Source organism: Sylvia atricapilla, chromosome 7 (genome assembly GCF_009819655.1).
Source record: "Sylvia atricapilla isolate bSylAtr1 chromosome 7, bSylAtr1.pri, whole genome shotgun sequence".
Lineage (NCBI taxonomy): Eukaryota > Metazoa > Chordata > Aves > Passeriformes > Sylviidae > Sylvia > Sylvia atricapilla.
The window spans coordinates 36,267,580-36,555,937 of record NC_089146.1 but is presented as its reverse complement, the minus strand read 5'-3'; the positions used below and the strand labels follow the sequence as shown (position 1 = coordinate 36,555,937).

The 288,358-nt window shown below is 44.3% G+C and overlaps 4 protein-coding genes across 9 annotated transcripts; 1 reads left to right on the top strand and 3 right to left on the bottom strand.

The window, feature by feature from the left end:
• Positions 1-1,519: 1,519 nt before the first annotated feature.
• Positions 1,520-38,101, bottom strand: EPC2 (enhancer of polycomb homolog 2). Its single transcript, XM_066323190.1, has 14 exons — positions 37,684-38,101; positions 23,286-23,445; positions 17,323-17,468; positions 14,870-15,076; positions 14,118-14,266; positions 13,774-13,906; positions 12,575-12,763; positions 12,262-12,351; positions 11,648-11,793; positions 11,216-11,559; positions 7,225-7,361; positions 5,495-5,654; positions 3,647-3,980; positions 1,520-2,342 (listed from the first exon to the last, which is right to left on the bottom strand). The coding sequence occupies exons 1-14, from the start codon at positions 37,834-37,836 to the stop codon at positions 2,270-2,272; spliced, it is 2,421 nt and encodes an 806-aa protein (XP_066179287.1). The 5' UTR covers positions 37,837-38,101; the 3' UTR covers positions 1,520-2,269.
• Positions 38,102-58,606: 20,505 nt separating this feature from the next.
• Positions 58,607-169,581, bottom strand: MBD5 (methyl-CpG binding domain protein 5). 3 transcript variants are annotated; one of them, XM_066323187.1, is made up of 16 exons: positions 169,128-169,581; positions 124,706-124,807; positions 104,981-105,123; positions 101,703-101,894; positions 98,122-98,179; positions 89,498-89,771; positions 89,068-89,202; positions 85,337-85,439; positions 84,717-84,897; positions 80,440-82,548; positions 73,034-74,035; positions 71,650-71,876; positions 68,567-69,733; positions 63,854-63,927; positions 61,349-61,424; positions 58,607-59,265 (listed from the first exon to the last, which is right to left on the bottom strand). In XM_066323187.1, exons 7-16 carry the CDS (start codon positions 89,178-89,180, stop codon positions 59,194-59,196), a joined length of 5,124 nt encoding a protein of 1,707 aa, XP_066179284.1. In that variant the 5' UTR covers positions 89,181-89,202; positions 89,498-89,771; positions 98,122-98,179; positions 101,703-101,894; positions 104,981-105,123; positions 124,706-124,807; positions 169,128-169,581; the 3' UTR covers positions 58,607-59,193. The 3 variants fall into 3 exon arrangements, with proteins under 3 accessions (XP_066179284.1, XP_066179285.1, XP_066179286.1); XM_066323188.1 differs by having other exon boundaries at positions 89,068-89,771; positions 101,703-101,897; XM_066323189.1 differs by lacking the exon at positions 101,703-101,894 and having other exon boundaries at positions 89,068-89,771.
• A 210-nt stretch (positions 169,582-169,791) lies between these two features.
• ORC4 (origin recognition complex subunit 4) lies at positions 169,792-183,679 on the top strand. The gene is made up of 14 exons (XM_066323186.1): positions 169,792-169,987; positions 171,095-171,163; positions 171,890-171,966; positions 174,245-174,335; positions 175,941-176,016; positions 176,349-176,434; positions 177,539-177,587; positions 178,087-178,238; positions 179,550-179,723; positions 180,070-180,156; positions 182,106-182,214; positions 182,579-182,674; positions 182,759-182,826; positions 182,990-183,679. The coding sequence occupies exons 1-14, from the start codon at positions 169,919-169,921 to the stop codon at positions 183,176-183,178; spliced, it is 1,392 nt and encodes a 463-aa protein (XP_066179283.1). The 5' UTR covers positions 169,792-169,918; the 3' UTR covers positions 183,179-183,679.
• Position 183,680: 1 nt separating this feature from the next.
• Positions 183,681-239,394, bottom strand: ACVR2A (activin A receptor type 2A). Of its 4 annotated transcripts, none has more exons than XM_066323181.1 (12): positions 237,551-239,394; positions 208,339-208,546; positions 206,454-206,563; positions 205,050-205,204; positions 199,458-199,481; positions 195,833-195,976; positions 194,997-195,140; positions 194,172-194,317; positions 193,404-193,518; positions 192,954-193,092; positions 192,133-192,263; positions 183,681-186,884 (listed from the first exon to the last, which is right to left on the bottom strand). In XM_066323181.1, exons 1-12 carry the CDS (start codon positions 237,603-237,605, stop codon positions 186,690-186,692), a joined length of 1,566 nt encoding a protein of 521 aa, XP_066179278.1. In that variant the 5' UTR covers positions 237,606-239,394; the 3' UTR covers positions 183,681-186,689. The 4 variants fall into 4 exon arrangements, with proteins under 4 accessions (XP_066179278.1, XP_066179281.1, XP_066179279.1 ...); XM_066323184.1 differs by lacking the exon at positions 237,551-239,394 and adding an exon at positions 220,723-221,933; XM_066323182.1 differs by lacking the exon at positions 237,551-239,394 and adding an exon at positions 211,942-212,175.
• Positions 239,395-288,358: the final 48,964 nt, after the last annotated feature.

Genomic DNA, 288,358 nt, shown 5'->3' with positions numbered 1-288,358 from the left:
CAATCTCAGAGACATCTTCTGGCCAATTTTCCCTGAAAATGATCCACTGAAAACGATCTTTGTAGTGAGAAGAGTCCATGCTAAATGTACAGCTTTCAATCTGCAGAGAAAATGACTTCCCATTTTCATTAAGCCTCCAAAGGGTTTTGGGGGATGGCAGGGAAGCAAGGTTATTCCTAGATATCAAGGAGAATATTTTTTTTTTCTTTTACAGACTTAGATTTTCAACAATTCTTAAAAAAAAAAAAAAAAATCATTTATACTTCAGACTATCAGCCACTCCCTGAAACGAGCCCAGCTCTACAGAGAGGCTGGAAAGATTGGATAAAAAGGAATTTTCAGGGAGCAGAAGCTCCAGTGAAGCCACAGGTGCCCCCCAAAGCTGCCACCACCACCCCTCACCTGACCAAGGCGGCACAGTGGGTTCCTCTATTCCCAACAGGAATAATCTATCCTCACTTCTTCCTGCAGACATCACATGGAATAAAAATAGAGCATCAGTGAAGCAAAAAAAACCAGGTAATTTTAGACACCCGAGTTTGTGATGAGCTCCCAGGATTTAAAGCTCTGCAAGTGTTTTTAGCTGCCAGGACTTTCAACTCACATCTAAAACAAAACAGGTTTAAAGACAGCATGGATTAAAAATAGTTCTTTATAGGGAAAGCTAAAATGGAAAATACACATAGGCAAGGTTTTCCTGGGCGAGCCTGGACTAAACAACATCACCAGGTTCTTTCCAACCTCAGCAATCCTGGGATTTTGTAAGACAGAAACATCCAAACGTGGAGAACAGAAGAGCAGAAATTCACCCCATTCCTTTGGCAGGGCAAGAAACTCCTTATTCCCCATTTCCCCAAGCGCCAGCCCAGCGCTCCCTGAGCACAGAACTCTCACACCACGCGGAACCTCCTGGGAATCAGTGCATACGCTGGGAATCCAAGGCTCAGAGTCCCCTGCTGCTTGCACACTCTGAAATAACCACATATGCACCATGGCCAGGTTTTGATATGTATTTTTATTTCCCTGCAGTTTTCACTTATCAAGAACAAGTAACAGGGAAAGTTGTCTGAACTAGTGCATAAACAAACATTCGGAAACACCACTACACGTATCTAATGTACAAGAACCGTATAAAAAAAGTCACTAAAACACTACACTACGAAGGTGTCCAACGCTTACAGTCAGACTTTTTCCAACCCGTTACTTGCCTTGGAGCCACAGGAAAACTCGCCAAAATTGAAAAGACAATCTTGCCACAACCCTCCCCCCTCCCTGACCCCACCCTCTCCACCCCCCACCACCCTGGGATGGCTCGATAGCTTTAGACAACCAATAATGAAATTATTGCAATGATATAGAATGCAATACATACCTGGTCAAAGGTCCTTTAATGTGGTGTGGTACAGCTTGAAAGCCGGTTAAAATACGCAGTTCTTCGGATAAAATGGCATCGAGGTGAAAATTTTTCTCAGATCTGCACATTTGGAGATGTGGCAGATGCATAATTTTCCTAGTCAGGTTTTATTTTTTTTTTTTTGGTTTTTTTTTTTTTTTTTTTCCTCTCCTGTGTAATTATTTTTTATAAACTGGTATTATAAATAGAAATATACATTCAAAATATATGGAAAAGTGAGTTACTACATTAAATTTGCATGTATCGATCCATCCCTTTCCCCTGCACAGTAATAGAAAATACTATTTTGCCTTGAACTTCATATTTGACAGTGAAATGCCACTAAAGTATTTACCAAAAAGTCCATCTAGTCAAATTGTGAAACAAAATGAACCAAGTGAAAACTTTACATTTCCTTTAGAAAAAAATTACAAGAATTTTGTTTCCTAGCTATGAATCTTTAACTTTTTTTTTTTTAGACACAAAGTTGCATTTATTTGTACAAGATACAAAATGTAAACATGGCAAAATAAATAGTTTAAACAAGTGATGCAGGATCCCATGTCATGCTCATGATCCCATTAAAGAATTATTTTTTAATCCATTCAGTTGCAAATTCAAGTGCAAAAGCATGATGATGAATATCTACTATTCAAGTAACAGAAATAATATTGATGATACAAATAAACTATTTTACAAGGTAGTGATTCTCCCAACTTTACAAAATTTACATTATATATCGACTTAATACACGATATAATCCCAGTCCATTTCAGGTCTGTGTGAGCTCTCTGTGAGGCACAGAGAGCTGTTGGTTGCATTCAGCTGGGACAGGAAGGAGCACACCAGGACACAGCTGGGGACACAGCTTGGAGGTTATGTCACTTCCATGGCCACTGTGGTCTCGGCGATGCCGTTCAAGCCCAGGCGCTCGGGTTCATGGTTCTCTCTGCAAGGGCAGGAAGAGCTCACAGTCACAACTCATTTCCTCACACAGCTTCACTCAAACTCATTTCCTCACACAGCTTCAGTCAGAACTGATGTCCCCACACAGCTTTAGTCATTTCTTTTGTATTTTCACATAGCTGTTACCTGGACCTTAACACACACACACACTCGGTACCTGGACCTTAACACACACGCTGCTTTATCTGGATGGAAATACTGGCATTCAACAACTGCTTTATTATTGTAGTTATTATTATATTGTTATTCAACAGTGCAGTCCCTTCTGCGAGATTATTGCATTTAACTGTCCTTTTCCAGTCTAAATTATGGATTAAATTCCAAAGTTCTTCTGAAGTTACCTTCATGATAACTCAGCATTGGTCATCCTGTTAATGCACCAAGTGCTGCTGTAATTCCTCACCCATTCTGCTTTAGCACCAGGTTTTTTCTCCTTTGCCAATACCCATTTTTCACTTTCCCAATTCAAAAACATGAACTTTGTTGTTTGAAACACCATATAACCCAGGAGACACTTCAAACAAAGCCCAAATATTGCCATTTTCAGACCAATTTGCCAACTGCAAAGCTCCTGCCACTCCAATGAAACATCATCTAAAAATCTGAAATTACAGTGCTGCTGTTCAATGAGAATAAATAATTTAATGGTTGGACTTGATCATCTTAAAGGTCTTTTCCAACCTAAACAATTATGAATTATGATTTTGTATGGAAGATAGGGCTTGTCACTTTTTGAGTTTGTTTTACATAAATATGTAGCACATAGATTCATATATAAATATAAAATATATCTACCAGCCTGTACCTGACAATATTGGTACACAACGATTTAAAGGGAGCATGAGGAGTGTTTGACAGAATCTATCTGAAAATGCTGCATGGGAAGGGACAAATGTAATGGTTAAAATTCAAACACAGTAGAAGCTGACCAAAATTATTGGTGCCTAAAGGCATGGCAAGTTATTTGAGGGGTTGATTTGCAAAATCAGCTCTTGTGGTGTGCCATGGCCACGCTGAAGGTGGAACAGACTCCCCCTAGTGTGGGCACATCCATGGAGGGGACACAGCCTGAAGCTGCACCAGGGGAGGGTCAGGTGGGACTTGAGGAAGGATTTCTCCATGGAAAGGGCTGGCAACACTGAACTGCCCAGTGAGGGGTGGGAGGCCCTGCTGAGGCGGCTCTCAGTGCTCTGCCCTGACAAGGACTCTGATTTTGGCGATTCCAACCCAAACAACTCCACGATTCCAAACGCAAGCGGGAGCTGCTGCAGCCCTGCCCTCACTCACCTTGCTATACTGCTGATGGCACTGCTGGGAGTTACCTTTGGCACTCTGTCCATGCTGGCAGCAACTGTGGCAAGTTTTAAGGCTGTTGGCGAGGGCGCTGAAGTCCGTGTATTGATATGAACATTGACTGGAGACACAACACTGACGTTGTTGAGGTGCACAGCGCTGGGCAGGCAGGAATTGTTCATGGGGAGAGGCTGAGGGCTGCTCGTGCACAAGGCTGGGATTAAGTGGTTTGTGGTGCTGTGGCCAACTGTCCTTACGAGCTGTACAGTTGAGATCCCTGGGCTGGATGATAAAGCCATGTTGGTGGAGTACAAAGTTCTGGAGGTTCCTGAGATGTAGAATAAAGGGCGCGTGTTAAAAACGTGACGTTTCTTAGATGGAATGACAAAGATTAACCTCGAGGGCAATGCTTTTGAGTGTTTAAGTTATTCATGGTGATGGAAAAAGTCAGAAGTGGCAGCATGGCACGCTCCCATGGATGCCTTAGGGATTTAGCTTTTCTGTTTTTCAGATCCTGTACTGCTTTAGGGTGTAACTCTAAAACTCCAGAACCTGTCATCTCCTGCTCGTTTTATTCAGACAAAACAATCCCTCAAGGACACCTGACTGTCTCAGGCCCCAAGAAGTATAACCAAAAGTGAGTTGGAGGGGAGCAAACTGGGGGTAAATGATTTCATTACCTGAAGCTGTAATTGGAGGATATGTAAACAGACCAAACTTATCTGAAAAACCTGTGACCATGATCCATCTTTGGTGCAGCCTCTGGGAGGCTCTGACTGCCCAAAGTGTACCAATTGAAGGCCTTTAATAAATACCCACTTTTATTCTCTTCATGTTGTCTGGCTCTGTTCCAGCTATCACCATGTGCCTGATCTTCCCCCCTCAAAGCACTGCCCTCCTGGATATGAACTCAGAGAATTACACACAGATCTCTCTCTCTAGCCTGGAATTGCTCCAGTTTATTGATTCTATTCAGTCGTGTTTTTTCTCCCTCTATTCATTTCATATTATCATTAACCCAGCCTGGCAGAAGGCCTATAAAACTAATCACATCATTAGCTGCTAAAACAACAAATTACTTTAAAAGCCTCTTCTTTGTCTTGGCAGCCCAAATCCCATTTGCCTCTTGGCACTGTGGAGACAGCAGCAGCACAAGCAACGCCACAGGAGGAGGGCTAGGAGGGGACACTGAGGGCCCATGGCTGCACTTTTTGGGACAAATCCTAACTGCAGGGAAAGCTGAGGCTAACAATGATGTCAGAAGAATTGCCAGTAAAAGGCTGGTTAGTGCATTTTTGGTTGAATACAAAAATGAGCTAACAAGCAAATAATGAATCCACTTTTCCATTTCCTTCTCAAATTACTTAAATGTGCTAAGCAGTTGATTTTTCTTTCATTACACACTTGCACTGGTTTTAAAATGCTGTCATTTAGACTTTTGATCAGAACAGATTCTTAGAAGATTAAGACTACCAAAGGAAAAGCAAATAATGCTTCTCCAAGGTGAAGAGCACTTGGTGGTTTTATAGTCATTTAAAGATCTATTGGACAAGGGTCTCAGGCACAGGGTGGGACTCTTGGGGCTGTCCTGTACAGGGCCAGGAGTTGGACTTGGATCATCCCTGTGGGCCCTTTCCAACTCAGGATATTCCATCATTCAAACTGCTCCAAAATCCTTTCGAGAAGAATACTTAAAACGATCACAACTAAGAGATTCAATTTTTTTGTTGTTGTTGTGGTCGTTTATTAATATTTTAGAACTCAGCAAGAAGATCAGTTGGTAATCCAGAGCAGCTGATGCTCCCAGCTCATCCCAGAGCAGGATTTCCAAGGGCTGCTCACCTGAAGGCTGGACAACCCCGTTGATATTGTTGTGGCTGGTGTTTTGCTCCTTGGTCCCCTCGCTGCGCCCAGGGGCCGGGGCACTGACCACTGCAGAGGCAGCAAAGTGGGCACTGGCTGAATCCAGGGTCTTGGACATACAGTCAGAGGTGCTGGAGCCCTGCAGGAAGAGGAAAAAGTGGTTTTCAATCACCCAATACAAAATGAAACATGCCTTAGGATCACTTCAGTGCACAAGTAAAGGAAGTAAGTAAATACAGCTGCTACGTGTGACATAAACATTGAGTATTTCTGTGTCACTGGAGTGAGGAAAAGTCAGAAATTGGTGTCTAAATGAGGGTTAAACAAGTGTTGTCCAATGCAGCCAGGCCACTTCTCAGCACAACAAATCACTTTTGCTGTGTGTTGTTCAGCCTGGAGAAGGGAAGGCTCCAGGCAGAGCTCAGAGCCCCTGGCAGGGCCTGAAGGGGCTCCAGGAGAGCTGCAGAGGGACTGGGGACAAGGGCTGGAGGGACAGGACACAGGGAATGGATCCCACTGCCAGAGGGCAGGGCTGCCTGGGGGGTTGAGAAGGAATTCCTGGCTGGGAGGGTGGGGAAGGGATGGCACAGGGTGCCCAGAGAAGCTGTGGCTGTCCCTGGATCCCTGGCAGTGCCCAAGGCCAGGCTGGATGGGGCTTGGAGCAGCCTGGGATGGTGGAAGGGCTTTAAGGTCCCTTCCAACCCAAACCACAGAGGATTCCCTGTGTTTGGAGATGGTTCCTCTAAGAAAACCACCACACCCTAAACCTCCTCTGTTCTGTCTCCAGGCAGGAGATGCTCTGCAGCTGCAAATCTCAGGGATGTTCAGTCTTTGTGGTGCCTCCACTGTGTGACTTGTGCCACAGAACAACTGCCCAGGACATTCTGGAATCCCACTGTTACTCCAGTTTCTACTGGAATGACTCACCACTCTTATTGGAACTTTATTGGAACCAACATCAATTCTACAATTTCAATTTATATTAGCTAAGAAAATGACTTTGCACAGAAGCTTGAAGTGTTTTAAAGATCCAAAATTCATTTGTTTTGTTTAAATATTCTGGCATCGTGTCTTTACACTTATAAAAAATGTCACCAGTATCTGCCAACACAGGATCCCTGATTAATTGAAGTAGAAAACACTGAGGGGAAGGGACAACCAGCACAAGCAATTAGATATAAAATGCTCAAAGTAATATACATTTTCCTAGTAACAGACAACAGCAACAGTTTTTATATTTTATTGGGAAGAAGCTAACAGAAAACTAAGTGCAAAGGAGAAACATTTTTCCCTTGCAAGGGATTCCAGAGGAAAAACGGGATTCTTTTAGAAACCAGAATATATAAATATGCAAAGCTCTCTTTTTCCTTTCAGAAAGGAGAAAGAATTTCCTTTCAGGCAATTTTTAGTGCTCACTGAACATCTGTTCATAACAGCACACGTTACCTCAGAAGGTAATTTTAATGAAATCTCTTCAGAGCACTTACAGACAGGAGGAAGAGCTGAGAGCACACAGGGATATTTTTACACTGCAAACTCAAGTAACACATCCAGCTACAAAGTCTCTTATTCAACTTGTAAAATGCAGGCAACTTATTGAAGTGTTAGAAACTCCCTCTCAGGTGTCCCACATTGGCTGGGGTGCCCTTTGGTGGACAGAGATGAGCAGAGCAGGGTGAGGACATGCAGGGTCAGGGCAGGAGCAGTACCTGTGCTTTCGGATGTGTCTGTTGGGAGGAATGCTGAGATTGCTGCTTCTGCTGCAGCTGGGCCAGCTGCTGCCTCTGCATCTGCACTAACTGCTGTTGGTGTGTCTGGAACTGCTCCTCTGTGATCCCCCCGGTGACTATGGGAAAGAAAGGAGCCACAGTTACACAAAACACCCGAGTGGAGAAGGCAAGAGCGCAGCTAAGGTGAGTGACAGGTGGCTGAAGATGGCAGAAATCGTGTCAGATACACCCAAAACCTTCACAGATTATGTAAAGGAGAAGTCAAGCTGTGTTTTGTTTGTTGTGTTCTTTCATGGAATCAATTTGTAACAAAAGATTTCGGAGCTTTCCTTGCTTTTAAGCAGTTTCTATCTTTGGTGGTTTTATCTCCAGCAGTAGCTTTAGGCAAAAGCTTAAGAGAAATGATTTTCCTGGCTTTGAAGGAAGAAGCACAACCTAAAAATCAGAGCTGAGGACAAAGAGCCCTGGGCTGAGCTGGGTGCCTTCTCTCCCAGTGAACAGGAGTGGAGGATTCCTGGACAATTTCCTGGGATAGGAGATTTTCCCAGCCAATTACTGTTTTAAATGCAGTAAGAGCGTAGGGGTGACACAAAAAGTTTATTTTTGAGAATCAGGTTAATGCCACCCCAGTGATTTTACAGGCCCAACACATGAAGGGAATGAAGTTAGAAAAGCTGGTTTGAATATTCTCTCCCTGAAGAATCTGCACATTTGGTAAAGTGAAAATACTGACGGGGGTTTCATGCTAAAACCTGAGCTGGGTGCAGTTAACCCAAGGACTGAGTTCTGAGCAAGTAAAGAAAGAATTCATTTTTCAAAGCTTCCCATGAATACATTTCAACACTTTATCCCCAACTCTGTTTTTCCAGGACTGAAGCTGTGCTGCACCTCCAACACCTGGATTCTCAGGAATATCCTCCTATCAAGGGACACTGAGCTAACATTAAACCAGAGTTATCCACCTTGCAGGGTTTGGATCTTCCATTTACCACTTTTAGTACTCAAGGTTTATCCTGAAATTCCACTGGGAAAAAAATACCTGAATTAGGAGTGTTTAGAAATTAGAACTGAAACAATTCTTTATTGCTATTATTAAAGCAGGTTTCAACTATATTAGGAAAGCACTTAGAAGTCCAACTACTTAAAAATTACTCCTCTTAAACTCTAGCAATATTATAATTTCCAACCTAAGTTTATTTTGCATTTAGCTTGACTTTGTCCCTCTTGCAGACTCTTACCTAGAATTTAATTCCAAGTTAAATCAGCTCAACATCCCCTCACAAAACACAGGACATTGCTGAAGGCAAGCAGGGCCAAGAACAGCATTATGGAATATTCCATATATTTCTATTTTTAAGTTCTGAGGTAACAAATCCCAGAAAATGTGTTTTGTTCCATAGAAAGCTGTTGAAGAACAAGGTGACATTTCATGTTTTTATTCTCCTTTCCTTCCCAGTTTGTCACAGACCACATAGTCATGGAATACTCTGTCAGAGGATACAGGGAAGGTAATCCAGAATTCACTATTCCCTTACTCTGCCTGTCTGTGCCTGAATTTCAGGTATTTATCCAGTGGCCAGGCTGAGCTCAGCTGTTCACCTTGTTATAAACCTGCAGATGTTCATTAGCACTTTAATTATCATTTGCTTCTGCCAAATCAAACACCTGGAGGGTCCTGGAGGAAAAAAAAGAGCAAATTTTGACCACGTCCCAAGGCAGCCTCTGAGGTCAGGGTTAAGAGCTCTGCAGCTTCAGGAGGATTTTATTTTATCAGAGCCTGACTGGGCTGAAAAACTGCACCACAACAGGGGAAAAAAAGTCACTTCAGCCTTCCCTTCCAGGGAAAATAATCCAAATTTCTCCTTGGAAGGTTTGGATTATGTCACTTCTCTCAGGATTTGAAGGCTTTAACCAAAGATCAGTTTGCAGGCTGCCTCAAAAGTGGCATTGCTTTAATTACTCCTATGTGGTATTGAAGGCTGGGGTAAAAAAAAAAAAACAACTCTAAAAACTCAAAGTTTGTTCCAAAAACAAAACCCTTCAGCTGGGAATAGCATCATGTGCAGTTGTCCCCTCTCCAGGGACAGGCTTTTCCCATTTGCAGTGCTTACAACATGAGCAAGAGAATAATTTAGCCCCAGAAACTGGTTCTTGATTCATGCACTCATTAAGTATTCTGAAGAAAAGTCTACTCACAGACTTTTAAAATAAAAAACCAATTCTGTCTGTACAATGCATTTGAGGAAATACCAGAGTTGTTTTACTAGTTCAGGGAAAAATAGAACAGAGGCAATTTTAAATATTCTTGTGCCTTAAAAACCAAAGCAGCTCAAAGAACCCAGTTCTCTCTAAAACAAAACAGTAATAAAAATAAAAATAATCAGTTGAAGTACTGCCACCATTTCCTCTGGAGGGAGTATCAAATCAGTTGTAAAATTAACAGATTTCAACAATTACTTCCCAAAGAGAATGACTTCAGCAAATGCAATGACAGTGCCCGTGCTCATTTAGTGCCCAACCAGACTCTGACCAGCCCTTTTAAAATTTATTCCCAATTTACTGGTGAGAAAACCCAAAGCAGTGTCTCTTGCTGGTTCAGTTACTGGGGGAAGAATTCTGGAATTCTGCTGTCTTATTGTGTCTGATCCTGCTCCAGAACTGCAGGATTTGGGCTGTCATTTAAATCTGTGACAAAAAAGGTCCTCCCCAGCCATAAATTCCATGCATAATGTACTTCAACTACTGAGGGATTTCCATTTAATTTAAATGTATTCCTCAGATGGTTTCTAAAATTATACCACGAGTTTATTACTATTCCTCTAAAAAGTGGCTTGGATCCATCAGATTTGCTTTCATTCATTTTTCAGCTATTTCTTTACCAGCTCTTGGTGTTTAGCAATCATCCCATCACACTGAACTGCCCCAGCTGGGATTCCTCAAGGTCTTTCAAAAAATAATTACATAAAATACGGAATATATTATATCTGGTTCTTTCATGCAGCAGGAAAATGTTCCTGTGCCAATCTGGTCATGGCAGAGAACAATCTAAAAGTGACACTGACCCTACTGAGAAGCTGGGGAAGTGTTGGGCTGGAATAAATATCCTGTGCCTCTGTCAGAGCAATTGAACAGCACCCAGGAATTCCAGAGATAGATTAATTGGAGAATAAATACCAAATCCTGCAGCTTTGAGAGAGATGGAACATTCCACAAGCAGAGAAATGACAGAATTCAGGGTCAGTCTATTCTATTGTTTCATTATCTTGGTTTTCAATACAGGATGGAGCAGGGATATGCTCAGGTGCTTCCTCCTGTAGGAGATCTCCTTTGCTGTACCTCAAATTTTTTCACATTTTTGGAGAATTGTATCATTATCACTCCTTCATGATTATAAAGAAGTGAAAGTTGTAAAACTTGAGCCATTACAACTCCAGCTCATGAAGCAAGGGATGCAAACACTGCTCAATTTAAGCTTAAAGCCATTTTTTCACCACTGTCAACATTTTTACCATTTTCAGACCTTTCCACATCTGCTCAGGGCACTTGGGAACTTCCCACATTTGTCTGAGTCAAAAATGAAAACTGACAACAACAAAAATGAGCCACACCCCACTCTCCCCAAGGAACCACCAGATTTGTTTTGCATTCATCAAGAGCATTCTTCCACCCTTAAACAAGGTTAGACCAATTAGTGCCATTAAGACTCAATTAGACCTAAACAACTCTTCATATGAGCAGAAACCCTGCTTTGAATGATGTTTGAATCCAGCACTTCAAACCCTAATGGAAGCAAAGCAGGAGGAAGAAGTGTTTGTGGGAAGTTTCTGTATGTTTTAAGAAATTTAAAATAGTCAGGTTGTAGCTGTGGTTAGCTCCACTCTTGGTGCCGGAGATCTCATCAGTACAGCTACTAAGAAACCCCCCAAAATTCAGTATGTTAAATCCCAGGAGAAGGCAAATCCTTGCCTACCTGATATGCCATTCTTGCTGGTGTTCAATAAAGCTACAGATGCTGCAGAGACTCTTTTATTATTCACAGTCTGCCCTGCTTTCCTTGAGGTACATTCTTCACTATCACTGTCCTGGAGATTGAGTAGCCTGGGCTGGAAACACTGCAGTCGACATGATCTGATATTGCTTAGGATTTCAGGAAGGGACAGTCTGTTTTCACAATGTTTATTGGAAGCATTGGTCCGTGAAAAATTAGAAGAAAAGTCTAAAGTCTGGGAAGAGCTTGAAAAACTGTTCAGCATTTCAGGGTCGATCTGCCTCAAGACAGGATCGTGTTCTGTGGATATTCGGTCCATGATAACCCTGATGGAAGAGGAGGAGGGACATCATTAGGTTTTGAATATTTTATCCTTTGAAGGCGGATGAAGAATTAAAAACAACCCAACTGTACCTTCCACCCCTGCCAATCCTCCTCCTTGCAAATCCTATACATCTCCTTGGGATTGTAAGGGTTGTAAGGCAATGCCTGAACCTCAGTTTGTCCAATTCTGCCAACTCAGGGCTGTCGTATGAAGGATTCGTTTGGTCCAAACGAGGCTGTGGAGAAAGAAAAGATAATTTTACATTCCAAAGGTGCTTTGAAAAGGGCACTGCTGGTTCTCCTGCACAGGACAGAACGTGTGGTTTATGTTGAGTTAACCAGTAAGAGCTTCAGCAGTTAAAAAATAAACTCTAACGTTTAGGCTGTTAAATACTCTGCTTCTAACAGCAATGGAAAAGTTGGGAGAAAATGAAAATAAAAGTTTTTGGTCATCTCAACATCTTCTGGTAAAGGAATTAACTCACAGGCTAAGGGAAAAAAGACAGGAGGATGAATTCTAAGCAAGTGGGAAGTTCAGAGCCAAGCAGAAAAGGGGATGTTCCTGCAGCTGTCTTTGGACTCATCAAAGCCCCAAAGCTCTGGTGGTGAGAATGGGAACAGAACACCAACATCACTGTGCCAACCCAAGTTTAAAGAAACCACCACTAAATCCAACAGCACAGCAGAATACTGCATCCACTTACAGCATAATACTGGCATCCTGCTCTTCTCCTGAAAGCACAAGGCCCATCAGGATCATTTTCTTCTTCTGCTTCTGAAACTGGTGAGGGTACCTAGACCAGAAAACAACATCATTCAACAACTGCCCCGTTTGTGTAACTGTATTGACGACAAAAGTTTGTGTTTATATAAAGTGAACTGCCATGTTTACACAGCAAAGCACAGCTTGGAAGGAAAACCTCCATTTATACAAGGAGCTTTTAAATATATTCAGAGTTGGGACAAGCCAAGTGCCAGCTAAGTGGAATTTGTGCACGCTGATATTTTGGGGGTTACCTGTGGGAACTCATCCTCATCAGAGCTGTGGAAGTCGTACTGTTTGATGTCACTCTTGCTGAGCACAGGCAAAGGCTCAGCCAGGGGCTGAGGGGTCACCACACACTCCAGCTTGGGCTTCTTCAGGTACTTCTTCTTCTGACGGACAACATCGGACACCTCCTCCTTCAGAGAGGAGTGGTGAGGATGCTGCTCGGGGAAAAACAAACAGAAAACAAGAAAAATTAACATTTTTAAACATTCTGAAAGCATGAGAAAACTTCATGACTTCCAAGACAGGGCTGCTTGTCTTGCAAAGGCTCTGCAGATGTTTCAGACATGTCATGTGACATTTCCTGGACATATTAAACCCCAGCAATTTTTCTGATTGCTTTTGCAGGTATTTATTTAAAATTATTTATTTAATTAATTAATAATTATTCTTTTATTTATTAAAAAAAATCAGAGAGCTCTGGAGCCATGTGACTGCCTGAGAAGCTCCTCACTCTGCACTACACACTCAGTACATTGTCATTGAAATTCCTCTTGCAATTATTTTCTGAGATCTCATTTTTCCCTGGCACTTTCAATTTTCTGAACTGCTTGGACATGTTCAAAAGAAACAATTTAATTTGTTTCCTGTTTCTCACGGAGCTGACACTTTTGAACAGATGTGATGGTATTGGGGTTGGCTATTTAAGATTTTTCTCACATAAACCCTCTGCAGTGAGCAATTCCATCGATATTGAACTGTCCACTTGAGCACAAATGTTATTAAACTTCAAAGCCCCCACTTGAAAAGATTATTTCACTTGCAAAATTCTCCATTTGAAGGAGAAGCACCAGTGCAGTTTTTAAAAGTGTTTAAATTTACCCTGAATTAACACTCATCAATAAGAGCCTGACTGAAACTAACTCCAGTGATGGAGCTCGGCTTGGGATCCAGAGGAGAAACATGAGGAATGCCAAAATTCCCGGAGAAGCAGCATTATTCCAGGCTCTGTATGGAATTCTGGGACCACTAGGTGTCGCAGGTGCTAAATACAAATTTCCAGAGGTCTTCAACTCTCAGCCTCACCCCCAAGCATTTTAACTCCTGATAGCTCAAGGTTATTTCTTCAGAGACAGGTCTGAATTTAAAGTATATCCAAAGGAATCATGATCCAAAGGAATGATGGTCCCAAGAACAAGTGACTCATGGCAGGGGAAAAAAAACTCACCTTAACTTTACATTCTTGAACTTTGTGGTGGTTCCCATTGTGGAGAGATGATGGAGTTGTGCCCATCTCTTTTTCAGGTCTGTTCAGCTTCACTTCATTGAGGATTTCACCTCCAAAATCACCCAAATGGTACCTGAAAAAAAACAGGATTAAAACTACAGGGCTGCATTTCCACTGGGAAATGTCTGAAAGACACAAACCAGTGTCTTCAAATTGTCTACACAAACCCCTTCTCTTTTAGCTCCTGAAGTTTATGGTTCTATAATAAATAAACTACGAGAGATGATTTCAAAGCCATTTAATGCGAATTTTAAACCTTGCTTTTTATAATCTGGAATTTTTACCTTTTCTCCACAACTTCCAACGTTAAATGCAACAGCTCCCGTTTTGTTTTCTCTCTCCTCTTAATCATCTCCAAAATGGTTATGGCTCTGCTAAACTCCCTCCTTAATTTCAACATCTTCTCATAAGATGCTTCATCGTTCTTTCGGTTCTGTTGAGAGATGAAACCAATTTTTAGTCAAAAGCAAAAGCCATGAGGCACAAACTGCAAAAATAAAGTTATATAATGCTGCTGCAAACGAGGCTCATGAGGACACTCCAAAGCAGCTTTTCCTAAAGCAGATTCTGCTTGGCAAACAAAGCCACAAAAAGCAAACAAACCCTGTTTTAAGTGTAAACTGAGAAGAACTTTTCAGCCATTTCCCCCCCTGTTTTGCTCAAGATTCCAGATCAACCCAGTGGAAGTTTGCCAGAACAAGAAACCCAAGCCTTGGTTCCTACAAAACCTTCCCCACGCAGTAAGGCTGTGCACGTGTACAAAGCAAAATGCTCATTACAGATTTCCTGGTTCGAATCTTCCCAGGCTCCAAATAACCAAAACTGGGAAATTGTTTCTCCTTTTCCCACAGAGAGGAAAGCTCCCAACCCAACAGGCTGTCTGTGTGCCAGGCACTGATCTGAGTTATGGAATGGAAGGACGGTAAATTGTCCCCTGTAAGAGGGACGACACGGCTCCAAACTATCCCAACCAAGGGAGAAAAGTGAAAACTATCCCAAAATGTCCAACAGGAAGCAGCATTTGCTGCCAGGTCACCTTTCTGGTCTGCATCTTCTCCGTCCTCCTGCGGAAGGCCACGTAGGGGTCGTTGTTGGTGGAGCCATCCCTCTTCTCCTGCTTGATCTGCGGGATGAGCGAGGGCCCCCGGCAGTTCTTGCGCTTCCTCACCCAGTAGTCGTACACAGCCTTGATCAGGTAATCGTCCTCGTTGAGCAGCAGCTTGGCCTCCTGCAGGGTCACCAGCTGCAGGGGGACAGGGAAAAGCTCCAGGTGGGATAGGGGTGCAGGGAAGGTCACCCACACACTCATTGTGAAGTTTATTTTCCAGCACCGAGAGTAAAAGGGATGATCAAACATTCGGGGAAATTGAAGCCACCGGTTTGTTCTTCTCGATTTTTCTGAACTAGCAACAGCTCTTTCATCCAGAGGTCTAGAACTCCACCAATCCTTCGTGAAATCTGAAAACACTTTGAAACAACTACAAGCATAGGATAGAAAGAACTTACTAATCTGCAGGTCATGATTTGGGAATCATTTTAATCTGGCTAATTTTTCCTAAAAAAGAAAAAGTTTCCTATTGGTTAACCCTTATTAACGTGTAATTCTTTGCAGTTGAATGTTGATTCCCCTAGAAGTGAATTTACTTTTAATTACTCCCCACCAAATGTTTTCTTTGTGTTAGAAGAGGATCCCTGTTTACTCCCATCCCTGTTTATTCCAGCCTGGAGACACAAAGCTGTTCACTTGTGTGCTAAGTTATTTCAGTAGTGGCAGTTCTACACAGGTCATTTAAAGATAAAAATTAAATCCACCTTCAGCTTTTTATATGGAAATCAGACTCTAAATAAATGCTAAAGTATCTCTAAATAGTGCATTAGTTTAACAGGCTCCTATAATCTTCAACCCATCCATTAAAGAAAAAGAAAATAGTACCTCTAGTACTACTTAAAAAGAAGTCAGATAGCACTTCATCTGCCCCATAATTTGAAAAGTATCAACTGAACCACTTAATTTACACTTCTGCAATGTGTCAAAACTCAAATCTTGTCCCTACGTTAGGAGAAGCAAAAAAAGGAAACACCACATTTTGGGAAGTTAAGGAAATCCTGAGTGTAACCATGGCTACTCTGCAAGTGTTAATTCCAGCCAGAGCAGAATAAAACCTTTGCAATCTATGGTAGAATTAGAAAAGCACTGAACTGGTTTTTAAAAACAGGCAAAAGTATTGCTTAGAAATCATTTCAGCTTTGTTTGTCTTTTGCTCCTTTTTCTCCATTAATATATTTCTTATCAAAAATACATCAACTCTGCCTGGAGTGCACAGCTGGGAAAGTGGAGCTGAGCAGATGCAGAGTCCTTGTATTCCCTGCAGAATGCCCAGGAGGAAAGCCTGGAACCTCTCCTGGGCAGGGAAAGGCATTCCCAGCAATACCCTTTAACATTCCAGGGGTAAGGAATGCAAACTGGGAATTGGGAGGCAACACTCAAACCTCACCAGCCACTTCCCTTCCAGGCTCCAATAATCTGCCAGAGCTGCTCGTATCTACAGAGAAAAACCTGTGTTCTTGTAACACTTGATTTTTGCACAGCACCTTCAAATCTTCCATTTAACTTCTTCACTCCAGCAAAGAAAGGTGAAAGCAGCATCAGAAGGATGAATATTGATCATGAGAAGTGATCACCAGAACGGCCTGAACTGAAAGCCTAAACAGGAGCTTTATCACAGCTCCAACAAAGCCAAGTACATGTTGAACAAGTATCACCCAATATATTCCCTGTTTTTCCCTTCATTCCCGTTTTCTTAGCATAGTAAGAAATCTCTGCCTTTCTAAAGTTGCTCTAAGATGGAGAAAAATAGAATAGTTTGGCTTTTTCTCAGCACTGAACTACATCAGGTTAAGGAACTGAGGTAGAGCTGTGGATCCCACAAGGGATTTTTCACTCCCACAGAGCCCCATCTCACAGGAAATAACTCCACTTGTTTCAAAGCTGACCTGCACAAACTGATCCCTCAGGTGGAGTTCTGCAGTAAATATTCTGGGCTGTAAGCCCCTTCTCCAGACACTGCTCTCCTGGAACAGCTCAGGATCTGAATTAACCCTGGAACAAGGTGAATTCACTGTCTGTGCTTCCAACCCTCAAAAACCAACCAAAGTCAACGTCCAGCAGGAACAAGTGTAACAGAATTTGGATTCTCATCTGTTTAGAGCCATTTCTACACCTACTGATCATCACAAGCCAACAGTGCTAAAACAAGCTGTGTGCCTCTAACACACTGTGGTCAGGAATTAAAATTTCCAATCAATCCCTGCAACCCCAAAGGCTCCTTCCCCACCTGTTTTATCTGAAGTTACCAATACTGACACAGGATACAGCAATGTGATTTCTGTGCAACTGCAGACACCCAAACACACTTCTCCTGCTAGCAGGAAACAAACCCAAGCACCCACTTAAAACCAAAACCTCTCAGTGATTTCTTCACACCTTACCTGACTAGAACTGGCTTTTTCGAGTCTGTCAACCATTATTTCAAACTGCAGTGGCTTGATTTCCATCTTCCTGTTCAGTCTGTTCAGTAGGGTCTCATCCTCAGAGTCCATATCATAATCTGGCTGTTCATTGTCCAGATTAAAGGCTGCAACAGAAGAAATTGAAATGCTGGGTAAGTTACACACTCTGGACACACATCAGAAATCAAAAATGACTGAGAAGATTCCAGACCAGCACTTCTCTGTCAGAACAACTATTTTAATTCTAAGAAGTTTCCCCTACAACACAGGTAGAAGTTGCTTGTCTCCAACTTCCAATATGAAAGGAATCCAAGAAGTTTCATTTTGAGTGACTTGAAGAAATGAAAGGCACAGAAACTTGAAGGGGTCTTTGCAAAACAAGAGCAAAGATGTTTGATAGTACTGACAGAATACAGCTCTTCCAGAATATCATGGGAAGATAATTAAGAACTAAACCATTTTCAGTCAAATTCCAGACTTGGAGGAAAAGCATTTACACTGAAGTTCCAATATAATTTCTGTTGCCCATTATTTAGACAGTACACCAAACCTAAAGTGTTGAAATATTTAATAGAGTAAATTTTTCTTGCTTTATGTAACTGTAGAAATGCTAAACCAGTCCTATGGGAATTATTACTTCTCCAAAACCACCTCAGCTGTGGATGCAGGACCTGACAATTCCTTATTCTCCAAATAATCAGTTCTCAACCTCTCAGCAAAGCTCATGTCTTTATTACTAATTGTGCTAATTAGTTTCCATACCTGACAAAGTTCCTGGTCCTATAAAAGCAGAAAGAGGTTCTCATTCAGGTAACAAAGCAGAAGTAAAATTTTACAACAAATATGAGTAAATTGCATATGACAGTAAGAACTGTTAATAGAAACATTCACTGCACACCTAATAGAACCCTGAAGGGGTGACACACCAGGTACAACACTCCCAGTAATTCAATCAGCACTGGAATAACAGCACTTAATTGGCCTGATGAAATATATTCTATTCTTAACAGACAAACAACACTATCTTATCTCCATGCTCTTAACTTGTGGCTGAACCAAGTGCTAATTTAAAAACCTCTGCTACTGAGCTGCCCTGTGTGCTCTGAGAGCACCTTCAAACAAAAACTTAGAAAAGCAGGAGCAAAAAAAAAAACCCCACAAGAAAAGTCTTTAAAACAAATCCCAGTTATTTTCCCTCCCACAGGCAGGTGGTCAGCAGTGTCCTTCCACATCTCTCTGTGATTCAGTGCAATAAATCAGCTAAACCATTACCAGTATTTCTTTATTCAGGCACAGAAACCCAGCCAGATGCAGCTGGGAAGGGCTAAAAAGCAGCTCCTCAGCATCCTCAGCTCAAGCTGGTCCCTCTCAGAGGAGACACTGCCAACTGTACCAACAGCACTTGGCCAGAAGAGCTCTCTGACCTGCCACACACTGTAACAACCTACTGGAGGAGAAATTAATAACAGGCTGTAACCATGTGTCAAGAACTGCTGGCAATATTAATTCAGTAGTACAAGTTGCATGGTGAGTTTATTTAAGACACTGTCACTGGGCATGTGACCAAGAGCTCTCCAACAATTAACTGTGTATGAGATTTAAACTGCAGCTTTCAACATCAGATCTGCCTCTCCAGCAGATCACTGCTCGTATCTGGACTGAAAACCATTCAAGTCCACAAAAAGCTTGTTTGCCCTCAGGCAGATGTTGGTTTCACATCAGAAAGGATGTCAACCTATTGCCTGTCAGTAGATAATTCAATAATCCCCTGTGGACAAAGTGTTTCCAGACAGTTTTTCCAAGCCAGAATATCAGTGAGCAGGAGGATCTGTGACAGAGAAGATGTGACGCTGTTGTAAATTGTGAGCAGTGTCAGTAAACTTCACTTCCACAATGGGAAAAGGAGAGTCACTAAAAGGTCTTGAACCATCCACCTTCCAGAATTAAATCAGGATCAAGTGAGAGGTGACCAGGAGACACAGAGACTAGCAAAAAGCAAAGAGAAAGCCCAACCATTCTACCAAAAAGTATTTTAAAGCACCACCACCCTCAGGAACACAGAGGATGTGAGTGATGGGAAGGGAGGGTACTGCCAGCACCTGGAGTGACCCCAGGGCACACCTCAGCTGAGAGCAGAGGGTCCCCCCCCTCTCCCTGCTCACTGTTTTGATAAATATTCAAGATGAAAAGATAAAAGGCATCCCACAGGTACTTGCCAGGATCACCACACATCAAACAAATCCAGCCTCATTTTCTTGAACAAACCCCCAGGATTTCTGTGAGAGCAGCAGTGGCCCTTGTCACACATCCCACTTTTCATGCCCTTCTGTCCCCAGCAATGTTCTGTTTGTTGTGACCTGGGGTGCAGGTTAATGACACTCAGGGATGGAAGCAGCCCCTGTTTCAGAGCAGCCAGGATGGCCACAAACTCTCAGCAGCCTGGGAGCTGTGAGGGCCTCAGAAGTGCCAGGCTACCATTCTCCTTTGGAGTTCATCCACCCAAAGCTGGTTGGGCCCAGCACCCACGGAAGTGTCCTCCCCACAATGCCTCAAACACACTTTCAGCAACATCCTCAATGACCAGTTTTCTCCCTTCCCCAAGCACTGAGTGAACTGAAATTGTGCCAGAAAAAGCCATTTTTCACCCTGGAGCTGCCCTGCAGTGTGGCATCCTCCCACAGGCATCACGAGGCCCAGGTGTTGATGTGCCATGGATGGAACCATCCATCACTCCCTGCAGGAGCTGCTGGAGAACCAGCCCCGTGTTCCAGCCCACATGGACACCTCCTGCCAAACCCTGGGACATTCTCCTGGCTCAGGATGAACCCAGCCTTTCTCCTCCAGAACATCTGCATTTCTACAGGGCACTGCCAGACAGGGCCCAGTGATCCCACCTGGAAACTTCTCCAGGAGTGCTCAGGACTTGCTGCTCTGCTGCTGCAAACACAACACCCCAGTGATCCCACCTGGGAAGTTCCTCCAGGAACACCCCAGTGATCCCACCTGGGAAGTTCCTCCAGGAACACCCCAGTGATCCCACCTGGGAAGTTCCTCCAGGAACACCCCAGTGATCCCACCTGGGAAGTTCCTCCAGGAACACCCCAGTGATCCCACCTGGGAAGTTTCCCCAGGAACACCCCAGTGATCCCACCTGGGAAGTTCCTCCAGGAACACCCCAGTGATCCCACCTGGGAAGTTTCCCCAGGAACACCCCAGGGATCCCACCTGGGAAGTTTCCCCAGGAACACCCCAGGGATCCCACCTGGGAAACTTCCCCAGGAACACCCCAGTGATCCCACCTGGGAAGTTCCTCCAGGAACACCCCAGTGATCCCACCTGGGAAGTTCCTCCAGGAACACCCCAGTGATCTCACCTGGGAAACCTCCCCAGGAACACCCCAGTGATCCCACCTGGGAAGTTCCTCCAAGGAACACCCCAGTGATCCCACCTGGAAAGTTCCTCCAGGAACACCCCAGTGATCCCACCTGGGAAGTTCCTCCAGGAACACCCCAGTGATCCCACCTGGGAAGTTCCTCCAGGAACACCCCAGTGATCCCACCTGGGAAACCTCCCCAGGAACACCCCAGTGATCCCACCTGGGAAACTTCCCCAGGAATGCTCAGGACTTGCTGCTTTGCTCTCTGCTGTTGCAAACACAACACCCAATTCCCACCCTCTGCCACTCCACCCACTCCCAGCAGTACCTGCCAGAGGGATTTGCTTTTTTGTTTACTTGAGCTCCCCTAGGAGCTGACTTTACACCAACTCACACAAATTGCAATTTGTTTCTCAGTGAGGTTACACGGAACTGGCTTTAACTTGACTAAATTACCTCATTTCATTTAGCTAACTAAATTAAGGCTGTGGTTCCACACTCACTGCAGCTGCCACAGGCAGGAGCTCCCAGTGAACCCAGTGCTCCCAGTGCCTTCCCTCCCCAAACCACAGCCCTGCCAGCCCCTGTGCCCACAGCAGCCACCAGGCCTGAGCCAACTGAGAGATACAGAGGGTCACCCAACCAAAAAATGAAACTTTCCACCAAAAAGCTCCTTTTAAGGGTGACTGGAGCTCATTCCCCAGTTTATGAACGTTGTTTCATTGTTTCTGGGAGGGGACACTCGTCTTCCATCCCCTCAGCTCTAATTTAGGTCCAAATTTACCAACTTCATTTCTTTACTAACTATCAACAACTTGAAATGCATCTCCATGGCCTTGATGATACAAATGTTCTTGGAAAATTATGCAGCACCCTGGAACAATTAGAATAGTTCAAGGTTTTTTCTTTACATTCAGCTCAGTGTCAGCTGTGTTGGTTATACACAAATTCCAGGCTTTACAAAGAAATTAACTTAGTCACAAATTCCAGGCTTTACAAAGAAATTAACTCTTCTCTGCTTGGAACCATTGATCTAAAGAAACAAATGTAAAAAATGTTAAAATCTTAGGCTACCAGAATCCCAGCAAAACCTCATTTGCCAGAAATACTCACCAGTAAGTATGGATTATGGTATGTGTCCTCCTGGCATTTTCCATCAGTTTATATAACTTCCCTGGCCAAAGTGGGGATTGCTGCTATTTGTGCTTTAAGCATTAAAAGAGAATTTCTATGCAGTTTCTGTAGCATAAAGCTGCCTTGTATCACACCTACTGCATCCAGAATATGTGGGAAAAATCATCTTGGAGCAGTAGCTGACATTTATCTTCAGCTCAAATACCTTCTGAAATTCTGTCCAGAAAGACTGTGAGTCTCAACAAGACAAAGAGAATTTTGGCATAATATATTTAACATTTTCAGACATGTTTATTAACAATATTCACAGTGTTTCTGGCAGTGTCCAACAAAGACCAGAACAAAACACATTCCTCCATCAGCAGCTTGGTCTCAATTCATTCAGCCTGCCTTGCTTCCAAGTTTGTTTCTTTTATTAAGGAGAGGAACAATTCCTTTTAATTGATTTTCCCCCATCATCTCTATGGTCTGTGCTGCATCCCAGAGGAGCCTGAGCACATTATTTCCCAAACCCCCTACTTTGTAAATAAATGGAAAAAAATTGGACACTTCACCAAGCTGCTGAGAAATGATACAATAATTGAACCAAAGGTTTTGCTACAAAGGTAGCAAATTCCTGGGAGGAATCCAAGTGACCAAATAACCCCCTGAGCCACATCCTGCGAAGGACAAACACGAACTGTGTGCCAAGGAACCACTGGACTGTGACAGTGCCACTTGTCAACACAACATCAACCAAAAGAAGTGGGAAAATTAATCCACAAACCCACAAGTTTAGATGAATGAGATCTTGTAAGACGTAAGCTAAGCTCATGCAGAATTTTTTGGTTTATCTCTAAAATAAGAGTTCCCTGCTGGAATGGAATTCTCCAGTTTTAGCCAAACTCAGAGAGGAGTGACTGTTACCCAGCACAACTGCCCTGCCAGAACTCTACTATGAGCAGCAGGACAAAGGCTGATTTTATCCCCAAAAAACTTTTCTGCTTTATGGATCTGCGTTTATGGAGAACTTTGGAGTTACCAGGTGAGCAAGACAACCTCCCTCCTGCTCCCTACACCAGTCTAAACAGCCAGGAGGCAGCTGGGCAGCCTCAGTTGTCCCTTCTAAGGACTAGCAAGGAAAAAACCACGAGAAGTGAGGCTGGATGAGGAATACTGGAAGCCCAAGGGCCAGGATGAGGCTCAGCAGGTGCTGCACATGGACAGAGCAGCAACACAGAGCCAGAGAAACAAACCCAGCAGCAAAACTCCCAAAACCTCCACCAGCAACCGCCACTTCTCCCAGAACTAGAGAAAATACTGGGATTTCCATCTCTAAATGGATTTCTGATCCTCCCACTGCAGCAACTCTGAGCTCAAGACAAAAGCCCCTCAGGTGAAATAAGGAGGGGCTGAAGAGACACCACAAACAATCCCCACGTCTGTAACTCACGTTGGATGTGAATGAACTGCTTTGGTTGCTTGAACTCTCCTTTGTACAAACGATTGTAGTAGTTGACATTGCTCTCTGCTTCAGGGACTGGGATAACCATGCTCTCCTTCTTCTCTCTGAAAACCTGCTGTGCTGAGATTGCCCGTTGCAAATGATGTTCCTGCAAGGGGAAAATGGGAGAGGTCATTCAGGTGTTAGTGTAAAAAGTGCACAGAAAGTCAGTCAAAACTTTTCTCCTCCTGTTTTCCTACAGGATAACAGAGTGGAGGCTTTTAGAGGCCAGCAGGATGTTTGTTTCCAGTATGTGTTCTCCAGCCTTTAGGGCTCCTAACTGATGGAATCTTCACCTTAAAATTGCAATGAATGAACTACAAACAGATGAAGAGAACCCTTTGTTCAGACACCTTCCACCAGGCTGGGAAAAAGACGAATATTCAAACTTCACAAAATAACCTCAGCAGAAAATGAGGGCTGGGGAAAGCCAAACCCACCCAAACCTGTCAGGAAGAAAATGTATGCAAGATCAGGCCTTTAAAGTCAAAAGAAGAGCAGATTTCATCATTCCTGTCTACCCAGCAATCCCTACTGGCCTGCTTTTAGAAGTTTAGCAAGTTAAGAGCAACAGGAAGAAGAGTTCTCACAGAGGAATACCTGAAAAGCAAGGACTCCCCAAACAGGTCTCCCTTCATTTTATTCTTATGGCACAAAAGTCACAAATTCCACAGAATCACTTCAGGTGAAACAGAGATCACAATAAATGCAGCAGTTCACAAAGATTTTTTTTTCCCCCCCACATAATTTTATTCGTTATTTTATCAGTTAACTCACTGACAACCATCTAGCTGTTGCAAGTCAGAGCTAAGCTGTAACTTCCCCTCTTAAAAGGCTTTTCATGTTAAAATTTCAACCACTAAAAAATGTCTAAGACACCAAGGCTGTGCAGCTTTCTCCGTGATTTTCCTCACCAGGACAGGAGCTCAGACCCACACAGCCCTTGGGAAAAAGGAACTACCAAGTTCTCCAAATCCAGTATAAAGCAGGCAAAGTGCAATCTCCCAGCAGTGAAGGTTTCATTCTGCTTTTAGTGTTCTCCCCAGAGTTCCCCAGATTTCAGGGAAAGGAGGGTGAGCAGATCAGCTGGAAACCCAAGCTCAGCTCTGTCACAGATCCATCACAAATCCTCACTCTGCCTGTTTGCAGGTTGTTCCCAGCCGTTCCCACCCAGCCAACAGCTGGGAAAAGCACTTGTTTGAGCAGGAAAACACAGACACACAGCGAGGGTTCGCTGCTCTGTGCTCCTCCCTTTGGCTCCCCTGGCTGACACTCCCAGGAGGGCAGGATCAACCCCAGGAATGGGCAGGTGCCAACATTCCAGCGCCTGCCTGGCACCCTCAGCACTCTGGCACTCACACTCTTTGCTTCCCACTTGGAAATTCTCTCAAGCACAAGAGTCTTCCCTCTTTAATTCTACAGAATGGTGGTTTTAAAAAAGGGGGAGTGGAAAAAAAAAAACCCAAAACAAACCAACAACCTTTTAAAATATGTAAATGATACTTAATAAATGATCTCCTTTTAAATGTTAAGATCTCCAGAAAGGCAAATAATGCAATTCCTGCAGAACCAGAGCAGCTTTGGGAACCTCCTGCAGCAGATGAAGCAACATTAAATCAATCAGGCTCCCAAGTGAGTGCTATTAGAATTAAGACAAGCATGCAATCCAATAGCTGCTGTGATCTGCCTGAGTTACTCCACACTGAGTAAATCTGTCACTCCACCATTAAAACGTGTCTTGGAGAGCTTGGCAGTGCTGAGTAATTCAGCTGTACAAAAAAAAAAAAAACGGGTTCATTACTGGGCTGCTTTCAACTGCTGTCCCTGGAGCTGGGGAGCAACAGCTCACAGCTCTAAGGAAAGGCTGGATCTGGCCAAAATCCACAGCACCTTTTGGTTCTGCAGCCCGTGAGAGGGAAATTCAGCTGAGTAATTCGGGTTCTGAGCGCTGTAGGGTTGTAGTAAGGACACACGGAGTTCCCAAGGCAGGCTGACAATAGGTGTTAGTGCTCCTTTCACCACAAAAAGCCTCGGAGCAGAGCACAGCTTTCAAACAGGGATTTCAGCTTTCAGCACTGCTGCTGTCACTCCTCAAACAGCACGGCTCCAAAATACACAGATAAGCCATGTAAAATTTCAGATTAGGGGGAAAAACCCCAAATCTTTCTGCTGAGCATCAACTACAGGAGAATTGAAACTTCAGCTCCTGAAACAATTCTGTTTAAACAAACCCTGAAGATTTTTTATATGAAAGCTGGGCTAATTAAATAGATTCATTAAACCGGATCAAGTGTTTTTACAGATAGATTTATTACCAATACGACTTTTGGTCTAGTTTTCACCTTTTTTCTTATGGTTTTCAAACGCACACAGTATTTTCAGCCCACACTTTGTTCTGCAGCAGGGCAGATCCAAAGGTCTTACACAAATTAAAGGAGCATTAGAGAACCAGTGATGACAGCAAACAGAACGTGCTGCCATGGGAATAAAAAGGAGCCCCTGACAAGGAGTGATCACCCATTAATCCCTTAAAAAGCACATGCAGACCTTTCCCTCCAGCGTGCAGACAAAATTTCAAACAAACACAGCTTCGACTGGGCTATTTCTTCAACCAACAGCATTAGGGAGATGTAAATGTTTAGTGTGTGTAACACTCTGCCTGAGCACATTTACACCTTAAACCACAACTGAACCCCTGCAATCCTTCCTTCCATTTTTCCTCTGGAGGGAAAAAAATCCTAAAATTCCTACCATCTGGGACATTATCATATTAAACCAGAACTGCTCCTGAACTCTTTTTGAGACACTGCAATCCTTCCTTCTGTTTTTCCTCAGGAGGGAAAATTCCTACAATCCTGGGACATTTACACCTTAAACCAGAACCCTTCCTGAACCCCTGCAATCCTTCCTTCCATTTTTCCTCTGGAGGGAAAAAAATCCTAAAAATCCTACAATCTGGGATATTATCATATTAAACCAGAACTTCTCCTGAACTCTGAGACTCTGCAATCCTTCCTTCCATTTGTCCTCAGGAGAGAAAAAAACCCCCTGAAATTCCTACAATCCTGGGACATTTACACCTTAAACCAGAACCCTTCCTGAACCCCTGCAATCCTTCCTTACATTTTAGCTCAGGAGGGAAAAAACTAAAAATTCCTACAGCCCTGAGACATTTATACATTAAACCAGAACTGCTCCTGAATCCTTGCAATCCTTCCTTCCCTTTTTCCTCAAGAGGGAAAAACTCTAAAATTCCTACAGTCCTGGTATCTGAACTGTTCAGATGTTTTCAGAGGCAGGCTCTAATTCCAGCAGAGAGCACGGCACCCTCACTGCCATCCCTTCATCCCTGAAACCCCACACATTTCATGGTCTCAACTTTCTGTCTGGGAGTTTTCTCACTACAAAACACAGTTCAACAATAGGAATAAATCAACAGGTATTGATCCTGTTATCCTGAGGTTATTTCTATAAAGCTTTAAGAGATACAGTGATCAATACTGAATGGGACTTTTTCCATCTTTTTCACCAATATTATGAATTCACAGAATGGTTTGGGTTGAAATCATCTCATTCCAGCCCCATGCCATGAGCAGAGGGATGTCCCTCCACTGCTTTTTTCCTTTCATCCCACAAATCAGAGCACTTGGACTATACAGCCCAGGTTGGGTTTGCTTTAACCTTTAAAAATCCTCTTTTTTTGTCAGCACCAAAAAAAAAATGTTGTCAGCACCAAAATAACCTCTGAGAAACAGAGTTTATCAAACTTTAAATAACTGTAAGATCTTTGGGTGAGCATAGCTGGAGGTGCCCATGGCTGAACACAAATTCTTCACACTGCAAAGTTCATCTTAAATATCAAACTCCAGTGAGCAGTTCCAGACTGGATACAAACCCCCAGACAACAAAGCTTTGGGATTAAGTTTACCTGCTCCCTTCCTCATTTCTTTAAACTCCACCACACAAGCAAAGCTGCTTAGGTTGTTTCACTGCTTTAACCCCACAGCTCTCTGTGCAAGCACGATGGAACAAAAAGTGAATTTATCCATTTTCCTACTCAAAATAAGCTATTGCCAGGCCAACCACGAGTCAGCTTTCCAACCCACCTGCACCAAGAACAGAATTAAAACAAGGAAAACAATTAAAACATACTAAAGCCTAAATATTTCACTTGTTTAACATTCGAAACAAGAAATAAATAAAAAAAGACATTTTTATCTTTAATACTGAGATTCAGCAGCAAAAAAGTACAGAATTGTAGTTGGAAATGTGCAGACTCATCCTGCAAAGGCTCGAGCACAGTGAGTAACACCTCCTGACAGCACTCCCAGAGGAAAGTGTCAGCAAGCTCCTGAGCTAATTTGGGCCGAAGCCTCAGCCCCATCTCCTCCCCCTGTGCACAGACACTTTTTATAGAGGAGATTTCCAAGAGCACAAGTGTCAACTCCAGCACCAGGTTTTGTTTTCTGGTGCAGTTAACGCTTTCAACCCCACACAATCCTCTCTGCTCCCCCTCCCTCTGCTCTGGGATGGATGAGGACAAGTGAAATGAGGAGTCACACACAGAGCAGGAAATCACCGTAAGAATTCCCACCCCTGAGAGCCCAAACTCACTGCTTCATTCCCAATTTATACTGAAAAGTCAGCGTTTCAGGGATTAGCAAAGTTGGTAATACACATTTTTCTATTGATTTGATCAAGATTCTGTCTAGTCAGGAATCAGAGCTGTTTCCTCTTGCACAGGGTGTCCCCTTAAAACACTGGATTTATTATCAAGTAATGCAGGACACCGGGAAAACCATAAAAATCCAAATATTGAGTGGAAACCAACACACCCAAACCAAGGCTTTCGAGGACAACTCCACACAGTTTCCCCAAGGAGTTTCCAACACTCAGTGGAAGGAAGCTCAGAAAACCCACAAGAGACAGAAAATCCACAAGTGGAACCACTTCTTAGTTTCACTTTTGGCCCTATCAAGTTTTTCCAACATGATATCCTCCACCCTTTCTTAAAAAAAACCCCATAATCACCAGAGCCAGCTGCCCCACAGCCTGCTGAGCTGGGACTCCAGGGCAAACAGATGTACCCAGGGTTGGCTGCTCTTACTGCGAGAGGAGGCAGAGGGAAGGGAATCTGATGGAGCTGCTCCATCCTAAAAATCCACACAGGTCCCTGCAATGGGGAAATCCTTCCCTGGCAGGGTGGGCAGGCACAGGGTGTCCAGAGAAGCTGGGGCTGCCCTGGAGCCCTGGCAGTGCCCAAGGCCAGGCTGGACAGGGCTGGGAGCAGCCTGGGATGGTGGCAGGTGTCCCTGCCCATGGGACTTAAAGTGAGTCCCTTCTAACCCAAACCAGTCTGGGATTCTCTCACTTTTCCATCATTTCTTCCCTTTTCCCCTTGTTAAACAACTTCCCCAAGCAGCACCAAAGCCAAGCCAACCTGGGACCACTTCCCATCCAAATCTGGGATTCCAGCCCGTCCCCTGGAGGCACCTCTGGAATGCTGATGTTGGATCAACACAAGGAAAAGCCCCCAACACTTTGGGCACCTCAGCAGCCCGGGGTGACAGCTCCTGTCCTGGTGAAGATGTCTCCAGAGGAGAGGAGATGTGAATCTAAATGAGGATAAATCCACTCTGTACCCAAACAGTGCCAGGAATACCTTTCCTCCCCCTCTGGGGCGGCTAAAGCCAAGAGAAGCACTTTAGGAAACCAGATTTTGGTCTGTGGCAATCAGCCCACAGATAAAGGGACGGGGACAGTGAGATCAGCACAGATCACAAACATTTGGATGTTTCTGCAGCACCCAACACAAAAGCAGGAGAAAACATTTCTCTAAATGACTTTAATTCCGAAACTTCAACCATTCCGTGTCAAATTGGACACGAAACAACTGTGAGAAATCCCAAATATCACCCCAAATGCAACAGCAGTAATGTCTGAGAACATGAGCAATCTCTCCCCCCTATAAATAATGATCACTCACTATTTATGAACATATGGACACACAACTGTCACTGTCTATGAAATGTCAAAAAGCCCACAGCAACTAAAACTCTGGATTTTAAAGCTACAATTATTTACACGAGTTCCCAGCCTACCAGAACATGACCAGAAACTAATTATTAAAAATCAAATTATAACAATAAATTCAATGATTAAAAAATCTCTTGGAAAAGCTGTTTGTGGTACTAGAGGAGACATTTCTGTCTACTGAAGAGTGGGAGCCTTTTCCCAAAAGAGCTGTAGGTGAATATTGTTATAAATAATGTAACTGCGAGTCCAAAGAGCTCCTTGGGATACACTGGTATCACTCACAAGGTAACAAATGATTATCCCAGCCAAAGCAGGATGACCTACAGAAATATCCTCTCATTTTTTCACCTCACCAACCCCAGGATGGATTTTTAAAGGCTGGGACTCCCCAACAATGAGCTTTGCTCTCTATTAAACCCGATTTTTTCACTTTACCTCAGCCTCTGGGGAGCATTTTCATCCCAGGATTAACACCAGAGGTTTTATTTAACTGAGGGGCACACACACCTACAGCAGGGAATTTGTATTTTACAAGGATTTTTTAAAACAAATGGTGTTTTCATCAACAAAGTGAAGCTACCTGGAGTGCTGATGAACCACAAAGAAACCTCTCATTTTCTAATTAAAAACAGTGTCAGAGATTGGTTTTGCAGTTTGGACAATTTAGAAAAAAAGGCTTCAGAAATCAAAACAGTAATTGACAGAAATCAAAATCATTAAAAATTAACTACCAGATTCCATTTTAAACCAAATACCTTGAAATCAAGAAACATAAATTATTATTTTAGAATAGAATCAGTGTCTCCCTAAATTCTCCAGTCCCTGCTACCGGTGCAGACAGAGTGCTTTATTTACATCCAAGTCTGGCACAGGGAATCCCTCATCACCGGGATGCTCCAAAGTAGAAACAGTTTGTTGTATAAAACACAGACTGGTCCAAGATCCACCCAGAGGAAAGGCACAAAGCTGAGAAAAACAAATCATAAATTCCGACATAAACAAGAGAAAACAACCTCAGCCAAGGGGGGGAATGTTTCTGCTGCCTGAGAAGCAGGAGTGGATGAGCACGGAGTTTAGTGACAGGGAAAACTGATGGGAAATTGGCATTTCAGGGATGGGGAGAGTCTCCCGAGTGACGCTGAGCAAATCTTCAACTGAAGTGGACACAAAGACCTCGGAGAGAGAACAATCCTGCCAACGGGGAGGCGCTGAGCACCCACATTTGAGAGACCGGAGGTGTAAATGGATTCATCACCATGAGAACTGCACAAAGGAAATCAGGGAAATTAAGAATTCAGATTTTTTTTTTTTTGTCTGCAAATTTCTGTTCCCTTACATTTGCAGCATTTCACCCGCCATGGATAGGGAGAGGATTTTTATCCAACACCTTCAGCCCCACTACACTGTGATCATTACACATTAACAAGTAGGAATCTGCAAAACTGATCAAAGATCAAAGCTTTTAATCAGTTTATAGCCAAATACTAAATTTCTTTGACTCAGAACTAGCCAACATTGCTTTCAAAATGATGACAGTCTATACTGATAATAGTTTTAGCCTCAAAAAATTATTTTTCCTACTTCTTACATCCTTTTATACAAGGCACTCAGTTCTAGTTCCATTCTTCTCTACTTGTTATAGAAACTTCAGTTTTACAATTGATCTTCACCACCACTGGCCTTTAGGACACGCAAAGTTTATATAAATATTAAATGAGCTATTTACCTTTCCAAAAGTTGAAGAATTAGAATGATAAATATGTTATGGCATAAACGAGGCATTGTTTATTAGCCTTGACGGCAAAAGAAATTAAAAATAACCTTTTGAACGTCTAGCATCAGTCAAAACGATCCTTCTTAGGAAAAACAGTTAAGGATAGAGGTTACTACGAGCAGATTTAATGTCTGTTGATCCAAATTGTTCGAGCAGGACATTTCAACTGGTCTCAGTCAAAACAGAAATTGTACCAAGCTGCTTCCTGCTCAGTTGTGCCAAGCAGGAGTGCTGTGAAATCTGGCACTCAGTGAATCCAAGGAAGGCCGAGCTACTGCTTTCCAAGGTTTCCTCAAATCCAAGGAAAAGGCAAGACTGCTTCCCGCATTTGAGACGTCCCAGAGCTGAGCCACGGAGCTCTCCTCAGCTTTTGTCCTGGAATTCCACCTCCCTCCGAGGAAGCCTTTCGCAGCAGGGAAAGTTGGCGCATAATGACCCGAGGTGTGAGTTAATTAAGAGGCCGGCAGCTCGTTGTCATTGTGCCGCAGGCAGCCGAACCGGCCCGAGCAGCTCACCCCGGCCCCGAGCGGCTCACCCCGGCCCCGGGCGGCTCACCCCGGCCCCGGCAGGCTCACCCCGGCCCCGAGAGGCTCACCCCGGCCCCGGCAGGCTCACCCCGGCCCCGGCAGGCTCACCCCGGCCCCGAGAGGCTCAGCCCGGCCCCGGCAGGCTCACCCCGGCCCCGAGAGGCTCAGCCCGGCCCCGGCAGGCTCACCCCGGCCCCGAGAGGCTCACCCCGGCCCCGAGAGGCTCAGCCCGGCCCCGGCAGGCTCACCCCGGCCCCGAGAGGCTCACCCCGGCCCCGAGAGGCTCAGCCCGGCCCCGGCAGGCTCACCCCGGCCCCGAGAGGCTCACCCCGGCCCCGGCAGGCTCACCCCGGCCCCGAGAGGCTCAGCCCGGCCCCGGCAGGCTCAGCCCGGCCCCGGCAGGCTCAGCCCGGCCCCGGCAGGCTCAGCCCGGCCCCGGCAGGCTCAGCCCGGCCCCGAGAGGCTCAGCCCGGCCCCGGCAGGCTCAGCCCGGCCCCGGCAGGCTCAGCCCGGCCCCGGCAGGCTCACCCCGGCCCCGAGAGGCTCACCCCGGCCCCGGCAGGCTCACCCCGGCCCCGGCAGGCTCACCCCGGCCCCGAGAGGCTCACCCCGGCCCCGGCAGGCTCACCCCGGCCCCGGCAGGCTCACCCCGGCCCCGAGAGGCTCACCCCGGCCCCGAGAGGCTCAGCCCGGCCCCGGCAGGCTCAGCCCGGCCCCGGCAGGCTCAGCCCGGCCCCGGCAGGCTCAGCCCGGCCCGCTGACCTGCAGCAAAAACGCCGCTTTATCGGAATCCCCCGCGCCGTGTAAAGATAGGGCTGAAGCCATCTAACCCCGGGATGACACCGCGCCTCCAGCCCTATCCCCACGGGCTCCCGGAGAAAGGAGGGATGATCCTTTATCACCACCCCAAAATGCAGAATGTCCCCTCGACCCGCAGGTCGGTCACTCTGGCTCGGCTCTATCTTCAAAGCACACTCGGAGATCAGTGACTTTTGTCCCAAGCACTTGTGACAGGTTTGCTGCGAGGTGTTAATGTGATAAGCCCCAATAAACTGCTCGTGAGGTGGAGATTGAAGAGCAAATCTCGGTCGTGTTTAACTTCGGCCACAACAAATTAAAGGTGAAGCTGCTCAGCTGAAGAGCAGCCCGGGGTTAATTTGGATTTCCAGTTATCAAAAGGGATATTCAACAAGGAGCAGAGATTCTGCAGGGGACGGCACAGCAGGGACAAAGGATCAGAGCTGAAAACTGAAATAATGCCCAGGAAATGGAATTCAAATGGGCACTTGGGAAGAGCATCACTGCAAAAGGTGACGGGACACCGAGGGAGGGAGAAAAGTACCGGAGGATCGAGGCAGGGAAAAGATCTCCGACAAACCTAAAGTTTAAAATTCTGTGAATAAAAATCCCAACCCGGCATTTCGCTGCCTAATGCCAAACATTTCAGTGAGCTCAGCAGCCTCCAAACACTTCCCAAGTGAGTAAATAAATACAGGTGCTTAACTGTAACTGAGGAAGAACTTACACGGGGAATTTCATTTCCCCAGCAGATAACCCAGTTATTTTCACTCAAACAAACCCAATTCTTTCCCTAAGCAAAGTGTTCTGCCTTGATTTCACCTGCTTTTGCATGGAGATACAATCCTTGGAGCTCCTCACACAGACTCCCATGCAGTCTTTCCGAGGGATTTCTGGTTTACAGGATATTTGCATGGTTGGAGCTGAAGTTATCCTCTGTTGACCCGCTGTTTTACTCTCTGCTGTCCGGGCTTCTTTGTTCTACAAAGCATCTCGTTTGTAAGGAACTTTGAGGGTTCAACCACAGGTTATGAATGCACAGCCCACACACAAACATCCAGCTGAGAGCAGGTTCTGCCCATGTGGGGAGTGATTTATGTGCATTTGTGTTTTTAAACCCAGGCCCGGGTGCATCTGAGAGCAGCAGGCAGGTACTTCTGATCAGCAGCTCAAGGAAAATCTCACATATTTGATACTCCCCCAGTTCCCTGTATCAGAGGGAAAGAATCATTATGGATATTTTCGCTGATACAGTTAACAGGAAAACCAGGACCTGTGCAAAGCCAAACGCTTCCTGCTTTGAAAAGAGAATGAAAAAGCTGTTCCAGGAGCGTCACCAGCTCCAGGACACCTCAAAGCCCGATGCTGAGCACTTCCACTTCCAGCCTTACAAAAGAAACTCAACGAACTAAAACCAAACCAAACCAACAACAACAAAAAAAAAATCAAGTTAACTACTTCCAGTGGAAATAATCAGAACTGGACGTTGGATTTAATGCTCGGAGAAGGCTCATCCCGAGGTGATCCCCGAAGGGCTGGGAAGGAAAGTCCCTTCCCACGGGGACGGTGTCAGCGTTTGTGCAGCGCCAAACCACGTCCTTAAGTTGCCATTCCTGCACTTTTCCTCTCTGCCCTCAGGCCTGGGATGCCGTGCCAAGCTCGAGTGCAAACGAAGGGATGTTCAAACAAGGACCGAGATGAAGGCTCAGATAACTGTGACCAGGTAATCCCGGGATCACCCATTACCACCACCACTTCTGCTTCCTCACACCTCACCTAATTCCGTGTGAATGTGCCTCATTACCAGGAATTCACCTCAGCAGTCTCCAGGTATTCAAATAAAAACACAGTTATGTGATAAGAAACAAAACCAAGGCTTATCTGTTCTGCAACTTTCTCCCTTCCAGTCAAAACAATTCATTAGCATTAGGAAGTACAAGTCTTACTCATCAGAAAGGAAAAAAAAAAAAAAAAACAAAACAAAACCCAAGTGTCCCTGCTCAGTTTCTGAACTCCCCAAAAGGACTTTCCTGCTTCTATTTAATATTCTCACGTGAGTTTAAAAACAAACCCACACGCTTTTCCTCCTCAGGTTTAATTTAGAGTAAATGATAAACATTTGTAACATAAACGCGCTACAGAAGCGAAACCTAATTCTTTCCCAGCTGGAATCTCCAAGCGAGAGAAATGAGCCGCTGATTTGTGAAACGCTGCGAGTGGAGATAAATCTCGGAGATACTCAGACAGAAACAGTTCCAGAATATTCATCAAGAAGAAACGGACCAAAAATCTGCACTTTTGTACCTACAAAAGATCAACCACCAACTAATTCAATCGCGTGCCTGCACCAAGGAGGCTGGGCTGTAAAAAACAGGGCAGATGTGTTACTCCAGCCTTTGAAATCCTACAAATCTGTAACTTCGAATCTGTAATGTTGATTTCCAATGAAATATATCCCGGAAGGTGCCGTCTGTCCCCAGGACACACCGTGCTGCGACAAGACCTTTCTGGTGTCCCCAAGGCTCCCCAGAGGTGGCTCCGGGAGGAGAGCGGCGTCCTGGGGCCGCAGAACACGAGGGTTGTGACTCTGAACAGCGAACGGGACACTGCAGCCGCCCCGAGGCTCCAAACGACTTTAACTCGGGGAAAAAGGCCTCGAGACACCTTAGAAATCGAGGTGGTAGAAGTGAGGGTGCAGAGATTTCTCTCTCCCTTCAAAAAGTCCCTTTCAAAAGACATCAAATCCATCACAGCAGCATTTGTTATGAATTAAAGCCGTTCAGGTATTTCTCAAATATTTAACTACTGTCATCCACAACAGCCATTCCCAGATGGGCTTTGATATCACTTACAAAAAAGAAGTACAATTAAGAATTATCTGTGCTACACTGGGAGAAGGACAAGCCATGAATGAAACCATCACCACATGGCAACGATCTGAATAATCTAAGAATAGCACTTTATAATCTTGCCTGGCTGATGCATCTCACACTATGTTTATCTATTGCTTCAGTCGTTTCATTTTGAGACTATTACATAATATATCAAACAGAGCCACATGTCAGGGCAGAGAAAACAAACCTCACTCTCACAGAAAAAACAACTTTTTAGGACAACACTAACGTAGTTTTATTGGAGTATAAATCTAATCTTCTCAATCATTTAAGAAGCCCATAAGCGGCTTGTTTGCTTGAACTCTCACAGCAGTTTTCCATTAACAACTTTATTTTAGACACGATTTATCAAAATAACAGCAACTTTTAGGAATTAATTTAAATATTAAATGCAAACACAGCACTGCAAGATAGACTTCCGAGGCTGAGAAAACCAAATTAAGTCTCCAATATTGCTTCATTAGTATCCCAATGTTTTTCCTTTTAACTACAATCCCAGCTTCTAGCAGAGTTACTCTTGGGGAATTCCTGAAGTTTTGCTCACAGTGTTTCATATACAGTGAATTAAAAAAATAAACCCCCACCACGATAAGACAGAGGATTCTTTTTAATCCCAACAGTCAGGTGAGAAAAGCAAGGAGGAAAGCACGGAGGCTCCTCTGACAGCTGTAACCTCGGAAAAGCCAATCCACAGGCACAGAGGTTCGGCTGAGGCGGAGACACGGATTCATTGAGGAAATTCTGGAGGGTGCATTTACTATCGGCTCTGCAAGTACAGACACATCAGGCGACAGCCTCGATCTGAGCTTACACAACTCCCAGGAGCACAAAATAAACCTTACTCTTACAGAAAAGCGTTTGAAGATCAGCGAGACAAAGCAGTACGTTCGGAAGACACCGGAACTGCGGGCAAGCGTTTTCAAAGCCGTCCTACCGCTCACCAAAACCCCCCGAAACTTATCTTAACCTCAGCGCACAAAAGCTTTTCCACCCTTTAACACCACGAGCGGAACACACAGCACACGTCCACGCCGAACACCGGCGGGTCCATTCGGAAAGAACATTAAAGCTCCGACGCTTCACGCAACGCGTCCGGCTGACGCCTCTGCCACGAGATGCACACCGAGAAACAGCACAAACCATCGGTGTTAAATAACTCCGAGCAGCGCCGGGGGTGGCTGAGGAACACAGACACCGTCCCACACGGGGGCTGCAGCCCCACATGTGTACAATGTGTGTGCCGGGCTGTGCCCTCAGCCCCACACGGGCACAGTGTCCCTACCAAGCGCACGGGGTGACAGCGCCCAAACCGCGGCCCGGAGCCGCCGCCGGGCTCGGGGACCCCCGGCCGGAGCACAGGGAGAAGGGAGAAGCCGGCCCGGAGCCGCTCGTTCCCTGCGGAGCGGCACCGCACAGCACGCTGTACCCAGCACTGTCACGCCGCCGCCACCTCCCCTGCTCCAGCCCGAGCGACTTGACAGCCACTCACAACAGCCTTGGCAGGAGTAGTATCAGCTTTAGTCCGCACCGCGCCGAGCGCCCCGAGCCGCTCCGGCATGCCGAGCCTGCTGCAGGACCCCGGCATCGCCAGCAGCTCCGGCACCCCGAGCAGCCCGCTCCGGCACCCCGAGCAGCCCGCTCCGGCACCCCGAGCAGCCCGCTCCGGCACCCCGAGCCGCCCCGCTCCGGCACCCCGAGCCGCCCCGCTCCGGCACCCCGAGCCGCCCCGCTCCGGCACCCCGAGCCGCCCGCTCCGGCACCCCGAGCCGCCCGCTCCGGCACCCCGAGCCGCCCGCTCCGGCACCCCGAGCCCGCTCCGGCATCCCGGCTCCGACACCGCGCTCCGCTGCGCCGCCCCGACATCCCGAGTGGGCTCCGGCACCCCGAAGTGACAACCCGAACTGACACCCCGAGCCGCTCCGGCAGCCCGCGCCCGCTCCACCGCTCTGACATCCCGAGCCGCTCCGGCAGCCGGAGCCCCGCTCCGCCGGGCCAGCGCCGCGCTCCGCCGCTCTGACACCGCGCTCCGCCGCTCCCGCTCCGCTCGGCGCTGCCGCCGGCCCGGCCCGTCCCGTCCCGCCGCCCTCACGCCGGGCCCCCCCCGCTCACCCGCGCCCGGGACGCGCAGCAGAAGATGGCGGACGGCGGCAGGCCCCGCTCGCGGCGCCGGACCGCGGCTTACGCTGCGCCGTTTGCGCAGCGCCCCGCGCGCCGCGCGGCGGAGCGAGCGTAGCGCGCTTGGTGAATACCGGCGGCCGGTTCCCCGTGCGGGGGGTGCCTGTAAACAATGGTGCCCCCCCTGCGCCGCGCTCCCTTACCGATTCTTCCTCCTTCTCCATCCCCGTGGGCATCTGCGGCACGGCCCGGTTGATAGAGACGCAGTCGTTGAGGTCGGGCATGTCCTTGCCGCGGTAGATGGGCAGCGGTTTGGCGGCGTCTAGCGCCCGGGCGCGGAAGGAGAGTTTGCTCATTGTCTCCCCCTCACAATAACACCCCGGGGCCGGGCGGGCGGGGGGGGGGGGGGGCCTTCAGTGCGGCCTCGCCGCCGCCTCCCAGCCGCTCCCGCGCCGCGCCCGCGCCACCATGGAGGGTCCCGCCGCCCCGGCGCAGCTCCCGGCGGGGCCGCCCGTAGCCCGCAGCGCACGCCCCGCAGCCCTAGATCCGCGCCGGGCTCGCTCGGTCCGCTCCCTGCGCCATGGCAAACATGGCGGACATTAACCACAGCCGCTCGGCCCTCCCGGCAGCCCGCGCGGCGGGAGCGGCGCTGCGCGCGCAGCCGAGGGCGGGAGGCTGAGGGAGCCTCAGGGAGCCTGAGGGGGGCGGCGGCGGCGGGCGGGAGCCGAGCGGGGCGAGCGGCCGGGGTGAGCGCCCGGTGTCCCCACAGTGTGCCTACAGTGTGCCTGCAGTGTGCCCACAGTGTGCCCACAGTGTCCCTACAGTGTGCCTACAGTGTGCCTACAGTGTCCCTACAGTGTCCCTGCAGTGTCCCCACAGTGTGCCTGCACTGTACCCGCCGCGTCCCCACAGTGTGCCTACAGTGTCCCCACAGTGTGCCTACAGTGTGCCCACAGTGTGCCCACAGTGTCCCCACAGTGTCCCTGCAGTGTCCCCGCCGCGTCCCCACAGTGTCCCCACAGTGTCCTTACAGTGTGCCTGCAGTGTCCCCACAGTGTCCCCACAGTGTGCCCGCAGTGTCCCTACAGTGTGCCTGCAGTGTCCCCACAGTGTCCCTGCCGGGTACCCGCCGCGTCCCCACAGTGTGCCTGCAGTGTGCCTACAGTGTCCCCACAGTGTCCCCACAGTGTGCCTGAAGTGTCCCCACAGTGTCCTTGCAGTGTCCCCACAGTGTGCCTACAGTGTCCCCACAGTGTCCCTGCCCGGTACCCGCAGTGTCCCCGCTGTGTCCCCACAGTGTCCCCACAGTGTGCCCACAGTGTCCCTACAGTGTCCCCACAGTGTCCCCACAGTGTCCCTACAGTGTCCCTGCCGGGTACCCGCAGTGTCCCCGCTGTGTCCCCTCCGGGGACACACAGTGTCCCCACAGTGTCCCTACAATGCCCCAACGGTGTGCCTACAGTGCCTCCGCTGTGTCCCCACAGTGTCCCCCTGCCGTGCCCTCACGGTGTCCCCACAGTGTCCCCACAGTGTCCCCACAGTGTCCCCCCGCCGTGCCCTCACGATGTCCCCATAATGTCCCAACAGTGTCCCCACAGTGTCCCCCCGCCGTGCCCTCACGGTGTCCCCACAGTGTCCGCACTGTCTCTCCACACTTTCCCTGTATTGTCCCCAGTGTCTCCTCGCTATGATCCGCGCAGTGTCCCGGCTGGGTCGCCACTGTCTCCTCACAGTGTCCCCACAAAGTCCCCACAGTGTCCCCACATTGCCCCTGCCGTGTCCCCGTCACTGTCCTCCCCGTGTCCTCCACAGTGCCCTCGCCGTTTCCTCTGCAGCATCCATACCGTGTCTACACAATGTTCCCGTTTTGTCCCCACGGTATCCTCGCAGTGTCCCCACAGTGTCCCCACAATGTCTCTACTGTGTCCCTGCCATGTCCCCACAGTGTCCCCACCATGTCCCCACCGTGTCCCTGCAATGTCCCCGCAGTGTCCCCACCGTGTCCCCACTCCCTGGACCAAGCAGCAGGTTTGTCTCCTCAGCGTGTTGGTCAGTGTGGGCTTTAAGTGTCCCAGCCATGGAAACATCAGGAGGGTTGGCACAAACCAACACTTTAGACACAAATTGCTCCTGCACAAGTATTTTAACCTTTTTTCCCAGAGAATCACAGAATATTTAGGGTTGGAAGGGACGTGTGGAGACCCTGCAGTGTAACCAGGGTGACCTGAGGCAGGTGGGTTTGGAATGACTCTGGAGACACCACACTCTCCTTGGGAACCTGCTCCCATCCTCTGCCACCCTCATGGAAAATCCCTCCTCATGCTGAGGTGGAACTCCTCGTGTTTTAGTTTACCAAACTCCTTCATCACTCTTTCCATCAAGAGCAATGTCCTGCACTTGGAACTTAGTAATCCCAAATTGTCACCTGGACAAAGCCTCGGTCCTCTGCCCATCCAGAGTTTCCTGCATGAGTTGACGTTTGTCTGCAAAATCCTTCATCAGTGACCCTTAGTACCACAAACATCTCCACACTTCCGTTTTATTTTGACACCCTGAGGCCAAGGAGCTGCTTCTCTCACCTCCACTTTAGAGCTCTCACAGGAGTTATCAGTGTTACAAACAGAAATTTACTCAAAACTTCACTGTTTGGATCGCTGTGCCAACTCTTTTAAATTAGAAAAAAAATAAGTTCAGTCTCTGAATTGCCTTTTATTTTTAGTTACCTGTTGTGGTTTTTGTTTATGTGGTTTTGTATAGCAGATACAACTGCTGTTCTGACAAACACACGATTTACAAAATGAAGAATAAAGAATTGTGTCAGCTAGAGAGAGAGGAAAGATGAAACAAGCACAGGAATACACAGGAGGGAAAAAGAAGCAGCAAGAACATTGTGCTCATCAGCCACAGACCCAAATTAGCTCGGGAAAGAGATCTGGAAATTATATTACCTACTGCTAGGAAAGCATCAGGTAAGTGTTCAGTCATGTGAGCAAATGAAGCTTTGAAAACATGAGAAAAGGAACAGAGAACAAAACTGTGATAGACTGCTCTAATTTATAATTCCCTTAGAATATTTTCCATTGCATGAGACAAACAATTCTTGCCGTGGATTAGAATCAACAGGTGAATATTTAAAACCTGTACGGTTTGGCTTAGAATTTATAATCCAGCCGAAGCTCCCAGAGCCCAGGCGGGTTTGGTGGCCCTGAGGGAGTGCAGGAAGTGGCAGCAGAGGAGGGGGTGGCATTTCACGGGGTGACAGTGACACCGTCGTGCCCGAGCTGTGTTTTCCACCGAGGTGCCATCACCTGGGGAGCGCTGAGGCCGTGTCACCATCCCTGGCAGAGGTACAGGCTGTTCCTCCTCAGGGACTTCCTCCAGCACTTAAAAGACACCACGACTTTCCTCTTTCTGCTTTTACACACTGCTGGAAGACTTTTTTTTTTTTTTCCCTCCCCTTTCAGTCAGCACAGCTGAACAATAGATAATAACAACCTTTTCCCTTTTCTGTGCATGTTCTGCTCTTTTGCACTGCTTAAATTAAAAAAAAAAAAAAAAAAGTATAAAAATGAAACATATTTACCCTCCAGGTAGCTCTTAGTCCTAAACTCATCCCATTATTTTATTTCTACAAGCAATGCAATTTTTTTAAAATGATGCCCTGTAGGATACAGAAGGGGTTTTTTACGTAGTCAAAAAAGCCATTGCACAAGCTGAACATGGGCAGAACTAAAGTTTCAGCTTGCATTAGTTTAGCTTTAAGCCAGAACCATCCATCTTTCAAGAACATAATCTGATCTCTTCCTCTTGTCAAATATTATAGGTTTGTTGAAGAGTTGTAGTTGTAAAAAATTATGAGCTGTAACTCACCTGTAGATAAAATAATTTACTTTTCATGCACATATCAAGAAAACAATATCTCAAATGAAATTATTTGTTCAATAGTTGTATTCTGACCCATCTTCAGAGAGGTAATGGAATAGGATATGCATGTTTGAGCACTAGACAGATCAAAAATCCTCAAATTTTATTTAAACATATGTATCAGTGGAAATGTCAAAGCTGTATAGGCTTGGGGGCTTTGTCACATCCTTGCTTTTGGTTCTGCTTCTCCATAGTGACATTTAACAAGGAATCCTTGTTCTCACCATAGCTGCCTAAAGCCTGGGATATTTCTGGAGCTCTTTTTTTGCAGATTTATCCTGTTTACTTGTTGGTTTGGTTGGGTTGTTGGTTTTTTTTTTCCCTAATACTTCCTATCTCACTGCATTAATCTTCTCCAAGCAGAAACATCACTTATGGATGATTATCTCAGTCTACAGTGTTGCAACATGATCCAGCAGGAGCATGTAGTACTCCTCTACTCTGTGTGTAAGTACAAAAAGTAGTAAAAAACAACCCCTCAAGAGTACAGAAGCAGAGATTCCAGAAGTGATAATGGCCCCTGCCTGGGCACGGTGCTGGGTGTCCAAAACCTTCATTCAAGAAGAGAATTTTTAGGGTGCTGATGAGTTGCCTGTAAATACACACAAATAATCAAGTGTACAAAGAAACATATTCTGCAGGATTCCAGGTACAGGCTCAGGAGGTGCAAGCAGGAAAGCGATGCTCACAATCCACATCACCAAATATTCCCGGTGTCACTGCTCCTGCTGCTGTAAATCCCAGATTCCAGCTCTTTGCAGAGGGGTTTGATCTCATGTTTAAGCAAATCCTCACTAGAAGGAAGCCTGGAAGTATCCAGGAGCTGGCTTAGTAACTCCAGCACAAGGGAAAGTGCTGAGCTTTCCAGGAGATCCATGAATGGACGAGGGGAGTCTTTTTAAAGGTTATGAAGTCCTCCTTTCTCCCTGTGTCTGAGAACTCTGATTGAAGTGAAAGGAACCTCTGTCCTATTCATTTCAAAGGGGGTTTTGTCAGGAAAAAAGAGCTTGATCAAAGTAGCCAGCGAGCATGCTTAGTGCCTAATGCTCGGAGTTAATGTATCATTCCCAACCATTTCTATTTCCAATTATTCCAAGGGTTTAGGGAACTGGCAGCCTGTGCATTTTCCCCCTCGAAGGTCACCAAAACCTATCAGCCAAACCCCGAAATCGAGTATGGAACGGCTTCCTGAGAGATTTAAAGCTCTAAATGAAAATTATCAAAGTTGAAAATGGAGTTAAAATCTCAAGCCCAACGCCAAATCAAACGAAATAAAAGGGCAGCCATGAAAATAGCAGATTCCCCAAATTACAGCAGGAAGGGACAATGATGAAAAGCAGCAGGAAGCTCCTGATTTGAGAGTTTTATATCAAAACTATTTGTGTCAAGAAATAGGTTTAAAATGAAAGGCAATTGTGCTTTGTGTGTGGAGGTTACTACAGGCACCGGGAGCTTTTTAAAGGAACCTGCTGCAGCTGTTTCCTGTGGTATAAAATCTTGGATTCTGACTCAAAAGATAAATCTACTCTTGACTGGGCTCTTTTACAACCCAATTCAACACGTGAGTTAACAGTAATGCAGATATGAAACCAAAGGGATTTGCTTTGGAATAATCAAGTAAAACCATTGGGCACCTGCAGGAATGCAGCTGAAACCCACAGAAATCTGGGGGGTTACCACCAGGAAAAAGGAAAATTTAAAATGCAGTGACCAGTGAAGAAAATTATTATTATAATGATTGGAACTAGGAAAGTATTGTTAAAATCAGTACGTAACAAGGATGGTATTTATGCCCTTTAACTTTGGAAAATAAGAGTAGAGAGATTTAATCACCTGTTACTTAGAAAAACATAGCAGAGAGAAATCTTGAAAACCAAGTTTGCAAATGGATGCAAATTTATCCCCAAATCTCACAGCTCAGAAGGAAAGCACAAGGTAATTCTAAATTATTTTTTTTTTTAATCAGTGTGTTTTGAGGAGCTGGGAACTCCCCAGCTTGTGTCAAAAAAATTAAAGCAACTCCATCCTGCAAGTTAAATTATCAAAAAAGTAAGACTCACAGAGCATTGGAAACTTTTTATTTTTATTCAGACTTCAGAGGCCAGAGTGAAGGACTTGCCATAAAGGAGACTCTGGAAAACTCTGTCCCACGAGTGAGAGATGTTCCTTTTCCTCCCCAGAGCTCTGTAGTTCTGCTGGATTTCAGCACAAGGGGAGATGTGGGGCTGCTTTCTAAAAATAAATTTTCAGGCACATGTAAAATCATAAAATCACAGCATCCCCAATGGTTTGGGTTGGAAGGGACCTTAAAGGTCATCTAATTCCAACCTCATTCCATGGGCTGGAACACCTTGCACTAGATAAAAGCAAGAAATTAGGAAATAAAAATAAAACCCGCCTAAAAGATCACCTACAAAACCCCCACAAACCCTCTTGGACAATTGCTGTCTTCTGCATTAATAGCCCGGGTAGAACAATTTTACTTTCTGATTCATAACGACGACATTTTCCCTGCCCACCTTGCTCTGGGGTTGAGGTCATTGCTTTGTGCTGATCTGGAGTGGGAATGTTTAATGTTCCATGAGGAGAAAACCCTGCAAACCCTCAAAATATCCCCAGCTGGGGCAGAACCATGGTGAGAACCATTTCCTGCCGTGCAGAAATCACCCAGGTCTCGCTCCCGGGAGCAATTCCCGTGTCCCAAACTGCTGGTGCCGGTTGGAGTCAGGGGATGTTTCCCTAGAAAGGAAGATTTAACTTTTATCTGTGATGCAAATCAGAGTCGTATCGGACCAGGGTCCCTGTGCTCTCCACTTCCCCCATTTCCCTGCAAAATGGGGCTGAAAGCCTCCACAGCAAACCCAGAATCTCTCGGCAACGCTGCCGTGCATCAGGAAACACAAACATTTGCTGGGCTGCAAGAAGAGTCAAAAGGAAAATGAAAGTGTTCCGTTGGCAGCGAGGAGTGGGGACAATGTTTGCTCTGTGCACACATTTGTAATAACAAAAGGAAGTTTGGAGCCGTCGTGGGGAGTTATGCAATCAACATGCAGATTTAAAGATGTATTCAAGCTTCGCTTTTGCTGTGCTTCCTTGTCAAAGGGATTTTTTTTAAAAGAAAATAGTATAAAAAAAGACACTTCCACTGTGCAGACATCAGTCACAGCAAAGCTGATGCAGTATTCCCACTTCCAAATTGCCATTCACCCCCGTTCATTGAGATCTGCTGCTCCAGGCACTACCAGATCTTCCGAAACACGCAAATGAGAGTCACACCTTTACAGCAGCTCCTGCTTTCCTCAGGAACACCGGGAGCCGTGCTCAGCTCAGGAATTTCTTCTCTAACAAAGACTAAAGGCTCCACAACGCTCCCTGAAAAGACGGGGCAGCTTTGCCCCTTGGCACACCCAGCTACTTCACTCTTGTGCCTTTGAGTAAAAATCTCAGTGAGTTTATTTTTATTTACAGATAAGGACTTTAGGCACAGGAAAGTGTGACAGGAGAGTGACAGGACACAGGAAATGGCTTCCCACTTCCAGAGACAGGGATGGGGGGATACTGGGAAGGAATTGTTCCCTGTGTGGGTGGAGAGGCCCTTCACATTGCCCAGAGAAGCTGTTGGCTGCCCTTGGATCCCCGGAATTGTGTGTTCCTTCTGTCCCAGCCCAGGGCAGGAGCTGCTCATAAAATTCCTCTGAGCTTCATTAAGAAAAAAAATGAAGAAAAGAGGGAAAAGTGGGAACTGAGTTGTGGCCTCGGAGTAGAGCAGACAGGGCAAGAGGGCACTGGTGAAAGTGAGGGAATGCTGATTCCTTTAAATCAGTTTTCACACGTGAGCCTTGGCAGCCTGAAAATGAAAATCATGGATTACTCAAGGTACGGACAGGATGAGAGGACAAAATTTTAAGCTGTGCCAGGGGAGGTTTAGCTGCACATGAGGAGGAATTTCTTCAGAGAAAAGGTGATTGGACATTGGAAGGAGCTGCCCAGGGAGGTCTGGAGTCCCTATCCCTGGAGGCATTAAGGAAAGACTGGATGTGACTGTTGACAAGATGGTGATCAGTCACAGGCTGGACTCAGTGATCTCCAATCAAACTGATCATGTGATTCTGGGATATTTGTGGAATATTTGTGGTTCTCAGGGCACTGCAAACACCCAGCCTTCAGAGGGCCAGATCCTTGGGAAGAGAGACAGGATTTATGGGTAAGCCAGAGCAGAGAGGAGCAGCTGAAACCTCCCAAGAGAACTGAAGAGGTGCCCAAACCACGTGGGACCATTTCTGTGGAACCTGCACAGACATCCCATAGGAAAATCGGGGAATGTCACAGGCCTGATGGGAATCTCTAACCCTGAAATCCTAAATAATCCTATGGGATTATAAAAAGGACATTGGTGCTTCTTGCTACTCCAGATACACGAAAAAAAAATCCTCCAAGACAAAAGAGTGGCTGGGTTTGGTAATGTTTCTGCAGGTACCCAAGTTGTGTCACTAATTAATCATTCTTGGAAACAAAGGAGAAATAAAGGAGTGGAAAATATTGCCATTATAAAAGAGGAAAATTCCATCAGAGTTTCATTCTTCAATTGAAAAAAAAATCCCAGTGCAATAGGCAGGTTTTCAAGGAGCCCAAATGAATCTGTTCCCATTTTCCCCCAAGTATTCGGTCTTGGTTGTTAATTAATTTCTTTGCACAATTCTCTCCATTTTCATCAAGCAGATATTTGGTGAGCTTTTCCTGAAGTCCCAGGTCAATCCTTTGGAGGAAAATCATCCATAAAACTGCAAGGAGCTGTAATCTCAACTTGGCTGGATTATCCAAACTCCACCTGTCAGGTACCAAACTTAAGCAAACAGTGACCTCATGTCACCTGGGACACATTAAAATATCCCAGCTTGGGAAGCTGTGGTTCCATGCCCAGCTTTCTTTCCCTGCTGCCACCTCTTCAATGACAGGTTTTGTTCAGCTGGAAAAGGAGCAGGTTCTGCCTGTGACAGAACAACCACAACAAGGAGCTGCGGGTCCTGGCACACCACGGAGTTGTGGATTTCCTGAGGAGCAGCTCTCAGCTCGCCATTCTTGTGGGAGACACTTGGTGGTGTTTAAGCAGCACCTCCAAAGCTTTTCCTTCTCCCCAGCTCGGGATGGGAGTGGAGCCTTTGGCTGCTGCAGCATCAGGAATTGGATGGTCACAGTTCAGTGGATCTTGCTGTGGTTTGGCTGCAATTTGCCAAATTGCAATTTGCCAATCTCGTTTCCACACGTGGCTTATTCCCATGGACACATCATCATTCACTGGAATATATTAATTTCCTTTTTTCCCCCTCTTTTAGCCATACCTGTAACGTGTCAGTTCTTCCAGGGTTCATTTCACTGGGATGTTCCTGCACGAGGCAGGGAGGAGCTGGAGCTATGGATGCATCCACCCAAACCCTGTTTCCATCTGTCATGAGATTGATAATCTATAATTTATTATAACCATCCCCACCTCGGTTCCTGCTCTTCCTTTCAATATCATTTCACACTGTTTTGTTCTAACTCTTTTCCGAAACGGTTTTATTTACATTGCCTATTTCGTCTTTAGCTTTTTAATGACAATTTCGGTAAATTCCTGTTATCCTCATTCAGACAAAAACGGCCCTGTTAATGTAAAGAGCCGTGTGGCATCAGTTTAAAACATTCAGTGCAAATTTGATGTTGGCAGAGGAACCAAGCCATGTAAAAAAAATCTTTGGGAAAGGTCAAGTTGGTGTCAGCAGTGGCAGAGCAGAGGCTGTGCTGACACTGAGCCGTGTGGGTGGTGGTGGCATCGCTACACCCAGGGGGAGTTGTTACTCCAAAGCCTCCCAAAAGCCAGTATTTAAAAATTACTTTATGAATAGACTTTAGAAAACAAGTTTCATTTCATGTATGTCCAGCAATCCCTTCAGGTCTGTTGCTGACAACATAAATTAGTCTTTGAACTCAGAATTAACGGAATTTTTCGTTCTCTAGTTTTGCTTTGACAAGTTTGCAATAGAAATCTTATCTATAGAAATCTTACGTGCAAACTTTCCTGAATGTATTTTAAAAGCATCTTATTTAAGCAAGTGCTTAATTCGAGCATGACATGTGATTTGCCAAACAAACTTATGACTAAGGCAACACAGAGTGAGTTCAGTAGGACCAAAATTTGCTCCAGTGTGATTCATCAATGAGTAAGAGTGATGCTATCTGGAGTTTTAATCTAAGCACAGATTTGAATAATGACCTGAATTTTTTGGAAGAGCAGCTAACTAAGCAAGAAAAGGGGGGGAAAAATCTGTATAGAATTCTGGGCTTGATATCACCACCTATTTTCAGCTGTATGAGTCAGTGAGCCATCACATGGATTTGCACAGAAATATCAAAGCAAATCCCACTTCAAGCCCACACCACTTCCCAATATATCCCCTCACTCATCGATCCCAGCAAAGCAGGGAACGTCTGTTTGTCTGAAATAAAAGCCAGCAGGGCTACAGGAACAATGAACTTTCTCCAAACAAAGCCCCCAATTTTCTGTGAAACTCCAGCCCAGGCTGATTTTCTGAGGAGAAACAGGCACTCCAAAAGTGCCACTCGCTGAGCTCAATCAGCAGAACCTTCCCGACGTGTGCAGAGACCCAGGGAGGGAAATTGTTTTGCAAAACTGCAAAAAAAAAAAAAAATTGCCTAAACTGACAGAGATGGCAACTTGTGCAAATATTCCCTAATAACAATGATGGAGAGAGCTGCAGCTGCCAGGCAAGACGTGAAACCTGACAGGTTTCTTCAATATTAGGAGCTTATTGGGATATAAATGTGAGCTGCCTGTGGATCCAGGGGAGGAACATCATGTGCAGGGGTTCATGTTATGAGACACGAAGGCAATTACTTGCTCGAAGAAAACAGAACTCAGTCTGTTACAGAAGAGGTCTGCTAAGTCCCAGCCCAGCAGAAGATGAAGCTTTGATAGACCATTTTTTTTTTTTGCCCCAGAACATTCTGCAATGTTTTGCAAGTTGCTGCCAGATGTGAGGTCCTCTGGAAATTAAAAGAGGGATTTAGGCAATATTTTAATGTGATATTCAGAACTGAAACACTTGAAAGCCAGAAGATTAAAAGAAACAGATAGTTCTGTACTTTTATTTCTTTTGTTGACCAGAAAATCTTCTGTGGATTTGTAAATCCTACCACCTTAGGACATCCTACTCTTCTCCAATAGTTTATAAACCCATGTAAGTGAGGATTGTTAGGATTCCCACTGTAAAGAGGATTTAGCTGTGAATTAACAAGCAAACAAAGAGGAGAAATGGAAAATGACACTGGGTCATCTCATCAGTTGGCAAGATGGGGATCAGTCGCAGATTGGACTTGGAGATCTTCTCCAGCCTCAGTGATCCTGGAATTCTGTGGCTCCTCCTTGCACAAGTTGAGTGTAATCCTTTGCTGGGAGTTCTTCAGTGCCAGATGGAGCAGAACGGGGGTTATGAAATGTTCAAACACAATGAGAAATTCCTCCTTCAGGGGAAACAACACAGGAAAGCTCCTGTTGGGAAAGTTCTGGATGGAGAGTGAGACCTTAAATCCCATCCCACTCCCACCCCTGCCTTGGGGACACCTTCTACTGTCCCAGGTGGCTCCAAGCCCTGTCCAACCTGGCCTGGAACACTTCCAGGGATCCAGAGCAGCCACAGCTTCTCTAAGGGCTCTGTGGTGTGGAAAAGATGCTTTCAGAACAAAAAGAGACTCAAAGCCCTCAAAAGCTGGGAAATGTGAGGAAATAGATGTGCCATGTTATATTCCAGGACAGAAGGGACCGTCCCACATGGGTTGTTTAGGAAGCAGCTGGAGCTGCTGTTTGGAGTTCTGCAGATCCATTTCCCTGCCTTCCATGGCCAAGTCCCACCCTCAGTGAGGGGCACATCCCTGCAGGAGCTCCAGGGTTCTGACCTGAAATACAGATGGCACAGGGAGGTCAGTCCCCATCCAGCCATTCCTCCATCAGGGCACAAACCGTGGGGCAAACACCTTATGTGTCTTCTTTAATTAATGCATTAATGTACAGCAACATTAATTTTATCTTCCTTCCTTTCACATCAATATCTTTTTATTTTGAAACCCATTGCCACATACGAACTCTAGTTCTTAGCATAAACGTTGTGAAAATAAAACCAAATCTGATTGACTGGAAACAACCAACAAACATCTTCAGTGGATTACAAGAGGAGCACAAGCTCCAAGTGTGACTCAGATGATCACCTAAATACCCTTTTTAGGAGAGAAACAACCACATCCTGCTCAGACTACTGAGAATGCAACTCCTCAAACACCGGGGGTAACAAATCCCCAGCCAGCAGCTGCCCAAATGATTGCAGGAACAATCACAGGGAGCGAGAGGAGAGCTGTGTGCCTGGCCTGCCCCGATGGAGTGAAGGCTGCAGAGGGATGTGATCACTGGCTGGAGAGGGAGCAGTGATCACACATCCAGAGGGAGAGGCTGAACAGCCCTCAGAGGAGATGAAAACCAACGCTGAGCTGGGAAATCAGGAGACAATTGCTGCTGTGGGGTGATATCCCAATCAGAACAACAGGAGGAAAAAGTTAAATACGCTCTGATGGAGCTTAAAAACTTCCAAGGATTATTCAATGCTCTGCTTGGTGACACTGGCTGCCCCTTGTGCTTTTGGGGCAGGAATTTTTGGGTTTAAGCAAAACATCTTAGCTTCAGTGACACAGAAAACAAGCAAGATCTCCTCCTGGCACCGGGAAGCCAGAGCTGTGGCGCAACCGGGAAAAGCTGAGATCGAAGGGAGAAATAAATTCCCCAAGTCTCTGGAAGGCTTTGTGGGGTGGCAATCCCATTCCCATGGAGCGTTTGAGCCCTGACCCAGACGTGTGAGCGGGGAACTGTGGCAGGAGCCCTCGGCAGGGTGGGTGGGAGCAGGGTAAATTTAGCTGCGTTTGTTTGGAGATCAGACTGTGCTCCTCACACTCCGCTGAGGAGATGCTCTAGAAAAGCTTCCAAACGCCCCCGTGTTCCTGAACTCTCCCAGGAGCTGAATAGGTGCAATTGTCTGCAGGGCTGAGGGAAGAGTTCTCGCAGATCTCAAACAAAGAAGGGATCGTGCGACTGCAGTTAAAAGCAGCGATTTCGGAGAGCAGAAAACTTTCAATTCAGGGTTGTTTACCTGATGTGATGGGTCGTGATGCCCTCCTTCAGCTGATTGCAAACAACCTTTTCACTTTCAAAACCTTCACTTTTTCACTCGCCTTTTTCTGAGAAGCAGAAACTTTGAGCCATTTCACTCTTTCTTTAGTTCCAGAAACAAGCAGAAGAGAACATAAACTTCTGAGCAGCTCTGCCTTTACCAGGGCTTGGTTTTATTGAAGAAAGAAGTAGAAATAAACTTCTTTTGAGGATTAAGAGTTAGAAAGTAGGAGGTCTCTAACTGAGAGAAGTTTTTGAGAAGTTTCATTCCATCTTTTAAGGATCATTAAAAAATATATATCTATATGACTATGGACCTGATAATTAAAGGCTATCTAATTAGTTGTTAATCACATTTGGGAAGACACTGAATGTTGTTCATTCAGATCAGCTGAATGGTGCCCCAAAAGCTGCACTCAGGGCACCTCCCCTGGTGTCTGGGATGAAGGGATAACTCTGCTCTCCCAGTCAGTGGGAACAGCCGGGGCTGAAGGAAGGGAGCACAAATCCAGCTTTTCCTTCCTCCTTTCCCAGGTCCCTCCTTGGCCTGGCCCAGCTCACACTGAGGAGTCTCCTGGCTCTGACCAGCTCATGGAACATTTACTCTTGTGAAAACACCTGACATCTGTGAGATGTTCATCTCCTAAAAGTTTTAGGATCCAAATCAATAACCTGTTCCACTTTCCTTTCATTCAGTAAATAATTTTTGCTCATTTTGCTGCAGGTGCAACGATCCTTGGGATACACTTCACTCACTCTTGCTGTTTAATCCATGATTTTATGAGATATTTAAATCATCCTTATCAATAGCTAATGGCAACATCTTCCTCTGGAAACCAATTAATGGAAGTGTAGCACTCCCATCCTTTGGGATGTGGCTCAGTTCAAAGCTCTGGCTAACAAATAATGAGAAATCATTACAAAATATGCAGAGATGCTTTGGGGTTTGTTAGGAAATGTCCTCTGTCCTTTGGATATTTAAGAATTGCTTAATATTAAATTATCTTTTAACAAATGAAACTCACTCAGCCTCAGGTCTGGAAGGTGTTTTTAGTCTCCAACAGAGCTTGACCTTAAATGCACAGAGAGGTTTTCCCGAGGCTGAGACTCTGGGCAGGTGATGGCAATGTTCCTGCAGGGACAGGGACACTTCCCACCATCCCAGGCTGCTCCAAGCCCCATCCAGCCTGGCCTTGGACACTTCCAGGGATCCAGGGGCAGCCACAGCTTCTCTGGGCACCCTGTGCCAGGCCCCATCACCCTGCCAGGCAGGAATTCCTTCCCCAAATCCATGTGATGCTGCCATCCCTCAGTCTGAAGCCGCCCGTGTCCCCTCCACTCCCCGTTCCTGTGACAGGCAGGAAGCAGAGCAGGCACAGCACAGAGAGCTCAGTTCAGGGCACAGCCGTGATAACATCTTGTTGCACACATTCCGTAATTAATTTTAATTTACTTAATTAAGAATTGAGTCTTTGGGGAAGGAAGATGAAAAAGTTCCTTCATAAACTGACAATGGGCAATTGTTCCCAGCTTCTTATCCTGGAGGCACGGGGGATAATGGGAGCTATAGAAATCCTTGGACAGATTGATTATCTGGATGTGATAGGAATCCCCCAGCACTTGCAGAGTAATGGGCACGTCCTCACTCTTCCCTCCCCATTCCTCATCTTCCCAAGGAACTCAACTCGGGTTCAAACCACGGAAAAATTAAAATTTCTCCGCAAAAGCCGATTTTCATTTGAAGACTCAAGGCTTGGGATGTCACTGAAGCGGGCATGGATTTAACCCTTGCCAGAAAAATCCACCCACCATTACATGACAGAAGTTGGGGAAATGATGTTAATGAGATCTGAACGTGGAAATTCCCAATACTTTTCCCCGGCATCCATAAAAACAAAATGATATAAAAGAAATCTGACAGATGTAGCGTCATATGGAGTTCCTTAATGGCAATGCTCAGCCTTGCAAAAAAAAAGATTTACAGCCACAGTCACTACTAAAAGTTGACATTTGCATTGAATAATTCATCATTTGCTGCTTGCTGGGCTTTGTTGCCTTTCTTTTATCCCTCGGTGCTATCAGCTCTGCCCTCAGCGAGGCCAATCAGTTCCAGCAGATGCAGATATTTTGTTGTTACTCCCAAAGCCTGACTCTGTTTTCAGCTAAACCCGCCTTAAACCAGCCCTGGTGAGGATCCTTGCCTGTCACAGATTTGATTTGCACCGTTACCAGCCCTCAGCCTAATTCCCCCCCAAAGCATTCCAAGTATTTTAACAAGGATCACATGTGCCTTGGACATGGTTTCCACGCCTCCCACCAGGAGAAAGTTCTCTCACCTCACTCTCTGTGTGGAGGCAGCTGAGGATTCCTGATGTGAGGATAAAACACGTTGGGAGCCACACCTGGACAGAAAATTGTACCAAATGGCTGCTGAAACAGGACTTTATGGGCAATTCCATAAAAGTCACTGTCCCCTTGATGGTTTTAGGATGGCAAATCCCACGCTTTTACTTCCATTCATCTCCTAAAGTTTGTCCAAATTTTAAAAAATTATATTGTATTTTTTATTTATTGTCTAACACTTTGCTGTCTATTTTTTATCACTGTAACAAAGTTACAAATGACAAAGATTTATTCCTTCCCAATACCCCATTTGTTATTTCCTGTTTGTTATTTTGGTTCATGAAAGTCCCAAAGCCAAGTCTGGGAACTACAGAACTACAGATTCTCCTTTTGGTCCCAATTCAACAAATGAGGGGAAGGGAAAGGGAAAGGGAAAGGGAAAGGGAAAGGGAAAGGGAAAGGGAAAATGAAAGGGAAAGGGAAAGGAAAGGAAAGTAAAGTTATTTTTTATATGTAAATCTTCCCTTTTTCCTTGGAAGCAGAGAGCTCAATCCCATGACTGACAACACATACTGACGACCCCCAAAACTTTGTTATTTTTATGACTTTTTCTCTCTGTAGAGAAAAACCACTGAGAGAAACAAGAACTTATTTTCCTGGAAGTGGAAACGAGCTGTATTTCTGCTGGCAGCTCAGAATTGCTTCTCCTTCAAAAGGGCCTCAGATGATTGTGGTTTGAGGAGACAGAAACTTCTCAAGTGGGATGAAGAAAATGTCTGTTCTAGAATCCTGTTTGGTGCCTGGGAAATTGGTTCCTCCCGGCACAGACCTGCTGTGGGTCCAGGTGAAGCAGGACCCAGCTGGGTAGAAATTCTGCGGGTTTGTGACCCAAAGTATGGATTCCTCAGGCATTTAGGGAATTATCAGTGAAGGACTTTCCACTTACCTGCACCATGGATGTGGATGTGGCTGGAAAAGCCTTGGCTCACCACCCCACAGCTCAGCCCAGCATCAATTCCTGCCTGGAATTTTGGAATTCTTCAACCTGTGCCAACCTGTGCCAGTGCCTCCCTGGGATTTCACACGGGAATTCGTCAGGATGCTCCTGCTCTTCCTTCCCTGCTTCATCCAGTGGAAGTCAAAAAACCCTTCCCACATCCCAGATCTTTCCCAAAGCAGGAATTTCCAGACAGTATTGTTCTAAATATAATTTCCCCCCACCAGTTCTAAATCCTACCCCTCATCTCCCTTTGGGCTGACACTCAATTACAGCCAAATCCTTATCTCGCAGCAGGTAAAAACGTGGGAGATGGAATCTCTCCAGGATCTTCTTTCACTGGGGGATTCCAAATCAAATCTTGGATTTTTTAATTTTTTTTTTTTTTTTTTTTGAACAGAACAACAAAAATTGCTTTGAAGTGTTCAGAGCCAAGACCTGGCAGAGGGAAGAGCTCCCAGTGCTGAGCTTTCAGATGCAAAGCCAATACCAAGTGTCTCCATTCCAGGCTAAAGAGAGGTGGTAATGCAGGATCACACCAGGCTGGTGGGAGTTTTTGGGAATTGTCCACTCAGGCAGCATTTCTGGCATCACCACCAACCCAGCCTGAGGCTGCCTGCGAGTCGGGGCAATATTTAAGGACACACAAGAGCATGGAATTGCTCTTGATCCTTGGGAACACGAGGATATCCAGACAGCAGGAGCAGGGCAGGAATGTTCGGTGGGGTGTCTGTGGGTTTGGCAGTCCCTGCAGCACCCAGGTTTGTCACCTGGGCATAGAGAAACTGATTTTTTTGTAGGATTTTTTTAAGCCTCCAAGTGTTTTTCCATCACTGACTGAACCCCGGGGTGAACAGTGAGTACGGAACTGAAGGATCTGTCTGGAGTTTGGGATTCCTGGAAACCTCACGCCTGGAGCACTGAGTGTTTTGGGGGGAGCTGCAGGGTCAGAGGGCTGGGCTGGCTGTGAACCCCTGGGATGAGATCCTGCCTGGTTTGAGCAGGAGCCCCCAAAGCTCCCTGAACTCACCCGTGGGGTGCTGCCGACACCGTGCCCTTCCCGGAGAGCACAGACCCTGGCCAGGCTGAGGGATCCTGAACTGGGAATTCTCTTGGCTCTCCTGGATTTAACTCCACCTCACAGCTGGGAGCTGCTATTTGAATTTGACAGAGGTGCCCGTGGGCATCCCACGGTGGCATCGAATAATCCGTCGGAAGACAAAGTCCCTGCCCCGAAGAGAACAGCACAGGAACTGTTTTTTCTGGTGATTTAATCATAATATTGACAACTTTATCAAAAAATTACAAAACTGATATTAAAAAAATTCTCTAATTCTTAGTAAGACTAGAATGGGTTTTTTTTTTGTTTTTTAAAAAATAGAAAAGCACTTTTATGCTACGGCTCTTCTGGAATTCTCACATTACAACCCTACATAGCAAAATACAAACTGTAGCTAAGAAAGGTAATTCAGTCCTAAGGTAATTCAGTCCACCACGAGCCCTCTAATATCTCTAGACCATCAAACTCAGGGACTCCAAAAGGATTTCACATGACTCATAAACCTTCTGCAAAGATGATTTCGGAAAGACCTTGGAATTCTGAAGTTCCTCTTAACCCCTAAAACCTTAGACTGTGAGGATAACAGACCTGGGACATCAGAGGTGGGGTGGGTTGGGTTTTTTTTTTTTTTTGCCTTTTCCTTTGTTTTTTAAATTATTTTTAACCTATGTGGATATTAGTTTCTTTTTTTTTTTCTTTTTTTTCTTTTTTTTTTTTTTTTTTGCAGCTGATACCAGCCAGAACGTTGAAAATACGAAGAAAATCCATCTCAAGAAACGAAAATATTTTCGTTCCGTTTCTGGCGTTTCCACACAACGCACCATGAAGAGAAAAAAAAAAACAGGAATTATTTCCTTTCATTTGAACGTCACCTGAATGACTCAACCACGTGTTCAAAAAAAAAAAAAGAAAAAAAAAAGAAAAAAAAAGAAAAAGCCAAGCATAATAAATAAATAAATAAATAGACAAGAATATGCAACACTTTTACATCCTCAAGGAAATCACGGCGTTTTTCCCTAAATCTACCGAGGTCCTGGTCGGCGTCGTGGGCTCGCTGTACTCAACTCAGCCACTCTCAGGTGATTGTGCCATGGTAATGACAAATCCAGTGGTGTTCCACTTTCCACAATGGAGGAATTGCTCTTTTTTTTTGTTTGTTTGTTTGTTTGTTTAGCTTTTTTTTTCATTTTTGTCTTTTTTTTTTTGGTTTTGTTTTTTTTTTTTTTTTTACTCCACCTTTTAAATATAGGAATTCTCTCTTAAATTAGAAAGTAGGCAAAAAGTATTTTTTTTTTAAATTTTCATTTTTAAGTCTTCTATTAGAAAAAATAGAGATTTTATTAAACAAAAAAATAATAAGGTAGAAAGAAGGGTTGGGCCTCCATCAAAAAAGTAGATTATGCTTTAATGCAAAGAGAAAGAAATGGCTCTATGGGCAAAATTCAAGTATGAGTGACCAGTTTTTTAATTGTAAAGTCGGTGCAACATTTCTTAAAATGTTACAACACTGCATGACCTGTAATGCTCACAATATTTACATGAACTGCTTACATGAAACCATAAAAACTCTAAAAGAGAGAGAGAGAGAGAGAGGAAAAAAAAAAATCGGTATGGACTGAAACAAACTACTCCTAGCACCCACATCAATGCCATTATTAACCGAGGAAATCAAGTGCACGAGAATACTTTACATAATCTTAGGGATGTAAAGTAAACCAGCGGGGAGGGAGCACAAACCTAAAGGGCCAAAGGAGACACCAACTCAGCTCTGGGACACGAAGCGGAGGGAGGAGGCAAAGGGAATCCCGAGGGATGAGGGATCCAGCGCACGGATCGGGACGGGGAAGAGCCCAGGGGCCACCGGGACACGGCCACGAGAAAAACGGGAGCGGGGCGACCCCCGGGAAAGGCTCCGGGGGCAGCGGGGACACAAACGGAGCTGCCCGCGGAGGGGACTCCGTGCCGGGGACAGCGACAGCAGCGAGCCCGACAGCCCCGAGCGGAGCCACAGCGCCCGGGCAGGAGAGGGAACCGCGAGCCCCGGGATGCCGGAGATCCCCGGGATGCCGGAGATCCCCGGGATGCCGGAGATCCCCGGGATGCCGAGATCCCCGGGATGCTGGAGATCCTCGGGATGCTGGAGATCCCTGGGATGCCGGAGATCCTCGGGATGCCGAGATCCCCGGGATGCTGGAGATCCCCGGGATGCCGGAGATCCCCGGGATGCCGGAGATCCTCAGGATGCTGGAGATCCTCGGGACCCCCGGGATGCCGGAGATCCCCGGGATGCTGGAGATCCCCGGGATGCTGGAGATCCCCGGGATGCCGAGATCCCCGGGATGCCAGAGATCCCCGGGATGCTGGAGATCCCCGGGACCCCCAGGACGCTCGGGATGCTCGGCTGCCCGGGATGCCGGAGATCCCTGGGATGCTGGGGATGCTCAGGATCTCCGGGATGCCCAGGATCCTCGGGATCCCCGGGACCCTCCGCTGCCCGGGCTGCTGATCCCTGCCAGTGCTGAGGCACAGCAGAGCCCCAGGCGGGACTCGGGGAAAAGGAAATCTGAGGTATCGGTGCTCCCGGAGGCAGAGGTGGGAGGTAAAGCTCCACCCCGGCCCGGGAATGGTGAGCTGGAATTATCTGGGGAAGCCTCACCACGGCTTCTCTCACCATCGCCACCGGCCGTGTGAAAAAAGAAAAATGAAATCAAATGGAAAGAATGTTGTGCTACACTTCCGTTCGTTAATTTTATAATGGCTCATAGCTTTAGACTTTTAAATCTGTAGTGTATTAATTTTTCTTTCTTTTTTTTTTCTACATATGTTTCACATTTCTCACTTAATATAACATAAATAATTTGGTTAATAGATTTAACCTGCGCATTTCAGCCACATTAATATATATAAGAATCTGTTAATGGTATAAATAATTCTTCTTAAATAAAATAAATCTGATATGTTACATAATACTGATAAAAATTACTGTTGCTAATAGTTTTGTAAGCCACCCTTAACTTATTTTTTTCTTTTTTTTTTTTTCCTGTTCTCAATACTGCGAGACGGATCCCGGGATTGCTTTTCCCGGGGGCTGTGGAGTGTTGCCCTTTTCTCCTACTGCCAAACCCAAGGTAACCAACAGCAATCAACGCTGGTCACTGCTGCAGGCAGGGCCTCTGCTCATTCCATAATGAAACACCGTGTTCATTAACGACGTTAGCTAATTGACGCTAATTAATCTAAGGGGTGGTTGGAGGGGCTCGACGTTACGGGGGGGGTATCGACTCTTTAGTTCCTCAGGTGGCTCTGAAACTTCTACAGAAACAGGTTGACTCAAATAGTCCCTCTACTCTTCTTATTTTTTTTTTTTTCTTTTTGTCCTTTTTAATCAAACCTACAGCGCTCTACAGTTCAAAGCTAAGTAACTAAAAAACGCAACCGAGGGGGTTGCAGCCTTTGAATTGTTAATTGGAGCTGTTGATCCCACACCCCAGTCGGGAATCTGCCAGGCTGAGCTCTCCTAAAGGCCTGAACTGGAGTACAGCACTTCTCCAGGCAAGGTTCATTCCACACAGACAGAGCAATGAACACACTCAGTGGCGTGAAGTGGATGTCATAATTAAGGTATTACATAATCATGCCTTCTCTCTGCTGTTAAATACAAAAACAGCATCTTTTACATTATCATATAAAAGCATTTAGGCTGTATTTTTATTTATCACTTTACACTGGTAGTCTCTTGTATGTGTACTCAATAGAAACCAAAGAATTTTGTACACTATTTTTTGTACAATAAAAGATAAAGTGTGCATTAGGTACGCTTGTACATGACAATATTGTACAATATTTACAGTTCAGATATCACCATGAAATTCTGTATTATCTATATACACAATGAAAATTTCTCAGAAACATTTGGACTATTTCTTATAATCACAATTTTTAGTATTATAGAAAAAAAAAAAAACCTCAGTAATCATCTGACATTGTTACTGCAACCTTTCAAGATTTCTGATTGGCTTCTCCAGCAACCTCTATCCCTCCTAAATCATCCCAAATGTGGCAGCAGTGCTCCTGGTGGGGCCCTGCCATGGACAGACCCACGTCTGCAGCAATACCTACAGATAGACTCATGTGCACGTTCACTGTGATAAGGACTGGACCAGTAACAAAGACATTCAATGTTATCTAGAGATCTTCCTCCTCTTGAGTTTTGGAGGCTTCACTTGTCTGTCTCCCTGCGGGATTTGGTGGACCTAAAAATAAGTATATTCACAGGTTAGCACAGGACAGTGGTCAGAGCTGGCAGGAACCAGCTCTCAGCATTTCTCAGCTCCACTCAATAAAGGGGCTTCAAACAGCTCGGAGAAACTGGCAGGAAAAGGTTGATTCCATAAGCTGTGCACCCTGAACCTTGGAGAGAGGCAGCAGCTCCAACCTCACTTTGTAAAATTCAGTTTCAATAAAAGATTTGGCTGGGAAACAACCACATCATCGGGGACTGAAACCCCCCGAACTGCAGCAATGGCAAATTCAGTGACAAACTTTCACCCCCTGTAGTGACCAGAGCGATAAAAGGTGGGAAGGAGATGGTGAGAAAACGCTGGTCACAGGGAAAACTGGAGAAATCCAGCTCAGGGCTGTGAGTGAGGAACGAGAGATGGTCAGGAAACTCTTGGTGCTGAAAAGGAAACGTTCAGTTCCCAGCTACTGCTGGATGGATTTGGGAGCCAAGGTTTGGCATTGCTGGGAGAGAACCAGCAGGAGAGAGAGGAGGAGGAGGAGGAGGAGGAGGAGGAGGAGGAGGAGGAGGAGGAGGAAGGCTGAGCTGCTGTGGAATGCCACCACCATCTGGCAGCAGCAGCTGCAGCTGCAGCAGAGGAACCAAGCCCTCAGCAGCTCCCTGGGCTCCTTCCCAGCACTGCCATTCCCTCCTCCCCTGCCTCTGCTCCCTCCTGGAGCTGCTGATCCCATTCCCCATCTCACACAAGCTGCGAGTCACCCCGAGGAGCTGCTGAGTCCCTGGGAGTGTTCCCAGGAATGATGATCCTTGTGGGAATCAGCCCTGATCCCAAATTCTGTGCCCACATAAACAAAGGGCACTGCAGGTCCATGGGTTTGGGTGACAGGAGAAGCAGAGCAGCAAATCCAAACCCCTGAGCCACTTCCTGCTGCTCCCCATGCCCAGAGCAGGCAGATTTTGATAATTCCTGGGTTTATGGGTGGGAAAAGGTGGCAGCAAGATGGGCCAGCCCAAACACCCATCCCACATTTATTTGTTCCACACCAACAATCAGCTCCTGCTTTCCTTGTCCTTCCAAAGGAGGGAAACACAAAAACCTTATTTGGAATCAAGGCTCCAATCTCACTTTGTGAAATTCGGTTTCCACGAAAGATTTGGTTGGGTTGTTACTTAAAAGGTACTGAAGAACTTTTTAAAATATTTCTTGCTGGGTCTGAAATCAGCTCTAAGCCTCCTGTTCTTCAAATATATAAGTAATTATAAATATATTTCATTTTTATACTCCAGAAGCTCTCCAAAGCATTGCTTCCAAACCTGCACATCCTCAGTCCTGAGCACTGAATATCAGCAAAAAACCATTTTTTCCCCTGTGTTCAAACACTTTATAATTAATAATTTGAATAATTAATGGCCAAATAGAAGATGTGGGAGGTTACATGATCTGTGATAGATTTGGTTTTTATTTTCAGGTGGGCTGCAGTAAAATTACAGCCACGTTTTAGAAATCAAAATGAGGATATTTTATAAACAAAACTTGTGATTGGAAAGATGCTGGAGTTCCACAACAACACTGTAATTAGTGTGGAAAAACAACTCTTGGGTGTGATATTAAAAATATTCTTTGTTGGTTTTTTTTCTTTTTAACTTACCTTTCATGACAGCATCTGTCATTTCTCATGGGGAAAAACTGAACTCCAAGAGCTTTGCACTCAAAAGAAAGATGCTTTCAAATGTGGTTTCAACACTTTGCTACCCCAGCTGAGAAACAAATGAACCTGATTTTGTGTCATTGGCCAGAGGAACCCATGGAACACGGGCAGGACTGGAACCCATCCAGGTATTATCAGGCTGGATGAGTTCTAAAGTAATAAAATTTGCAGTGCACTTAAAATCCTCCAGCTTTTCCCATTTTTCAGAACCATCAGACTTTTTTTTGGTTTTTTTTTTTTAAACAGGGGAAATATTGAAAATTCCTCATTATTTCAGAAAACAACCCCAGAGTTTGTTAAAAAACCACCCAAGCCAAGCCTCCCTCCAATGGACACATGCAGAAAAAACATGGAAAAGGAGAATATTCCCAAGGAAAAGGAACTTACATTCCCAGACATTTTGTCTAGTTCACTCATGGCCTCGTGTATAGCAGCTTCTAAATGGTTATTTAGCTTTCCACTTCTAGGGAGAAAAGAGGAAAGGCATCAGTAATTCTCAAGGACAAGAAAATGAAGTAAATTCTGAAGAAAACTCAAAACCAACCAAACAACAAACACAGGAATTCACTGGGACTGTTCTGACCCAGGCTGGGAGCACGAGGAGGAAGATCAGCCCTGTAACAATATTCTGGAAAGTAAAGGTTTGTGTTGGGATTACAGAAGGAAAGTTAAAATATCCTTCAAACTTTGAATTGACTGGATGAATTATCTCAGATAATTCAGCTTTACCCTGGAATGGCAGCACCCCACAGGCTGAGGGAGAGCTGGGGTGGAGGTTTCCTTCTCCCAGCCCACAGTGACCCCAGGCCGTGGGGCACCTTTCACTTCACAGTGACAATTCCATGGCTCTGTTCGTTCCTCAAGGACTTTCCCCACCTGGACAAGGTGACAGGTCCTGCTTTGGGGATGAGAACCATGTCTGTCCTGAGGGAAGGTGATGGCACAGACAGGAAAGGGGGCACCTTGTCCCCTGCTGGGACACCAGGCCTGTCCCTTACAGAGACACCTCCCATAAAAACCCCTTTCCCCATAAAAACCCCTTTCCCCATAAAAACCCTTTCTTTCAAATCCCAGAATCCTGCAATGGGTTGGAAGGGGCTCAAAGCCCATCCAGTGTCACCCCTGCCACTGCAGGGACACCTCCCACTGTCCCAGGCTGCTCCAGCCTGGCCTGGGACACTGCCAGGGACAGCCACAGCAAATCTGGGAATGCCAGCCCAGGTCCTGGGAAGGGGAAGCTGCAGGAGAGCACAGCTGGATCAGGGAGGGGCTGGGAAGGCTCCAGGAGAGCACAGCTGGATCAGGAGAGCACAGCTGGATCAGGGAGGGGCTGGGAAGGCTCCAGGAGAGCACAGCTGGATCAGCTGAGGGGGCTGTGCCATGGCCTGGGGAGCAGGGCAGGGATGTGGCTCCAGGAGGAACAGGATGGTTGAGTTGGAACTGAGACATAAAGAATCTGTGGAGTTCTGGAATGTGACCATCACTTGGACACCAATCCTGCTCTGCTGAACCAACTCTGAGCCTGTTGATGGGGACTCTGAGTGCAGCAATTACATTTAACACTGAATGTTTAAAAAAATTGGATAAAAATCCAACAGCACATCACAGACCAGAAAGAAACCCAGGAACTTTGCCACAAAAATCTACAGCAGGACATGGGGAAACCAGGAAAGTCCACTAAAGGATCTGAACTAGGAAATAAACTGAAGCATGGAGAAAAACCTCAGCAAGGGCTGTAAAGCAGTGGCTTATGGCAGCTTTAACCACCTTCAATCTGCTCCTGCTGTCCCTGAGTCACTGATTTCACCTCAGGGACATGAATAAATAACTGGGAAGTCACCAAAAGCCCTTCTGCGTTCCCTTAAAATCCTGGCAGGTATTTTGAGGATGATGTTGGAGAAAGCAGCCACCAGCACTGTCTCACTGGTATAAAAATTCCTTCTCTTTGGCCCCGTGGGACACAGAAATAAAAGGGAAGCTCACCCCTTAAAAGGAGGGGAAGAGAGGGAATTATTTAATCCCTTTCAGCCTGTGGTAGTCCAGAGCTGAGTTTAAATTCTCCCAGATTTAAGAATACATTTTCGCTGTGACAGCAAAGAAGCACAATCACAGACCAAACCCAATCCCAGCTCAATTCCCACTCTGTCATCCTTTTAAAGATGTCCAGAGGGTTTTTTTTTTTAACCTCAAAATTCAGTAATTTTCCTTTTTTTGCCCATCTTGATGTTTCACATCCCAATATTTGCTGTTCCACAGTTCTTCTACGCTGGAATTTGTCACCAAAGGTGAACTTGGATAAAGCCAGCAGCTGACACAGGAGTGACCCAGAGCTCAGCCAGCCCAACCCCACAAATCCTGCAGCACCTCTCAGCAGTGGGAATAAAGGGAATTTCTCAGAATAAACCTGTGCTGAGAGGCCAGGAGGTCAGGTCTGGTTAAAAAGTGTGCTTTGGTCAGGAGACATTTGGATGGATGGATGAATTTGGGTGGAATGATGTTTTTGCTGGAGTTTGGGAATCCCTCCAGAAGTGGGATATTTTAGAGGAGGAGATGCACTCGAAACACATGAGATCCCAGAACCAACGGCAGGAATTCCAAGGGATGAACCCCTCAGCTTGGCTGAGCTGCCCCAGAAGGGCAACAGAGCAGGGAAATGGCTGGAATTGGGTGGGGAAGCACCCCAAAAGGGCAGCTGAGCAGGAGAATGGCAGGAATTTGGTGAGGAAGGACCCCAAAGGGGCAACAGAGCAGGAAAATGGCTGGAATCTGGTGGGAAAGCACCCCAGAAGGGCAGCAGAGCAGGAGAATGGCAGGAATTTGTTGAGGAAGCACCCCAGAAGGGCAGCAGAGCAGGGGACTGGCAGGAATTCGGTGGGAATTGGATGGACTCACTTCCTGTTCCTTTTCCTGGCGCGGCTGAACGCCTCCAGCCCCTCCGTTAGTGTCTTCAGCTTCTCCGGCTCCACCTGGGGAAGGGACGGACACCAAACCTCGTTACCCACAGCACCAAATCCCAACTTCTCCTGCACTGGGATGCCTCTCCAGCAGGGCAGGAAGAACACCTGGAGCTCCCCAGCCCTCCCTCATTTAGCCATTCCTGGAATTTCCTCACCGGCAGCAACAGAAAACCAAATCCGAGACGTTTGTGACAATAAAATTGAGAAAAAAAATCTTTTAAAGCCCTTTCTGGGCAGTGCTGGTGAAGTTTCCAGGGATTTTACACTTTGCACTCACAGGGATTTTACATCTGGAATGAACACCTGGAATTCTCCATTTTTACACCAGTGTTTCCATCACCTCCAGTTCCTGGAATTCCAAGTCTCTTTTCAACTCATGGCACGGCCAAATTCATTCCCATTCCAGCAGGAAATCCTTATTTGCTTTCTCAGTCCAGGAGTCTTCATTTTATTTGTATTAAAATCAGTTCTTTTAATGATATTTTAGATTTTTTCTTTAGTGATCAGGGCTGAATTTGGGCACGTGCTCAAGAGAATTAAAAATCTTGAATTTAAATCTTGAATATTTTAAATTTAAACCATTTCAACCACTGTGTGGGCACCAGTGAGTCCCAGTGTTATCAACAAGAGCAGAAAATTAATGATAACATAATCTCCATAATTTCATCATTTGCATCTCAAAACACGAAGCCACTTCACTCTTATTATTTTGATCTGGCTCAGTCATTCCAGCTGGTAGAAACAACAAAATCAGATTTTTAGAACACATAAACCTGAAGAAAAGAAATGGTTCCATTCCTGTTTCTTTGCTACATCTGACTTGACATTTTACAGAAACACAAATTAATTGAGAGTGTGCCTATGCCCAACCTGGAAATGAAGTGGGAACGCAAATTCCCTCCAAATTCAGCCTTCCAAATATTAAATAATTTATATTCACCACAGATCTGATGTGTGGACATGGCAAGGCAGAGGTAATGAGTGAGCAGTTGCCAAAATCTCTCAAAATAAAGCCCAAAATTACACATTTAGAGCAAATTTCAGAGCCTTGAAGTCACACCTGTGCTAAGGAAATTTGGAATGTGCTCCTCCAGGCACTTCCAGGAGTCACTAATGGAGAAATCTGCACTTGGGGAGCTGAGATTTCAGTTTTCATGAAATAAATTCAATTATGCCACAAATTGTAGCGTTTTTCCCTTAAAAGCTGCCCACTTTTGATGGAAATACTTCCAATAACCCCTCCCTTCACGGGGTTTTGGAAGAATACAAATTCAGAAGAAACTGAGAAGCTGGGGAACTTTTCTAAGGACAAACATGAGAAAAAAGGAATTATCCCTATCCACGATGGAAATGTGTATCTAAGGAACAAACTGCCAAGAGAGAAATTGCAAAGTTCAGTGGAAATAAAGTTCTGAAGGACTATTATCATGTTTGGGAAACAAAGGACCTCTTAAAGTAACAAAAAAATCTTCATTATTGGCATTTCGTGATGGTTAAACAAAAAAAACCATTTGGGTTTTTTTGGGGAGAAGCATCAAATTGCTACAAAACAGGGTATGGAAAGCAACTCCAACAGAAATAACAATTAATAATTAATAGTAATTAACAATCAGTATCAACACCAGGCCAGGGAACACCAAATCACACACACAGATGAGAGGAATCCTCCCTGATTTACCTGCAGAACCAGAAAAGCCCAGTTCAATCAGCTCAGTTTAACCAGCCCAGTTTAACCAGCTCAGTTTAACCAGCCCAGTTCAATCAGCCCAGTTTAACCAGCCCAGTTTAACCAGCCCAGTTTAACCAGCCCAGTTTAACCAGCAGTTTATCTAGCCCAGTTTAACCAGCTCAGTTTAACCAGCCCAGTTTAACCAGCCCAGTTTAACCAGCCCAGTGTAATCAGCTCAGTTTAACCAGCTCAGTTCAATCAGCCCAGTTTATCCAGCCCAGTTTAACCAGCAGTTTAACCAGCAGTTTATCCAGCTCAGTTTAACCAGCCCAGTTTAACCAGCCCAGTTTATCCAGCCCAGTTTAATCCCAGGAAATTCACACTGGGAGCAGGATTTGCCCTGTTAAAATTCACCATGAAAAGCTCCCACAAAACCTTTGATTGCTCTGGTCCTGTTTAGGTGATGAATAATAACCAAGGTGGGTAATAATTAAATTAATTGCTTAATGAGCTACAACTCCTCTGGTTTGGGATTAGACTCAGGCTTGTTCCTTTTCTCCCCAAAAATTCCTACTGCACTTCCTTGGGCTCCTCTCATTTGCAGCAGACACCAACCAAGGAAAGGAAGTGCAATATTCCTCCTTCTCCTGTCTGCATCCTCCACACAGATCCATTATTCCATTCCACACCTGAATGCCCAAACTCTTTTAAATGGAAACAAAAATCAAATATCAAACAATCAAAAGAACCAGAGAAGGTACAAAGCCCAACAGCAAATTCATACACCTCAGGAGGGTCACATTTGGTCACACAGAGATTTAAAAGATGTTTTTGGGAAGCTCCAGAGAAAAAGGAATTTTCCCAAGTGCTGCAGGTGGTCACTCCCACCACGGTGCAGGATTCCTGAAGAACATCTGGTTTTCAAGGTTATTTCTTTGTGGTTTTCACGGGTGTTTCTTTGTGGATTTCCAGGTGATTTCTTCTGGTTTGGGGTGGGTTTTTCCCCTGTGTATCCCACCTTCCACCCTCAACTCCTGCCCTTTGGAATGGCCAAAGTTCACTCTGCACTTCTTGATGAAGGAATTAAAAACCATCTCTTTCATTTTTAAATTAAAAAAGATGAATTGAAGGTGATCTGATGCCAGAGGTGATCCATGATGTGGGAATTCCTCATGGAGAACTTGGGCTGGTCTCCACTTTGCTGTGAGCATTCCAAGGATCTGCTTCCCCAGATTTTGTGCTTCAGTATCCAGGAAAATGGGTTTAACACCCCACAATTCCCATACAAGGCACAGAAACCCCAGCACAAACCCAAATCACATTCTGCTAGCCACAGATCAGGGAGGAAACATGGAACTGCTCAGGAATGCAGGTAAGGAAATCCCCCTCTTGACAGAAGTAAAAGTAAATAAACCTAAATAAATCTAAAAAGAAAATAAATCTAAAAAAGAAACCCTTCAATTCTATTACACATTCACAGAGATTCAGACACACAGTTAATCCATACAAGCACCCTGGGAATGGGAATGCTGTTCCTGACTCACACAAGGATATTGAACAGGGAATTCTTCCACTTTTGTTTCATCCCTAAAAGTTTCTGATCTTCTCCTGTGCCTCCACTTCCTCACCTGACTTGTAACTCAGGGATCTGAGCTTCCTGAGGGATGAGCTCTGAAACACTGGCCTGCTTTGGGATCTGGGCTGGATTAAACCATGGAAAGCTCTGGGATATTCAGCACTCCCACCTGCCAAGGGAGATTAACTTCTCCTGCTCTAGGGGTGAAACCACCGTGACTAAACAGCCTCCAGGACTCTCAGCTCCACTGGGGAGGGACTGGCAGGTTCCCAGAGGAGCTGTGGCTGTCCCTGGATCCCTGGAAGTGTCCCAGGCCAGGCTGGACAGGGTTTGGAGCAGCCTGGGACAGTAGAAGGTCACCCTGCCCATGGCAGGGCTGGGATGGGATGAGCTTCTTGTCCCTTCTCTCCTCTGCTCTTGGCAGAATTTTGGGGAAAGGAACCCTTTGGTCCAACTCACTCTCCTCAGTTTTAAGTGATTTGATTTCTTTGTGTCGCTGACAAACCCCAATTTACTTAAATCTCCCCTCTCTGCTCGTGCATTTTTTAAATTAGCATTTTGTAAAATGGCACTCGAAAATATTTATAGGTGGAAGATGTGAAGCCTTTTCTAAGAACTACAAAGATAAAATGTTATACAAGCAGTGGAGACCAGATTTGTGAATATTTTCCATAATAAAATAACCATTAACTCCTTGCTAACTGCATTTCCTGTATATTCCCCAACAAGCACAGGATTTGTTGACACACACACAAAAAAAAAGAATTTTAGCATGAAAGAGCAAACTGAAACACTTTCCTTATTACTAAATGATGATCCAAACCTCTTTTAGAGCTGGAAATGTGTGTGCATTTCCTGGGAGAAGTGTGTGTCAATCAGCAAGATTTCACTCATTAAACATTCCTCCATCTGATTAGGCCACTTCTCCTTTTTTTGCAGTTTCAAAACTTCCAGGTATTTCTGTATCAGACGCTTTGGACACAGCCAGGGATTTGTCTGAACACACCTCGTAAGTGAGAACCACTTTGTTAACACCAAAAGAGCATTTAGCAAAGCCCAAATCTAAACTGTCTGATGGCCCTGGCAGGGAATTCACGGGAAATTCATGGGAAATTCACGGGAAATTAATGGAAATTCATGGGAAATTCACAGGAAATTCAGGAGAAATTCATGGGAAATTCACAGGAAATTCAGGAGAAATTCATGGGATATTCATGGGAAATTCATCGGAAATTCATGGGAAATTCAGGGGAAATTCAGCTCTACAAGCTACAGCTATGAAAAAAAAAAGCCACTTGTGCTGTGAAAACAAGAGACAAAATAAAGAATTTTGATTTGCGTGCCAGTGAGGGGAGAGAGAGAGAGAGAGAAAGAGAGAGATGTGCACAGAGATATAAATATACCTTCCCCTCCTCAGCGTTCTGTTGGCATGAATTGTGAACCTCTTCCTCTCTGCCCAGTTTGCCAGGCCAGGAAGTGAGTCCTTTGATCTGGCCCCAGACCAAGTCGCCCACGTTAAACGTCCTGGGCCTGTAGTGGATGAGCTCGTGGGACGAGGGCGACTCGGGGTTCCGCAGCTCCTCCTCGCTGCTGATGCTCTTAGCATCCGAGGGGCTGGGCACGCACCCGTTAATGCTTTTGGCATTAAAATCTCCATTGTAATGGATGTAGTCTTTCACTAAGGAGCTCTCCAAGCTATTGGAGGAGCTGGGGGATTGCTCTTCCAGGATCAGGTCTTGTTTGGAAGCGTTGAGCAACTCCCCGAAGGCCCTGTTGGGCTGCGGGCGGTTCCCGTTGATGTGTGCACATCGTTCCACAGTGTTCTCCAGCCTTTCCTTGAAACTCATCATAGTTCTTTTGTAATTGTTATACCTGAAATTCTCCTCCAGCGCCTTCTCGCTCTGACAGTTCCGCTGGGCCAGCAGGGCCTGGTGCTGCTCCCCCGGCAGCAGCGGCAGCGCCGACACGTTGTTGGGCCTCTCGTGGCACGGGCTGCCGCGGGCGTGGGCGGGGTGCTCCAGGAACTCCTCGCATTTCCACCTGTTGACGTCCCCCACGGGGCTCTGCTCCCCTTCCCACTGCTTTTTGGGCGTGCTGCAGGCCTTGTAATAGTCGTAGGCGTCGCCCTCGGCGGGGCCCTTGCCGTGCTCCGGGCCCTTGGGGCCCCGCGCGCCGCGGGCGGAGCGGCCCCGGCCCTCGTGGAGGACGGCGCCGGACAGGTTCAGGGGGTCCCCGATGGAGGCTGTGAAGGCACTCATGGCACTCAGGGCGGGGATGGGGCTCGGCTGCGCCGAGCTGGAGCCGGCCGTGGTGATCACCACCGGCACGCCCTTGCTGGCGGCGTCCACCACCGCCTTGTAGATGGCGTCCACCGAGGCGTCGCCCGCGCCGGCGGCCGCGGCGTTGTCCTTGGCCTGCGGGCCCAGCGCTGCGTCAGGTCTCTGCTGCAGCTCACACGGGGGCTCCTGGAAGGGAGGGAGGAGAGGGTTGGAGCTCTCGGGAAGCGGCGCCATTCCCATCTGGGTGATCATCCTTTTGTTGAGGACGGCGGCGTCTTCCTGCATCCTCACCTGGGGAAAGGAGAGGAGAGGGTGGGAGTTGCTGTTCTAACTCAAGGTGGATTTCAGCAGATAAACTCTGGGGTTATTCATCACAGCACATTTCTGTTTTGGTACACACCGGGTACGAATTTTCAGGCTGAACAAGGTAGAGAGGGAATTAAAAGCCTGATTTAGAGGAAGACAGAACGACTGTCTCAGACTTTTCATCAGCAGGCTCCTGTTTCCTCTCAAGTCCTAAACAACTTCTCCGAGGTCAGTATTCCTGATACAGAGACACAGGATGGTTTGGGTGGGAAGGGACCTCAAAGCTCACCCCTGCCATGGGCAGGGACACCTTTCATTGTCCCATTGTCCAAGCCCAATCCAGCCTGGCCTTGGACACTCCCAGGGATCCAGGGACAGCCACAGCTTCTCTGGGAAATCCATTGCAGGGCCTCCCCACCCTCTCAGCCAGGAATTCCTTCCCAATATCCCACCTAAATGTCCTCTCTTTCAGTTTGAGCCCATCCTTCACCCAATCCCTCCTTGTCCTGTCCCTCCAGTCCCTCTGCAGCCTCCCTGCACCCTCCAGACACTGGAAGTGGCCACGAGGGAGCCCTGTCTTCTCCAGCTGAGCTGAGCTAATCCAGCCTCCTGCTGGAGCACAGGATCACATCCAGGTGGGGTCTCTACATCTCCAGAGGAGGAGAGACCTCAACTCCACAATCTCTGAGTTCTGCTCTTGACTGTTCCCTTTCTTTCCTTCCCAGACCCCAACATTGCCTCTGTCCTTATGTGCCCCTCCACGAATTCCTGAATGCCATCTCTGTGCTTTTGGAATTGCTCCACTTTGCTATTTTCCCCTTTGCTGTGTGCCTTTCCCATGGATTCCAATCCTCAATATCCCAATATCCCACATCCCTGTGCTCCAAGCCAGGCCCTGCCACGGCAAACTGGCACCTCCAGATTCAACCACCTGAGCTGCTCCTGCTCCTTGTCACCTCCATACAACGTCAACGAGAGCACTCCAACAAAAACCATAAAAACCACAGGGAAAATATTCCAAAAAGCCTTTTAACTCCTTACTGCGACTATTTATAAAACTGGGAATGTGGCACAAAAAAACATACAGGGAGAGACCAAAATTCTACAAGGGAGGGAACAGGCAGAGAACTGAGATTTTCCAGGGAAACTTCTCCACAGCTCCTTTTCCCTCCTGGAAGGGTGAGAGCACTGCCTGTCCCCTCTGCATTCCCCTCCTCAGCTCTGCACTTCTGCAGCAGTACTGAGGAACAACAAATCCCTGTCTGCACCCTGGGTTTGTCACCTGGTTTTGCTCCGTTGGCACCTAAACTGCATCAGGAATAATTGTGTTATGTGGAGAGCAGGGAAGTCTCATTTGTGCTCAGTTTGTCAGTGTTTATTCACTCCAATCCCTGTTTTTCCAGGCTGCACAATCCCCATCACAGCTCCTCCATCCCATTTCAGTGGGAATACAAGAGGACTGCTGCACACAGTCACTTATAACAACCTAATCAAGTTTCTAATTACTGCAAAGTGCTATCAGCATTTATTTCTCACTGCTGAATTATCAGAACGGGCTAAATAAAAATTCAGGATCATTTTTGTGTGATGGAAAAGAGTTTTGTTAAAATTCTGCAGTGATTGTCAGCACACAGAGGAACTTTTTTCCAATACATGCAGCATAACTCTTTCCAAAGCAACTAAACCCAATTCTAAAGGAGAAAGGGATAAAATTTCAGTAACAAATGTTCCTGATTTGCAAAATCCATCAGCTACTGAAAGAATATATTGTATACAGTATACACAGAATTATATAAATCGTATAGTTTTAATCAGCAGAGAAACCCAAACTCTGGAGGATGGAATTTTACCTCCTGAGAGCTGCACGCTCACTTGAACATTGATTTAATTCTGTTTTCTACCTGGAAATTCTGGAACAGACACGCCATGGGGTTTGGGTTGGTGGCTGGGCCAGGGATTTGGGGCTGGCCTTGAAAGCCCTGCACGTTCTGGTAGCCCTGGAGAAGGTGCTGCTGCTGCTGCTGCTGCTGCTGTTGATTTGCAGGAAACATCTGATTGTTGTTGAGGAGCGACTGGAGATGGCTGAGCTGATGGTTGTTCAGAGTAGTGTTCAGAGATGACATTTCCCCTGCAAGGCAAGGCACAGGCAAACCCCACTCAATCAGCAATTCCCCGAGCTCCAATTTCACTGACTGCCACGAAAACCTCTGGAAAACAACCCTGCTCCCCTCCACCCTCCAGGGATGGGGCTCTCCTGCTCTTTGTTTCTCCACTGGTGGGACTTTGGTGTCACCTCTCCTGACAGCCAGGGATGGCAGGAGGAGCTGCTGTGGAATTCCAGGCTTTGGAATCTCACTGAAACAGTGCTGGGGTGGTGAGGGGGATGAGGATGGGAGAGAGAGAGAGAGAGAACCATTTAAACCCCAAACAAAGTGAGTTTTTCAGGGGCTGTGAAGGAGAAAAAGCTTTTTGGCTCAGCCACGTCACACAAGTCATTTTTTTTACATTCTAGAGTGAAAGTTGAATTCATGTTTTCTATTACATGAAAATTTCACTTTGAATTAATGTTTTATCTCTAAAAAAAACCAAATGCACTGTCATACATGAATTTATGAAATAATAAAGCTTAAAATACATCCATTTTCTAGCTTTGTTTCTTTTTAAAAATTAAAATATTGTGTTTTCCTCAAAATTTCCATTTGAGAAGTCACTGTTTTAGATGTGTTTTGTATGGAAAATGCCAAGTGGGTTGAGTTCACTGTAGCCATTTAGGTCGAGGTGAAGCAGTATTTAATTATTATTTAATTCCCACCAGGAGTAGATTCCAAACAGAGAAGCACCTACTCTATTACATGTTTTTGGTAAAAATAACCACAAAATCATCACCCAGGAGGGAAAAACTCTGTATTTAAGGGGTTTTTCATCACTTGTTTCGGGATGTTGGCTTTAACATCTCCCGCACAGCTACTCCCACTAACTCTGTGCTGCCACAGGCACTCCCAGCTGACCCAGGGATGCTCCTGAGCAACGAAATAAACCCAACTCCTCACACACCGTTCTCAGGTGGATTTAGTAAGCCTAGCTGGCAGAATTAATAACTCCCAAGACCAATATTAAAACATTAAGGAACGAAAGCAGAGCGCCATTCAGGCCTCTTACAAGAACGATTAACGTTTCCTCGATGAACGCAAGAGGACCAAAACGAGGCGAAGGAAAAAAAAAGCGAGATAAACCCGGAACCTGCAATTCTCCCCAACAACACCAACCCCGGGGATCTGCCCTTACCAAGCAGGCCTGTGCCCAGGAGCGGGTTGAGCAGCTGCGGCACCACGGAGCTGTTGCTGACCTTGGGCGGCCCCGCGGCGCCGCCGGAGATGTTGAGCAGCGTCTCGGCCATGGACACCACGGCCGTGGCCCCGGGGCCCAGCGCCGACACCGACAGCGCGGCCACGGCCGACGACGTGGTGGTGGTGGTGGTGGTGGTGGCCTGCGAGGACGTGGTGGCGATGGCCGCCTCGGGGTGTCCCGCAGAGCTCAGCACTCCCCCCACCAGCTGCGGGTTGAGCGCCATCAGCGCCGAGGCTCCGGAGGCGGCGGGGAGCAGCAGAGGGTTGGCAGCGGGGTCAGTGAAGCCGGGAATGGGGTTGGACAGGAGGGTCTCCACCCTGCTGCTGTCGGGCAGGGGCTCGGGGGGCGGCGGCAGCTGCGTGACCGAGGGAGCGGGAGCGTTGTGCTGCTGCTGCTGCTGCTGCTGCAGCAGGTCGGAGATGGTGACGTTGAAGGATGGCACGGGGAGCATGGCAGCGGCCTGAGCCTGGTTCTGGAGCAGCGCTGCCAGCAGCTGGAAGTGCACGGGCTGCAGAACCTGCCCGTCCACGTCGCCCGAGAGGAACGCTAAAGCAGCATTGACGTTGGGGTTCAGGAAACCCAAAGGGTTGAGGTTCACCTCAGACTTGCCTTCTCCTGCTGAAGGCTGGAGGATGTTCAAGAGGTTCTGGTTGAGGAGATGTTGCTGATTCACCGGCAGAGAGAGAGGCAGGGAGTTGAGGAGGTTTTGATTCAGGGCATGTGGCAGATTGTTGTTGGAGGAGCTGTTCTGCGGGAAGTGGAGCGAGTGTTCGTGGCCAGAGAAGGGGAACTCACTGCCCATGGGCAGCTGGCCCTGCTGCAGAGGGGTCCCCGCTGCTGTGGTGACAATGACACCGTCCTGGAGCACTGACGTGGTCTTGGTGATGGCGGCTTGGCCGGTGCCGGCGATGGCTATCGATGACGACGGGCCCAATCCCCCTGCAATGGGAAAAGCAGGACTATTAACAGGAATATTAATCATATCATCAAGGCTGCTGATGCCTTGAGTTTTATTTTCCATGCATTTCAGGTTCTGTGCTGCCCAGGGGCGCAGTTCTGAGCTCACAGTCAGTGTCACTCAGCTCTGCACAGAACAGGGACACAAAACAAATCCAGGGAACCCAGGCATGTGTGAGCTCAGTAAACAACAGTCCTTAATGATCAGAATGAAAAAAAGATGAAGGAATCAGACTAAAAGCCATAAAAACCCAGGGCAAACCCAGCTCCTGCAGCCACAGACTCTGCCAAAGGCTCTTTGGCCACCTGTTGAGAGAAGTGAACTCTTTGCCATGCAGTCAAAAGAAGAAACATCCAGAATGCAGAAAAAGCAGATTAGTTCTCTTAGAGGGTCAAAGAAATGTTTTGGCAGCGAACAGAATAGACATTTTAAAAATTATTACTGATGTTATTTATGAGCATTTTTAATTCTACTTTCTTTTCAGAGCAGGTTCATTTTCTTGTGGATTTTAGCTGTGTTCCTTTCTTTAAAGCATTGCTTGATGGGTGTTCTTAAGCAAAGACAATAAAATAAATAGGTATTATGGAATCAGTTTGTGTTCGAGAAGGTTCACTTCAAAGAAAGAAATCAGAGTGGAAGATATTCATCATTAATAGATCAGAATAGTTCTTTCTAACCATAGATGCATTTTCCAAAAGGATTGCACTTAGCATGTGTTAATTAGAGAAGAATATTTCAAGTGCTATTTTACAACTCTTTTCCCTGTGAGAAACTCTCCATTACCCATCCCAGTATTTAAATAATCTCAAAAACACAAGGCTGGATTTTGTGGGGAAAAAATAGTCCCTAAAACAGGTGTATGAAGCACTGAGAAAAGTGAAAATGCAGAACTTGCTCATTGTCCATTAACACCTGAAACATTTTTAGAACTGAGCACAAATAAATGGTGTAAATTCTATGGTATAAATTCCACATTCTCAGTTTTTGCTTTTTAGAGAATCCCACCATGGTTTGGGTGGGAAGGGACCTTAAAGCACTTCCAGTGCCACCCCCTGCCACAGGCAGGGACACCTTCCACTGTCCCAGGGTGCTCCATCCTGGCCTTGGAGACTGCCAGGGATCCAGGGGCAGCCCCAGCAAATCTGGGAATTCCAGCCCAGGCAGGAATTCCCAATTCCCAATCTCCCATCCATTCCAGCCCTCTGGCAGTGGGATCCATTCCCTGTGTCCTGTCCCTCCAGCCCTTGTAAATAATCTCTCCCTGCATATCCCTTCAAACCACAGCCAGCTTTGCTCTCGACTGGATATTTTCTTGGCTTCTTTTCTAATTCTGAACCTTTCAAGTTTTGGAAACCCTTGTTGGAATGTCCTTGTTTTCTCCTTGGTCATTCAAGGGACTCCTCACTCAACTCTCACCTCTCCACCCTCTCCTGCTGCAGCTCAGGCAGAAGGAATCTGCAGGATCCTCTCCAAGAGCCCCGTGTGAGTGCAGAGAGCTGACCCCGAGATCAGGAGGGTGTGAAAGCTCCCAAGATCACTCAGATATTTTAATTACTACGACAGCTCAAAGGGGTTGTGACACCTCAGCCACGGCGGGGTCACCCAGCCACGCCCGAGGTCCTGCAGAGCTGCTGCCACACCCGGGGGAAATTGGAGTTAATCACAAATTAGAGATAAAACCTCCGAGTTTGCATCAGTGGGGAGATAGTCCAATTAGTGATTTCCAGAGCTTTCACTTCCCAGTGAAATTGCTGATGGAAAACACAACCTCAGAGGCCTTAAAGATCCCAGACAATGAGTTCTTGCTGTAAATCCCTAATCCATCCCTTACCTGCACACCTGGAACCAGGAGTTAGACATTTTGGCAATTATATTCTCCCCTTTTCTTTCTGGATGAGAAAACATTTATCTTTATCTGATATCTCCTTTCTTACACTGCTTCCAATTCCAAAGAAACCATAATTCAGCAGCTCAGCACAAACTGCTGTCACCTGTTCTCCTTATGGAGATCCACAGCCCAGAAATCACCAAAAATGGGCCAATAAATGAAATATCCCCATCAGAACCAGTGAAAATCCTCAGCTGCCCTTGTGGGCAGCCCTCCACGGCCACGGAATGTGCTCTGCTGGGAAATATTCACCTGCCTGCCCACAACTCCTGGGCACCACGCTCCATGATCACAGGGACTTCCTCATTTACAACAAAGCTGCAATCTCGGCCCCTAAAATTTTGGCAAAAGGCCCAGAAGTATTTATAGGACAACAGAAGCCCACAAAATTAGGCTTTTAAAAATTAATTAAAATTAAGCTTTTTAAAATGTAATTAAAATTAGGCTTTTTTTAAAGTTTTAGACTTTACTGCCTGTCCGAATCTCAGTCTTGGCTCTTGCCCCCGCCCATCCCCTGTGATTTCTGCATTTTCCCAGCACTGCTGGGTTGGAAATGACTCGGAGGGATGTGTTGTGATGTGCTCAGCTGTCAGCAGAAAGCAGAGCAGTGTTTGAGTAGAAAACTGTCAAGACAACAGCACACGAGAGCAGGAGCAGGAAATTCGGGATTTTCTCACTTGCTCTCCCCACTCGCAGCTGTGGCAGATGCATTGCAAATGAAGGAAAACACTCAACTGCCAATTTGGGAAGCTAAAAAATTCAATAAAAAGCATTATTGTCTTCAATAATCCCCACTCCTCCCTCTAGCAAGGGCTGGAGCTGCCCACTGGTTCCATTTTCAGATGGTAAGAGATAAAAATGTGTGGGAAATTCCACAGAATTAATTCAGTTTTTCTGCGTAATATTATCGTTAATAAGGCTCATCTTTCTACATTAATTTGTTATTCTTTTTTACAAGTTCCCTGATTTTTATCAATATAAAAATCCTAAAAAGTTGCATGGCAGGTTAGGGCCTGGTTAACTGGAAGACTGTCAATTGTTGGCAAATTCAAGTTTTAAGAGTTAAAACAACGCCAGAAAACCCAAAGCTGTGCCCAAGCATTTGGACAAATCTTCCAAAGAATTGAATTCTCCTTATTCTTCTGAGTTCTTACCTAAAGAGAAAAAAAAAAAAAAAAAAGAAAAAAAAAAAAAAAAAAGAAAAAAGAAAAAAAATCACTTTCCTCTCCCCAAAATAATAAGAAGGGAAAATAAGTTTTGATTTAGAAATAAGAATGGGAAAAAGAAGCTGGAAATTTAGGGAACAGTGATTCCTTATCATCTCTCCCAAGAAGGGAAAAGTTTCTCAGGATGTTTCTATGAACACCAAATCAATGGAGTTTAAATTATTATTTAAATTTGCTTTACAATTAGGAGCAAAAAGAGGCTTTTGCCATCCTGTGCAGGGGTGATTCCAGTTTAGTAAGAGACTTTATTCCTCAGACACAAGAAGTCCCAAAAAATTGTCAGATACTCTTCTGATCCAGGAGTCCAAAAGTTGTTCTGATTTTGTAATTCGAGGATATATCAAGTAATTTTGGGAAGCAAATCCAGATTTGTTTGGTTTAATTTGTGTTTTGCCTTGAGATGATTTAATCAAAACCCCCTAAGCCCCTTCTTTTGGGGGTTTTGTTTCCCAATGCCAAGTTCAATTCCCAATTTTCTTGGCTGTATGGAAACAAATTCCTCTCCTCATCCTCAGAGATTGGTGTTCTGCTCCTCCCTGTTTAATTCGATTTTACTGTTTCTCTTCTGTCCATTTCACCAAGAAAAATTCCCATTCAGGGAAGGAATTACAGCCTTTTTTCTTCTTTTTTTTCCAAATCTGCCAAATTTTTTTGTCACTTCTTAACTCCTAGACCCAGAGTTTCTCCTATTTTATAATGTTAATATTTGAGACCATTGATCATCTTTATTTGCTCTGGTTATTGAGGTTCCCTTTATTTCCTTTATCAGCTGTACAGAGCTTTTATTCCCAAATATTTTCACTCATGTCCATCCATCCCATTATTTATGGATGTTGCTTTCTCAGCAGGATTTGAGTGTTAATGTTCAACACTCAAACACAAGTTTTCTACCCCGTGAACCACGTGTTAACAGCAAGGAAAAGGTAAATAAATAAAACCCTACAATCACATCCATCGCCCAGTGATGCAGTTCCAGCCTACAAAAAGAACAAATTCCACCACACACACACACCCTGAAAATTACCTGGGAACTAAAGATATTATCTGTGGAAGAGGAAAACAAGAGCTGGAATAACAGAACTTGGTCCATGTGGTTAAATTATAATTAAAAGCTTAGGCAATAACCAGCTAATTGTGGGGATTCACAGGATTTTTTTCTCTCAGGAGCTATTTCTGAGGAGTAGCTGCTCTGAACTGCTGGCACAGACACAGAAAACAGATTTAGCAATTAAAATACTTCAAAACAAAGGGAAAAAACAAGCCACAAACTGAAATATGAAGATGAGAGGTTCCTTCAGACATCTTCCTCAGCTGAACTGCTCTTGAAAATTCAGCGTACAGCACCATCCCCAAAACTAACAGAGGAGAAATCCTAAAATTCCTCTTCCTAGTTTTTGTTACCGAGCTGGATGCAGGCTGGCAACTCACTTTTATTTCAAAAAAAAAATTATCATTAACCCCAAACACTCAACATTTCATGCGAGTTTCTCGGAAGGAACATTCCCATCCTCCTGGAAATCCGACAGAATTCCTCTCTCTGGATCTTCCCGGCCCTGTGCTGCTCAGGCAAGAGGCTCAGTGAAGGTTTATGGAGAATTTTAGGAAATAACACAAAGGTAACACAACCTGAGACTTCACTTTAAAGAAGAAAACCTTCTTCAGGCTTTACCACGGATATTCAAGAAATAATTCAATGCAGGCTCTTTATCCTACGAGCCCCAAACTAAATGAACATGCAGCAGCAGAGAATGGGACATTTCCCAACTTTCCAGCCTTTGCCTGCAGGGAATTAATTACCTTCTATCTTTTTGAGAAGGACAAAAAGTGTCACTTGAGGCTTTGTAATTCGATGGCTCCAATCCTCTCAGCCACTCCCAGAGAGTGGGAATGTCAGGGGGAGTCCCCAGGTGGGGTTATGTCCCTATTTCTGCTCCTGGCTTTTCATGCTTGGGACCTTTCTTCAGGGCTTTGACTCATTTGTTCTGTTTCATTTGTATTTTTGAGGGGCAAATTCAGCTTGGAGCTGAGTGGAATTTAACACAGGAACACCACGGGAGCCTTTGGGAGTGGTGGAAACCCCTGGCCAAGGTGGGAACCAAGGGGTTCCTGACCCCGGGATTGTGTCCTGTGCTCAGGGGGACAGGGAAGTGAATTCCCAAGGCAATCCCAGACCTTTGTTCCATGCAAAGAGAGTGCAAAGTCTCGGGAGCTGCCTCAGGAAATGCCCCCTGTGACAGCATGACAAGGCAAAAGAGCCAAGCAAAGATTGAGAGCTGCTGGTTGTGACCACTGCAGGCAAGAAAAAAATGAAACTTTTTAATGCCAGGGGTGGGGAGAAACCTGTAAAAGTCACCAGGAACCATGACCAGAGTGATGGCAGAACATTATTTGACTGTAATTCAGCTTTTCTACAATTCCATTCCATTTCAGAGGAGGAAGCTGAGGGATGCAGAGCAGGTTCTTGCTTGGGTTAATGAGAGGCCACTTGAACACTTTGGTGAGACCTGGGTTTTCATTCCACTTGAGGAACTTACACCACTACCATCTTCTAATACTTTGTTCAATCAGTAATAGTCAATTAAATTCACATTTTTGAGCTGATTCCTTTCTCTCTTTACACTACCCCGAGATGAAAACAGCAGCAAACCCATTTCCTCTCCAAATCTTCCCTTATGAACAAACCAGGAAATCTCTCCCTACACTCCTCCAATTGTTTATTCAACCATTTAATCACCACCTTAGTAAAATTACCTCAATAAAAGCAAACACAGGCTTGGCATTGTCTCCTGCTGGCCCTGAAAAAGGTGGTTTTGTACATTTTGGCACTTCCAGGATCTGCTCCGATCTCTGACACCACCTCTGTAATTCCCGCAGGAAAGAACTCCTGGATCACCTGGACATGCACTGCCAGGTAAGCCACAACCTTTTGGTCCTGGAGCAGGGGCAGGCTGCAAAAACCCTCCGATTGATTTGGAGAAGTGACAAAAGAGGTGTGGGAACGTCCAGAAGCGAATGGATTTTATTCCTGGAGAGTGTGTGGAAGTCAGCAGAGTTGTCACAGGAAGCAGGCCAGGATGGTTTTGTCCAGAAAAAGGGAGATATATTTTAGTTTACCACTGTTTTATTTTTTTTTTTTTTTTTTTTTTTATTATTCCTTTCTGTTTTATTTTTGACTAGGTGGCTTTCAGGACAAACCCAAGTTCAACAAAGAACACTCAAACCCAACCATCAGGGAATTCTAAGGACGGAATCCCCTCGGGAAGTCACCTACCTGCTTCAGGGCTGCTTTGATTACAGCTGCTGCCGATGCTGTTGGGGATGACGTTGGGTGCCTGGAGCCTGGCCTGGCCTGGGTTGGGATGTAAGGAGTTCCCCAAGGCCATCCCAGCCTGGGGGAGCATCCCGCAGCTCCCGCCCGCCTGCATCTGGTTCAGGAGCCCGGCCAGGTGGTTGGAGGGGGCCGGGCCGGGGCCGAAGGTGGGGCTGGGGTTGGGGCAGGGCAGCCCCTCCCCACGCAGGGGCAGCCCCGGGGCCAGCGGGGCCACCGAGGGCTCTGCCAGGTGCAGCTGGGCGCCGGGGCAGGGCAGGGCGCCGCTGGAGCTCCCGCAGCCCGAGGAACTATTGCTGCTGCCGTGGGAGCTCTGACAACTCATGGACTGCAGGAGCTGCGACATGGAGCTGATGGGGAAGGAGCTTTGACTTGGCTTTCTTATCAAATCAGACCCGGCTTTGGGAACCCCAGAGCTGTCCAGCTGAGACTGCCTCAGCAAGCTCAGCACCGTGGTGGTCGGCTGCTTCCTTTTCCTCAGAGGATCCTTTTGCTGAGACATCAGTTTATCTCTCAGTGCTGCCCGGCCGCTCTGGCCCTCCGTGGTGGGGAGGAGCACGTTGGCAGCAGGAGGGAACATGGGATTTAAAGTGCTGTGTCCTTCGGTGCTGCCGCCGCTGGCAACAGGTCCAGAATTGCTACTGCTGTTATTGTTGTTACCAGCAAGTTTATTTTGATTTGCTAGCTGTGCTTTGGCTGCTGCTGAGAGTAAACTGCTCGCTGGAAAAGAGGCAGCGTTGTGCTGGTTCAAGATCTGGTTTAAAGGCATTCCCAGCAAACCGGGCTGACTCTTCAAGGAACCGCTTCCAGCCGACGCAGCGGGAAAAACTGCATTGTTGGGAGGATTTAATACATTACTCATTCCAGCAATTAACGGGTTGGGGATGTCCTTGTATTGATTAAGTCCATCGTGCTTGGTGGAAGGGCTGGATGGCATGGACGGCCTCGGCGAGCCTATGGTTGACCTCGGGGACCTGGGAGGGACTTTGATCCCGCCGCAGGACGACTGCGGCCCTACGGGAGGCAGCAGGAAGTTGCCGTGATCGGACGAGGTGGAAGAAGAACGGGATCTTTGGGGAGAAGCCTCGATCCTGGCCATGCCGGGCGCCATCATGTGAACGGGGGACGTCACCGGCGACGGCGACAGGGACGTGGAAGCCGAGTGCTGAACCCTTTGGACGTGAGCGCCATGGTTCATGTGGGCGGGTTTGACGGTGGGCAGGGGCAGGTTGCTGGGCAGGGGCACCACGGCGGGGGGCATGCTTACATTCATCACGGGTACCTGAGAGTGGACACTCGAGTGGAAAGTGGTGGGGTTCATGATCACGGGGTTCTGGTTCACCGGTTTGCTGGGAATGGGGTCCAGGATGCCAAGAGGATCCTTCTCGGATGTTAATGGCTTTTTCTGAAGAGCACAAGAAGGAGGTGGAGGAGGTGGGGGAGGGCCTTGAGGGGGTTTATGGTGGAACATTGCTCGTGGTATTTCCATACCGGCCGAAAAGTTACACAGGGGTTTTTTCATGACCGGGCTCTTGGTGGTCAGGGTGGGGGAAAGAGGTATATTAGTCCTTGCAGCCATTGCACAGGATGACTGTATGGGAGAGCCGTGGAGCATGACCGACGGTGGGGACAGAGGCGTCCTGGTCATGTGGATAGGACTGGAGTTGGGCGCTCCGTGGAAACTGGGATTGTTCCTGGTGAAGACGTCGGGGCTGCCGAGGGGGTCAGTCCTGGGGGAGATGGAGCCGTCCCCGTAGATCTGTGACCCCGAGGACGCCGGGCTGGGCATTCCCCCGTGACTGCCGCGGTACGGAGACTTCTGCCCCAGTTCATTGCTCCCCAATCTCTGCCTGGGATAGGCAGGATGGAGCTCTGCTTGCTGGCTTCCAGCCATTTCTTGCACATAAAGCCTACCCATGGCATTAGATGCCCCCATCATCAACTTGAAAGGAGTCTTACATTCCGGCATCACAGAATTTGTAATTCCTTCATGTGATTTATTCCTCATCGACCTTGGAGTTGCTGCTCGAGTGGGAACTACCGGCGTTGCACCTGGGATGGGAAACACACAAGTTACTGCTCGGAAATCCGGCGTCCCACGTTTCAGGGCAAAGCTGCTGAGGGGGAAAACATTCCCAAAAGCTCAGGGGAGCCTTTGGCTACGCTTTTGCTTCAGCAGAAAGAAACCCCTCAATCACCGAGGGGCTGCTGGAACGGTGCCTGTTCCCAACTACACAGCTGTAATTCCATATCCCATAGATTTATGGACCATTTTAAACCTTTTTCCTTCCCTTCTGCCTTTTCCAGCCACCTCCTCCAGCCTCCTGCATCTCCTGCATCCCTCCTCTGGCAGGAGGAGCGGGATGGCTGTGGCAGGAAAAGGAGCCTCTGGCACCATCTATTGAGGACAGGAGGAACAAAGCTCATCCAGCATCGAGATTCCTTTCCCACAGAAAAGAAAGGTCCTGTCCCAAATGCTGTCCCTGCTCAGGGATCCTGAATGCTCTCTGTTTGTTTTCAGGATAAAAGCCTTGGGGATATTTGCACACCATGGAAGAATTCCCTGTAAATCCCACTTTTGAGGCTACACCTTCCAACAAACACAAGGCCACTTTCCATCTTTGTTTAAAAAAGGATGTTTTTTCCAATGTTTTACTTCCAGACTAGAAGCACAGGCAGCTCCAAGTCTGGGGGACTTGCTGCCAGTTTTGCTGCTCTGGGAATTCGCAATTCAGCTCGGAGCGCTTGGCATGCAGCCTCTGGATGTGCAAAACTCAACTGGAATTAGGAGTCAAAAATTCTGTGCTCAAATGAACTCAGAGGTGCTCTGAAATTCCTCTGCTCATCTTTCCTTCAGCTTGGTCAGATGGCACTGACAGCCCTGCCTTCATCCTATTTGCTCCAAAGTGAGAGAAACAAACATTTCCCATGTCCCAAAATGCAACCAAAGTCTCGTTTAGGGCAGAAAACTGAAGGCTGAACTGCAAAATAAAATTATTATGAGAGGCCTCACCTTGAGTTCTGGAAATAAGCAAATGGTCACATATAAATGAGCAAAAATTTTGCTTACAAGGGGATTGATTGGGGAATTTTCTTCTTTGCTTATGCACAGAATTCTGACCACCAGAAAAAGAGCACATAAATATATCAATTACCTCTTTCAGTCTGCTAATTTTCTGAAAACAGGGATGCAATTTAAGTCCTACTCATTGAAAAAATTAAGCAAGGAAATGCACAGAAACTTGGGAAATTGCACTGTTGGTTAAAAGTCAAAATTACACTGACAAAGATTTTCCGGAAAGATTTTAAATCCTGAATTTCAATGTGAAAATGCAGGGGCACATCAGTATCATGAACAGCATGGGGATCTTAGCATTGGCACTTATCTAAAATTTATTATTTCTTGGTTTTCTCGTAATTTTTTCCACTTTGAAGCGGGAAGAGCAATTGGCCAGGTGTCCTCACAGCAGTGAGGGGTGCAGAGAGCTCTCAGGCCTTTCCCCAGGAGTACAGAAATAAAAACTCAGCCCCTTTCCCTCCTCTGTCGTGCCCACTGGATTTGTAATTCTCTTCAGGATCTTGTGATCCTGACAAAGTCCCTAATTTTGGACGAATTTCTGGGTTCGGAGCTGTTTCAGTGCTAACTTTGCTTTCACTCCAGGTTTCAGGGAGCTCCTCTGGTTTTACAAGGTTTTGATCTTTTGTTTGGAGAATACCTGTCAACTTCAGCCACCAACAAATTTCCTCTTTTTTTTTATTGATAGGGATAATTAAAATGCTAATCCAGGTCGGTGGCCAAAAATAATCCTTGAGAAATGACAGTGGAGATCTCCTCTTGCTTGTCTATTCTCCTTTACAATAAAATTTCCCATTTAGCCAAGTCCTTAGCCACATCCTAATCCCTTCATAATCACTTTATTCTGCTCCTCTAATTTCCCATGTGACAGAATATCAGACATATTACTACAGTTCCAAAAGATGAGAGCTAATGTATTTTCTTTGTCTAGAACAATCTGATATCTTTTTCAAGAAAATCATGCTCTTAGTCTGGGCTGACCTGCTTTTAGACTCATTTTCAATCTACCTCCATCTCTGATTACTCCCTTTATTTATTCCTCCAATCAGCTTATTTCTGCACTCATAGTCAGACTTTCGGGGTGGTTTTGCATAGTAATTATGTGTATAAAAATCAGATTATTGCATGATCTCATTTTACTCACTTGTTCCACCACCAGGGCTAGTTAGAACCAGTGAAGGATGTGGTGCTTCCATGCTTTTATGAAGTGTAGCCACAGCAATAATTTTCCTTTTGTGAATGCATAGTTTGGTGACATCTTCGTCCGCTTTAACATCTTCAGCAGTTCTCTGCTTCACAGCAGCTCCAGGATCAAAATTAAAGACCTGGCAGGGAAAAGTCCAGCGTTTAAAATAGTGACTGCAGGCAACAAAGTCATGGAATTCACATAAATTAGAAATTTTAGATGGAATATAAATTTAGATGGAATATAGAGGAATTTTCCTCTCTTCTCCTGACTGCTCCTGTACTGCCCAAAAGATTCCTTGACAGGATGTTTGGAAACAAGAAATAAAAATTAATTAATTTATAATATATTCACATATAAATAAATATATATATATTCATGATATATGAATATATAATATGTATTTATAATAACTGAGTCAGATCCTCTCCAAGAGGGGAGCTGAAGTCTGTACTTTAAGGTCTAACTCTGGGTGGATACCAGATATTTCAGGGATGATCTGAACAGAGTTTGAGTCACCAGCATGGGCAGCTGATAAATATCATTGCACCTCGATCCAAAATGATGCTGTGCTTTACCTTGGGAAGAACAAGAGGACATTCTAGGCCACACTTGCACGTTCCATCAGTCAGCAAGTAAGTCTTCACCTGCTCCAAGCAGGATAATAAAGACCCACTGGGACTGCAAAGAAACAGAAATGATGGATATGAGCTCTTGGACAGGTCAGGATTTGTATCTGCTCACAAGGACAGTGGGTAAAATCACATTTCGTATTTTTTCTCTTTTTGCTTTTATTCAAGAATTGAGATAATACTCACAAAAAACCCCCAAAAAACCAAAAAACCAAAAAAACCAAAAAAACCAACCCAAAAGATATTTTAAAGGAAACAAAACTGTTGCAGCTAGGTCTCTTTTTTGCACAGTGTTTGGTTTCATTCAGCTAAAATTTCGACCTTCTCACTTGAAAGTATGAAATATTACACCAAGGAGCCAGGCCAGGGAGCTCCTGATAAACTGCACTCGGATTTCTCCAACTCCCACCAGAAAATCATTATCTGCACATCCCAAAATAGGGCACTGGGAAACTCTGTTATGGCAAAATCACTATTTCATAAGATGAAGAAAAAAAAAAACCCTTCCCGTGTCCCCAGCCTGTCACTGGCAGATTGTTCCTTGCTGCTGGGCCAGCTGAACTGTTTATCTGGAATAAACCACTGGTTATTAATGGCAGCTGTAAATAGCCCCAATTCAAACAAAACCAGCTCAAGTGGGATAGTTTGGATCACGAAAACACTCCTGACTCAAAATTCCAAGCTGTGACGAACTTTGGGTCTTAGAATCCAACACATAAACACCTCACCCTGCACGAGAACAGAGTCACATCTAAAGCAACATCTGCAAGCGACATTTGAAGTTCTGCTGACAGTTTAAATAAGTCATTTCTTTGCCAGGCATGCCCTGAAATAGTTATTTTTGGGAGAAGCGCTCAGGTTGAGTCTGTGTAGCAGTGACAGTTTGGAGGGTGAGGAAGATGAAAGAGCAATCTAAAAATAAAGGTCCAGGTCTGGTGACTGGTCAGGAGTCAAACCTTCCCTGCCTGAAATCCTTGGGGAGCAGGGGGAAACTGCTCTTTACCTTTATTTAATTTAATTAAAGCAGGATCCTGCCTGATCCCTTTGGATGTTCCCACTTGTCCTGCTCATGCTGAGCCCAGGCAAACTCCACACTGGAGGATGTAACAGCTTCCCATGGGAGAATCCCAGACTGACATTTGCTCTGGACCATCCTGTCTACACCCAAAATCTCTCCAGACACTTCCTGTGATCCTTAAAAATCTCCTGTAAAAAGGCATTTCTGGGAATATGCTCTGGAGCGAGGATGCTGTTTTATTTGCATTGGCTAAAAAAGGCTACTTTTCCTGGGATATTTTTAGAAAGAAGTAATTTTAAATAACTTTGGTGTGCTGTTTGCCTGGGCACACATAACTAGCGCAGGCTCCAGGAGATCCTGGAATCAAAAGGAGTGTGCTGCCAATCAGTGAGTGGAAAGGAAGGTCAATCCACTGAATCTGTGGGATGTGGGATCCAGCACTCTTGCTGCACTCACATGCAGGGTTATTTGTCCACAAAATCCAACTAAATTTTAAAAAGGGCCATTTTCCCCACTGTTTCTGCCTTGATCCTGGGCAGAGCTGTAGCTGCAGAGTCTCTTCTGTGTGTGCACAAAGTTACTGACACTTGTGTAACACAAATGACAACCCACAGCAAGAAACTGCCACAAAATCATGGAATTCCAGACTGGTTTTGGTTGGGAGGGACCTTAAAAATCAGCTGATTCCAGCCCTGCCATGGGCAGGACACCTTCCATTACCCCTCCAGCCCCATCCAGCCTGGCCTTGGGAGGCTTTAGGCTCTACTTAGCAGCTCTGTTTTGCTAAGAAAAGCCCTGAGAGTCAACTCAGCGCTTCTAGCAGGTAATGAAAACCAGTTAATGAATGGATTTAATCTTGATTTAATCCAAAGCAACTGCTGACAGCTGACAGGAAAGCGTCCGTGCCTTCCGAGGAGGCACAAACAGAGAGTCTTTATTCAGCTGGGATCATCTATTCCACTTAAATCATGTCAGATCTTAATATATCCACTAATTTTCCCTGGGATAGCTGTGGAGTCAATATTGTTTGACCTTTCTTTGCCTCCATGAACGCTGTGCAGGCTGGCAGGGCAGTGAGGAGCTTGTAGAAACTCAATCCTGGTGGATTCAGCTGCCCTCAGAGCCCTGTGGATGCTCCATGTCAGGCAGGAGATTGGATTTTTTGGACTTCCACCCTTTCCAACCAATACATCTCATACCAAACAGGAGTGGCAAATACTTTTGTTTCATCAAAACAATTCAGAGAAGATGACCAGAAAATTCACCGAAGAATTAAAAAAAAAAAAAATTGGAAAACTTGGGAAGAGGGCAGGAATGAGCTTCACCAAAGGTGGTGTGTAAAACTCGTTAGGGCTGGGGGAAATGAAGTTTAAAAGCTGGTGGGATTATCAGGGACCTAAAAATACCAGGAAATTTACCAGAGAAGAAAAAGATAAACTGGAAAACTTGGGAAGAGGAGAGGAATGAGCTTCCCCAAAACTTGCTAGGGCTGGGGGAAATGAAGTTCAAAAGCTGGTGGAATCGCCAGGTACACAAAAATACCGAATCATTATTTTCCTGATGTCCGGATACAGAAATTATTGGGGGAAAAATCCCTAATCCACAACTTCTCCTTTGCCATTGAGCTGTGAGTGAGGCAGAGGCTCAGTGAATTAATGAGAAATACAAGGGCAGGGTGGTTTCTCCTTGTCATGGGTATCACTGACATGGACTGGAGTTGGTTCTGCTAATGGAGAACACAAACAAGAAATCCTGGAATGCATCTGATCCTTTCAGGTAGTTTAGTGTAAAATTGGAGGGTGCTCTGGCTCATTAAAGACTTTGTACTGGTAATACATAAAATGTTGGGAGATGTGGTTATTTTCATCACAGAGCAGTGGAAGAAATTTAAGCAAGTAACTGACTGATAATCACATAGACCTGTGTGATGCAAACCCAATGTCCCCACATTTTATAAAGCTAACTTTGATCTTTTTTCCAATAACATTTAATTTAGGCTCTCTTTGTCTGAACACATTTATTTCACAGCAATTTCAATGCATTTCTTCGTGACCATTCCAGGGCGAAGCAAACAAAAATCCAATAAGCTGAGAAAATAAACAAATAAAGTACCTAAAACTTTGGATTTAGGTTTATGTTCTTGTTGTGGTTTTTTTTTCCCCCACATGAGAAATGTGAGGGATCCATTAAAGTTGGAGAACATCACTGATAATGAACACAGAACCTTCATGGGTATAAAAAAATGGGTTTGGAGCTGAATGACTTGAATTTAGTTTGAAAAGAATCACAAAATCATGGAATGGTTTGGGTTGGAAGGGATCTAAAGCTCATCCAGGTCCAATGCCTGCCCAGGGACATCTTCCACTGTCCCAGGTTGCTCCAAGTCCTGTCCACCTTGGCCTTGGACACCTCCAGGGATCCAGGGGCAGCCACAGCTTCTCTGGGAATTCCAGCCCAGCTCCTCCCCACCCTCCCAGCAGGAATTCCTTCCCAGTATCCCACCTCAATCTACCCTCCTTCAGCTTTCCAAGGCGATCTTGCACTTCAGGAACAGCTCCTTGACGTTTTTGAGCAGAAGAAAGGAGCTGGGCCAGGAATCCCCTGCACGTCCTGGCCAAACTCCACCAGACACCAGCCCAAGCCCCTGAGGTGACCTTACCTGATGTAGAGAACTCCACTTTGGTCCACCCTCCGCTGCCAACCAACGGGAACTTGCACTGCTGGTGGCCCTCCATCCGTGTCCCCTCCGTCACACTCCTTCCCACCATTCATTTTCCTGTTTCTGGTTATGAGTCTTCAAAGATATCAACAGTAAGGTGATATCCTTTTACTACATGTCATCCTGGCCTCCCAAAGCAGGCCCTGCAGCACAGCTTTCCCCAAATCCTACAAAGTGCATCGGGAGGCTCCAGCTCAGTTTGAAACCAAGTCCTCAAAAGTGGCCATTTTGGTTAATGAGTCACTTTCCCATTATAATCCACATTAAATATGCAACGTTTAACTCCTTATATATTCATAAGGATGAACTCTATAGATAAAAATTAGTGCTTCCAACTGGGGAAAATCATAATTCACCAATCCTTTGTTACCTGTCAGAAAGGAGAATGGGGAAAAGGAGAATTTCTAGTTCAACAGCATGATGGCTCCAAGCTTGATGACTGTCTAAGATAACTTGTGTTTCGTGAAAGCTCGTCTCATTTTTATAAACATGAGTCAGATCCAATACCTCCAGGTATCACACCCTTTATATGCCACATTCTTTTTTGTTTCTTTTTTTTTTGTTTTTTTTTTTTTATCTTCTGGTCATGATCCAAGTTGTCTCCTTGAGTTTCTTTGCTGACTCCTTGGCTCCAATCGAATGGCCTGAAATGATACAGATGTGGGGAAACACGTGAGCCATCCATCCATCCCTCCATCCATCCATCCATCCCTCCATCCATCCCTCCATCCATCCATCCATCCATCCCTCCATCCCTCCATCCCTCTGTCCTCTGCAGCCTTTCAGCCCAGTGCAGTCAGCTCAGGGAGATGTTTACAGCTGCAGCCTTTTCCAGAGCTTCAAATCAAAATTTTAAATGTCAATGGAACCATCAAAATAAGGCTCAGAGCAAACAGAATCCTGCCAGCAGTTTCTATTTATACGTGGATGTAATTGAGCTACATCTTAAAAGCTACAAGAGTGCAACTGCTGTTAAATAGTTGATGTGGAGTTTGGGTGAATTAAGGGATGCATCTTTTCACTGAATATTTTCACATATGCTTCTGTTCAGAACCATCAGCAGATGACTAAATTAATGCCCTTTAAAAACTGTTTAGAAAACTGAATGAATTTCATGTGAAGGAAGCTGCTTCTAGGCTTTGATAATATCCATAAAAATGCAAACCTCCTGCCTTTCGATTGAATTAAAATAATCATCTCACCCAAAAAATTGGGTAATAAAAAGGGAAAAGCCAGCAGCAGTGACTGATCTCTGAATACCTTCGAAACAATCTGAATATCCTCAGGAATAATTCCCCTCAGAGATTTTCTCTCCTGACAGAAGTTGTGTCATTCCCCCCCCAAAATAGTTTTTTCAAGGTGAAACTTGAAACTTGGGACTGGACATTTTATTAAGGTGAGACAAACGTGGAATATGGGATTTAAATAGTAAATACAGCAGAAAAAAGCAACAATCCTGAATTCAAATAAAGGATGGCACAGCTGACTGCTGTAGTGACATCATCAGGAGATTTTATTTGGGGTCAGGTGTCAATCCTGCCTCATTCCCAACACTAACATTATGCCAACATGTTAAAACATAATAAATGTTATAGACCTGACTGATTTTAATAAGAAAAGGTTTTGTTTTTTTTTTTTAAAGCCAGAAATGGAACATAAAGACATTTCTGCAATAACACCACATTACATCTATATTTAACAGTAATAACAGTTCCTTCCTTCAAGACCACTAAAGGAAGACTACAGAGGCATAAATATAGTCCTGGAAAATGTTCCCTTAAGTACCCTCATGGAGAACATTCCCTTTAGAAGTGCTGCTTAGAAATGTAAAGTTCCAAATGCTCCAAAAAATGAAAAAAAAAACCCAAAACCTCACCAGGTTATTTCCAAGGATAAAAGGAGCTGGTTGGACTGAGGGGCTGGACCAGGGAGTTGGCCAAAGGTTGGAATTTGTGATCTTGGAGGCTTTTCCCAACTTTAATGACTGTGTGATTTCAGATTCTCTGCGGGATGAAGATTCTGGAATGGGACCTGGTCCCACTTTCCCAAACATTCCAATGGGATGAAATCCTTGGCCAGCCCAAAGTGGGGAAGGGACAAGAGGGATGTCCCACAGACACCTTGTCACGTCTCCTATCCAAACAACCCACCCTTTAATCTCTCAGAACACAGAAATAGGATTTGGAGAGCTCCTGGCAACAGTTCAGGCCTCGCTCAGGTTGTCAGTTCAGAAATTTGGGGGTTTGAGTGGTTTTATCCTGATTAAGGAGGGAGCAGAGGAGGTTTCACCAAAAGCAGGCCAGAATTTACCTTATTGCTGAGAGCTGCAGTGGCATTTTTACTGTAGGTCGCATGAAAGGCTAAAAAAAGCTAAAAAAATGTCCCTGATATTCTGAATTAATTGAGAATTAACCTTCTGTAATGCAATAAAATCAGAAAATTTATCCAATACTGGGAGCACCCAGAGCAGGGGAAGTTGCTCCTGTCTCAGCCCAGCCTTTCTGTGGCTCATGTTGCTATTTGGGGCCATTATGAGCAAATAACATCCAGCAATTACTTATTTTTCCAAGAGACACCTCAAAATAACTTTTTATTTCTACAGGTTCTGCAGGGTCCTGCCTCAGCTCTCATTCCACCTTCACCACAGGATTCTCACATCTAATCAGATAAAACTTTGTCTGGACTGCACCTGGGGAGAAAGAGGACTGAAAAAAGCTAAAAAAAAAAGATAAATCACTGAAGTGTTTAATCTGTGGGAAGTATTTAAATATTTTTGGGAAAAAGAGCAGGGTTAGGTGGGATATTGGGGAGGAATTGTTCCCTGTGAGGGTGATGAGGGCCTGGCACAGAGTGGCCAGAGAACCACTGGGATGGTGGAAGCTGAAGATTAGAGGATCTTTAGAGGATCTTCCATTCCAAACCATGCTGGAATTCCACATTTCAATATCCTTTTCTCCCCCAGGTACAGAAATACTTCAACCCTCACACTCCCCCAAGCAGGAGCAGTGCCCAGAGCTATTCCCAGCTCCCAAATTTCACCTTTCTGTGCAATTTTCTGTGCTGGGAGGACACCCTGAGGTGCTGGGTGTGGTGTGATACAGGAAACAGGGCTAAGGCTGCCTGGGAGTTTCCAACACACACAAAATCCGTGTGTTTGTAGGAAATGCTCATGGAAGTGAGATGATTTTCCCTAAAATCCAGCCCAGTTCCATGTGCATTTCCATGAAGTAAAGCCCCCAGTGACCTCTGCATGTTGCTGTAGGCACAAATGGCACAGGTAAGAGGTGCCCCAATCCATAATTCCACGCTGAAATTCCATCATAAGCCACACATGGAAAGTTCCTGGGTGTTATTTGATTTCATTTATTTAATAACATCAATTTAATTTATTTAATAACAACTCAAAGCTCTACTGGTGCAGAGATTTACAACAGGACAAGAGGGAACGGCCTCAGGTAGGCTCAGGGTGGACATCAGCAGGAATTTCCCCATGGAAAGGGAGCTCAGGGGCTGCCCAGGGAGCTTTGGAGTGCCCATCCCTGGAGGTGTCCCAGGAATTCCTGGAGGTGGCACTTGGGGACAAGGTGGGCATTGGGCACAGCTGGGACTCCATGACCTCGGGGCTCTTTCCCAACCTCATTTCTGGGCTCCTGAAGGCCAGAATCCCAAAGGCTTTTCCCAGAAGGGAATCTCCATCCCAGCCAAGGCCAGCAGCAGAGGTGTCCCTGCCCCAGCCCCTCTGGCAGGGACATTTCCTGTTCCCCACAGCCCCAAACCCCTCACAGCACCAACACAAAAGGAGCCCTGAACGTCCCTGAAATCCCACTTTTGGACATTGGGGGAAAAATTCTTCCTGGAAAGGGAGTTCAGGGATTGGAACTACCCAGGGAGGTTTGGAGTGCCCATCCCTGGAGGTGTCCCAGGAATTCCTGGAGGTGGCACTTGGGGACAAGGTGAGGGTTTGGGCACAGCTGGGACTCCATGGGCTGGGAGGGCTTTTCCAGCCTCAGGGATTTGGGGATTCCAGGAGTGCAGGGCTGATGCAGAGCTGATGCACTCCTGATCTGCCCCTTCCCCATCCCCGCTCTCCCTGAACTTCTTTGGAACTGGGACACAAAGCAGTTGGATTTTGGACCAAACGCAGAGTTCTGGACACTGGAAGGATTTCCATCAGCCGTGGGCTGAAATCCTCCCCTCAGCCATCTCCAGAGCAGTCCTGTTATCTCCCCACCACTGACACAACTCCCCACATCCAAACCAGCTTCTTGCCCTGCGCCAGCACATGATGTTCAGATTTGTTTTGCAGTTTCATTACAATATCCTCCAAAATGTTTCACTGGAGCACTTTGCAAAAAGACACGAAATTCCTTCCCCCGTTAGCCCCCTCGACCCCCTCTCTGCATGGAAAATTTCTCCTTAATTTTCATCTGCTGGAAGGGTGGTTTCAATTTTTAACGGGATTCTCTCCCTTTTTTTCTTTTTGAAATGTTGGATTTCAGGCAGCCTCTTTGCACACTCAGCTGTTAATATTTACTTTTCTGAGCCTACCTGAGTTTCTGAGTCAAGTGGGAAAAAAATAGAAAACTCGATAGGATGTAAAAAAAAAATTAGATTAGATCTTATTAATTGTCTGGATTCCAATCTGTTACATATGATAAGAAGAACATTGATTTTATTAATAAGTTGGACATTGAGCCAATTAAGACAAATTTTGAGAGGTTGATATTGCAAATTATGGAATGGTTCGTGCTGGAAAGCCAAAAAAAAAAAAAACAAAACAACATTTAAAGCCCATTTTGTTCCACCTCCAGGGACACCTTCCACTATCCCAGGCTGCTCCAAACCTCTGAGTAATAATTTTTTCCCTCTTCGAATAGAATCTAAATCTCTCCCTTGTCCTCCAAACACTTTTGATGCTCCATTACCTTTTTCTTACATGAATCTGGGAGTGCCCAACAATTCCCTGGACCCACAGTCCCTGCCTCTCTGAGGCACAAATCCCCATTCCCACCTATGGAATAGCCACTTTTGGGATATAAAACTTTTAGAAAACATTTAGAAAAAACCCCACCGAACACTGCTCAGAGACACAAATTACAATCTCATTTCCAGGGCTTTCCTTTCTAGCACTGAAAAAACCTCCAAAATGAGAAATGTTCTTGAATCATAGTCCTGGGGTTTTCAGAACTAATAAGAAATTTCAGCTTCTTAAAAAGCATCTCTTTCAAAGCACTCAGTGCAAAGGAGTTTTTATTTAGTTGCCACTTGCACGTTATTAATCTGTTTAAGTCTATCAAAGCAATTAGCCAGGATTCTCCTGTATCATCTAATTAGATACAAATGTTGCATCATTTATTTTTTTTTTTTTTTTTTTTTTGGGAATGCTTTCCCAGTTTGAAAAGCAGCATTCTCCTGACTAATTAGATCAGTGGTGAATACTTCATGAGGGCCTATTTTTAGGCCAGTGATTCAACAAACAAAAAGTGCCTGAAGTAGGAAGGAAACCTCGAATCCTTCAGGATTCTTTTCCTTGGGGTGGTGTCCAGGGCCATGGCAGAGCTCTACACATGATTTACTCGTGATTTACTCAGGATTTACTCATGATTTACTCATGATAATATCACAATATACTCGTGATATGCTCTGGCCTTCAGGTTGAAAGCAGATTCCACTTGTAAATACAGAGTATTAAGAACATTTTGCCACAACCAGAAATTTGCTCTGCACTGAATGACTTCATTAAAACGAGAATTTTAAATTGCCCCAGTGTAAACTCACTTCACACCAGTCCAGCCAGCTCTGACATTGAGTTATTTCTAATTTTTAAAGCAGTTTTTTTACCTATAACAAGGTCTATATTCTCCTATTTTACACCACTCTTGATGCTGTGGGATTTTTTTAGGATTGGGAATTAACCAGTCCATGAAATAATTCCTTGGAGGTGTCCCAGGAAACCTGGATGCAGCACTCAGAGCTCTGGGCTGGTGACCAGGTGGGGACTGACCACAGGGTGGGCTCAGCCTCGGAGGCCTTTTCCAACCTGGATGATTCCCTGAAGCCACGTGGGTGAATTCACCCATAAATAACAAAGATCCAGGAGGATTCCAAGTCTCTGTCCCTGTTCTCCACCCCCAGGAGCTCCCTGGATGTCCCCCAGCTCCCAGCACGTGCGTGGACAGAAACCTCTGGAATTTCTTCTCCCAAGCCTCCAAGAGCAGCCACTTCAGCCCCTGCTGTTCAAATAAAACAACAGGGAAATGATTTCCATGGAGAAAAACTGATTTCTGTCCATGGGATGCAGCTGGTCATTGGGGACATGCCACAGAAATGCCTTTCCTTGGAGCATTCTGGATCTGATGTGGATTCTGGATTCTGATGTGAAGTGAGCAGACAGAAATCGGATTTATAGGGAAAAAAATCAGAGTATCCTCATTTTGGGGATTTAATTGTGCCAACAGAGTCACCAAGGCAATGGACAGCTGGGCTGAGCTGGGAAGGAGCAGGATTCCCTCAGGATTCCTTTAGTCCTCATGGACAGCACCAATCCCTAAAATCTTCTCCCAGGATGACTTTGAACCCATCTTTCTGTGCAATTCCCAAAGCTGGGAGCAACTGAGGCCGTCACTTCAGTGAAGGAATGGAGAAAATCCATCCTCTCAAGACACAGAGATCTCTGAAAGGCTTTGCACAAAAAAAAAAAAAGAAAAGAAAAGAAAAGAAAAGAAAAGAAAAGAAAAGAAAAGAAAAGAAAAGAAAAGAAAAGAAAAGAAAAGAAAAGAAAAGAAAAGAAAAGAAAAAGAAAAAGAACACAAAAAAACCCCAAACAAAAACCAAAAAAACCAAAAAGCACAAAACCCCCCAAAAAACCCCCACCTCAGGAAAGAAAAAGATTTTGTTTTTAATGCTCATCCCTGGCTGTTCACTGTGGATATATTTATATTTATATTTATATTTAATCCAATTTATAACTATATAATATTATATGTAACATATATAATAGATAATATATAGTAATATTAAATATACATTTTATACTATATATAGAACACGATTATATACTTATATAATTATAATTATAGACAATATTGCTTCGATTAATAATTATATAAATTAGCATTTCTCTTTATATATAATTTAATTAATAACTTTATAATATATTATATCTTGCAATATCAAATATATACTATAACATATATTATGTATAATATAATTACAATTTATAATTAAAGTTCTCATATATACATTTACACTTACATTTACATTTACATTTGTATTTATTATGTCCACCTCATGGAAGGAAACCCGGATGCTCTCCCAGGATTCCCACCATGGATTTTTTCTCTTTCCAAGGGAAACAGCTCAGAAGTGCCTGTGACACAGGCTCAGATTTTGTCCAAATTAAAGTTCATTTTTGGTGCACACCAGAAATCAGCTAAGAATGAGGTCACTGTTATCCAAACTTTCCCAGGGAATATTAATAAATGGAATATTACTGAGCAATATGTTAATGAGAAGTGGAGAAACTTCACATCCACTTCATTTTAAAGGAATTTGGAGAAAGAAATGAGGAATTTTCTTTTCAATTCTCATGTTTCAGGCTCCCAAAAAGCTGATATTATTCAGCATAGTTCTGCAATGTTTTCATAATGAAGATTAGATGAATCTCAGGAATCATTGATAGAGAATGTTTTGAAAATGTCCAATAAAAAGATGCAGAAACTGAGGAGGAAATAACTATTTGTAAATGTTCAGTTCTGCTGGAAATTATTGACTCGGAGGTTACCAGAGAAATGGAAATTTGGGAAAATAAAGATTTAATTGAAAAGGAAAAAAATAATATTTGAACAGAATTAATTTTAAAAAACTGACTATGAAAACTCAATTAGATTTTAACCAATTAAAAACCAGGAAAAATATAAAAAATAAAAAATTTCCTGGCAATCTGGGGAAAGGAATAACAATTTCTGGATAGCCCCAGATCTCCATCCATTTTGAGACCAAAAATGCAGCAATAAATGGCAGGAATAAACCCCATCCTCCCATGTTTTCAATGCAGAGATCTCAATAAACAATATCAACCTCCTTTGTATCAGCCACCTGAAGCTGAGGACGGAGCAATATTTCAATAATTTGAATTATTCAGCCCCAGTTCCTGTGCAGGAGAATGTCAGAACTGTAGCAAGATTACAAATTAAACCCATAAATTATGCTTTTGTGCCAAAGTAGTAATCACGTGACTGGACTATTTTTAGAGCCTTAGAATTTTTTTCTCCAAGCACCCCCCCCCCCTTTTTTTTTTTTTTTTCCAACTGTTTATTGAATTATGTAGCTCTGCTCAGCAATTTCCCTGATGAAAATACACTTAAGGTATTAAAAAATATATGGGAACAATAAAAATCAGCTCTTGAGACACCTCAGTGCAAAGCCTCCTGTCTCATCTGGCAGAAATGGAATAATATTGGAGAGTCTGCACTGCCTGTGGACCCTGAAAACCTGATTAATCTCTCCATTAGCAGATAATTACTTACTAATTGAAAGTAGAAGTATTTGGAGAATTTGGCCCCACTATTTTATTTGAGTTTTCTCTGTTTTCTTAAGGGGAAAAAAAAATAGGATGCAAAAGTTCACGGATATTAAAAAAAAAATAAAAATAAAGTGGTTTTAATCCTTTTAAATGCCAAAATGTTTCCTTCTTGCTCCAGCAGAGATTTATTAGTTCTGAGTTTAATCATTTTGAAATCAATCTCGATGAAGATTTGTATACATGACCTTTCCTTCCCCAGCTCCTTCTTCTCCTCACACTGCTCTGAGTCAGCTCTTTCCTCAACTCACCATTTGATTTCAAAATATTCCTGCTCACCCTGCCATCAAAACATCACCTTTGTTTTGTTTATTTAAATGCTCTGAAGCCAGTAAAGCCCACATGAAGTGATTTTTAATGTATTAATTAAGAGCAGGGCAGGGGATTGGAAGGAAAATGAATAAAATCCTGACCTTTTTCCTCATTAAGCATCAGATGGAAGGTGGCTCTGTTCATCTTGTTCGCTCCAAGCTGGAAAATAAGCAGTTAAAACACAAAATAAGCCATAGTGAGCAGCACACTCCACTTAGCATGTTAAGATTCCAATATTAAATGACTCTTAATTATTTCTTCATATTTATAAACACTTAGGAAGGTTTCTTAGGCTAAACGATGAAGTAACTATTTCCACTTCTTGTTTAGTACACATTTCAATTCTGTCAAACACCACAACATGGGGAAAAAAAATCATCTAATACTTAAGAAACTGCTAATATAGGATTTATGTTTTACAAAGTCAGCGTTACTCCTTACTTAATTCAGAATTAATCTGAATTCTGGCAGCGCAGATGATCCAAATTCTTGCCCCTACTACTCTGAAATAAGATTTTGTGCTTCAGGATTGTCTGGCTGCCCCAACCCCTTCACTCAGATCTCCTTTTCAGCCAGCCAAGGTATTTTTAACCCACTAAAAAGGAGAAAAGTGTCTCAAAAAGTTGGTGTCTGTGTATTTTGGGGATGAATTCTTACATAACAATGATCAGACACGGTAACACCATCGCTTTAATAAGGATAAATTCCTTTGGCCAATAAAGTGTGAGGAGTGGAGTTTTCTGGCTCCTGCAGAATCAAACAGCTGATTATAGGATAAATCACCAGAGCAGGGCTGCTGAAACATTCCTCAGAGAGGATCTGCCATCCAAACATGACAAAATTTATTTTTAAATAAATTTAAACTTGCACAGGTACCTGGTGGTGATGCTCAGCTTTGCCCTGCCAGGATTCCCTGGCTTTGCTGTGAAAAACCTGATTTTCCTGCATGAGAAATTCCCCCAAAACAGACAGAAAAAGTTTGATTCTCTTTAGAAAGAGCTAAACAAAAGGGTGAATCAGAGTCAAGCTTGACAAGCACAAGAGAATTCCAGCAGCTCATCAAAGCAGGGAAAAGAAAAATGAGAGTAAGGCCCACAGGCACCCAGAAATTAAAACCATGTGGCCCTTTAAGGATGCAGCACATCCAAGAGTTTAAGAACAAAGTTCCAAAAAAGATAAGAGCCTGGAAAATGCACTGCTTCATCCCAGCTGAAGGACAATGCAGATCCTAACTCACAACTCCAACAGTTCTTTATTCTCTCAAAATGCCCCCAAAAAAACCAGCTCTGGAATTGCCTGATGCAGATATTGAGGATGTTCGGCTCCAAAAAGTGAATTATTGGGGGAAATGTGGGCAAAGAACCGCTCAGGGAACTCTTCATCACAAGATATTTAACATTTGTGCTGCAGGGATTTATTCCTCATGTTCCTTTGCATCAGATCCTGGACTCTGCCAACTTCCAGAGGCTGCTGATCCCAAATTTCACTCTCTTTGAAGTAAGAGCTTTTCCAAGCATTTTATTTAAGAAAATAAAGGTCCTTTGGTTTGTTTTTGCTGCACACCTTCAACTGAAAGGTGTTTGTCAGGAATGGAAAAGGTTTGCAGGGAAATGAGACAAATTTAATCCCAAAATTAAGGTGACAGAATTAAACTGAGGATGTGAATGAAGATGTCAGGAGAGCAAAATGCTCAGCCCATGGCCAATGGGGAAGGTCAAAAGGACTGAAATTTTCTCTGCAAGCTCCTTCTTTGTCTGTTTTTAAAAGTTTCCTGACAGTGAGAGGTAAAATATCCCAGTTTGCAGTCAGATATGAGGTAAAACAAAAAAAACCTTGGCCTGTTTTCTCTTTCCATCTCTCCTAAATTCCACTTGATGCAAGCTGAACTTGCTTTTTAGTGGGTTTTGTTGTTCTTTGGTTTTTTTTTTTTTTAAATCTACAGAGCAACCCCCAGCACTGCTTTGATAAAACCCTCTTATCTCTTTTTTTTCTGCCCATCCTACAGTGTTCCTTTTTTTCCTCCAATAAACAAACCCAGCCCTTTCAGCTGCTCTTTAAGAGCCCTGATTTCTAAATCTGGCACGGGCTGGTGGCTCTGCTTTGCATTCCTCTGGCTAATACTAATTTAAAGGAAATTTATTTATTCAGATTAAATAAACAGACATTAAAAGTTATCTGAAAATAAAGAAAGGAGAAATATTTTCATGTTTTTAATATTGTCTTTTATGACATTATTTTTTTTTAATTATAAGGGTAGGCCCAGTATTGCAAAACACCTCCTGCCTTTGATGTCTCCAAGAGCAAACACACCCCAAGAAAATCTGGGATATTTTTAAGGAATGAAGAGATTCCATGGGAAGGAGAATCCCAAAATGGTTGGAGGGACCTTAAAACTCATCCCAGTCCCATTCCATGGGCAGGGTCACCTCCCACTGTCCCAGCCTGGCCTTGGACACTTCCAGGGAGGAGGAATCCAAAACTCCTTTGGGAATCCTGTGCCAGGGCCTCGCCACCCTCACAGGGAAGAAGAGATTTATATAAAATTCCACCAAGGAATTTTGGGAGCTCTTGTATCATTGTATCAGCTCTCCCTAATCAGGGACATCTCTCTCTCAAAAAAAAAAAAAAAAAAAAAAAAAAAAAAAAAAAAAAAAAAAAAGGATTCCAAATGAGTTGTGACCATCAGTGATTCTGTGGGAAGGCTGCACTCATCAGCTCAGAGGGGATCAGACAGAATTCCACATTTGCTCTGAAGAAGAAAGTCCTGATAAGAATGAAAATGTGTTTAAAATCCTTCTTTTGATCCACCAAATATTGCAGAGCCACTCCAGTGACTCACTAAGATGCCCGACGCTATTGTAAGATGTAACTTTATTTAAAAATAAAAACACACACACACTTTCCTTCAACTGGGCCACTTCAGATTAGGGATCTCTTCAGCCTTTTCTGGAGGGATTTAAAAAAGCTTTGGAGAAATCTTAAAGCTATGGAATTAGCCTGGTATTTATAGCTCCGTTTCCAAGCGTGTTCTTTGAGCTTCCTAGGATGTTCCTTTTCCCCATCTGCTGGTTGTTGACATGGTGTAACCTTGTGTTGGGATGAGGAGAATCTGTAAGAATAAGAGCAGCTGAGCTGATATTGTGCTGGAGAGGTCTGGCTCCATCTCAGGCAGCTCCACTTCGTTAGTCCAACATCACCCAGGGCAGGAATGGTGCTGTGGATTTCCCAACAGAGAGCTGGAGTTCTATTGTTTGATGATGTCAAAATTTATCACTCCCAATCGTGACTAATGCTCCATCTGAATCACAGCAGCACAAAATGGTGGATTTTCCACTTTTGGAATGCTGGGCTTCTCATGCTGGCTGGATACAATCTCTTCAGCTGAGGTCAGGAAAGTTTTGTTTTTTGTTTTCTTACCAAAAAGTCCATGTTTGGGTGCACTGTCTACCTTCCACCAAGACATGAACTGCTGAACTGTTCATTTTTCTACTTCAGCACCATAAAATGTTGAAGATACCTGATCTTCTGTTTGTTTTGTTTTTTCTTTTAATGTTGCCTCAAATATTTTATCTTAAAACTTTGCCGCCGCAGCGTAAAAAACTACAAAAAAAACCACCCCAAAAAACAAAACTCCAAACTCTCCCAGCTCCATCAATACACTGATTTACCTTGGAATACTCACCTACATTGCTTCTCATGGTCTTGCTTCAAGTTATCTTGGGGATCTTTTAAGCTTTTTAGAATTGCTGCTGCACTTTGAGCTTTGCTTTAGACAGTCTCCCGTGGTGCTCTCGATGATGGGCTATGTCCATTGGGGCCGGCTCCTCGCCTCCCTCCTGCCCTCATCTGAGGAACTCCTGCACCCCACTCACATCTGCTGGGACAACCACAGGATTTCAGTTAAAACAATGAGCCAGATGCTTTCGTTCCCCTTCTCCTGATTGCTTTGTAAGCCCCTACACAGTCACTCTGTAGTGCAAACAAAGCGAGATTCGTTTCCCAGGAACTGAAGGCGCCTTTGGAGTGGAGCTGATCCACACAAAACCCCTCCAGCTAAAAAAACCTGAGTCTTGTGATGCTGCAAAAGGCCTTGGTGGGGTAGAAGGTTCCACCAGCACCACTGATGAGCTGTAAATGATGAGCCATAAATGAGTCTTGGCTCAGTACAGGACATTGGTGAAACCCCAGCTGAAACAGAAGCTGTTGGATCACGGAATCCCAGAACGGTTTGGGATGGAAGGGACTTCAGAAATCAGCTGATTCCAGCTCCTGGACATTTTTGCACTAGTCCAGGTTGCTCCAAGCCCCATCCAGCCTTGCCTTGGCTCATTATTCCTCAACACTTGCCTGTTCCTGGGCCATTTCTGCCCTTCCTGGGCTGCTCCAGAGCGTTGGTCCCTCCAGCAGTGATTCCCTGCTGGAATCCCCCTGACCACGAGAGGAGCAGTGATTCCCTGCTGGAATCCCCCTGACCACGAGAGGAGCCTGCCCAGAACCCAGAGCCAATGAACTGGATTCTTCCAGAGGTGAAATGGATTGGAGCTCATGAGGTTAAAGGACTATCCCAAAGAGTTCATGGGGCCTTTAAACCCTCGGATCTGAGACCCTCAGGACTTGGCACAGGCACAGTTGGGCATCAAATTCACAACAATTGGGGATTTCACATTATTCCCCCAATAAATCGTCATTAAAACCAAATGCAATGATTCAATGATTTTTGAATCCTTCAGAAAAATGGAAAGAATTAGTTCTGATTTTCAAATCACCTCTTTGGAATCTCTTTTAAAGCCATTTATCATCCCAGTGAAAGTCTGGGTTGTTGTTAAAACCTTCTCCTGTCACAGAAAACTCTGATAGAAAATGGGAATGAAAAGTTTTAGATAATCCAAACAAACAGGGTATAACACAACCCTGTGAAAACAAAAGTCACAAAGTGCACTGGCTGTGAAACCAAAGACAGCATTTCCTATGATTATTTAAATATCTTAGTGAAGTCCAGAAGCAAAACCTGCAGTTTGGCTTCACTGATTTCATCAGTATCCCCAATTTAACTGAGTTTTCAGTTGATCTGCCCAATTTAAGTGCAAAATCAGAGCTCAGCATTTTGTAAAAAAGGGCATTAATGACTCTTGGTTGTCTCAAACTGCATTTACCAACCTGGCAGAGCCTTTCAGGAACGGGTTTTTTTTTTTTCACATGCAAGCTACTTAAAATAAAAATTATTAACTCTGTAAAGTTCTTCCCCAATCAATATGACTTTATAAATGACACCCTATATAAATTATGAATATATATGTAGGTATTCTTAAGGGCACTAGAAAATGTCAATGTTTAGGTTCTAGAAAGGGTTTTACCTGATCTTAATACTGAGTATTAACAAGGAACATTCAGTCCATAAATATTATTGAAAATACAGATATTATTGAATGGAACTACTTCAAAATATGAGCATTTTATGCAGGTTATTCATATAATTATAATTTAACTTCACAGTAACAAAAATAGACAGAAAGATGGCATAACCTACCATTAAAGAATTTGCATTAAAATGTATTTCAGATCATAATTCCACTAGGGATGCAACAAACTTCATATAAAATTATTTATTAAGGTTTAAACACATTGAAAGGTATTGATCAGAGACATTTTTATGTAGAATTCCCCATGAGCACAGAATGCTAATCACAGCAACCACTGCAAAACTCCAATTTACTGGAAACAATTCCAATAGATGGATGAAAGAGCCCAAGAATAAAACCTAAAGTCATAGAAGGGCTTAAAAAATCTGGGTCACATGGCCAGAGCTAAGGACTGGAGGGGCAGCAGGGAAAGGAGCTTCCTCTAAAGGCCTCAAGAAATCAACAGCAAAGCATCAGAACAATCCACTTGAATGAATGATACGATTTTGAATTTATTAAAATTAAATGGCAACAATAAATTAATGATAAAATTATCTGTACTGAGCGTATGGAAATGGACTTACACAGTGATTATAGAATTTGGGGTGTTTTTTTTTTTGTTTGTTTGGTTTTTTTTTTTTCCTTTTTTTTGGTTTTTTTTTTTTTTTTTTTTTTTTTTTGTTTTTTGTTTTTTGTTTTGTTTTTTTTGATTTCATGCACATCTCTAGCAATAAACTTCCCCAAAAGTTGCAGGAATCCAGTGGTGACTTTATTTCTGGGGGAGACACATCTGTTTTTTCAGAGCCTTTTGCTGTCGCCTTCCTTTGTGAGCTTCCTATTTACATAACAAGTCTGTGCTAACAGATTAAAAAAATCCTGTCCCCATCTAATCTCTCCAGATACAAACAATATTCTTACAGCTACTGTATTTGGAGGATCTAAAATTAAAGATACTTCTTATGAGCAAACATGAAAAACACCAAAAAAACTGTTATTCCTGTAAGAGCAACAAACTGAACTTTTTAATTGTGTGCTGTCACAAATGAGTAAAAAAGAGGGTGGCAGTCGGCCAGTTCTCTTTTTACTTTAGCTGGGTTTTAAATGCATTTCTTCTAAATCAAACAACTTGATTATTGGCTGTTCCTCAGGTTATTTTTCTTATTTACTCTGTGGCATAACTGAAAACCTCTCCTCCAAACCACTTAATTCCAAATTAAGAGCCACGAGCTCCACGCTGGAAAAGAAGAGCAGCAGCTTTTGTTTGGGAGCATCCAGTTCTGTCTGATTTTCTTTACAGTAATTATCATTATTTTGTTTTGCTAAAGGGAAAAAAAAAGTCACGCCAAATTGTATTTATTAATTGCACTGCTTTTTGATTTGAGAGAAATCAGAGAACTCCAGAGTGGGAGTTAAATCCCATCCATTCCCACCCCTGCCATGGGGACACCTTTCACTATCCCAGGGTGCTCCAAGCCCTCTCCAACCTTGGACACTCCAGGGAATGGGAATTCTCACCTCCCCTGAGCTGCCAGAAAGCAAAACAAAGAGAGAATTCACCTACCTGAAATCAGGAAGACTGGTGGGTGTAAATCCTTTAGGATTTGGTGGTTCTCAGAACTTTAGGGAAGAATTAGAGAGAAGTGCTGTTTCTTCAAGTCTTTTTTTTTTTTTTTGCCCGTTTTGTTGTGATAAAGCCTCTTCTTCCTGCAATAAAACACATTTTGTTGGACCAAAGGGAGGTTTGCAGAAATTAGATTATTCCTAAGCTCCCTCTGGAAGGATCTTTGTCTTCACTGTCCATACACAGAGAGCCGGGAGAATTCCCTACAGCCCAGGCAGGCTCCAGGTCTGGCCATATCCTCCCCTGCTTTACACTTGGAGAGAATTTAAGGCTGTAAAAACAGAGCCCACACAGCTGGAGAATGGAGAAAAGGGACTTTAAAATGAGATATTCTTGAAAGGATCTACCACAAAACTCCGGAGAACGAAAATAGCAAAAAAAACCCACCCAGTTTTGCTTATTTATATACACATCTCTTTTTATATACACTCACACACATGGACATTTCTATAAATTAATATAAAAACCCCCAAAGTCGTTTAGAACCATTGAAAGTAGGTTATAGACTTGTAGACTTTTTTATTTCCCCCAAATGCCTTGTGGATTTTGCCCCCAAACCAAGCAGAACTCTGTGCCTTGAACACGTGAGGGCCAATCGTGACCTCGGGCAAATTGTATTTAATTTTATTCTTATAACCAGCCTAAAAACGAGTGAAAACACACATGATGTGTCCATGATAATGCTTGGAGTAACCACGGGGCTGGCAGGATTTTTGGTTTCCCCAGTTCAGCCTCAATCCACAAGGCTCTGCTGGCTCCTCAGCACAAAGCCTCAAAACTTTGGGGATGACAGATTTTTTTTTTTTCCTTACTCCTCCATTTTCCTGGAGTTTGAGGGAATTCCTGAGGGGGGAATTCCTGAGGAGGGAATTATTGGGGAGCAAATTCTTGAGGAGAGAATTCTTGAGAAGGGAATTCTTGAGGAGGGAATTTCTGAGGAAAATTTATTCCTGAGAAGGGAATCGCTGGGGATGGAATTCTTGAGGAGCCAATTCCTGGGAAGGGAATTTCTAAGGATGGTACTCCCAAGGAGGAAATTCCTGAGGAAGGAATTCCTGAGGAGGGAATTCCTGGGGAGGGAATTCCTGAGGAGGGAATTCCTGGAGAGGGAATCTTAGAGGAGAGAATTCCTGGGGAAGGAATTTCTAAGGACGAAATTCCTGGGAAGGGAAATCTTGGGGAGAGAATTTCTGAGAATGGTATTCCCAAGGAGAGAACTCCTGAGAAGGGAATTCTTGAGGAGGGAATTCCTGAGGAGACAATTCCTAAAGAGGGAATTCCTGGGGAGGGAATTTCAGAGAAGGGAATTCCTGAGGAGGGAATTCCTGGGGAGGGAATTCCCAAGGTGCAGCCCCTGACTCTGTCAGAGGACAGACTCCTCCCTGTGCTCCAGGGCAGCTCCCTGTGTCCCTCCTGGCTCAGCCCAGGGAGCCGATTTGTGTCCTTCTGCTGGATTAGTCTTAACCCAGATCCCTCCCTAATCCCTGCGCCTGCAGGAACGCTTGGGCTGCACCAGTGGCACAGGGACAGAATGAGAAACTCCAAGTGGAAAGAGCAGCAGCCACTTGGAGAAATCCAGGATGTTTGCTCCTTTTATTCCCGAGGCTGCCGAAAATCTCCTGCGTGCTCACGGGAGCATCTCAGCGTACTCATTGCTTAAACCAAACCCGTTTACAGCTGCCTAATTCTACATTTTAACTGCTACAATGTCCAAGAGCAAGGGAAATGCCTAAAAAAACCTGACTACCTGACTGTTTTGGAAACAATAACCTTGCTGCCACGCTGATTAGAACTCCCATCTATTATCTGGTATTTGCTAGACACGGTATCTGGAGAAAATGAAGTTAAAGCAGAGCAGATGGCAGAAGAAAAAGCAGCAGCAGCTATCCCACCTTCCAAGGCTACCTTTGCAGGAACATATGGCCTTTTCCTGGGCTTTTGTACGACAGCAAGTTGGCCAGATGAACAGAACTTCGGAACTGAACTGCAGCTGCCGAACAACACCGCCAAGGAGCACGTGAAAAACGTGAGAGCTCCGAGAAATACCCAAAAAACCAGGCAGGTCTTTCTGAGAAGTTAATTCAGGAATCAGCTGGAAGGCCAACAAACCATCACACTCCTTTAAATTACGTGATACATGGTTATAAATGTAACATACTGCTCGATTTCCTTTGTGCATGTGATAGATACATAAGGCTAATGTGGTAACATATTTACTTTACATATGTGATATATAGATATAAGTAACATTTTTCAAAGGTTTGGCAGCGCTGTCATTTGAGTGGCTGTTGCTTTGAGCATGTAAGAGGTAAGATGGGATATTATCTAATTTTTATGTCTCCAGTTACAGGGGGAAAAAAAAAACCAAAAACGACAAACAAACCAAAAAGGAGTTTTAATTTGCAAGAGGAAAAAAATGAGACATCAGTTTAGCCAATATTTCAATCCCATCAACCCTGAGTTGCCGATAGCTCAGCCTGCAGTCTGGACATTCTCCACACCTTGATGAAGTCCATACTCAAGATTTAGACCTGTAGAATCTGGAGAATAAAGGCCTCTCCAACAATCACACATCCCAATTTATTTTGGTTTTCTCGAAACGTCTTAGAATTAAACGTGATGAATAATTTACAAATTCTTTTCATTCATGTGTAACACAGCCCTTTGAAAACTTGATTTGTTTCCCTCAGCCCCTTTGCATACCTGGTGTACAAGCATTGCTGTTTTCTGGCTCACAACGGAAATGTAATCAACTTTTCTCCTTCACTGATCTTTAATTTAATATAGAGATAACTGAGAAACTGATGAGAGCCGAGAAGATAAACAAAGAATTTGAGGTCTGTATAATGCAAATTTGTCTTTTCTCCTACTTCTCCTGAACAAATGTTGCTAAAAGCACAAAAGAATGAGTTAGTAAAAAATTTAGTTGTTACTACTCCATACTAACAAATAATTGATTTTTTTTTGGTTTGTTTTTAAATCATAGAACCCCAGAATGTTTGAGTTAGAAGGGACCTTAAATCCCATTCCATGACCAGGGACACCTTCCCTGGACCAGGATGCTCAGGTTCTCTTTTTAGGTGTCTCTATCTCAACCTTATCATAAAAAACATAAATATTCCCAAAAAAGTGAAGACATTTGGTAAAATAAAACTTCCTCAAAGAGTTAACTCAAGCCACCTGAATATCATCACGTCTACCTCCTGACTCAATTATTTCATATAAACAGATTAGTGTTTATTTCATATCAATATATTTCTGTTGGCCCCAAGATCAGAACTTTTTCCATCTCTCCACAATGAACACAACTCTACCAATACCTGGATAAACACACCCACAGCATAAGGAAAAGGAAAGGATACCTGGACTTTCAGAGACATTTCTTATCCCAAAGCCCCAAACTCATTAGGAGAGAAGGAATTCCATGCAGTAAGCACACCAAGAGTTCGTATTTTTGCCTCATGACACTTTATCATCACATAATAAAGTGTCTCCTTTTAGACATGACATTATGCCATTGTTTAAAACTGAATCCTCCTCAAAGAAAACAACATAAACTTCTCTAAACTGTGTTACTTCTTATTTAAAAATTCTTGGCACAAATCTCCATAACTGGCAATTCTTGATTATTTTAAACCCTCTTGCAGGGCAGATGCTGCCACGGGAGCATCCAGCAGATTCTGCCCCGGATTCAGGCTCCAGCTGAAATTATCCTGGAACTGGAAAGGCTGAGAAACCCCAAATTTCCAGAGAAAGAGAAGGAATTTCATCCCAGCTCCATCCATCTATGTTCCCTCTGTCTGTCGTTGTCACTCCACTTCCTCTGAGCAGTTCTTTCAGAGTGATGCAGCTAATTAGTACAACTAATTGTCCAATTCATTGATACAAGTATCAGGAAGGTATTTGAATAATCCCCAGGCACGGGGCTCCTAAAGCAGAATTCAGTCTCTGGAATTCTGATTCTATTCTCGCTAAGGTTAATGGATGGTTTCCCACTGAGTTTAATATAATTCACACTGGATCACTCCTGAGTCTATATTTATATAAAAATGCCCTACTATTTCAATCTGTTTGATCATTTTAAAAATAGCCATCTTATTTATTCAGAAATAGAGCTCAAAATTCTATAAAAATTTAGCCAAGGATTGAGTGAGTTTTCAGAAAGCTTCGAGAGATTTTATTAAGTCTGGTTTTAAGGTATTTCTAAGTAAATGGGACTAAATAATCAGATATCCCTCTGATTTTTAGAAATACGTATCACAACAGCACTAAGGCCAAAGAGAAATATTAAATATCATTAATGACAAATGTACCAAATGTCACTGGGGAAAAGCACAGTAAAACCAAGGATTAAAAGGTGGCAAGGTGTTTGACAGCAAATCAACAACAAGAATAACTAAACTCTGGATTTTTAAAGTGTAAATGGGAGGATTTTCACATCAGCAGAGCACACACAAGAAAAGGATCCAAGAACAGGATTTTTAGTAGCAGTCAACAGAAAACTTGGTTAAACCTAAATTTCCTTTTTTATTTTATGATTTTATATGAAAATTTAGTTTTCATTAATGTTTTCTCTATGACCAAAAAAAAACCAAAAAAAACCCCAAACCCACCCTTTCAAGCTAAAGAAATTTCCAACATACAAGAAGTTGAACAATTTTAATTGCTTTAAGTTAGCTGAAGAATGAAGTAATATTAATTTCACGATTAAAATACAAGTGTAATAACACTACAGCCTTACAATTTTGTACGGTTCTAAGAACAGTGAACTGCTAAATGTCAATTTAATGACTGAATTTTTCCTCCTTCCAGAAACCACAACTGAGGTGTCCCAGTTCCTTCATTCTCAGCCTGTTTTTTACACTTTCTGGCTTCAGGCATAAAAGATGAAGTTTCTGACCCCTGAAGCTTTTGTTTCCTCTCCTGTACTTGCAAAACTTCCCTAATTCAAAGGTCTGGCAGGAAGGAGTTAGTGGGAGCTTCAGGATGAGAGACTCCATCTCCCAAGGAGAGCCCAAGACAGTTCAGGGAGAAAAACCTGAAATTCCTCCAGAATCACATCAGATTGGACTTGACGGACAATCAGATCCCAAACCTGAAACTCCTCCAGAATGAAATCAGATTGGAATCAATGGGCAATCAGATATCAAACTTGAAATTCTCCAGAACGACATCAGGTTGGAAATGATGGACAATCAGATCCCAAACTTCAAACTCCTCCAGAATGACATCGGATTGGAATTGATGAACAATCAGATCCCAAATTTGAAGGTCCTCCAGAACAACATCAGGTTGGAAATGATGGACAATCAGATCCCAAACTAGAAATTCTCCAGAATGAAATCAGATTGGAATTGATGGGCAATCAGATCCCAAACCTGAAACTCCTCCAGAATGACACCAGATTGGACTTGATGGACAATCAGATCCTGAGAAGATTCCTACTCCATCCAAGTGCTCCAGCACCAATGGTGAGCTGAGAGTGAGGATCCCTCAGCTTCCTGCAAAGCTGAGTTCACCTGGCAGCTCTGAGAGAACTCTTCCCAAACTCTGGGCAGCAGCCGTGGTGTGATGTGTAAGAAGCTGGATGTGCCAGGTCCAGGCAGTTGGATGTGATCTGCCAGGACCCTGAGGGGCAGGAACACCAGGCATGGCACTGGGAATCTATCCAGGTATTGGGAGCTGTCCTGGGATGTGTCTTCCACACCAGGAAACAGAAATACAAAGTCTAGACATGGCTTCACCCAGAAACTTCTTCCTCACCTTACAACCCCTGTGAGCTGCTGCTCCTCCAACCAGCCTCTCCTGTATTTCAGTATTTTTGGGCTCTGTTTTTTTGAGCAGATCCAAACCAAGCCAAATTTAAAGGATCTCAATAGTTCCATCACCTTCAAAAAGTTCGAGGCTGGAAGTAATTCCATACACAAGGAACTTGGTTGGATTTTAACAGCCCCTTTTAAGGGATGGCAGCACTGTGCCAGGGGAGAAAACCTCAATCTGCTTTGTTGAAATGTGTGAATGCGCTAAAGTGGCAACCAAACCTAAACAGAACTACAAAACTGGGACTTAAAATAACCTCAAACTGGAATTCTTCTTTCACCCTCTCTTTGGATGAACGTGATCAACACGTGTGAGGAGCAGGACCTTCATCTGAGCAACCAAAGTCTTAGAGAATGCCAACAAAACGTGGTTTTGAACTTCAAGACGAAACGAAGCCATTGTGTAAATGGCAGGAGAGCACAGAAAATGCCTGTTTTAGCTCCTCCTCAATTGCAGAGAACAGATGGAAACATTTTGTTTGGACAAGAATTATTCCTTGATAATTCACTATTTCTCCTTAATATCAAGATAGCCTGAAAACCAGTAAGAGCATCTTTAATTTTCCATGAACTGAGATCTGGGCACCTATTGGGGCTCCTTTAACATCACTAGTGATCAGATTTTACATCAGTTGAGTTTCCTGCTCCAGGGCACCATCCAAAACTTTAATTTAGAGGCCTCATAATATATGTAATATAGCACATATATTATTATATTCTGATATTATTATTATTATATCTGATATTATTATTATTATATCTGATATTATTATGATGATATTCTTGATATTCTGCATTAGCAGCTTCAAGGAACAGTGTCCAGGTCTTTCCTCCACTCAGGTCCTTGCAGGTAACAGTTAACTGGTACCAAGTGGAAGGACTGAATTAGTAAATCTCAAGAAGGTTACAAAGAGCCAACACAAGGCAGATACAGGCTCCTGAATTATTTATTTTTTGAACTACAAACATGTCCTCTGCTAAACCACCAGAATTAAGAATTTACTAATGCAGGCAGATGCTCATTTTGCATACTAGGGCTTCACTACAAAGCGCTGTAAATTTACTCAAGGTAAGAATTTATCCTAAAACACGCATCAGAATGTTTTAAATGGACACACCAAATAATTTGGCTTTTAGTGCTGCAGGTCAGCCCAACTGAGAACATGATGGTGAAATACAGGAGGGTAAAAAAAGTTTGTTCCTCAGCACCTTCAAGTGTTTTAGGCAGCAGATAAAAATGAGCAGCTTAAACCAAAGTTTCTCCCTGACAGGTTTTGGTTTATTTCTCCAGAGAAACGTTAAATACAGAAAATATGAATTCACCTGAAATAACACTGTACTCTCCCATTCTTCAAATTATCATCAAGGGCTATTATTGCACCTATTTACTAAAATATTTTATTTCGTTGTTCCACTCCATTTGATGTAACCACGTCATTTTGTGGCAGAATTAATGTGACAGCACAAACATCCCTTTTGCTTTATTAATTGAATTAATTGTCTCGGTCCAAACCTCAAACCCACAACAAGCTCTAAATTTGTTGCAACCACACCCTGAATGGCAGCCTGGGCTTTGCAAAACAACAACAACAAAAAACCCAAACCAACTCAAAGCTGCAAATAAAAAAAATAGGAAGGAATTCCTGGCTGGGAGGGTGGGGAGGCCCTGGCACAGCGTGCCCAGAGAAGCTGTGGCTGCCCCTGGATCCCTGGAAATGTCCAAGGCCAGGCTGGATGGGGCTTGGAGCAGCCTGGGATAATGGGAGGTGTCCCTGCCCATGACAGGGGTGGATTGGGATGAGCTTTAATGTCCTCCCAACCCAAACCATTCCGTGATTCCATGAATTTCTGTACAGTTCTGCACAATTTCTGCACCTCTGGATGAATTCTGCCAGTAAGTTTGATAAAAATCCATTTTTGTAGCGCCATTTTCCGGCTGCTCTTTTTGAATACAGAAGACATAAAACCAATAAAGAGGAACAGAAGCTTGTTTTAACATTTCCTTTCCAATTTCTGTGTGATCAGCAACAGGAGATGATTCGGGAAGAGCCATGGATATAACCTGGGGTTTGGAGTCATCCCGAGGAACAGATCCAACACACCTTCAGAGTCATGATTCTCTGTGTCCAAAAGCATTGCAGAGCACAGTCAGGGATTTGAGAGATGATTTTGGAGAAGCTGAGCCAAACTGAGACGTCTCTTCACACAGAATTGAAAATTGTTTTTAAAATTTCCCACTCTTCAAGAGTAACACTGTAAAAAACTTAATCCATGAAGCTTTTTGGAACTACGGCAAGATAATTTAACACGTTGTGCTGCTCTGAAGTTAAGGTCACACATTCTGCCATCATGTTGTGCATGAATTTTGATTTCTCTCAGCATGATGGTATTTGACATTCATGGAATCAGCTCAGGTTAAGGCAAATGGTGAAATGTTGCATCAGGTTGTATTTTAATAACTGGAATGGAGGATTTCAGGTATTTTGTACTCTTGCAAAGGCAACATGTGTACATTTACATGCAGTGACTGTTGTATCCAAGGAAAAGCCATTCAGTGATTTACAGCCACAGCACTCAAGCACAATTATCAGCTTTGAAACCCATCAATTTGATTTTTTTTTCTCCTTTCTTTCTTGCTTTTAGCTGGCACTAGCACAAGGAGTTCTGGCATAGACTGTTTTCAGTTTGTACACATTTCAAACCAGTGTTGATTTTCTAGGAGAGATGATTTAGAATTGCCATGTTCCCTTTAACTGAGCAGGATTTGCAATAGTAAAAGACTTCTTGTATTTTTAACTGTTGGGCTTCCAGCACTCCAAGCGAGGCTCATTTTCTCTTTCCATTAAAAAGTGACTTTTTTCTTTCTCAAACCACTGAAAAGTCTAACAAGGCCAATGTCTTTTCTTTCCTCTCTTCAAATTTAATAAAGTGCCAGGGATAGAACTTAACTCTAGGTTTAGTTTTTGTTCTTTGGAAGGGACAAAAGCACAGGCATCCCATTTATTTTTGGTAGCTTTTTGGTGTAACATTGATACAATTTAACACATTCTTCTATTTTTTAGGCAAAAAGTGATACTGCTGCTCAGGTGCATTCCAAGAGACGCCATGGAACTTTCTGGAAAGTTAATTGTGATTGCGTTAATCAGCTACTAAACTTTTTTCTGGAAGTGTTCTCTGGAATACTGCAAATCCTGGTGTTGTTAACCACCCCATGAGTATGAGTTTTCCTCAGGGATGACTCCTCCTGGATAAAGACCTGTGAGGAGCCTTGGCATCTTCTCTGTGAGAGTGGTGAGGGGCTGGGATGGAATTTCCGGAAGTTGTGGCTGCTCCTGGATCTCTGGGAGTGTCCAAGGCCAGGCTGGATGGGACTGGAGAAACCCGGGATAGCGGAAGTTGTCCCTGCCCATGCAATGGGATGAGCTTTAATTTTCTTTCCAACCCAATCCATTCCATGATTCCATGAAAATCTGGGATTGTCAGGGAGCTGGGCTTGTTTAGCCTGGAGAAAAGGAGACTCAAGGTGACTGTATCACTCCCTGCAATTCCCTGAAAGATGTCCCCAGGTGGGGTTGGGCTCTTTCTCCAGGCAGCACTGACAGAGCGAGGGGACACAGCCTCAGGCTGTGCCAAGGGAAATAGAGGCTGGATATCAGGGAAAAGTCATTCACAGAAAGGGTAATAAAGTACTGGAATGGTCTGCCTGAGGAGGTGGAGGAGTCACCATCCCTGGAGGTGTTTAAGAAAAGATTGGATGTGGCACTCAGTGCCGTGGTTTGGTTGAGGTTTGGGTTGGGTTGGACTCGATGATCCTGGGGGTGTCTTCCAACCTCATGACTCTGATCCTGATCCTGATTCTGACTCTGGCGGGAAGCTTTGGGAATCACTGCCCACACCCTGCCAGTGCCCATGGCGAATAAAAACACACGTTGGTGTCCTGCTCCCAAACATCCAAACAGAACTTCCCAAACCTCCTGGGCAGCCTCCAGGCCCCAGCACAGCTCAGGGAGACTCCGAGGGAATTCAGGGACATGGGGAAAGCTCTGCTCCCACCTCCCAAATCCCTAAAGCTGTTTCTGGCCTGGTTCTGGTGAACCACTGAAACAACAACACCTGAAGAGAGTGTGGTTCCTGCAAAGGCCTTCAGTGTTGTACTCTGGTCAGAATCCACACAGAGGGACCATATGTGGCACCTACTGAAAGCTGTCACAAATTTATCACCCTGATTAGGCAGCCAATTAAGGCCCTCCCATTCTTCATCAGGTGCTTAAAAAATGTCAAAAGGAAAAAGCATCCAGGCCCTGGAGATCACCAACCTTTGCATGTGAAACCACATTAAGCCCAGGCCTTTGAGTGAAAAGGAGATGAAATGCAATTTTTTCTAATGTTCAAAGGATGCCTTGAAGGTGTTGCAGTTTTTCAGCTATTTTAGTGCATTTTCTTTAAAAGCACAGATCAGGTTTTGCTCTATTTTTTATGTTTATTGTACTATTTCCCTTTCTAGTCTTGAAAGCATCAACTCAGCGTTCTGAGCTTTCAGAAATATTTCATTTTCTTTTACTGTCAGGCCTTGAGCTGCTGTGGACAAGGACAAACTCAAGATCCATTTGGACAAATCCAGATGTGCCACAGGTTGTCCCACCACTCACTTTCATTGGCCAAACCCTGAATTAAGTAATTTGTTAAACTTAAATCATCAAGTTGCAGATGTCACGGCAAGATCTACTGATGGGAGAATTCATGTTTATTTTCTCTAGACCGTCACAAGAAAACCTCATCAGAAACATCTTCAATACTCCTCCGAAATCTTTATTTTTCCCTTTTATTGGAGCTATAGAATCATGGAAATGAACAAAAGGGATGGCCTCAGCACTGACAGTGTTTCTAGATGAGTTCAAGGACAGGGAAGAAGAAATTTAGCTGGTCTGGCACCTCTGTCCTACAGCTCATCCTGCAAAACCCGATGCAGAGTTACCCAAATGTTTGAAAAGCAGAAGGGTCAGGTATTTGGAATGAGAGGCCTTTCCAGAATGCAGGAACGGAGCACTGAAATTCAGGAATGGAGCACTGAAATTCGGGAATGGAACAATGAAATTCAGTCATTACAGAGCTGTGTTTGGGATTCTGTGATTTGGGCATGTAACTGAAATGCTTTCTGAGCTCAGGACTCCAGGATTCAGCAATTCCAGCTGGACAATCCTCAATCTGTCTGCTGTAAAATCACCTTTTTATCATCACTAAATCACATTCAGTTCAATCCCAGATCCCTATTTTATACATTTCTATTTCCACCTAAACAATTTACTGTTGTGTCAGTCCAGCAGATCTTTTGTATGTTGTGATTTGAGGGTTTTTTCCCCTCCCTTTTCAGTGAATATTCCCATTATTGTAAATATTCCATGAACTTGAATCTAAGCTAAAATTTGCTCTAAGGAGCACAGCCCTGCTATTCCAACAAGAAAGGGAGTGTGTAATCCTTGCCCCCCTTGCCTTTATCCCACTTTTCAAGTTCACTTCCCAGGCTGAGGGGCTAAACTGCTTTCAGCTCCTTACATCCTTCTGGATTTAGGGATTGATCACAGAGGAGGAAGCCAGACCCTTCTTTCCTTCCAGCCAGAAATGTAATCCCCCTGACCTGAACACAAAAATCACTTCTTGGTTTTAGTTCTTCCTCCAGAATTTCTCCACAATGGGAGAGGACAGACCGTGCTGGAATTCTCTCAGTCCCTACCTGGAGTGCAGGCTCTGAATACACAGCAATGCCATTTTATCTCCCTCAGAATTTACTGTTTAACTATTTATTTGGGACAGCACAAGCCTTGCCTTCACAAATGTTTTAGTTTCTGAAAAAAAGTCTGTTTAGAATCTACCACATTGTGTCTATCAGTAATGTAGGGGATAAAAAGCCAAGGCACATCAGGAGCGCAGCTACAAACGTAGCACTTTATAAATCAAATTTATGCCACAGAGGCAGAGCAGGACACTGGGTTGTGCTCCTCAGCTCCCTGGTTGGGAGATCATTTCCACACAAATGCCTTGCACAAACTTTTCCCAACTGGCATCATTTTTCCTTTCTGCAAGAAGTGCAAGGAAAGGCTGAAGCACAAACACAGCCAAGGGAGGTGCACAGGGAATAATGGACTGCACCAACAACAAGCAAAAATACAATTAGGAAGGATTTAATATGTATAAAACATAGAAAATGTCTCAGTCCAGATCACAGAATGAGTGAAGTTGGGGAAGATTTCTAAGATCATCCAGATGAGAGGTAGAAGAGGAGTAATTTTAAACAAAATGCAATTTGTTACTATTAGGGTGATTAATATGGAAACAGTTCTCTAGGTGCTGTGGTGAGCTCAGTGTCAGCCCCAGGCTCTGAAACACGATCAGGGAGCTGCGAGCAGGCTCTGTGAAAGGTGAGAGCCTGGGAGCTGCAGGAGGCTGGGAACACTCACTGGGCTGCACTCGGGGCTTAAATCCACACAATCCCAGAGGGATGGGCTTGGGGAGGGATCCCATCCCACCCCAGCCATGGGCAGAACACCTTCCACCAGCCCAGGCTGCTCCAAGCCCTGTCCAGCCTGGCCTTGGGCACTTCCAGGGATCCAGGGGCAGCCACAGCAAATCTGGGAATTCCAGCCCAGGCAGAATTCCCAACTCCCAATCTCCCAGGCAGCCCTGCCCTCTGGCAGTGGGGAACCATTCCCTGTGTCCTGTCGCTCCTTGCCTTGTACCCAGTCTCTTTCCAGGACTCCTGGAGCCCTTTTAGGAACTGGAAAGTCATCCAGAGCAATTCCTTACTCTCCTTTGGATGCCTAGAAAAGAAAAAGGAGCTGTGTGGGGCAGGAGATGAAATCCTACGGGGAGCAGACCCAGAGGAGTCAGACACAACCCAGTGAGGGCCCCGCTCCCATCTTCACTCCAGGATAGGTCTCCTAACAAGTATTCCTGGTTTGAAAGGATTTTCTCATGGATCTCCTCTTAACAGAAGCACTCAAATGTAACTCTGGGCATTAAACACGAGCTCTCAGAGTCTGTTTTCCCAGGGAACAGGTGTGTGATTCCCATCTCCTGCTCTGGTCTCATCAGCGTGTCCTTATCCCTGTTCCTGCAGCTGCAGCCAGGCTGGTCCTCCATAATTATAAAACCATCTTGAACTGGAATTTTAGCTGCACATTCCTGCAGCCCAAATCAAAACTATTCATGGAGAATGTGTAATTTTGTATTTTAAATATGTTTAGATGGGACCATCAGGATAATCTGAGGGCATTGGCCCTCCTGCAGAAACATCTGTCTCAAAGCAGGGACTTGTCCCTTTCTGTGGGTCTATTTTTAAAAGCTTGGAATGCATTTTAGATTTTAGATCATCAAGGAAATGCAATTTAAGAGAAATGAGAAAAATCAGTTTTACGTATGGACTAGTTCATAATCATAATTCCCACTGAAAAGGCGTTAGCAAAAAAAAGCTTTTAAAGTACTAAGAAAGAGAAAAAGCAAGGGAATTATGGACAATAATTTGGTGGGAACTCCCAGATTTTGTGCCCTCATGCTCAGGAAGGTGCCTGGCTCACTTTTAAACCCTCAAGTTTTCCAAGAGGAGACACTGTAGAAGAGGTGGATTTTACAGGATCTCAGGGCTGCAGAACAGGGCCACCCACAGCCTTAATGAAACTCTGAGAGATGGAAAAACCAGCCCAATATTGACAATGTGGCTTGACTGTTCTCAAGTATCTTCACCTGAGTCAGCGATTTGCTCACTTGCTTCACTGGAAGATAAAAGTTTTGGAGTTTCCAGTGAGTTTTGAAGTGCCCTTTACAGGAACAAAGCTCTTTCTCTCCCATCACCAGTTCCCAAAAACTGTTTTCCAAGGATCACAATCAACTGGAGGAATATTAACCCGATCAAGGCATGTGCATCTCATTTTTGATACAACACCCCGAGGCAGTTCACTCAGCTTTTTGCACTTTAAGTGGCATTTTAAGGTAGAAAGATCCCAGGAATGGTGTCAAGAGCCCCAGCTGAAGGCAGTGTGTGATGGGGATATACTGAATTTTATACTCTGGGAATACAATATCAAGTGAAAGCTGCTCCATGAGAACTTCATTGCACACAAAGAGGATCCTCCAGTCAGAACACCCACGTGTCAGACTATCCCTGAGTGCCATTGTGCCTCCTGTCACCTGCTCATTTCCCTGCAGGATCTGTCCTCTGCAAATGTCACTCGCTGCCACTCAAATGCTGAAATTGTGCTGCTCATAAAAAGAAAATTAAGGAAAGAAAAAAAAATATATATATATCTAATAGGCCTGAACCAACATAAATGTCTGCACTGGTAAAGGTGTAAAACTTCCTTTAAAAAACTTCCAAATAAAAATTAGTAGCATGAAAAAATGGTGTCAGAATTATCTGGGGGAGGTAAAATATACAATATTTACATTATCTACATTATCAACCCATAATATTTATGATTTTCCTCTGTTGCCTTTTATTGAAGGGGCACCTGTGGCCAGGTTTTGCTGCTCCTTTGTTGGGACAGGAATTAAACAAGAATTCACTCCTGGATCTACTTCCTGATGAACTATTCACTATCAATTACAGGAATTAAACAAGAATTCACTCCTGGATCTACTTCCTGATGAACATTTATTACACAAAGATTCACCAGTGAACACCCCCATTTGTGTGGTATGGAAACTAAGAGCACCTCAAATAGATTCCTGCTCCCATGGAAAATTCACTGGGATCTGTGTCCTAAATAGTTTTAGTTCTTGGATTAAGGAGTGATCAAAAAAGAGGAGATAGTTTACCTTTTGATGAGTTTTTAAATAGAAACTTGAGTTCTCCCTTTTCCTGGGCTCAGCTGCTTTTGCCCCACTCCCAGAATGGCACCAAGGAACTGAGGGCAGGGTTTGGGCTGGGCTCATGGCTGGATCCGTGACCTTAAAGGTCTTTTCCAACCCAAATAATTCCACGATTCTGTGAGGAAACCTCCAAGAAATGTGCTGAATCCTTTGAAGTGATCCAAACTTAGTGTGGGAGGCCGAGCCAAAGCCAACTGTGGCAATTACTGACCCACCTTGGGGAGAATCTTTACCTCTCAGGAATGTGGTAAAAAGCAAAAAGAACCTTTTTTGTGTGCAGCTGTGGGGCATCACCACAGGTTTGGAGAGGAAGAGAGGCCCTTTTCTTCAGAAAGTTGCTGTGTTTGATTTTAAAAGCATCCCTGGTTTTAATTTTCAAGCCTTTCCCTGGACTGGGATCCTTCTAGGAAAAGGCCAGTCGAGAATCTCAAAAATGATAATGCCTTCCTTAAGCATTTCAATACATTTTTCACCATGACAGTGGCCCTCCAAGGATGTGAACTGATAGGAAGGGGAAAAGAAAATAAAACTGAAGCACAAAATGAAAATAAGAATCCCTTCACAACCTTTCAGGCCACCTTCATGTAAAAAAGCTCAATGTTTTTAGGTTTTCATTAATAGCTACATTTTAAATTTGCTGCCCTTGAGCTTTTTTTTTTTTTTTTTTAAGGAATTATTAAAAATCAATGATCTGAGTAAGGTTTGGTGTTTCAAAAGAAAAGAATAATCTGGTTTATCTTAAGCACTACACTATACATTCTTCTTTTCAATATTATTTGTAATTAATAAATAATGACAAGAGCTCTTATCTGTTATTTTAAACCAGCAGCTCTTTCAGCAAAAAGATGTGGCTTTTACTTCACAGACATTTCTTTAGATATTTCAGGAAAACCTGAGGATGGAGATATGTAACATTTTCTAATACCACAGCCTGAAATAATCCAAACCCTCAACATTTTCTGGAGATATCCCAAGAACCTCAAAATTTTCTGGAGGTCTCCAGGTTCCTGGGGTTGTAGGAAGCCAATCTTCAGCTTTGCTAAGAAAAATTAACTATTAAAAAAAAATTAGCTGGAACAATTTTGCTATTTTGATATGAATTTTAAAGAGAGAGGCACTGCAGGATCAGAAAAGTTTTGCATTACTTAAACATTTAACTTTGAAATTACAAGTAAATCCCTGAGCTTGATTAATTTGGTTACAATAAAAGAAATGTTGGGAACGTTTCCTTTTGTTCAGGGTGCCTGCTGCTCCAATTTTTCAAAATGAAAAGCCTTTGTAGTTGGTTTTATTTACAATATCTGTGCAAGGAAAAATTCAAAACGCCAGCCCATAATTCAGTTTCAGAAGGAGCAGCTGGAAGAGAAAAGGGGATCATGGAAAACAAACTCCTTGCTCTGTGCAAAAACTTGGCAGGAGTGGTACAAAAATTCCTGCTCAGGCAGAGTAGAACTTATCAAATCTATTACATTTCAAATGTACTTGGAAAACTTGGCTCTAAAATGCTCCTAAAAGTTGTGATAATTATGAGAAACATCAGGAAAATGTGGTGGGTTTTTTTTTTACCTCAAATCCTTTAAATAATTTCTGTAGGAAAAAATAAAATATTCAAATGAAGTAGGTCTCCTTTTATTAAATTTAAGGAGGTAGAACTCGTTTATACCTTGCTTTAGAGAGAGCACTTTGGGATTTCACAAAACTCCAAGCCTTTCATATGGAAAGAAGAGAGAGCGAGAGGGAAAATTGATTGTTCTCAGCAAAACATCAGGGCTTCAGAAAAGGCAACCCAGCTCCTTGCTTTTAGTGACAACTCAGGAAAAAGAGGAGAAAAGGGCTGGAACCCAAAGCTGCTCCCTTTGTGTGCCTGAGGATAACCCCAACCCAAAGCTTGGGAATGCCAGAGCTGGGAGCAGGGCCAAGGCTCTGTGTGTGCGGGAATGAAACAGCTCCAGCAGCTCTGGAGTCTGGAGCTGGCTCAGGAATGTCTGAGACACAGCACAGCCTGGAGCTGGGGATGGCACAGGGCACTGCAGGTGTCTGCTCACACCTAACTCCTTCCAGCTCCACACTGCAATTATCCACAGATTCAAAAACCTCACTCCTCCTCCCGGGTCTGCAGAGCCGGTTTCTGTCTTACTAATGCTGGATTGATTGATTGATTCAACAACACAAGGAAAACATGGAGCTGCTGGAGAGTCCAGAGGAGGCCACAGAGCTGCTCCAGGGCTGGAGCCCCTCTGGAGCCAGGCTGGGAATGTTCCCTGGAGAAGGGAAGGCTCCAGGCAGAGCTGGGAATGTTCCCCTGGAGAAGGGAAGGCTCCAGGCAGAGCTGGGAATGTTCCCCTGGAGAAGGGAAGGCTCCAGGCAGAGCTGAGAATGTTCCCCTGGAGAAGGGAAGGCTCCAGGCAGAGCTCAGAGCCCCTGGCAGGGCCTGAAGGGGCTCCAGGAGAGCTGCAGAGGGACTGGGGACAAGGGCTGGAGGGACAGGACACAGGGAATGGATCCCACTGCCAGAGGGCAGGGCTGCCTGGGGGATTGGGAATTGGGAATTCCTGCCTGGGCTGGGATTCCCACATTTGCTGGGGCTGCTCCTGGATCCCTGGAAGTGCCCAAGGCCAGGCTGGATGCAGCTTGGAGCAGCCTGGGCTGGTGGAAGGAGTCCCTGCCATGGAACTGGATGAATTTCAATCTCCCTTCCAACCCAAACCAGTGTAGGATTCTCCAAAACCCGTTTACTAAAAGGTGCAAGAAATGACAAAAGCAAACTGTGAATTCCATCTGCAGGGAAAGGCCTGAACATCACTGAGGAAGGAAGGATCGAACAATTAAAGGCAGCAGATTGCTGGTTAAATTCCATTTATTTAATGGAAGGGTTTCCTATGGAGGAAAATAGCAATGTTATCATATAATTAAAGATAATGCACGAGGTCTGGAGTGGGTGAGGCAGGGTCAGGAAGGTTTGGGAGTCTTGGACTACCCAGGAATGTGGATTCCAGCCAGAGAGCCCCTGCTTTTAAAAATAGATCAAATGGACCAGCAGCAGTGGCTGCAATACCTGCACAGCTGTGAGCACTTTTGTGGGGTAAAAAAAAATTTTAAAAAGAGTACAAAATTGAAGTTAAGATTCTGAGAATGAGAACTAAATGTTTTCTTGGATTTCACTGGAGCATCCTGAGGTTTATCCACATGTACATATTAAAACTTTCAGGAAATAACCAGTACAACATGAACCTTACAGAGAAAATTACTTTCCCTGCCCTAGTTTTCCACATAGAAAAAAAGGGTTTTTTCAGAACCCAAACACTGACTTTGATAATTATTCCCCCAAAACATTTGGTTTTCCAAATGGTGTAGATTCCCATTTTAGAACAGATGAAAACATATGCACAGGTCTGTCCTGGAAGGGAACAGTGACAACAAAACAAACCCAACCCCTCAATAAGGCAGAGGTATAAATAACCTCTCTCAGCTCTGTTGGTCTTTTAAATGAAAAAAATCTTCTTTCTGAGGGTCAAAAAAAAAATTCCCCAGACTAAAGGAAAATGGAAAGGGAAGAGAACTGCCTTCTTTTTTTCCCCTTAAGTTTCAAAGACTCCATAAATGAGACACTTAGTTCGTGTGGGCCAACAAAGGACTTCCAAGAATTCTCTACTGACACCGCTAGAAAATAGAGATTATGTATATATTATGTATGCACATACAATATATGTATATATTATATATGTATTAGAAAGAACTGCAGAATGAGCCCTGGCCCAGCAGATCCTGATTTGACTAAAAGAAGACAACTAATCACAAACACTGAGCAAATTTTGTATTTCAATCAGTTTTAACTGAGCATCACCTGGGCCTCAGCATGTTAAAAACAGTGGAGGTTGTATCCCTCAAATTCCCACCTCCTAAGAGCCACCCAAAGGTCAGCTCTGAGAATTAAGGAGCTTATCCATGAGTTTATCCAGGCCCTTTTTCAAGAGCATTTGACAGGCTTCACTTTGAAAAGCCTCAGCTCGAGTTGGTGCCTCCAAGAAGTTCAAAACTGAAGCCGGAGCCTCATTTTGGACCTCTCTGCTAAAGCAAAGAAAAGCAAATATGTAAATTCCCAGCGAATTCAAGGGCCCCATTAGGAGCTCAATTATATTCTGAAATGATGTCTTAATTGGTTTGCTCATAGATGAGCTGTACTGCTAACCAAAAATCTACTGCCATAATCAGCACTAAATTTCAGATATTGCCACACATTAAATTAACAGCAGATAATGAGTGGGAAAATTAGCTCTATTTCCATAATAGAAATAGAAAAAAAAAAAAAGAGAAAAGGTCCCATATTACCTATGGTGTTATACAGAGTTAGTTTCAGAACAGGAAAAAAAAATGATCCATAAACAAAACTCTCCTGAATATCCTCACATTTATTTGGATCATTTATTGATAATAAATAACACAAGCAGAGAAAATAAAGGGCATAGGACACATCAGAGTGATGCTTTCAATATTTAATTTAAAAGAAGTCAGACTTCTAAAATTCTATAGAAAATTTTCAAGAGATTTACCGTGTTTTTACCCTTTTTCACCCAAATTTTGTCTTTTTAAGCATAAGCCCCATCCTTAATTACTCTTTAGATTTTAGGTCCTCATCAGTACCACCAAAATATTGCAACTGATCTGCAGGTCAAAACACTCACCAGAAAAGAAGAAGATAGAAAAACACTAAGTTTTTCAGGATAAAAAAGAGAAGCTAAGGAAGGAAGGAAGGATATTCCTGTAACTAAAAGGAGGAGAAAAAAATGAGCCCTTTCCATAGATATTACTTTTCACTTCAGAAAAAAAAATAAACTAATAAATAACACATAAATAAATTTAAAAAGAGGTTAAAAGTTGGAAGAGTGGTCAAACCCTTCAACTTCAGCTGCTGTTCAATTTTGGAGGTGAAAAATGAACTTGTTACTTGGAGACAAACGCATCACGTGGATTATTTGAGTTTTACCTTTGCTGTAAATCTGAAGGAAACAGATTTCAGAGATCTTGTCTGTAAATGATATAATCTTCAACAGTGCTGCCTCCAGCGACCACCATCGTCAGCAAGGATCTGCAGAACAGCACCAGAGCACAAAATCAGCCAGGAGAGCCAAGGACTGACTGATTTATTTATTAAAAAATGCACAATTTCATGCAATACACGGATTCAGGAGCTGCTGTTCAAAAGAAAGAGTCACTACATGGGAAGGGATTGATCTGCTTGAGGGATATGATAATTACTCTGCATTAGTATATTTAAAAATACACCTGACTTGGGGAATTCACTGCTCTGCCAAAATAACAACAGCAAGGATCCCGTGAGCTCGAATTTCAATTAAATAAAATTACAAATTAGTACTGAAATGTGACATAGTGTAAGCACTAATAGATGATGAAAAGTTAAATCACTTCCCTAGACTGAAATTAAAGGTAACTTTAAGACAAGGTCACTACAAATGCCAGTTATGGTTTTAAAAAATAAAATTATTCAACAATATAACTCTAGAGAATAATGGGTTAGTGCTGCTTTCATATCTCAGCACTGTAGCTATGGAAAGATAAATATAAAAAATTAAATCACCAGAAAACTCATCAGCTCCTAAAGTTTTTGTCTTGTAAACAATTTTCCTTTTTTTACTCAGTCAATTCCACTTGGTTTAGACTTTTTAAAACCATGGAGGAAGCCAAGTCTAAGCAAAAGAAAACCATCCTGACTTTTCACCACCTGAGAAAAAACACCTTTCAAACCAACTTTTCCCACAAACCAGCAAATCATGGAATACCTGCATGGAGACTAAAAATGTAAAATCCTCCTAGAGAAAATAACTCACATCGGTGTCTGAAATAAAACTGCCCACGATTACGTTCCCTCTCTTTCTCATGCAAACCTGAAAAAGCAATTTGCTGTCCCTGCACCTCCAGGCCCAGCTGAGGATGGATGGATCAGCCTGGGGAAAACATTCCAGACAAGGAATGAGCCAGTGAAATCCTAAAAAGAGGCTGTGGAGGCACTGCAGGTGCTGCTGCCCCGGCAGATCAGTGGGGAATTTCCAGATATGCTTCAGGGCGGGGTTGAGGGGCAGGAGAGGAACGGAATAAAAGGGTTTTTTGTTTTCATAACTGAAGGTTCAAGGAAGACCTGGAAGTCAGAGAAGTTTCTGTGAAACAGGAGGTGAAGAAGATCACTGAAGAAGCCAAGCCAAGAGGTCCAAGGCAGGCCAGGAGGTGGCACTCAGGGCTCTGGTGACAAGGTGGGGATGGTCACAGCTTGCACTCCATGACCTTGGGGGGCTTTTCCAACCCCAAACCCAAAGCAATCACCTCTAAATCCACACCTTGTGCAGCCCAAAGCCCTTAGAACCAGTAGTTCAGGTTGGGAAAAACCTTTGGGATCACCAAGCAGCACCATTTTGTGACAGCTCTGTTGGCTTTGGTGTCCTTTGTTTTGTCCTTTATTTGGTCTCTAACCCCATAAAGCCCAAGGAATAAACTGTACAGAAGCCAAGGCAGGATCCAACACCTGATTTCTTCAATGAGCTCAGCACAGAAGTTTGAATCTTTTTTTCCAAAGAGGAAAGCTGACCTGCTGCAAACTGGGGAATGGATTGGGAATTGGAGTGAAAAATGGCATTTTAAAGGGAGAACACAGCACATGGAGCAGCTCTGGGATGACAATATTTCACTGTGCCACTTTAAACAAATCCTGTTTGGGGTCTCCAAAGTGGTTCTGAGTCTTCCCTTAAAGTGACTTTGTTCACATAATTTGGTGTTGAGGTTTTCTATCAACCCTGCTTCAAACTTCCCATTCAGTTCCTCATCTCCCCAGATTTTTTTTCAGTGTCATGAAAAGATCTGCATTTAATTTTTTTTTTGCCTGACAAATAAATCATTCTCACGTTGCCTTTTGTGTTAATAGATGATATTTTCTATTTTCTTTGTGAACTGCACAGCCACAATCCAGATATTTAAACTCTGCTCCCACTGCAGATGTTATTTCTGATCAGATTTAATCATCACTCTCCAACAGAACAACTGCAATAATTGTAAGGGTATCATTAATTTTGTTCTCAAAACCTCTAAGCCTTCTCCAAGGGCTTGGAGCATCACAGCACTGGGAAGAAATTTCTTCTGTGTTTAACCACATCTTTCAAGGGAATCTGCTGAATTTCTTGGGACTTGTTAATTCTGCTGAATGGCACCCCAGTGTTTCATTTTTATCTCACATGATTTTATGATCTTCACCCTCAGACCAGGAGGAGTCACTACGACCTCACCTCCAATTAATGGGAATTCATTGATGAACTCAAATGCTTTCTGTTGAAGAACACAGGACGTTATTCACAGTGTTGATCCCTGTGAAACGTTTGACACACAAATAAAGACAGAATTCCACAGAATTCCAGCCTGGTTTGGGTTGGGAGGGAGCTCAAAGCCCATCCAGTCCCACCCCTGCCATGGACAGGGACACCTCCCACTGTCCCAGGCTGCTCCAAGCCCCATCCAAGAGATCCCTGTGGATCCTGAACATCCTTTTCCCACTCAGCAAAGGCCAGGAGTGCCTGGAATTCCTTGCAAGCAAAATTGCTGAAGTCTGATGAAGCTGATTGTTTTTCAGCCCCTCTCAAGTTTGGGTGCCCAGAGGGTAATGCTGTGGTGAGGGAAATGAAATTCCTGTGTTACACCAACACTGCAGGGCTGCAGAGAGGGGTGGGAGCTCGGGCTGACCTCACTCAGTCATCACAGAATCCCAGAATGGGTTGGGTTGGAAGAAAACCCCAAACCCATCCCAATCCACCCCTTGCCATGGGCAGGGACACCTCCCACCATCCCAGGCTGCTCCAAGCCCCATCCAAGAGATCCCTGTGGATCCTGACCACCCTGCTCCTGCTCACCACAGCCCAGAAGTGCCTGGAATTCCTTTGTGCTGCTCTTTCAGGTGCTCCTTGTTCTTCTTTTTAAAATATTTTTTCTCTTTTTTTTTCTATTCTCCAGCACCTTATTTTGAATGTTGTTCCTCTAAATATCCCAGAGTATGAAGAGTTGGTTCTACAGGATTCTGCATCCTAGTCTGGTGCCAACCCACCAAACATATGTCTCTGCTCAAATGGAAGAATCTGTTTTGATTTCTTTTTTTTTTTTTTTTTTTAAATTTCTTCCTGGACTGGGGACAAAACATTTCTTTAGATACAACTCAACATTTAGAATCTTCCGAGATACGAAACTTCCTATAAATTTTTGTTAATTTATTCCCATGCAGCAACTTTGACAGAGCTGAACTGTCTGAATACACGACAAGAATTATTAAATGTTCAAAATTTCATCACTAGATCAAAATTTATTTGGGGAGGAGATGGAATGGATTTTCCAGAGATGCTGTGGCTGCCCCTGGATCCCTGGAAGTGTCCCAGGGTCAGGGTGGACAGGGCTTGGAGCGACCTGGGACAGTGGAAATTGTCCCTGGACACGGCAGGGGTGACACTGGATGGGTTTTAAAGCCCTTTCCAACCCAACCCACTCCAGGATTCCATAATAATTCCTCAATCTCACGGGTGACAAACATGCCTGAGCTTCCTAGAGATGTTTAGGAATGAAAAGAAACTCATCAGCTGAGACAGGTGCAAAATCTCCCATCATTTTCTGTTAGATAAGGGAGTATTTGGGATGCACCACCACAGAAACACTCCAAAGGCTCTGCAATTTCCAGCAGTTGTTGCCTCTGGGAGGTGTTTTTCTTGTTTGTGAGGAAAAAAGAAAATAAAATCCTTCCAGTCACATGAAAATTATTCCACGGCAAGATAAATGCACGCAGGAAACAGCAGAAATTTTCGACGCATAACACAAGATCTGCACACAGAGCAAGGAAAATATTTCCTGCTTTTCTTTTGGTTTTTTTTGTAATGGTAAATGTAAAGGAGCAGCAGATTGGAAAACCATCGAAGGGATCTTTGTATTTTCACACCTGAGGGGTGCAGGGCAGGAGCAGGGCTGGATTCTCCTCCAGGCTCAGAACCCTCAGCACGATCCAAATGCTACCCCTGGAGAAGGAGGAGGAGGAAAACACGAGTGTTTTCCTTTTTTGAATCCCACAATAATGCTGAAAAGGCTGCCTCGATCTTTCTTTTAAATTAATAGTTTGAAGTGAGAAATAAATAAAGCAGGTCAGATTGTTTTTGTCAGAGATGAGCGAGCAAGGACTAATGAGATCACATGACAGATGAGTCTACTCCAAGATTGTCCTAAGGAAGAATTCCAGCCCTCTTTTAACTGTTATTTACCATTTTATTGGCACCAGTGGAACAGAATTTTCTAACCACCATCAAAAATAAAAAGATATTTTAAATAAAAGTAGGAGGGACTCACCAATCTCACAAATGGAATGGTATTCTGGGAAGGGCAGTTTTTTGGGGATGCTGTGCTGTATTCTGCACCACATAACTTGTCTCTACATATCCATATTTAGGCCTAACCCACATTTTCGAGGTAAGTATCAGATCTACGCAAGTATACAGAAGAAAAAAAAGTGTTTTCTCTATGTATATAGACAACAGATAGTTTATTTTTTTACCCCAGGCAAAATCCCGGCGCTATCAAAATTTCTGAGAACCAAAATATTTCTGAAAGAAATAACTCCCCCAGCCCTCAACAAGACACACAAACTCCATTAGAATGAAATCTCATTTATCTTCCAAACACAAATATCTCCATTTTCTTCCTTTCTGGATGACTTCTAAATATTTTTTTTTTAGCAGCAAATCTCTCTTTAAAGCTGAACAGAGTAATGTAGCACAGAACAGAGCGTGGAGTGGGAGAGTTGGGAATGTTCAGCTGGAGAAAGGAGAGCTTCCAGCACATTCCAGGATCTCCAGGAGAGCTGCAGAGGGACTGGGGACAAGGGCTGGAGGGACAGGACACAGGGAATGGATCCCACTGCCAGAGGACAGGACTGGATGGGATTTTAGGAAGGAATTCCAAGGATTGAGTTAAATTCCAAGAGTTTTCCTTGCTCTGAGCAGCCCAGAAATGCAGAGATGGGAAGAGTCCCTCATTCATGGAAATCGAAGAGGGAAAAGTCAGCTCAGTGCCACGCTAAAGGAAATTATCATCCCCGGCAAACTAGGTCACAGGAGTGAGTAGTTTACTAAATATAAACTTTCTTTGTAGTCAGGCAACCACTGTCAGAGTAATGAGATTTACTCATATTTCACCCAAGTGCTCTCTGCGCTGGGGCTCATTAAAACAACCACCGAGTGGCCACTCAACGTCCCTCACCTCTCAGGTGATGCAGCAGCAAATTTAACAACCTCAAAAAAGAAAAACAAAAAATTCAGAACCCAAAAAAAAACCCCCAACCAAAAAACCCCAACTAAACAAAAAAAAACAACCAAAAAAAACCACCAAAAAACCCACCCCAAAAAACACCCAAAAAACCCCCCCACAGAAACAAAAAATCAAAACAACACCCCACAAAAACCCCAACAAAACCAAAACAACAAAAAGACCAAAAAACCCCACACCCAAAAAAAAAACCTAAACCAAACAAAAAAAATCAACCAAAATACAAAAAGCCACCAAAAAAAAAAAAAAAAAAAAAAAAAGAAAAAAAGCCCACCCAAAATACCAAACCAACAACAACAACAAAAGAGAAAAAAAATTCAGGATTTTGGCCCTTTATAACTCCTAAATAATAAAAGAAAACCCTATGCATCTCCACTGCCATTCACCCAAACATCTCCCAAAATATCCTGAGTGTCATTCTCTTTCCCAAGTCACGTGGAGGTGACAGAGCCTCGCTCTGCTCCCAAAAATCCGCGGTGGCACAGAGAGTTTTAGTGACCTCCTCAAACCCCTGCCATGCTGGTGACACAGTTGGAAGGAGAAACACAAAATTCCTGACATCTTCCAACCCTGGGAAGAGCCTGGGCTCTCCTAAAAGCATGAAAAAAAAAATGAATGGAAGGTTGAGAACACTCCCTTGTTTATTTGGTTTATTTTTTGGGGGTTTTTTGTGTGTGTGTGTGTGTGTTTGAGGAAGAAGAGAGAATCATATTTTTCCAGCCACGCAAAGTCTCAGTGTGTTTATAACAGGATGTTCTTCCTCTGCTGTTTGGATGGTTCCAAAAATATTCCCCTCTGGTTTGTGGCAGTGGCTGTCACCCTGACAGCGTTTGCTGCCTCCAGGGCAGCCTGTGTCTGTAACAAATCTGCACAGGCAACTGATGCCACACTCTCATTTTTCTAAACTTCAAGCTCAAAAAAAAAAAACCAAACCCAAAAAACCTGAATTAGACAAGTGTGGGTATAAAGCTTGAATTTCTGGCTTAAAACCTGCAAGATTGGGGTGAGTTGGGCTAAAAGTTCTATTTTTGGTAGGTTTGGAGGCAAGTGCATGCTGACATTTTTACTATTATAAAATAATTAATGCTCCTGTGCTTTCAAACGCTGGGTATCAGAAATGATGACACGGAATCAAAACTTGAAAAAGAGGACACTTCACTGCAGATAAAACACTGACATCTCTTCAGAGACTTCCTTTTAAAAAGGAAAAAAAAAATAATAAAAATGGCACAGTGTTGAGCCTCAGTTGTTTGAAGGAATATTCTTCTCCTCCAAAATGAAATTAGAAACATTCAGAAGCCCCAAATGTTGTAAATTTATGAATGTATCAATCCGTGGTTAAGCAGCCAAAAGGAAAAAAAAAAATAAAAAATGCATCTCTTCAGATACATCTCTTGGTTTATTTTCTGGCTTCTTCCAAGGACAGAAAAGGCAATCAAATGCAACAGAAAAATTGTATTAATTGGCTGATCTTATGACAATTTCCATTCAACAGCATCTCCCTGTTCTTTTCACTGAATTATAATTATCCAGCACAAAATGCAGAGTTTTAGACCATGTTTCAAGCACTTTCTGCCTGTTTTGGGCACTGCCACGGCTGGGGCTGCCCTTGGTCTGCACTGGTCCCTCCTCTCCTGGATATTTCAATTTATTTCACTGCTATCAGTGTTCACACAATAAATTTTGGTGCCACTGGAAGGATTTCCATGAAATCACAAGTATCTTGTTTATTTTTAAGGAAAGAAACTTGAAAGACAGTCTAGGAAAGTATTTCTCTGAAATCTGAGAGTAATAATTAACAGGTTTCAGGGGTCTTTTCTGCATTTGAATTTCAATATTCAGCTCAGAACTGTGTCTAATTTCCCAGACCATGACATGTTTTTTGGTCTGTATTTTAACACCTGCAGTTTTACAAAGGATTTCTCTTTTGATGGAACTCCTGGAAACAAATTAATTCATAAGTGCCTCCAAATCCCCCAAGATTTAACAGAGGAATTCTTCTTTATTATAGCAGGGCATGTTCAGCATCAAACCGAAATCGAGGAAAAGACTTGATGTAAAATTAAAATGTTTTTAATCCGTGTATCCCACTTTTCCAGGCCTACATTCACACAGACCTATTACTCCACCTGCTTTCCCCTTCATCCTTATTCCAGAAGGAACAGCCACTGAATATTCAGGTTTAAAGGATGGGTCACATTTAATAGTTTGTTGTTTTTTTGTTTTTTTCCTTCTCCATTAACATAAGATTTATAGCACTGCCATAATCACAATGCTTTTAAAACAAGCCCCGTGCACAAATATCAAATTCTGATTGATTAGAATCAGGAACAAGGAATATAATCTTTATTATCTTCCAAAACTCCATCCTTTCCTTTGGCCAAACTTAGACCAGCTGCTCTTTTTAGCTGATGATTTAGGAGCATCCACAAATGACATCAGGAGCACTTTAGTTACGCCAATCTAATTTAATAAAAAATACCTTGAGAGATGATTGTGTTACTAACAGAAAGGAATTTATCTCCCTTTTCAGCTGCTGTGTGCAGCTCATACAGATCAGCCCCTGCAAACCACTCCTGGAAACTTCAGAACGCTCCTTAAATGTAATAATGGACTTTTTCTTAATAGCAAATTTATTTGAAGCTGTGCCCGTATTCCTTCCTCGTGAAACAGAAGATAAAATCCTATTTCCTCACAGCTCACTGTGCTGCCTGCTGGAAAAGCAGAGGGTTTAGGCACATTAAAGAGAAAGTCTTAAATAGGTTTTTTTTGCCCCTCTTTATTTTTTATTAAAATAGGGAAAACCATGATTCTGGGTGGAGTTTATTTTTTTTTTTTTCCTCAGTAACCTGCGCTGTCCAAAGCTCAGGAAGCCACAAGGATTCCCACAGTGGCACAAATCCCTGTTTAAGGCACATTCACTCAAAGCTCTGTCATTCCTTCTGATATTCCTACCCTCATCAGTTTTGTCTCCATCATTACTTTTTGCATCTTACCTTTACTAAAAAAAAGAAAACCTTCCAGGAAAAATGCCCCACAATCACCCGAGAAATCTCCACAACAGCCACGTGGACAATTAAACCAGCAGCAGATAACTGCAGAATTCCCTTCCTGCCTGCCTGGAATGAGCTTTGGGATATTTTTTCAGGGGGTCTTGGGGTGGGAAATGACCCTTGTTAATTTTTCCAGCCTTTTTTCTGGAGAGCCACAGTTGGTTTCAAGGATCCCTCAGGATCCCCCAGGATCAGGGGTACAGTTTGCCACTTCTCAGCCTAACTGTGGAAAAGCTGCTTGGCTAAGTGCTGGGTTCTGGAATTAATGGATAAGACAGGCTGCTCTCCAAGAAAAGGAAATTTGGAGTGTCTGTGTCACCATAAAACCTCTCAGGGCAGCAAGGAGGAGTCAGAGCCCAAAGATAAAATTGTGGTCGAAATTTTAAAACTTTCTTCAAAGTTCTTCACGTTTTAAAAGCTCTTTTAGTTTCTAGTGGTGATTTGGGATAGCTTATTTGGGATAGGTAGGAGACTGGAAACGTACATATGGGGAAAAGAAAAATGCAAAGGTAAAACAGATTATTCTCTCCCAAAACTGAATCTACTGGAGGAGATTTTGTAGAACCCATCTCGATCATCCCTCCCAATAAAAACACACCAAAAGCTGTTTGATCTGCTCTGTTTCTTCAGCCCACAGAGACACCACCACAGAAAAGGGGAGAAAATCTTCATGTGGACAGGGAATGAATGGGCAAGAGGAAGTGGGCACAGCTCTGTCCAACAGTTTGGCTGCTGGAGAAAAAGGCAAATTAGCCTTTTTGGGGAGGTGTTGCCAGTTGAACTCATCAGTTTAAATCACCAAAGCAATTTTGACCTGCAGGAATTTTATGCCACTGGAGATAATACTAAAAGTTTTCATGGAAAGACATCAAAAGCTTTTAAAAGCTTAAGTTAAGGAGTTTCCATGTCAAAATAATGATATTGTTTAAAGTGTCAAGAGTCATCTATTTGATCCATTCAGAAGTTTCAGTTTGGGTGTTTCCTTTGCCACCCATAAACACACACTTCTTTTTGCTCTAAAAATTTGATTTTTAAAATCATTAGAATGATTCTAATCTCAAATTGTATAGTCCACACCACTGCTGGAACTGTCTTCCAGGTCCTTCTCATGGTAAATAAACAGCATTTACAGGCATTAAAAACACACCAAAAAAGCAAAACAGTCTTATAAAAGCTTAATTTCCTCCCACCTTCCTCTCTTCACACTTCAGCCCAGTTTTTACTTTTTAGGGTTTTTCAGCTTATCTAAAACGAAATCCTGAACTACTCCAATCTCTGAGTTCCTACAAAGTCCTACTGAGATGGGTGAAGGAAATTCTTTACTACCAAAAAGAACTCTTCACTGTAAATAGAATTCTTTACCACAGAGAATTAAAGAGTAGAATTCTTTACTATGGAAAAGAAATCCTTTCCTGAGAGGGTGGTGAGGCCCTGGCACAGAGTGCCCAGAGAAGCTGGGGCTGCTCATCCCTGGCAGTGTCCAAGGCCAGGCTGGACAGGGCTTGGAGCACCCTGGGATGGTGGGAGGTGTCCGTGGAATGGGATGGGCTTTAACAGCCCTTCCAGGACCCTGTGGAGACCCCTTCCAGGACCCTGTGGAGATCCAGGATCCTATGGAGATCCAGGATCCTATGGAGACCCCTTCCAGGACCCTATGGAGATCCCTTCCAGGACCCTATGGAGACCCTTTCCAGGACCTTATGGAGATCCCTTCCAGGACCCTATGGAGATCCCTTCCAGGACCCTATGGAGATCCCTTCCAGGATCCTATGGAGACCCATTCCAGGACCTTATGGAGATCCCTTCCAGGACCCTATGGAGTGGAGCTGCTCCAGATGTACAATGTGAGGACTACATTCCCAGACCCCCAGGGCAAAGCCACCACAGCAATGCTGAGATCCACGGCCCTGCCTCAAAAATTCAATGCATATTTTTGTATACCCAGATGAGATCCTTTTACATGGAGTGGTTTAAGCTGAAGGAAAGAACCAGGAAAAAATGAAAAAGCAAACAAACAAACAAAAACAAAACCAGAAAAAACAGGAAAAAGAAGGGCCTTTGTCCTAAAACAGTTTTTCCCTTGTTTTCTTTGGAAGAATAATCTAAAAAGCCCTGAGTGTTGCTGAACAAAATTCCATGACATTTACTCTTAATCCTCTCTTTCTCCATTTCACCCTTTATTTCCAGCTTGAATTCCCTACTCCAGCCTGAGCATTTCCCTGTTATCTTCCCTTCTACAATTCCAGATCCAATTCCAAACAGAGGCTGTTAAACCTCGTCCTGCAATTCCCCTCTCCTCCTCTTTCCATGCCATTATTCCTTAAGAGACCAGACAGAGGCACATTCAGGTGTCTTTGATAAATAAGGCAAAGCAGCATTTTAGGCCTGAAGTAGGAATCCTAAATCATGTGGCTGGAATCCCTTGGAGTGAGTGTCCATGCAGACATGGCCATAAGTCATAAACCAGTTACATCCCTTCCAGTGCATTGCATCCAGCTCCTAAAATGGGATATTTGTGTCCTGCATTCATTCTGTGATCCATGAGCCTCTGGTACTGAAGCTGTAAAAAAAACCCAAGCCAGGTATTTCCTGACATCTCTGATTTTGGTAACCTGTGTACAGCAAATAATGCAAGCAGGATACACACTAAATAATCAAATATGAATATATACACTGGGTGTCAGCAGGACGAAAATCTCATACCAAAATCTTCTTCACAGAAAATCTAAAGTGGTTTTTTTGCTGTGCAAAGTCAATATAGAATGATATGGTTTTATAGGAAATCAACCTAGATAAATGGTTATGTGATTGCAGATAATCCTGCCATTTAAAACCAGTGTGATGGCAAGAAATCCAATGGTTAGATGAAGAAAAAATAATTAGCACAGAGTAAATGTAACTTTATGATTGATCAGAGACTGATCCCAGATTTCTGCATTTTCACATTCACTCCTCCCCAACACTCACACAACCAGAAGCTGAGACTCACACTTGATTTCTTGCTGTTCTAATTATAATCTGAATTAAGTTTTGCTGATAGGCCAAGGCCAAAAGGCAGGACAGAGGGGCCCTGTAAATCCTGGAGTGGTCCCAGGCCAGAGAGACCCCACTGTGCTGACCTAGGCCAGGACTCCTGCCCTACAACCTCCTGACTCCTTCACTCCACAGAAAACCTACACTCCTGGGGCTTGGGATCAGTGTGCACCAGCTGCAAAGGAGCTCTGGGAACCTGCTGCTCCAGGGAGATCCAGCTCCATCAGGATGTTCAGCCCATTATCAGTGGAGTCTCACGTTCCTACAAAGACGCGGATTTTACAGCTTCTCCAGAGTTTTGATTTTCTTCATTTTCCTTGCACCTACTTGGAATCTCCTTTTTCCCAAGTTGTGTCCCTGTGCACCTCCAGGACACGTCTGTCTCTGCCTTTTCCACAGCCACCAGCAAGAAATGGACCTTTGTGATTCCCCCTCCCTGGATGACAAGCACCTCTGTACTCTGAGTATCACTAAATCCACTTCACATTCATCTTTCTGATAGAAAAGGGGCCCCATTTACCCATGGAAATGAAACATAAACATGCAGAGAAAGACTGTCCACGAGGTGAACAGGGAAAAGTTTTAATAAATCTCCTTCAATCCAATCACTAGCTCCATTTAGACATTTCAACTGCTCCTTCCACTACTCACAGCAACTCCACCTTAGCATGCAAACAATTTTCAGTCAAACTGCCAGCTCAGCAGGGGAAGATTTAAATCCGGATTTTCTTGTCCCATAACTTTTCATTTCTTGGTTGTCAAGGCCTGAGATATTCTGAATTCTGCCTACTGCAGGAGCAAGAGATACTGCCAACAAATCTTAATGCCTCAGCAAGATTTCCCTCCTTTCTTTTGAAACATAAGGAAATATTCTGCAAAGTGAGTTGGGTCCTCTTAGGCAGCTGAGGTCACGGTGTCAGTTTGTTGTTGAGTCACTGCTTTCTGCTAGGAAAAAGGCACAGATTCCATGGATTCCTTAGGAATTCTATCACTTGATATAAATAATGCTATAATTTAATCATCATAACCTTTGGGTTTAATGTGGTTAGAAGGTAAAGTTGCTTCCTGGGTTAACTTTGTGCTACCTGGACAATTCCCCTTTTCTGCAACGCTCATTTGATTTTAAAAGCTTTGATGAGATGGATAATTCTTGGGAGTATTTTCTACAGTGTAACGAGTTTCTAATATAAGATTCTATCACAAAGATTCTCTGAATTACTCCGCCAGAATTCTTTGCTGAATGGGAATTCCCCAAGGAAAACAACGGAGTCTAAAATAGCTCCAAGATGGAAATCTCTGCTCTGTCTCCCTGGGTGCTCTCACCTCCCTCCTTCCACATCCCCAGCACACACTGAGCCCACTCCAGGCTCCCTGAATCCCTCTCCCAGGCTTTTGCATCAGGTATTTTATATATTTCCATCAGGTATTTCCTCAGTGTCTCAAGGACAGTACCCTGCCCACACTGGTTGGGAATTCCCAATCCCTGGAGGAGTCCTTGGAGCAATCTGGGACAGTGGAAGGTGTCAGACACAAAGCCCAACAACATGAGACAGATTTTTATCTTCAAAATTCAAAGCCTTATTAATTTATTTTTATGACTTTTCTCCCCCTCATCTCCCTCTTCAAGCTTTGCTCTGCAGCCCCAAACCCATTTCCTCCCTCTGAGCAGAGTTTGGGCTCCTGAAATTTCTTCATTCCCCAAATTAAATCACATTAATCTTCCTCTCTGCGTTCTATTGATGTGAGTTCTCCTCCTCATCCCTTATTTTCTTACGTTATGTCAATAAGAATTTTATAAACTGAAAATACACCTCCCTCGTTGTAGCCTGGTGATAATTCCTCCCATGAGGGACCTCCTGACCTCCTGCACTTCCAGTTCTCCTGTCCAAACTGATTTGCTCCTCTGGCTTTTATCCTCTCTCACTGATGCAGCTGTGCCACAGGTGGAAAGGCTGAAATGTGCTCCACCCCTACTCCTGCACAGCATTTCTTTCTTTCCAGGGAATTGAGAGCGAGCTTGGATCAAACTGGGCTCTCACTAAAACTTTACAATTGTCTAAGTGTGAAGTGTAAAAAAATATTCAACTCAATTAAAATATTTGTGCGGCAAAACCATTCCTGTGCAAAGCTTCACTCAAAGCATGATTTGAGATGGAGCCATGATCTTTAACCTCTGTGTAATTTAACTACTAAATTATAAATCCTGGACTATGTCCTCAGTTAAACTCCAGCAGACTTTAAGGAAGACAAAAAAAAAAAAAACAACCCCAAAACACAACAGAGAAAAGTCCACATGAAGCTTAGATCCCACAGGGATTATTTGAAACTTAATATTTCCAAGATCCCTCTTTTGGGGGTTTTCTTTGCTGAAGAAGTCACAAACTGCTGCTGCCTTTGGGAGAAGAAACTCCTTTTCCCTGAGCATTTAAAATCAACATGATTTTAAATAAACACTAAGGTAAGGTCTGGTATACACATTAATTAGAGTCCACAAACTCTAAAGATGACAGAGAAATTATTTGCTACAACTTTTAGGGCAATTATGGAGACTGATAATTCCATTATTTACTATTTTCAGTGATGATATATCTTAGAGTTGTTTGAAATACGTGAATATGCAGACTGTAAATTCGTGCTTGAACTTGCAAATAAGAAAGCAAATTAATGGAAATAAAGACAATATCTATTTATTGGTATTATCTGGTATATCAAAAAATAGGTAAAAAATAACTGAAGTGTTGAAAAATTTGCTAAGTGTGTTCAATGTCAAGGCTTTGGGCACACACAGAACATTGAAAAAATGAGGAAAAAAGTTACAAAGAGGCAACAAAAACCGATTAACTAGCAGTGAGATGGAGTGGAGAATAGAAACAAATGAGTTACAAGTCTAGACAAAGTAACTATTTACAATATTTACAAAATGTTCAGAGACCAAAGGCAGATTCTCTATAGGCATCAGGTATCTTAAAAATGCATTTTTAATACGAAGAAACTGTAGCAAAGTGACCGAAGCAGTTCCATAATAGGCAGCAAGAACGCCCAGGGCGGAAAGGAAACACCAGGAAAAAGGCAAACATTCCCTAAATCCAGAGCACGGAGCAGCTCTTCATCAACTGCTAAAAAACTGCTGAAAATCGAGAATTGTTCTTCAGAAGAACTAAGTACATCTCAAACCAAGAGCTCCAGGGACAAACCCCCACGGGAAAAAAAAAAATCCCACACGAAGGAGCGGGAGTTTAAGGAGAACTTAAAGAGATGACCAAGAGCAACTTCCGCTGCCTTTCCCCGTCATTCCCAAGGAATTAAACCCCTGGAGTCACGCTCCATGGAAATTACAGCAGGAGATGTCCAAAATGACGGGGCAGAGCCCCAAGAACAGCACAAGGGACAGGATGAATTTGAGATCATGGAGATCCTCCCAGTGGGGACCTCCGGTGACACACACATGTGTGGGTGATCCCACCTGGAGCTACGGCTGCTCTGGTTGGGATCACATGGAAAAGTCTAGCAGGAGCAGAGCAGGACCTCCAGAGGAGTTCAATAATCCACTGCTCCAACCAGGCTGAGCTCCACAACAGCTCACCCATCTGGGAATGGCACCTCCAGCAGGGACACTGGAAATTCCCAACCATCAACCGTTCCCAGTGTCCAGAATCACAGCTCAGCCTCTTCCTGCACAAAACTGAGAATTCCTCAACTAGCCAGCTCAAGAGGCTGCAGTTTTTTTTGAAAAATATAAAGATTTTAATTTTAAAAACCCCAATAATTTAATCAAGTATTTAATCAATTACTAATATATACAATCACATCAATTTAATAAATTTTGATTTGATCAATACTAATAATAGCAATATTCAGCAGTTTTATTTTTTTTTTTCTTGGAGTTTATAAGGAGTTGGGAAGGATCTTTCAGGAACCTCAAATGGCATCATTTACTTGGGGGATGGAAATAAAGGGAGAGAGAAAGCCAATTTATAGTAAGTGCAGATGGACTTGATTTAAATTGTACTTAACTTAAATGTAACCTCTCACATCTGCAAACATCAGAATAAACTCATTTATATCAGAACACTGTAACCCAACAGCTAAAATAACATAATATATGGAATTAACTTGTGTCTAAAGCTTATTCAATTACAGAATTCAAAAATTAATCTAAAAATGCTTTAGTTGCACAAGAATCCTTGACTTTAGCCAATGAAAAATTTATTTAATTAACTCAGATTTTTGTCTAAGCAAATATTTGAAATTTGGCAATCCATTTGTGATTGGCAAAACCTTTTTGCCATTCTGCAGGTTTTCAAAGAATTCTTTTCAAACTGTGGCAGTTTTTTCAGGATGCTGCCCTGGACATTCTCAGTTCTGCACCAGCACACCTTCAACTCCATGAACAGAGGATTTATTCAGCTTAACTTTCAAATACAAATGTCTGGAACACAAAAGTTGCCCGTGAAAAGGTTGGGTTTTTTTGTTTTTAAAGTATGAACAGAGCCATCAGAACATATTTAGATACCAAATACTTTTTCATAAGAATCATCAGGTTGGAAAAGAGCTTTAAGATCATCGAGTCCAACCACTGCCATCACTGCCCCATGTCCCCAAGTGCCACATCCACGTGGTTTTCAAATCCAGGGATGGGGACTCCTGGACAGCCTGTGCCAGGGCTGGAAAATTCTCTTCTTTCCATGAAAAAATTTTCCTCAATATCCAACCTAAACTTCTCCAGGAATAACTTGAGGCCATTCCCTCTTGTTCCTTGGAAGCAGAGACCAACATCCACCCTTTATGAGATCGCTCCAACATTCTTCAACGTTGCCACTTTTCAAATGTCATTTTACGTGAGGAATTAAGGGCACACTGATTTTAGACACCAAACACTGATTCCTATCTATAAAAATGGAAATGTTTATGCAGATGCATCATGTACTGTTTATTTTGATATTAAACCGTAATTACAATCATTCGACTCTATGAACCAGAGCAGCCTCCATCGAAATCCTCAAGTTTATTTTTTAGCTAGGAAAGGATGAAGCTAAAATTATCCCATCACAATCCTATGGGTCAAAACTCAACCACTGTCCAGAACTCCCTGCTCCCAAATTAACATGGTTTTATGGAGGCAATGGAAGGACACGAGTGGTTCTGCCTTGGAGATGGCTGGATGAAGCGGCAGGATTTTAATCCCAGATTTTTCTCCTATCACTGAGTGTTTTAATTACTTTGAGCAGACAGTTGAGCAGCAGAACTGAGGTGATATCTGTAGGCTAAATCTCTCTTGGCCTGCTGAGTGCTGACTGGGCTGTCTGCCCTGAGCTGGGACAGATCCTCACTCTGTGAAGGTGTATCCCAACAGGTTGGATTAAATCATCAAAGACTCCTGGAAAATGCCCCATTTTAGTTTGCCCAAGCTTGCTGGGGAGAAGCTGGAAGAAAAATTCCAGATAAGAAGGGCCAGTGACTGCACATCCTTTTTTGCACATTATTTTGGCTGCTGTCTCTGCAGTTGACTTTGGGTTGTAGCAGCACCTTCCCAACAAGGATCCTGGACTCCCTGTTGGACAATGAGGAGATAAAGACCCAACACCCAGCACTCAACTTGTGTTCCACAACCATCAGCCACATCGCAGAAATGGGTGGGGTCTTTACCTCTACCATGGGCAAAAATGACAATAAAAACAATCTGAATGCCACTGCGTTGTGTTTTGCTCCTCTCTCCCTTTAATTTTTGTTTTACTCCATCCTATTGGTTGAGAATTTAAACAATAGAAAAAATTTTTGTTTTAGACTTGAGGTCCACCTCAGGCAGCTGCAGTAGATGCCTTAAGTTGGTATTGGTCCCACACCTGCTGCCTCCATGAAGAACTGATGGTTTTGTTTTTTTTTTTAGGGAATGTTGACTTACACTTCTATCCCTTAATTAGAGGGAAAAAAAAAAAAAAAAAAAGCAGCTTTCTGAATTCTGAGGGCTGTTCCAATCCTACTCAATCTAAACATGATCCCGTTTCAATTTCCCATACGAAATTCCCACATCCCTTTTAGAGCTGCCCAATTAAAGCTGCATAGAAAGATGAGTGGCCTCAAAATGGAAGGGGAAAAAAGCCATTTTTAATGATGCTCTATCATCAGTGATAGATAGAAGTACAAAAATAACTGTTTGGGCTACACACTTAATTGTGTTACATTTTCTACTACACATTTTTACCTGTAATAGTAAATTTGGTTTCTTCAATGAGAAAAAAAAAAAAAAGGGTTTTGTAATCAATTCAACTTGCTGAGTATAAACATGTAGAAGTTCAGGATATTCTTTTCCTTTTTTTTTAAAGCCATCACTATTCCCTAAAAACATAATACACACTAAGAACGATCCATCTAAGCCAAAGTCTTGAATGCTGCATTAAAGTAGTTAGTGCATTGGAAAACCTTGAATATGGCATTCAAATCCTTAAATATGGCAAAAAAATCCTTCAATATAACATTAAAATCCTTAAATATAACATCAAAATTCATAACTATAACATCAAAATCCTTCAATATAACATTAAAATCCTTTAATATAACATCAAAACTCTTAACTATAACATCAAAATCCTTCAATATAACATCAAAATCCTTCAATATAGCACTAGAATTCTCCAAGACAGCACGAAAATTCTCCAAGACAGCGCCGAAATTTTCCAAGATTGCACTGAAATTCTCCAAGATAGCAATAAAATTCTTCAAGATGGCACTAAAATTCTTGAGGATAGCACTAAAATTCTCCAAGATAGCACTAAAATTCTTAAAGATTGCACTGAAATTCTTCAAGATGGCATTAAAGGAAGTTTGAATGTAAACTCTGTATGATCCAACAGGGCTATGTGGGCAGGTCTTTTTAAGGCTGAGCCTTGTTTTTCTTAATGCTGCTTCACAGAGAACCCAGTGAAAGCTCCGCTGTGCGTTTACTCCCTGAGCTGCCCTCAGCTGCCAGCCCAGCAGCATCCCCACAGCCCATCTGGCCCCGACAGGAGCAGGGCCCTTTCTGCTCACAGCTGTTGCTGAGGCCCCAAAAGGCTCCCTGGAGGCAGCAGGAGCCCGGCACAGGCTGGGCCACCACGGCCCCGTGAGCCAGCACCGTGGGGACAGGGCACGCAGGGGGAATGATGGCACAGGGCGTTCCTGCTGCCTGCTCAAAGTTCTTCCCAGGACAAGGGCTGTGAGGGTCTGATCCAGACTGGGGTGATGAGGATGCTGCCAAGACTGGAGCTCCTCTGGAGCCAGGCTGGGAGAGCTGGGGGTGCTCACCTGGAGAGGAGAAGGCTTCAGGAGACCCTGGCAGGGCCTGAAGGGGCTCCGGGAGAGCTGGGAATGTTCCCCTGGAGAAGGGAAGGCTCCAGGCAGAGCTCAGAGCCCCTGGCAGGGCCTGAAGGGGCTCCAGGAGAGCTGCAGAGGGACTGGGGACAAGGGCTGGAGGGACAGGACACAGGGAATGGATCCCACTGCCAGAGGGCAGGGCTGGATGGGACATTGGGAATTGGGAATTCCTGCCTGGGAGGGTGGGGAAGCCCAGGCACAGGTTACTCCATGGTTGCCCCTGGATCCCTGGCAGTGTCCAAGGCCAGGCTGGACAAGGCTTGGAGCAACCTGGGATAGTGGAAGGTGTCCCTGGAGGGGTCTGGAACAAGATGATCTCTAAGCTCCCTTCCAACCCAAACCATTCCATGATTCTGCAATAATTCCATGACTTAAGACAATTTATTCCTGATAAAGTTATGCAGAGCTGGAAGATGAATCTGAACTGTTCATGTCAAACAAGGCACCGCACGTAGAGCTGAGCCTTGTCTTCCTTTCATCTAAAAAAAAAATCCGCCCCAACCAACCTCAAACAAATCATGTTGGAACTTCTCTAATTACAAAATCAAACATGAAATTTCTCCTGTGACATTTTCAATACTTGCAATGATGAACTCCTGCGATACACATGGAGTATGACAGAAAATCATTCTGCAAGTTCACAAGTGATACCCATTTTGGCACGTCTCAGCTCTGATAGCAGTCAATTTTTCCCTCATTATAAATGGGAAAAGTAAAGCTATCATGCAAAGGCCACTTAAAAGCAAAACAAAATAGAGGAATGCAAATTTATATTGGGAGTTACACAACTGCCAAGCCTGCTGCTCTTCTGTTTATTGCTCGCCTGTTCTGCTCTTTGCCTCAGCCGTGCGTTTGCAACGCTGGAAACTTCAAAAAAAAGTGTCTTTTAAAAGCTGCCTTTGAATCCTCGCGAGCGTGAGTCAGACGTAATTTACATGGCTGAAATTTCACCGAGCCGCTTGGAAATTACACCACCACCAGCCCTCGTCAGGAAGAGTCGCCCGCAGCCTCTGCGTGCGCGCTCAGTTCCTGCAAGGCCGAGCCCTCTCCCCACAGGAATAAATTCCACCTTCTATTCAGAGCGAGGCAGGGCTGCCATCAGTCACCGGTTGAGGCACAGCTGCTGGAGGCTGGGATCAGGACGGGAGTGCAGGGAAGGAAGCGAGAGCGCTGGGAATCCGCCTGAGCCGCGCGCGCTCCCCGGACCTTCCACCACGGACCATATGCTCTCACCCGGCATCCCAACACGTCCCTAACAACCACACCACCTTTTCCCACACTCGTTTTGTTTAGCCAGACTGCTCCAAACACACCTCCCTGTTTTTTTGGTTTTTTTTCCAATTAGCCACGCAAACAGGGCGAAGCGCTGGCAGAGCCCCGGTGCCTGTTAATGACGCGCCCGGCGAAAAGTGAGCTCAAAAAACAGCTCCCACTCCTGCCACATCCACTCCAACACGTGGGACGCAGCAGTGCCTGCAAGGTTTGGATTGGGAATCAGGAAAAATAACTCCACTGAAGGGAAGCCCAGCCCTGGCACAGCCGCCCAGGTGGAGTCCCCGTCCCTGGAGGGATTTAAAAGCCGTCTGGATGCGGCACTTGGTGGCTTTGGCAGGGATGGGAATGGTTGGACTTGATGGTCTGAGAGGGCTTTTCCTACCTAAATGATCCTGATCCCGTTCTTCTGCCATGGAGGCCAATGCTGGGAAGGGATTTGCAGTGTTATCTCTCCCAGTAATTCCTCTGAGACCTCAACGTTCACTCCTCTTGCCCGCTGGGACATCAGGAAGCGCCAAAAAGAAAGGAAAAGCTTGCCAAAAAAGTGCCAAGAAAAGGAAAAATAATAAAAAACAAAGATGAAGAACTTTTATCCTTCTCCAAAGGCTCCACAACTCCCAAAAAGTCCTGGAGATGTGTCAGAGATCCAGAGTCCTCCAGGTGAGGTGCTGACACTGCGGATTCTGACAACAAATTTTGGGTTTTTTTGGAGAAAAGCTGATCTCACACTAAGATAAGAATGCATGATAGTTACCTGTCCAGAGAAGAAATAAATAAGAGATAGTTGTGAAGGATGAGCTGACTTTGAAGATTTGAAGAAGGAGCAGAAAAATATGGGGTTTTCCTATTTAAAGGCCAGCTGTGTTTTTATTATCTTCTGTAAGATAACAACGAGCACTGCTCTCAAACCTGGGCAGACTCAAGTTCTTCACGTGAGCACTTGTCCCCTCTTCTGACAAACCCAAAGTCCACTAAAAAATCACCAATTCTCTGTATAATTGAGTTATACACGTTTATGTACAATTTACTTTCACTCAAAGACCAAAATTTAAAGATGTTAAAATTAAAAAAATCAGTCTAATTCAGTATTCTCAGCACCAAACAAGTTTTCAGTGAAACATTAATTTCTAGAGATGCTAAATAATCTTATTTGAGACTAATTTTTTCATACTCTGTTGATATCTGGCATTATTTAGACAGCACAGTGACAACCATGAAAAACATTCTGCCTTGAAATTCCTTTCCTTAGATTTAGATCCCAGTCATTAAAACAAGTCTCTTGAATTGTCCTTCCTTAGTCTATTTGTAGCACAAAAATGCCAAAGAGCAGCAAAAGTTTCCCTTATTATTTTTTTTGCGTTAATTCCTCCCATGGATACAGTGATGTGCGCAGTTATGATGCTTAATTATTGCCTAAAATTTTAATTTCCCCCTGCCCTTTATCAGACCAATCCTTGTTTGTACTTTTAGCTCTGCCCAGGTAACTTCACACGGTGAATTGAACATTTCCTCCATGAATTAAAAAGATGATGAATCCACAAACCAGCACGGGGAGAATCCTGCTACCTCCTGAATCCACTTCAAAATTCTAAATTAATCTACAAATTCCTACTTATTACCCAGACATGACAAATGGCAACAGGACACGCCCACCACAGAAGGCCCTAAAATCTCTTTTATTTGACTATAATTCAGGACAGAAGTAACATAATCTTATTTTCAGAGACCACAGCAGGAACAGATTTCTAATCCCAACTCTGACACTGACTTGAGCAAGTTATTTAATCTCTCTCAGCTGCCACTTGGCAAATGACATATTTTTTTCTTTCCCTCTTAAGTACTATGAAGATGCAGCAACAGATACAGCCTTGAAATCATTCCAAAAAACCCCAAAAAACAGAAGTATCATAAAAGATAAAAACCAAATCAGGTGCTCTGAAGGTATCATAAAATAATTCCATTGAAGGGTAACAACCTAAGGATAGTCAGAAGTGAAGCTTCTCTTCCTACCCACAGATTTTTCCAAACAGTATAAAAATCAAGATGTTTGTCTTAATTTTCACACTGCCTGAAGAAAAAAAGAAAAATCAAACCCCCCCAAAAACAACCTTACAATTCTTTTTCCTGCTGCTGCTTTGCCATTCAGGGAGGTTTGAGGCAGCAGCACTGATTCTGTTTGTATTCCTGGGAACTCCAGGCTGCTCTGGCACACATTTGAAAGGTTATCTTTAAAACCAAAAGAGTCCAAAATTGATCTTTTCAAGCTCTAATGTACTCCTGCATGGACGGGGCTGATGTTGCACTGTTTAAAAAGAGGCAGTGAGCAAGTGCTGGTGTTGAAATTCTGTTCACAGTGCTCCTGCCCACTTGTGTCTACTTCCCTCCTCCCCTTTTTTACCTTTCCGTGGCCAAGGCAGCCCTGGCATCACCACAGAGCTCAGCCGAGATTATTTTTGTCATGTAAAGTATCATTTACATAATGTCTAATTAAGCACGTGACTCCAGCAAAGAATCCACATTCCCCCTTCTCCAATATTCCACAAAAAACGCTCTCCCCAGCACCTCCAGATAATTTATAAAAACTTCCAGTCGATTTATTCCGTGTGACACTGGTAAACAAATTAATGTGAGATTTAATTGCTTTGTCTCCTCAGCTCGGGCTCGCTTTTAGCGATATTTATCTGGAATTATTATCTCCAAAAAAAAAAAAAAAAAGAGATTGTAATTGAGCTTCTAAAACTGATGGTGGTTTGAAGTTGACAACTGTCACCATTATTAATCTGAATTTCACTTCAGGGGAGAAGAATGCTTGATCAAGTATTTCTGCAAGGAAGGCTGGTTTTCTGCTGTCTCATGTTTCCTGCAGTATTGTACTCACATGCAGCTTTTTTTTTTTTCCCCTCAGAGTTATTTATTTATTTATTGCATTTGTACAAACCACTCTGTTTCTTTCTCCCAAAGCAGATCAGAAATCTATCTTTTTTTTTCCCCCCAGTGAAACATAAAATAATCAAATCTCTGCAACACCTGATCCGTAACCAGCACCGAGAAACAAACAAAACAACTGAAGTTAAAAAAAAAATAAAAACAAAACCAAATAAAATTTCCTTAATCATGATTATATAATTCATACTGCCTCAGCAGTATTAGCAGAGATCATTAAAAAACCCTAAATACAAATATTAGTGTATAAAATAGCAATAACCCATCTGGCTTGCATTAGCTAAAGCAAAGTTTGGATGGTGGAGAGCTGAAAAACGATGACAACATGAGCTATGCATTCCTAAAAGACCTACACATTTCCCAAATTCCTATCTGATGACAACATATCTCACAGCTCCAGGAACTCCACACACACAAAAAAAACCCTCTACAGGTATAAACCACCACTCTGCCACTGCCTCTGTGAAGCGGCTTCAGCAGGATAAAAATAAATAAATTTGCATATTTAAAACTGAAAATACAAATAAGGAACCAATGTCCCAGCCAGGACAGAATTAGCTTTTAAATTCTGATTTTCACCTGAGGGTCTTTTCTCTTCCCACTTTGAGATTTACAGCAATAAAATGCATTGAAATCTAGAAGTGAAAATTTATTTTCTTGAAGGGAAAGAAGGCAGGCTGGAGGATGGGAAAGGAAGTAGGCAAAAAGAAGGATGTTTGGACATTTGCCACTGTGAATATGAATGACTTCAGTAAACCTTGGTTATTTTGGACTAGAAATGTTTTCTCTTTTTAGGACATAATGACCATAGCCTGGAATTACTGTGGATTAGACACGTGGGCATGAGAAATTGCTTGGGAATTGCACTGGAGAGTGAGGCCAGGCAGGGATATGAGGATCCTGGCCCTCTAAAAGAGCCCAGCTTGGGCTTTCAGACACTCACCTATGCTCAGGTAATGGCATAATCGACGTGCTGTAATTAAATATTTTATGAACATATGCATCCACGCTCATTTTCCAGTTCCTAAACCCAGCAAAGTGCTGCTGCTCTGACTTGCAAAGCTCTCGTGTGTTGCCAAAGCAGCAAAAGAGCCTTTTCCTCTGACCAAACACCGGATCCCCCTTCCCTGTCCACTGCTTTGGGGTGGGTGGGGGAGAAAAGGCGGAGAGGAGAGGGGAGGAAATCCTTTTTTCAGGTGTGGCAAGGCTGGAATTGGGAGGGATGGACAGACAGACATGACCCAATTCCCTCTCCTCAGCAGAGCGAGTGGCTCCAGAGTGTCCCAGCCTGTCCCTCAGAGGCTTTGGGGCTTTTTTATGCCCCAGCCTGCTCCAGTCACACTGTCAGGCCCCAGGTGGAGGAATCCCTGCTCCCAGGGACTGCTGGAAGCCAGCAGAGACACTGAGGTGAATATCTGGCCATTTCCAGGCCAGTCCTCCTTGCAGGGCCAATTGAGCACTTGGCTGAAGAGATCTGCAGAGCTCCTCTCTTCCCATTCCCTTTGGAGAGCTCCTCTCTTCCCATTCCCTTTGGAGACCTGGCTCTGCTCTCCATGAAAAAGCAGAAAGAGACTGGCAGGTTCTTAATTTTCTTCTTCTCTCTCACCCCCAGCAATGATCCCATACCTAAGTGCTATTTCCCACTGGGGGATTGTATCCTCAAGGAATGTCAAAATGCTGAAGCCCTTTCCTGAAAGTATTGAAGTGTCTGGGTCAGAAAAGGCAAAGAGAGGGAAAACATAAGGAAGGATGAAACCTTCTTCTCCCTTTAAAGTTTGGGAAGTTTATACAGGAAAAATTAAAACGCAAACTTCACTGTTCCTGAAGACATCACTGGGACAAAGCTCTCCCAGTTCACTTGTTCTGTCATCTCAATGCTGATGTGGAAAACCCCAAAATGAGCCCCTGTGGCCATCAGAGACATCACTGTAGAGACAAGAGCATCCTGCTCAGGGATTCTGCACCTCCACCTCAGCTGTACTGACTGAACTCTGCCTCCAGTGGTGCTTTTCCAGCTTCCAGAGGGACAACATGATACCAACCACCTCCTTTTTAGTTCTTTAATTAATAGTATTGGGATGGTTTCGAATCAGACACACCAGGCAATAAACAGCAGCCACCACACCTTGAGTTTCAGAAAATGTTCTGGCACAAAATTTCTCTGGGTTTACAAACTCAGCTTCCAGATACACCTGCAGGGTCTGTTTCCTTTCCAAATTGTTGGGGGTCTGTGACAAATTCGTATTTCTGTCTTACAGAGCACTGAACAACACAAGTGGTGACAGAAAAGTCTTGGGAGGATCCCAATGGATCTTGTCAGGCAATTATTGATTTGTGACTGGAGGTGTTCACAGGGGAGGTTCTGCACCATCCCCTCCAAAACTGTGCCATTCTTGCACCTGGGCTTTGCTGGCAAAGGGAGGAGCAGGTGGCTGCCTCCCAGCCCTGTGACACCTGCACAGGTAAGGACAAGGAAATACACAGGATTAAGGAACTACACAGGATTAAGGAACTACACAGGAACCTGGGCAGCACCCAGGATGTAAAAGGTCAGGGAATTGGGTTGGAAGTTGGGCTCTGGGTTGGAAGGGTCCTAAAAGCCCAACCATTCCCACCCCTGCCCACAGCAGGGACACCTTCCACTATCCCAGAGTGCTGCAACCTGGCCTTGGACACTGCCAGGGACCCAGGGGCAGCCACAGCTTCTCTGGGCACCCTGTGCCAGGGCCTGCCCACCCTCACAGGGAAGAGTTTCTTCCCAATGTCCCAGGCAGCCCTGCCCTCTGGCAGTGGGATCCATTCCCTGTGTCCTGTCCCTCCAGCCCTTGTCCCCAGTCCCTCTGCAGCTCTCCTGGAGCCCCTTCAGGCCCTGCCAGGGGCTCTGAGCTCTGCCTGGAGCCTTCCCTTCTCCAGGGGAACATTCCCAGCTCTGCCTGGAGCCTTCCCTTCTTCAGGGGAACATTCCCAGCTCTGCCTGGAGCCTTCCCTTCTCCAGGGGAACATTCCCAGCTCTCCCAGCCTGGCTCCAGAGGGGCTCCAGCCCTGGAGCACCTCCAGAACCTCCTCTGGACTCTTTCCAGCAGCTCCAGGTCCCTCCTGTGCTGGCCCCAGGGCTGGGGCAGCTCTGCAGGTGAGGCCTCACCTGAGGGGAGCAGAGTGACAATCCCCTCCCCTGACCTGCAGCCCTGCTCCTCTCCCGGCTGAGCACAGCCCATTTTGCAATTCCCAACGTGCAGCTGGAGAGGATTTCCCAAACACCTCTGCCAGGCCTGACAGACCCAGGGAGGGACAAGGAGAGCTCAGGCTGCTTCACCCACAAATTTACAAGAGAACCCATTTCGTCCTCTAGCAGGAACATCAAAAACTTGTGACAGGTACAGAACTTCAGACACAAACAGTCCTGCAGAGCTTCTTAAAGGGAATAACACAAACCTGTATCCTGGGCAATACATGCCACTGCAGGCTGGAGGATTTCCATCCTGCTTCTCAGTGCTTTCTAATTTGAGTTCTAAACTAAAGTCAGATTTTTGTTCTCTTCTGTACTTTCTGTGAACAGGCAACAGCAACTTTCTACCACTTACAATCCCCACACAACTATTCTGCAGTATCTGAACAGAGCTACCCTTGGCAGGAATGTTTTAATCCGTGGGTGGACACCCAGCCATCATCCTGCACACACATCCTGGTTTCAGAGAACTTTTCCCTTAGGTTTCTTGTGCAGTGAAAAGCTTTGGGTTTTAGAAAGGAAAAAAAAATCCAAATTGAGACAAGCTACTTAAATGCCAACGAAACTTCCTGTACTGGGGAGAAAAAGGCAGAGATGAACAATCTGTAAATATCCATATGTAAAATAGAAAACGTGATACTATCACTCAGTCCTTGACTGGGACAAATGGGAGATCCTCTCCAGCTCCATCCCAGAAGTCCAGGAGATGGTTTGGGTAAGGCCTAAGGCCTGTTTTCCTGGATGCACACTTCCACAGCACCTCCTTCCAGGTCCTCTTAATTAGCTGCTCATCAACTGCTAGACCCACGTGCATCACGTGAGGTTTCATTCTGCACTTGCTGCTGAACAGAGCAGGCTCTAAAGGAGGGCAGTTCAGAAAATGCACAAATTATTTATGAGTATGGATCCTGTGACTTTTGCAGAACACAACTGCACGGTGAAATACTCCTAAATGATGCTCTGAAATGCTCCAGAGAGAATTCAGACACATCCACTGCCCCTTCTCCCCAATGTCCAGAACAGCTGTAAGAAAACCACTGCTTTTTAGCAGCATATTTCTCTTTTCTCTGGGGAAAGGGAAAAGATCAGTGTTACTCCTCCAAAATCCCCTTCACAGATGAACCCCAACTGACACAGCAAAGTGGCACATTGCTGCCTGCCAAGGTTCAATGCAACATTTTACACCCAGTTTTGAACAACCTCAGGGAAAATCCCGAAAAAAGTGATATTTACCCCAAACTGCTGGATTCATCCCTGGATCTTTGCACTCTCTATTTCATAGGTTATGAAGAGGCAGCACACAACGTGCCAGGAGCAGGGAGCCTCCACACCAAATGTTGTCACAGTTTGCTGCAGGAACAATTTCCAAGGATTGGGAGCTTCCTTGCGAGCCACTGCCCCTCATCCCAGCCAGAGCCAGCTCAGATTGCTGCAGCACCCACAGCACTTGAGTTCCCAGACCCAGGGTAGCCCCAGAAAACCTGAACTTCCAGCCAAAAGTGGAGCTTGCAGCAGATTGATTGGCGGCTGCTGGGTTTTGTTAATTCATGTCAATGGTGCCAACCTGATCCACGGCTCGTGGTTGGATTCCCATTCCCGTCCCAGGAGTTTCACTCCCAGAGATGTCTCACCCCAGACCTGGGACCATCAATAGGTGAAATAAAACCGTGCACAACAAACACGTGGTCTGGATTAATGATTTTTGCACAAATGGGGGCGTGAGTGTGTAATTTGATATGTCAGAGTACTACAATGGCCAGGATGTTCCAGCTTTGCTCTCTGCTCAGTATTCCCTGAACCTTCTCATGCTAAAACCTGGCACTGCTCAAAGGAGCATTTTCACCACTTTGCACCATCTATAACAATCACCATAATGAGTCCAGGAACTAATAAGGGTGAAGACAAGTCTATGGCTTTGGGAGAAACATCAAAAATACGCATTTTTTTACTGAAAACACAGCTAGAAGCTGATCAAACCTCTCACCACCACCAGAAATGTTTCTAGAAACTGAGGAGCCTCTTTTGCAGGGAAATGACAAGTCTGGCTACTCCTCCTCTTCCCATCTCTACTACGAGGAGTTTGAAAGGTTCCTCCTCGATTTCTAAATATAGACCTGGTGATCAGATTCTGCATGATAGGTTTGTGAACAGGACAGGATGATTTCAGACTGCAACAGCACAACACAGGGCAAGTCCCAGCACTCCTCAGAGCCCTCCCTAAGGTCACCACCCGCGGGGACACAGCCCAGGAATCTGAGCCACTGAGCCTGAAACACAACCAGAAGAAGAGCAGCCAGAGCTGCTGTAAACTTCATTATGATGTGGGAAAATAGGAGAAGGGACTTCCAGTTTATAAGCCATAACATTACCCTTCTGAGGGAACAAGCTGGATGTCCAAAGCATTCATAAAACCAGTAGTAAAACAAAGTTCCTGATCTTTAACACCTAAAATGGACACTCAGCAAGGTGAACAACAAATATCTAACTATCAGTGGCTTTTAAGAAGTCTGCATTTATTAAAACCCCCTAGAAAACAACCCCCCAAAATGCCCAACCCCCAAACCCGAAGTACAGGTCTAGCAAGTATGACAGCATATTTCTGTGAACTCCCAGCTCCTGTAACCCAACCACGCCGGTAACTCAATAGTGCCACCGACTCCTGGGTGTCCCAGGAGCCTCTCACATCCTCCACTAAAGCAGGATGACCCTGCAGCCAACTTGTGCTTGTGCTCCTCTCACCAGCCCCGGGGAACTTCTGCTGGCAAAGCCCAGTCTCAGCATCCTGCAAAACTTTTGTCGGTGTCTCTGGGATTGAGTGGAATTCCTGAGCAGAGTCGTTTCCTACCCCTTTGTAATCCCCCATAAACAGCTCAATCATTAACAGCATTAACAACCTGTGTAGCACACAACAAACCCTTTATGGCCTCCTCTGTCTGCTTGGGGCTTTTCACCTTCTCTCCCTGTCTTAGTGCACTCCAATTCTTCTTTCACTTGGGGGTGGGGAAGAGCTGGACTATTTTTTCAGTGAGGAGATAAAAAGGACAATAAAAAAAAACAAAACACCTCACCTCAAAGAAAAGAAGCCCAAACCCTTTTGTTGTGTTCAGACAGCAAAAATTTTGTAAATTCGGTCTGCGCCTCTCATATTTATTCTGGCCTTAGAATCCAAAATGGTCAGAAAGAAACGTTTCTTCACGAGATGCTCCCAATTCCCCACCAAATATTAGATATCACTTACTTAAAAATAGAAACTAAGGACTAAATTGGTAAATTATATCATTGATCCAGGCCCTTTTAGCTGTGCTAGGAAAGCTGTAGAATATATGAACTTAGTGGAAGTCTCAGTGCATGAAAGGTGGCTGTTCTGGACCCTCACTAGAATGTGTCCAAGGGCACAAATTCACATCAATTTTTTTTTTCACTGTTTTAACTATGAACTTATGAGTGGACAAGAAAGCAGAATGTTATTCCATGTACTTTTGTGTGTATTTTCCATGTACTTTAATGCCTTGTTGTTTATTTTTTGTTGCAATGTCAAAAAAAGTTTTGGAAGAAGAATCAGGGAACTGCATCCACCTCACCTCATTATTGAGGGCTCTCAGGGTTTCTAATACCAGCAAATAAAAAATAAACTTACTCAGAGGTTACATCCTTGCCACCACACTGGGTTTGCTCCTTCTACATCTTCACACAAAGCAAAAGTATGACCCTAAACCACCTGGAGCTACCCCACCCCATCACAAAAGTGCCAAAGTCCAGCAGCATCTTCAGACAAATGTAAAAACTTTAAAGATTTACATGTACATGATTAACCCAGGGAAGACCATCCTCTCCAAAGGCAGCTTTCCCTCAAGATCCAATTGTTCTGCTCATCATTTCTCAGCCAACTGCTCAATAAGCTGCATATTGAATGTGAGATGTCTAATGAGCGTCTCCATGACTGCAGAAATGACAACTTCCCAAAACAGAAGGTCTGATTCCCAAACTGCTGCAGCCTGGAAAATGTTCACCTGCTGTCAGGCTGCTGGAATATTTCTCCTTGCCCTGCCTAGACACAGGACAAGTGGAATTCTCCCAGTGAAGTCCTGCGCAGGACTAACTTTATAAAAACCTCTCCAGGATTTTCTCTCTCTGATTTCCCCTGTTCCCCACAGTTGGGATCAATCCCCTAAAAAGAGAAGTGATTTTCTGTGAGAATGACACTGCAGTGAAGGATTGTGCTCCTGAGTCTCCCACAAGTCCCAACTGGCAGGGACATGACCACGGCTCACCTGGCTCCACCTGCTCCCCGCCCACACTGGAGTGTTCCAGAGGCACTGCCAGCCCCAGGGATGGGAGCACAGCCCGAGGATCCTGCTGGGAATGCTGCACTGCTCTGGGCACACACCCAGCTGAGGGGGGCTGCTGAGCTCCCCCCAAAAACCCAGGTCAAACACCCAACTCAAACACCCAACTCAAACACCCAACTCTCCTGGCACAAAGAAAGAGCTGACAGAGACCCCGGGGCCAAATGACCCCAGAATAATTCCATCAATCCTGCCCAGGTCCTGAGGAGAGGGGCAGCTCCCAAGAAAACCTTCATGGATGTCCATGGAGATTGGTGTGGGGTGGAAACCCCACCCACGGGTGTCCATGGAGAGCAGTGTGGGGTGGAACTATCCTCATGGATGTCCACGGAGAGCACTATGGGGTGGAACCCTCCCGTATGGATGTCCATGGAGAGCAGTATGGGGTGGAACCCTCCCGTATGGATGTCCATGGAGTGCCCATGCTCCATTATGGAGTGGGAACCCTCCTCAAGGATGTCCATGGAGAGCATTATGGGGTGGAAACCCCACCCATGGGTGTCCATGGAGAGCATTATGGGGTGGAATCATCCCCTAGGGATGTCCATGGAGAACATTATGGGGTGGAACCCTCCTGCCCCCAAAACCCTCCCGTGTGGTAAATGTTAAATTACTCCAATTTATTTGCTGTGTTGCCACCATTTTTCCTTAATGCTCCATTCATTCTAAAAAGAAAAACGAACAATTCTATTAAGATGCCTATTTCAATGCAGTGAAATTCACTTTTTAACCTGCGTGCTCCCAACTCTCACACTGCAACCGCAGGACTGCAGAGTAAAACGAGATCTGAAGCAACCCCAGTTCTGAATCAGGTGAACTATCTCAATTTCCTTCACACTGGAAGTTCAGTGCCCCCTTCCCAGCCTGTCCTCCTTCCCCTGCTGCTGGCTGGAGATAATCTCTGCCAGGCTTCCCAACTGCTGACACAGGAACCTGTGTGAGCACACTGAACTGCTTCCTTTTCTCCTTGCAAAGATTTAATAACCTACAACTTTCTGCTCTGCCCTACTTGGAGTCTGCCACTTGCTTCCCTCTCGCAACGAATCTGCTAAAATAAAATTTTATAGAGTGTCAATTCAACAAAGGCAAAACTATAAAGTCCCTTCTGACAGCTTCCTTTCTCCAAAAAATTTAATCAAAAAAGAAAGAAGGAGAAGAAGAAAAAAAATACCAAATCCTTTGCCCTTGAGAAGATGAATTGAATAGCCTTAGGTATTCTATAGCTGTATTTATGAAAAGCTTTTTGGACACTAAAAGTCTCTACAGAAATGGGGAAAGTGTTTTGCTCAGGTCATAAAACTTCCTTTTTTTTCTTTTTTTCAGTGCACAGAGGAAAAATATGCTGCACTCCACCAGGAAACATCAGCTGACCTCTGGGACAAGCACCAGCCCCATCCAGAGGGAAATGGTGCCTATGGGATAATAACCCCCAAAACCCCCCAAAATTACACAAAAACAGTAATTTCTCCCCTAAACCTGAAAAGATTTCTCTCCACAAACACACAGTGCTCTGCCCAGACATTGATTAAATTAATTAAAACTTTTTGGACCCAAACCATGTCATTAATATTTAATATTATTTATGGCAGCACTAAATCACAGGAAATACTACTAAAAATATATATTAAAAAAAATGAAGGAATGTATTAGCTTTCTACATAACGAAGTAAAATAAAATAAAATTCATGTAAAAGTGATGCAAAGCTCCCTGGCTATGAATGAAAACAAAACCAGCACTTTGAAACACTGAATTTCCCATTAAATACTTTATACTGCAATGTTGCAGGAATTTTTTTTTTCCTCACTTTTATCCAAACCAATTTAGTTTGATTTTAAAATTTTGTGGTTTAGAGTAGTGAGAAAAACTTGTAACAAGAAACATTCTGTAAGAGACTGATGCAGAACAGGTAATTTCACTTGGTTCAAGTCCCTTCTGGTCTGTCTGATGTCAAAGACTCAATTGACTTGTGCATTACTATATAAAAAACCTAAATAAAACCCCAAATCCTCTCAAATCTGGTTTATAAATTATAACAAATATTAACATATTTTTCATCAGGCAGCGAATCATGGGGAAAATGCATAAGTAACTCATTGCTGGTTTGAAGATAATTTCATTTCAGCTGATTGAACAAATCCCTTTTTCTTGCCTGTGACAGAACTACAGGAGAATATTTATTTGAAATGTTGCATGGCCGTGGTAATTTCAAGAAAAAGTACTTTGGGACAGGTTTGGGTTTTGGGTTGTTTTTCAGGTAGAACAAGGAAAAAAATTAAATTCCAATAATTTTTAGTAAGCTGCAGCTAACCAGAAACTAACACAGAATAGTATCTTTGATTTATCCAATAGAAATTAAATTCAGAAATCAAGTTTCTGTACTGATAAGAGGTCTGCTCATCCTGAATGACCACTTTTTTTTCTTTGTTCTTTATGGAACTATGTAAAATGATCCTCTTTATTAAATCCAACATAATTTTTACAGAAGACAGTGACAAAAAATTAAAATCCCACATTGTTCCTGATAAGTTTATACATTCCATTAATATCAAAGCTCTGGTTATGATTTGCAAAATGGACAGAAAAACACTGTCCAATAGAGAGGCACAAAATAATTTACTCAATCCTTGAATTCAAAGGGATCAGAGAATAATTCTTAGAATGCAGATTGTTTAATGTTTACAAAATCAACACATCTGGCTCCTTCTTCTGCTGATGTTCCTCCAAAAATTCGGTTCCTGTTTTTATTGAAACACTTCAGCACTCCAAAGAAACAGAGTTATTCAAGAGAAGCCCCCTTTCCTCACTAAGCTACACTGAATTTATTTCATTAAAGCCCTGCTTTAACCCATTAGCTCAAAGCAGAAAATGCTAAATCACATCAGAGCTCCTGTTTAGTAGAAGAAGAAACTTTTCTGGCTGCATTTAAAGGAAAAATGTTTGTCTCTGTATATATAAGTTCAGAAATATTTATTGCAAGAAAAGAAGAAGATACAAGAAATTTAAAGACCGATTTTCATATTTGTTCTAATTGTAAAACATGGGTGGTTTTTTTGTGGAATAAATTCCAAAGCCTTAAAACTCTGCAGAGAAGAGTTAAAATAAAGAAGTTCAATTCTCTACCAGAATGCATTTGCTCAAGTGTAAAGCTAACAAATGCTCAAATTTTTGGCAACACGTCTGCATTTCTGAATCATTAGGTAGTCAAACTATTTTTTGATTTTGCTTGCATGACGTTGGATTAGAATAATCCATATAAATCAGAGGTTTTCCCTGCTTTAGGAATAGTGTGTTTGATGGCAAAAGGAGGCACAAAACCACAGGGAGGTTCAGCAAGACCCACCAGAGCTGCCTTGGATGTGCAGCACTGGATTAGGATTGTTTACTCAGGGGACGAGCAAGGAGAATAAAGTCAAAGTAAACACAACACAGGCAAGGCATGCACAGCATTCCAGGCACCCTCTGCAGAGTGGGATCATTTCCTAAGGAAAACTCAGCCATGGATGGGCTGCCCAGGAGAGCTGGGAGCAGAGCAGAACCAGAGCGGGATAAAGGAGAACCCAGCTCCAGCCATGGATTCCAGGCACCCTTTGTAGAGTGGGATGATTTCCTAAGGAAAACTCAGCCATGGATGGGCTGCCCAGGAGAGCTGGGAGCAGAGCACAACTAGAACAGGACAGGAGAATCCAGCTCCAGCCATGGATTCCAGGCACCCTTTGTAGGGTAGGATAATTTCCTAAGGAAAACTCAGCCATGGATGGGCTGCCCAGGAGTTGCAAAGAGCAGACCCAGAGGGGGATAAAGGAGAATCCAGCTCCAGCCATGGATTCCAGCCACTCTCTACAGAGAGGGATCATTTCCTAAGGAAAATTCAGCCAGGAGAACCAGGAGCTGCAGAGGGCAGAACCAGAGAAGGATAAAGCAGAACCCAGCTCCAGCCATGGATTCCAGGCACCTTTTGTAGAGTGGGATGATTTCCTAAGGAAAACTCAGCCATGGATGAGCTGCCCCAGAGCTGCAGAGAGCAGAACCAGAGAGGGAAAAAAGGAGAATCCAGCTCCAGTCATGGATTCCAGCCACCCTCTACAGAGAGGGATCATTTCCTAAGGAAAACTCAGACATGGATGAGCTGCCCAGGAGAGCTGGGAACAGAGCACAACTAGAACAGGACGGGAGAATCCAGCTCCAGCCATGGATTCCAGGCACCCTTTGTAGAGTGGGATGATTTCCTAAGGAAAACTCAGCCAGGAGAACCAGGAGCAGCAGAGAGCAGAACCAGAGAGAGAAAAAAAGGAGAATCCAGCTCCAGCCACGGATTCCAGGCACCCTTTGTAGAGTAGGATCATTTCCTAAGGAAAACTCAGCCATGGATGTGCTGCCCAGGAGCTGCAAAGAACAGAACTGGAGCGGGACAAAAGAGAACCCAGCTCCAGTCATGGATTGAACTGCCTGAAGACTTCCCTGGTGGAAACCCAACCATCCAAAGTCCTCCAAGATGTTGTAGAAGCATTTCTGGAGCACTGATCCAGGTCCTGAGCTGAGAGCAGCAGGGCTGGGTGCCCAGCCAGGCCCGCTCAGCAGGGCTGCAGCAACTCCCAGCTCTTCCAAGTTGAGGCAGCAACAGTGGCAATATTATGGAATTATTTATACACTCACAGGCCTGTTTACTTCCCTTTTCAAATCATTCTGAGCCTGCTGGATGGAAAGGCTGTGATTAAGCAGCATTTTCTGGTTGATACTGTGTGAAAATATTCTTGATACTTGGGGCTTCAGCGAAGCTGCCAGGTGGGTTCTCCCATCAAGAGTCACCAGCTCCCCTTCCCATGACAGTGTGGATCCCAGGGCTGGAGCCAGGCTGGGAGAGCTGGGAATGTTCCCCTGGAGAAGGGAAGGCTCCAGGCAGAGCTGGGAATGTTCCCTGGAGAAGGGAAGGCTCCAGGCAGAGCTCAGAGCCCCTGGCAGGGCCTGAAGGGGCTCCAGGAGAGCTGCAGAGGGACTGGGGACAAGGGCTGGAGGGACAGGACACAGGGAATGGATCCCACTGCCAGAGGGCAGGGCTGCCTGGGACATTGGGCAGGAATTGTTCCCTTTGAGGGTGGGCAGGCCCTGGCACAGCATTCCCAGAGAAGCTGGGATGTCCCTGGATCCCTGGCAGTGTCCAAGGCCAGGCTGGACAAGACTTAAAGCACCCTGGGATAGTGGAAAGAATCCCTGCCCATGGAATGGGATGAGCTTTGAGCTCCCTTCCAACCCAAACCACTCCGTGGCTCTCTGACCTGCTCCCCAGATTCCCGTGGATTTCCTGACATCCCTGAGCAGCCCTGCACCAGCTCTGCCTCCATCCACGTCCCCCTCAGTGCTCCAGCCACCAACCCCTCTCCCCAACCCCTGCCTCTTCCTAACGTCTCCCTCTGCTCGTTTCCTTCCTCCTGCCGCCCCCGAGGCCCCTCCAGCAGTTTTCAGTTACAGCCCTGCCCTCCCTGGGAGCCAGAGCCCCTCTTCCCTACCCTGAAACCACAGAGAGCAGCGCTGCTTATCCACAGGCTGCACCTTGCAGCCCTGAGCAACTCCCCTCCCTCTCCCCTGAGGCTGCTTCTCACCACCCTGCGCGCAAAAATCAAAATATTTCGACCTGCTGGATGCATCCCCTGCAGTTTGATGGGGTTTTTTATTGTGGGGTGACAAATTCACTGCCCCCAAAAACACGCAGTTGAGCACCAGACAATTCTCTGAGCAACTCAGAGTTAGTAACTTGTCAGGAATGTCCATTGGGGCACAATAAAGTAGGTGAGTAAAGCAAGAGTAAACAACAGGAGAGTCCATGCGAATTGAGGACGGAATAATTACGGATTACACTGGACAGGATTAATGCCGAGATTAAAAAAAAAAAACAACCCAGTAATTATTTGAGAATTTTTGATGAACATCCAGGTTCATTCAACCTAATCCTAAAATCCCACCTGCCTGTGAAGGCCTCTGGAGCACAGGACAACCAACTGCCAACACTGGGACATGAAATAAAAACCTCTATAAAGAGCTTTCTTTGAAGACCACAACTTGAGATGCCTTAAAATATCCTCAATTTAAGGTTCACCAACAACAATAATTTAGTTTTCTGAACTATTTTCCTATATTACGAATGCATTTGACTACTATCTACCAAAACACAAACTAAAAAGCATTTAATTTTTTCTTTAATTGCACAAAAACATACCAGACTCACATATACCATCAATAAATTCCACAGAAAGTATTATAATTATTTGCAATAATTAGCAAAAGCTGAATATTAACGGCTTTTTACTGGTGTTTTTGAAGGCAGCAACATTAAAAATGAGAATAATATACTTCCAACTGCTCATCTATGGGTAAGAGTGTCCCAGGCTGCTGTATCAAATCCATATCACCAAAAATAAACCACCCCAAAAAACTTAAACTTAGTTTTATTTAGCAGAAATCAATACTTGGAGAAAGTTGATAAATTCTTTTTCATTTTTTTTCTTTGAAAATGAAAAAAAAAGTAACAACAAAGGCTCTCCAAAGTTTATACATTCCTTGTCTGACAAAACAACAATTAGTCTGATAATTATTATTTAAGAAAAATGATGCTGCTCTTACACATGGGAATATTTTTACTGGCAAATTAAAAATATTGTCTTGATTTTCTGGTTACTTTTAACTTCCAAGGCTCCTAAATTCTACCTCCCCGTGTGTCTGATCCTCAGCAGGACTCTCCCATCAAAGGGCTTGACTTACAGAAGATGATTAAGAACTGATCCATAAGTGTGAAGTTTTTAGGGAAAGCAGCACAGGGAAAAGCCCAGGAATCCCCAGAATTTTGGGAAGAAAGCTCCAGGTGGAACCTGATCCCCCAGGAATCCACAGAGCACATCCACCAAGAGCTGCCCAACTTTGGAGGGAGCAAAACTTTGTTACAAGTTTTGCTCCCCAAGATCTTTGTGAAGCTACAACTCATGAACAATTCAGATTTAGGGCTTGATCCAGCACCTAAGAAGTTGATAAATATTTTAGCAGTGAAAACAGAATAAACATTATTATTATTAGTATTATTATTAGTATTATTATTATTATTTTCCTTGAAGATTTCGTATCTACATTTTTACTAGTCGAGTCTCAAGAGTAGAAACATTGGACAGACCTTTCCAAACATTAAAATCACCCACCCTGACTTTGGAGGGAGCATTACTTTGTTACAAGTTTTGTTCCCCAAGACCTTTGTGAAGTTACAACTCATGAACAATTCAGATTTAGGGCTTGATCCAGCACCTAAGAAGTTGATAAATATTTTAGCAGTGAAAACAGAATATTCATCATCATTATTATTATTTCCCTTGAAGATTTCATATCTACATTTTCACCAGCAGAGTCTCAAGAGCAGAAACATCGGACAGACATTTCCAAACATTAAAATCACCCCCACCACAGCTTTTAACACCCAGCCTCATGCCTGAATGAACACATTTATCAAAGAAAAGTGAGATCCAAGAGCTACAAGACGTCCTGAGAGCAACCCAACTTCCAGCAGCAAAGCCCCAGCAGCGCTGCCACGCTCCAGCCAGGGCACCCTGCACAGATGGACAAGTCATTTTTAGAAATGAATCACGCTGCAAATGATTGGACTAATTTTAAAACAGAGGTGAGGAACCAATAGCCTCCAGCCCAGATATGGTTTGCTTCAGCTGGCCCACAGACACAGCCCTGCTTTTATGACTTAATAACACCCAGGCAACTTCAAGGGGAAGGAGCCACGTGTGTTTTAAAAGGTCCAACAAACCCACAGAGCTTTAAGGTGCTTAAGCTCAAACATCATTCCCAAGCTGCAAGTGTTATGTGAACTTTTTGGGTCTAGTTTTTAGTTCATTGGATCGCCCATTTCACAGCGCTCAGCATTTAAATTATCCTAGCAGGGAAAAGCCAACTGTGCTTTGGACAACACAAGGGTTGACGGATTTTGATACCTGCTCTGATTTTAGCCTTTATTTAGGACAAAACTTCCACTGAAAACCTCGAAGAGACACAGTCCCAAACACAGATCCCAGACTTCCCAAGCTGCAAGGAATTTCTGGAGGGAATCACAGGGCACTGCTTGGCTTTGATCCTTCCTGCAGCTCCCTGCTCAGGCTGATACTGAGGCCAGAGAAGGTTCTCACTGAGGTTTTTCCTGCCAGAACCTGGGGGCTCCCATGCCATCAGCACCAACAAACCCTTCCACAGGATCCCAGCAACTCCCCCTGGCACAAAATGTAGAGGAGAAGTAGTTTTAAACAGCATCTTTAAAAACCAAACCTTTCCTAGCACAGGATAAACGGGGAAAATTCATATTTTCTGGCTGTAAGGTTTCAAAGGGAGCTACTCCTTGAAAAACATGGGATGAGCTTCCCAGAAACAAATAAAAAAAGGCAGAAAACGTGACAATATTTGCAATTCCAAGACGACACCACGTTGCATCACCAGTCTATGCCAACACATCCACCTCTGAAATCTGATCCAAGCCTCTTCCCCATAAAGATTACGAGGGAGAAATCCCTCTCCTGCCCCCAAGGCCCTAAAAGACAAAAGGAAGTTCTGTTCTAAAAAAACCAGCTCACTACAGATTCCTGACTACTTTGTTTCTTCAATCAATGATCTCATTTGTTCACTTCTGCAAGTGTTTTCTTCCAAAAATAGCAGATACTAAAAAAAAAAAATATTCTTATCTAGAGTTTGGATGAGAGGATCCAGCAAAAAAAATTTTTTTGTGTGTGTGTGTGCTTCTCTTCTACACACAGTAAAAATAAATAAAATTTATCTCCTTAAATTGACAGCGTGCTTATATATAAAAAAATTAAATAGATGCATAAAGCTTCATTGCATCAGTCTTAGAAGTAAAAAAAAATTGAATTAAATTAAATAGATTAGGGACAAACACAGCCAAAAATATAAGGCTGTGTTTATTATTGTCAATGCCACAGCTTCAGTCTTACCAAAACACATGAAATTTGCACTCATTCTGGTGGGCCTAGTCACATATATAGATACAAATATATAAAAATATGAACATATAAGGTAGGTAAAAGCTTAAAGGATGAAGACAACCCCAAACATTTCACGTCTTTTTATCAAGTCTTTAATTTGTCACAACAGATAATCCTAAAGAACACGTTGGCCAACGACCCACCAGAGCCTAAAGATCAAGTCCCAAATTGGCCAAGTGAAATCCAATTTCCATGTTTTTCAACCATCGGGCAGCAGGAATGGAAAATTCTGACTATCTCTATTTATGATAGGTAGGCCCAGGTTGGAGCTGGCCAAATTTTCTCCTGACTTAGGCTGTGTTTGTTTCCTTTGGCACCGAGGCACAAGGCAACATTATCTGGTGCCTCCCTTGATCCAAACGTTGGGAATATCACCATTTGATCCAGCAGGATTTGTTGGGCAAACAATTGACAACTGTTCTGCTTCCCTCACTTAGGAATTTTCCTGAGCCAGGCCACGCTACTGATGCTGCAAAGGAAGGGCCCTCATATTTCAGAGGTTATTTACATTTAAGATTACTCAGACACCAAAATAATTCTGCATTTAATGCCACTGAAAAATGTAGACTAAGCAAAAATTATGACTATATATATATTTTTTAATCCCAAGTTTCAATTTTGCCTCATAGCAGAGTAATGAATTAATAGATTGCTTCTGTAGGTTTTGGTTATCAGATATTGTGGCAGGGTAAGAATATTTAAAATATTGCTCGCTTGCTTTAAAACATTTTCTGTAAAATAAAGATAGGTAAAATAAACAGCACATTGAATTTAAGCAGAGTAATAAATGAAAGAATAAAGGTTTGCTTAGAAACATAAAAAAGGAATTTTTAAGCATTTTACCATTTCATTTTTAAGCACATTTCAAGCTCCTGAAACAGAATATTTAAAAAAAAAACAACAAACCCTGAAACCAAAAAGGAATGTATCTTGGGCAGCTCCGGCCTGAAGACCCAACAATTGGAGGCAGTGCAGGATTTGCTCCTCAGTGATTCCCCATGGGAAGGAAGGGAGGCAATGGAGATTTTGGGGCTGGGAGCACCTGTCAGGCTGCAGATAAACCCAGATGAGCAACTCCTTTGCCAAAGCTCTATGAATAGCCACGGCTCTCGGTGATCGCTGCTGCTCTGGGCCACGGCACAACAGCCTGGAGCTGGGGGGACTCACACTCCACATCCTGGGGGCCTCAAAGCTGCACTGAAAAGTTCAAACTGCTCTGAGTTTTATTGCTTCTTGTAGATGCTCATTTATGTATTTGTGTGTGTGTGTGTGTTTGGGTATGCTGATAAACTCATTTGCATGTGCACTCAAACACGGTTTAACGTTGTAGTCCGAGGGATTTTGACAAGTTTTACCTTGATTTAAAAATAGTCCCCAGCCTGAACTCCTTTCTAGACGATTCATCAAGAAAATAGGAATTGCTGTAATAAAGAACTTGGAATTCAAGAGAGGGAAGGAGTCAGCACTTCCTAATTTCTTAACTGCTGCTTTTTGTTTTATTCCCTCTTCGTTGAGCCCCGGACACACAGAGGAGAATTAAAGCATCCTGAAAGCTATTTCCAATGCTCCTCCAAAATTTCATCCCTAATACCAGCCTTGGTTCCTGTGCAGGCTCATTTGAAACTGATTGAGCAGTATTATTCCACCTAATAGTTCCAAAAATAAATACAAAGGAAAGCCAATGAGAGCCTGTGGTTTGCAACGTTCAAGTAACTCTTTAAAAGAATAAGCAGGTCCTTAATGACATAAGAGCATTAAAAAGGAAATAAATGTATCCTGTACCTTTTTATTTTTGAAATTCTGACTTCCACTGGGACAGAACAAGAACCAACACGGGGACAACGGAACAAAACTAAACCCTGAGATAACCCAACCAGGCTGAAAGAACAAACAGAATTCCTCACTTTCCCGAAGTTTTGAGAGGATTTTTGCACAGGAAGCTCAGCCACTTTCAAAATTTGTGTCCCTGGCCATGAACAGATGAGACTGAACTGCTTTGTGCTCGTGGCCTCTTAAGCCCACAGAGGGACACTGGGACATTAGAGGGGCTCCAGATGGGCACCAGGGGCCTCCCACCTGGCTGCTGCTCATCCACAGACTCCTGGTGGCCTTACACACTCCATCCCAGCCACAGAGAAAGAGTAACCATGAGGAACAGTAGGAAAAAATAATTAAATCCACTGACAAAGCAAATTCAATAAGCCAGCTGAAACCCAAGGCATTCCATCTTGGAGAGGACTGTGACTGATGCTGGGATCTCCTGTGCTTTTTTAACAAGGAGGAACACTGATCCCTCCACAGCCAAGCTGGACAAGAAAAGTTCAGTTATTGAAGGTATTGCATCATAAAGGTTCTCCTCAAACATCCTCCTCCCTAATCCAAATAGAGACCAACTCATCTGTCCACAAAGGAAGGAAGGTAGAGCAGCAAACTCCACAGAAACATGATTAAAGTCAGGCCTAAACAGCATCTTTATGTTCAGCACAGCCATGGCAGGTCCTTGCTAACTCCAAACTATCTGCCCTTAGAGCCACTGACCCAGAATCCAGCACAATAATTATGAATTCTGTCCCCAAAGATACAGAACTGGAAAATCTGCACAAAGTTTTCCTAAAAGCATTTAGCACGTGGAAATATCATGATAACAGCACCAAAAAGAAGCCAAATAAAATGAAACTGTGCCTTTTAGTTGCAGCTGTTGATAATTCACAGCATTTCCTAGAATGCTTCCTAGGTTGAAACATTCAGTTCCTGCAGTTCTTGGAAGGTTGTGCCAGCAGCCAGAAGCCCCAGATGAGCCTGAGACCCCTTTGTGCAAAGGCTGCAGAAATGCAGGAATTGCCAGCCAGAATCCCAGTCCCACCAGTGCCTCCTTCAGAGGGTCCTTCCCACCCCAATCCCACCCCAAAAGGCACAGCTCTCCCTCCAGCACACACCTGGCTGCAGGACTGCAGCCTAGGGGAAGGAAGGCTGAGCACTAATTTTATCTCGAGGATTTAAAGCAAGAGAAAAACCCTGAATTATCCTGCCCAGCTTCAGAATCCTGTTCAATTTTACCGTGTGAGCATATTCAACCAAACCGTGGCCCCCTTAAAGACAGAGACACGAGGAGGTGGTGAAATCCCTGTAATAATTAATGTATCACATCTCTGTAGGCCCTGGAAGTTGGTGGCAGAGCTGCAGCTCTACACACACGGGGAATGTAATCCTGCAGCCACTACAGGCTTCCATGTACAGAGGAAAGCACATCAATGGGCTCTCAGGTTGAGAAAAGCAGCACAGTCATGAAATAAAATAACGAGATTATGTCCTTTACTCCTGGACAGGCTTTTGCTGTCCAGCTCCTACCTGTAGTAAACTAAAAAAAGAGTCACATGTTTCCATCATGGCTGTTTATACACAGACCTGCTGATTTGGGGGACTGTCGGTGCTGAGGTGTTATTTTTGCCCACATGTTTAACCCCAAAGTCGTTACAAGCAAAAAGAAAACTAACAGCAAACTATTAGAAAGAACCACAGTTATGGCTGCTACCTCCAAGCCTCCATCACAACACTGTCAAGCATCAATCCAGCTCTGCTTCTCCCCTAATTCCTTCCAAATTATGGACCTCACAAACTCTTCCCAGCCCAGCCCCAAAACTGCTGCTTCACACCAAACACAAATGAGAACTGGGGGGCAGCCCAGCAGTGCCAGGAGAGCTCTTCCTCATGGGCATCCTCCAGCATGAGGCACAGAGGACACACACTCCCTGCTGACCACCGCTGAACTGGGATGCCCCTCTGGAACACACACTCATGGCCTACTCCATGGTTCTGCACTCAGCACTTAATAAACCCCAAATAATAAGCCCAGAAATAAACCAAAGCGCTCCAACCGCCTTTTGGAAATTACAGAGGACATAATTAAGCTCCAGAAATAAGCGCAGACAACAGCAATTCCAACATAAACATCCTACTTGTGTAGGGGACTCTCTCGTTTCAACTTGGTGTTAATGCCCCAACTCTCACTCCTGGATCCTTGCAAACATCTAGAAGGCTTCTCCCAACACTTCCTCGAGCCCAGAATTTAGTTTGACATTTAAAGCCAGTCCGTTTTAACCCATTTCAGACGTTTGAACAGGTAACTTTCCCTCGAAGCAGCAGGAAACATGGCCAGGTCCAGTCCACCAGCAGCACCTGACCAAGAGGGCGAGCGGGGATGGAGACACTTGGCCTTCCCAGCAGAAAGCCATGGAAAAAAACACATCCCGACATATAGATCTGAACAAGCCATTGACCAAATATAGCCGGGCACCACCGATAACCAGGGGCTGCCACCGACCACATCCCAATCCCGCAAACACCAAGTCCAGCTCTTGGACCGTGTCTCATCCCTCCTGGAAGTTCAGCTCGGGAAAGGGTCTTTGTACAAGTGGTCTTTGTACCTTCACCACCGCAGGGGTTTAATAACTCAAACAATAAGTCAAACAACGGCCTGGAACCCGGGGTGTGTGGGGGGGTCAACGCCGGGGCTCGCCGCTACGGCAGGAAAACAACACTTTCGGGACTCGGCCGGGGCTCAGAACCACCGCACCGCCCCGAACTTTGCCCGGCGCCCCCGCCGCCCTCAGCCCCCTCCCCTCCCGCTCCGGAGGGGCCCGAAGGAGCATCCCCGGAGCATCCCCCGACAACAAAGCTGGGCCGGGGGGCGCCGGGAAAGGGCCCCAAGTGACAGGCGGTGCCCCCCCGGGGCGAACGGGAGCCAACCGCGGGGTAAACAAACAGCCCCCCCCGCCCCGCCGCTCCCCCCGCACTCACCTCAGGGCCCCCGGGCGCAGGGAGGAAGGCGGAGACGCACACAAAGGGTAATAAAGGGGGAGGAGGAGGAGGGAGCGGCGCTCCGCGGGGCCGCCCCCGAGGGACGGGGGGTTGAGGAGGGAAGGGGGGGGTCTCGGTGTGTTTGGGGAAGGGGGGATGTGGAAGAAACTCCCCGGCGGGGCTGCGGGGGGGGCAGCGACTCGGGGCCCCCCGCCCCCGCCTCGGCGCGGCGCTGCTTCGTGTCCCTTCAGCGGCGCGAACAACCGGCCGTCCCGCCGCCGCCCCCCCCCGCGCTCCTCCTCATCGCCGCCGCCGCTGTCGGGAAGGAGGAGGAGGAGGAGGAGGAGGAGGAGAAGGAGGAGGAGGAGGAGGAGGAAGAGGAGGGCAGGCAGCAGCGGCGGCCGCCACCGCGCATGCGCCCCGGGGGAGCTCGGGAGGCCGCGGGGAGGAAGGGGGGGGGAAACGGGGGGGGGGACGGGGGACGACGACTTCCCACAGCGCCGCGCGCGCCGCTCCCGGAAACGGATCCGGGACTGGGCGGAAGGAAGTGGCTGAGGGGGAGGAAGAGGAGGGGGGAACATGGCCGGGGAGGAAGTGACGTCACGGAGGGGAAGGGGAAGGGAGGGGAGCGCGGCGTGACGCGAGGGGGCGGCGCGCACGGCGGGACCCGCCCGCAGGTGAGCGAGGAGAGGCGGGAAAGCGCCGTGAGGGCGGCGCGGGCAGGTGCCGGCGGGGCGGGGGAGATCCGGCCCCGCCGCCTCCGCCCGCCGGGCCGTGCCGAGCAGCGCAAGATGCGCTCTCCTCCTCGCCCTCCGTCTGCTCGGGCTCCGGCGTCTCTGATGCAGCTGCGGATGCCGCCTGTGAGGAGGGTAACGGGAGCCGGGCTTGGGTTTCTGAGGGGGTGGGTGGCTGCCGGGGAGGGGTCGCGGGTGATGGCGGGTCTCCGCTGCCTGAGGCCAGCGCTGAGGGCGGCGTGTGAGCCGCGGTGGCCGCCCTCAGGTGATGGAGGAGAGGCGGGAAAAGGTGGTGAGGGGCGGTGGGCGCCGGCCAGGTGAGGCGGAAAGCGCCCCCTTCAAGCCGCGTAGGGCCCCGTCTCTGTTTCCTCTGTTTCCTCCCAGAACCAACCCTCTGTGTGTCCCCAGCCCCTCGTGGATCATCCCGAGCTCTTTGGGGCCTCTCCATTCCCTCAGCAGGGTCCTCACACACTCTCCCAGCCCCGAAAAATCAACCCGCACCTTCCCCATCCCCGCAGCTTTTCCTTAAGTCTCTCAATGGACATTCTCCCTGCCCCCCGTTCCTTTTCAGAGCATTCCCAGCCCCCGTAAATTCGCCCCTCAGGACTACCCCCAAACCCTTCCCGTCCGGTCGGGACCATCCCTAAATCCCCTTCCCGACCTGTAATTCCCCCTCAGATCCCCCTAATTCCCTCAGGCCCTCTGGAATCCCCCTCAGAACCCACTCAAACCTCTAAATCCCATCGTGATCCCCCCAATCCCTTCGAGTTTCACCTCCAACCCCCCTCTGGCTCTACCCCCAGTCCCCTTAGGACCCCTTCAGTGGTTATTGTTATAAACTGCACGTTAGAAACAAGGATGGCCAGTTATTCCTGGCCATTTTAAAGTAAAAACTTCGTTATTGTGTCTTAATGTGTTCCTATGTGCCTGTAGCTTGTTCCAGCTGCAAAAAAAATAAGGATGTTATTTTAAACTCTCTAAAGCATCTTAAAGCCAAGTGCTGTTTAGGAGATGTGTGTAAACATGGATTTAATGTTATCAGAAATGAATTTAAAATGTTTTCAGTGTTTTGGCTCTTTTTCACTAGGAAGATGGACTGCTGCATCTTTGTTAGTTAAGAACAGATGTTCATTACAGTCCTTAAAAATGACCAACTTAAAAGTACAGTTTCTGAGTAGGATGGTTTGGAAAGCAATGCTGTTTAATCAAATAGTTACTTTCTTTTCTTCAAAGATGAAATCTGCAATGAACAAGCGTAAGCTGAAGGAGAGCACTGGAGAAAGTGCTGAGTGCATTTCCCAGGTCAGTAACATCGTCCTTCATTGTTTTGTTTTCAAGTGATGGAACTTTTCCACCCTCTGCCATTCGTGTCATTGTATTTATTTTTCTCCTAGACCAGTTACAAGGATTTGTTCAAAATTGGATACAATTCTTAGGGCTGTAAATGGCTTTTGTATCTGTATTTCTTTCAGCTTCTCACCTGTTGCTTGCTTCAAGTGTTGCAGTAATAATGTAATGAAAGACTTACAGGATGGTCTTGTGCTTTTGCAACTGTTTGTGGCAAAAGATTTGCATAAATCTATTTTTATCCACTTAGGGTTTTTTTTATCTTCCAGTTTGGTGAATCAGAACCCAGGAGACTTTTTTAGCAGCAGGACAGCAGCTGCCAAATGGGTTTTTACTTTGTTCACCCTTTTTAAACCTTTATTCTCCTGTTTTCCCAAAGTTGCTGGTTAAAAGCTCCAATGCATCTTGCAAGGAGTTACCCCCGGGTCAGTGATTTCTTACATTTTAATCTCTTCTAATTGCTTTTTTCTCCTTTATATAATGTTATACAATATTCTGCCTCCTGCAACTTTATTCTTCCTTTCAAGACCCCTCTATCATTGATGACAGTAAAGATTTGTCTATTAGAGAATATTTGCAAGCACAAAAAGTGCCTAATTTGCTGTTATTTTATGGCTGGACTTCCATCATTGGTGAATTCTGGTGTTTGAACATTGTTCCTGTGCTCTGTCACATCTGTAGGTGCAGAAAATCCTCCGTGAGAGATTCTGTCACTGTCGTGCTGCTGGGAAACTGTTTGGGATGAAGCAGCAGTACAGGTGAGGGAGCAGCCTCTGGGATTCACTGAGCTCTAATTCAGCTGCAGGAGTGAAATTACCTGGTGAAATCAGAATTTTCTCTGTTTTACTAAATGATACAGGTTTAAATCACTTCCAGCTCAGTGCTTCTAAAATTATTTGCCTCAGATTCCAAGAGTTTTTGTACAACTGTTCCCTTCTGGTTTTGCCAGGCTCTGGGTTTTGGGTTTCTTGTCCTTGTTTCACACCTCACATTCGTGGAGCACTTTTCTTTTTGAGACTGAAAGATCCTTTCAGTGCATATTTTGTGTAATGGCCAGGCAAAGCAAGAAGTTAAATTCTCTTGCTGTTATACTTTCTTTTTTCCTTCAGGTTTTCTCCTGTTTGTTGGTGCACTGTGTTAAAAAGTACATCTTAAAATTTCTGTGCCAGCATCCAGTTTTTGGAAGTAGAGACCCATATTTAAAACTACTTCTGGAGCCATGCAGATGTGGAATTTAGGGTTAGGAAGAAGGGATCAATAAAATTGACTATTTAACAGATACGGGTCAAATTCTGCAGATAACAAACATGTATTTAAAGGACTTGTTTTAAACAATTTCTTTCCCCAAGACTGACTTTATGGAAGTGGAATCACCTGGTGTGAGCACAAGTTTTCATTACAGGAGAGACAAAACCATTTATTAGGACTTTGTACTGTACATGCAGAGCTCACACAGGCATTTTATTGCTCTGGGGAGGAAATATACTTCTGTTATATCAGTTTTACAAAATAAGCCTCCCCTATTTATCCTGGAATTCTGAGAAGCAATTTCCAGGCTGTGTTCTACTCAGTGTGCCATTGGCAGTAAATTATCCTGGAGGGAAAACACAGGGAACTGCCCAGCTCTGGTTTTTTCCCTCCCAAGATGTATCAGGGCTCCAAGGAACTGCCCAGCTCTGGTTTTTTCCCTCCCAAGATGTATCAGGGCTCCAAGGAACTCCCCAGCTCTGGTTTTTTCTCTCCCAAGATGTATCAGGGCTCCAAGAAACTCCCCAGCTCTGTTTTTTTCCTTCCCAAGATGTATCAGGGCTCCAAGGAACTGCCCAGCTCTGGTTTTTTCCCTCCCAAGATGTATCAGGGCTCCAAGGAACTGCCCAGCTCTGGTTTTTTCCCTCCCAAGATGTATCAGGGCTCCAAGGAACTGCCCAGCTCTGGTTTTTTCCTTCCCAAGATGTATCAGGGCTCCAAGGAACTCCCCAGCTCTGGTTTTTTCCTTCCCAAGATGTATCAGGGCTCCAAGAAACTCCCCAGCTCTGGTTTTTTTCCCTCTCAAGGTGTATCAGGGCTCCAAAGAACTGCCCAGCTCTGGTTTTTTCCCTCCCAAGATGTATCAGGGCTCTTGGCTGGAGCTGCCTCTCAGAGAGTGAACAAACCCACACAGCTGCAGCTGTTCCATGAGGACTGTCACCCCTTCACAACCACCAGCAGGATGTCAGCATTCCATATCCCAAAAGCACGTTATTGATGTGTGAGCATTTGGGAATTGGAGTTGCTTTAAATGTGGCTGGAGGTGCTGAGTCTGTCTGCAGGTAAATTAGAGGGCTAGCACAGCAAGCAATCTATTTCTTAAAGAAAGAAAAAATCACTGAAGTCTGTCCTGTCACAGCAGAGAACTGCAGAGCTTTATGAATTAGTGATACTCTCAACTTGCGCTTGTTTTATTATTTTAAAGTATTTTAAGAGCTCTGATCACTGAGCCCTTTGTGCTTTATTGTGTTCCATTTTGCATGCCCTGAGCCTGGGCTCTCAGAGCCAAAGTGGATCAAGTTTGATCCTTTGAATTTCCTTGGATTTGGGGAACGTTGTCAGCTCTGATGTTTCCATTTGAATTTCCTCTGGTTTTGGGGAACATTGTCAGCTCTCAGTGAATTTCCCTGGATTTGGGGAACATTGTCTTCTCTGAGACTTCCATTTGAATTTCCCTGGATTTGGGGAATGTTGTCATCTCTGAGGTTTCCATTTGAATTTCCCTGGATTTGGTGAACACTGTCAGCTCTGAGTGAATTTCCCTGGATTTGGGGAACACTGTCAGCTCTGAGTGAATTTCCCTGGATTTGGGGAACATTGTCTTCTCTGAGATTTCCATTTGAATTTCCCTGGATTTGGGGAACACTGTCAGCTCTGATGTTTCTATTTGAATTTCCCTGGATTTGGGGAACGCTGTCATCTCTGAGGTTTCCATTTGAATTCCCCTGGCTTTGGGGAACGCTGTCATCTCCGAGGTTTCCATTCCCAGCCTGTTGTGTTTCCCCACAGCCACCTGCTGGAGCTGCTGAGGAGAACCACGGTGCACGGGGAGAGCAACTCCGCCCTCATCATCGGCCCCCGGGGCTCCGGGAAATCCGCGGTAGGAGCAGCTCCTGCAGCCCTGGGGGCTCCAGCACAGCCTCACTGCATTCCTGGGGGCTCTGCAGCCACGCTTCCACCTCTGCCTGCTTTTACTGAGGGAATTGTCAGTGCTCTGCAGAGAGAAATCCAAAACATTCCAGGGCTTTCTGTGGGCTAAATCTGTTTAGGGACAGCGTGGAGAAATCTGTTCCTAAGACTTGTCTGTGCTGTTAAAAGTCATGATTACTCTTTAATTAACCTGAGTTTGGGCCCTCACTGTAAAAATCACAGAATGTGTAGGTTGGAAAAAATCTTCAACATCATTGAGTCCAACCCAGCCCCAACACCTCAACTAGATCATGGCACTGAGTGCCACATCTAATCTTTGTTTTAACACCTCCAGGGATGGTGACTCCACCACCTCCCCGGGCAGACCATTCCAGTGTTTAATCACTCTTTCCATGAAAAACTCCTTCCTAACATCCAACTGATGAAAAGGCATCCCAAAGCTCTGAAAGGAGCAGTCTGGGTCTCTCCATAGCTGTGTGCATGCAGGGAGTGGTCAGGAATATTGTCACCTGCCATGGAGCAGATTATTGTTTGGTGGTTATGGTTTCTAAATACAGATTTTGTATTTTAAGGGAATTCCCCTTAGCTGAGGCACATGAAGGGATGATGTCTAACTTAACTGTTTAATGCTTCAACATTATTCAAACTCTTTAGTCTTTTATGTTAACATTAAATGTGATGAAAATTTGTGGTCCTTTCAGAAAGAATAAGTTAGCAAAATCACCTATGCAGAATGAATTATTTCCTTTTTAAATATCAAGGGAAAGATGCTGGACTAAAAAAAATGTGTGTGTATTTATATTTTTATACTTGCACATAGGTGGGAGCTACAAATCCTCCTCTGAAGAAGCCAAAGCAAATAGTAGCTTTTTAATTTTTAAATTGAACATTTCCACTACTTATAGACATTTTAATACAAGTTCCTTTTGGCCTTTACTAATAACGAGTTCTTGATGGACAGCAAATTTGGGAGTTTTATAGTAGCTTTTTAATTTTTAAATTGAACATTTCCACTACTTATAGACATTTTAATACAAGTTCCTTTTGGCCTTTACTAATAACGAGTTCTTGATGGACAGCAAATTTGGGAGTTTTATGAGCAGCAGTTGGTGTAATCATGAGCAGTTTCAATTTTGTCTTCCAAAAGAAAAGAATAAGCAGAGTTTCTTTTAAGATTTAAAGAAGAAAGTTTCTTTCTACAGCACCCAAAGAAGCCATGAAGCTGAATATGGCACCAGCTCAAGAGCCAAATTCTCTCACATCTTAAGTTCATAAAGATTTTTGATTAATGCAAAAGCCCCAGATATTACCCCAAAAATAAGTGACTGAAATAGCAGAGTTATTTTCCTTTCCCTCCCAGTTCAGCAGAATGAACAAATGTAATTCATGCTGGTGAATGCAAAGTTGTCATTTTAATATTTTAGTCTGGAAATTACTCAAACATGTTCCCTAATGAAACCTCACACACTGTCTCCTATCCTGCAATATCACACTTTCCTTGCTGTTAAAATTTAATCTTCTCACAGAAATTCTGTATTTTTTTTTTCTTTCCTAGTTATTAAATCATGTCTTAAAAGACCTCAGGGAGATGAATCAAGTGAGAGAGAACCTCTTGGAAGTCCATCTGAATGGCAAGTAAAAACATCCTTGAGCCAGGGCTCTGTTATATTCAGTCCTGTATTTTCTATGTACTGAGGAAAATTTCTGCTCTCAGCAATTTAGTCCAGCCTAAACTATGGCCATGTTTGTGAGCTCCAAAGTGCCTCTCTTTGTATTTCTTTTTTTGTGGAGGGAACTTCATTATTTAGTGAGAGAATTCAGTAACTTGTCAGGTACAGAAAATTCCTGATTTTTCAAAAGGCAAAGCTTTGTCAGGCTGGGAAGGGAGAGAAGCTGCTGGGCCAGTTTCTAGTGGGAGTGAAGGACAAATCCCAGTTCCTCATGGAGAATCTTTTTCTTTCAGGGCTTCTGCAGACAAATGACAAAGTGGCCCTGAAGGAGATCACCAGGCAGCTGCAGCTGGAAAATGTGGTTGGGGACAAAGTTTTTGTGAGTAACTTCACTTTCTCCTCCAAAAGCCTTTCCTGGGAACTGGAGCTGGAACTGGCTGGGCTCTGAGTGCCAGCAGCTGCACACAGGTGCTCAGGTTCCCTTTGCTGCTTGAGCAGCACTGCTGCATCCTTTTTATTTTTTAAATCCATCAACTTGTGCCTTACAGGAGGGAAAAAGGGAAGTCCCTCCTAACAAGCCTCTCAATGAAACAAACTTTAGTATTCCAAAGAAACTTTGTTCAGAGGGGTGGGGAATTTGGGAATGTTGGTTTTAACATTTCAAAACAAAGAATTAGCAAGTTCACCAACCAAAAATCAGGATCTTTAATGTATTATCAACCTTTTTTTTTTTGGTCTATCCAAAAAGGAAATCTGTCCAGGCTTCCTAGAGCTCTCATTTTCCATGGAATTTCTATTAAAACACTTGCTGCTATTTCCCTTTTCCCACAAGATAAACTGATTGACATTAATACTGATGACAGTCCTAAAGAGAGTGGCCAAAGTGCTTGAAAATAAACTTCCCTCATTTTCTGTAACTCACATGCAGAGGTGAAATTTGCCTTTCTGCCCCTTTGATGGGGCTTGTGCTCTTCAGTTCATGGTTTCTCCTCTCACACCTGGAGTTCTGCGTGGAGCAGGATGGGCACAGCCCTTCAGGGTTTGGTTCAGAAATGTTTGATGCTTCCATCTGTTCAGAAAGTTCCCAGTTAAACCCTGCATCCTTCTCCTTCTCAGTGGAACCCTTTAGGTGGCACTTTTTCCATGTGTGTGTGCCTGGAAAATGAGGATCCAACAGCTATTTCAGGAAGGAGAGAGCTGCTTGTGAATTTAGCTGATTGCAGGTATTCTCTTGATCACTGAGTTTTGCCTGGCTGAGGCAGTTTGGGGATTTCAGGCTGGAAAAAGAAGTGGATGAATGTAGAATTCTCCATCATTTTTCGTGTCCTGAGGAGTTTATACACCATGAAAAGTAGCATTGGACATTGTTGAAAGAATGATTTTGGAAGGACATGGCCTCCATTGCAGGTCTGAATTTGCTGTAGTTCAACAATCCTGAGAACAACACTGCAAATCTTCTGAAACTCCTTTATTCTCTCTCTAGGGCAGTTTTGCTGAAAACCTTGCCTTCCTCCTTGAAGCTCTGAGGAGAGGTAAATAAAAACCCCTGTCCTGAAACTCTGGGTCACTTGACTGAAAAGTGGAGTTTTTTTCTTCTGCTTTACAGGTGGAATGAAGAATCTTCATTCCCAAGGATGTGTCAGGGTATCAAAATATTATTAAAAAGTAGTTAATATTGATTACTATGCTGAATTTAGTGTGTGTGCCCCTGATGTAACTTTAAGGGCTTGCATGTGATCTCAGCTGTGAAGGACAGATTCTTTTATCTAGATTTATGCTATTAAAAATCTTGTTTTTTAAAATAAAATTGGCCAAGTCTGTCTTCCTTAAAGCCAGAAATGCTGCTTGGCAGAACACTACACAACCTTCCCAGTTTTTCCGTGGATTTTCCTTTTTGCTGTTGTACCTGTGGGAAAGGAGGTGAAAAGCTGACAGAAAATCTGTGTGTTTTTAACCCCATAATTAAAGAAAGCTGTAGCAATGGAAGTCTAATGCTGAAGTTGAATTTGAAACTCTCCAAATTTCTCTCAGGAAACCGAAGCAGCAGCTGCCCAGTTCTGTTTGTCCTGGATGAGTTTGATTTGTTTGTCCACCACAAGAACCAGACCCTGCTCTACAACCTCTTTGACATCTCCCAGTCTGCACAGACCCCAGTGACAGTCATTGGACTCACCTGTAGGCAGGTAAGGAATGCCATTTCCTCTGGGTCATTTTTACCTGTTTTAAAGTGACTTTTGTCTGAGCTGGAACGACTTCTCCTTCCCTGGAACCTTAATTTCCTCAAAGACTTTCCTCAATTACCCATTTTTTCTAACTTCTGAATTGAGAAGGGGGTGTAAAAAAAAATAAAAATTGTGCTGAGAGCAAATTGAAGATGCCCAAAGGCCTCAGTTTGCTGAAGGAACAAACCAACATCTCTAAGGACACAAATTCAATATTAAACTGTGGGTCACTCTTTGGAGAGGCTCCTGAACCTCTTGGTTGGCAGTTGGCAAGGACAAATTTGTAGCAACTGTGTTTCAATCTCTTTTTTTTTAAAGTAACTACTTCAGTCAGGTGCTTTTGCTAGAAAATGGGATCAGGATCCCTGTTCAATTTCCTGTGATTTTCCAATGACATTATCTTGAATTGTGAGTAGGTTTTGTCCATGTTGTGAAATAATTCCTGAGGAACACGATGGAAACTTGATAAAACTGATGCTGTTTTCACAGTGAACTGAAGATCGTTGAGTCATGACAGGAAGAAGATTTCAAATCTCTGATCAAAGCCTGGCTCTGGGTTTGACTGGGATTAAATATACCAGGGATTATATATATGATTATATATATGATACCCAGCTGGGCAAATTCGTGGAAGTTAACAGAAAAATTAATTGTTGATTGAATAAATTACAACCTTTCCCTTTTGCATCATCCCTGTCCTGAGTGTGGTGTGCTCCTCACCCATTATTTAGACCCCTTGATCCCCTCTTTGGAGTGTAATTGAGGAAATCTCTCCAGAGCTGACAGCTGCTGTTTCTGAGGGGTTATTTTTTTTTTGGCTGTTCAATATTTTGGGGATTTTGAAGCTGTATCCTCTGAGGCTGACACAAAAATCACGTGGCCCGTCAGCTGCCAGCCCTGCTGTGACCACACAACAACTTTGTGCAAGGTTTGATTCAGCCTTAAGTCGCTGAAATATTTCCATAATCTATGGAGAAACTCTGCTGGGTTTCCTAGCAACAAATGATCCTGTGTGATGTGCAGCATCACGTGGGCTGGTGCCATTGCAAGGCACATCAATTAAAATAATCAGCAAAGGGCTTGTTAGAACATTTAACTTCTCTCACAGTCTTCTAAGCCTGAGGATTCAATAATTCTTTCTTTCTTTTTTTTTTTTTTCAGCACACTTTACTTTAGTGATTTGTCTGTGCTGTAGTAAAGGAAACACCAAATTCATCTGCTATTTTAATTACTGTTTTTCCTCTTTTTTTTTTTTTTACTTTTTCCATCCAGGATATCCTGGAGCTCTTGGAGAAAAGAGTAAAGTCAAGGTTCTCCCACAGACAGATCTATTTGATGAATTCCTTTGATTTTAAAGAATACATGAAGATATTTAAGAAACAGCTTTCTCTTCCTGCTGAATTTCCTGATGAGGCTTTTGCACAAAAATGGAATAACAATGCTCAGGTATTTAAAACATTTTCTACTTGATTTTAGGAAAAGTTCTAAAGCTGGTTTACATTATACTCATATCCTTTACCAGTAAAAGTGTAAAGCTTTTACCTAAGATTGGCCTTTCCTTTCACTGGCTGAGTGTGATATGGAATAAATTAAATTATTATAGAGAATTTTGCTGATTGAAGTTTGGAGGTAAAACTGTCACAGAAAGTTGAGGTTGGACATGAAAATTGTCAAATGAGAGGTGAGCTCTTTAAAAAAAAACATTATTTACCTGTTATTTTTCCAGGTGAGTATGAAATGATGAGAAGGGAGTGTGAGATGGTTAAAATATTTATTTTTCTTGTTCCTGCAGCATCTCTCAGAGGATAAAACTGTGCAGGATGTGCTGCAGAAACTCTTCCAGCACAGCAAGGACCTGCGCTCGCTGCATCTGCTCCTGGTGGGTTTTTATCTCAGCTTTTTTCCTTTCTTTTCATAGTATATATTTATAAAATCTGTCTGTTTTACTTTTAAGTTGAACCTGTTTCACCTTTTTCTCCCCAAATCCTCTCTCCCAATTAATAAACAACATTTAACCAACATAAAAACACCACATAAATGGCGAGCCAGGAGTCAAACCCAGAATCTTGATTCTGGTTTCTGAAGCACCTCCCTGGTTTGTGCAGTGATTAATGAGCAGCTCTCGTGGCTCTCAGCATTTAGCTGAGCTTTGCCAAAAACATCATTTATTAAACGTTTTTGCCCGTGCTGGCTCCTTGCAGCCTTTGTCACCCTGTGCTGTGTCAGGGAGTGGGGGCACCTCATCCTTGGAGGATGGACTGTTCCCATTCCATTTCACTTCCTCCAGGCCTTTCCATTTATGAAACAAAACTGGAGATGAAACTCTTTGAAATGATTTTTTTTTCCTTTCTGAGGTTCTTTTTGCTTCCTGGTGAATCCTGAACTCTGCTCACATTAAAACCTGTTTTTTCTACTTGAACATCCTCCCATCACCACACAGGAGCTGCAGCTCTCTCTTGGAGGGGCTTTTTAAAATTCTGCTTCTGAACACGGCTCATACAAATGCACTGACACTTTTTACAGAGGATAAACAACACTGATTTAACCATCCTAAAATATCCCTGTGCTGGTGTCAGTGTGAAAAGCCCCCTGAGTGTAGCTGTCCCTGAACTTTGGTGGTGCTGCTCACTGCAGTGGGTTACAAGGTTCCAGATTATTCCTAGTGCAGGGCAGCCCAGGCTGTGCCTCTGGGGGACAGGAAAGGAGCTGAGGGCACCAGGAGCCGCCCTGAGAGCAGCTCAGAGCTGGGGCTCAGCTCTCCCAGCGTTTCCTGCAGCACGGGGTGAGTGCTTCCTTTGGAAAGAGGCCTTTTCTGGCTCTGAAGTCAACTGCCCTGTAAAAACACATCATACAGATCCTGGAGGGGTGAGTGAGGAGTTCCTGGACAAACTGTGGAGAAGGGAAGGCTCCAGGCAGAGCTGGGAATGTTCCCCTGGAGAAGGGAAGGCTCCAGGCAGAGCTGGGAATGTTCCCCTGGAGAAGGGAAGGCGCCAGGCAGAGCTGGGAATGTTCCCCTGGAGAAGGGAAGGCTCCAGGCAGAGCTGGGAATGTTCCCCTGGAGAAGGGAAGGCTCCAGGCAGAGCTGGGAATGTTCCCCTGGAGAAGGGAAGGCTCCAGGCAGAGCTCAGAGCCCCTGGCAGGGCCTGAAGGGGCTCCAGGAGAGCTGCAGAGGGACTGGGGACAAGGGCTCGAGGGACAGGACACAGGGAATGGATCCCACTGCCAGAGGGCAGGGCTGCCTGGGAGATTGGGAATTGGGAATTCCTGCCTGGGCTGGGATTCCCAGAGCAGCTGGGGCTGCCCCTGGATCCCTGGAATATCCAGTGCCAGGTTGGACATTGGGGCTTGGAGCAGCCTGGGATAGTGGAAGGTGTCCCTGGGTACAAAAGCAGGTGCAGAACATCTGGAAGTCATTCCTGCAGCAGCCTCTGAGGTGCTGATCCACTGGCATGGATATAAACAGCTCCATGAGGATTTATCTCCTGGAATCAGGAGGCTTTAAAGTTTGAACCCTGGAAACCTTTCCTGGCAAAATGAAATTTAAGTGCCAGCTATTTATAGGGTTTTCAGGATGGAGCTGCTGTGTGCTTGGGGGGTATCCAGTGCTGCTCCAGCGGGTAACTCTGGAATTGTGCTCCAGTGCAGCAGCAGTGCAGGAGCTGTGTTGCAGTGCTGGGGCTGTGCTCCAGTGCAGCAGCAGTGCAGGAGCTGTGTTGCAGTGCTGGGGCTGTGCTCCAGTGCAGCAGCAGTGCAGGAGCTGTGTTGCAGTGCTGGGGCTGTGCTCCAGTGCAGCAGCAGTGCAGGAGCCGTGTCCCTGCTGTGTTGCAGATGCTGGCTGTCAGTGCAGTGAGCGTGCACCATCCCCTGCTGACGGCCGCAGACCTGCAGGAGGCCCACAGGCAGCAGAGCTCCGACTCCAGGGCAAACATTGTCCATGGTAAGGCTCAGCTCCTGCCCTCAGCTGCCCCTGGAGGCAGGGAAGGGTCAGATCCCTCCCTGGGAGGGGCCTGGTGTGTGCCTTGGAGCCTGCTCTGAGCTCACACCCCCTCTGGGTACAGCAGGGCCAACTTGGATACTTCAGTTCCTTCTTTTTGCTGGGAACAGCCCATTCCTGAACATTTCTGCTTCACACACACAGCAAACAAACGTGCTCTTATCAATCCTCTCCAGTTCTGGGGTTTCTTTACGTAATAAAGATGCAGAACACCAGTAATAAAACCAGGGATAAACAGAGTGGGTGAAGTGCCTGTGTTTCTGATGTGCTCAAGGGAAATCCCTGGGATTGTTGTCCTTGCCTGCAGGTTTGTCTGTGCTGGAAATCTGCCTCATCATAGCCATGAAACACCTGAACGAGGTCTACGATGGGGAACCATTCAACTTCCAGATGGTTTACAATGGTGAGAACAAGGCCTGAGCCATACAAACCCTGCCCCACTCCCTTCCTTCCAACTGCCCCTTTTCTTTCCCTCCCACTGCTCCAGAATTCCAGAAGTTCATCCAGAGGAAGGCACATTCCATGTACAACTTTGAGAAGCCCATTGTCATGAAGGTCAGCCAGAAATGCCTTTTTTTTTCCTTTCAGTTGTAAAATATTGAGGTTCGAGTTGTAGAGCAGAGATTGGGGTGGGCAGACACAGCCCTGGCGGGGAGTGGGGCTGTTGTGGGGCAGGAATGCTGTTCCCTTTTGCATTCCCTCTTGCCCTTTCTCCCAGGCCTTTGAGCACCTGCTGCAGCTGGAGCTGGTGCAGCCGCTGGAGCGGCCGTCGGCGCGGGCGCAGCGCGAGTTCCTGCTGATGAAGCTGCTGCTGGACAGCAGCCAGATCATGGAGGCCCTGCAGCTGTACCCCAACTGCCCCACGGACGTCAAGCAGTGGGCAGCCTCCTCCCTCAGCTGGCTCTGAGCTCCAGGAGAGTTCGCCCCAGGAATGTTGGCTCACACCGAGGTGCTCAGGTCAATAAGGTTTAGGAAGCAGCTTTTCTTTGCTGATCCGTTTGGGGTATTTTAGGGAGGAGGGTGCTGCTCTTCCCTCACTCGCACCCCCAGCTCCTGCCCTCACACAGCTCCCCCTTGGAGAAATCCCAGCTCTGGAGCTGCTCCCTGTGGCTGAGGGCTCTGGATCCTGGTTCCCTTCTACAGCCCCATCAGGGCAAAGCTCACTTTTCCATCTGCACTTTTCCATCTCAGAGCTGACTTGATACAGAAAAAACTTCACCCAATTAAATCTTTAATTACAATTGCATTTACTTCATTAAATGTTTAATCCAACAGGCTTCAGCTGTAAGGGCTATCTTGTGGCAGGCACAAGGTAACATCTTTCCACAACCGATTTTTTGTGCAGTTTGGCTCAAGAGCTGCTCTAGGACCAGCCCCATGAATTTAAAATAAAGTTTTCCAAGAATCAGTTGCAAGTCAGAGTAGTCACATTTTTTATTTTCCCGCTGGGGAAGAGGGCAGAGTATACATTTGTATTTGTACAATATTTAACAATCACTTTATTGAGGGCGGGGAGGGGTTGGTTGGTTTTTTGGCACCTGCACAAAAGCAGCAAGTGCCCTTTGACAGTAGTACAACAACCTGTGCCCAAAACACTGACAAATACAAAGAGGAAAGTTAAAGAAATCGCTCACCAAACCCGAGAGGTAACGAAGAGGAGATGGACTGAACAAACCAAAGTGGGGGAGAAAGCAAAGCAGTCCTGCTGGTTGAGTATCTGAGGTAACAGATGTTCCATCGAGGATGCTACTGGGGGCCTGAACCCAGGGATGTGTGCTGCAGCTTCTGTGTTCTGTACCAAGTGTTCCTGATCAACAGAAATGCCTTGGAAAAGGTTAAAAAAGCTGGACAGGAGGAGAGGGGTGACCTGACTGTGTGGCTGCTGATGGGAGCAGGACAAGTCCCAGCACTGAGAACTCCACCCCTGCGGTTCCTGGTGAGTCCCTGCTCAGGGGGGAGTTGGGAAGAGCCCAGGAAGGGCAGCACTGGCTCAGCCCCCTCAAGCAGAACTTCTCACCCTCTCACACACAGAAATCACACTGGTGAGGCCAGGCAGGAAGGGCACTGCTCCAGCACTGCCCCAGCCCTCCCTGGCAGCACATTCCCGGATCCTGCCCTCGCTGAATGCTCTCAAGTGAGCCAGGAATCCGTTCCCAAGGCCCCGGGGGCACAGCTGGAGCACAGCAGCTCGGGGAGAGCCTTTGGGAAGGAGCAGCCTTTCCTCAGGGACGCTACATGATGCTGGTAAATCCCAGGAGCTGGGAGTGGACAGGGACTGAGCAGGGATATCCCAAAGGCAGGAGCCAGCCCCGAGCCCCCAGCAGCTCCAGGGGAAGGGTCACACACGGGAGGGATTGGGAGCTTCAACTTTCACAGAATGAACCAGCTCAGTTTTTGCCAGGGAAGGGCCAAAGGCCCCGAGGTGTCCAGGGAGAAGGGCAGGGTTGGGATTTGTTCACAACTCCAGGCCTGTCCTGCTCTGTGTGAAGTTTAATTCGAAGTGGAGCAGAAACAGAAGACAAAGGGAAGTGTCCAGCCAAGAGTATCACAAACTGGATTTCCTTCCCTTTGCCAACGGCCCCTTGGAGCAGGATCCTCGGGCACAGCCCCGGGTACAACATCAGCCCTTCCTCCCTCCCTGCCCAGAGCTGGCTCTGCTTTATCCATCACAGCCCCCTGCTCCCAGGGATGAAGTTCCCAGGCCCAGGTTCCAGCCAGCCTTCAGGAGCTCCCAGCTGCTGCTTTCCAGAGCCCCTGGATGTGGACACACGGAGACAAGGACACACAGCACACCCGGGGCCGCTGCCGGCTCTGCGCTCCGGGGGCTTACAACATTTATTTGCCTTGGAATTTGGTGTGAAGGATCCAATCAATCAATGCACTGGGACGGGATTTGGGAGAAGCACTTTGGCACCCAGCTACCAGTCACTGTAATTCCAGCATAAGGCTTGACATCCTGAACTCCAGTGCTGGAGTTGTGAAGCCGTTTCCATGTTTTTCCTGGTTTTTTTATGAGTCTGTGCTCTGGACACTGAAATTCTTTTCGTTACCTCGGAATGGTCGTTGCATATCGTGAGCAGAACTGGGTCATCCCTGAACTTTGTAACATTTAGGATCTGGAATCTGTGGCTAGGAGTCGGTGTGTGACTCCAGGCTCAACCTGTGGCTCTCTCCCCCACTGGCCCCGAGTTTGAGTGGAGGGGAAGCTGCAAATCTCCCAGCAGAGGGTGAGGAAGCGGGGGCACTGAACTTCCTGAGGTGATCCTGAACCAGGGACACAGCCCCCACTGCCTGGCGGGACAGGGAACACGCGGCGACCTCGGCACAGACATAAATAGGAAAAAGACTCTTCTTCAAAAAATAAAAAAAAAAATAATAAGAAGAAAGGAAGAAACAACAAGAAGATTTCAGAGCTTTCCAGTGTCACAGCTCAGAGAAAATTTAAAAAAAAAAAAAAAAAAGAAAAAAAAAAAGAAAGTCATGCTTAAAGGTTTCAAATATTCCTCAGACACAGCAAACCTAAATAGTATTCAGTTAAATAAATGGATGAGATACTCTGGGAAACGGAGGGAAAAGCTTTCAACTAAACGAGGAAGGAAAATTTTCTTTCAATAAACAGCACTTTTTCTTTTTTTTTATACACAACAAGCGAGTACAAGAAAAGGCTAAAAACACGGCTCTAGGAATGGCCACTTCCTGGGGGCATGAAGCTTTCCCCTTCTTAAATAACACAGGGAGGTGGGAATACATCATTTACAAAACACGGAGCGGTTTATTATTCCAATTAGTGTTGTCAATCATAATTTAGCGAGGTGGAACTGAGGTATACCTGGTTGAGGGAGGTTAAGTAATACTTGGAAGCCTCTTTGCTCTATCCCATTGATTACTCTTGTTTCTGTACACGGAACAGCAGCACACGGAACATTCACAAGCTGTGTCGTAGTCGCATTACAATAGTCATTTTATAAACAACAACAAATGCAATAAAAACAAGTTACCCTTTTTTTTTTTTGTCTGTTTTTTAAATCTGAAATGAAATGTTTTTGATTTAAAAAAAATAACAGTAGTTCATTTAAAGGAATTAGTGTCTTCTGACAGGGATTAAGAAATCGGATGTCAGTGTTTAAAACGCTCATTAGCCTGTTCAGGTCCGGATTCTTCATTGTAAGTTCCTTTATCAGCACGTGAGGGGTTCTCAGTCACATCCTTCAGGTGTAAGCAGGGAATGCAGAAAGTCTCATGGATCCACGTCGGGAGGGAGGAGGAGGGGGCAAACAAAGGATAAACACCTGTTGGTGATGTTCCAGAGAGACTTACCATCCGTCCTTGCCCCCGGAACAGCAGTGACACCAGCAGTCCGTGCGCTGTAGCAGCTCCAGTGAAGAGTCCTGTGGTCACTTCCATGACCAGTGCAACTATCATAGACTGGATTCTTTGGGAGGAAAGTCAACGTTTGTCACCATTGTGACCACAGTCACGATGTCCTCTGTTGTTATAATGTTAGTGAGTTTTTGCATCTGGATGATCCTCTCCTCCACGCAGCCCGCGGACAGGCGCGCCTCGGCGTCGTGATCCCAGCACTCCTCGATGGTCTCGCACAGCATCGCCATTCCCTGCGGGAAACAGCCAGGAACACCATCACACACCCACTGCAGGGCAGGGGGACGCAGGGGACCTCGCCCCTGATTAGTGACAGCTCTGCTAACGACCCAGTCCCTCACCCCTGACAAGTAACGGATGCATCCAACAAAGGTAAGTGTGCTAAAGGTTAGCTGGGGAAAGGAATCACCACGGAGGATCATGAACAAGAGCACTGTGAAGAAGGATCCTGGGGAGAGAATCCCTGATGTGAGCTCAGCCTGGGGCTGCAGTCACAGCCTGTTGTTGGAACTGCAGTCACAGTCTAGCTGGGTAAAAGCTGCAGTCACAGTGTGTACACCAATCCCTGCAGTCACAGTCACACCCCAATCCCTGCAGTCACAGTCACACCCCAATCCCTGCAGTCACAGTGTCACCCCAATCCCTGCAGTCACAGTCACCCCAATCCCTGCAGTCACAGTGTCACCAATCCCTGCAGTCACAGCGTCACCCCAATCCCTGCAGTCACAGTCACCCCAATCCCTGCAGTCACAGTGTCACCCCAATCCCTGCAGTCACAGTGTCACCCCAATCCCTGCAGTCACAGTCACCCCAATCCCTGCAGTCACAGTGTCACCCCAATCCCTGCAGTCACAGTGTCACCAATCCCTGCAGTCACAGTGTCACCCCAATCCCTGCAGTCACAGTGTCACCCCAATCCCTGCAGTCACAGTCACCCCAATCCCTGCAGTCACAGTGTCACCCCAATCCCTGCAGTCAGTGTCACCCCAATCCCTGCAGTCACAGTCACCCCAATCCCTGCAGTCACAGTGTCACCCCAATCCCTGCAGTCACAGTGTCACCAATCCCTGCAGTCACAGTGTCACCCCAATCCCTGCAGTCACAGTGTCACCCCAATCCCTGCAGTCACAGTCACCCCAATCCCTGCAGTCACAGTGTCACCCCAATCCCTGCAGTCACAGTGTCACCAATCCCTGCAGTCACAGTGTCACCCCAATCCCTGCAGTCACAGTGTCACCCCAATCCCTGCAGTCACAGTCACCCCAATCCCTGCAGTCACAGTCACACCAATCCCTGCAGTCAGTGTCACCCCAATCCCTGCAGTCACAGTGTCACCAATCCCTGCAGTCACAGTGTCCCCAATCCCTGCAGTCACAGTGTCACCCCAATCCCTGCAGTCACAGTGTCCCCCCAATCCCTGCAGTCACAGTGTCCCCAATCCCTGCAGTCACAGTGTCACCCCAATCCCTGCAGTCAGTGTCACCCCAATCCCTGCAGTCACAGTGTCACACTAATCCCTGCAGTCACAGTCACCCCAATCCCTGCAGTCACAGTGTCACCCCAATCCCTGCAGTCAGTGTCACCCCAATCCCTGCAGTCACAGTCACACCAATCCCTGCAGTCACAGTGTCACCCCAATCCCTGCAGTCACAGTGTCACCAATCCCTGCAGTCACAGTGTCACCAATCCCTGCAGTCACAGTCACCCCAATCCCCGCAGTCACAGTGTCACCCCAATCCCTGCAGTCACAGTGTCACCCCAATCCCTGCAGTCACAGTGTCACCAATCCCTGCAGTCACAGTGTCGCCCCAATCCCCGCAGTCACAGTGTCACCCCAATCCCTGCAGTCACAGTGTCACCCCAATCCCTGCAGTCACAGTGTCACCAATCCCTGCAGTCACAGTGTCACCCCAATCCCTGCAGTCACAGTGTCACCCCAATCCCTGCAGTCACAGTGTCACCAATCCCTGCAGTCACAGTGTCACCCCAATCCCTGCAGTCACAGTGTCACCCCAATCCCTGCAGTCACAGTGTCACCAATCCCTGCAGTCACAGTGTCACCCCGATCCCTGCAGTCACAGTGTCACCCCAATCCCTGCAGTCACAGTGTCCCCAATCCCTGCAGTCACAGTGTCACCCCAATCCCTGCAGTCACAGTCACCCCAATCCCTGCAGTCAGTGTCACCCCAATCCCTGCAGTCACAGTGTCACCCCAATCCCTGCAGTCACAGTGTCACCAATCCCTGCAGTCACAGTGTCACCCCAATCCCTGCAGTCACAGTGTCACCCCAATCCCTGCAGTCACAGTGTCACCAATCCCTGCAGTCACAGTGTCACCCCAATCCCTGCAGTCACAGTGTCACCCCAATCCCTGCAGTCACAGTGTCACCAATCCCTGCAGTCACAGTGTCACCCCGATCCCTGCAGTCACAGTGTCACCCCAATCCCTGCAGTCACAGTGTCCCCAATCCCTGCAGTCACAGTGTCACCCCAATCCCTGCAGTCACAGTCACCCCAATCCCTGCAGTCACAGTCACCCCAATCCCTGCAGTCACAGTGTCACCAATCCCTGCAGTCACAGTCACCCCAATCCCTGCAGTCACAGTGTCACACCCCACTCCCTGCAGTCACAGTGTCACCCCAATCCCTGCAGTCACAGTGTCACCCCAATCCCCGCAGTCACAGTGTCACCCCAATCCCTGCAGTCACAGTGTCACCCCAATCCCTGCAGTCACAGTGTCACCAATCCCTGCAGTCACAGTGTCACCCCAATCCCTGCAGTCACAGTGTCACCCCAATCCCTGCAGTCACAGTGTCACCAATCCCTGCAGTCACAGTGTCACCCCAATCCCTGCAGTCACAGTGTCACCCCAATCCCTGCAGTCACAGTGTCACCAATCCCTGCAGTCACAGTGTCACCCCGATCCCTGCAGTCACAGTGTCACCCCAATCCCTGCAGTCACAGTGTCCCCAATCCCTGCAGTCACAGTGTCACCCCAATCCCTGCAGTCAGTGTCACCCCAATCCCTGCAGTCACAGTGTCACACCAATCCCTGCAGTCACAGTCACACCAATCCCTGCAGTCACAGTGTCACCCCAATCCCTGCAGTCACAGTGTCACACTAATCCCTGCAGTCACAGTCACAACCCAATCCCTGCAGTCACAGTGTCACCCCAATCCCTGCAGTCAGTGTCACCCCAATCCCTGCAGTCACAGTGTCACCCCAATCCCTGCAGTCACAGTGTCACCCCAATCCCTGCAGTCAGTGTCACCCCAATCCCTGCAGTCACAGTCACCCCAATCCCTGCAGTCACAGTCACACCAATCCCTGCAGTCACAGTGTCACCCCAATCCCTGCAGTCACAGTGTCACCCCAATCCCTGCAGTCACAGTGTCACCAATCCCTGCAGTCACAGTGTCACCCCAATCCCTGCAGTCACAGTGTCACCCCAATCCCCGCAGTCACAGTCACCCCAATCCTCGCAGTCACAGTGTCACCCCAATCCCTGCAGTCACAGTGTCACCCCAATCCCTGCAGTCACAGTGTCACCAATCCCTGCAGTCACAGTGTCACCCCAATCCCTGCAGTCACAGTGTCACCAATCCCTGCAGTCACAGTGTCACCAATCCCTGCAGTCACAGTCACACCCCAATCCCTGCAGTCACAGTGTCACCCCAATCCCTGCAGTCACAGTGTCACCAATCCCTGCAGTCACAGTGTCACCCCAATCCCTGCAGTCACAGTGTCACCCCAATCCCTGCAGTCACAGTGTCACCAATCCCTGCAGTCACAGTGTCACCCCAATCCCTGCAGTCACAGTGTCACCCCAATCCCTGCAGTCACAGTGTCACCAATCCCTGCAGTCACAGTGTCACCCCGATCCCTGCAGTCACAGTGTCACCCCAATCCCTGCAGTCACAGTCACCCCAATCCCTGCAGTCACAGTCACACCAATCCCTGCAGTCACAGTGTCACCCCAATCCCTGCAGTCACAGTCACCCCAATCCCTGCAGTCACAGTGTCACCCCAATCCCTGCAGTCACAGTCACCCCAATCCCTGCAGTCACAGTGTCACCCCAATCCCTGCAGTCACAGTGTCACCCCAATCCCTGCAGTCACAGTCACCCCAATCCCTGCAGTCACAGTGTCACCAATCCCTGCAGTCACAGTGTCACCCCAATCCCTGCAGTCACAGTGTCACCAATCCCTGCAGTCACAGTGTCACCCCGATCCCTGCAGTCACAGTGTCACCCCGATCCCTGCAGTCACAGTGTCACCCCACTCCCTGCAGTCAGTGTCACCCCAATCCCTGCAGTCACAGTGTCACCAATCCCTGCAGTCACAGTGTCACCCCAATCCCTGCAGTCACAGTCACCCCAATCCCTGCAGTCAGTGTCACCCCAATCCCTGCAGTCACAGTCACCCCAATCCCTGCAGTCACAGTGTCACCCCAATCCCTGCAGTCACAGTGTCACCCCAATCCCTGCAGTCACAGTCACCCCAATCCCTGCAGTCACAGTGTCACCAATCCCTGCAGTCACAGTGTCACCCCAATCCCCGCAGTCACAGTGTCACCCCAATCCCTGCAGTCACAGTGTCACCCCAATCCCTGCAGTCACAGTGTCACCAATCCCTGCAGTCACAGTGTCACACCCCAATCCCTGCAGTCAGTGTCACCCCAATCCCTGCAGTCACAGTGTCACCCCAATCCCTGCAGTCACAGTCACCCCAATCCCTGCAGTCAGTGTCACCCCAATCCCTGCAGTCACAGTCACCCCAATCCCTGCAGTCACAGTCACCCCAATCCCTGCAGTCAGAGCTCAGCAGGCAATAACCAGCAGTCAGAGGCTGCAAGGGAACCCCCCAGCAGGAGCTGCTGCAGCCAGAGGCAGTGAATTGCAGGAGCCAGGATGGCTGAGCTGTAAACAGGAATAAACCAGGGCCCTTTCCATGCTGTGATAAACAAGAAGTCTGTGTCCTCATTTCTACCCTCTAACAAGGGGGCTGCTGCAACAACCCACCACGAGGGCTGCAGAGGGGTCCTCAGATCCAAAATGGCATTTTAAGGGACACCTGGCAAATGGGAACCTTTGTGTCCCACAGGATGTGGGGCTGGGTTTGGTGTGAACCTGGAGTGCCCCATGGGACCTCAGTTCTGCTTTGTTCTGTTGAACAAAAACTGTTTAACAACACGGGCAAATCCTTTGCTGCAGTGCTGGAGCCTCACAGTGGTTTAAAAAGGTGCATCCCTTAGCCCCCAAATGGGACTTCACCAAAAAGTAACTCCAGGATCTCTTCTTCCACCAAAAAACGGAGAAAATCACTCACTTTCTAATACTGGAGAAGGAGCAGCTTAAGATGAGGAACATTTAGAGCCCCTTTAACTCCTACTGGAATTACTCAATCCCTCCCAAACCCCAGTGTGATGGACACAACGTGGGATTCAAGGCCTTGCAGCAGCAGGTTGGGTCACACTTACAGAATGTTTCTGCCAACACTCCCTTAGGACAGGCCTCTTCTTTTTGTGCACCACAACTTCCTGCATGTCCTCCAGGGAGGGGTGCTGGCCAATCTCCTCCTCGAAAGGCAGCATGTACTCATCCACGGGGCCTGCACAGGGAAACACCAGTTAAATGATGCCTTGGGAAGGCTGACTGGAACAGAGACTGGGCAGAGCTGGAGAATAAAGTAGAGATTTACCAGAAGGCCTTTAAGGATCCACCTTGGGCAGGACAGGGCCTGACCAGGGCTACCCTCAAGGTGGACCCAAAAACATGACAAAATGGACCAAAATGGTCACAAAATGGACCCCCAGTCACAAGGTCTCACACTTTTATAAGTTTTGGGCCATTTGCATATTGGGGTTTCATTGTGCAATTACAGCTTCAGATGATGAAGTCCCATCCCCCTTGTTTTCTCTCTTCAGCCCACTGTTGTTTATGATTTTGGGCCTGAAAACTTGTAACCATTTTCCCTCTGGGAAACAATTTGTTTTGTCTCCCTGCTCTGTGAAGAGAGCTGACTGACACTTAACAGGAGCTCAGAGCTGCACCCCTGGGCAGCCCAGAATGTGAAAAACATCAAAGCTCACACTGAAGGCACCATACCAACCGTTTGGAAAAGGGAAAGAGAAGACTGCAATGCTGGGAATGTCGGCCATCAGCAAAATCCCAGAGCGGTGTGGGTTGGAAGGGAATCCCAGCCCACCCAGTGCCACCCCTGCCATGAGTGGGGCAGCTCCCCCAGCCCCAGGCTGCTCCAGGCCTGTCCTGGGCTGCTCCCACAGGGAATGTCGCTCACCGTCGGCGGCCGTGCAGCGCGAGGCCAGTTCCCAGAGCACCAATCCCATGGCGTACATGTCTATCCTCAGGAACGCGTCCCTTTGGAAGTTGATGGCACCTTCCAGCACCTCTGGAGCCATGTACCTGCGGGTGCCCACCTGCAAGGGCACCAAAACACCCACATTTGTGCCCAGAACCAACCATGGGCACCACCTCACCTGCTGCCAAAGACAATCCCTGCTTTGCCCCAGATTAAACACAGCCGTGGTTGTTCCTGCTTTAGGATTAACTCTTGGAAGTTTCGCCCCTCAGTTTCTGAACAGTAATTAATAAAATGTTACAAAAGTCCTTGTCCAAATTGTGCAGTCAGGATAAAAGAGGGGATAGGTCATGCAATGAGCCTGAGGGGAAATTCCCATTCACATTCAGGTAACAGCTGGAGCATTCCTGGAAATAAGTCCAGATTTACCTGTCCATGGGTGTCTCCTGCAGACTTCCCAGCCTCAAACTTTAAAGCTAGACCGAAATCAGCAATACAAGCCGTGAGGTTGTTCTTCAGCAGCACGTTCTTGCTTTTGATGTCCCTTTCAAGTTCAAGAAAAAAACCACAAATTAGAGATCTAGAACATGAAATACAAATAAAACCCTAAGGAAAAAGGATAAAACAAGGAACACCATGGTATGAAAGGCAAGAAAATGATAAAGAAATAGATAAGTTAAACAACAAAATATTAATCATAAATCCTTGGAGTGCCCTTGCAGACCCTTATCTTTATGGGAATGAATGAGACAGTAATTGGAACTGTAATTTTGTGTTTGTTTTTAAAATAAACACAGATGTATGATGGATATAGGGATACAGGGATATAGAAATACTGGGATATAGGAGTATAGAAATATAGAAATACAGAGATATAGGGATATAAAAATAAAGAGATATAGAGATACAGGGATATGGAAATATAGGGATATAGGAATATAGAAATACAGGAATATAGAAATATAGTGATATAGAAACATAGGGATATGGATGATGCATGTGGGACACAGAAATGGAATAAAAATGCTGGAATCCAAGTGCGCAGCCACTGCAACTTTGTTTAAACAGCAGGAAACAAAACACTTGGAAAAATGCGCCTTGGAGGCTGCTAACAGGGAGATGCAGGAATTCCTGCAGGAGCCAAAGGGGATGGGCAGCCTGCAGGAGTGCTGAGTGCAGGCACTCCCAGGGCAGTACCTGTGGGAGATGGCTGGCTTGTGGCCGTCCTTGAGGCCTGGGATGTCCTCGTGCAGGTAGGCCAGGCCCCGGGCCATGGTCTGGGCGATGTGGCACAGCTCGTTCCACGACACCACGTTGGCCTTCAGGAAATCTGTCAGGGACCCCTGCAGCAAAAAAAACAGTCACACACTTAGCTCAGCCTCACTCCTCCAGGGAAATCCTGCAATTCTTGCAATTCACAGCCGTTGGAACTCTGATTGTCCTTCCTTATGAACCAACAGCAGTTTCAGAGAGAAACACTTCGAACAAACAGAGATGAAATCATTCAACACCAGAGTTTCAGAGTGAAACACACACTCTGAGCAAATCTAAAGAGATCAAAATTATTCAACATAAAACTGAACATATTCTTAATAACTGTATTTGTGTTTCTTCCTTTTGCTGTCACAATAGAATAGATCTGTATCATTGCATTTTTATTCTTATCAACCAATGAGTGAACCAAAAATAACCCCCCAAAAAATCTCTGCAAGATGGGAGGTTATGTATTTTAGGCAGGTTTAGATCAGGGATATTAAAAAAGACACATTCTAAAACGCCAAAAAAAGGTAGAATTAATTTTTGTTTGTTTCCTAAAACAACTCCTCAATCAGTGAAACCTGATGACAACTTTCTCAACTGCCTGAAAACGAATTTCAACGAACTCGCACTCCGTAAAAATCGAGCAGCTAAATGAAAGCTGCTTTTAATTTTCTTCCCTTCCTGCCTCAACTCCAGGTCTGTGACACTTTTCTGGGCTGTTCTGCCCCTGCCTCAGCCAGCCCCAGGGAGGGACAGCCCCACCTTCTCGTGGAAGGCAGTGATGAGCCAGAGGTCGACGTCGATGCTGGAGCCACGCTTCTCGGCGCCGATGAACTGCAGGATGTTGTCGTGCTTCATCCCGGGCAGGCTGTAGATCTCATACTCGTTCTGCCACGACTGCTTGTCCTGCAAGCACAGCAGCACAGTCCCAGTTATCCACCAAAAAAAAAAGGGATATCAGGGGCTGGCCCTGAGGGGAGTTTGCTCCCAGCGTTTGGGAATGGTCTGTCAAAAACTGTGTGGGGTTTCTTTGTGAATTTCTGTGTGAAATAAGGAGAGCCTGCACTGTTTATTCTGCAAGGCAGCACCTGGATCACTGTGAATGAATAATTTCCTGCGCCTCGGGTAGCAGGGGGTGCTTTAATCAACGTAAAACCCACCCCAGTGTCACCATCCAGCATCACTCTGTGCTCTCAGAATTCTGCAATCCACTTAATGCAAGCCACGGCACTTGCTGGGCAAGGAGGGTTATGGCACTTAATTGAGGCATGGTTAATTGGAACAATCACTTCAGGGTTTGCATTTCAGGACATTCCTTCCAAGTACAATTTAATTTGATTATTAACTGGTCAAGAGGTGGGTGAGAGCTGCTTAAAACTATGGCTGCTGAATATTTTTATGGCTAGAAACCCACATTTCACAGGGTTTATGCTTCAGTAAGGTGTTTACTGCAGAAAAATAGTTATTTTAAATCACTAAAACTCTTCATCCATCTTTGATGCCTCAAAGCCATTTCCACTTGGATTTACAGAATTACTGGGCCAAGAAAAGTTTCTTTAATGTGAGGAACAACCCAGGAGCCCAAGAGTTCTGCTCACCTGGATGGGGAATATTTTGACTGCAACGTATTCATTGAGCAGCTGAGCTTTCCACACACAGCCAAATCTCCCCCTGGCTTTGATCTCCAGGAGCTGCAGAGGCTTCAGACCCATCAAGGGAGATGGTGGGGGAGGCCCAGGGTCCTGCAATCAGGAGAGACCATTAATTAATGCTGCTGTATTAATGGCATTCATTCATCCCTGACAGCACTACAGATAAAGGACTGGAAATGGGGAGAGCCTGGGATCCCCCAGCCAAACCCCACTGCAGCAATTCCCAAATCCAGGCCCAAACCCCAGCCCTTGTCCACGGGATGGGAAATGGGATTGTGAAACATGCTCAGGAGAGAGCATCTCCACAGGGATGGGATAACCCAGATACCAGCAGGGACCAAGGGAGGATGTGAGCAGCTGGGAAAGCACAGCAGAAATTAGGGAATAATAGAACCAGGTGGGAAAGCACAGCAGAAGTTAAGGAATAATGGAACCAGGTAGGAAAGCACAGCAGAAATTAGGGAATTATAGAATCAGATGGGAAAGCACAGCAAAAGTTAAGGAATAATGTGATCAGGTGGGAAAGCACAGCAGAAGTCAAGGCTTAGTCTAATCAGGTGGGAAGAAAGCTCAGCAGAAATTAAGGAATATTGTAACCAGGTGGGAAAGCACAGCAGAAGTTAAGGAACAAAGATAATCAAGCTTTACTTGTTATAATTTTAAGAGCTGAAATTGCAATGAGCCTCTTGGATGCCCTGAAGGTTTCTGTGTTTCTCTGAAGGGTGGGACCTTTGAACTCTGCAGATCCACAGCTGGGGATCAGCCCCTCCTGCCCCACTCCCACTGCTCCCAGCTTTGCCAGTGAGTTCCTGAAATCCCAGCACTCAGAAACGAGCTGGGATTACATTGCAGAGGTGATCTGGTCCTGTCCTGCAGGATTTGTACAACTGGAGGTGAGACAGAGCTCCCACAGCTCTGCATGGACCCATAACCCCATTCCCATATCCCACACTACAGCCTGGGCCCGTTCCCCTTCCTGGGAAATGGGAGGGGACACTTTATTGCACACCCTGTTTTTTCTGGTTTGCTGTGTCACGTCATCTGAACAGAACAAGCAGATTCTCAATCTGATTGCCAAAGCTCTGCTGCCTTCTGGGCTGGCCTGTTCCTTCCAGGTGGGATTATCTTGTCCCTCTATAAAAACCCCAACAACTCACCCCAAAGCTTTCAAAAGCTCCAAAATATCCCCTTTTCCCTCTATTTTCCCCAAAATATCCCCTTTTCCCTCTATTTTCCCCAAAGAGCCATTTTTAAGAGAATGAAAACCACCAGAGGAGTTGCTTCTACAAGACAGAGGAAAGCACTCAATAAAGAGTTAAATAGTTGAGCACTTCCATCAAAACCATAAAATCCTGTGCAGGTTAAAGACACATTTTGTGACAAACTCTGGGGTTAAGTACCCTTTATTATGGGGAGAGTGGAGACAAGTGCTGAGAATACAAGTCCTGAGTGGTTTCAGCGCAGGAACAAACATCCACTCCCTGCTTTCTTATACAACAACAAATAAATGAAAAAGAACAAGTTTCAGAGAAAGATTCAGAGCAGAGTAACCTCATTGCACAAATTAATAACTGGAAAAAGAATAAACAGCGTTTGAAATTCAAATTCGAGCCACACTGCAACACTGTCCCCAAAAAGGAGGAGATCCTTTTGTCAATGTGACAGTGACAGCACTCCAAGTTTTGACATCAATATTTGCAGCACAGAAAACCAAATTTGAGAGCGAAGATTTCCCTCCCTTGGTGCCTTTCATTCCTTGCCAGAGCCCTCTTGGAATATTCCAGGCACCAGGGATAGCAGTGCCCTCAATTTGTAAAATACAAACTGTACTAAATGAGTATTTGTAAATCCAGTTTGTTGTTGTTAGAAGAGGAAGTGGGAACAAGATGCTGAAATTTATCCCCCAAAGCCAACCCTGATTTAATGAACTGTTCAAATCCAGAACCTCCTGCCTTGTCTAAAGCAGAGAAATTTGTGGGAAAGAACCCCAAATCCCCCTTGGCTCCAGTGGCTTGGATTCCCCTTCCTCCCCACACTCTCCTCCCAATAGACTGCTGGGATTTGGAAGCACTTGGTGCCTGAATTCTTCCCCAACCATCAGGAAAACCAAAAACCCTCCAAGATTTGCTGAACCCAGTTCCAGCATCTCTGCCAAGAGCTGGAAGTGAAAGTGGCAGCGAAACCTGGTGCTTTCCTAATTCCCCATTAGACCACAACACTTCCCAGGCACCAAATTCCCTATTTCCTACAAATCTCTGGCTCTCCACACCACATTCCCAGCACCTGCCACAGCCTCTCCAAGTGGGAAGCAGAATTCCTGCTGTTAACATAACTGGAAAGAAAAGTTTTCCTATTTTATTTTTTCCAAACACCTTGGTTAAAATCTAACTCCAAACTCTGCAGCTCCAGGGACTATTTTTACATGGACAATATTTCCAAGTCGCTCTGCTCCAAGGAAAAATGTTTAACATTCCAGAGGCTCCGTTATTCCCATGTGGTTTTGGGGCTGATCTCTGTGGTGCCAAGACCAGCACGGATGGCAGGGGGATAAACTGGGCTCCCAGATTTCCCAGCTATTCAACAATCCAGAGCCCAATTCCCTTTTGCTGCCCCTTCCCTCAGACTGAGTCATAGGGGGGCAATATTCCTTAAGGAAAGGTGAATCCCAGGAATGGAGTTCCTCAAGTGTCCTCAAAAGTGGGTCTTGAGATCAGAGAGCAGCTCAGCAATTGTGGAACTGAAATGCATTAAAAGCAGCTCCTTGGAGGCAGGACCCTGCACTCCTGACTGGGATAAGGGAGCCAAACATGGAATAGAGATCCAAGGAACTCTGGGAACTTTTACAGAGGCGCCGTCAGGAAAATATTTAAATATTTGAATATTTAAAACATTTAAACATTTAAATTTTTTTTCTAAACTGCATTTCCGGGGTACTTCAGGTATTTATTAGAAAACTTCATTTGTAACAGGAATCGAGCGTTTTTATTCCACCTCAAATCTCAATGTTTTCAATATTCCCTTGAAAAGCTGAGCAGGGATGATGCAGTTTGTGAATTAAGGGGTCCCAATGACTTGGGGTTTAATACAAATAAAAACAATTCCTGATCGGTGGGAAAAATAAGGAGACTGAGTGGTGAAGGAATATTTTTATTTTGCTCCAGATGATCCATTTTTGTGAGTTCCTGCAGCCCACAAAATCCCAGGATCATCACGTGGAGACCCCACGGCTCCAGTTCCCAGGTGGGAAATGGGAACAGAGAGCCAAGGGCAGGGCTCAGGTGGGTGGGATGTATCCTTTTGCTTCCAGGGAAATCCCTGTGCTGGGGGGATGGATCCCCATGGCCATGTCCTTGTGTTCCAGGATCAATCCCACATTGCAGATCCTGACCCCACCACTCTCAGGAACTCCAGGGAATTTTAGGAGATCACAAAGCACAGGCTAAAGCTGCAGTTTTAAACCACACATACTGACAGATGGCTTGGCCAAAATACTGAGAAACCCCAATTCAGAGCAAACAGTGTCTCCCACATCCCCAGAAAGCCCCAGAGCCAGGAACAAACATCCTCTTACCTCAATCATTATATGAAAGGCGTGCTTGCAGAGAGGGAAAAAACACAGGCAAGAGAAATTACTATTTACACCAAGAATGGGATGCAAAAACAGCTTAGAGGAGACAAAGTCAATTATTTGCGAGTTAATGACAGGAATATTCACAGGGACAGCAAAACTTTCCCATACCAGAAACACATAATTTAAAACGACAATCAAAGAAATCCAGCGTTGTTAATAAAGGAAAATGGGAAAAACAGGATTATGAGATAGCAAATTAACTGAGCTGTTTTATAATCGCGTCGAGAAGCGTCCATTGCAGGTGTACAGAGCACAGAAACGCGAGGAACTCGCAAAGGTGAAATTCCAAAGGAACGCGTTCCCTGCAGTGCTCCCCGCTGGCCGCCAGGGGGCAGCGCCGCCCCAGGGAAATTCCCCCCGAACGGCAAATTCCAACGGCGCCGCTGGAGCCGAACCCAAACCGGGAACGGAGCTGGGCTCCAGCTCCGAGCCCGAGCAGGAAACCCACAGCCACAGCGGGGCTCCAACACTGCACCCAGCACACACCGAGCTGGGCTCCAGCACCGAGCCCGAGCAGGAAACCCACACCCACAGCGGGACTCCAACACTGCACCCAGCACACACCGACCCGGGCTCCAGCACCGAGCCCGAGCAAGAAACCCACAGCCACAGCGGGACTCCAACACTCCGCACCCAGCACACCAATCACAATATTCAAGATTCCTTCAAACAATCCCAAGAGGAGTTTACTGGCTGTGGAAGGAAACCCAGGATAAACCGGGATTTCAATGACCCCCTTGTCTGTGCTGCTTTCATCCCTTCTGCTGAAGAACCTTGGTGTCACCTCGGCGGAGTCACCTCCATCCCTCCTCCTGCACTTTGGACTGGGAGGCCCTGGCACAACATTCCCAGAGAAGCTGGGATGTCCCTGGATCCCTGGGGATGTCCCTGGATCCCTGGGGATGTCCCTGGACAGGGCTTGGAGCAGCCTGGGACAGCGGGAGGTGTCCTTGCCCATGGCAGCGGTGGTGGATGGGGTGAGTTTGGATTTCCCATCCAACCCAAACTATTCCAGGATTTTGTGACTCTCACCTGAGCCATCTCCTTTGTCCTTGACACCAGGACGGGATGGATGTTGGAAGAGAGGGAATTCAAGCCCCTGTTTGCAGCTGCTATCCCCTTCTCCCCCTGTGCCCTCACACCCTCAGGATGCTCTGGAGCCTGTCCCTGAGCCTGGAGAGCTGAGCAACACTTCCCTTTCTCCAAATCATTAATATCAATAATTAATCCAGGAGGGTTCATTGGAGAATGGAGCTATAACCCTGTAGCAGAACTTGGAGCACTGGGATCCACCAGGATCTCCTCCACCACTGCTCAGGGCAGCTCCAGAGCAGAGCAGAACTCACCCCAAGGGGCTGAAAGTCTCTTTTTTTATCCAGGCCTATTCATTATTAAAGTTCTCCAGCTCGGGTGAATTATGGAAATTCCTCAGCAATAAGCAGAAATATGTATGAATTCAACCTTTGTGCTCTGACCATAATAAAAAACTGCAAAAAAAAGAAGCTCTGAGCAATGAGCCCTCTCCCAAACCTCTCAGTCCTCCCTCGAGGGATCAGCTTCCCCCAAACACTGATGAATTCCACACACAGGGAAACTTTACAAAGATGTATTTGTGCTCATTAACACCTCTGGGTAATAAAGCAATGTCCTCCCCTTCAGCCCACAGAGCATCACCTCAGGCTCCCAGCAGAAATCCATGTTTAAGGGTATCAGGCTACAAAAGAAATGCAAATCTGAGATTTCTGCCAGGAATTAACTCTGATAGACAAAAACTGGGAGCAGTTAAAGCCCCTCAGAAGCCCTGTCACCCACACAAATGTACATAAACACACTCACTGCTGTTTATGCTGCCTGAAAAGCAACTCTAATGGGTCTGCTCCGATATTTGTAACCAATTAGACCAATAAAACCCTAAGCAGTGTGGGTTTTTCCCAAAAATTTGAGCTACCCACAACCATTTTCTGACCTGTAAAAGCTGCAATTGGCTTTTGGGTGTTTTCACACAAATTCTTCCCTCTGTTAAGAGATTTTAACTTGTACCAGCCCATGGATTCTATTAGGAAAAAAAAAAAAGGATCCAGTTTCAAGCTCCTGACCCAGGGCACATTTAGGGGTCCTGATTTGCAGTAACTTTCCCATCTCTTTTCCCATTTCCTATAAGCACCTGGCTTCTCCCTGTGTGTGTTTTTCAAGTAGCCATTAATCTTCCCAGGTTTGGATTCAATCCTAGAAAAAAAAACCACCTCTCCCTTGCATTTTTCCAGTGTTGAAATGTTTCTATTAAAATATCTGTAACAACAACAAGAAAAAAAAAAAAAAAGGTGGCTTTTGGAAGACCAAAATGGAAAAAAAACCAAACCCTGAACACCTGGTTTAATTCTTCATTCTTCAGCAGGAAACTGGGATTTTCCCAGGGTGGAAAAATCACCCCAGCAAATTTCAAGTGCATCAGGTAGATTTAGGAATTCCTGTGCTCAGAAATTAAAACCTTGATGCATCTTTGACTCCAGAAAGTTTGGCTGTTTCAGAAGAAATCCCCAAAAATTAGGTCACAAAGACAAGGAGTGAATCTGCAAAGCCTCTCAACACAACTATTTCAAAATCAACACAAAGGGGGGAAAAAAAAAAGAAAAGAAAAAAAAAAAAAAAAAAAAAAAAAAAGCAAGCAACTGTGCTGCAGTAAAATCCTGCCAAGTTGGGCACCCAGGGAAGTACAAGAGGTGAATGATTCCTTGCTCATGGGGGCTGGGACTGGTGGCAGCTCTGTGGGAAGGGTGACAGTGGCACCCATCAGCTGCCAGGGTGGGAACAGCCCCTTGAAATGTGCACTGACAGCTCTGGCCCCAGCTCAAGGCTTGTCAGGAGGAAGGGAGCAGCTCCCTGCCATCCTCACTCTGGTTTTATTTGGAATATTTAGGGAAAAACCTGAATTACACCTCATTCCAGTGGCTCCCAGTGAAAATGAGCCAGGTCTCGGCATCTCTTTCTGCAGAAAACTGCAACACATTCAATATTTAAAACACCATGGGTTTTATCAGATGATGAATTTATGTTTGCTGAATCGAATAGAAATAAGGAGACAGAAGAGTTCTTCAGTGTTTTGCACACACACAGATGTATTCAGCAAACATGGATTTGTTAATAACTCAGTGGAGAACACAGGCAGTGACAGATTTGATGGGATTTGACAGCTTTCACTGGATAGTTCCCCACACAGCAGTGAGGCACAGCGAGCAGCACAAACAAGCCAAGACTAATTGTCCTTTATGTCTCCTCACAGGTTCAAACATTTCTTACAGTGTATTTCTTGGTTTTTTTTTTCTTTGTAAATATTCCAGGCTATTTCTTTCCCCTTTGCTCTCTTACTTATCACCACTTCTTCTAATTCTTTCACCATTTCTCATTCTTCAGCGTTTCCTCATTTTTATCTTTTGCTCATTCCTCATCCACCCTTTTCATTTTTTCCTGGAAGTTTGGTACCAGGGCAGCAGCTCTGTATTCCCATTGTTTCTGGGAATAATCCAAGGAAAAAGGGATAACCTTTATCTGGATGTCCCATGGAGCAATCCCTGGTTTTCCTGCTGTACATCCATTCTACCACTGCTACACAAAGATTTAAACCAAATCCATTTGCCTCCAAACTCCACTCGTGCCCCAATTATTAAATATACTATTAACAGATTAATTGCACTAATATTTCAGAGTTTATTCGTGGTTGTAAAGTTCCCAATGCTTTCCCTCCCTTCCTGCTTTTCCCCTGTCTCCTGTTCCAAGCAGCTGTAATCAAATTTCAAGTGGGAACCACTGCTCTGCTGCATAAGGGAGAGTGTTTATACATTGGATTTACATAATAATTTTGCGTAGTCCTTCAGGCAGAAGTGGCTTTTCCTGACTTTCCACATGAGCCTTAATGCCTGTTCACCACAAGATAGGAAAATGTTGTTGCCCAAAAGCATCACTTATCCCAAAGATACAATCTGAGCATGAACACAACAGCTGATTACCCTATTTATTAAAAGTTTAGGTGTCTCTCCTGCCCCAAACACAACCTATGCAAGCAAAAAGCTGCAGCAAAAGGAGAGAGAACCAGAATTGAAGTTCTTGATACCCCACACGTATTTAACATTCACTTGCTTTTCCAGGGCTTTATCCATGACTTAATTTCTTTAGGAAGACAATCCCAGGCTGGAATTATCCCCACAATTAGCAGTTATGAATTTGATCTCCCAGCAAAGACCACTGGGTTGATGTAAAGTCCCAAATCCATCAAATGGGAGCTGGATGAACTAATTATGCTGACAGATTGCAGGGAGTCTGAGGAGCTGCAATCCTCTCCGCAAGGACAGCAAACAGACTTTTTTCCTCTAAATTATGTTCTTTTCATTTGGCAACAACATATGGCCACTGCCTCTCCCCAAATTCCTCTTATCTATTACTGTGAAACTGAAACCAAAACACTTGAGTTATCAACCCCAGGCAATCCTGCTTCCTGCAGCACCCTCGAGTCAAGCAGCAGCACTGGAAATATCTCAGGAGCTGCAGCAGGGAGCACCCAGAGATCAATCCTTGGCAATCCTCCCCAAAATAACAGGAGTTTGAGTTTTAATCATTAATAACATCACTGTAGGACAGGTCATGTATTCTGGTCGCTGCACTGAGTTAAAAGCTCAAGTGAATTCCTATTGCAAAAATCCAAATGATTTCTCTCCTTATTTCCACAATCACATTTTCTTCATCTTTTCTGCTTTGGTCTCTAGAATCTCCTGGTTTAACTCTTTCCACAAAAGCCTCCTAATCTCAGTTGGATCTCCAGACAGAATTGAAGGAAGAGGAATTCCAGTATCAGCACTAATTACAGCTCCAGGATCAGCCGGAGCCTCCCAAAAGCAGGAATTCCACACACAAGAGCCCCAGAAGGTTTGTTTGGATGCAGGTTACAATAAAGTATGGAGCCCACAACCTCATCCTTTTGAAATAAAACACAAACTAAAACTGCAATGTTTCAAGACAAAACAGAAAATACACAAACAAGAGGAAAAAGGTGACATGAATCACAATCCATGAGCTCAGCTATGCCCTGGAGTTGTACTTGAAGATTTTCTTAATATTCTCTATAACTTCACCTGTACCCCAGTTCCAGGCTCCCCTAAAACCAGCTCGTCCTCTCTTAGCTGCTGTTTTCTGCACACCTCAAATGGCCAAGATGAATTAGCAATTTTATTTTTTTTTGTTTCCAGCTAAGCATTACAGCTCAGCCCTCAGCACCCCTCCAGCGTGTCTTTGCCCTCTGCGTTCAGTTTTTCTCCTCCCAAACAAAGAGATGCATAAAAACATGAAGCAGTTGTTCATATATTCATCAAAGAATAATTAATAAGGCTGTTTTAAGTAAAGCTTAATTCTCTGCTTTAGGGGAGAGCAAGCATCAGGACCTCAAAATCAGGAGGGCAACAGAAACCAGCCAGGAGACAGATTCCCTTCAGGAATGGTTTGGTCCTTAAAAAAAAAAACCAAAATCCTGCAGCAGGGGCTCACCTGGGTGGGAACAAGCACGGGAGGATAGGCCAGCTTGTGATGTCTGTACATCCAGAAGGAGAAGAGCACGATCACTGCAATTCCCATGATAGGCACCAAGGAATAGAGCAGGGTGTTGAACAGAGGTGGCTTCGGTGTAACAGGATTGGAAGTCGCTGAAGGGAAAAATAAAAAAATAATAATAATTTAAAAAAAGGACACAGCTTTTAAGGAACAAAAGCAGGCAGTGTTTGAAATGTGCAGCAGCCCGATTTTCTAACAGCTCCTGCCATCATCACAGCAGGCTCCCAGGACCTGATTAGCCAGCACAAACTAACAGCTGGTTAAAAGGCAGCACTTTGGGCAGCAAGGGAATAGCTCAGATCCCAGATTCACACTTCAGCACGCTGGAATTCTGGGCCTTGAACCCCCACCAGCCTAAGGGGGCAAGGGGTGTTTGTATTCCCAGGGGATGGCAAGATTTCATCACCTAATGAATGAAAACCAAGCAATGCTGAGATCCAGCACTTCTGAGCCTGGCTGGAAGGAGGAGATCTCCAGGTGAAGACACTTCCACATGACCTCAGAAAAGGCTCTGCAGAAACAGGAGCTGCTTCCAAGGCAGCCACAGCCCCCTGGGGCAAGAGAGGGCTCAGGAGAGGGAAGAATGTCAATTATTGCCTTAGCAGCATCACTGACAGAAATGACAACAATATCTCTGGGGTCAACAAAGGCTATTTTAATCTCGCAGAAAATGTTCTTTCATTTCATAAACAACTTCCTCTGGCTATTTGGTACATGAGACATTTGCTGTTTTCAGCTCAGTTATTAACATCGCTCCTTTTTCCAGCAGATTCCTGACTGGAAAAAGATAGGCAAGAATCAAATCACCTTTTAGCTGTTAATTTTTTTTTAATAATTATTTGTTAAGTCTGGCTAATTTGGCTGTCTTTCAGAACCATAGAATAGGCTGAGATGGAAGAAGCCACAAAGATCCTGTCATCTGAGAGGAAATTCTTTTCCTCTTTTTAGAGGTCACTGTGTCTATTTACAGAGAAATTCAAAAGCTCCAGGTGGGATGAAGAGGATTTTTTGAAGAAAAGGAACATCCCCAGGCTGGCACAGGGATACAGGGATGAGAAGGCTTTTAGGCCAACAATTTACACCCTTACAGGAGCTTAACCATATAATTAAGGTAAAATTTGACAGTAAGTTCTGTATCTTCAACCAGGCAATTACTTCAGAGTATCCTTCCTTCTCACCCTTGGAAAGAGCTGAAGTACCTTCTACTGATTTTACAGGGAAGCACCTTTCCAAGTGGAAGAAATGAACTGTGTGGGGATGCACAGAGCTCTGTCAGATTTTGGAGAAGTCTGATCTCCTGGCAAAGCAGCACGTGGAATATTCCTGTCAGGAGGAACTTACGCTGCGTGACCTCCATCTCCGGGAAGTAGAAGAAGCGCTCGTTGCACATGTTGCCCTCACAGCAACAGAAAAACACCTCAGGGCTGTCCTTCTTCTCTATGCAATCATTCCTGTGAGAAAGAGGAATAAAAAGTTCATTGATCTTGAGCTGGGTTCATTAATCTCGAGATTCAAGAGAAAGATATGTGCCCATCTTTCACGTTTCCAAAGTGGACTTTGTTCAGTGGAGCACGTAACTAACACATGACCAAAATAACAGCTAAACCAAATGAAAGACATGAAATTTGGTATTTTATATTGCAATGAAGCTTTGTTAAAACAGAAACACAGTTCTGTCATTTCTAAGGCAAAGTTAAAGAGAATCACCAGCAGGACACTGAGGAACAGTTCACAGGCCAGATTTCAACAGGACAAGCAAGTGATCAAACAGTGGGGATAAGTAGAAGGAGAATTATTTCATTTTATTATATTTGTAGAAAGAAAGGATAAAATTTCTACAATCTCCTCTGCCTACATTATGCTCAGGGACAGGGTTTATTTCATTCCCTGAATTCACTGCGGCAATGGCTTTTTTATTAATATTCTGTAACAAATAAGCTGAAACTATTCCCATCAGGAAAGAAAAAGCAGCAAGCAGGAGCCAACTCAACAGCAGAACTGGAAGAGGCTGCAGAAATATTGAAAGATTTTAAACACAGCTGAAGATTGTCAAGGAGGTTTTGGGCTCATCTTCAAAACTTGGGGTTATTCCCTAGAGCCAGCTCTTGCAGTCACCCTGTGCTGTGACTTCCAGGGAACATTTTCTCTTTGATGTCCTGAATCTGCTGCTGTTTGGAATCACCCCCAGAGCTCCCAGTGCAGCCAAAGCACCCCCACGCTCCAGAGATAAGATTTGGGCTGCTCTGGACAAACACAGCCCTGGCTGTGATTAGCACAAGTTACTTAATGAGGTCTTATTACAGTTACTCAGCTTCCAACTCCTTCCTTACCATCCTTCCTGCATTTGATTTCTTCTTCCCATTTTTTTTTCTTTGCTCAAGGGAGAATTTAATCTCATGATTTTAGAATTTTTTTTTTTTTAGGTTGTGGAACTGAGCTTTAAACTGTCATTAAAGCAGAAAACAGCCTGGGGTGGGGGGCAACTTGATTTGGGAGAAAGGACTGCAAAGTTTAAATATTTAAATATTTTACTTTCGTAAAATATTGCTGAAATAATTCCTCAATACTTTTTAATGACGATCCACTGTGGATCTATTTCTTAATGCTCTGCCTTCCCAAATAATAAATGTTTTGGGCCAATAAAGCCCAGTAGAGTATTTAAAAAACTGCAACACCATTGCTTAAGAGAGTCATGACCTTTATTCAGTCAGCATCTAACAAACCCCAAGTCCTGCTGTTACTGCTCGTGGGTTCTTTCTGGACCATCTGTTATCAACAAAATAACTGGAAATTTAGAATATTCTTAGAGCTGCCATTGAGCTTATTAATAAACTGCCAAAACACTTCCATGATCTGGTAAATTGCAGACACAAAGTGCTGACTTTCCAACTCTAAAGACTTTGGAAAAAATCAACGAGAGAATTTTGCATCCTGGTTGCAGTAATTATATTTGCACTGTTTGGCAATAACAAGGCACTACAGAATCTATTATGAACGGACTAAAAAGGAATAAATTAAATTTTGGGGTTCTTTAGAGAAGGTGAAACACATTATTCTGCAAACAGGACAATGCACTCACGTGGAGCATCCAAAAATAAGAGAATTATGGCTGTGGATAATCTCAAGCCGTGGTTGTGGAGGGGATGACATAGAAATTATGGAGAGGCAAAAAGAGTTTACAATGACAAATCAATTTAAAAAAAAAAAACTTCCTTGGAAAACTCACCTGTCATAACAATTGATGTCATCCAGCCAGCAGCCTTGCTTCACGATTTCAATTGATCCAGAAATGTTCTTCCATGTAGCAAAGCAGTGTCGCCTTTTATCTTTATCACCGTAGCAGGGCTCGATCCCACTGCGGTTGGTTTTGTCCTTCTCCCAGTTAGCGTTGTAGTAGATGCACTCCTGTGTTTCTGATCTGCCCAGGATGGCACCTGGCAGGGATGGGAAGCACAGTTAAATGGAATTCTGCAAGGAGCAGGCATGGGAAGAAATGCAGGCTTGTATAAAAAATATCATTTACTGCTTGGGACCAATGTGCCCTCTGTCCCTTCTCTTTAATAAAGAGAGAAAACACGTAAAGTTCAGCAGCATTCCAAGTGTTGAAACATAAAACAAAGATCTTCTGTGAAGTCAAACAGTGACTTGCATAACTTAGCAAGATTTGCAGAAATGAGGAACAAGTCATGGCAATACTTCTCCATGAATAGCAATAGCAGAGAGAATTTAGAATGCTGAGCAGTAAAGATTTAATTAAAATATTCACCAAACCAGGAGATTTAGCCAGGAAAATTCACCAAAAGGCACTTGTGCCTCTTATCTTGTTACAGGAGCCAAAAGGGCAGGGAGCTCATCTCAGAAAGCCCCAAAAAAGCCAGGAAGTGTTTAGGGGCAAGAGTGTTACAGAATCCCAGAATGGTGTGGGCTGGAAACGACCGTAAAGACCATTCAGTGACCATCTAGGAAACCTTTCTGGGATTCTGGGGGAGAAAACTTCACAGTTAATGGGATATAAAGCACCAGTGTGGCCCCTGCAAAGGTGAAGGGTTGTTGGGAAGCAAGGCTGTTAACAAAAGACAGGAAGGGAATAAGAACTGCCTTTTATTTCTGTTTTTTTCTCTTGTCAGACACTGCCCTGAGCGTGCCATTGATCTCCAGGGAAGCTCCATCATTTAACATGTATTAAAACCATGGGAAAACAGAGAGGGAGATGGAGGAGCTGGAGGATCCACTGAGGAAGCACCAGGAGGATACCAAAGCACTCTGCCTGTGTTTATCTGTACATTCAGTATTTTTAAGGCATTACCTTGCACAGCACAACGATGACCAGACTGGAAGAGAAAAGGTTTCCCACAGCCAGCAGATTTTTAGCTATTTATTTGCATCACTCCTTTATCCACATTCACCAACCATAAATGTGACCCAGCAGCAATTCCTGCACGTTCCTGAGCAGAATGAGGATTATTCCCACCTGAGCCTTGCTGCAGCCCTGGGAGAACAGAGGCTGGAGCTGAGCCCACCCTGAGCACCTCACCTTGCTCCTTCCCAAAGTTCTGCCTGTGACGCATTCCCAAAATAGGCAGGAGCTGGTGGATCAATGGGAGAGGGGCAGGAGGCAGCTGGGAACGCTGTGAGGGGCAGCCTGGGAACCATTAGATTCCTTGTGCTGCCACGGCCTGACCTTTACAACTCTCAGCTACGGCAAGAAACAGATGAGGGAACAGATTGAACAATTTGGTTGTGTCAGTGCAATAAAGCAGAAGTCCTGGATTTCTCTCACACGTGCCATTGCTTTTCTCCCGCTGCCAAGCCCAGCTTTGAAGGACCACAGACAAGCTGAATTTATAAAATTCAGCAGTAAAACTAACTTTGCATAAATCTTCTCCTTGTTCCTGTCTCCTTTATAGTCAAGTTTCCTTATCCAACTATTTTTTGATGCATTATTGCTCCAATCAGGGACCGGCAGCAGTCACCGTTGGTTTAATGACCTTGGAGCTGGCTGGGGATTCTCACCTGGACAGGAACCTCCAATAGGTCTGGCCAGACTAACCCAGGCTTGGACAGAGCAGGACAGTCCTGGATTAATCCTTCCAAGCAGGAACGTGGTGGAAGAAAGGCAGGAGGAGAAGGGGAAGCACACCAAGAAGGCAGCCCTGAGCCCATCTGCTTCCAACCAGCTCTGCCACCCCCTGCACAGGGATGGAGCTCCCAGGGGACAAGGGCAGCTGGCATTTACAGTAAAGAGAATTGATTAGAGCAGGTCTCTGATGGAGCTCCTGTACCCATTGTGAGGGCACATGGAATTGCCAGGTCCTCAGAAACCAACCCCTGAATCTCCACAAACAAAATGGTGCTGCTGAAAGGAGCCATGAGCCAAACTCCAGCAGTGTCCTATGGATAGAACACGAGGTCTGAAAGCCTGGGGGGGAAACACACTGGGAAAGGAAAGGGCATTGAGCACAGAGTAGAGTTTAGTTTGGGCACATTTAGCCAGATCCCACTGGATATCTGTGTATTCCCATTCCAGTGCTGCTCTGTCCCTCACACTCGTGTCCATCCTCAGCTGCACTGAGGGAACAAAAGCAACGTTTGAACTTCTGAACCACAGTTAATACAGGAAACAGCAGAACTGGAGCAATTCCATCAGAGAGTGCAGCCTGCAAAACCTCACCTCAGGAGGAGCTGGAAGCACTGCCTGCCATTCTTCCATCTGAAAGACTGAAAAAAAATCTACCAGATTTTTAATTAAAAAGGGGCAAACAGTGCACAGCTCCTAAGGACTAACATGGCCAAATGCAGGAAGGGATCACTGGGAAAAGGTGCTGGATGGAACAGGAATTGTCTCTTACAGGGATCACCACACACAAAAAAAAGGGTTAGAAACTCCTGGGAGTTCATCATCCAACTTGATCCACCAAAGCTACAACTGAGCAGCACAAGCCCATGGGTCTGGAATGCAGGAATGGTTTCCTGATACTTGATCTGAGATGTGATAATGATCATCTCCCTCCTTTCCCAGGGAAGGCTTCAACACTTCCCACGTCCTACCCTCATTCCCAAATCCTGCTTTTGCTGCGTGATTAGTTGGTGACACCATGTAAAGACACAAAGGGCAAAGGGAACTGAAATCTGTGATCTCTCACTGCTTCATGAAATGTAACAACATTTGCAAGCTGAAGTCATGAAAATTGATGAAAAGCCTACAAAGATTAGTTTGATGGTGCCAAGGACACTTTTTTTAACTTTTTTTTTTTTTTTTTGCTATTCCCTAGAAAACTTACAATATATAAAAGAACTAAAGGGTGAGGTTCAGTCTGGCAGATACCTTTGCCTGTAACAGAAAGGTGACTTACATTGTGTTATATTTGAGATGAATTTGAACTCTTTAAATACTGAAATACAAGGAATGGAGCAGTTTATTAGAATAAAGCAGCAGAGAAAAGAAGCACCACAGGGGCTGAGTAACTTATAGACAGAATGGCCCATTCACCAAAATACCAGAATTGTAACACGCTGTTCTAAGGGAGCAGAAAAGAACAGAAAATGCAGCATAAATAGAAATAACACCTTGGGAAAAAACCCTTCAGTTGCTGCACAGGTACCTTTCTCAAGTACTTGCCCATATGTGTTATTCTATTTGTTTCCACAGTGATCTCAAACACTTTCTAGCCCTACAAATATATCTAAGAACAGACTACAAATATAGACTAAAAAAGCCCAACTTTGATGTTCCCGCAAGCAGGAAGCAGGATTTTATCATTCTCTATTTTTTTCTGATAACACCCAGGGGAATGTTTCTCAAAGGAAGAAGAAAGAAGTTATTTCCAACCTAATAAAGCAGACTGAGTTCCAAGAGAAAGGATCCTGTCCTCCTTTTCCATGCCACGATGTCCCCAAACTTATTTTGTTGATTTTTAGACTAATATTAGTCCTATTATCACTGTTCTCAACGCTCCCAGGTCAAACAAGGACTGTACTTCAGATGAGCTGAGCCAAAGTACATTCATTAAATCCAAACACAGCAGCAATTAACTCAGGCAAGGCAAGAACTGCAAAAAAAGAAAAAAAAAAAAAAAAAAACAACAACAAAAAAAACAAGGCAGTGAAGTAACAAATCACCTGCACTGCTGCCACCCTGCCCTGTGAATATTCCAAATTTAGGGATAAACCTGATGGTCCAGAAAGCTGCTTTCTTTTTCTAAACCAGTCTTTAAAAAGAAATGAGTTTGCAACTCGAACAGGAGTAAAACTTGGTAAGCTTTGGTGTAGTTTTGTACAGTAAGAGCTGCAATTTTTCTCCAGGATTATAGTGGGGGGAACAACAGGAAATCTGTATTTGCTAAGATGGCTCATCATATACTTGGAAAATATTTCAATTTTTCTTTTTTTTTTTTTTTGCAGTTCACACCTTTTCAAAATGGAAAATTTGTAGGGATGAGCCTGCCATGGAAGTATGAAATTCTGTAGCTGAGATAACACTTCTGAAAAAGAAGGAGATAAGAATCCAGTGCTGGAAAACTGAAGGATGATCAACCCAAAGGCACTACAGTAGAGTGGAAACTATGGAGGATGATGTCACCTAAAAACAGGGAACAGAACTGAGAGTGAAGAGGGGGCAGGTGAGAGGAATAATATCTGTACTGTTAAAAAACCCCTTGCAGCCCCTGGGTTGCTTGGTGGACAGGAAAAAAAATAAAAAAAACAACTTTTTTTTTTTTTACTCTGAGTCTTCTGGACTTACAGTATGGAAAATAAATCAGCTGCTCTAACCACTTGATGATGCAATTTGACATACATAGACATAATCTTGGTTTTATTTGCATGGTCCTCTTGCTGAAGGAAAAAAAAAAAGCTGGAATTATTTTTCCAATGTGTTCCCTCAGTCCTTCCCAGCAGTTTGTGCCATTTGATAGCAGAAATTAATAATGCTGTAACGGGGTTTTGTAGAGAACTTCCATTTTCTGCCTTGTACTTCCAAATCTCTTATTTAAGATTTTTCAGGAAGTGGGAAAACCCCCAGATCTCTGGTGCCCAAGTTTTCCAGAATCCTTTCAAAGCAAAGCACGTGGCAGAAAGTGGAGAAAAAGGCTCAGTGGCCATCTCGGTTCTTTAGGTAGAAATTCAAGAGCCACTAAGAGCTGGTTACCCCAGAGATAAAGATTGTCATCCTTTGGGAATCTCCAGAGACTTGGAGTTAAGTGTTATTTTTCACACTCCCTGACTTCAAGGGAACACAGTAAAACACAGGCTGATGTTTTCAAGTTCAAACATGCCAGTGCTGTCACTGCGAGGTGTGAGCAGCACACAGCACAAACACCTCTCAGCCACTGCCTGATGAGTTCTCTAAAGGGGAAAAAAAGCTCAAAAGATCCCAGAAATTGTTTGGTTTGAGGCACAGCCTTGGGGCTGCACTCATCTTCAGGCTTTTTGTCACTGCTGGTCAAATGTCCCTCTCGTGGCACGGTTAAAATATCCAATATGGGTAACAAAGGGCTCAAACCTGAACAAAGTTTAAATTCCACAAGATTCAGATATTGGGAAAAATAGAATAAGGCCAAACAGGCACTAATGCTAGAAATACCCAGCTCCCAATTTGGATTATCCTCCTCTCCCCAGTGCAAAACCCCTAACACAAACAATAACAATAATAAAGAGCAACCTCAATTAATTTTTGGACAATAAAACTTGCAAACTGGGGTTCTGCTGCCCCCTGATTTTCCAGGAGGGATCACCTCACCTCCTCCTGCCTCTGGATGAAGCTGAGGGAAGCAGCTGCCCAGGAAGGAGCCAGGGATTCTCTGCCACTGCACATGGGAGTGACACCATTTCCACATGGAGCCTTGGAATGCTGTTATTAAACTAAAACAGAGGCCCTTCAGCATTCAGGGCACCAATTAAGCACCTAAATAAACCACCTAAGGACACACAGGCTGGATCAGGAATTATGAATCGTTCTCAGGGATGAGTCTCATGCTGGTGGTGGCAACCAGCAGCGTTTCTATTTTGGGACCTGCCAGGGAGTTTCCCAGGGATGATCTCAGATACCTGTCAGAGCTGCTCCTCTGATCTGAGAATCCCAAACCAGCTCCTCTCAGGAACACCCAGCTGTCAACCCCAGTGGATTTGGGATCAAAATGATCCTTTTTTGGGGTTGGGGTTTGTGGAGGTTCTTCTCTGAGCTACCAAACTTTTTGAGAACTTCCCCAATTGTGAGCTAGGAAACATCTAGAATTTTTTCAATGGAGGGTTGAAATTCCTGCAGCCTAATGGAGATGGGAAATTTGAACAGATTAATCACTTCATTAAAAAGCATTGGGAAAGCTTCATTTTAGCTGTCAATTTTAGCTGTCTTCAGATTTTCTTCTCTGGTTAGGCTCTGAGAGAAGACGAGGAAATGACATTTTCTCCAACCCTCCTCCTGTACTGTTTGTTCCACACATCTCCCAGGATGCTGTTCAATACAATCAGTGTCAATATTTCACCTGCATTTATAAAGACAAATAACGAGTCTCCTCTTCACAGGCTCCCTCCTGACCCCTCAAAAACACGCACAGAAAAGTTAATTCAGGCTAATTACAAGAAATTATTCTACCTTTTGCCTCCCAAATCAGTCAAGCACAATGCAAATGTAACAGTTTGACTGCAAAGCAAACAGAACCACACACCAAGTCAAACAAAAACACAGTCAAGACATCTAAGAGGCAAGCATCCAGCTCCACATTTGATGTTTCCTCCACATGATATATCCAACCCCCACTTCTTTTTCTGTCTTACAGGACCTTATGTAACTATTTAAAAGACAACAGGACCAGTGTGATTCTGCCTTCAACTCAGCTCTCCAGCAAATCTCTCTGTGGGTGTCGTGTCCCACTCGGTGCTATTGCAAGCAAAAACACCACCCAGTTCTCCTCCATGTGCTGATCAAGCTTCTTATTTACATTCCAATTCTTTAGCCATCGCTCTACTTCTCTATTTTTTGCTGTGGTTACAACCAAAACCCCAGTCTAAACATACTTACAACCAGTTTTGTTGTTTTGTTTGGGATTTTTTTTTTTTTTAATTTTTTAAAGCATCAGCTGTATCTTTTTCCTTCAAATTCCTAGCAAATTGCCAAGTGCTGAGCTCCTGGGCAGGAGCTGGATGGTCAGTGCACATCCAGACAAGCTCCAGCTGCCCTTGTCCAGATGGCAGCTAAAAGGAGGAGAGACAGGTCCCACATTTGTGTAAACACACACAGGGATTACCTGGGAGCTGCAGGCAAACAGGATAATGTGGAGGGGGAAAAGGCAGAACCCAGAGCTGAAAAATTCAAACCTTTAAACATTCCTATTCCACCGAGCTGGAAACCTTCCTCACCTCTCCCTCTTTCAACTCTCCTCCTAATTTATGGAGAGCTTCAGTCTTGATTCCACCGAGTCCATGATCCCAGAGTTTTGTATTTTCAGTTTCATTTCCCCACCTCACCCCAACAGGACTCCCCAAGTTCATCCTGCTCACACATTCGGCCAGAACTCCAGTCAGGACTTCAGCCATTCCCAAGGATTTCTCTGGGATGGAGATTGGGTTTGTTTGCTAGGAAATACTCCTGCAGAAGCATCTTGGGATCTAAAGGATGACACTGGCAGCTCGTGGTGCCTGCTCTGATGCAAGAGCCCAGTTTGCAAAAGCATTTTGGAGCTGTAGCACAATCAAAAATCCCACTGAGCTGTGCAGCCTCAAACAGCTGAACTGGCACAAATGAGTGGAAGTAATTCCTTCCTTCAGCCACTAAACTTAAATAAATGTCAGGCTGCAGCATGACACATCTGAGTAAATACCTATCAGCATAAAAATGCTAATATGTTTGTGACTGCTGAACTCTCCTCCTAAAGCAAAACATCTACATAACCTCCAACTTGGCTGCATCTGTGCAATTCCATTTCTACTGTCCAGTCCTGTTGAGATCAAATCCCAAACCTTGTCTACACTGAAAGAGTTTTAAAATTTGCGGCTTCACGCTCTGAAATCAGCGTTGATTATATTGAAGAACCCAACAGAACTGCCTCTTTACCTCCAGCTAAAGTGGCTGTCACTCGAAATGGATTTTCTCTTTGTCCCCTCTCAGGCTGCCTCATTTTGCTCCCCGTGCCAGACTGTAATCTGAAGATTAAGTGAAAAATCCCATTTCTGGAGCTGGAAACAACCGTGTTTACAGACAGAGCCATGCCATGGCCAGCACATCCCCTCCAAAGGAGCTCTGCCAGCTCCAAAGACAACACCAGGGTCCAGCTGCAGCTCAGCCCTGCCAGCCTCAAGGAGCAGATCCTGGCACCTGGCAGGGAGGCAAGAAAAGAGGATAAAGACTTTTTTTTTTTTTTTTTTTTTTTTTTTTTTTGTCTCAAGTTTCTTATTCTGCATTTGTTTTCTAAGAATCAGGAGAATCCAGAGTCCAGCTACCTTATGGAGGCATCATTAAGTAAATGTTTTCATTCAGAATTGAAATACTTGTAATTTTGAAGCTTCATCATTACCTTTCCATGCTCCAAAGGCACTCCAAGGGAGTGAGAGCTGACAGATCTCACTAAAAATCACTATGAGGGCTGTTTTCACAGAGAACAAATTTTGATATAAGTGACTGGTAAACTATTTAAAAAAAAATCATTTATTTAGACTCAGAAGAAGAAATCAGCAATGGAACAACAAAGCAGCTTCCTCATGCACCTCAATAAAAACTGATTTTTCTGTTCAATTTTTCTCACCTTCGTGGATTGCCATGAAGCTGATTTTGGTATCCACTTGTCCTCTTTTTAAAAATGTTATTACTAATTGTATCCAGGCAAGCAAAATCGACACCCAAAAGAACAAATCCAAAAAAGAAACATTTCAAGATCAAAAGGAGGTTATTAAAGTCAGCATAATACATACTAAAACTCAGTTCTTTTTGTATTTCTTGTCAGAACTTTTAAGAACAACTGACTGGAAAGGGGAGCAATTTAAAAGCACAATTTTAAAACTCTTTTCAGAGCATAACTCTGTAGAAGGGACTTGAAAAATATGCTAAATACTGGCCACCTAGCACATTTATTGTCATTAAAACATTAAATGCAACCACTTCTGTAACTGCTCCTATGAATAAATCAGCTCTGATCTAACGTGAGAATCAAATCAATATAAAAGTAATTCAGGACAGTGGGTTTTATTCCTCTTACTTGCCTACAAGCACCTACAAATAGTTTATGTTTCCCTGTTTGGTGTTTTTCTTAGGAAAACACCTTATTAGAAAGAACTGCAGTTCAATTCTAGCATCCTGTAAATGATCTCCCAAATAAAAATTTGGAGGATTTAAATATATGAGAAATATATTTTTATATATATATATATATATAAATATATACATACATAACCTACGAACATCAAGAAATTCAGGAAAAAGTTCAACTAGGAAAAAAAACCAAACCCAAAATATTCTTATTTCTGATTCTGTATGAATAACAACAAATGTGATGTCAGTCTGCACCATCTCATTTAACAGCACAAAAATACCTGCTAGATAACTAAAGGTTATTGCTGGAATTATCTCTAGGCATTAAAAAATTAAGACAGGTTTTTAAGCACCTAAACATTTAAAAATTAATAGATCAAATTAAATCTCCTTTCACACTAGCTTAGGGGAATGCCAAGTCAACAGGAGCATCACTGTTTGTTAAGAAAAGTCTCCCAAATCACAGGAAAAAGTGCCACTGGATATTTGAATTTTGGTAAAACACCTCCTGGTTCTACAGCCCACAGCTGCCACAGCACAATAACCCCAAACTATTTCAGTTTGTCTCTTGCACATCAATGAAAAAACTGCCTTCAAGTGCTCAACTGAGCCAGTTTAGTTTCATTTGGCAAGAAAGCCTGAAAACCCCGTTTGTTACAAACCCCTCGTACCACAACTGCAGATAAGCTTTCCAATGTGCTGATTTGGAATATTAAGATAATTTCCAGGAGCCCTGGGAAGAGCTGACTCTCAGGAGCTCTGCACAGACCCCAACCACACCAGGATCTGGATTTAGAACAGCAGCTCCAGTTCAACCAGTCCCTCACTTCTCTGCTGGGTGATGCTTTTGAAACAGGGACAATCCAGATCTGCTGGCTGAGACTTGAATTAAAATATTTCCTTTTAATTCATTTTCCTCCCCGATGCAGCATCAATATTCAGGCAAGATTCAAGATCTCCAGAGTGATAACCGTGTTGTAACATAAAAATCTTATTTTTTGCTACAGAACTAAAGAGAAATAAATTTTACAAATCCACACATTTTGCCAAGTCACAACAAAGCCAGATCTGTTTTAGCATTTCATAAAGATCAGGGGGAAAAAAAAATTAAGTAATGACCAAATACAGAGCAATGCACAACTCACTGCCTCCTGTAATGGATTTCCAAGTGGGTTTTGACAGCTAAATATTATTTAACTTATTGTCTGGTTACTTCTCCATCCTTTTGTGTATTGGATGAGCTCATGGAGCCCTGTTCCCAAACTTGGATTTAAGACACCACTGTGGTCTACAAGCTACAAATATTTTCTAAACTGTAACCAGCAGACTGGAATAAAGCACTCAGTGGAGGCACCAACAAAAATTGAAAGAAAAAACAAACCCCATCCAACTTAAATATTTAATAGAACCACCCAAAACGTTTTACTAACTGACCAGCAAATTGTTCTAGTATTATTACAAGGTTTACCTTCATTTCAAACTTCCCCATAAAATAAATCAAGTTGTCCAATTGTCCCTAAACAATCTCAAGGAATAAATAAAGCAATAAACAGCAAATCTGAATATTTCAGGTCTTGGAGAAGTCACTTTCAGTTGTACTTGGTGCACACAAAGGAGGAGCTGCTCACCTCCCTCAGCAGCTCAGATTTAACAGCCAAACAGAGATTTGAGAAACTCACATCCTTCAGCTCCTCTGCTGCCACACAGAATTGGAAATTGCACCTTGATAAGACGTGCTTTATTTGGGTACTTTCCTGCGTTTGACCCTTTTCCAGAGCCTGGAGCAATCCAGCTCCATCCCCCGGAGTCGGGAGGGTGGAAAATCAGGGAGAAAAATCTGGCTGGAGCAGAATCAATGGAGATGAGCAGCTCCCCAGTATCAGAGCTGCCACAAATCCAGCTGAGAGCAGCCCAGGATCAAAGCATCCTCCACCTTCCCTCAGATCTGCAGCCAAGAGCAGGGGAAAAACCCACTCAGGCCTCACCTGCTTCACTCCCTGCGAGCTTCACATTCGGAATCAACATTTGCTGCACCTGAAATGAGCCAAAAGACTCTTTAAAAAGTCTTTCAAGATACAAAATAGCCACTTTCTGCCACTTGCTGAACATAATTCTTTCAGCATTTAGAGACGATACTGAGTCTCTTTCTCTACAAACAAATCCAGATACAGTGAAGAGACTTTCTGGCATTGGAGAAAGGAAGATGATAAATGCAATACAACCAGTTTTAATCAAGATCAAAGCTGCAGGAGAATGCAGACAGACAGTCTAGACTGCTTTACTTTGAAAGCCTAAGCATATAAAGCAACATCTGCAAAGAACATTAATCACATTTAGTCCACAATCTTATCACCTCCCAAGCAAGCAGAAACAACTTTTACTTAAAAGTCATATGCTTCTGTGTGACAAGCATTTTTAATTATCTTTAAATTAGATATTTATCACTGATTACAAAGCTGTTCCTGTTCACTTTGAAATAAGCTGATGTAATTTGAAATACACTCGCAGAGCTGCCTGGACAAAGAAAGGAATAAAGTATTATTGGTAAGGAAGCCTGGTGAACAGCAACGATTATTTTACACCTCTGGTATGGAGTAGGAATTCTCAAAATATTGAATTAAATTCTGATTTGCTCCTCTGCATTTCAGGCCATAACTCAACAGGCAGCAATAAAGTGAAAGATTTTCTGTATAGTTTTCTTTAGCTTTGGGAAATGACTTGAGGATATAAACAATCAGCTTCTTTTCAATTTTCTTTCTTACAAAAAAATTTTATCTGGCTCCTAAATTTTAGAGGGGAATTAAAAATTGGAGAGATGGTGCATATCTACATACAGAGTATTTATGTGATAATACCTATCTTTTGATACAAAAGCAATTTATTCCTTGTTTACCTTGGTTTATTTTGCTCATATTCTGGTCCATTCTCCCTTATGATTTTGCCTACTCACTAGCAATCATTTCATTTATTTTATTAAAAGTGGCTTGCATTAAAAGTTTTCCCTTCTGCCAAGGTTTTCATACAATCTACCCTTCAACAAGAGCCGGGCAGAGACAAACCCACAAAAAAAAAATAAAAATAAAAAAAAAATCCATCATCTTACAACCCTGAAGCAACAGCTGTGAAAATTTACAACGTTATAAACCCACAGAGGCAAAGAACAAAACTGGAATTTCTGCACTAAAACTCAGCTTCTCCAGCAGCCCCACATCCACAGGAGAGCTGCTGAAAAGCAGCAGCAAATCCAAAATTTATGAGTCTTAGTCAAAAATCTCAGTGTTAAATTCCTCAGCTGAGAACAGAGTGAGTGCAGCCTCCCCTGCAGCAGGAGTCACTGAAAATAGGGATTTTTAGGATTTTTACTGATACCTTTCATTGGAGATCCCCTCACTGCTGGCCATCCTGCTGCTCCTGGCTCCACATGCACTGAGACTCCTCAGTCTCTCCATAAATTTATAGACAAAAAGACGATTCCTGAATGCCTTTTTTTGGGTTTTTTTCCCCCCCAAATCTTCCCCAATCTGTCGATTTTGCTGTTCCAACTCTCAGCTGCAGAACAGAGGTTTCCCAGCAGCAAAGCCCCAGTAACTCATCCCACACTGAACAGGGGAAATTTCACTGGATTTCTCTGGAAAAGCACTTGGTTTATTCCTCCTGCACAGAGCAGCAGCATCCTCCTGAAGCACTGCAGCATTCCTGGAGTGCTGGAGTTCATCTGCCTGAGCTATTTAAAGGATTTCCTATCTTTAGGCCTACTGACAACATTTTTTTTTTTTTAATTTTTTTTTGATGTAACTTTAACCTCCCACAAAAAGCAGTTTAACAAAGGGAGACTCTGCACACCTTCTGAGACTCCTACACCTGTGGAAATTGGAATGCTTGGAGAAATACCCTCATGTACTATGATTTCAGCTCATTTCTTGGTGTTATTTTGTTATTTAACTGGGCACCTCATAGAGCCACACCAAGGCAATCTGTTTTCTGGTCGATTTTCAATTTGCTTATCTGATCAATTCCACCACGATTCTTTAAGTTCAAACAAATGACAAGTATTTAGGTAGAGCAGGAAATTTCAAGTGCTGTAGGATAATGCAGAGGCTTTCTCAGAGCTTGGCTTTTTATCTTCAAAACCCTGAGATTTTAATGAGGTAAATTGGATAGAATAACTAGAACTAGACAGCTGCTTTTAAAACAGCAAATAAAATCTAGTTTCAATCCTACCTCCAGCCACATGAACTTCAATTTTTATTATCTCATCTCATGCAATGAACCACGTGGCCCAGGAGAAATAATACTGTGGCTATTTAGAGGCAAGGCAGGTTCTGACAGTTCTCACTGAACTCCCAGTGGAAAGCAGAAATTCCCAAGTCCAGGGATGAATCAGGGAATCCTGTGGGCATGACACAAGAAAACAACACCACAAACAAAAGCTTTAGGGCAAAGGCACTGCACTTGCTACTATACAAGATAATTTGTCTTCTAAATTTAGATAACAATTAAGAAAAATGTTATCTAGTGACCTGAAATCTGGGAAGGCACTTTAGGATACGATTTTGACCTTCCTGTTCTTATTCAAGAACACATTGAAAGGCGGAACATGAAGGCTGTTACTCCATTTAAAAGCCTCTTGACACTGACAAAGCAACAGCCCGAAATTTGATGATTAAAACTCCAAGTTCCACGGCAATAAAAGGCTCAAGAGGGTTCCCCAAACACGTTTTCCACAGGCCCTGCCCGTGCCCAGAGGCAATGGGGTGAATCTCTCCTGCCTCTCAAAGATAAGAGGACAAAGACGACTGTGGATAGATTACATTAGTTTATTTGCCAGACAGGTGATCTGCTAACACAGTCTCCAAAAACACTCCCAGGAAATTACCAGAACATCAGTGAGAGAGGAAAATGACAATTTTTAAGCTATGCTGCATGAAAGATTACAAGGAAGACATTTAAGCTACAATTCTGTCTATTAATGCCATTCTCTGATAAGCATGAATTCCCCAGAAGTGGCTGCTCACAATATTCAGGATTCCCTAGAAATAGCATTCCACCCACTGCACGTGGAGGCAGGTGAGTAAGAGGCAAAGAAGGATCTCTGCATGGAATCTACCATGGGCTAAAAACACTTACTAAATATCATGAATTTTCGATTTCACAGCATTTTGGAAAATCAGAACAGCCTGGTGTTAAGCAAGGCTTGAGAAAGCAGCTTTCCAAGGAGTTATTTTACCAGTACACAGTAAAAAAAAAAATGAAGCAACTTTTCAGGCCAGGGTGTGGGAAATAGAAATACAGAATTTTAACTTCCATGTTATCAATGCATGAGTCTTAATACCAGGGGAAATAAAAAAAAATCCGTCCTTGAGTACAGGAGCATGAATCACACAAACTAATTTGGATCTGTTTTGCTCAAACAGCACAGCTGATAAAGAAGCAGCAGGAGCAGAGGATTCAAGACATCAAAGCCGCTGAGAAGAGCCCAGGACACAGTTTGGATTAGCCCCCATCACTGCAATGCCTCACTGTGCCTAAAGCCACCCAGAGGAGGCAGCTGAGGGCCAGCAGCACGCTGGCCTGGATCTGCTGACAGGGGATGTTTCAGGCTGGCTGAGTGTGAAGAGAATTCAGACGTGAGCCCAGCCTGGGATCCATCACACAAACTCGGAGGGACAGGTTCACTCCCTAACCCCACACACACTGCACTGCTCACCCCCTGCCCTTCATGGAGCCTCCCTGAGGACACGCCAAGGGAAGGGCCAGGGAATCACAAGCACAGCTACAATTTAACTCTACAAAAACAGACGGTGACTGGAGCCGAGTGAACTTTGCACGGGCTCACAAAGGGCTCGTTCCACCCCCTCCCTTCTGCCACACCGGGTCCAGCCCGAGGAAAACCCGGCCTAGGGAGGGCAAGGATTGCTCCCTTCCAGAGAAATCCAGAGTCACAGGGACCAGGGAACCTCCAGGGCAAGGGCCACTGCTTTAACCTTATCTCTGGAAAGTTCCTCAGTGCAAACTCTGAGGCTACAACTGGTGTCCAGTTTGGGGGAGGTGAGGAAACAAATGTGTCCAAACACACCAAGTGTCGTAAAGCACAAACAGAAAGTTGGCCGCATTTTAATCTGAATTCTCCTTTTGAGGAGAATTTCGAAAGCATCAGACAATATGAAGTGTAGGGTGAACTAAAGGCTTTTGGCAGCAGCGTTCGGCAATCGGGAATTACTTGATCTGGAAGTTTCACGCAGACCCAAGTTTAATCACCTCTGAACAAACTATTCCTCCCTGAATTTGTCCATCTGCGAGATCATTTTTTATTTCCCCATGTTCTGAAACACGGAGTTCTCCAGTTTAATTACCCCTCATTAGTAGCTGTACTTTCTGTGTTGAAAGTACCTTCATCAATCATTGGGCTGGATTTGATGTGCAGCAGCTGGGGCAGCAGGCTGAGCAGGAAGAAAAGACAAGTTAGCCAGGTACCCAGCCCCCAAAGCATCCTGAGATGCATTTCTGTGGTTATCACACAAAGGTAGGATGTTGGCATGGATTAGGATGGAGAAATTACAGGTATTTGGCAGTATCTGGGTTATTCACTTCTAATTCTCAACCTGCTTTAAACGAACATGATGCTCAAAAGGAAATCCTTCAAGTTTGATGCCGGGAATTTTTAGGACAGAAAATAACTCAGCAGATTTCAAGTTGTTTATATTTAGTTAAGTTATATATGTGCTCATATGGAACCTTTATTCTTAGCTATTGGGGATGAAGAAATATCAACATCCCAAAGAACACATTCCATGAGTAGCAAAACAAAGACTTTTCAGGTATGAAGGAACAGAATGATGATCTATTTCTATGGCTTTTTTTTTTTTTTTCCCTTAAGATAGGAAGCATCAGTGTCACGGGGATTGCTGATTCTCTCCAGAGAAATTCCAAAGTTATACTTGGAGTCTCTTAGCCAGAGTAGTCATAAACACAAGTTTAAGGGCTTCTACTGCCAGATGTTGTGTTTGATGGAGAAGTGCTTGTGCTCACACAGAAACAGGTGTTCCTCTTGTCACAGCTGAGGAATTCGCTCAGCAATAAATCCTCCTGGCAGGCCAGCAGAACGTCAAAGCTTCACAAATGCAACGAAAAAATTGATGGGAGAATTCTCATGTCTTGCCTGCTCCAGGTGTTTATCCTGTGGTAGTCAATGAGTGTTTGAACGTGAACACAAACAGTTCTATCAGTAAAATCAATAAGGAGAATTTGCCTTTGCAAAGGAGAAGAAAAATTGTCCGTTCATTTTTCCATTTGGCGTTTTTTTTTTTTTTGTTGTTCGGTTGGCTGGCTTTTGTTATTTGGTTTTTTCCCCCCCCAGGACAATGATTACCTCCGTGACAGAGATTTAGTAAATCACTGGCCAAACAGCAACAATGACTCAACTTTCCGCGAAGCGCCCTTAGGAGTGGTTTATTCTGTCCTGTCAGGAACAAGTTTGGGGTTAGGGAGCGGAGGAGCATCCGCGGACGGCAGGGAGAGGGAACTCTGCAAACCTGAGACACTTATAGAAACATGTGGTTTTATTGAAAGGGTCGTGGGCAAGACTGAAGGGATGCCCCAAGGAGAGAGGGAGAGAGAGGCAAGAGCTAAGAGGTGAGAGCAGGGCAAGAGAGGTGAGCGCGGTCCTTGTTACAATCTATTCCATCTCCTTTTGTGTGAATATTTTACTTTACATTGACCAACCGCAGACTTTGCACACAGCCTATGAGAAGTGCTCTATCACCGTATCACTCTGCATTCTAAATTCTAAAGGCTCCTTTTCTTATCTACCTTTTCCCGGATACCTTGGGGGGTCGCTCCCTCAGCCCCTTTGTTTGCTACCACCCAACCCATCACCAGCTAATCGCTGTCTTCCTGCCTGCCGTGCCTACATCTCAAAGCAAGCTTTCATTTCTATCCCACTCACAGGTTTTATATATTTTCAGTATTTCTTGCCAGGCAATCATATTTGTATTTCCCGTCTTATCTTTCTGTAATAAGCGATTTCCTAACATCGGAGGAATCCCAGGTTTTCCTGAGCTCTCTTCCTTGAAAAGCTAAGTCCTGACGCCTCGCTGCACCCTGGCTGCAGCCAGCAGCACGTCCCACGGCTCAGGTGGATGGCACATTCCTGCGGCCTTAGTTTCTCCTCTTACCGTGTTTACTTAAGCCGAGATCCCGAGGTTAGTAATGGCCTCAACTCCGGGATCCCACTTCCCTGTACAGTCACGGGAGAAATCCAGGACTCCTGAGCACACACAGCAATGCCTACCCACAGCCAAAACATTTCTAGACTCCATCCCTCTGTCCTGTCACCCCTCCCCAGGACTGAGGCCACCTGCTCAGGTTACCAATAACTTTTTTAAGGAGTTACCAATAACTTTTTTAAGGAATCCACATACGTGCTCGCCAGCAAAAGGCATCTACTGGAAATTCCATAGAAAATTCCATTACACTCCCAGCATAAGGATCCCAAGAGTGCTCAGCCTCGCTGGGGGGAAGGTGGGCACAAAAGAAACCAATGTACATTTAGACCTCTGCTCTCCAGTGGTGGGAGGTCACTGCACTGTCCCTCAGAAGGGTGCAAAGAAGGACTTAAAAATCCTGCTTGAAGTAAAAAGCAAGTTGAATATCACAGTTAACAGAAAGAGGATGGTGGAAATAGCAGCCTGGGCCTTGGGACATTGGCTTTTCCCCACAACTGAGGCTGAGCTGGGAGAGACCGTGGTTGGGATAACAGCTCAGGTAAGATTCCTCTGTGTTTTCTGAACTGATCTGACTTGCAGTCACGCTCTGTGCAGCATTTCAGAACACGGCTACTAGAGACCAATCTGTCTCCATTTCAGTGCCCATGCTCGGATTTTAGCACAGAACTTGTCCTCATGTAGAATTTCAGGGAAGATAAACAGTAACACGATGTCTGAGCAAAGCCCAACAACAGCCCGAGGCTGACTTCACACTGCACAGTAACAAAAGCCGGAGGAGTTCAGCTGCTGTCCCAAGGACTTGAACTCTCAGCACCACGAACTCATCCAGAGCTTTTCTTTCCAGAAGTGTGCCGTGCTGACTGGAAAATATCCCCGCTTTATGGCTTTTGGCAATTCAGGACTGACAAGCTCCTGCCAGGTGCCCTGGTTCTTACACACTCCCCTGGCAACTGGAAGATGCTCCTGGGGTTGAGACCTCTTAGATCTGCTCCGTGGCTGTTCAGCTGATCAGCAAAATTCACCAGATCAGCCCTTGTTTGTAAATGGGATCCCTGATGCTGTGTTAAGTGCTTTGACTCAGGCATTATCAGAGTTTATTGCTGGCTGTTCTCTTCCTGAGTCAGATTTTAGCACAAAGTTTTATGCCCACCTGCTCAGAATAAATTTCTAAGGACATCTGCAGCTAAAATTCGAGTTCACATAAATTAGATGTTGCTAAGATGCCACAAATAGTCTTTCCAAACAGTTTTCTCAGATCTGGGATGTAACTGGATTTTCCTGACCACTGTTATCAGCCATTCTGTGATTGTGTCAGTCTGAATCTTTTCTCTAGTTCCCACCTCATTGTTATCAGAGAACCTGCGAGATAGGAGTGAATTTTATCATCGGTTCCTTGGAATGACAGAATCACAGAACAGTTTGAGTTGGAAGGGACTTAAAAGCTCATCTCATTCCATGCCAATGCCATGGGCAGGGACACCTTCCACTATCCCAGGTTTGCTCCAACCTGGCCTTGGAAATTTCCAGGAACTCAGGAGCAGCCACATCTTCTCTGTGCCAGGCCCCTCTGCTGTTCTGCCTGGAAATCTTGAGTCTAGGGCCCCCAGAGAAAAATGTGATACAAAGATATCTCAAAAAGCAAGGGAAGAGAAAAAAAAACACAAAACCCTGTGAAAGCAGGACTGCACTGAGATCTTCAGAAAAAATGCTGAAAAAGAGAAGCAAATTCTTTCTGAAGATGGAGGTTATTAAAAATGATAATGAATTGTGCCATTTCCCCTTTCTCACCCAACAGATGCACAGGAGAGCTCCGTTCACCAGCACTGAGGTGGCATTTCCCTTGATAATTCACTTCCTGGGACAATGCAGCCTCCCTGCCAGCCCTTATCCCATCCAGCCCTTTCCTTGCTCCATCATCTTTCCCCCAGCTCCTGCCTTTGATCCCGAGTGCAGGGAGCTCCCTCTGGGCTGTTTTTTTTCCCGGCATTTCTGCTGCTTTAGCAGATGTGATGAGCCCAGCCCAAACCCGAGGGCTGAGCCCGGGGTGAGGAGTGACTTCAGCACAAAATGGGGATGTGGGTGAGGGATCAGACACAAAGAGGAACTCTCGGTCTTGCTGCTCTCCCATCGGTTTTTCTTACATACCCTGCAACTAAAACAACCTTTTAGGACACGCAGAAGGTGATTAACAAGGTTTTGAAGCTGGCTGCACTGCTGGAGGAACAATTAAAAATCGTGGATGTTTTGGGCTTGCTTCTAAAATTTTTGCATTACTGAATCTGTTTCAGAATGAAGGAGGACTGTAGGGGAGAAGAGTTCAGATAGGCAACATAAGCTCCCCCAAAACACACTTTGTCAGCAGCTAAATACCCCAAATTCATCAAAACCAAATTCCAACACATTTTTTTTTTTACTCTTACACATGAAGAAATGGGAACTTGTCATTTACCTCTTCTCTCCTATCTTCACTTTGAATGAAAGAGCTTCCAACACCAAAGTATTTGTGACATCGAGAGGAAAAATTCTGCGATAATTAAATTTCAGAGAAATAGTTTTACAAACAAGGTTCTAGGAAATTAATTTTGCTTGATTTGCCATCCATGAGAATACTTTGAAACCACTGGAAAAGTCCCGCTGCACGCTGGAACATCTGGATTTTTCACGAGGGATCCACTCCATTTCCACTGGAATAAAACGTGGGATTTGTGCTCTCCTGGCATCCCTGGAAGCCTTTGACTCCAAAGGATGTGATTCAAAACTTTTCCAGCTGAACAGGAAAAGAAAACTTTCACCTGAAGGTGCTGTTTTCATGGGTGGTTTCCCAGAGAAGAGAGAAATGCTGAGTTTGGGGCAGGAATGGAAGCAAAACCCTCTTGTGGTTTGAAATCACCTCACAAATTCATCCCAGCTTCACAGCTCGGTTTTAGTACAAGCACAGCACACAGAAACTCCTCAGGAGTTCACTTCTGATCCCTGTCACCCCAAATGGGCAGACAAACCTTAATTCCTTGGGGTCTGTCCCAAGGATACAAGGTTTTTAAATAAAATGTAACCAAGCTGTTGCAATTTTCCAATACCACTGCAGAAAAGCTTTTTGATGGGCTTCGTGTTAAATTTCATAAAGTTCAATTATCCCCAGGGACAACTTGCAAAACAGACCCTTTCCAAAACTGAAGATCAGAGAGTTAAAATGAGTATATTTAACCAGTGGTCTCTGCTACTTTTAAAGCAGCTTTATAAACAAGTAACAAAAAATAAATAACCCTAATTCTTTATAAAAAGTACAGTTAACTCCAACAATTGTGAGCCATTTTGCAACTTTCACAGCCTAAATGTTTTTCGACCCTGAAACACAGAAATATTTAAAGAAAACTCTCCCATCATGTAATTGCTGTGAGCTAAAGAGAACTATCTGTACCCTCTACTGACAAACACTAGCAAAAGTTTCTAAAATTAACAGTTACTGCAAAGTTTAATTTTGTCTCATACACTCAACACTGTAACTCGACAACAAAATTAAACCACTTCCCTGTTTATGTGGAAATTCCTAGAAGGAAACAGTTTTTCATGCTAGAAGGCTTGATAAAATGATCGGTCATATTTAAAAATAGCCTTTAAAAACAGATCCAATTTCTACTCCTGCGCTGATATTGAGATCCAAGTATTCAAAATCCAGCTGAGAGAACGAAGACCACTCCAATCTTTAGGCAGCATTTAAGGAATGGAGATTAGTGTTATCGAGGTGAGATAAGAGCTCTCAACCTGAAAAAATAAAGGTCAGGCTTCAGTTACAAATAAAACCCACCTCGGAATGACAAGCTGGTGAGGCACCAAAAGGCAGGAACGCAGCTAAAATCAGCAGTGGGAGCAAGCAGAGAGATGTGGAGATAGAGGCAGCCTGGGGTGGGACAGAGCTGCTCCTGTAGGGAACAATCCAGAGAGGGATGAGGAGCTCAACAGGGTCCCTCAAGGGCCTCCCCAGGATCCTTCTTGGTTCAGACCTTTCTGGAGGTGGGGGAACAAGCTCAGGGCTCTGCAGGCAGTGCCAGGGGCAGGGATGGCACTCCAGGCACACCCCAGGGGTGGGCACGTGGGAATTTTATGGGACACAGCACCCTCTGCACCAGTGCAATGAGGACTGCCAGAATGGGTGCCAGCTCTGCTGGAAACAACCCGCAGGTTTGGTGGACACCACGCTGAGAAGTCATTTCAAAGAGGAAATGACCATTTCTGCTCAGAGCCGTTATGATGGAGTGACATTTAAATAGTGACATTAAAACCAGGCAGGCAGCAGAACACAGAAATCAGCTGCACGGAGCCTGTACCCAAACTGCCAATGCTCATCTCAAACAGGAATCACCTTCAGATATGAAATGGCTCATTTGAGGGAAAGAATTATCCATGGACACTCGAGATCACAGCTGGCCAGAGGACTGCTCCCTGGTCCCAGCCTGAGCAGAGATGCAGCCCAGGGCTCCCTGAACGCTGCCCCGGGCCCCGAGCAGGTGATGGGGGTGTGGGGTTGGCTCTTCTCTAAGTGGGACAGTTCCCAGTTTGACACAGGGCTGGGCTGGGAGGCAGGAAACGCTGCCAATGTTTTCACAGCGCACTAATGGCACACACTCCGCGCTCTGGGGCGGCAGATGAGGGAACACTGAAGTGCTGAAGCTGCAGGAATTCTGGTTGAGCCCTGCCTGTGCTGCCTCCTGGCACTGGCCCTCAGACCGTGCTTTGTGTCATCTCATTAGACACCACTTGGCACGGGCTACAACACTATCAGGGCTGCACTGGGAGCTGGGCAGGGTTTGTGTTCCCTCCACAGCCTCATTTCACTGGCAACTCCAGAAACAGGCAAAAGAGACCAGCCACTGATTGTCTCAAAAACATTTTTCTTCACACCAAAAAACCCCTTAAAAACTCTCACTGAGTTGCCTTACCCGCTTCCATTTTTCCTTTTCCAGAAAAAAACCACAATTAACAAACAAGAAAATACAAACTAAACAAGCACAAACAAACAAAACCTGCATGTTTTGCCCTCACAAAAAGTTGGGTATCTTTCAGAAAATACACAAATCATACCCTAAATTGTTTTTGAGCACTGTCTCCCTCCTGCACTCCTAAAAAGGATGGATGTAGCATCCAACTTTAAAAGTCAGTCTGTCACAAGAACCTCTGCAATTTGTTAGAAAAATGGATTGTTTTCCTTATGTGCATCCCATTTAAGGATAGAAGGCACACAAAGAGTCAAAGCTATTTAAAAAGTAACACAATTCTGATTCTTAGCATTTTCAAAATAATTACACTGATACTTTCTAACAGAACTCTCAGATGAAACATCTTAGGAACTTCTCAGGTATCACCTTTTACAGTGTCCAAGAATTAGATTTAATTCAGAATTACACCAGCAAAACTTAACTCGTTTGCTGCCATCATTAGAGAAAGTGGAAATCTTCCCAAGTGTGACAACAGCCTCATTTAGGCAAAACCAGATCAGACAGCAATGCCGAAATTGTATTGTAATTACAACACACAATTTTGCTGTAAATGCAAAATACAATCTTAATTCCCTCGGTTTTAACGAGGCAGATGAATATCTCAAAGTTCACAAAAGCATAAGAATTTGAGAAGTATTCTTTTTGGCCAAGATATAGCATTCTTCTTCATTATCTATTCACTAACTATAGACAATGTTTCCCTCATGTAATTAAAGAGTTATAAAAGCAGAGAAATGCATCTTGGCATTTCTTACATGCCCATCACAGTTAAGAGTACATAGGGGTTTGCTTTTAATTACATTGTCATTTTAGCATTTTGTATCGAATTACCACCTAATTATGGATCCATATAAATCCTTAAAAAAAAAAAAAAAAAAAAAAAAAAAAAAAAAAAAAAAAAAAAAAAGAGAGAAATGATTCTGAAACAAAGTAAGGAATCTCCAAAGGTGATATGTAGCCATTTAAATTAATTCAAGCCCTCTTGCCAACTAACAGTCCCCAACATGCCATCAGGGCCAAGCAGTGCAGTTTAATAGTTCCCAACCAGCCACCTCAGTGAGCAACTCAAGAATAACACTGAAATTAAAGACAAATTTGCACTGACTGCATCCTGAGTGAAACAGATTCCCCACTTTCCCCAGGAACACCAAATTACCAAGCCTTTCACAAGGTGTGAAACTTGGGAACACTCAATTTCCCTTCCAAAGCCAACAAAACAGGGAGTTTTTAGCCCCACAAGTGCTGCTGTTGCTGCGGTGCCTCGCTGGGATGTCACCAGGATTTGGGGTGACCTCTGCTGGCACCAACACAAGCGTGTCCCCTGCTCGTTCTCTCCATAACAGAGTGCTCCATGAAGGAATCCTGGCACAGTTCATGTGGAGAAGCTCACAAAGGAAACTCCAAGATCACAGAGGTGAAGGTCCCCATCCAGCTCATCCTCCTTTGGCTGAGATGCATTAATCTGGGAGAACTGGGGAGCAGGAGACGGCCAAGAGAGGCACACTCTTTCACTGAACTACTTGAGGAAGAGCCCAGATTTGTGCAGCCAGCTGTGGGGAGGTGCTGTCACCAGCAGGACCTCACACCTCCACCTCCCACGGGGGCTGATCCCATCCCAACACCACCAACAAGCAGTGCTCCCACAAAAGCCTCCCTCCTTTCCAAGGGTTCTCCTAATACCTCTAACCACATCACCAAAGCTTTCTGTCTCCAGTGAGTAAGTGAACTGTCTGTTTTTCTTGCTTCCAGTTACAGCTTTAACCAGGAAATTCTGAAGAAAACCCTAAGTGTTGACTTTCCTCATCAAGAATTCAATTATTGTGAAACCATGACGATAATTATGCAATGGAAAAACCCTTCCCTGCTCTCTTTGCACCAACAGCTGAAGGATTTGATGTATCTAATGTACATTTGGGATTCCTGGCCACAGAGATATGCAATGTAAACAACGCAGCAGTAAATATTCATTTTCTGTGGGATTAAGCCTAAAGATGCTCTGCTGTTTGGCACCGTAGTCACAAACTGTTTCTAAGAAAAAAAACCTCCTCCACCACACAGACAGTGCAGGGAGAGGAGACAAGAGATGCCACATAAAGTCACTGGCATCCAATATCACTTCAATTCCATATGGAAATAACAGGAAATAAGATGTGCCGAATTTTAAAGCACCAAGGCAACAAAAACACATTAAGATTTCATCACACGAGATCTTGGCTGTAAAATCCGCAATTTTCTTGATCTTTTTAGGGAGTTTTCATTTTCAGGAACATCAGAGAGCTAACAGCTCATGGATGCTACCAAGCAGCTCAAGCAGGCATTTGCATTAAGCTGCTTTCAGTTAATTAAGTGGTGGAAATGCATCTCTCCTACACCAAGAAACCTCTTCCACAATCAGATTCCTTGTCAACCTCTCTCTTTTTACAGCCTGGAAAAGCCACAAGTGGAGAAGGCTGGGAGAAAAGCTAGAATGAATAGGGATGAAAACCATCGGTGATGTTGTTTTTCCCCTTCCCTAGAACTAATGATAAGAGAAAAAATTTAATGTCTATTAAACAGAGAAGCAAAAAAAAAAAAAAAAAAAAAAAAAAAAGTATTTGTTTGTCCTTATTTGCTAACCAGCTCAACTCATCACCTAATGGATTTTTGTCCCCAAATTCCAGAAAGGTGGGAATGGGAAAAAATAAAAAAAAACCCACCCCATTCAAATAGTCCCCATTAAACCCAGCTGAAAACTATTCTTCCTGCAAACAGTAACTCTCCTCTTGCAGAAAAGAGCTTTTCCCTCACACAGAACACCTGCCCCTCAACTTACACCCAGCATATGCAAACAAACTCATGGAAGCTTTTCCTGCAGCAAAACCTCGTGTGTGAAGCGTAGAGATGCAAATGAGCTCATGACAGCAGCATCTCTCCGGAAACGTTTGGAAAGCAGAGTTCTAGCAGAACGATGCTCACATGTCCTGATGTTGCATTAGCACAATTACAGCTCTTTTCAGAGCCCAGAAGATTTAGGGGTTTGTGGCTGTTAAGTATTAACAGATTACTTAGAAAGAGTTAACAGATTTTGGAGCTGTAATAATTTAAAACGTCAACCTCTCCATAACTCAGTCCATGCTTGAAAAGTGTATTAAATAGGTTTATTTAATGAAACAAGTCCTGCTTCCAACAGCACCATTGGGAGTGCCCACTGGTAATATATTTAATATAAAAAACTTGTCCTCTCTGATAAAATAAAGGTATCTTTACTTTAAGAGCAGTACTGATCCTGAAGTGGTTTATTGCCCCACAATAAAGTGAATGAAGTGATTAGAGTCCAAGCAGAATCATGGACAGCTCGCAGGGAACACGCCAGCAGGAGCAATTTCACAAACATTCCCCGACCTGTGGCAGGATTTTCAAGGGTTACTAAGTTAACAATGAAAGGATAGGAAAAAAAAAAAAAAAGACATTCCATATGTAAAATCAAAGAAAAAGTCTCCCCTCAACTCCTCCAGGACACTCAACCATTCAGCTTCTGAAGTCACACCATGGAAAGCAGTTTTACAGTTCTCCATAGATTATTTTTTTTAGGAGGGCAAAAAGATACAATTTAAAAAATAATTTCTCTGATGATAATTGCTGTGAGACAGGGGAATAATAAATCAAAACTCAGAGAATAAAACATCCTCCATGCATGAAAATACTACTTCAACCACAAAGGTATATTTGTACCTTCAGCTAAATTACTCCAGACCTTCTGAGAGGCTTGGGAATGATCTGGCATTAGGGGAAATAGAGAGGACCAACACTTTTCTGATCCAGTTCCTTTTGCTTAGGCGATTTTTAACTTGAGTTCTAAAAAAATCCAGGTCTTGTTCCCTGTAGGAGACTGCAGAACTGCTTTGATGAGGGACCACCCAGGTGCCAAAGGCAGAGCAGGTATCTCTGAAGAGATGAAGGGTTGGGAAATGAGGAGTTTGCGAGTAACAAAAGGAACGATGAGATTTCAAACTCAGATTATGGGGTGAGGGAAAACCCACTGCTTCAGCATCTCCCACTGCTTCAGCTGCACGGGGCCAAACGTTTGGAAAATCTCAGAAAATGATCAAAGTGCCCATTCTCTGTTCCTGAAATGTTCTAAAGTGCAGCCCAGCAATGACAAAAACACCACAACACAACCACACTTCCCCGGGGGAGGGGAGCACGCAGATAACATCTGAAAAGAGCCTTCTTTGATGAACAAGCTGGTTTAGTCACAAGTTTTCTTGTGAAGCTCCCCTACAATCCTGCCTCACCTACAGCAGAGGCACAGGAAGCTTGTTCTCAAGTGTTTTATTATTACTTCAGGATCTTCTGCTCCTTCTGCAATCAAACAGGCACATGGGTTTATCCAAGGAGTGTATCAGAGGGCACAGGGAGAACCTTGACCCGGGCACTTTGTTTTCTTGTTTAGTTAATAACTCCAGCTCAGCCTCTGGAGTTCCTACAGATGGGTGCAAACCTACACCCATTCACTTTTATCCAAGCATCTACAAATATTTTAAAGCCTGATAACAGCACAGATGCTCTTTTTCAAATATCTTAGTCAGAAGGGGGAAATATTTTCACTCTCTTAACAAAGATGATTAAACTCACTGGAAATTCCTGTCCCTTTGCAGTACATTGACAGAATTTCATAGAGCAGTTTACAAATAATAAAATAAATGCTTTGAACCTAAAGAGCACTTCCACACCCACCACGCAGGGGAAAAAAAAAAACAACAAAAAACCAAACCCACAACCTTTTCACCTATTAAAAGAACCCAGTATTAATTGGCCACGTAAACACCCGCACAAAATAGCTGTATTTAAAAATAAATGAACAAATAGACAGCAAACCAAACTCCCCAACGCTGAAACAACCTGTGAGGAGCTGGAGCTGCACAGCAGAGAGAGGCATCTCCACACCTGAACTCGAGGATTTCCTCAACCACTGCCAATATTCTGAAATACAGAACTAATTTGCACACTAAAGACTGGAAAAGAAAGTTCTGGTGATGACGATTATGAAGGACCAATTCATCAGGTAGGGTTTTAAACTGACATAAGTCAGTTAAGAAACACTACTCATAAAAACGCCTGTACTTCAAGCTTAAAATCTTATATAATCTTGTAGTTCTGATCATGAACCCAACAGCTTCCTGTTGAATTTATTTATTTTTAGGCTTGCCTAAAATTTTAGAGCGTCTGCAGTCCTGGTGTGAGTAGAAAATAGTATAATAATTCTTAAGTACCGGAACACTTAATGTGTAATACTGGAATAACCACCAAAACAATGTCATTAACATGAGAAGCAGCCCGGATTGCAGGCAGTTTCCTGCTCATTTAGCCAAGATTAATTCTTCACGGGCAAGGGAAACATTCTTTTCACCTTACCAAGGACAACCCGAGCGAGAAACGCCAAAGAAAAGACAGTTCTTTATTGCTTAGCTCCTCTTTTTCTGAAGTCTGATAGGTAATGTCAACAAAAACCACTATTCTGTGCTCTAGGCAAAAGGATCTTGGAGGTGGACGTGGAAGAGAGGCAGACACGGAGAGCAGATGGCAGCAAGTCTTTCAGAAACTGTTAGCGAGAGGGGAAGGAAAAAAGTTTCCCCACAAAACATATTGCTGAATTAAGAGGAACGCTGCCGAGCTGGAAAACCAGGCGTCAGGAAGAGACGACACACACGTCTTCCCTGCAAGGCGAAAACCCGTCAGAAATCACGTTTGGCTCAAAAGAAGAATAAAAATTCAACCTCCTGGACAGCCTTCTGGCTGCCCTTAACCCGCTGAGGCGTTTCTCTGCTTAGCACGGGCAGGGTTTTTGGGTTTCTCCCTGGCAGCGCTCGCCATTTCACAGCACATTTAGCGCACCCAGCGCGGATCGATAGCACTACAGACACAAGACGAGACTTATCCATTTACTAACCACAGCAAAACGGCCTCTTCAGCAAAATCCTCCGGCTCCTAAGGCTGGAAATGTAAAAGGCATCGTTACAGGGATCCCATTACTTCCCTTCTCCCGGTCACGCTTGTCTGCGAGCTTTCAGCCTGATAAACAAGTGGAGCTTTGCACACCCTGCAAGGATGCTAAGAACCTACACAGAGCACTGAAAACGCGCTCCAAATGCGGGCACAGAGTGCCAGGCTGGCTTTTGAACCCGCATTAGCTCCTCACACGGCTCCTAAGAGGGTTTTTGTGAGCCTGATGGAGCTCCAAGCACAAATGGACCAACAGCCACCCAACCACTGGTTGCTGCCATAACAATTTTCCTGCTGGAGGAGCGTGGGGAAGTCCTCACACCCCTCTCGCTTCCCAGGACTCCGAGCTGGAATTTGAACCTCAAATGCTGCTGTTTTAAAGAGAAAATTAGTAGATTTTTTTTTTTAATTCTGCGCTACTAGGCAGTGACATAACGAATAGCTAAATACAGAGGGTTAGGAATTATTCTTTGGAAAAGCAAAGCCTGGCTTTTCACCCCAATTCTGTCGGTACATCTCTACAGGAACACACCCCTCGCTATGGCCAAAGGACGAGCTCAGCCTTTCAGAGCAGCACCCATTCTAAATTAATGAAGCACTAACGAAGGTCGCTATTCACCAGTCTGGGCTAAGAGAGATCCAGCTGAAGGAAAGAGCAGTTCAGCTGGGTAATTCTTATTTAAAAGCTGCATCCAACACAAATAACCGCGCTGCCGGGTGACTTCTATGACACTAGGTGCTTTATGTTCTCCACATTTATTCCACACAATTGAGCTGAAATCCAAGCGCTGGGAGGGTTTCAAGTGCTCACGCTACATATTTTTAAGACCAAACACGAAAGCAGCTTCTGCCTTTACAGTGGCTGCCATCCACAAACATCAGCCACCTGAAAAAAAGAATGATTTCTTTTCATTCATACAGAGCCAACCCAAGTTTTCCAAGTGCTGACCCCAAAGCCCTCCGTTTGAAGCGATAAACCCAGGAACATTCACTCACCTGATGAACAAGAGATAAGAAAAACAGCGAACGCCAACTTAGTAGCAGCTCCCATTTTCCAACGCTGTTAAAACATTTAAGTGAGTTTAAGTATCCAGTTTTCTGGGTCCTGCAAGGTGGAAAAAAAATCTCCCTTCTCGCTGAACCGTTATAAAGCAATTTATAGCAACATGTCTGCAGCAGGCAGTGTTCATAAAACACTAAAAATCAGGTTTGTTTAGACACTGACGACCTCCCCGCGGCTCTTTCTACAGAGAATCCGAGTTGAGGGAGGGATAAATATATTTGGAACCGTGTTTCAAAACACACGTGTCATTTGGCTTCTGTACAAACGGTGGCAAAATTCAATTCATAAAAGTAATGCTACGAATCCACTTTAAAAAAAAATAAAAAAAATTAAAACCAAACCAAAAGAAGTCAAACGATTAAGCTTGCTGAGCACGACGAAGTCTCTGAGTCTCCAAGTGTTTTCCACATCAGGCGCCGGGAAGGATCATCCCTGGTGGGTGCGAGTGTCGGGGGGTCGGATCGGGATCAGTCCAAGGCGGTGTTTTCGTGCTGCCAACCCTCCCCTTCACACCCCGCGTAGTGTTTGGGAGAAAAGCAGCTCCATTCCAGTTCCAAACCTCAGGGCGAAGAGAGGAAGTTTGGCTTGGTTTTTTTTTTTTTTTTCTGTCAGTTTGTCGATGAAAAAAAAAAAACTACCTTTAAAAACCAGCCACCAGCTACACGTGGGTTTTTTCTTTAATAAATGCCGAGGGATTTAGCGTAGCCCAGGAGAGGGAAAGGGGGGGAACAACAGTCTGGGAACAAACCAACCTTCGGGCTTCCCGGGAAGTGGCAAATAAATCTCTAGTCCTTGGCCAGGCAGCAATGAATCCCCCCCGTCTTCGCCGCCCTTCTCCAGCACCAGCGCTCCCGAATCCCAGCAAGATTTCCAATTCTTCTAGGAGATTTCCATCCCCTCCCCCAGCAAGAGGCTATATTTGGTATTTAAACACACAAGAGTGGCTGGGGAGGGGGGTACCAAAAAAAAAAATTAAAAAAAAAAAAAATGCAGTATCCAGGCGCTGGGGGAGGAGGGTGGTATATTCTTTGTGGCAAATCCTTGCTGAGTGCCGCGCTTCCAGGAGAAGTGGGTTTCTTTGGAAGGGAGGCGGCTGTGCCTCCGGCGGGCTGAGGCTGGATGGATCCCGGCTCCTCTCGCTCCTCACGGCTCCTGGATGGATCCACGCTCCTCTCGCTCCTCAGCGACACATCTCCTCGCCGCCCCGCCGCTGCTCACGCGGAGACTCCACAAAATCCACCCCTCCGAGCTCAATCCAGTTCTTGCCTTTTCTCTCTCTCTCTCTCTCTCTCTTTTTTTTTTTTTTTTTTTTTTTCCTCCTCTTTTTTCTTTTCCTCCTAGGAGCGAGCAGCAGGAGACGGCAGGGGCGGGGAGGCAGAGCCTTGTCCCCGCGCCTCCCACACGGCGGAGCGGGAAGCGATCCCCTCGTCACCCTCTCCCCTAACTCTGACCCCGGCTCAACTCTCCGGTCTCCCGGGCGGCGGAGGCAGCGCGGCTCAGCCCAACTTTGTCCCTCCAGCAGTGCAGCTTAGGGGCTGGCGAGGCGAAAAGGCCGAGCCGGGGGATTCTCTCCGGGCGGCGGCGGCCGTGCCTAGAGCCCGCCGAGCGTCGCTGGCAGCGCGGAACAGCCCTCGGTGCCCTGCTGCCGCTGCTCCCCCGTGGTAATCTCATATCTACCCATTCACCCGTGTGGCGTGTGGAGAACCGGCCCAAGATGGCGGCGCCCGGGCGATTGTTTTTGTTTCCTCTCCGCCTCCCCCTCCTTCCCCACGGCCGCGGCGGCCGCCCCGGATTGACAGCCGCGCCAGCCAATCACAACGCGGGGTTTGCCGCGTGGCCCCGCCCACCTCCGCTCGCCCCTCCTATCGGCGGCGGGGCGGAGCGCGCTGCCCTACGCTGGCCCCGCCTCCCGCGGCCCGCGCGCGCCGCCTCACGGGCGCGCTCCCGCCCGCCCTTCCCGCCCCTCAGGGCGCGGCCCCTCCGGCGCCCTCGCCCCGCTCCGCCCCGACCCCCGGCGTCGGTCAGTCACCTTCGCGGGGCTCCGCCGAGGTTTTGTGGGGGATTGTGCTGCGCTCCCAGGCTCAAGTGATGGAGGAAAACACTGCCCGTAGCCACGCGGTGGGAGCTGGCTGGGAGGGGTCACAACCGTGTAACGTGTACACAATGGTGTGAGGCTGGGGGCGCTGCCTCTGGGGTCAAATGTTGGCCTGGTCTTCCGCCTCATCCCCGCCTCAGCCTGAAAATGTCCCTGAAAATGTCCTACAGGTAGTCCAGGTGAGAGCTCGGCTGTGGTGGTCTCTGCTGTGGGCACCTTGCTCAGGAGCATCACTGCTGCTGCAGCAGAGTCAGAGTCACAGAGTGGTTTGGGTTGGAAGGGCCCTGAAAGCTCATCTCTTCCTGTCCTTCCACACCTCCCACCGTCCCAGGCTGCTCCAAGCCCTGTCCAGCCTGGCCTTGGGCACTGCCAGGGATCCAGGAGCAGCCACAGCTTCTCTGAGCACCCTGTGCCAGGGCCTGCCCACACAGGGGACAATTCCTGCCCAATATCCCATCTAATGGAAACCTGCCCTCTTTTAATTTTGAATCCACTCCCTGAACTCTATACTGTTCTCTCCATGTTTCTGGTAGGCTCCCTGAGGTGCTGGAAGGCACCTGGAGTGTGTTTATTGTTCCAGGTGAGATCCACCATGAACAGCTGGCTGTACATCCCCAGCCTGTGTGTCCAGGGAATTAATTTGCTCTGCTCCTTCATGAGTTTGGTCCACTCTTTACACCTTTTTTACACCTTTGTTTGTTGCTTTTTTTTTTTAGTGGATGCCATGAAATACATCTCTGGTCTCTGGATAAAAAGGAAAACACGGCTCTTAGCTCTGGAGATCCATGTGGGAAAGCACCACAAGAGCCTTTAATATCTGTATTCTATAAAGACCTGTAATTGCACAAGCAGCAAGAAGTACCAAGTTCTCTGAAAACTGGGTATGCTGTTCACCAACTCCAGATAGGTATTAAGTGATTCCAGATTCCTTTTCAAACTGTTTGGTGGCATGGACTAAGGGTTTTTTGCAGGGGGGATATGGATAGTTGGTGGTACTAAACTGGGAGGAAAATTATCTCTATTTCACATATATGAATATACAGCCAAGACAAGGCTTAGCAGCACTGCCAAGCTGTAACTCACAGATCAGTAACTAGACCTGGTGATCCAGCAGGATCCAAGAAATGGATCTATTTCAGTTGTTTTACATTGAGTTGTCTGCTTGAGTTCTTAATCAGACACCCTTGGTGTTTCTCTGTCGTGTCCTAACACTTCCCAACATTAAATTTATCCAGTGACCATAATTTTTTTTTATGGTTTGAAACGTCCCAAGCGCAAAATAAGATGTCAGGGCTTGTGCACATCTAGAAGCATCAAGACATGTGGCAACACCTTTTATGCCATCTTTTATCCAGGTATTTCAGGATGATTTACAAGCGTTAATTAATGTTAAGTGTTACAACACTCCTACTTAATCTGGAGGTTTTAATATTCTTCAATAGCAGAATATTTAAACGTGACCTGTTCTGCAGGTTGTGTTTTCACTTGGCTCAGCTTCTTCAGAGCGCTGGTCATGTTGCCACATGAGTAGGAAATCACAGCTAAAAATATTGCTGGGGTGTGTGTGTGAATAGATATTTATATATTTATATATGTACTTCCCATTGCAGAGATTTGCTTTAGTTAGTGAGGGTTTTTTTGCTGGTTTTTTTTTCTGAAAGAATGTAAATTACAGTCCATACTTGTATTTTTCCCAATTGTTTTTTGATAAAAATAGAATAAATGTGTCACCTAGAGAAGAGGATTTGCATGGATGTCACGGTAAGGAGGCGTCTCTTACTCAAGGAGCTCATTATCCTCAGGCAGGGGTTGGTTTTTGCTTGCAGGATTCCTCTGGCAGAGCAAATCCTTCTGGCCATCCAGGAAATGTTACAATATTACAAACACAGTCATTTTCTGGGGTTACTCTCCTCGATCACCTGTTTATCAGCTCCACAGCAATCACAAGGAGGGCTAATTCCTGCCTTTTTCCCTCCCACTTTTGAGTATGGCCAGGGGTCTGGGAATTAGGAGGAGTGTTGGTGCCTGGGATCAGGGAGCTCTCCCTACCTGCACTGGGGAAAGAAAAGAAAAGAAAAGAAAAGAAAAGAAAAGAAAAGAAAAGAAAAGAAAAGAAAGGAAAGAAAAAGAAGAGCAAAGAAAGGAAAAGAAAAGAAAAGAAAAGAAAAGAAAAGAAAAGAAAAGAAAATAAAAGAAAAGAAAAGAAAAAGCAAAGAGAAAAGAGAAAAGGTAGTTTGGTATAGATACTGTACAGACCTTAGGAGAAATTGCCAACCATTTTTATGAGGTACTTGATGCAAAATGCTTCGAGGGCTTTTGGGCTAGGCTGTTGTTTTATTGCTAGTAAAAGGATGAGCTTTATCCCAAGCAGACACATTAAATGTCAGCACAGTTGCTGTCTCCTCTTTATTTTTAAATGCCTTTCTCATGTGAATTTTGGGGGTGTTTCCCTTTTTCACCTTTTGGCTCCTCATTTCTATTTGCCTTTCGCCTCAAACTCCAGATCTTTTTCTCTTTTTTTTTTTTTTTTTTTTTTTTTTCCCTTCCAAGATCAATCTGTCTCTGCATTTTTAATGAATCATTTACTGTGACATATGAGCACTGAAGACACAGTGTCAGAGACTTAAGCATCTGTGGGGAGCAGGAGGAGATGAAATGGATGTGATCTTAGCTCCAGCCTTTTGTTCATGTGGGATGGGACTTTGCCTAGAGGCAGCACAAATATAACTTTTCCTGCTAGGGCATAATGAGGAGAGTTAAAAACCCAGCAATGCCTCATTTTTTTTCTCACTGGAGAAAGAATTGAGGATTTCAGCTGTGCCTTTGCTGTTCTCACTCTTAGCATTGAATCAACACAAAACCCAACGTGGTGGGAAAGGAGTTTTTGTGCAGAACTCATTCAGAACACCTAGAGGAGCGTTTCTAAATGCAAAATGGGAACCATGGGGTTTATAATATCAGGAGTGACACCAACAGAGAGAATCCTTGTCATTATCTCTTTCATCTTTCCTTGTGGTCTAAGTCATTCCCCCTTTGAAACTCTGGAGGAAGAGAAGACCCCATTCAGGCACTGTCCTTACATAACCAAATGAAAAAAAGAAAAGGACCAAAATGGCAAGAAATTAATCTCTCCCAGGGTTGTCCTCTTTACCAGCCAACTTCACTTTCCTTTGGGAAAAAGTGCTGCATGACAGCCTAAATTATCTTATTTTAGAAAAGGTAAATAACTGCCTTAAAGTATCTTTACTTTTGAATGCGTGACTTAAGTGAAACTCATCATATTCTAAAGGAGTTTTAATACAAATTTTCAGTTCTGTTGCTGTGGACAGATAATAAAATCCCTAGAAATTATTCATTATTGTGCACTTTTTAGTCTGTTCCAAAACCACTGAGATACTTTACAGTTGTATGAGTAGCACAGCTTGAAAACATGAGAGAATGTGAAATTAATTAACCTTTTAAATGCTGCTGATGAACTGAAATGAAACCCAAAGCTTGTCTCTGCAGTGCTCTTGGGTTGGGGCAACACAAGTGACCATCAAAATGTTCTCCTTTAATGTTTTAAATCAAACTTACATATTTTAGATGCAGTTTTTGAATCCACAAATTCAAATGCAGGCTGAAGTCACAGCCCTCTTTTGGTGTGAGGCTGAAGTGGGATCTTTTTATTCCCATGAGCAGTGACAGGATTTGGCCTGGATCAGGTTCTGTAAAGCTGGTTTTGGGGTGAGTTTGTGTGTGTAACAAATTCCCTTTCCAAGCAAACACCTAGAGCCTGTGGATCCCACAGCACCAGGGATTCCCCCTGCCTCAAGTTTAAATAGAAAGATACAAAATATCACAGAAATTAACTTTGATACAAATGTCATAGAGTTCTTTCCATAAAGGCTACATTTAAACCAAGGATTATTTTTCCTTTTTGACCTCTTAGGCTTTTGCTCCCTTAGAACAGAGATTCTGAACTACCTAACCTATTTTCCTGGAGGAGGCAGGGATGTTTCTTTCCAGGATTTGCAGAGTCTTGTCAGAAGAGATCATCCCACTGCAGCTTCTGGTTGCTTTCACACACTCCCTTTCCTCTTAAGGGCACTTTGTTGTGTCACAGGGTGATTTATCAGCTGTGGTTTCATCCATATTTCACAGCAAAATTCCAGTTCCTGGATATTTTTCTCTAGTCCTCATTTGTTCTGTAGAATCCTTTTTTTAATTTTTGTGAGTGTCATGAAGAGTCCAAGCTGAATTCCTAAAATCCCAGTCTGTGCTATGAAAATGAGGTTCTCCAGGTCTATATAGAGAATTTCCTTCTCAGAATACACCATAATTTATAGACTCAGTTATAAACTGACTCTGTGTTCATCACAGAATGCAAAAGTTCTGCAACATTGTCATGTTTTCAACGTTATTTTTGAAGGATTCTTAAAATATGTGACAAGTGTTTGTTGTTTTTTTGCTGCAGCGTCCTGACAGTGATAGCAGATTTTAAAGATCTTTTGCACTGCCTTTGAAAGGCTTTATACATATATTTGTTGACAAAGATTTCACTATTTTAGACCAACAATTTGTAATTAAATAGTCACAAGAAGTAGGAGTGTGAAGTGGCCAAGTGTGGAGAGACTGTCAGATCTTAAGAGTATTTAATTGTGTGCTCTTTGGAATTATTGTGTCAATATGACTTCTGCTTGTTTTGAAATACAAATACATGAACAGCTGTAATTACTTATGGTGTCATTCCAAATATCCTAGAAGCTTTTCTGAAGGGTGGGATCAGGAGAAGCTGGCTGATACTTTGGGAATTTAAAACCTCAGTGAAGAGAATGTCCCTGGAAATAGTTTTTGGTTCAGATCGATGTCACAGAGAAGGTGAGTGCTGGCGAAGACAAATGAATGCCAGTTTTTAGTTCAACAGATAATAATAAAGTTTCCTGCAGTATTTTTATAGACTAAAAATGGGAAGTGAAATTCTGGAAGGTTTGGATTGAAGGATACTCAAATATTGGTTAATGGTTTGGGCTGAAATGCCAAGAAATTGAGGCCTCAGAATGTGACCAATTTGCTTCAGAAAGGGATAGGAACAGGGAGTCAAGTCAAATCCATGGGTGTTGCAGTTGAAAATTTGCCATTTGGAATTTTACAAAACGAAGGTGAAGACCCATGGTAATGAACAAGCTGGTAATGATTTTATAATTTATATTGCTGGTCATTGGAGAGTGTAGAATTAACCCTTACAAACACATGACATGGCACAAGCTGCTGTCTCCTGCTTCCAGAGGCAGCAGCTTTAGGCTAATAAAGCCTTTCTACAAAGGGAAATGATTGAAATATGATTTGAGGCCCGTTTCCTTCAGGGAAATGTCACTGCTGCTGCTGTTTATCTGAACCCTTTGTGCTGTGGGAATGGAGCAGGAATCCTGATGAAACCACAGGTGTGACTCTGGGACATTGGTCTAAGTCAATGTGTTTTGGTTGCAGCCCATAATCCCTGCTTTAGGGATTTCATAATTTCTGCCCAGAATTTAAGTAGCATTAAAATAATCCTGCCAACAGCAGCTCAGGCACCCCTTTGTTCCTGTTCACTGTGACAGAATTAACACCTCTCCCCAAGTGCTGTAACTCCTGAAAATCTGGCATGTTACAGGTTTCATAGGAAAAAGGATGGAAGATTCCCAAATTTGACTTTTTTTAGGTTTTTAAGGACAAGTTTCTTAGGCTTGGGAGTCTCTCAGGGAACCCCTAAGAGCTGCCCACTTCTCTTTTCATGAGGACAACCCAGCTGGAACATTTCTCTCTGGTGATTGTGCTCTGACAAGATGGATGGGCTGAGCCATTCCAGGGATTTGAAATCCTGGAAATTCAAACCCAGAATCTTTCTTCTGCAACCAGCAGAGCATCCCAGCCTGGTGCTCTTACCCATTGTTCAGGCCACTGAGGAGCTAATCCTGCTCCACCTTCTACTGCTGAATAGTTTTGGAGTTAATTCATCTGCAAATTATTTTATAATAATTCCAATTCAGACATTGGACAGATAATGTCGATATCTGAGATGGCAAAATTCTGTTTATTCCCTAGAGTGAAAAGGTTTTTTTCAGTTCATGCTGAGTTTAAAATGAACAAAATTTAACCATTTTTTTCCATTTACTTAGAAAGTTTTGTACATAGCACCAACCTTTCTGATATAATGGCTTTTTTTTTTTTTTTTTAACCTTGAAATTCTTTAGGCATTGAAATTGTACTTCTAATTTTGTAGTGATGCATGGTGCATGCACCCAGCTTTAGTAATATCATCTAAATAACTTCCATGAAACTGCAAGGGGAAAAGTATTTTTGTGTTATGTGGGGAGTTAGGAAAGCTGAAGGACACACACAGGAGTTTTTAGCCTACCCCAAAACACTGTTTGTTTTTTTCTCAAAGTTCACCAGAGTTTTTCTTTTCCAGTGAGCTGGAAGACCACAAGAAGTTGGGGAAAACTTGGTTAATTTGTGTCCTAGAGCTGTCAGGATCTACACTGAGGGAAAAAAATGCTCCAGCACTTGAGCAGCTATTTGGAAGTGGGAAGGTGGGTGCCAGAGTGTCTGGCAGTTCAATATCAAGGTGGATTAAGAGCATTAAGGAGGCTTAAACAGCACCCAGGAGAGACATTCCCATGGGTTTGGAGGCTTATTCCTCTGCAAACAGTTGCTTGCCTGAAATTTGGGTTGAAAGATCAGGTTTTCCTCTGCAATTGTGCATGGCACCGCTTAGTTTGACTTGTTGTTGTTGTTAAGGATGCTCCAAGTTTGAGTGCTCAGGTTCTGCTGAGTTTTCAGGTTTAGGAAAGCTCAGACAAACATCCCTTGCCAAGTTTAATGGACATTGCCATGGGAATTCTCAGGCTGAGGCAAGGGAAAGGAAACAGGCAGGCTTTTCCTTTTTGATTAATATTTCTGTGTTAATGACCTGATACAGCTAATAGACTCAATCTGTATTGGTTTTATTATCATTAAAATATGAGGCAATTCATGTGTGTTTTGTGCTGCTGGAGGGGAGGACTAAGAGGTGGCTGGATGTTCCATCCATACTACCTGGCACTACCTGGAAAAATCCTGTCTGCACTGAAGATTTATTGCCAAATGTCTAACAAACAAGCTTCAAAATATTGATATTACCTTTTATTAAAACTATGATTTGAAAATCATAGCATGCTGTTACCTATAAAAGCTATTATCAGTGGGACGAGCACAATATATAACATATGCCTGTCATATGTTAATAGGTGATTTTTTCTCAACGTTATTGGTTTAGTTAGATTTTATTTGAGATTTGTGCCAGCTAAAGATGTGCTTTTCTGCTGAAGCTTTTTTTTTTTTTTTTTTTTTTTTTTTTTTTTTTTTTTTTTTAATTTAACTAGAATGTAATGACATTATTTTCCATTGTAAATATCTTCAAATGTTTGGAATAATTCTTATGGTAGGATTTCTATGTCAAAAGAGAAATGAAGATAAAGGGTTCAGACAGAAAATGTAGGATATGCTGAGGCACTGAGCTTGGGTTTCCAGGTTAAGACAACAAATATGGATCTGCACATGTGCAGCCCAACTTTTAGTGAAATTACACATAACCAGCAATCAGAGGCTTGTGTGGATATTATAACAAAGCAGTGATGGAAAAATGGGAGTGTCATTTGCAGATGGATTCTCCTGGTGCTCCTGCTGTTCCCTCAGCTGGATTCTCTTTTGGAGCATTACTGGGGAGTGGAAGCAGTGAGGATTCAGAGTGGCTGATGAAGGGTCAGGCTGTGAGAGGACCCTGTGATGGCAGCCCAGGCTGGCCTGAGGGACTTGGGGACAATGTGGGGACAATGCCCCAGGGCAGTCCCAGCTCCCTGCCAGGAGCTGCTCTGCTCACCCTGCTGAGCACATTTCTCCTCCCTCACCCTGTGACACAACCAGCCTGGGAAGCAGAGTTGTGCCCTTGCTCTTGGAACAAGCAGTTACCTCCAAACTCAGATATTTTTCAAGCTGTTACAGCAATTTCTGAGCTCTCCTCTGTCAGGCCCCACTGCCAAGCACATGGCCGGGCCATTTATATGCTTTAACTATTCCTGTGTTGTGGAATGGCATTTGTGGATTATTGGCAATGTCAGACCGTAGCAGCTCTTCAGTTACACTCCTGCTGCACTTCCACAAACACTTTAAGCCAGTGTAAGCCAGAGATGCTGCCCTGCCCTGCACAAATGTTCCTGCAGCTGCACATTGAATGGATTGGGGAACTGAACTAAAACCAGCCCAGCCAAGGAGCCAAACCCATCAACTTTAAACTCCTTTCTGAAGTCACCTCCTCCCCAGCCTCTCCAATATTTCTGCTGGGTTGAAGATCTGCACCTTCCCGGGGCTGAGACCACAACAAGCTTGTGAGGAAAACCAGGAGCTGCTTTTTTGTTGCAAGGGCCGGTTTTTAAAGGGCTTGAGGAATTGCAGTTTCGACTATGGCTCCTTGTTAAACAGCCAGATATCCTACAAGAGGATTAATGGGCATATTTTTGTGCCCTGACTCCCAAGGCACACCTTGGGAAGAACTCAGGGTGTGACCCTGGGCTAATTTTGTCTCCATCACCTGCCTGCCTTTAACCAATTCTCTCTTAAAAACATCAAGTTGTATCTTCTGTGAGCCAAACTGTCTCTAAGCAAAACACATTCCCACACCCTCTGAAATATTTTTCTGTCCTCTCACAGCAGATACTTTCTATATTAGGTAGTTTCAGTATTTATGCAACAAAACAATGGAAGGAAAATACAGGACTGGGGTGACTTGTCAGTGTTAAAATCTGCCACTTGGAGCAGCTCATTTTCTCCAAAACTCTGCTAAAATCATCTGTGAGATTCACAAGTGGTTTATCCCTGGATTACAAGGATTTACAGGGGTTTGCTCATCCCAAATTACATTTATTTTGTTGTCAGCCACAGAAGCGCAGAACTTTCTTTACAGGCAGTTTGTGGGCACGGGCAGGAAAAGTGACACTACACCCCTGGCTGATGGGTTTGTTTGTTGGGTTTTTTAAACATTAGGTCAAAGATGGAGACATTATTCCGAGTAAAACATCACCTCTGCACCTGCAAGGACACCACCAAATCCTCCATTTCCTAGTTAATACTGCAGGATTAACTCTGCACCCTGCCAAGCAAAATTCAGGTGTGGAGTTTACCTCGTGTCATTTAGGAGACATGGGAAAGATAAAGGACTAATTATAGAGGTCGACTGCCAATTCTGTCTAAATTGGAAGTTTCTTCCTCTTCTCAACAGTAACTAGGACACAGAGTTACAAAAATAATCTCCCAAAATTCCATGGTGGGATGGTAGTCAGCTCCTAACGTGTGTCCTGGCTTCTGGCTCTTTGTGTGGCAGCCACTGAGTTATCCCTGATTTCACTTCAGCTTTCAACAGCCAAAGCAATTTTGAGGTTTTCTCCAGTGTTCTCTCATTGTCATGGAGCAGATGATGGGCAGGAGTGGAAAGATTTTGGTTTTATAAAATCACAGAACTGTTGAAGCTGGAATAACCCTCCGAGGTCACGGAGCCCAGCCCTGCCAAGGCCACCACAGCGCCATGTCCCCAAGTGCCACATCCACACAGCTCTTGACTCCCTCCAAGGATGAGAATTCCACCACATCCTGGAAACTTTGGAATTAAAGGTCCCTTGAACTGTGTGAATTTCCAGTCCATTCTTACTGCTTAAGAGTTCTGGATTTTTTGTCAGGAAGAGTTTGTAACCTAAGAGTTGCTTTTGGATATAAGAGCCAAGAAAATCATCCATCAATTCACAGGTTTAAGTTCTTATAAGTTAAAAAATGAAGTTAAAAAGAATAAAAAAGAAAAATTAAGGGTTTTTCTAAAATTATCTGGAAGGCTGCTGCTGAAAAAGCAATCCAGCAGGCTTTGAGATAATACAGATTAATATTCTTATTTCTTAGCTCTCTGTAATTTTCTCTGGTCTCGCCTCCATCTTATGCTGTCTGTGTTATTTTCCTTAAAAATGTGATTGGGATTTTTAAATAAGAGGAAGGTAAGCCCATTGACTGCCCCAGTTAAATACTTAATCTATTCCTTCAAAGAAGTTAGGAAACTGAAGTGAAAATTTTAGATCTCTGGAATTGAAATTCAAATTTTTGATATTTTTTATTTAAAGGAAATTTCTTAAAAACAAAATTTGAATCCAGACTAATTTCAGTTCTTTTCTAGTGTAAAAATGTTCAGTAGTATGGAAATTCTCTGAGCTCCAGTTTAGAGTCCCTTTAAAGCACAAGGAATGATTATCTTTAAAGCAAAGGCAGAGCATTTTGATTTTAACTCCCGTGAACTTGTATGAAACAAACTCCGGGCGATTAAATTATTTTAGACTGGAATTCTTAATCCTCAGAAAACCACACTTTTAAAAAGTTCCTACAACCTGAGTGGCACGAAATGTTCCTAAATAAGAGGTTGAGAAAAATGCAGGAGCTCTCTCACAGTGCAGAGAGTTCAGGGGGTGAGGTTGGGATCCAGCCGTGAAATGAAATGCTGAGGGAAGTTTGCTGCTTGGAAAGCAGGATTTTTCACCAGGAGACTTGGCACTGGATGTGCTAGAGCTGCTCTTAACAGTTTAATTAATGCTGTGTTATGTGTGCACAGTTTTTTTAGCATCTCCTATTTGGAAACACTGCTTGATATATAGAAATAAGAAGTGTGCACACTCCCTAAGTGATGCACGTTGTTGTGGCTGTGAACTCTGTACGTTTGTAATGTTAAATTTGTCAAAGTTAATGTGTTGAAAAGTAACAAGTTACTTCAGTTAGTTAAATGTCTCTTTCTGGAGGAAAATTACCATAATGGTTACTTTTACTAAAATGCAATTACTGTCATTGTAACAATCAATCATATTTTCCTGGGGAAGGAACTTTCCTAGTTAAAATCTTACATTAAAATGTAAGATTGCTCTGCTCAGTGTTCACAAGAGCTGCAGAGGCAAAAAACTTCTGGGGAGAATCAACTTCCTCTCAGATGGTTTTCTTCCAGAGTATTCCAAAATAGAAATTATCTTCTTAAATGAAACTGAGCCCAGCGATTTGTAAAACACCAGCCAGAGCTTTATAAATTCAGAAAGGCTTGAAAAATATTTGAAAAAGGTTTTGTTACAGCTGAGATTGATTTAAGCCTAAAGCAACAAGTTCCCATCTGCATTTCCCACTTGGCTGCCAGAACCTGGGAATTTCTGCACAGGACCTGAAAAAAAAGAGACCTTAAAGCTCATTCCATGCCATACTGTGCCATCCCATATCCCATATCCCATATCCCATATCCCATATCCCCTATCCCCAATCCCATCCCATATCCCATACTCCATATCCTACCACATATTCTATATCCCATATCTCATATCTCAAATCCCATTCCATATCCCATATCCCATCCCATATCCTCTATCCCATATCCCATATCCCATCCCACATCCCATCCCATCTTCCCCATCCCATATCCCATATCCCATATCCCATCCCATGTCCCATCCCAAATCCCATCCCAAATCCCATCCCACATCCCATCCCATCCCATATCCCCATCCCATATCCCATATCCTATATCCCATATTCCATCCCATATCCCCATCCCTGTCCCATATCCCCTATCCCCAATCCCATCCCATATCCTATATCCCATATCCCATCCCATATCCTATATCCCATATCCCATCCCATATCCTATATCCCATATCCCACACTTCCCATAGACCAGGGTGCTCCAAACCCCATCCAGCCTGGCCTGGGACACAGGACAGAAATAAGAAATAAGTTAAAATATTCAATTGTATTTTCATGGCTGTTTTTATAGGAAGTTTCTTCCTTGCACAAAATTTTTAACCTGCTCTGCCACAGAAAAGAGAAGTCCTTAAATTCTCACGGACGAGAAATAATTTCCAGATATCCTACAAAAAACTGAATTATTTTTCAGGCGGCTTTTGTCGCATAAAAACATGATTTGAACTCTACACCCATCACTCAAAGCACAATTAACAATCTCACGAAAGTTTTGAAGCTGAGCTGATTTTTTTCCCTAGGATAGTGAATTTCAAAGGATTCTTCTAATTTCATTTTTTCTGTTTGTCTCTGGTTTTGGAAAAAAAAAATAACATCTCCATTGCAGAACAACTGCTGGAACATGCACCAGGAGTGTTTTCCCACTTGGAGGTTCATGTTCAGATATGATTCTGCTGTGGAAATAAATTGGGATAAACACATTCATTCCACACGTCCCCAGTTTGGTTGAGTTTATATTAAATTTATTTCTGCAAAGAATGGCAAAGGTTTCAGTGAGGATACCCAGGCATTGATGACACTGATATTCAGGCAATTGGCTGTTTGAAATATGAATGTTATTTTAATTTCACTGGTTGTAGTTTCTTAAATTAGTGGTGGAGGTGCATTTTTAGTATTTATTTCAGTGCGTGCTCTTCAAACTCTCTTTTCAAACTCTCAAACTCTTTTTATCACTCTCAAAAGAGAGTGATACAGTGCCTGTGATTCAAGTCACAGAATTGTCTTTTAAGCTTATTAGGGTATTTGAATTCTCATTAAAATATATGTTTTGGGTTTAAAATTTATTCTTTTATATGAAAAAAAAATGTGTTCTGGCTGGTATTTTGTTGGATTTTGGAGAGATCACTCGCCAAATAACGTCCTCCTACAAAATTCCCTTTTCCTAAGAATTGCTTTACCTAATGTCTCACTGTGTGGCTCACAAGATGGTGAGAAATTTCAGCCTGAAAATTTACCCAAATGCCAAATTCCCATTGAAAGACTTTTGACTAGATTAGGACATAAATCCCTTGTGCACACTCCTGTTGATCAAATTCTTCTTGCTAAGGAATGCCTCTCTCCTTTTTTACTTTTCTACGAGGCATTTTTAGATTAATATCTATCTTTTTTCCTCTGAATAACCTCCCCCAAGCTGTGCTGTTACGATTGCATTTTATGGTTTCTCTCTTGCAATCCATTGCTGGAATCAATAATTCCTGCCCTGATACAATCACAGAAGTGATAATATTGTCCTGATGGTGCAAAATGGGGGTTAATACAAAAGATGCTCTAATTAGAATTCCAAGCCTGGTTGGCACAGGGTTGATTTCCTTGGCTCCCAGCCTAATCTCGTTATGTTGTTTTTAACTATGAAGAGAGTGGGTTTAAAGATCTCCAGCAGTGCAAATGAGATGAGGGAGTTGTAAAGAGCTTAAAGAATCACAAAAGTGTAACTCCTCCAAAACAAACCATTCCACGGACACAGGAGGAGAAACTTTACCTGAACATCCCTCGGTGGGATGAGGACACTCCCAAAAACCAATTTCTGGGGCTGTTAAATAAATCTTGTGGAGCCTTGTAGTGCTCTCTAATTGCATGGTAGCACAGAGGTGTAAACCATTAATGATATGATGCATTTTTATTTGGAAAAGGATAATTATACTCCACATGCCCGAGAATCCATTTGCACAGATCTATGTAACTTTGTTCTTGTGCAGCCTCTGCTTAGGAAGACTCTTTATAACATTAATTTCCACGAGTTCTAAGACATTTCTATCAAAATTATTGATGTCTTTGACTGCTGACACGAGATTAAGACATTTTGACCTTCAGTTGTTTGTTTTATTTGAAAAACAGTTATGCTGCCCCAACATACAATAAAATAAAAAATGAAATAGAGGGAAGAAGTCTTTACAAAACCCCTCCTGATTTTATGAATTTTAGTTCAGGTCTTCTTTGAATGACAGAAATTTTGGTTTTGTCAGCCACTAATTTCTATATAATCATGTTAAGGTGTGTAAAATATGGAAGTCATCAGAATTTTAGAACATTTTTTTTCCTCTGCTTATAATGTGTGGGCTTTTCTTCTTTAATTTACATGTGATTAATTTCATGTACATATAGACCCATACACTACACATACACAAAATATATTTTTTTTTAAATTTTCCTTTTTTCCTTTAAGAATTATCCACATTAATGGCTCCATTTCTCTTCCAGTCATTCCTCTTGGTAAGAATGAAGGCCAGTGCTAAATCCAATTTTACTTTTCTCTGTATAAAAACCATGTGTAGAGCTGGAAAGCAGAACATTTCTACAGGCAAAATTTTCTTTTGTGTGGCCAAATAATATAAAATATTTGCATCAATTTTGTTCATGTCTTCAGGAGTTTGAATGAATTTTTTATTCAAGTGCTTGACTTTTAATCTTGGAGAATCTTTAAGTGGAAGCATGTTCAGTGTGTTGATAAATATATTCTTCCTTAATTTTTTATCCTTATTGTCCTTTTTACCCTATTGTCCTTATTTTAAGGACAATATTATCACTTCTGTGATTGTATCAGGGCAGGAATTATTGATTCCAGCAATGGATTGCAAGAGAGAAACCATAAAATGCAATCCTAACAGCACAGCTTGGGGGAGGTTATTCAGAGAAAAAATAGATATTAATCTAAAAATGCCTCGTAGGAAAGTAAAAAGGAGAGAGCTGTTCATTAGCAAGAAGAATTTGACCAACAGGAATGTGCACAAGGGCATTAATTTTTTCATTTTCTTTTAATTATTCTTCACTTTCAACAACGATTCTTTGGAATTCCTTGGGTCTCCTGATCCAATTGGCATTAAATGGATTTAACGTGAATCTGTCCGATGCTTTGACCAATTCAGGGAACCGATGATATTTGAATTTATGACCAGTTTGGCAGATTTCCCGGAACTATTCCTTTACCTCTTTATGGAAAGGATCAAGTCTCTCCCTAGGTGGGTTTCCAGCAGAATGAGTCGATCCTTGTGGGTGAGAGGGGCTGCATTCCCTGGGAATTCCCTGCGGATTTGGAGGCGACGCAGCCCAGGAAGGCACCGAGGAGCATCCAGGAGGAGCAAAAGTAGGTCAGTGGAAACGATCCCTGAGACTGCTCAAGGAGGAGAATTGGGATTTCAGCCCTGATCACTTCACACTGGATAACCTTGGGAAGGAAAGTAAGCCAGGCAGGGTAAAAATACCTCGGTGGTGCGCTCAGCCCAGGAGCCGACGGGAGCATTCCCAGGAGCCGCGGGGAATGGACCGAGCTGCTCCAATCCCAACCTCGCCTGAAACAGCACGGTCACCCTCTCTGCTCCCCGCTGTCTGATGAAGAGAATAGGAGGGTCTATTTTCCAAGGGGCTAATTTCGGCAATCAGGAACTACTTTCTGCTGAAATTCCTGGGGTTTTTTTCCATGAGGAGAGGCTTGTGTTGCTGCTGCTCCTGTTATCCTGCACTGTGTACTCCTGCCGTGTCCATCCCTTTCCTCTCTCAAACCACTGAGCTTTTCCCCTGCCTGCCTTTTTACCTTTTCCTTCTGTCACTCCTACAGTTTATTTTAAACTTTAATTTATACCGAGCTCCTGCTTTCTCTATCAATATCACATCATTATTCTTACCTGATTCTCTTGATAATTTGTTTGCACTGGAATTCTTGGCAGTGAACTAAGAATTTCATTGTCTACCTACTCTCTTTTCTCTTGGAGAGTATAATAGAGTGGGAGGGAGAAGCCTCATGGTAATATTTTTATATTTGAAATGTAGCCACACTTTATATGCTCCTACACATGGTGCTACTTATAGCTAATGAAACAAGTCTCATCTTGTGGTCTAGAGCTTTTCTATTTTGGACTATTTTGTGCTAATTCTACTCATTTCTGCTCCCTCTGATTAATGCTGCTTCTCTTCTCCTCGTCTGCCTCCGTGGGATTATTTAGGAAGGGACTATTAGCACTGCCTGGGAAGCACAGCAATCATCCTCAGCCCAAAAAATGAGGAAGAGCAAGAGGAAATAATGGGTTGGGAGCACAGCTGGGGCCATCTCAGTATCCCACTGAAGTGACATGGAGGAGAATGAATCCTTTAGAAGCACAAAACTGATGTATCCCAGCAGGTTCTGGGACATGGGGACACAGAACTTCCCATTTTGGGAGGCTTTTGGAAGCTCAGAGTTCCCATAACCTTTCCTGTAATAAATCCAGAACAACTGCATCTGGTTCCAGATCAATGGTAATTTGAGGAGAAGAAAAATCCACTGTACCTGCTGATCAATGACTGATTTAATATTATAAAGCTATTTTTTGTTATGCATCTTCATAAACCAATTCAAGGAAACAATGATAACATACACAGCAAATAAATAGAACGCAAGAATAGGTTATCATTGGCAGGACTGCTTATTTTTAATCCCTGTGTCTTTCATAAAAGGAAAAGGATACTTTTACCAGACACCTTGTTTAGTATAAAATAAAGATTTTTTTAATGCACATCATCTTTTTTTACATCACTCATCCCCTGCCTTAGAGATTATTTGTTCTGCTGGGAAAACTCTGTCTTGAAATAAGTTTACTCCCCACTTTTCCTTTTTCCAGAACCTCTTCCAGCCTATTTTTAGGCTGTTTAGATTTCAAAGCAAACTGGGAGTGCTTTGATAACGTCTAAGGATTGCACCTCACCTGAATTCAGAAGACACAGCCACAGAAACCTGCTGTGCTCCTTATCTCAGGCAATTTGGATAAAAACCACAATGCCCCGTGATCCACACAGATATTGCCAATTCAACTCCAAATTCAGTGGGCTAATTACATAGTAATTTATTGGGAACAGTCAGGGAAGCATTTAAAAACGCTCATTACAGACCAAATAAAATATATTTGACTCAGCTGTTTTCAGCTGTGATTTCTGCTTAAAGTGGGTGAATAGGAGAGGAAAGGAAAATTTCAATTCTGAAACGTGTACTGCTGGTAGGCAGAAATGCTCAGCTTGAAATTTTTTGCCATATCTTAATACTTACAGTCTTTTAGACACATTAAAAATTTATTTAATGGTTGGGCAAGAGAAGATTTTGAAATTAATTTAAGCTGGTTCATTTGAATCCCATTTCCTGATCACAACTGCAAATTAATAAACTTTTATGATCAGTTTTATTACTTAACTGACTCCACTATCTTGGAGGCTTGTTAAATCCTGAATATTGGTTTTGATAAGCATGAAAATAAATAATTTTGGTGTCTAAATGTATTTACACTCATCAAACATCCTTCACGAGACCAGTTCCAGTGAAATTGATTGAAACTTGAAGGTTTCTGTGAGAACACTTCAAATAAATCTTAGTCAAATGCCAGTAAATTTAGTACAGATTCACTTTTCATTTTTTGTTGCTTTTTTTTTTTTTTTAAACTGGATTTCATTATTATAAATAAGTCTTAATTTCCTCTAACATAGGTGCCAATCTGGAATAAACCTCTCTGTGCCTTTTCAAAGTTTATTTCAGTTTATGAATTTGAACTGTTCAGGGATTTTTGAGTCTTTCATGTCTTGATTTAAAAACAGTATTTTATTTCTTTTCTCAAACTATAAGAAAGCTTTTCTTTCTCATGCAGGTTATCAAGAAAAAAAAAATCTTTGTAATGAAAAGTTCTAATTTAATTTTAAAAAATTACCACTTTTGGCCTTGAGTCATACAGAATGAGACATTAACAACTGAAAAACTCATGTCAAAGTTTCCCATGGAGTTTCTTGATGCATTTCTGTCAAATGGCTGAGCTTAGAGTGAATTATTGACATATTGGAAGTGTATTGATTAAATGGGAACTCGGATCTTTGCACTAGGGATGGATCAGAGACCATTGGCCTGGGAAGTCCTGTGCCAGACAGGTTGTGACAGGTTTTTAGGGAGAATAAAGGTGGCAATGCAGACACCTCCAGCCAGGCAGTGATCTTTGAAACCACTCAGTCAGCTGACCTCCAAATTTATCTTATTATGGGCTGTATTTGTGCAATCTGAATTGTCACCCCAGGTGTGCTCCCAGCACAGTTCTGGTGGGATTTGCCCTGAGTGCTGCAGGATGTGCACTGGCCATGGTCAGCTCATCATTCCTGTAGGAATTGTCCTGCTCAGCACCTCTCACCTTCCAACTCCAGGCTCAAGTCCCATCCTGCCTATTTTATTTTGCAGAGATCCCTGGAAGCAGAGGATGTCTCATGGCAGGCACTGCAGTGCCAGGCTGAGCTGCCCAGATCTGCTCCCCAACCCTGACAGCAGCATCCCAGAATGATCCAGCTTGGAAAAACCTCCCAGAGCTTCGAGTCCAACCTGGGATCAACCCCATTTTCAGCAAGTGCCAGTGCAGTCATTCCTTGCTCATCCAGAGATGGTGAGTCCCTCACTTCCCAGTCTCTTCCCAGTCTTTTCCCAGTCCCTTCCAGTGCCTGAGCACCTTCTCCATGGCTGCTCTGGGATCCTGGTGTTTCTCTGGGGTTGGTTTGGGTTCCTCTGAGCAGCTGCTCAGCATTAAGGACCTGCTCTGCTCTGTGTCACATAAAACCAGGATCCCATCAGAGTCTGGGGTGTCCCTCTGAGCTGCTCTCTGTGGTTTGGGGTAAATGAAATATGGAAAGGCAGATCCAATGGTCAGTGCCAGGTCTGGGAAACCTGTGTGAAACACAGCCCAGTTCAAAGTTCTCCTGTGAGTTGCAGTCATCTTTACTCTCCTTTCTCAGCAAAACACACTTAGCACTGAAATGAAGCAGCATTTTGTATGTTTAGAACTCATTTAGCAAATCAATTTACGATTCCCAATTTCCCTGCCTGGCCCTGCTGTTCTCTCCAGAGGTACTGGGATCCCTGGAGTCAGGAGGCAAATCCATTTGCTCTGCTTCTCCTGGGGCACAGCTGTTCTAGCTTGCTGCTTTTTGCTTGTCTGAGATCTCCTCAGGCCCAGGGGCTGATTTACTGCCCCATGTGCTCCCTGATATTTCTCCACTGGGAATTAGTACTCAGAGTTTACCTGTCTGGAGCTGCTGCTTTTCCCTAGTTACAGATAAGGGCAGCATCCTTCTCATCCTTCTCATCTTCTTTTTATAACTTTCTATACCATAAAAAGTCTTTTTATAACTTAGACTTTGCTATGAGAGACCTTTGGACCAACATACCACATGACAGTGCTGTTAGTCACTTGTGAGTGTTGCCTTTCCCCTGTATTTATAAAAAAGACAATTTTAACCGTGTTTTCAGCTGTGATTATAATTTGTTTTTTAACTGTAACTGATTTTCAGCAAAGCTGTGGTTTATTTGAACCAGCCCCGTGGTCTTGCAAAGCTTAGACAGTAACTTGAGCTGTCACAGTGAGCACACACAGTGATCAAAATTATGGAGCAACTGCTCTGTGAGGAGAGATTGAATTCTTTAGGATTTTTCCACTCTGCGATGAGAACACGAAATGCAGAGTTATGGAGGGAGCCTCTGAATTCATGAATAGTGTGGGAAAGGTGCACAGAACATCATTTTTCATCCTTTTTCATATACAAGAAACAGGCAGTATGCAAACGTGGAGTGTTCTTAAATAGCACGGAATGAAATTTGGGAATGCGCTGCCGCAGGAGATTGCCGAGGCCAAAAGCATGAATAGATTTTTAAATCACCATCAGTGGCTATTGAAGTGAAACAAAAACCCTGAAACACACACACAAAATCACTGCTCAGGGTACAGACTCCTGTTCAGGAAGATCCTAAAGGGCTGATTGCAGGAGCTGGAGGTGTTACAGGCCTTGGTGACACCCCGAGCCAGGAGAATGAGGTGATGAACATGATTCAGCCCCAATTAGGGATTTTGTCAGGGCCATATTCACTTCATGGTTTCCCTTTGCTGGCATCACCAAACCCATTTACAAATTGAATTTCATTGATGTCAGTCCATAGAGCAAAAATTTCCTTTGGTCTTCAGCTCTGGGGTTTTATTCCCATTTTAAGCCATTCTTTGCCTACTTAACAGTATCCAAAAGGAAATGACCCCAGAGCAGCAGCAGCAGGACTGGGAGAGATCAGAGACACAAACAGCACTGCAGAATTCATCCTGTGATGAATTCCACATTGTCCTGGGAGGGAATGCCCGTCCAGGGGCTCACAGCTCTGATTTTCCTGTTTTCTTATGGATTGCACTCCGCTGTCCATGACACCAGGCATGGAGAAACCCCCCTTGATGGAATTTGCCAACAGGTTGAGCAGTGAAATCCACACTTCAACTGGGCTCCCCCCAGCACTGCTGCCAAAAATAACAGAGATAACAGGTGGAGGGAGAGCAGGGATGTGGAGCCAAGTGTTCCACAGGCATCCTTTGTTTGTTCAGTAAGAGGGAATTTTTTTTCCATGCAATTCCAGCCCTGGAACACTCGTGGTGCTGGGAATGACTTGTCCAGTGCTTTTCATCCCCAGAGTTTTCCTGATTGTGCAAACTGTGACTCACTCTGGGGATGCTGAAGTTCACCACCTTTGGCACTGAGAGCAGAGGTTGGGTAACAGTTCAGGCTGAGGTTCTGCTGCCTTTGAAATTATTGGGGAATCCATTCTCTGCACCCATTAATGCTGAAATCTGCCATTGCTTGGCTGGTGAGAGGTTAGTAACCCATCCACTCTCTACAACCCCTGATTATTAATAGTTGCACAAAAATTTCCGATGTTTGCTTAAAATTTGATGTAAATTTAGTATTTTTCTGTTGGTTTATGCACTTCTCTTGCTGACACCGACATCCTCCAGGATCCATCCTGGGGATGGATTGACAGAAACATTTGCTTCATGTCTTTCTTGTGTCTGAGTCTTGTAGGTTAAGGATAGTGGCTGAACTTGTGCCTGCTGTGTCCACACATTTATTTCTCCCTCACAAGTATTTCACAAGACTTCTTCATTTTTTTTCTTTTGATATTAAAAAAAAATGATCGAGGCTTTGTGTCTCGAGAAATCCTATAAATCAGGATTAAAATCCTGCTTTTGAGAAAGAGGTTTTGATATATCCCTGGGCTTATGCTGCAGCTTTTGCTGCCAATCTGAACTCAATGAGAGACCTGCTTTTTTTTCATATAGAATTACATCAAAATGATTTGCCATAAAAATGCCCTTTCTTTACTTCTAGGCAAGAAATTAAGACTCATTATTCTGAAACTTAAGAAAATAGAATAGGGGCCCACTCTCTTTCTCATGATCTCTTGAAATGAGAAGTTTTGTTTGGTCCATGGACAAAAGATTCCAAAGGCTGCTGCAGGAATGTTGCAGTAGATCCTATTCCCTGCTAAGTGATTTTTGGCTGCTGTGTCTGATTAATCAACCTGGGCCTATTGATACAATTTTGAATTCAGTGGTGGGAGACCTGAATTTCAATTTTCCTGCCTGTTTTTTGTTACTTCCAAATATCTTAGCCCAGGGACTTTTACATCTGCTGGCAGTGCACACTCCTCAGGGTTTTACTCCCTGCAGTATTTTACTAATCACAGTGAGATCCCAGTTTTGCCCTCCCCTTTTATCACGTTACAGCAGATATTGTCATACCTGACAAGTGAATTATCAAAATTTACACTTCAAAATCTCATCTTAAATACCATAAATCAGAAAAACACACTTGTAGCAGTGTAAAAAAAAGTTCTATGGCACTTTTGCTCCTGAGGCCCCAAAATCTGTCTCTTCTGCCTGAATTCTATCAGTTAATGTAATTTATGTTCTCTTCCATTCAATTTCTGTCCCTTTTTTAAATGAGGTATTTAGGATCACCAAAATTGATAATTATTGGATACAGAGTACAAATAGTTGAATGGGAAAATGTCTCTGAATCATTTAGAGGCAGCATGATTGTTATGAATTATTATTTATTAATATAAATATTCTGGATTATTAGACAAGGGTTTAAGAATATAATATGAAGTCAAGAGCTGTCATTTGATATAAGAAAATTAAAGCCCACAGCATCAGTTTTGTGTTTCTAAAGCAATTCTTTTCCAAAGTAAATTTTTTCCAAAAGTAACAATTGTAGAAATGACCTCAAGTTGTGTCAAGGAAGGTTTAAATTGGATATTAGGAAAAATTCCTTCAAGGAAAGGGTTGGAAAACATGGGAACAGCTCAAGGAATCCCCACCCCTGGAAGTGTTCAGAAAATGTAGATGTGGCACTTGGGGACATGGATTGTGCTGGACACTGGTGATGGTTGGATTCAATCCCACAGGTGTTCCCCAACCTGAACAATTCCATGGTTCCCCCTCAGAGCCCCCACAGTTCCAGTGGGGTTCACCTTGACAGTAATGAGGGTGGTTCTTTCCTGTCTCCATCCTGCTCAGCTCCACCAATCCCACTAAAAGGGTTCCCAGCACAGGTACAAATTAAACATTTCACAGTTTTCTCACTGAAGTGTGGCTGGAGAATAGAGGAGTTCAGTGAAAAATGTTACCTGGTGATGTATTGAAATGACAAACGGGTGTGTATGGGGCAGAGTGGGAACTGCAGCCAGAGCTGCTGGTTGGCAGTTTTTAAACTTTGCAGGCATTTCAGACAATGATCTCCAGGTCAGATTCTGGGAGGTGTTCCTGTGAGATCTCTGAACCATTGCAATGACTTCCAGATCAGATTGTTCAAAGTGCTCCTGTGAGATCTCTGGACCATTGCAGTGATCTCTAGGACAGATTTTGGGAGGTGTTCCTGTGAGATCTCTGAACCATTGCAATGACCTCCAGATCAGATGGTTCAAAGTGCTCCCATGAAGTCTCTGGACCATTGCAGTGATCTCCAGATCAGATTTTGGGGCTGCTCCTGCTCCTGTCTCAGCTCTCTGAGCCCACTGAGATCTGTAGCTGCTCTTTGAGGCCCTGGGTCACTCCAAAGCCATTCCCACAGCCCAGATTTCCCTGCAGGCAGCAAACCAACCCCCCGTGCATAGCTGGGGCCAAAATAGTCCCAATATTCTGTTTCCTGCTCCTACAGAGACTCTCGAAATGCAGGGTGAGATCATTGCAGCCTTTTGGGGTTTGCTGCAGTTTCCTATTTCTTTGGGGCCCTTTTTTAAGCCGGGCTGTCCTTACGGAGTCACTGTGTGTGCCCAGGATCCCTGCAGGCATCCTGATAACCCTGCACAACATTTTTAGCTTTGTGGGGCATCACAAGGTTCGGCAGGGACTTGCTGACATTCTTGAGAAGAATCCAGTGCTGGGCTAAGGATGAAGAGTGGCAGAAAGCACTTCTTAATTGATCATCAACAAAGGAATTAATGCCACTGGAGCTTGTATTATTTTTAATTCTCTAAGTTCACTAGAAAGAAATCCTGTGAATTATTTTATTTTGCAGCAGGTCAGGATCTCGCCAGCTGAGCCTCAAGTAGAAATAGACTGGCAGGTCCCAATAAAGATCTACTGGAAGAAATTTATTTACACTTGTGTAATAAACACTACCCTGAGTAGTGTGTTAACAGCCCCTGAGTATGTTTTTATTTTGCTGCCATAAATCAACTTGTTGCAGCCCATGTAATATTTCCAATCCCACATCATTTTAGGGATTCTTTACAAACCAAGAATTCTGGAGGATTTAAGGTGGATTTTTCATGTGAGGATTCCAGCTGAATTTCCATGTCCTTGAGTTGCAGATGCCTTTGTATCATGAGATCTTTTATTTAAAAAAAAAATACATAGCACACTGTTCCTATGCCAAATATTCTTTTGGAAAGCTATTCTTGCTCCCACCCTCAATAGTAACAAGAAAATACTGCACTAGGAGTTATTTTTAAGTGGCTGGAAATAGCATCCATATTATTTCAAGCCACTGATGTATAAAATCTTTGGAAGAAAAGAACGGCCACTTGTTTATTGCAGGTTTTTTGTTCCCATTTGTTCATTCTGCTATTTTGGAAAAGTGCCACGTGAACAGAAATTATCATCCAAGATGATTTGTAAGCACCAGGCACCCTCATGTAATTAAAAAAAAAATTATTTAAATAAGAATTGCTATTATTTTTCCCATTTCTATTGGGATTAAACAAAACAACAAACCTTGGTTCTTCCACGTTGGGATCTGTCTGTTGGAGCAGTTCTCCAAAACCTGGAGAATCAATCCCACAGAAAAATCTTTTCCTTCTATTAACAGAAAGGAATGAGGATTAATGCACAACATATTGGGCCCATTCATTAAGTTTTACAGGTGTTTAAAATATTCTACCAGAAGAAGGTTTTGTGCACTGGAGAAATTCAGAATGTGGAGATGGTGTCAGACGTTAAATAATCGAGGTTTTTGGCTGTATCACAAGGGGTGTAACACAATTTTACAGCTGCAATATTTGTGCAGGAGTTAATTGTGGTGCCTGCAGGAATTGAGAATTGTATTCCAGCGACACAATTTATTTCTTTTCAGTTCAGACACCTTAGATAGATATAAATAATTAACGAAATTCAGAAGTAATTGATATTTTCTACAACTTTATGTAGGTAGAATTTAACTAAACCCTCAGTATATTTCCAGTGTCACAGTCAGCTTATGACTTCAAAGACCTCAGAATTTGTACCATATGTGTCAGGAGTACCTTGAGAATGTGTAAGATAACATCTTAAATGCACTCACACTTTAACAAATGATATTCTTCAGAAGAGAAGTTTCTGTTGGATGCTGTTATGCTCCACATTCTGAGTGCAGATGCTCCTAAAAGCATTAAAAATAAATGGTCAACTCCTTCAGCAACATTTGCTTGTGAATTTTAATCCATTTTATAGATACTTCCTATCTGTAATTAGCTCCACTGCCTATTCTATAGCCAGAATTAATTACTTCAACAAAGGAGTTTCTGGAACCACTCTGTATTTGCAACAGAAGAAAATCAGAATTCCCTTCTCCAACTGTTTATTTGATGGAGAACATTTTTTTTTCCCCCTCACCAAAGTGTATCTAATCAGATCCTCCCAAAGCAATGCCTGCAATGCCTGTCCCATAATTCTCCTTGGAGACAGTGCACAGCTGCTGCAGTGAGTATTAGCTGCTTCTTAGGCTTGGTCTTTTCTTTCAATAAAAATCCCAGATGGCCCAGGGTCTTTCACACCGCCCTGGTAAATATGAGCCTGCTTCAGGTGGAGAGGTGATCTAAGTCCATATAATTCTGCTTTAAGTGCAAAAATCCCACATTGAGCTCGATTACTGCCTGTTTGTCTCCAGTCCCTCCACTGGCCAGACTTGATCCAACGGCAGCAGTGGCTGGAAACAGGAATTATTGTGTTTCAGCTCCACAAATAATGACGGCTCTGCAGGGCTCAGCTCTGGCTGTGTTTGTCAGGGGAGCTCTTCCAGCTTTGGGCCTGAGTACTGAGAAGTGCTTGAGGCTCCTCCAAAGCTTCCACTTGTGCCCAGTTTGCCTCTGCAGTGCTGCTTTCCCTCTGCTCACATCCTCTGGGAGCCAGGGGAGACCTTCCATCGTCATCAGGGGCTGCTGCTCATTTTGGGGTGACAGCACATTCACACCCAACAGCATCACAGGTATCCCAGATTCCAAATGAGCTTCTCTGTTGGAAAAAAATAACTGGGGACAGGAATTTGGACAATATTCCCTTGCAGGCCTGTGCACCATGAAGTTTAAAGGAATGACTGGATCTGGCACTCAGTGCTCTGCTCTGGGTGACAAGGTGGGCTTTGTCACACACTGGGCTCAATGATCTTGGAGTTCTTTTCCAGATATTCTGAGTCTCAGCTGTGGTATGAGGACACATCCCAACAGAGGCTGGGATCTTACAGAGCTCTGTGCAGAGCCCCCAGGCTTCCATCAGTTTGTCCCAGGTGTTGTTGCCACATTCCAGCTCCAGCCCTTCCAGCTAAGCAGGAGGAAATGGAAGCTGAACCTGGTGGTGACACAGAGCCAGAGGAATTCAGGGAAGGGATAGACAGGAGCACAGAGCCTGTGCTGGGATCATTATTAGACTTAGTGCTGCTGGATACCAGCTTTGCCTCTGCACAATCTACTGAACTTTGAAATTACTGCAGAGAATTGGAGAATTTGCCAGCCCCAGAGGTTTGCTGAGAGCCCTGAGCCCAGGGTAGGACTGCCCCTGCCATGGCTTTGCCAGGCTGTTTTCCAGGCTGTTGGAAGCACCACGTGCTGAACTCCACATAAAATTCCCTTTACGTGGCCTTTTCACTTCAAAACACCCAACTGCCAACTGATTGAACAAGTCAAACTTGAAGCTGCTTTCTGATTGTACCTTAAATTTCTCCCTTCCTGCTTCTAAGTCAAGTCATTGCCCCATAAAGCCAACGACAGAACTCCAGAGAGTGAAATACAATTGCAGCACGAATATTTATCCCATTGAAAAATGAACAGGCAGGACTCATTTCCCCCCAATTTTTCAGAGTCGTGTTAAGCTATGCTGTCTGCATCTGAGGTTGTTTCAAAGTTTTAATGATTTTTCATTTGTCCCTGCTCACTTAAATTTTTATTATTCTTCCATGAATCTCCTGTCATTAATTTAAGTCTTTGTGGTCATGACAAGTTTCAGTTGGAGTTTCAGCATATGCAAGTTTTGTATCACTTCAGTTTTATTTTCCTGCCAAGCTCAGTCCTCACAGAGCTGCTCTTCACCACTACCTTGATGACTGGGTTTTATTTATTTTACTTTTCTTATTAAGAAGCATTTCAGATGAATTTCTTTTTATTTTTTTTTTTTTTTTTTTTTAATCCTGTTCTATCAATTTCCTTTCTTTCTTATTCTTCTTTAAAACATTTTTTTACCATTCTTCCTTAAAAATGCAGCATCTTCTTGAGGGATTTTTTTTTTCTTAGACTTCATTTTCACATTGGTTACTTTTTCTTCCAGAACACATCATAAAAGAGCACAAAATCCAGCCTATTGCCAGTCTTTGTGGAATAGTCTAGACTTAACAGTTCATTACATTTGCCTTTAATGGTTGTTTTACATTCTGCCTATTAGCACTGCGTGTTAATTTTCAGTTTCTGTGTGGATGTGCAGCCTTGGGATTGGATGGATATCCAGGAAACACCAGTGGATGGCGTGGAAAAATTTTAATTTTTGGCCCAGTTGATGATTGGAATACAGTTTAGCTCATGGGAAGGAATTCCTGGCTGGAAGGAGGGTAATGCACAGGTTCCCAGAGAAGCTGTGGCTGCCCCAGGATCCCTGGAAGTGCTCAAGGCCAGGCTGTAGCAGCTTGGGACAGTGGAAGATGTCCCAAACCATTTCATGATTCTTTGGTAAGAAAAAAAAATTATTAAATCAGATAAATGTCTTCAGGATCAGGTGAATTCCCACTGATCACATTAAACAGGGGAGGAGGAGCCACCTGCTGATGTCTTTCAGGTGCTTTATGATATAAATTCTCCTTGCTGAGGACAGTTCTGGCTGTGCATTTTTGAGCTGTTGTCAGCACCTCAGCCCCCAACATCTCCCAATCTCACCTGGTGTTCTGCTTGCAGATGATCTAAATGAGAAGAGGATGTTGATAAATCCTGAGAACCCAACCTGAGAATGCTTGCCCATGAGCAGCTTTGGCAGTGCTGTGGCGATATTCTGGAATTTTCAATGGAAATTTAGAAATTAGTAGGTGAATTTTGAAGACAAATCTTTCTTTTGGGCAAAGTAATGAATTGCTTTGGGGCTTTGAGTTTGGGACATTTAGCTCTATGAAAAGAGTTTTTTTAAATGGCATCATTTCATCTAAGCTTGTACTAAAGGTCCAGCTCATCCACTTAATGTTGGTCTGTTCCTCATATTTTAATTGAGCTTTAATTTTGATAAGCTACTTCCACTCCTCTGCACCTGATCATCTTCCCTGGAAGTTGTTTCCTCCTGGGAGCTTTTAGGCTGGAGCTTTCCTTTCCTCTGTCCTGCAGCTCCATCCATCTCTGCCTGGGCTTGTTTAGGGAGTTTGTTTTGGCAGATTGGGGCTGGTGGAGCAGTTGAGATCCCAGGAATTTCCAAAAATCCTGCTCACATCAAGGTTGGGAAGGAGCCCAACATCGGAAAAGAGAATGAAGCTGCTTTGGAAATGTGGAGCTCTGTCCCTTAACCTTTCATTTCATGGAAGTTCTGTCATCCTCTTGCTTCTCTTCAGGCTTTTGCACATTTTCTGCAAAAATTCTGGAAGCAGAGAACAAGGAAAATCCCCTAAACTTCCAACCAGCTCAGGAGTTCATCCTGCAGACTCGTTTCCCCTGTGGTTTTATTGACCAAGTCCATTGAGCCTTTATATAACACAACCTGAATTTTGGCAATTGCTGATAAAACCAGTCCTTAGCACCCTGGACAACTGACATTTGGATTTATTTCTGGTTTTCCTCAGGGGGGACTTTGGGCTCCAGACTATTTGTGTGCCCCTGTAATCTTGGAATACTTAGAACCTGTTTCTTTTTGGATATTGGGGACAGTGGGCAACACACAAAGTGACTGTCACCAACATTTTGCTCAAAGGGGCCCCAAATCTTTGTTATCTTCAAGAAGGAAGGCAAGATCATTAAAAGTAATTATCCAGTGCCTGCTACTTGTTAATTACTTGTAAGTTCATTATTTTAGACTATGCTCAGGGTATATCCTGCCTGGACAGTAGCCTACAGGTTCGGAATATAATTTTATTAGTGTCTTTGAAGCAGTCTATTACCTATTTAAAAATACTTCAAAATGTAATTATTTTAATGATTTTTAATCCTACAGGATGCATTGCTAATTATTACTGATATTATAAATTTATTTTATTGTATGGGTTGGATTTTGCCTGACGAGTTTCAGGGTTTTAATTAAAAGTTCTAATGGATTTATTACTAATAGCTTTGGGCTCTATTAATTGGAATGCTAATCACCTTTTCTGCCCAATATTTTCTGTGGGAGATGTGGGTAATCAGAGAAATCATTCAGTGCCTTTTACTGGCTGGAATTGGATGATTTCCACCTTCCAGAAGAAGCTGAGACCTGTCCTGGATTGTCCCATGGAATTGCTGTTGGATAATCAAGGCTACCACCAAGGATTTGTCCCCTACAATGAGTAATTCCATCAGCCAGGATGTGACAAACTGATGTGACCTTGCAAACTTCTATTTTTCACTATGATTGTACTCCAGAAATGACCAAACTCACAGGAAACTTCTGCCCAGCGTAGGTCCTGGAAACATGGAAAGAATTTGAACCGTGTGGGAAACGAGGAGGGGAAGTGAGAGAGGGATCTGAGCACCAGAGTTGGGGAGGGGGATCCAGAAGTGCTCAGGAGTGGGGCTGGCTGGAAGGCTGCAGGGTGCTGGGGGCTGTGGGAAGCAGGAATTTGTGGCACTGCGACTTTGGGGTTTCTTTGTAGGTCTGCCCTTGATCATTGGCCATCACAACCCTCTCATACCTCACAACCTTTCCATACCTTATTTATTAAATCCATCTGTTAGTTAATTTATTAAAGAAATTAAAGCTGTTACAACTCTCCTCCCATCCCTGGCTGTGCTCTGGGCTATCAAAGATTCTGTGTTTAAAGCTCTGCAGATCATTTTTGAGCCCTGCCATTGCCCTGCTGGGTTTGCTCATTAAGAGGATGACTTAATTAAACCTTTTCCTACCAGCAGGACTGTGTCCATTTGTAACCAAATGTGGGGAAATTTGGAATTGGTGCAGAGCTGGAGGTGTGGGGATGAGGTGTGAAGGGCAGAAATGTCTGGAAAGGCTGGAAGTGACTTTGTAAGGGACACTTGACACAAGCAGGGGCACAGAGCAGCCCATGACGCCGTGGAGAAAAGCAGGAATCACTGGAATACTGCTCCTGCTGGAGATGGGAATATTTTAGCAGCCTGCAGCCATCTGGTTATAGTCAACATGTCCACTCCTGAGGCCTTTAGAGCACAGAGGGAGCAGAGATCCTATAGCTCTTCCCATTCCTTCACCTCTTATGTTCATTCCCTGGAAGAAAATACTCCGGGAGAAATGCAGGGAATTCAGACCTTTCGCCACATTGCACAACGAGGATGATTAAAAAAATCCCCAACAAACCCCAACAGACCAAAAATTGACTTTATTAAGACACATTATGAAGCTTTCTGATAATGCTGGGATTTAAAAGAGCCCAAGACATTTAAATGTCTGGATTTTATTGGATATTCATAGGAAAAACAGATAGAAGCACTTGCCTCCTTGGAAAAGTGGAGGAGGGATGGGCCAGTGTGGGTTTGCCTGGATCTCACCTCCCCTCCTCAACTGCAGCTGTGGTGTTTTCTCATCACCTCATATCTGAGATAAAGCCCAGAACCCGGATCTGAATTAGGAATACCCAAAAAACAAACTGCACCAGGGGCGAGTTCTTTGCCGACAGAATCATCCTGAGGTAAAACGATGTTTCTTGCGCGTCGCCCTGATGCTGCGGGCCAACTGAACAGAAAGTTTGCTGCTGTAAACCAATTTACTGATTAAAACCGGCACGCTCTGCTCATCACCTCCATCAGGGCGCCTTGAACTCCTCTGCTGGCTTCTCCAGACAAATGCAAAGTGACATCTCCAAGCAAGAGCAGCTATTACTGGCACTCGGGACTTAATGCACTGACCCCGCGTTCCCTCGGTGACCTTGGCACCAGCAGGGAGATTAGGAGTGGGAGCGTCTCCCCGCCTTGTTTATTTCCTTGGAAATGGTCCGCTTCTAAAATCAAAAAAATGAAACAAAATTTCAAATGACGAGCCGTGAGTTAAACTGAAAACAATTCGCCCTCGCGTCTGGCGGCCAGAAACGGCAAATCTCTCACCTGTGCTACAGACAACGGGGGGAAATGTTTTACTAAAAATAAAAGCACAAAGGTGAGACCAATTCAACGGGGAGACCCGAGTTGATTTCTTTTGGAACAACCCCACGCGAAGCCTCAAAGGGACAATTCGGCAATAAAGTTGTGTCTGCGTGGTTTAAATCTCAGCGCGAGGATTTCTGAAGCTCTCAAGTGCTGCTGCACCACGGAATGTTCTGATTGCACCGACCTCCCCTATGAGGCTCTTTCCAGTAATCAGGAAAGCAAATTTCCTTGGGAGCCAGTGGGAGAAGTGAATTTACAGTTGTTCCCTGCCAGCTGCTTAAAAAGCTGCCAGCTAATCTGTTTCCCTGCACTTTTTTAGTGTCAGAGTTGAGATCTCTCTTGATTTGAGCTGAATTCTTTGTGGAAAAGAATCTTGGTGATTGCCAGTGTTTTCCTGCTGGAAGAGAAACCCCCTCAACAGAAAAACTTCTGAGCTCTTTTTTTTTTATAATCACACAATTTGTAGTGGAGCAGAAAATACTGCAAGAGTGAGAGAATTACTGAGAATTCACACTGACCACTTGTTCAAGACACACCAGCCACTGAGGTTTGTGGATTTAAAATATAAAAATTAAATGTTGTTCCATGGAGTTTCCCCCATTCTGTTGGTGAACAACATAACTGTGAGCTGTGCTGCTGTATCTGGTGTATGTAGGAGACAAATTGCCTGGAATATGGATTCAATCAGCTCTGTCAGGATTTCCTTTCCTTAATAACATGATGATCATTCCCAGAGGAATTCTCCCCTCAATCAATGCTTCATTGAGGTCCTTTGTTTTCACTTCTTGCACAACTTTGCTGCTATTTCTGCATGTTCTGCCCCATATTGTTGAATTTTCTTCTCTCCTCACATTCTTACAGTCCCTTTTTCTGGTGGATGGTGACTTCTGATATTGATCCATCTGATATTTCTGAGATTTGTCCCATCCCTGGAATGTCCCAGGCCAGGTTGGATGGGGCTTGGAGCAGCCTGGGACAGTGGAATTGTCCCTGCACACAGCAGGGGTGGCACTCGATAGGCTTTAAGGTCCTTTCCAATCCAAATAATTCCAGGATTCTCTGCTCCTGCCATTTTGTGTGTCAGCTTTCCTTTCTTCTCATGGAAAAAGTGAATTTGGGACAATTTCTGGAAGCCATCAGTGCTTGACAGATTCAGGAAATACCTGTTCCCTTCCCAGTTTGTCCCAGACTTCCTTTCTAATTTAAAAAAAGAGTTTATGGCTTTCACTACCGAACAGGAAGAAATAGAAAGTTTTGTTGTTTTTTCTTTAATGGTACCTGTTGTAGTATTTAGGGATAATTACTGCAAACATTTAAAAGCCAGGAAGGCAAGGGTGGGTAAAATCCACGGCTTATCTTTCATTCCAGTGAGCAGCACTGGGCAGGAACATTACAAGACAAGTGAAAAAAAGCATTGCAGCATCATAAATAATTACACATCACAATATTCCTTCGTCCTGCAGAAATCCATCTGTGTTTTCCCTGCGTGTTCCACACGTTTGGACACCATTCCAGGGAAAGGGCAGCTCGTACAGCCCCAGCCCTGCCGCTGATGTCTCCCCTGGGAGCAATCCCCCGCTGTTTGGCTTGGCAAAGCCTCGTCCTAATGGGAGGAGTTTTCAGCAGGAATTTTTTTTGCGAAGTTAATTTTCAGAGCCTTAATTATTCGCTAAAATCTTCCTCCAAAAAAAAAAAAATTATTATTATTTTTTAAATTCAAGCGGAAATATCCCAGGCAAACGAATGGTTTCTGTTCAAACTTTTACCTCCAGGTTTTTAAACAGTTTCAAGGAGTAGGTGGAAAAGTCATTAGCAGATCATAATCACTGCTTTGGTATTTGCTTTAGAAATTCACAATACAATGCAATCTGCAGAGCATCTCTCAGGATCAGGTGAATTTTCTTTTTGGGACTGTTACTTGGATATGTGGATGTTCCTGATTTTTGATCACATCCTTACAGGTGTGCTGTGCTACTGGAAATAACATCATTTCGAGTAAATTTGGAGTAATTTTTCCCCAGACTGTTTCACTTCTGAGTGGGTGATTTTGGTTTTCTCCATGTCTTAAACACAGAAGAGCAGCCTGGTCCTGAATTACACAAAAATCCTTCAGGAAAAGCTCACAAAGAACAACTCTGTTATTTCAGGCATTTATTAACATCCCTGATTTCTTCAAACTCAACAGCAGCAGTGCCCTTCCCAGTGCTGAAATAAAAACGCTTTCATGAGTTATTCAACAGGAAATGTAGAACAGATAGTGTACAAAAAATGGAATTCTCTTCCCTGATAAACTGGGCCTGATTTGACTCATTTCAATCTCAGAACTGGAGGTTAATAATTTGATTGTTGGTCTCAGCATCCAACAACACTGGATGTAGAAAGATCATATTTTCAAATAACAATAATAATATTTATTATTGGTGCTCGGTATTTAAGAAATCCATTCCTGCCCACAAATAATCTCCATCCAAACCCTCCTCTGCCAAACCTGTTGATTTTGAGGTTCCAAGTCCTTCCCTTCAGCCTTGGCTGGGGCCTCTTGTGCAACATCCTCCTTGTAAGAGTCAAGGAATTTCACCTTTCCCAGCTCTTTCTGGGCAGGGTTTGCACATCCCCTCACGTACCCATCATTAATAAAGCACATTTATTGCTCAGCTGACAATTTTTCACATTCTGAGTCGTGGCAGAGGCTTCCAAGGCAGCATTCCTTTTGTTAAAAGCCTCAATCATATCTGGAGTCATTAAGGATGATAATTACCTCGGGAGGGTTAGAGCAGTGCTGCTGCTGCTGCTGCAGAAATTTAAGGTGTGTTTTGCTGCTTTGTTTCTGATTCGATTTTCAGCTGTTTAGGTTCAGGTGTGAAAGTGGGGATTAAAGCTGCAGTGACCCAATTATAGTTATTGCAGCTGTTAATCACCAGTGATTTAAAGATATTTGAAGGCAGTGGGGGGAAATGAATAAAATATTGCCGCCGACAATTCATCATGGCATCATTCAAAGCATAAAGTGACTTTGGAAGTTCATGGAATCAAGGGATGATTTCTGACAGGTGACTGTGATAACATTTGGCACTTAACAGGAAAATAAAAGCCAAGTCTGTGTGCTGAGGACAGGCTTGGCCTTCATAAAAATCCACACTTGGCAATAGTTAAAACATGTTTGAGATTGTTCCTTCCCTGCTCAGGCAGCCACTGTGGCTGCAAGATTCCTAATGAATTGTTACAGGATATGGGGAATCACATCCCTGTTCCTCATGGCCAGGTGTCCACGTGACAAAACAACTCCAGCTCTTCCATTGGACTGCCACAGGTGGCCTCTGAGATGGGCTTGGATGTGGTGGCCTCACCCTGGCTGTGGGAACACGGAAAACTCCTCCCTGGTCCTGTTCATCCCCTCAGCAGGGTCTGGGCAGGGAATGACGGTGATTTAAATGCCAGCAGAGTTATTTTACTTCTGATCATTTTAGACAAAGCATCCCGTTAATGTGCTGAGCCAGCAGGGTTGGCTATTCCGTCCATCCAAAGGGACATTCCAGAGGAATAAGGCTCTGAGGTTTAAACTGGGGATGGTTTCATGCTGCAGGCAGCAGGTTGGGTTTCCCAGACGGATGTGTAGACTCTCTGGAACCACAGGTTTGGGTCCTGGCAGCCAGCCCTGCTTGGGGACACACGTGACACTCCTCTGGTCCCCTGAGTGTGGCTCTGCTGAAATCCCACACACTCGGGGGGGAATAAACAGTTTTATCCCCTGCCAGGGGTGGGCAGCTACTCCTGAGGCTCTGGAATTGCCCCTGCTCCTGTTGGAACAGTGAGAGAAGAGAAACCCAAAGTTAATCAGGGTGGTGGAACAGACACAGACCCTCTCTAACTTCCCACAAAATCTAGGAAACGTTGACAGAAAACAGAGGTTTTGCTCCAGAACTGATTATCTTTGTGTTTGGGCAGAAGAATGTGGGAGTTCAGGTGTTACCTGAGCTCAGCATCGAGGTGGTTGTCGAGCTGCATTTGATTGTTTGGTCAGGTCTTAATTATAATTAAGTTGTGTGTAGAGGCCAAACAGGCAGAGAAGGCTCTGGGAGACCTTGCTTTTGTCTTTCAGGACTTAAAGGGGGCTTGTAAGAATGTGGAAGAGTGATTTTTTTACACAGTCAGACAGTGACAGGACACAGGGAATGGCTTCCCACGGCCGGAGGGATGGATGGGAGATTGGGAAGAAATTCCTGGCTGGGCTGGAATTCCCAGATTTGCTGTGGCTGCCCCTGGATCCCTGTCAGGTTGGACACTGGGGCTTGGAGCACCCTGGGACAGTGGGAGGTGTCCCTGCACTTCCAGGGGATGTGACTGGATGGGATTTAAGGTTCCTTCCAATCCAAACCAGTCTGGAATTCTTTGAAAAAACCCCTCTGTCCCAACTGAAAAACTGCTTGAAAATTCTCACCAAATGGGATAGCAACACCTTGGCAGAGGACACTTTCTTGGGTAAATATTTTGACAGACAAATTAAGTGTCACCTTTGATGAACAGAGTGGGACTCCTGCACCGCCCGGGTGACATTTCATAAACACACCAGGTATCGATTTTCATCTCCTTTGCCTCAGAGCTTTGAAAGAAGCCAGGAAGAACTGTGGAGAAGTGCAGGGACAGCCCCGTGCTGTGTTTTGGAGGGAAAAGGGGCAGATTTTCCTGGACAGAGGAGTGGGAATGTTCCTGGATCGCTGCTCTTGGACTGAATGGCTCCTGTCATCCTGGAGCTGAGTGACACCCTGCAGAGCTGCCTGCCTTTATCTGCTCCGGGCCTGAGCACACACCTCACAGCAATATTCTCATAGATCAGATATGTTTCTTTGCAGGAGTGTTTTGACAGGCTAAAACAAGACAATATTTTAACCCTGCCCCATCCCTGGTGGCTGCTAAAACACTGTGGGAGCTCTTCAAGGCATCAAACATCACTCACTTCAAATAAAGGCTGAACTGCAGATTGTCTCAAAAACTGGGGACAACTATCATTGAGCATTTTGGATAACAATGAGGGGGGAAAACCCTAAACATCAAAGATTTTCACGTTGGGGATACAAGGTATTTTTTAATGTAATTTTGGGGTTTTTTTTATGTAACACAGAGCAGGTGTCTAATACTGGCTGGCACAGTTTTTTCTGTGTATCCTGGAGATAGCTGAAGGTCTGAGTGAACACTGATGGGTCTGAAACACATCAGTGGATTGAGCAATGAAGAAAGGATTAAAAAAACTTTATGACAGCAGCACCTTTCCAGAGAAACATAATTTTAATAACTGTTGCTCTTGTGCAGATGGTGTTAATTTAGCTTCAGATGCTGTCCCAAGGAGTGTGGCTGACCTCCAAGGGGTTTACTGCAGGTTTACTCTATGGAGCAATCCTTTGCAATTAGATTTCTGCTGGAATATTGGAAGGGAAATGGCAAAAATCAGTTCTGCTGTAGTTGGATTTGGAAGGATCCCCTCCCACTGTGAGAGCAGGGAGATAAAACTGCACCAGGTAACCATTGCTGAATGGGCAATAGAATAAAGACGAGTCTGGAATAAAAGAATAATCTCATTATTGTAAGAGGTGTTCAGCTGCACGGTGTCAATCATTCCCACTATTCCAGAATGTCAGAAATTCAGCTGTGATATCCAACTGTGCTCCAAGGGATCCTCAGACATAACCAACTGTAAATTCTTGCAGGTTTTTTTTTTACATTCTAAAAAGTTTATTTTATTCCCACAGATGTATTTTTAAGAGAGTTTCATGCTTGGGGAGAAAAAAAAAAAACACCTCTCATTTTTTAGGAAAAGCAATTTTACCTTTTTTTACTAATACAGTAATAACCTAGGCTTTTAGATTATTGCTCCTGCTTCTTCACTGGAGTGAAAATTAAACAAACTTCAGCCTAACCAGAATGAGTTGCACAAAAGTAAAAACCTAAGGAGAGGGAAAAGCTATTAAGAGATTTAAGCACACAAGGAACAAGACCTTTTAGAGGAGATTAAAGTGTGTGACAAGCATTAGTATTTCAAGGTGCTGCGATCTCCTCCTGGATTGATGTGCCTCAGAATGAGACGAGGCACATTAAAAGCTGAAATCATTCAAGCTGGTGTGAGACTGAATAGGAGCAATTACCAAATAGTCAGGCATTAAATAAAATGTGTGATTTTTGGGAAGCTGCAGCACAGGAGCCTCCGAGTGATCAAACACCGGCGGCTTCGAACCTCTCCCTTGAAATCCAAATTTCAGGAGACAACACTTCTGGGGGAAGCTGGGAAACTGGAAAGGAACATTTCCAATTTGAGTGTCGCTTGTCTGGCACTTGGTGTGGTGAGAAGGCATTACCGACTAAGAGAGAGAATAATTAACGTGGTTAATCAGCATTTAAAGGGCAGCAGGTGCAGGTTGGAGCGGCGTGAACGCGCCCAGGTAGCTCTGGGTGCTGCAGGGGAGTGAGGAATGACCCCAGACTCCACCAGGAGGCTTTTTCTGCATTAAAGAGCCTTATTCCCCCCGAGCATTAAAGCAGAATCCTCTTAGGCCCCGTTCAAACAGTTTGTCTGGGCTCTAAGTCGGGCACAGCAGTTCCCCAGGGGGGTTTAGCCCAAAGCGTGCCCGACTGGGATTAAACAGCAAGGCCAGCTCCCACTGCTGGGGCCCACTGGGGATCCAAAGGCAGGGGAGAAAGCAGGAAAAAAACACACTCAAAAAGTATTTTGGAATAGTTATAAACAAAGCACTGAGTTATTGGCAGGGAGAAGAATCGTTTTTCTCTGCCTGGTGTTCTGTTTCTCCCAATAACCCCAGAAAAAGCAGCTCTTTAGGAGAAGAGGGAGTTTTCCTGCCCCTGGGTTGATTTGCTTTCAACGAACTCAGCTGAAGTTTTGTCCCTGAACTAAGAAGGAGGCTCAAAGACTCCTCATAAAACCCTGTAAACTCATTAACAAGATACAAACCTGGGCATGCAATTGTGTTGAAACTTGAAAAAAGAAGAACTGGGCTCATTAGCACCGCTTGAAACTTCACTTATGAAATGAGAGCAAACGGTTTTGGTGAAATAAACACCTTTAAACCTTGGAAATATCAAATAAAGGCATTGTTACTGGTTTTGGTTTCAAACTGAAGAGTGTTTCAGCCTGAGTTTCAAAAGGAAATCACCTGGGGGATGGATGAAGTTTGTTTCCCACATTTTTCCCTCATAACTCTCTGAGCACTTTTCATTTTGGGCCAAGTTCCTTTTCTTGGTCAAACGTGGCAGAAATTTCAGCAGCTGTGCAAATTTCTTCTTTACTTGTTTCACCTGAACTCATAACTTTCACATTAAAGTCCACCCCTACCCACGAGTTCCTCACCATTTAATGACCTAATGAAAAAAGAAAAAAAAAAAGAAAGAAAAAAAAAAGGAAAAAAAAAAAAATAAAAAAAGCCTTGTTTGTTTAATAGGGTTAAATATATATGTTTTACTATATTTTATTATTATTTCAGCCTGGTGGTTTCCCCAGAGAGCCCAAATAAAACCAGCACAAGCTGTCTGTGACATTTGAGAGCTCACTCTGTCCTGTTGATGAGAATCATGCACTAAAACTGCTTTTTCTTTTGGTGACTGCAGTTAAAAGTATCAGAGATGGTCTCAGGACATTTGTGGCTTTAATTGCAGCGTATTTATCATCACTGAGTAGTCACAGGAACAGCAACAAATTCAGGGCTGCTTTCCCTGCTTTCCAGTTTTCCCAGGAATTATTTATTGATGAGTCAGAGCTGAACACATGAAGGATTTTCCTTTTATTTTTATGGTTTTGGATAGAATCAATATATTGATAATAATACCAATAAGGGTAATAATAATAATAATCAACCTCCCCAAATTAAACACAGTTATTAAAAGCTGCATTCAGGAAGCTGCTCATTATTATCCCATCAACACCCGGAATATTTTCTCATTTTAGCTCAACCCAGATTAATGAACTTCCTATTCTTTGGTACTGGACTAAAGTTATAAATTCCCATCCCCAATACAATTTACTGATTCCAATATATTCCAGCATATCCCAACAAATCTCAGTCATAATTCTGAGATTTATTTCTGAAGGCTGTTTCAGAAAGCTGGTGTGGAATTGTTTGTGATATTCGGTTTGCAGTTGGAAATGAAGAATTTTGATTTGTTAAATAATGGTATTTCTGAATATTTTACTGATGCTGGATAGGGGCTGGTGTTTAAATCAGATTCAATTCACAGACTGGATACTTTTCCTGGACAGCTGCTCCAGAGTCAGATTTTAGTTATATTTTATCATAGGAAACATAAAAATTTGCTCAAGCTAAAACTTGTTGCTGTTTTCTGCTCATGTCCCTTTTAGTAGGAAAAACTTTTCATATTTCTGTAACAGAGTTTCACTGCCAGGAGAAGGCATCATAAAGAAATTCAGGAGAAAGTTTTCAAAACATCAGAGATCGATTTTTGGGAAAGCAATTGATGATAATTCCATTTTAAAATATTTCTATGCGATACAAACATCAAACTTTTATGTTGGAAAATCCAATCATGGAATTGTGGACAAAAGTTTTGTTGCTGTGTCTTGGAAAGGTCTTACAAAACCAGGATAGAAAATGGGATGTGCTGGTGGAGGTGGTATCAGGATTTGTAGAATTTTGCTGTACCAAAAAATATCTACAAATTGTGACTGAGGGATATTTTTACTCAGCCTCACATTGGTGAGATAGAAAGTTTTGTGTTACATTACAATAAACAAAATAATAAATTATTTTTAGGCTCAGTAAAGCCACCCCAGAGTGGTGAGAAGTGGTGCTGCTGTGGAATTCCAGAACAGCTCTAAGAGATTGTTGTGGTGTCTTTACTCTTGTGTTTTATGTAAAAAAAGAAACCATTCTTATTCATATGCAAAGAGAGGAGAATAATTTTTCCTCCTTCCAAGCCTTAGAATTACTTCTGGCAATTTTAGTGCTCTCACCCATGACCTTTCTAAACAGTGCAAGGTTGGTCTTGTTTGTTCTCCTGGGAGTTGCCTTTTTAAAATCAAATATTGTATTTCAATTACTCTGTACCAGCAGGTTGTATGCTGAGGAAGTTGTAGGAACTTAATAATAATCATAATATTATATTGATATATTGGTGCTTTATCACTAAAACAGGGATAAGTTTGCCCACCATTCCAAAAAGTAGAGCTGTGCATGAGCTTCAGTTGTAGCCAATGGGACAGAATGCAAACATACTGTAAATACAAAGTAAAAATTAAAAATATTGAGTGTTTATTCTCACGTACTTCTCTAATTACGGATTAATTCCAGAATTTGAGAGCAGAAAAAGGGATGTTAGCTGTGTTATTTCTTTGACATTTTGTTATTTGTTATTGGGTGTTGTTTCTTTGGCAGTTTTAAAAAAAACTAAACAAAATCCTCTGTTTGAATCCTGCCTTTCTGCTTTGATCTACCACGAAGTGAGCAGGCAAATTCCCGGAGTTCTTATGGAAGTAGGTTGAGCCTGTGTGTGAAATCCGAGAGGAAAACTCCTTCATTTCATTACAGGATGCACTGGCTCCAGAGGTGCTCCCAAAATACCAGCTCTTCAAAGAGGGCATAAATAAATCAACAGAGAAAACTGCAGCCACTCCAGGTTTGTCGAGGATGATGCACCTGAGTTTTTCTGGAGCGATTCCACACACGGATCCTGCACAATCCATTGCCTGTAATTAATAATATCAGTATACTATTGATCAGTAATTTTTGATTAGCTTTTCTGCAGTCATCCCTAATGCCAGCGTTTGAATAGAAGCCTTTCTTTAGCATTGGTGAAAAAAACCCACCCCCCATTTATATGATATATTATTTTATATCTATATATAATATAAATAAAAACATATTATACATTATACACTATACATTATATACTATACTATATATTACATTACATTACCTTATATTATATTATATTATTTATATTATTTATTATTTATATATTAGAGAGGGTTTAAAGAAACAGTCCAGGCAGGGCTCCTTGGAGCAGAGGAGTGAGCCGAGGAGTCCCATCGGGAGCAGAATTTGGGAGGGACCCTCGGGAATTCCAGAGGGGGACACAAGGAATGGCTTCCCACAGCCAGAGGGCAGGGATGGATGGGATTTTTGGAAAAGAATTCCCGCCTGGGAGAGTGGGGAGGAGCTGGAATGGAATTCCCAGAGGAGCTGTGGCTACCCCAGGATCCCTGGAAGTGTCCAAGGCCAGGCTGGAGCAGCCTGGTGAGGGGGAAGCTGAGTGCTGATATCCTTACAGGTTCCTGAAGGAGCCCGAACTGCCGAACTTTGGGGCAGAATCCAGGTTTAAAGCAGGGAGGTGTGTGACGGGCGCTTTGGGTGGGCTGTACCTTCCTGGCACCTCAGCTATCGGGAAGAGGCAACGTGCTGCTTTGGGAGTTTGGGATCAGAGGAACCTGCGCCATCCTAAATCTGAGAGAGATAGAAATCCTCGCAGGTGTGTGCCCCTATTGCAGGATTCCCCAGTTTCCTGTGCGGACAGAGGCTTTTCATAGCGGGATTTCCCATGATTTGTCCGGGATTCTTCCACTGTCAGGGTCCTGCCCACGGCAGGAGGTGCCACACCCAGTTTTTGGGTGACCCTAAACCCCTTTGGAGCTGGCTGGCAGCAGCTGATTGACGGGTGTTATAAATATTGGGGAATTAATTCGTGTTTTTAGAAAGATATCCTGTATAAAAATATGCTGTATCAAATGCCTCTGCCTCCACGAAATAAAAAGTGATGGTGCAACTAAAGCTGCTTCCAGGAATAGGAGAGACACCCATCTGCAACACAAAGGAGGGTGTCCCCACAGGAGATGGGTCCTCTCTGGAGATGGGACTGCCAATGACCCGGTGATAAAACCTGATTGGGATCTTATCTCCATCGGTCCGGTGAGGTGTGAATGCCAAGGTCCCGTAAATCCAATCAGGAGCCCCAACACTGCCCGGAAAACCATTCCCCAGACCAGCAGAAGAACAAAAAAAGAATATGAATTTGAAACACCAACAGAGTGGACAATGGAACGAGGTAGCTTTTGCCTCTGGCAAGAAATACTGTATAAAAGTGGCCTGTGCACGGGCAGAATTTGTGAACAGGGAGGACACGGCACGCTGCCGGTTCTGGGGTTCACCCAGCATCAACAGCTCGAGGCTGTCCGATTGATTTTGGCTTTTTCCAAAACTCCTATTTCACCATATTTTCCAATAAAATGGCATATCGCTGAAATTGGACCCATCATTTATTACAATGGGGTACCCGGGACTGTCCAGGAGAGAAAGTGAAGGAAAGGACCACTGGATACGGACACCCAGAGACGGCAGGAAGGGAATGGTCAAGGATTTCATCAAACCTCACCTTTTATTTGAGGAATAAAACCTGGCAGGACGCCGAGGGCGGGCAACAAAGGAAAGTCGGAAAAGGGTCACGACTAAAAGGGTGGAGATCCCGAAATACCTTGGAAGGATCCTTTGGGAGAACTTGAGATGGTTTGCACATTCTCACAGAGGTAGTTAAAGACATGGATGGCCAGAGGGGACGAGAAGGGGAAGGATTGGTTGGAGGGGAGTGTGAGGATGGTTCGGAGATTCTCCTGGAGGTAATCAAGGACACGACACCCGGAGGGGACGATAAGAGCTGAGAAAGGGTGTCCGCAATCCAGGCTCAGAGGGGACAATTCACTGTTGGTTCGGGAAAGGATTGGTCCAAGGGGAGTGTGGAGAAATACGGGTGAGGCAGATATCAGCGGGAGGCTGTGTGATAAGGAAAGAAAAGACAAACATGGAGGACTGTGAAATTCCCTGCCTTATCTTCAAAAATCTGCGGTCTAATTCAGGGCTGGCTGTAAAACTTTTGTATTCCCGGCTTCCAGGAGAGGGAAACCAGGGAAGAAGAGTTGTTCTTACACCCCCACCCCTCCCCGGGCCATCCCAGAGCCAGGGCAGAGGATTTATTTGGGGTTTGTTCACTTGCTGCTCGGGATTTCCCGGGGTTTCTCTACAGCTTCATCCTCCAAAACCTCAAGAGAGAGAGAGAGAAAGAAAACCCCGCGGGCTGTGCCCCTCGGACTCTCCTTCTATTTAATAAAGTTGCAGGATTCCTCTGTCCCCTTTATGGACACTGGCTTTTCCCAGAGGGATTTTCCATGTGCTGGGATAGTGGAACATGTCCCTGCCCATGGCAGGGGTGGAACTGATGAGTTTTCAGATCCCCTCCAACCCATTCTGGGATTCTGTGGTTCCATGATTCTCCTATTCTCATTTCTGCCTGAAAGGGATTCAGATTCCAGAGAAGCTGTGTGATGGAATATGTGGAGTATGAAAGCAGAATGTAGGAAGCTGCAGAATACAGAGGAGCCGTATTATATGAAAAGCTCCAGAGTATAAATTTAAAAACTGTACAAAATCTTTATTTATAGACTTCGATTTTAGTCATCCAACTCTTTAAGGCTGCAGACAACAAGACAGATGAAATTGCTCTGGGAAAATGCTCCAAACACACACCCAGCTCTTTATATATGGCAGATGGCTCTGGAAACGTACACATAACTCTAGGAATAATTTTTATTTCTTACCAATTACTAAATATGCTATTAAGTCACTCTGTTGAAGTCTGGTTTGTTGTTGTTCACCTGAGTGTGGTGAAGCCAGAATGGGAACATCTGTATTTATTGCAGTTCACGGGAACAGAGATTCCCAGAATGTTTGGGGTGGAAGGGACCTTAAATCTCATCCCATTCCACTCCCTGCCATGGACAGGGACATCTCCACTGTCCCAGGCTGCTCCAAGCCCTGTCCAACCTGGCCTTGGACACTTCCAGGGACAGCCACACCTTCCCTGGACATCAGTTCCATTTTTAATGATTTTTTGTACTTTTATTTTCTTTAATTTTGTCAAAATCTAAGTGGGAACACAGATGTGGTTTAGAGATATCAGACAAGACCAGTGAATGGCTGAAAGTAGATGTTTAGTGTCCTGTAACTTAAATATTCACCAGTAACTTGTAGCAGCCTCACTTTGTCCTCTTGGCCAGGAATCTCAATTTTTAAAATATTTTCTCTACTGGAATTTGCATATGGAAATGCTTCTTGTCTCAGTTTCTGGTGCTGTCCTTGTTTGTGATGGTGACAGTGACATCCTGTCCCCCTCCCAAGGAGCACATCCTCATGTCTGTGAATTTATTCCCAAGAAATGCAGCTCAGTCCCTGCTGCTGGAATTTATGGGGTTTTTGTTTTGAGGAAAAAAAAAAATCTTGGATATAGATCAGTGTATTTCAAACAAGTTGTAAACAGGCACAGCGTCTTTTCAAGTAACTGGGGCAGAGAATAATGATTCATAAACTTCAGGAAAAAATGGACTTAGATAATTTCAAACTTTCAAGACTATTTCTGTCTCTGTGCTTTTGGGGTATCTGTAAATGAACCCCTCACAATATAAAAGAAGGTGACAGAAAGGTCTGTATTTCATCTTCACCCCTCCAAGTCCCCCTGTACCACTGAAGTGAAAGAAAATTCCAGAGATAAATATTCAAGGAGCAAGCTGACAACGATAATGAAGTTGTGGGCTTTGACTGGAGAATAATGACATTTCTTGAAATGGCTTTGTGAAAGAAGAGGCAAAATGTGTCTGGTTGTTGACAGAAAGAACATAAGAGATGAGCTCAAGACCGGTAATTTTTTAATATGTACAGCATGGGTGTTTTATAACAAAATAGCATTATACTAAGTATTTAAACTAAATACAAAATAAAAAAAAATATTATTAGATGAAAAAACCTCTATCTGATGCTTGAACGCTTCTAAATCTCTTCAAGCCCTGATTCTCTTCTGTCATCTGTGATGTTTTATGGGGAGGAATTGTCCCCACAGAACAAAAGGGAGTAGAGGCAATGTATTATTTATAAAGGTTGTTCATTATGATGATTCTGGAGAGAAAACATTAACGCAGTGAGAGGTCCTGACTGCATTGGCGTAGGGAAAGGGCAAGTGGCAGGGTGGCAGCTCTAAGCTTTGAACAGCATCTCCCGTTTCATATTTGCAGTTGGGAGCTCTGTGCCTTTTGGAAGGACTTTTTTTATGCCCAGCCCTTGCTCCTGGGGTAAAGGTGTGCCCAGGTGAGGGACCTGCTGCATGAAAACATGGTGAGAGTGAGGGGGAGCTGGTGGCCACAGCCCAGGGCAAGAGAGCCAAACCCTGCCCTGTGTGAGCTCACAGCCAGAGGGACCTGGATGGGCTGGGAAGCCATTCCCTGTGTCCTGTCCCTCCAGCTCTTGTCCCCCTCCAGCTCTCCTGGAGCCCCTTCAGGCCCTGGAGAGATGGAACCTGTGATCCCTGGGAAGTTCTGCAAGGCCAAGTGCTGCTCCTGCACCTGGTCAGGAACCCCAGCACAGATCCAGGCTGGGTGGAGAAGGGATGGAGAGCAGTCCTGGGGACAAGAAACTGGGGATGTTGGCTGAGGAGAAGTTAGATTTGTCCTGGCTGTGTCCTCTGGCACCCAGAACCCTCCAGTGGCCTGGGCTGATCCCATAGCTTGGGCTGCAGGAAAGGGGGGAATTCTGCCCCTCTGCCCCCTCAGGTGAGACCCCAGCCCTGGGCTTCAACATCAGCAGCACCTGGAGCTGCTGGAGAGAGTCCAGAGGAATCCATGGAGCTTCTCCAGGGCTCTGGAGCCCCTCTGGAGCCAGGCTGGGAGAGCTGGGAATGTTCCCCTGGAGAAGGGAAGGCTCCAGGCAGAGCTGGGAATGTTCCCCTGGAGAAGGGAAGGCTCCAGGCAGAGCTGGGAATGTTCCCCTGGAGAAGGGAAGGCTCCAGGCAGAGCTGGGAATGTTCCCCTGGAGAAGGGAAGGCTCCAGGCAGAGCTCAGAGCCCCTGGCAGGGCCTGAAGGGGCTCCAGGAGAGCTGCAGAGGGACTGGGGACAAGGGCTGGAGGGACAGGACACAGGGAATGGATCCCACTGCCAGAGGGCAGGGCTGCCTGGGGGATTGGGGATTGGGAATTCCTGCCTGGGCTGGAATTCCCAGAGCAGCTGTGGCTGCCCCTGGAATTGTCCAAGGCCAGGCTGCAGCACCCTGGGACAGTGGAAGGTGTCCCTGCCCATGGCAGGGGATGGAATGAGGTGATTTTTCAGCCCAAAATTTTTCACCCCCTTCCAACCCAAACCATTCTGGGATTCTAATTTGAGGGAATTGTGCCCTACACCAGCCCTGGGACACATCACTAACAGGTATGACTTGGTATGACTAATTTAAAGGTTTGAGCTCTTTCATTTCCATATAATCAGTGAAGCAGATATTTAAACACGGCAGCTAAAATGTGCATTAGGACATTAATGATGGTCTGGTTCAGGGAGCAGTTGGAAAAACTGCTTTTGAGAGCAGTTTTTGTGTTTTCAGGAGATTCAGTTCCAGTTTGGCCCTTTGGGAAAGGTGTCATTTTCTCGTGTGCTTGTTTTTGTTTGTCATGCTTGCCAAGCTCTGTATCTCTAGTTCAATATTTTTATTAAAAACCAGGTTCAGAAGTAAATTTTACTTTGGCAGTCTGTCTTAACCTCTGAAGAATAAAACACTGCTATTTGCTGTGCAAACAGAACCCCAGAGAAGCCTCTAAATATGACCTCAAATCTCCCTGACTTTAAAAAAGAGAATCTACAGAAAGGGAAGGAGATGCCTCTCCTTCAGGATTTTTACTGCATTCTCTGTTAAAATCATAGATGGCATTAGATATAAATTAGCTTAATCTGCATGCCCTTATAATAGTATTTTACCTCCCTGAAGCTGATGAGAGGTTTTCAAGAATAAGCACTGTGTGGATCAAAGCTCCACAAATAAATGAGGGGTTTCTTTGGTGGGGTTTTTTCCTAACTCAGTAATTTGAGGTCTGAGCTTTCGATGGCCACAACAGAAACAAATCCTTGTGCTGGAGTGACAGAGATCCCAAAAATACCTGGGTTGTGAAGATTGCCTGTCTCAGGCTCCATCACTTGGGATCACCAGCAGACTCAACTGAAAGCCACAGATTCTTCTTCTTGAAACAGTAGAAAAAATGAATTTTTTTTTTGTGAGAGCCTAACAGAGCAGTCCCCAGTGAAGGGATTTCTTGGAATGTTCATCCTGAACATTCCTTTCTTTGAACTTCTTGGAATGTTCATCCTGTTAAAGATGTGCAGGATCTCAAACACAACCCCTGGGCAGAGCTCCTGGGCAGAGCCTGGATGTGCTGAGCTGCTGAAACCCATGTGCCAAGCAGGAAGCTGATCCCAAAGGATGGGGACAAGGAGGCTTGGAGCAGCCTGGGATAGTGGAAGGTGTCTCTGGATGGACAAGATGGAACAAGAAGAGTTTTAAAATCCTTTCCAACCCAAACAGTTCCATGATTCCATGACTGGGTTTTGCAGCCTCAGAGCTGGAATGCTCACATTGGGAATCCAAGCTCCAGTTGTGGTGTTACCTGTATCCAGCTCTTGGAATGTTAAAACAAAACTAAAAATAAATTAATTTACAGCTTCCAGATGCAGGGCCCGTTTTCATCCTCTCAGAAAGCTGGCTGGACTTCACCTCTGAGCAAAACTCAGAGACACGTTTGTAGAACACGACTGAGTGAACAGAAATAACACAAAAATGTTTATCCAGCTTTTCCCTTGAGATTTGTAATGCTTATTCAGGCAAGTGGATACCTTTTTTTAACTTTATTGCTCCTTTGCCTGTCACTTAGGAAATTTGAAATGTCATCCCTTTTCAAAATTGGTGTTTTGAAAAAACAACAGGGTAAAAGAGAAGTGAGGGTTTGAAGGAGGAAGGTGACGGATGTGGACTCTGAGTTGGCAGATTTGGTGGGGACAGGAGGTTTTGGTGTGTCAGGGAAAAGCAGCGCAGCCCAGAGGCAAAGAAAATACCATTCTGTGAGCTGTGATGTGTTTGAGCGGTGAGCAGAGTGAGTATGGGATGCCCCTAATGATAATTTCCTCCTTTTGCTTCCCAGCCACACTTGGATTTCTGCTGCCGTTTAAATATGCTCATCTTCTAATTGCTGATGATTGACCCCATTGTTGCATTAGCTTCTCTTCTCCATTCCAGAAACAGGTACAAGCAGATAAAGAGTGAGGGCTGAACCAGCTCACACCGCCCAGGAAATGCACCTCTGGTGGAAAGTTTATTTTTCCGTGTGACATCACTGCTCTTCAGGAGCCAGTAATTGTAAACATCCCTTGTTTTCAATTCTTTGTCCCCTTAATCTCATTAGGAGCATATCAGACGTTAAATCTTTTAAGTAGCATTAGGGAGTGTGTTCATCCATAACATATGAGAATGCCAGTCAGTTCTTAGCACCCCCTGCTCCACAACGTTTGCTGTTTTGCAAGTTCCTGCGCTGAAAAATGAGATTTGATTCCCTGAGGGCTTTGTTGGCAGAGGCGGCTGTGACTCGGAGGAAAAGAGCGTTGGGAGAGGGGTAAATGAAGGAGGAAAAGGAGGTGGGATGGGGCAGAGCTGTCAGCCCCTGGGACAGCCCAGCCTCTCCACAGAGCTCCTCCAAACGGGTTTGAGGTTGGGATGTGGTTCTCAGACACGTTGTTGTGCAAGGTCAGGGCAGGGATGTGCAGCATCCAGCTAACAGAGCTTTCATCTGTCCCAAACTGAACAGAGCAGCTTGTTTTCCTGCAGGAAATCTCTCATTTCTTCATCTTGTCAGCTTTCCCGCTGGTTGGAAAAAGAGATTTCTTTTTTGTATATCCCTTCATGCTTGCCTCTTCCTCTTTGCCTCCTCATTTCCCTTTCGCTCCCATCTATTTACACACCCATTCTTCCCATCATCCCTAACCCAGCCTTGCAGGAAAAAAAAATTAATGAATAACTTCTCAAATGCGAGTCAAAAGTTTTATGCCCTTCATCATTCCAGTCATTTCAGAGCTTTACTTCGCTGCTGGTGGTTTTTTGCCTTGGAAAGATTGTAGCTACTCCAGGCAAATCTTTGTAACTTCATTAAAACAGAGCCTTTTTTAGTTCTACCATATGTAATTTTAAAGCCCCTGTCTC

Coding starts and splice junctions, on each gene's coding strand:
- EPC2 (XM_066323190.1), bottom strand. CDS start 37,836: ATGAGCAAACTCTCCTTCCGCGCCCGGGCGCTAGACGCCGCCAAACCG. Junction 13,907..14,117: donor TTGGAAGTTGTGGAGAAAAG/GTAAAAATTCCA, acceptor GTTTTTTTTCAG/GTACCATTTGGGTGATTTTG. Junction 11,560..11,647: donor AGGATTGGCAGGGGTGGAAG/GTACAGTTGGGT, acceptor CTCTTCCATCAG/GGTTATCATGGACCGAATAT.
- MBD5 (XM_066323188.1), bottom strand. CDS start 89,180: ATGAATGGTGGGAAGGAGTGTGACGGAGGGGACACGGATGGAGGGCCA. Junction 84,898..85,336: donor GTCCTCTTGTTCTTCCCAAG/GTAAAGCACAGC, acceptor TTTCCCTGCCAG/GTCTTTAATTTTGATCCTGG. Junction 61,425..63,853: donor GCCAGGAAAAGGAACAGGAA/GTGAGTCCATCC, acceptor TTTTCTCCCTAG/AAGTGGAAAGCTAAATAACC.
- ORC4 (XM_066323186.1), top strand. CDS start 169,919: ATGCGCTCTCCTCCTCGCCCTCCGTCTGCTCGGGCTCCGGCGTCTCTG. Junction 179,724..180,069: donor AATGGAATAACAATGCTCAG/GTATTTAAAACA, acceptor TTGTTCCTGCAG/CATCTCTCAGAGGATAAAAC. Junction 182,827..182,989: donor AGAAGCCCATTGTCATGAAG/GTCAGCCAGAAA, acceptor CCTTTCTCCCAG/GCCTTTGAGCACCTGCTGCA.
- ACVR2A (XM_066323181.1), bottom strand. CDS start 237,605: ATGGGAGCTGCTACTAAGTTGGCGTTCGCTGTTTTTCTTATCTCTTGT. Junction 193,519..194,171: donor AAGCCAGCCATCTCCCACAG/GTACTGCCCTGG, acceptor TGAACTTGAAAG/GGACATCAAAAGCAAGAACG. Junction 193,093..193,403: donor CAGGAGACACCCATGGACAG/GTAAATCTGGAC, acceptor GTGCCCTTGCAG/GTGGGCACCCGCAGGTACAT.